The sequence below is a fragment of the Macaca fascicularis genome, chromosome 8 (assembly GCF_037993035.2).
Source record: "Macaca fascicularis isolate 582-1 chromosome 8, T2T-MFA8v1.1".
NCBI classification, from domain to species: domain Eukaryota; kingdom Metazoa; phylum Chordata; class Mammalia; order Primates; family Cercopithecidae; genus Macaca; species Macaca fascicularis.
Genome location: NC_088382.1, coordinates 34,173,724 through 34,462,081, shown reverse-complemented (window position 1 = coordinate 34,462,081; position 288,358 = coordinate 34,173,724). Strand labels below are relative to the sequence as shown.

General features: G+C 38.4%; 2 protein-coding genes and 2 pseudogenes across 54 annotated transcripts; 3 read left to right on the top strand and 1 right to left on the bottom strand.

Annotated features, from left to right (window-relative positions):
- Positions 1-21,818: 21,818 nt before the first annotated feature.
- LOC102143833 (BTB/POZ domain-containing protein KCTD9 pseudogene) lies at positions 21,819-22,748 on the top strand (annotated as a pseudogene).
- Positions 22,749-72,691: 49,943 nt separating this feature from the next.
- On the bottom strand, positions 72,692-211,730 carry WRN (WRN RecQ like helicase). 50 transcript variants are annotated; one of them, XR_012417190.1, is made up of 37 exons: positions 211,591-211,730; positions 187,294-187,465; positions 186,558-186,670; positions 181,355-181,500; positions 180,726-180,874; positions 178,570-178,719; positions 177,314-177,383; positions 169,368-169,482; positions 164,031-164,460; positions 161,166-161,246; positions 159,707-159,787; positions 157,061-157,202; positions 155,990-156,065; positions 154,489-154,556; positions 154,099-154,207; positions 153,274-153,342; positions 147,915-147,997; positions 144,160-144,266; positions 134,492-134,679; positions 129,735-129,909; positions 125,875-126,056; positions 121,705-121,806; positions 121,328-121,420; positions 114,885-115,026; positions 111,014-111,138; positions 105,639-105,809; positions 105,464-105,558; positions 104,553-104,628; positions 103,611-103,684; positions 99,972-100,047; positions 99,619-99,731; positions 96,372-96,486; positions 91,714-91,845; positions 88,933-89,095; positions 79,221-79,411; positions 77,824-77,855; positions 72,692-73,450 (listed from the first exon to the last, which is right to left on the bottom strand). XR_012417190.1 is itself a non-coding variant. In XM_015454650.3 (37 exons), exons 4-37 carry the CDS (start codon positions 187,387-187,389, stop codon positions 73,343-73,345), a joined length of 4,281 nt encoding a protein of 1,426 aa, XP_015310136.3. In that variant the 5' UTR covers positions 187,390-187,465; positions 190,080-190,173; positions 192,601-192,756; positions 211,591-211,730; the 3' UTR covers positions 72,692-73,342. The 50 variants fall into 50 exon arrangements, 44 of the variants coding, with proteins under 44 accessions (XP_015310136.3, XP_065375118.1, XP_065375124.1 ...); XM_015454650.3 differs by lacking the exons at positions 77,824-77,855; positions 111,014-111,138 and adding exons at positions 190,080-190,173; positions 192,601-192,756; XM_065519046.1 differs by lacking the exons at positions 77,824-77,855; positions 111,014-111,138 and adding exons at positions 190,080-190,173; positions 192,601-192,756 and having other exon boundaries at positions 187,294-187,401.
- A 514-nt stretch (positions 211,731-212,244) lies between these two features.
- PURG (purine rich element binding protein G) lies at positions 212,245-267,988 on the top strand. 4 transcript variants are annotated; one of them, XM_045398130.3, is made up of 3 exons: positions 212,245-212,495; positions 212,786-213,655; positions 248,953-249,847. In XM_045398130.3, exons 2-3 carry the CDS (start codon positions 212,792-212,794, stop codon positions 249,055-249,057), a joined length of 969 nt encoding a protein of 322 aa, XP_045254065.1. In that variant the 5' UTR covers positions 212,245-212,495; positions 212,786-212,791; the 3' UTR covers positions 249,058-249,847. The 4 variants fall into 4 exon arrangements, with proteins under 4 accessions (XP_045254065.1, XP_045254064.1, XP_065375134.1 ...); XM_065519062.2 differs by lacking the exon at positions 248,953-249,847 and adding an exon at positions 267,807-267,988 and having other exon boundaries at positions 212,263-212,495; XM_045398131.3 differs by lacking the exon at positions 248,953-249,847 and adding an exon at positions 251,643-251,976 and having other exon boundaries at positions 212,263-212,495.
- On the top strand, positions 253,993-260,419 carry LOC102140712 (acyl-CoA:lysophosphatidylglycerol acyltransferase 1 pseudogene; annotated as a pseudogene).
- Positions 267,989-288,358: the final 20,370 nt, after the last annotated feature.

Genomic DNA, 288,358 nt, shown 5'->3' with positions numbered 1-288,358 from the left:
ATCTACCTCACCAAAAAGTTTTCAAGGAACACAAAGAACATTTTTAAACCCCCAAATCCTTCAGCAACTATATAACAAAATATACCAAATTGAAACAGTATGAAGCCCTCCAAGTCGTAAGTGGATAGAGAGAAATCAGGCTCCAGAAATAAGTCTTCTTACATATTATAGCTGAAAAAAAAATTAATCCCCAAACTTTCCCCCTCTCCAAAATTCTTATTCGCTTAGCCTTAGACAGGGGGTCTCACACTGATGCCTCGGAGTGTCAGGCCTCTGTTTCAGGAGACACAGCCTGAAATGTCACAAAACAAGTGCCTTCATCACTTCCCAAGTTGAATTAACCAAACTCAAGTCTCTCCCTTAAACTATCCAAAGAATCAAAGTAAATAGAAAAATAAGACAGCAAGCCCTACCACCCCAGGCACAAACTGTAGAGAACACAAACAAGTAACCAAACCGCACCGTAGTTACTCCAAACAAATTATCTTCCCAAAATCTATTTAACACAATCCAGAATCACATTAGGAGAAATATACCATAAAAAGCTAACAGGGGCCAGGCACAGTGGCTCACACCTGTAATGCCAGCACTTTGGGAGGCTGAGGCAGGAAGATGACTTGAGCCCAGGAGTTCAAGACCAGTCTAGACAAGATGGAGAGATCCTAACTCTACAAAAAAAAAAAAAAAAGTTTAAAGCTAATTGTGATGGGATGCACATCTTTTGCGAGGAAGAATAATTCACCTGTACATACTGCATCCTCTCCCAGAAGGACATTTGAAACACCTCTGCCTTCTAACAAAATACATACTTTTTTTTTAAGGTGGTGCCTCCAAGTCTCCAGGTCCTCTCTGAAACTTCCCTGTCCCAGCAATGCCCACCTTATCTATTTTAAAGCTTTTTTTGTTTTTTTGTTTTTTTGTTTTTTTTTTTTGAGACAGATCCTTGCTGTATCATCTAGGATGGAGTGCAGTGGCGCAATCTCGGCTCACTGCAACCTCCACCTCCCAGGTTCAATCAGTTCTCCCTGCCTCAGCCTCTCCAGTAGCTGGGATTAGTTACCCACCACCACGCCCAGCTAATCTTTGCACTTTTTAGTAGAGATGGCGTTTTGCCATGTTGGCCAGGCTGGCCTTGAACTCCTACCCTCAGGTAATCCTCACACCTCGGCGTACCAAAGTGCTGGGATTAGAGGTATGAGCCACCACGCTAGGCCTATTTTAAAGTCTTTTAATGTCCAGTTTCCCTGTCCCTTTGAGCCTTGTGTTCATGCCACCTTCATACCTAACTGGTTCAGAATTCAGACAGGGAACAGTGACATTGATAAATGGGATGGCCTTCAAACAACAATCTATTAGCCATGATAAGATCCCCCTTCCCTTCCCAAGCCCCATCTGTAAAGAAACACAGAGATGATATATTTCATATCTGTCTGACCTGCCTTATAAGATCTCAACTTGTCTACTAAGAAAATTCTTTCCTTCCTCCAGCTCAATTAACAACCTTTCCTTAGTTTTCCTTTCGCTTCCCAAGTATTTCCATTCTAAAGTCAAACCCAAAGCCTGATTTTTAAACCGTTCTATTTGTCCTGCACTTTCAAGACAAACCTGATTCTTCCATTTCCTTTCATTTCCTTCTAAGTTTTAGAGTTTAGAGTAATTCCAATGAATTCATTCTCGGCAGGGCATCGTGGCTCAGGCCTGTAATACCAGCACTGTGGGAGGCTGAGGAGAAAAGATTGCTTGAAGCCAGGAGTTCAAGACCAGCCTGGGCATCACAACAAGATGTTCTCTATACAAAAAAGAAAAACATTAGCCAGGCATGGTGGCAAGCACCTGTAGTCCTAGCTACTTGAGAGGCTGAGGCGGGAGGATCACTTGAGTCCAAGAGTTTGAGGCAGCAGTGAGCTATGATGGCACCACTGCACTCCAGCCTGGGCAACAGAGCAAGACTCTGCCTCTTAAAACAAAAAAGTTTAATTTTAATTTAAAAAAATTTACTCTCAACTTCAGCATAAAAAGATGAGGTAACCCCTACACTTCGATGACCTTCAGTGACCCTTGAGTTTATAACATTTGACACAAAACAATTGTAAAATGCAATGGTAACAGTAATTAAAGGAAATATGTGGGTTGTATGAGACCCAGCATCTCAAGGGGTAGTTTTTTGCTCCATAAATCAGTTTGTGCATAGGTTTTTCCTCTAGAACTGATGGATCTCTTAAGCATATTTATGGTGTCTCCCCTTAAAGAAAAGACCAATATCTTCCCTTTTTTTATTTCCACCGTTAAGCATAATATCCTACATGTCGAAAAGGCTGTGTGGGGTCAAGCGCGGTGGCTCATGCCTATAATCCCAGCACTTTGGGGAGGCTGAGGCAGGTAGATCACTTGAGTTCAGGAGTTCAAGACCAGCCTGGCCAACATGGCAAAACCTTGTCTCTACTAAAAATACAAAAATTAGCCAGGTATGGTGGCAGGTACCTGTAATCCCAGCTACTCGGGAGGCTGAGACAGGAGAATTGCTTGAACCCAGAAGGCAGGTTGCAGTGAGCCAAGGCCATGGCCACTGCACTCCAGACTGGGTGACAGACTGAGACAAAATCTAAAAAAAAAAAAAAAAAAAAAAAAAAAAAAAAAAAAAAGGCTCTGTGGACCAGGCATGGCAGCTCAAAGCAGGACTACAGGTGTGAGCTGCCACACCAAGTCCACAGCACTTTGGGAGGCTGAGGGAGGAGGATCACTTGAGTACAGGAGGTTGAGGCTGAAGTGAGCTATGATAGTGCCACTGTGCTTCAGCCAGGGTGACAGAGCAAGGCCCTGTCTCAAAAAAATAAAACGGGAAGAAGAAAGGGCTCCGTGACTTGGGAGGCACCCCTATGCCTCCTAACAACAACTGAAATCTGAGCCCTATATTCTATTGTAACCAATTCTCCCTGCACTTGTCTCTGAGCCGAGAGCAGGGTCTGGTTTCTGCCCAGACAGTAAGTGGTTGCACAACTCGGGAGGGTGCTTTCACCTCAGCAGGACTCGCTTGCCTCAGGTGTAAAATGAGTGGATGGAACTTGAGCTATCTCCAACATCTCTTCCAGCTCTGTGTTGTCAGAAGAATTACTCTTCCATCTTTTAAAGAAGTGCGTTTTTTGTTTTGTTTTGTTTTGAAGAGTCTCGCTCTGTCACCAGGCTAGAGTGCAGTGGTGAGATCTCAGTTCACTGCAACCTCTGCCTCCCGGGTTCAAGCAATTCTCCTGCCTCACCATCCCGAGTAGCTGGGACTACAGGCGTTCACCACCAGACCCGCCTAATTTTTCTATTTTTAGTAGAGACAGGGTTTCACCATATTGGCCAGGCTGGTCTTGAACTCCTGACCTCAAGTGATCCACCTGCCTCGGCCTCCCAAAGTGCTAGGATTATAGGCATGAGCCACCTTACCCGACCAGAAGTGTGCATTTTGACAGTTAAGATATTATACCTGTGGGAAGAATATAAGTCATTGTGCAACTCACATAAGAACTAACTTATTGATTGTTCACGTAGTGCAGTTAGCAGAGCTTCAAAAAGTACGTATGTCATTAGACAGGGAAATATTGAGTTTAAAGTAGGAAAAAGTGGTGCATGAATCTACCCTTCACTAGAAGTGTGGGCAGGCAGCAGGCAGCCTGAGGTGCCCAGTGCTTCAGAAGACTTAGCCAAAGAGGCAGAGGCTCTCAGGGGAAGGTGACATGGAGACCTGGGCCATCCTCATGCTTGGCACAAGTCTACCAAGGGGCAGCCTTAGTTCAGCAAAGAAGAGGGAGTCGAACTATTTACCTCTGACATGACCCAGGAAACTAGCATTTGCAGATTCCCTTCCTTTTTTCTGTAGGTAGGTCAATAATTCTTTCATAACTGTGCTTTTCTGTCTTGGGTTCCTGCACTTTATTGGATCTGACTGTTGCCTTTAATAATTCAGCCCACAGTGGCATCCTCACACAGCTGGGTTCTCTCTAAGTGTTCTATAAATGTACATACTAATATCTATGAGGCTTCTCAGAACACATCTGCTTCCCTGGACCTTCAAACACCCCACCTTGGCGAGAATGCCCTCTCTTCCAATAAAGGACTAGGTGTCACGGCATTTCAAAATACAAGTCCTGGACACACACAGCACACTGTTGGTTCAGGATATCAAAGGGGCTACTGGGGAGAAAAGCTATTAGGGACAGCTGGTGGGCCTGATTCTATAAAAGCAGGGTTAATGGCACATTTATCCAACAGCTAAGATCAGGAATTAAACCTTAATACTCTATAAGAAGAGCAAACAGAAACTCGATCAGGCTTAAAGAAAAATCGTGTTTCACTGAGAAGTGAAAAATAAATCAATTCTTCAATCACATTCACAAAGTTTCCCAGGGAGAAACTCCAGTGGTTTTTTTCTCCTATAGGCCCAAATTGTACTCACTGTACTCAACATGCACAAACACACAGACATGGACACACACATTCACATACACACACACCTACAAAATATTTAAATCCCACCAATTTCATTTACATACTTAATTATACCAGTCAACACTTTAGCTGCTGATAAATGCACAAAGTTGTGTTTCAAATTTTTTTTTATTCTCTTTCTTCTTGCAACATTTCTTCTTGAGCACACTGAATGGTGTTTTTGGTTCAGTTTGGTTTGGTTTTTGGAGACAGTCTCTCTCTGTCACTCAGGCTGGAATGTAGTGAAGTGATCACGGCTCACTGCAGCCTCAACCTCTTGGCTCAAGTGATCCTCCCACCTCAGCCTCCTAAGTAGCTGGGACTACCAGTGCACTACCATACCCAGCTAATTTTTATATTTTTATACAGATTAGGCCTCATTCTGCTCCCCTGGCTGGTCTGGAACTCCTGGGCTCAACAATCCTCCTACCTCAGACTTCCAAAGTGCTAAGATGACAGGTGTGAGCCACTGTGCCCAGCTGAGTGGTGTTTTTTTAACCTCACTGAATACTCAAGTAATAGGTCTCTCATCTTCATCAATAAATCAGACCACATTTTTTCCATATAACCAATATGTCTCAATGTAGTGTCCTAGATCACTTCTTACAACCAAAAACTTCTCTCCAGAAGAGGTTTTCCATTAGCTTTAGACTCCATGTAGGGTTTTCCTAAAACTCTGATGGAAACTCCAAGACAAATATAGAAAGTGTCTTTCTCCATGTAGGAGATGGAGTCACTTGGAAGAGATACCTGTTAGATGAGAATCTTCATATGGAGGCTTTTACTGTGAGACGGGGAAAGGGAAAATGCTAAATACAACACTCTAAGAGCCCCTCAAAGCAATAAACCCTCTAACATAAAAAGTCACACAACCGGGCTGGACACAGTGGCTCACACCTGTAATCCCAGCACTTTGGGAGGCTGAAGCAGGCAGATCATGAGGTCAGGAGTTCAAGACCAGCCTGACCAACATGGTGAAACCCCATCTCTACTAAAAATACAAAAATTAGTCAGGCGTGGTGGCCATCACCTGTAATCCCAGCTACTCAGGAGGCTGAGGCAGGAGAGTCACTTGATGCCAGGAGGCGGAGGTTGCAGTGAGCTAAGATCTCGCCACTGCACTCCAGCCTGGGTGACAGAGCAAGACTGTCTCAAACAAAGGTCACACGACCATGTGCAAATAACCAGAACACACACAGAAATAATCCTACACCAACTCTTACCCAATCGCACATCCATCCACCACCTCAACTCCTTCCTCACGTCCCATCCAGTTGCAAAGACGTGACTGCCATCTGGTATGAAAAGACAATTACGATCTTGATTCCTCCTGGTACCTTCAGACAGCCGAGTTCCTTACATGTTTTCCATGAGTAACACAGAGATATCCATGGGCCTCTCCCAGTCACCCACAGGCAACTCCCTCAACCATTGCACATCAGTGCAAAACACTCAGGACTTGACTTCACTCACTTCCTAGTAAGCCAATCACATGCTAGAGGTAGGATCTTTAAGCCTGCTTATGAAAATAACACCACGGTTTGAACTATTCTTGGCTGAGGAGCCCAGGAAAAGTAACCTCCTTTATAACTTATTAACTAGTTAACATAAAACTTGCATTTTAGGTATCATAGGATTAGGTATAAAACAATGAAGTTAATATTTAAACATTGACGCTCTTACAATCATAAGTAGTCTGACCACCTTTTTAAAAAAAAAAAAAAAAAAAAAAAGTCCCTCAGGCTCGAACGCAGTGGCGCCATCATAGCTCACCACAGCCTTGAACCCCTGTCCTCAAGGAATCTTCCCACTCATACCCCGAACTAGCTTGGAGTACAGGTATATGCCACCATGCCTAACTACAGGGATTCACTACATTGTCCAGGCTGGTCTCAAATGCCTGGGCTCACGTGACCCACCCTCCTCAGCTTCCCGAAGTGCTGGAACTACAGGTATGAGCCACCACGCCCAGCCATTTCTTTTCTTTTGGCTTGTAAGTACACACCTTATCTTTTTACAAAATGAGTAGCAGACAAGAAGTAACTCTTAAGCTATATGTTAGTTATATCTGCATGCATGTAAATCAAGTTTCAAATAATGAAATCATTTTAGGTGATCTCACAAGGTTTTTTTTAAAAGCAAACACCTATAATTTGTGATACAATGATGCCCCTAAATTTATACCATTGATAAATTGCTATCTTTGCTAAGATGTTATTTTAAAGTGAAACCTGCTTGTATCAACTAAAAAATAAGAATAATCACAAACTAGGACCTCTGACAACAAAAGAAAATTCATCTCTCTTATCCTCCACTGCTGGCAGTCATCTCAGAGAAAATGTTTTTGGATTTTAGGTGTAAGAAAATATAGGAAGATCAAAGCAGGAGGATCGCTTGAGACCAGGAGTTCCAGACCAGCCTGGGCAACATAGCAAGACCTTGTTTCCACAAAGAAAAACTTTTTAATTAGCTAGGTGTGGTGGCATCCAACTGTAATCCCAGCTACTGAGGAGGCTACAGCAGGAGGATCACTTGACCTAAGAAGTTCAAGGATGCAATGAGTTAGGATCACACCACTGCACTCCAGCCTGGGCAACACAGCAAGACCCTGTCTCAAAAAAAGAAAAAAAAAAGAAAAGAAAGAAACTATAGGTAACCCTACTTTTTGCAACTAAAGATACAACAGGAACTTCCCCTGGAGAGCTTCATCATAGCAACACTCCACCAGCAGAAACACCCACCATTCTGAACCTCAAGGAAACTGAGAAAGACCTGAAAGATAGTTCCCTCCTTGTTGCTGCAAAGGGCTAAAAAAAATAAAAATAGGCCGGGCACGGTGGCTCATGCCTGTAATCCCAGCACTTTGGGAGGCCGAGGCGGGCGGATCACAAGGTCAGGAGATCGAGACCACCCTGGCTAACACAGTGAAACCCCGTCTCTACTAAAAATACAAAATATTAGCCGGGCATGGTGGCGGGCGCCTGTAGTCCCAGCTACTTGGGAGGCTGAGGCAGGAGAATGGTGTGAACCCAGGAGGCGGAGGTTGCAGTGAGCCGAGATCGCGCCCCTGCACTCCAGCCTGGGCGACAGAGCCAGACTTTGTCTCAAAAAAAAAAATTAATAAATAAAAAAATAAAAAATATAAAGCAAAGTTCTGGATCACCCATCCTCACTTCTTTCTAAGGCCTCTTAAAAAGAAGCTTCTTAAGACGTTTGCCCAGTTTAAAACTTTTAATAGTAAATGTTATTTAAAGCTATTTTAGGCCAGGTGCAGTGACTCACACCTGTAATACCGGCACTTTGTGGGGCTAAGGCGATCATATTGCTTGAGCTGAAGAGTTCAAGACTAGCCTGGGCAGCATGGCAAAACCCCGTATCTATAGAATATACAAAAACTAGCCAGGTGTGGTGGCACATGCCTGTAGTCCCAGCTGCTTGGGAGGCTAAAGTGAGAGGATCACTTTGAGCCCAGGAGGTCAAGGCTGAGTGAGCCATGGTTGTGTCGCTGTACCCCAGCCTTGGCAACAGAGTAAGACCCTACTTCAAAAAATAGTAGTAAAATAAAAATAAAGCTATTTTAGAGCACCGTCAGAAGGAATAAAGCTACTGTTTTCACTGCTGCAACTGTCAGAGGCGTTCGAACCAGAGCGACTCCATTTTGAGTGAGGGCTAGGAAAATGAGACTGAGATTTGCTGGGCTGCGTTCCCAGAAAATCAGATATTCCTACTCTCTAGATGTTTATGGTTAAGGGGACAAATGTATAATGTTTACTAAAACAGACCCAGACTTGGGAGTGTCCAGATATTTCGATATCTGGAGAACAAAGGCATTCCTAATTTTGCTTTAAAGATAATAATATAGATTCTTATACAACACAGTAATTAAGAAAATTAATCCTTTATCACATCACCCTTGCATCAGAACACATCTCCCCATATATACGAGTATTGTACCTAAGGTGGAAGCGTTCCTCCTCTTACTTTCAGGTACGTCCTACTCTGTCTATGGAGTAGCTGTCCTTTCACCACCTTACTTCCTTAATAAACTTGCTTTGACTTTGCACTGCAGACTCACCTTGAATTCTTTCTTGTGTGAGATCCAAGAACCCCCTCTTGGAGTCTGGATCAGGTCCCCTTTCCTGTAACACAACTGCTGTTCTGAAGCAACAAGCAGGGGTAGCTGAAGGTGACCTCGAACCGTGTGTTGCTCGAGATCACAGGTTCTGGCTTTGTAAGGCATGGCATGTTAAACCTTACAGCAGATGGCCTGGGCAGTGTCACATCTGCTGAAGACTTTTCCAGTCATCAGTTCCGAGACCAAAGTGTCCATCCAAGAAATGTAAGTTCCAACGCTCTTGGGAAGTGAACCTTCTGGTGACCCTCAGCAGGTGCCAAAATGCACGTTTGTTCTGCAGACAGATTCTCTTCTCATTGCTTTCCTCATGACCTTACCAGGAGAGAGTTTTGAGTTTGGATTGATACATACAAGCTATTGAACAATCGGTGGATTTCAAAGACGTGGAGGTTGGTGACTTACCACTCTCTGAGAGAACATTAGTCTATGCTACATAAACACCCTAGAAAATAGGAGACATCCACAAAGAACCCCAAGAAACAAACATTAAAAGGCAGAAGCCTGCTTCTCCCCAAGAAGTGGGTACTTGTTTGAAAGACAGTGAGTCGTTCAGAAATAAAGATGACTTTCAGATGGAGCCTGAGGGGTTCCCCTGGAATCTGCTTAAAAAAGCTTGAGTGGGCCAGGCGCGGTGGCTCACACCTGTAATCCCAGCACTTTGGGAGGCCGAGGCGGGAGGATCACAAGGTCAGGAGATCAAGACCATCCTGGCTAACACGGTGAAACCCTCGTCTCTACTAAAAATACAAAAAAAATTAGCCAGGTGTAGTGGCGGGCGCCTGTAGTCCCAGCTACTCGGGAGGCTGAGGCAGGAGAATGGCGTAAACCCGGGAGGCGGAGCTTGCAGTGAGCCGAGATCGCGCCACTACACTCCAGCCTGGGCAACCGAGCAAGACTCCGTCTCAAAAAAAAAAAAAAAAAAAAAAAAAAAAAGCAAAAAAAAAAGAAAGCAAGCTTGAGAAGCTTGAGGGCCTTAAAAGTGGCCCCAGAAAGGGGAGTCAGTCACTCATTTTCTCATAGATTAAGCACAAGGAAAGCCCTGGCAGGCACCATTTATCATGACAAAAGGCAAGAAAGCCTCTGCTAATTACAGCCCTAGGAGGGAGGCAGCACTCCCTGCCTCTACACTGGGCTGTCACACAAGTGAATCAGCCTCTGCTGTAGCCACCTGGGAGGCAGCTCAGGACCCCCGAAACAGCACTATCTGGAATAGCCTAAGACCAAACGGTGATCAAAGTATGCCCCTCGTATCCCCACAAAGTGCTCTTTCCCTCCTGCTTTTGGCTCCTGAGCAGAAGCAGAACAATGGCTCCTCTCACCTGAGATACAGGGATTTTCTAGTTTGCCTTATTGCTAGGACATTTCCGGGGAAGAAAAAAAAAATCACCTAACTTCCACCTCTATACACTTCACAAGAACAGCTCCAATCCCAATCCACTTCTCTAGCCTGGAACTCACTCCTGAATTCCCAATTCTCTCTCCTGTTTCCAAAGGCAGTCTCTTCTACATTGCTATCTGGATATCTTTTGGTGGGGGAGGGTTGTTGAGGTTTGTTTGTTTTGTTTTGTTTTTGTAGAGACAGGGTCTCCCTATGTTGCCCAGGCTGGCCTCAAACTCCCAGGCTCAAGTGATTGTCCGCCTCGGCCTCCCAAAGTGCTGAGACTACAGGCATGAGCCACTGCACATGCAGTCAAAAATCCACATGTAATTTTTGACTCTCCAAAAACCTAACTACTAGTAGTCTTACTAGAAGCCTTACCAATAACACGAACAGTCCATTAACATATTTTGTATGTTGTATGTATTATATACCATGTTCTTACAATAAAGCAAGCTAGAAAAAAAATGTTACTAAGAAAATCCTGAGAAAGAGAACATGTATTAGCATTCATTAAGTGGAAGTAATCATCCTAAAGGTCTTCATCCTCATCGTCTTCACATTGAGTATGCAGAAGAGGAACAGGAAGAGGGGTTGGTTTTGCTGTCTCCGGGTGACAGAGGCAGAAGGAAACTCAAGCAGGAGTGGACCCTCACAGCTCAAGCTTGTGTTGTTCAAGGGTCAAACCACTTATCATAAATCTGGAAGAAATTTGACACTGATTTCTACCAGGCAGGCCAGCACTTGACACCATGTTGCAGTTAGGGTCTAGGCTGGTTTTCTTCCACTTGTTCTATTATATTTACTCTCAGTCTTTCCCCATACCAATTGAGCTCAGGAGATTGACCCCCATGAGACAACATCAATGGGATCCTTTGCCTTCTGGCTTGTGAGAGGACGAGACCAATGGAAGGCACTGGGGAGTAATAGGGGAGAGGAATAAAGTTAACGGGTTTGTAACATGTTCTCACTCATAAGTAGGAGTTAAACTATGAAAACACATGGACAGAGGGAGGGGAACATCACATACCGGGGCCTGTCGGGGGATGGAGGGCAAGGGGAGGGAGAGCATTAGGATAAATACCTAATGCATGTGGGGCTTAAAACCTAGATGATGGGTTGATAGGTGCAGCAAACCACCATGGCACATGTATACCTATGTAACAAGCCTGCATATTCAGCACATGTATCCCAGAACTTAAAGTAAAATTAAATAAAATTTAAAAAAGAAAGATGGACAAAGGGCCCTAGGCAGTTAATTAGCACAAATAAAATACACACTGCCAATAAACAGAAAGAAAGAAAGAAAGAAAGAAAGAAAGAAAGAAAGAAAGAAAGAAAGAAAGAAAGAAAGAAAGAAAGAAAGAGAGAGAGAGAGAGAGAGAGAGAGAGAGAGAGAGAGGGAGGGAGGGAGGGAGGGAGGGAGGGAGGGAGGGAGGGAGGGAGAGAGAGAGAGGGAGGGAGGGAGGGAGGGAGGGAAAAGAAAAGAAAGAAAGAGAAAGAAAAAAGGGAGGGGAGGCAGAAAGGAAGGAAGGAAAAGAGAGGAAAAAACAAAAATGAGAAAGGTCAGAGGGTTTATTTTTCCTGCTCCCTCCTTTGAGTAGCTTCCTCCTCCTCCCAAAGGCCAGTCTTTGACAGGCTGGTGTCTGCCCAGAGCTTCCCTCTCCAGATCCAGGACCATCCTCCCCTTGCCTTTTCTAGCTGGTGCTGTCAACTCCCCACAGTTACTAACCCGCAGTCCCATATTAGCATCAGCTAGCTTCCTCAAACCTTACCTGCACCTCTAGACATAGTCCCCTATTAAATCCTCTTCCAAATAACTAGTTTGGACATGCCATTTATCTCTTGACAGGACCCTGACTGATAGAGTTATTGTTGCCTGGAGTGAAACCAGGAAAAAGACTTTCAAAACGGGATTCTGGGTTGAGCTTATCATACATATTTGAGAAGCTTGCAAATAACCTCCTTGTTAACCTCCTAGTTAAAAGGAAGTGGGGTTCTAGTAACCCATGGCATGTGTTGTCATCACCATTACTCAGATTATCACAGGTAGGGATGGGATGAACTGCAGGCAGGAGGCAAGTTGCTGAAAAATAAACTGTCTGGGATGTATCATTGCTATGGCAACAATAGTACTTATAAAACATGTAGGGCTCATTATAAAGATTATGGGGGCCAGCTGGCTTTTTCTGATTTCCCTAGAGAGGATATCTAGGGGAAAGAAGAAGCTGGAGTTGGTAATCACTCAACTCAAAACAGATAACCAGGTCAGGCACGGTGACTCACACCTGTAATCCCAACACCTTGGGAAGGCAGGAGGGTCACTTGATCCCAGGAGTTCAAAACCAGCCTAGGCAACATAGACCCTGGCACTACAAAAAAATAAAAATAAAAATGTTTTTAATTAGTCAGGTGTGGTGGTGCACACCTGTGGTCCCAGCTATTCAGGAGGCTGAAGTGGGAGGATTGTTTGAGCCCAAGAATTTGAGGCTGCAGTGAGCCATGATTGTACCACTGCACTCCATCTGGGTGACAGAGCGAGACTGTCTCAGTAGGAAGGAAGGAATGAAGGAAGGAAGGAAGGGAGGGAGGAAGGAAGGGAGGGAGGGAGGGAGGGAGGGAGGGAGAGATGGATGGATGGATGGATGTTGGTTAAGAGTCCTTTGTCTTACCCTGTAACAGAATGAATAGCTGAGGCCTGAGAACAAGCCTGTTTTTAGGAGATGTAGAGTTGAAAAACCCACTAAGTGCTTAGTACTATAATGTCTGTTCACCAAGATAAGGGTATTGGCTGGTGATGAAGGAGGGGGAGCCTGAGATAGGGAGGAGGTTGTCTAAGCAATCAGAAATGAGGTTGAGTGCTTTGAACTCCCAGATCTTTTTGAAACTTCCTTAAAAGTGGAATCAATCCCTCCCCACTCTGAGTTTCGCTGCCTTTTTCCTGGGAGAGAAAAAAAAAATTCAATGATAGTACCAGGGGTAGTTGCTTCAAAAATGAATGTTTCTTATGCTCAGGACCACACCAGAGCATCAACCATTCTTGTCTACAAATTCGTGATGAGAGTTTGATCCTAACAGAGACAAGACAAAGAAGTGCAATGTCTCCTACAGGATTCTGAAGGGTATGTATGGGAGTGATTTGAAGGGCATGGCACCAAGAAACTGAAATATATAAAGCTGGTCAGACTGCATGTATTGATATGGGTACATGTAACCCAGAATTAGAATTGAATAAACTGGTTTCAGTGCCAGGGAGTACTGTTGCCAATCTATTGGATTGGTTAACTGAAGCCTGGACTCAACAGTGAGAAGGAGTCAGTGAGGTTAACATGCTAAAAATCCTCTGGTTTACTGTAGAAGGAGGAATCCAAAATCTCAGCGAGGTGGAGATGTTGAAACAGATCTACTATAAGCAACCTACATAGCCCCTCCTACCCTTACCCACTAGAAGGACCTGAGGACACTGCCTTCATCGAGACATTAGGAAATTAAGTAATTCATTGATGAGAGGGGAAGACATTTGTTGGTGGGAAAGGCAGTAATCAGCATCTTTTAAAGATCTGCAGCAGCTCTTCTCCATAAGCCGATGATGATAGAGGGAAATGCTGCAGAAGAACCAATGCTCCCTGGCTTTGGTGGGGAAAATGGGACCCCAGTGTACTGGAGGACAGGCGGCAACCCTGACCACCACAGGCGAGGGGGACACAATGATCACTAAAGCCACAAGAACTAAGTTGTTATCGGAGGATTTAGACTCGTAGGATTCTGGGGTTGTCTAATAGATCGTGGAATCCCTGTCAACGAAAGGGGTGGACAGACTACAAGGATGCTGCTTGGTAATTATAAATGGAAAAATTCCAGGTCTGCTGGGCAGAAACCTCACTCTAGCTGCTGCAGAAAGGAATTCACGGCCTCTTAACCAGTTTCCACACCTAAGCAAGTTCACCTAGTTGGCCCAATGGCTCACACTTGTAATCTCTGTGTTTTGGGAGGCCGAGAGGCAGGAGGATCAGTTGGGCCCAGGAGTTTGAGGCTGCAGTGAGCTTTGATTACATCACTGCACTCCAGCCTGGGCAAGAGAGGGAGACCCTGACTCTAAAAAACAAATACATAGTATATACACCCAAAACTCTTTGACTGAGCAAGAACTTTGAGGAAGGATCCTGCAATGCAGCCACAGAGGTTCACCCTAAATCATCCCCCAGAGGGTCCTACTGCCATTTAAGAGAATATCTGGATATTGCGGAGAGTGAAATACCTGACCTTCTGCATTGTTAGCCAGTCATACTGGCTGTGAAGACCAGAGACCCATTCTATCTACAGTCAGTTCCCTAACCCCAGAATGTAGACTGGGAATAGATATATTTAGCAATTGGTAGACTCCCTACTTTGCTCCTCTGGTCTGCAAAGTGAGGGCTATTTTGGTAGGAAGGGCAGATGGAAACTTCTGGAACTGCTTCAGCCTTTACTGAGATAATAAACCAAACACAATGCTACATCCCCATAATTGCAGCAATAATTGCTGCCATCAAATATTTGAGAAATACAGTGATAATTATTTCATTGTTGTTTTGCTTTTAAAAAAATTACAAAAAACACATACCATAATTTACCATCTTACCCAATTTTAAGCACAGTTAAGTCATGTTATGTAGATTCACATTGTGTGACGGATCTCCAGAACATTTTCATCTTGCAAAACTCAAAGTCTATACCCATAAACAACAACTCCCTATTTCCCCCTTTTCCCAGTCCCTGGAAACCACCATTCTACTTTGTTTCTGTGAACTTGACTACTTTAGACACCCAGGGTGATAATTTTCAACACAACACCATTAAATGCATCTGTTTTCCCAATGCCAAAGCCAGCAAGGGCACAAAGATGACTACAGACTGTCACAAACAGCAGCAGATGGTGACGCAAACCACTGCTGCAATCCAAATGTGGTATCTTCACTAAAGAAAAGTTACACAGCTCCTGGAAATTAGCGTGCACTTAGCAATTTTTTCCATCCTTATTAGCAATATAATCAGAGGTAGTTGCCTTCATATAGTAGAAAGAACAGTATACCTTTACTATCTAGCCTCAGGGCTGTATCTATTTATAGATAGATATAGATACCAATATTCAATAGACAGACAGGGAATAAAAAGACAAAGAAATTAAATGTGGAAAATACAATTTAGTAAAAAAACGAAAGGATCAATCAGGAGATCTAAATCAGAAAAATAGAAATTCTTTGTAAAAAAGGAAATAGAAAATAAATTATCTAGAAGTATTTTTTCAGATTAAAAAGCATGAATTTCTCAATTTAAAATATCCACAATTTTTCATCGACACCATGAATTTTTTAGGAAAACATACACTAAAGCGCATCATCATGAAATTTCAGAAGCCTGGGGATAAAGAGAAGATCTTAAAAGCCTCCAGAAGGACCAAACAGTTCTGTACACAGGATCAGTAATGAGGATGGTCTCAGACTTCTCAAAATCACTGAATGCTAGAAGGTAATGGAAACTTGTCTTCAAAATTCAAAATTTTCCTTCAAAATTAAGGAAAAAATAATTCTCATCCCTAGCCCCCAGTGTGGCTATGTTTGGGGATGCAGCCTCTAAGAAAGTAATTGAGGTTAAATGAGGTCATTTAGATAGAGCACTGATGTGACAGGATTAGTGTACTTCTAAGAAGAGACACCAGAGAGCTCACTCTTGCTATCTCTGTCCCTGTGTCCACTCATGGAAGAAAGGCTATGTGAGGACACAGCAAGAAGGCAGCCATCTGCAAGACAGTAAGAGAGCCCTCACCAGAAACAGAATCAGCTGGAACTTTGACCTTGGACTTCCAGCCTCCAGAACTGTGAGAAAATAAATAAATGTCTGTTGTTTAAAACACCCAGTCTGTGGTATTCTGTTAAGGCAGCCCGAGCTGACTAATCCAGAGTTGAAACTCATTCAAGTGTAAAAGTAGAATGAAAATATGTTCAAACATGCAAAATCTCAAATTAACCTGTGATATACCCTTTTACAAAAAGTTTCAGGGAGATGTGCTTGACCAAGTATAGCAGTAAACCAAGAAAGGGGAAGGCATGGAATCCAATTCAGGAAGAAGCAAAGGAAATTTCCACTGTGACAGTAGAAGGAAAACCAGTACTCAGACATCTTCTTGGAGAGAACTCATCCAGGTTGGGGCAGGGGAATCTGGGGCTACAGAATGAATGTCACCAGTGGGGGAAATGAAAAAAGAGAGAGAAGGGAGAGAGGAAAAAGGGAGGGTACACGGGAAGGAGGGAGGGCAGGCAGGCAGGCTGGCCCACTACATTTTAATGTATTGTGGGGAAATTTATATTTTAACAGATACAGTTTGGGACTAAATTAAGTAGGTAAGGCCAAGCATGGTGGCTCACACCTGTAATCCCAGCACTTCGGGAGGCTGAGGTGGGCAGATCACTTGAGGTCAGGAGTTCAAGACCAGCCTGGCCAACATGGTGAAACCCCCTCTCTACTAAAAATACAAAAATTAGCTGGGGGTTTTCGTGGATGACTGTAATCCCAGCTATTCAGGAGGCTGAGGCAGGAGAATCTCTCAAACCCGGGAGGCAGAAGTTGCAGTGAGCCAAGATCATGCCACTGCACTCCTGGGTGACAGAGCGAGACTCCACCTCAAAATAATAATAATAATAATAAATTAAATAGGTAAATAGAAAGGTTAAAAATATAAAACAAATAGTATACTTAATCTATAGAAAGCAAAAAGTTGAATAAAAGTAAATGGAATTATAATACACTACAAGGTACAGCAAGGCAAAGCAATGGATACTATTTACATGGTCATCATGACAAATATTGATTTATCAAACGTGTAGTAATATTGGTAGAATAGGGTGTTACATGTGTGGAGGGGCGGGGGCAAAGTGTAAAAGTATGAAATCCTACCTTCTATCATGGAAATTTGTGGGAAGATAGGAAGAAGAAATAGTGATGTCTATGCATTATTTAGAAATATGGGGTTAAATAGCAAAAAGAATAGCTAAAAGAGTGAAAAAGAGAAGGTAAGGTGGAAAGCAGTCGGGCCTTGCCAAATGTTTTAATTTACATACTCTCAGCTTTTTTTGTTTTTAAATGTAAAAATAATTATAACAGAGCACCAAAGAAAGAGAATCTTCCTTCAGAATTATCAAACAACAATTTTTAATGGTAGAATCTAATCCTTCCTCTTTAAGTTCTAACAGGAACAATGTAGTTGATGGCAATTTTCTAAAAAGAGTAACTCTTTGAGTCCTGATGATTCTTTTACTTAAGTAAGCAAGAAGTTTAGCTTTTAGGATTTTTTATTTCAGATATTAAAACATCAGCACAAACACTTGTATTTTTTTTTAACGGGAAAAAAAGAAAAAGGAATTCCCTCTGGTGAATTGTATGGGTTTAAGGCCACAGATCAGGGGTGACAATAATATACACTTGGCCCTGCTATATATTGCTATCAGAAGGTGTTACTCAAGGTCACCTATTCCAACACAAAATCTGAGGTTTTGGTTCCATGTCTAAAAATCCCACATTGTGAGACAATTTGGTTACTGAGGGGTATTTAATACAATCACTTTACCTTGAAGGATTCATCAAAAGCTGGTATTACTTTAATTTAGATGTCTTCTATTTCCCATTTATATTGGAAAGACTAAGGATATCATGATCATACTATACTGTATAGAAACATGGAACTCATGGTCCCATTTGTTTCTGTATTGAAAAAACACCTGCATTTTTTAATTTTATAAATACAAAGAATAAAATTACATCAAAATAGAATAAACAGTGTGCTTCATCCATGAAAACAACTTTTCTAAATCTGACATCTGGCTATGCCCACTACAACTATCTAATACAATCTATGTATCTTCCCCAAATTGGAAACCTAGAACACCATCCATCGACAATTTGTTAGAGTATAATCTCACTATTCTGCCACCCAGAATATTGGTCACAAGCTCAGTATCAAAGCATGATTTCATGGGGAATTGCTTGGTGATAAGAAGATCATTATTTCCTGATGATCAGAGACTAGATGCCAGGACCACATCACCTTTAATCCTCATAGAACGACAAACACTGAATTGTGCGGTGGCATTGTGCCAAACGCTTGCTTGGAAAGCTATAATAAGCAGCTACACAGAAGTCTTTATAATATCCATTTAACAAATTATTGATCAGCACATATTTGTTATAAACCTGATTCTGAAATATTTTTCTAAAAAATGTATAAACAACTTGCTCTGGGATACCATTCATGTATTTTCCCAACGTTCTGCATGCTATGATAAATTCTTAGGCAGTAAGAGTTGGCCCAACTCACGGTACCATCCACTCTCAGCCAGTGAGCAATAGCACACACCACATTGCACCACTGAGTCAATGAGAGTGCTATCTGTGTCGTTATTCCATCTACTTTGTGTTCTAACAGTTTTGACTCATGACAAAAATTGTGCAAGAGGCAGTGCTCAACACTTCTGAACGAAACAAAGGGAGACTATCATGGTGGATGTTAAAGAGGCAATTTTAGGCCAAGCATGGTGGCTTCTTCCTGTAATCCCAGTGCTGTGGGAGGATCTCGAGGCCAGGAGTTTAAGACTAGCCTGGGCAACACAGTAAGACTCCCATGTCTTCCAAAAATATATATCTCTGTATATATTTCCGGGTGCAGTGGTGTGTGCCTGTAGTCCCAGTTACTCAGGAGGCTGAGGTGAGAGGATCCCTTGAGCCCAGGAATTTGAGACTGCAGTGAGCTGTGTTCACACCACTGCACTACAGCCTGTGCAACAGAGAAAGGCATTGTCTATGGCGTGAAAAAAAAAAAAAGAAGAAAATTCATTGCATCTTAAGCGCTTTCAAAGAAACAACAACAACAACATAAAGAAAGATTGATATATAATCAGAGGTTGCTGAATGCCCTTTTACATTTGCAATGAATTATAATCATGACCATAGACTGACCAAAAATCATCAGCAGAGAATCAAGACTTGTCATGGCTTCACGGCTTCCAGAAAATTTGAAGCAGCCCGATGAGCTATTGCCAGTGAATGATGGAGGGAAAAATGCATCTCCACAGAGACCGTGTTATAATAATCCTGTCTGCCACTGACCAGGTTAGTGCTACCAAATTCAAAACATTAATTTCCCACTACTCTCCAAAAGACAGATACCCAGACAGCAGTGTGAAGAGTGGATAAAGGGTGGCAAGAACTGGAGGCACGATTAACAGTTTGGCTGATTTTTAAAATGGATTTACAATAGGGCTTTTATTAATCACGAGAGATGAAGGTATGCTGCAGTAATAAACTCCAAAATCTCTGATTGAACAAGATAAGGATTAATTTCTCGCTCATGAAAAAGCCAAAGTGTGTTGAAGGTCACACCACTTAAAACTGATGCCTTCCAAGATCTATGCAAAGGGGAAAGAAGAGCTGGAAGAGTGAAGTAGATTACATCACATCCATGACATTCCAATAGCCCGTGCCCCACTGGCCTAACCAAAAAAGAGACTGGAAAATATAGTCCTCCTGTGAACACAGGAAGGAAAAATGGGGTTCATGAGCCTCCATCAGTCTGTATCACATTGATGTTGTTGAGGACATTATTCACTAAGTCAATGCACTGCTCTCTTTGTACATCTCAGTATCAGGAATGGGCAACTCATGTTTAGTAAGGGGACTTGCATTTTCCTTGAGAAGGAATCTAGCTCTGTCACCCAGGCTGGAGCGCAGTGGCACGATCTTGGCTCACTGCCCCCTCCACCTCCCAGGTTCAAGCAATTCTCATGCCTCAGCCTCCAGAGTAGCTGGGACTATAGGCACCCACCAGCATGCCTGGCTAATTTTTTGTATTTTAGCAGAGACAACGTTTCACCATGTTGCCCAGGCTGGTGTCAAACTTCTGACCTCGAGTGATCTGTCTGCCTCGGCCTCTCAAAGTGCTGGGATTATAGGCCTGAGCCACCACGCCTGGCCTGGGACATGTATTTTAGCATATAATTTTACCCCAATATTCCTCTTTCTCTCCCTGCCTACCCCCAATTTCTTCATAAAATGCTTTGTTCTCTTGCTCTTTATTTTTATAAACTATTTTAAGTTATTTGGGAATGAGGTTAAATATCAATGATTTTTTTTTTTAAATATGCCAAACTGTTAATCCTGCCTCCATTCCTGTCACCCTTAATCCACTCTTCATACCGCTGTTCGGGTGACATTTTCTAAGAAGCACATTTTCTAGTAAGCTGTTCAACGGATGGCTCCCTACATAGTACAGGATCAAGTGTCAAGTCCTCAGCATGGCACTCCCAGTCCTGGTGATCCAGCATCAGCCTCCCCTTTCTACCCTTATCAACTGTCATTCCCAATTTTGAACCCTGTGCTTCATCCACACATGCACACAAATCTTCCCATGTTGTCTAGAGGTTGGAGTAAAAAAATCTTGCATTTTTTTAATTTTTATTTTAACTTCCAGGGTACATGTGCAGGATGTGCATGTTTGTTACATAAACGTGTGCCATGGTGGTTTGCTGCACCATCAACCCATCACCTAGGTATTACACCCCTCCATGCATTAGCTACTTTTTCTAATGCTCTTCCTCCCCCGACCCCAGCCTCCAACAGGCCCCGGTGTGTGTTGTTCCCTTCCCTGTGTCCATGTGTTCTCATTGTTCAGTTCCCACTTATAAGTAAGAACATGCAGTGTTTGGTTTTCTGTTCCTGCAAGGGTTTGCTGAGGATGATGGCTTCCAGCTCTATCCATGTCCCTGCAAAGGACATGATCTCTTTCCTTTTTATGGCTGCATAGTATTTCATGGTGGATGTGTACCACATTTTCTTTATCCAGTCTATCAATGATGGGCATTGGGGTTGATTCCATGTCTTTGCTATTATGAATAGTGCTGCAATGAACAATGTGTGGATGTATCTTTGTGACAGAATAAATCTTGCAGTTCCTAATCATGACATGCAGTCATACCTCCACATTTGCCTATCATAATCTCTCTCCCTGGAGTACCCCCTTCTGCTTTTTTCCAACTTCAAGACTCATATCTCTACAAAGATTTTTTTTTCCAATGACTCTTCGCACTTTGACTACACCTCTAAGGTAGCCGCTAGCACACTCTACTTGCTATTATGTGTCTAATAGACTTTTCTCCCATGCTAGACAGTGAGCTGCAAAGTCAATGGACAATATTGTATCCATCTTAGAGCCTAGCACAAAGAAACTGTTTAATACATGTCTGGGGGAATGAAAGAATGAATGAAATATAAATGAAGGGAATATATTTATAAAACCTTGAGGATAAAGTACCTGACCCGAGAATAAACCTTGAAGTAGTTGAGATTCAACCACTTGAAGTGCCATTTTCTTATTTATAATAATCCCAAAAATATAAGAGAACCATTAGGGAGTTGTTACAAGTCGGTTAATCACAATGCTTTCAATGTATGTTCTGTTCAGCTCATTAATCTTGGTATTATCATTAGAAGAAAGCCGGCGTGTATGTGGTATGTCTCCAAGGGCAGGAAGGTGGCAAAGGGAGGTGAATCCGAGTGGGTGGAGGGAGGGGAAGGGTGGGAGGAGAAAAAGGTGGGAGGAGGACCAGGTGGGAGGGTGGCAGCTCACTCAGGACCCAGCGGGGCAGCACGATGAGGCGGGTGGCCCTGTTTCTGAACAGCAGCCCCAAGAACGGAAATATCCTCAGATAGATTCTAAGCCTCCTGAAGGATTGTTAGGATTCCACAGACTGGCTGACATTAAATGTTGGAGAGCGGTACTTTACAACTACATGGAGCACTTTAGTGAATAAAGAACCTGACAGTATGCTGGTCCATATGTTTAAGGACAAAGGTGTCTGGGAAATAAGCAAGATCATAGAGGAGCTTTCTTAATTGACCAAAGTCCTGAGTACTTTGAACCCATTTTGAACTACTTGCATCATGGACAGCTCGTTGTAAATGATGGCATTAATTTATTGGGTGTGTTAGAAGAAGCAAGATTTTTTGGTATTTACTCATTGATTGAACACCTAGAAGTGGCAATAAAGAATTCTCAACCACTGGAGGATCATTCACCAATATTCCGAAAGGAATTTGTCCGATTTTTGCTAGCAACTCCAACCAAGTCAGAACTGTGATGCCAGGGTTTGAACTTCAGTGGTGCTGATCTTTCTCGTTTGAACCTTCGATACAGTAACTTCAAAATGGCCAATTTAAGCCGCTGCAATCTTGCACATGCAATTCTTTGCTGTGCAAATCTTGAATGAGCTGATCTCTCTGGATCCGTGCTTGACTGTGCAAATCTCCAGGGAGTCAAGATGCTGTTCTAATGCAGAAGGAGCATCCCTGAAACTGTAATTTTGAGGATCCTTCTGGTCTTAAAGCCAATTTAGAAGGTGCTAATCCGAAAGGTGTGGATATGGAGGGAAGTCAGATGACAGGAATTAACCTGAGAGTGGCTACCTTAAAAAATGCAAAGTTGAAGAACTGTAACCTCAGAGGAGCAACTCTGGCAGGAACTGACTTAGAGAAGTGTGATCTCTCTGGGTGTGATCTTCAAGAAGCCAACCTGAGAGGGTCCAACGTGAAGGGAGCTAGATTTGAAGAGATGCTGACACCACTACACATGTCACAACGTGTCAGATGAGAATTTTAGGGGCTGGAGGAAGATGTACAAGATGAAAATGTTTTCCTTATCACTTTTCTTTCTCCACCCACTCAGTTGTCTTGAAGAAATAACACCGTAAGGAAATTTAAAAAAAAAAAGAAAAGAAAAAAAGAAAACATTTAGAGGATTATGCTTGTTCTCAGCGGTGCATAAGGGAAAAAGCTGACTTTTTTTTCCCATGTTCTGATTTTCAACACAAAAGCACGCATTTAATAGATGTAGGGAAACTAGATATTGCTGCCTTTTGAACGGCGTAGGGGGGTTTATCTGGTTTTATGACTAGGAATAGTATCTATTATATTTGCTTTTAAATAGGTATGATGTGGAAATACCATCTTGGTTTGAGATGCGTTTGAGGATTTTAATTTATGGAAAGCACTACATATGCAATTATAGTTATTGAATACCTAGATGCAGTATCAATATTTAAATTGCTAAAACTTTATGAAAACTTGGAAAAGGTTGTTCAGGTTTATAAATAGCTTTAGTGATCCCTCCCCTCTTTAAATACCTTTCACACCACATGAATATGGTGAGATCAGACTCCCTAAGACTCTTTTCAGGTTCATTTTTAAAATGTTTACTTTTTAGGACAAAACAGTAGCTAAATTAAAGTAATATCCAGTTCTTACTGATTGAGACAGAGTGGAAAGAAAGACATCATTGTACATCACTGTCATTCCAAAGGTACAGTGGGACTCTGGATGGAGGAAGCACTTACCTATCACTACAACACTTATAAGTGAGAATTTCTCAGAATTTCATTCTAGGCAAGTTCCACTCAACGCCAGACCAAGCAATTCTATCTATTTACACTGTTAGCCTAGTTTTCTCATACAATCATCACAAGGATAGGAAGACACTTCAAAACCAAAAAAACAAGGTGCATCATTAATATTCATTTAATTCAAATACCAAATAGTTTATATAGGGCCAGCTTAGAAATAGATACTAAATCCAGAGCTACTGCAATCAAAGCATATATGAATGAAGATGGTAGAGTTGCCTGCTAAAAGGCAACATAATATAATTGCAGCTAGAACCCTACAGTGGGGAATGAGGAATTTTAAACACAGATTTGACTACAGCCACCAAAAAATACATATAAAGTAAAAATAAAGGCATTTGGCTGGTCCAAGAATCACAGTCAGCACCTGTGATTCTTTTACTTATATATTTTTTTAAACAAATTTTGGCCCAATTTTCTTGAGTCATTACCTCTCTGCAGCAGCAGAGGAAGGGCCTGTACCTCCCTACCAATGACCTGGTGTCCTTATTTCTACCCCAAGAGCAGGGATATTAGCTGTGTCCAAATGGATTCTGAACTCTACAGACTCATCAACAGGAGGCAAGTAATCATTGAAAACCACCTGTGTCTCCTTTGGGAGAATGACATATCTTTAGTATTTACATATAATTATTCTTCTATATCTACATATGCAAAGCTTTCCTTAACAGTAAAGGGTACATATGCATGGTGGGAGGAGATCAGACCTTTAAAAGTGAAGGAAAGCAACTTCAGAAATGAATTATTTTCTTTGCTTTTTATTTTTACCAAGACAGAGAAGTATTGTATTGAGAGATAATCTATTTTCATAATCAATATGTGCCTAAATTATATTTAAATCATTTCACTCAATCTATACTATATTTTCAGGAATTACAGAATGTGTTATTCATTCACTTAAAGGTACCTCTGTAGAAATAACCTAAAACTGCAGAAGGATCTGAAAGATCTAAACATAGTGTGCTTAGAAACTGCAGATTTTAGATCTAATGGATACTGCATTAATAAACGATAGAAGAGGAAGAAGAAGAAGAGGAGGAGGAGGAGAAGGAGAAGGAGGAGAAGAAGAAGAAGGAGGAGAAGAAGAAGGAGGGGAAGAAGAAGGAGGGGAAGAAGAAGGAGGGGAAGAAGAAGGAGGGGAAGAAGAAGGAGGGGAAGAAGAAGGAGGGGAAGAAGGGGAAGAAGGGGAAGAAGGGGAAGAAGGGGAAGAAGGGGAAGAAGGGGAAGAAGGGGAAGAAGGGGAAGAAGAAGAAGAAGAAGAAGAAGAAGAAGAAGAAGAAGAAGAAGAAGAAGAAGAAGAAGAAGAAGAAGAGAAGAGGAGGAGGAGGAGGAGGAAGAGGAGGAGGAGGAGGAGGAAGAGGAGGAAGAAGAAGAGGAGGAAGAAGAAGAGGAAGAAGAAGAATAGGAAGAATAGGAAGAAGAAGAAGAAGAAGAAGAAGAAGAAGAAGAAGAAGAAGAAGAAGAAGAAGAAGAAGAAGAAGAAGAAGAAGAAGAAGAAGAAGAAGAAGAAGAAGAAGGAGAAGAAGGAGAAGAAGAAGAAGAAGGAGGAGGAGGAGGAGGAGGAGGAGGAGGAGGAGGAGGAGGAGGAGGAGGAGGAGGAGGAAGAAAGAAGAAAGAAGGAGGAGGAGGAGGAGAGAGAAGAAGAAGAAGAAGAAGAAGAAAGAAGAAGAAGAAAGAAGAAGAAGGAAGAAGAAGAAGAAGAAAGCCAGCACCTGTTCACAGGTATACTAGGTGATTGTAGCTGGTCTTGAATTCCCTAAAAAGCAGAAATCTGATTCCCAGGGCTGACCATGAAGAACGTTGCAAGGGGCAAAATGATTGTTGTCAGCATTAGACACACTCCTGCCTTCTCACTCCTTTGAGGGATGATGCTAAATGATACTAAGTGTTGGAGAAGGAATGCACTTGACCACCCAAGTCAACCCAGCACTGCATTCTAGTCTCTGCCTTTCTCCAGCAACTGGCTGTGTGTGATCAAGGACATCACTTCTCCCTGGGCCTATTTTTCTCCCCTTAGAATGAAAGGTGCACTAGAGATCTAATTCAAAATGCCAATTTTTATAGCCACACACCCAAATCTTTCTTTGTATTCTCTTTGACAGCAGACTCCTTCCTTGTGTCTCTCTGGAGGGCATTCATTTCGTACTGATTTCTTGCCTCCTTAGGTTTCTGGCCAAGTGGAGTTGAGCACATGGTTGCAATGCCTCTCTGCTTTCTGTCCACCTCCCCCAAAACCCGAGCCCCTAACTTACTCCCTTATTTAAAATCCCTTTTCACTGAATACCATGATAATCTTAGTGATCAGTTTCCATGATGAAAACAATTGCATTCTGTTTCTTAAAGGTTTGGTCCTGTTCATTTTAAAATTTGAGTCAATATTCCATCAGGTCTCTTTCTCTCCTTTGTGGCTCCAGGGGCTGAGGGTGAGAAGGTGAGGGATACTGTAGAGGACACAGTCTGTTCTCACGCACCTCCCCTTCCCTCTTTTCCTTATATCTGCTCCTTTGGTCTTGGGGTAAAAACAGGAGCAAGAGTGAACTTGGCATTCCCTCCCAAGGCCATTAACTGCCCTCCTAGATCTCTGGTCTTTAGTGTAAGGTAGGGGGGTAGATGCTCCACAGGCCCCTTGGAGAGAGGGCTCATTCCCAAACACATGGGCTCTTAGAGTAACTGGGCCAATTGCTGCTGGCTTTAATGTGCATTAATTTAACCCATAATGTAGCAGCCCAGGGCCTCTGTAGCCCCAATCTCTTCTTCCCTCATGGGCAATTCTTCAGCCAGTAGGCCCTTGTAGTATCCAACTTCCATAGTTGGCAATAACCTGAAGCTTGAGGCAGGGAAACATTGACTTCCTTCCCACCTGCCACAGATCTCTCCCCAGAAAGCCTTTGTCCTGTTCCAATAACACAGCAGCAGCCCAGCAAGTCTGCTAGATAAGCAGATGCCTGCTTAGAGACCCTACTGTATGTTACTTCACTTGTTATTAACTGAACTGTTTGTAAGAATGTAAGGCAGCTTCTTCACTAGTGGTTCTCTTGGGGGCTTGCCTGCCTTGGCTTTGGAAAGAAAAAATCCCCACTTTCCCTCCAGCTTGAGGAGGAGAAGGACAGGAATAGCTTCACATCTCAAACATTGCTGTCCTCCAACAGGCAGCATTCCTCTTCCCCCTCCAGGTCCTCTTCTCATATCCAGAGGAGGGGGGTCAGGAGTTGTGGGAGGCAGTTGGGTCTGTTCTCTGAGTGCTTCCCAGGAAGCCCTGAATGGTGTGGCAGGTCCAGAGCACTAATTGTCCCTCCAACTTAGAGTATAGAATGCTTGCTGTAGCTTTTCCTCAACGTGAGCCTTAGTAATCAAATTGAGAAAACAGGATCACGTTCAGCACCCTACAGCATCTTGTTACATATTCACGTATGTTAATACTGCATTAATATCTGACCAGGCCCACACTGATAATCCCAACACTTTGAGAGGCCAAGGCAGGAGGATCGCTTGAGGCCAGGAGTTGGAGACCAGCCTGGGTAACTTAGCAAAACCCTGTCTCTACAAACAAATTTAAAATAAATAGTGGTCCCAGCAGTAGTCCCAGCTACCCAGGAGGCTGAGGCAGGAGGACCCCTTGAGGCCAGAAGTTTAAGACTGCAGTAAACTATGACCACACCACTGCACTCCAGCCTGGGTGACAGAGTGAGACCCTGTCTCTAATAAATAATTTTTACAATATTTCATTAATATCTGTCTTCCCTGCTATACTATAAGGCCATGACAACAAGACCCATGTATGTATGCTTTGCTCAAGATTGAACTCCAGCTGCTTAGAATACCTAGCCAAAACAAAATTTTTTAATGTCCAATATTTATTGAATGAATGAGTGAATAAAACTCCTCTTATAGTCATTTTGCCCCCTTACCATAGCTGATTGGACCAGAGCTGGGGACATGACCGAAGAAGAACCAATACATGCCAATATCAATACTATGAGCCAAGCAAATGATATCATGAGAGAACTGGATCCAAAAGACAGGAGAACTAGACAGCCTGTATTGAGTCATTACTGAGTATCTAGAAGGCTGCATGCAGCTCAGATGGGACAGCCATGTGCATGCTAAAATAGAAAATGCTGATCTAGGGCCAGGCACGATGATTTATGCCTATAATTTCAGCACTTTGGGAGGCCAAGGCAGGAGGATCACTTGAGGCCAGGAGTTCTAGACCAGGCTAGGCAACATTACAAGACCCTGACTCTATAAAAAAAAAAAAAAAGAAAACAAAAGGTCCGGGCATGGTGGTTCATGCCTGTAATCTCAGCACTTTCAGAGGCCGAGGCAGGCGGATCGTCTGAGGTCAGGAGTTCAAGACCAGCCTGGCCAGCATGACAAAACCCCACCTCTACTAAAAATACAAAAATTAGCCCGGCACAGTGGCATCTGCTTACAATCCCAGCCACTCGAGAGGCTGAGGCAGAAGAATCGCTTGAACCCAGGAGATGGAGGTTGCAGTGAGCCCAGATTGCACCACTGCACTCCAGCCTGGACAACAGAGTGAGACTCTGTTTCAAAAAAAAAAAAAAAAAAATCAGCCAGGTGTGGTAGCACATGCCTGAGTAGTAGTTTCAGCTCCTCAGAGGGCTAAGCCAGGAAGATCACTTTAGTCCATGCATTCTAGGTGAGCTATGATCATGCCACTTCACTCCAGCCTGGGTGACAGAACAAGACCCTGTCTCAAAAAAAAAAAAAATGCCAATCATGAAACAGGGAGATTAGGAAAAGCAAAGGAAATAAACTACCTGGCCTCAGAGAAGAAAAGAGAATTCTCTTTCCTGACCCTCTAGTTGTTAGTTTTTAGCATCTATGAGGCCCATATCTACTTTCTCATTCCCTGAGAGAGTCCAGTGTCCTTCCAGTAATTTCTCTTTCAACAGAGTTGGATGCAACTATGGTCCTTGCAACAGACCATGACACTGAGAAATGGTGCTCCATGCCAGTGAATTCTCTAGGTTATTGAACTTGTCATTACTTGAATTGTTTGTAATAATCTTGTCTTTGTAAATGCATCCTACAGATGTATTCTCAGAATTTGCAGAACATAATTTAATATTTTTCTTAATGACTGAGTCACCTGTTATATTAAAGAGATAGTCCTTCAGTCTCCAAATTTGCTGCCAGCTGTCACCAGCAGAGCACCTTTTCTCTTAAAATGGTCCTTCTAATTCATTGCAAAGCTTTTCTTTTGAGGAACCAGCTCTTCAAACTGATTCTACATGGGTGGAGACTCCAACAGGCCACTCTGAGGAAGGGTTTGCTTCTAAATGGATGGTGGTTCTTGGCAACATTGGGCTACCAGCTGCACGCTACAGCTTTAAAGCCACACTATCACTGTTCTAAACCATGTCTAATTACCTCCTTCTAGTCCTTCTTCCATTACAAACTTGTTACCTACATGCTCTTTTGCTTTGACTATTAAGAACTCACATACTGCCTGGGCACAGTGGCTCACGGCTATAATACCAGCACTTTGGGAGGTCGAGGCAGGAAGATCACTTGAGGTCAGAAGTTTGAGACTAGCCTGGCCAACATGGTGAAACCCCTCATCTATCAAAAATAATTAGCTGGGTGGGGTGGCGCATGCCTGTAATCCCAGCTACTTGGGAGGCTGAAGCAAGAGAATCACTTGAATCTAGGAGGAGGAGGTTGCTGTGAGCTGAGATCACACCACTGCACTCCAGCCTGAGTGACAGAGTGAGAATCCATCTCAAGAAAAAAAAAAAAAAAGTATTCACATACTATTAAAGTTCTTTTCTTCAATATCAACCTCCTTTCAATGAAGAGTTGATCTCACTTTCCCAAGGGGCCACCTGGTTGTCTACAGAGAATGAAGCCCAAACCCTAATGCTTCCCTTTCGGAGTCCAAGCTTGATGCCAGCTGGCCTGCCATTAGGCTGCTCAAGTCAGAAATTAATTTTCCCTCCAACCAGCATGCAACTAAGTCCACTAGACATGCTTGCTTTTTTAAAAAAACAAAAAACAACCTTAATAGAGATGCCAAATCCAAACAAATCCTTGAGCTTCTAGGGGCAAAATTAAGCCAAGCTCATTAGCAATGAACCAGGCTCATCCCAACAAGGCTCCTGTTTTCTAATGGGTAGCTTGAGAAAATAAGCTCAAGGACAGCTCAGGACCACCAGGGGTAATCTGAAGGCCAGACCAGGATGCTGACCTCTAGTGTGGTCCTAAAGTCTACCCTCCTTGAAGATCTGGGATATCAGTTATCAGAACCAAGGGCTCCAGGACCCAGGGAAATTAGGAGAACACCAGTGGCCCATCTTAAAACCCTCCAGAAACACTTTTACCAGTGTCCACTTTCCATAGGATCCACAATAATGTGAAAACAGGGCTGGTCTCCTAAAGCCCCGAATCAGCCACCATTTTCAGCAGTGTCTGTGCACAAGCTTGTATTTCTAGCTGAGCTGCATTTTCTGCTATTTTCTGCTATCTAGACCATAGGGGAAAAAGTCAGGAACTCATTTCTTCCAATATCACAGCACAATCTGGCCACATCAAGTGAAAGAAAATTCAGAGCCACTAATTGGAACTAAACTGGAATTCATACATATTCCCGTAAACCCCTGAGTCACCAGTCTTAAATCCCATACTGTCACCCTCCAGGTCAGAACTGGCTCTGTATAAGTCGCTGGTACAGACAACCAAAAGCAAAGGAATAAGCCTCAACGCCCTCAGGACACCAGAAGACCCGGGACAATCTGAAACCTAGACATGCCAGTTTTCTGAAGTAAAATTTTGAGCTTCCTCAAGGCCAAGGACAAGGCCTCATTTTGCCCCTAAGTCCCAGTCTGGAACACTGAAACAGATCAAGAGTAACTCGATGGACCAAGAGCCAAAGTTTCTGCCTGCTGTAATCTTGAAGTAGAAGCCAGAGTTGCAAATTTCTCTACATATCTAGGTATTTTATAGGATAATTCTTGTAGACTAATAGATCAGAGATATACACGGGCATATATAGAATTTTATTGGCGTATGCAGAATTTCCTGGAGGAATTTTCCCATCAGACAAGGCTGAAAAGGATAGGGTAACTGACATGTGAACATGGCATCATGATGGATGCCAAGTAGATTATGGGATCCACAAAATAGTGCAACATGGGAAGACAGCCTTCCAGAATCAAGGGTCTTGGGCCCAGAAGACAGATAGAATCAAAGGCATCAACAGGACACTTGAGAAATTAACACCAGAACCTACAGAGATGGGGTGTTGAAAAAGCTCTCCCAGAAGCCATCTGGAGCAAAGGAAGGGACACCTGTGTCAGGCTTGGTGTCTGCTATAGAACCTTCTACCGACTATGTAGGTAGATTTCTCCACTTAAGAACTTCTGAAAATCAGGAGCCCTCATAAATAAAAGTGGATTAGGGCCAGGCATGGTGGCTCATGCCTGTAATCCCAACACTTTGAGAGGCCAAAGCAGGTGGATCACCTGAGGTCAGGAGTTCGAGACCAGCCTGGCCAACATGGTGAAACCCCATCTCTACTAAAAATACAAAATTAGCCAGGCATGGTGGTGTGCACCTGTAATCCAAGCTACTCGGGAGACTGAGGCAGGAGAATTGCTTGAACTCAGGAGGCAGAGGTTGCAATAAGCCAATATTGTGCCACTGCACTCCAGCCTGAGCAACAGAGCTAGACTCCATCTCAAAAAATAATAATAATAATAAAGTGGATTAGTATAATAAAAAGATACAGTATTAAACAAAACATATGAGGAAATTATTAAGTCTGGGCATCACCTCTAAACCATGAACTGCTACTTATTTTACTTTAAAGTATTATATAGCATTATGTGCCAGGCACCGTTTCCAAGTGGTTTACAAATGTTAACCCATTTACTCCTCATAACTGTGGAAATAAACAAGACCACCCAAATGAGAAAGCAAATGTGATTCCTGGGATTTGAATGTCGCCTCCAAAACTCACGTTGAAATCGTATTGCTGTCGTAACAGTGTTATGAGGTGACACCTTTAAGAGGTTATTAAGTCATGAGGGCTCTGCCCTCCTGAATGGATTAATGCCGTTATGGTGGGAATGGGTTAGTTATCGCAGGAGTTTGGCCCCTTTTTCTGTCTCACCCTCTTTTGTCCTCCTTTGCCATGTGCTGCTTTCCACTATGTTATGATGCAACAAAAAGGTCTGTCTAAGATGCAGCCCTTCAAACCTGGGCTTCCCAGCCTCCAGGACTGTGAGCCAAATAAACTTCTATTCTTTATAAATTACACAGTCTGTGCTATTCTGTTATAACAGCAGAAAGTGGACAAAGACATCTACTTATTCAAAGCTTGCTATATATAGCAAAGGAGTCAACCACTATCACTTGTGTTTTGGCAGAGACTCAAAGGCATGCAGAAAAATGGCAAAGCTTCATAGTAAAAAGAAGGGACAGCTTCTGGTATGCTCTGATTGGAGGACGTTGGGATGGGGAAGCTATGGGTGGGCTGACTAGGAGCGGAGCATCCTATGGGGAGCATATTTAACTTTCCTTGGTTGGTTGCATATTGGAAGCAGGAACAAAACCTGGGGAAACGTCAGTCATTTATCAAGTCCTGGCCACTTGGGGCCAATTGTTACAGGGGTTATTGTTTGACTTCCTGGACTGTCTGTTAAGAGATCGTGGTCTGATTTCACACAAAGCTGACTTGCTTCATGGACCTAATTGGTTGGTTTTTGGGCTGGTTGCTGCAGACTGTAAGGGTGCTATTTCTGCATGTGGTCTGGCCATTGTCTATTTGTACCTTCAGCCTCTCATAACCCTGTAGAGGAAGTACTACTACTGTGCTCATTTTACAAATGAGGGGAGTGTGGCACGGAGACACAGTAAATAGCAGAGCCAGAACACAAACTAAGGCATTCTGTCCACAGAGTCTATCCCCTTAGCCCCTGCATGAAGGTGCCTCCAATGTGACTTGGTACTGAGTCAGTTCCAGAAATTTATTTTCTATGAGAAAGCTGAGTCTCTGTTCTTCTACCCAGTTGTTTGGGGTTCTACCCACCCATTTTTGTAGCCCAGCCAAAGAGAATCAGAACTTGCCCTTGGCATGCTAAAGCACCATCCTGTGTAATGTATTGTAATGCCAGTAATTTATGAGACTTTTTCTGTTTAGGGGTTTTTAGTTTTGTGTATGATTGACTCCCCTGGCAAGATTAAGAAAAAATAATTTTCACAGGCTGGGTTCCCTGGAGAGACTCTGAAACAGGGATTCATATGCAGTACGTTTATTAGAGAATGCTCGTGGGATTAAGCCCTGTGAAAGGAAGGAGAAGGGACCAGGACTGAGAGAGAAGCTGAGCAGCGATGCAGCCTCAACAAAGGCTTCAGCCCACTCCATGTGTTACCGGTGGAGGGTGTCCAGGTTCTTGGCATTTTGAACAAAGAATTGGACAAAACGCACAAAGCAAGGAAAGAATGAAGCAACAAAAGCAGTGATGTACTGAAAATGAAAGTACACTCCACTGAGTAGGAGCCAGCCCAAGCATAGAGGCTCAAGAGTCCTCTTTACAGAATTTTCTGGGGTTTAAATACCCTCTAAAGGTTTCCCATTGGTTACTTGGTGTATGTCCTAAGTAAATGAAGTAGTGGTCTGCAATCAGTCTGATTGGTTGCAGAAAGCAACCAATCAAAGGCTGAAATGAAGTTACAAAGGTTACACCGTAAACAAGAGGCTGATTGGTTGTAGAAAGCAACTAATCAGAGGCTGAAAAGTTACAACGTTGCAATCCTAAGCAACCAATTAAAGATACTTTCAATTTTCCATCTGCCATGCAGTAAAAGGGGTGGGGGGGTGGGGGGGTTGCGAAGGAATTAGCCTCTGGTCCTTTTGTTACTTAGGTGTGGAAAATTGGGGCTTTTCTTTGGATTTATTTCTAGGAAGTTGGCGTGAATTGGTCTTGGTTTCTGTGCCTCCAGACCCTATTGTCCTGCCTCACATGGAGGTACAATGAAGCCAAAATGGACCTTCAGAACTGTCCTGCGTGGCAGCAGGAGCACCTGGCCTTAGATTCCTCCTAAATTAGTCACTAATGCAGGCTGCCCGCACCGAGAACAGCCATGGGCAATTTCCAGAGGGAGCTGCCAGCTGAGGGCTGTCTTCTGACAACGCTACAGAAAACAGGTGTGGAGTATGTTTATGTGCTGAAAATATTATCAGAAAGGAAAAGCTTTAATTACTCCTCAGAAACTACAACTAATAAAAAAGAAAGTGCCAATTCCTAGTGGTGTAATTTGGCAGCACTAAGACAGAGAGAATCTTTGAGTGCTGTTGTGGTAACCTTTGGGGTTGAGTGAACCAAGAGAAGTATGAGCCCCAAAATGTCAGGGGTGGTGGAGCAGCCAGTTGGCTTCTTGCCCCAGCCTGTTCCAAAGATGCCTTGGGTACCAGTTTAATCCTCATTCACACCACAAACGTGGTGATTTCCTTACGACCAGTACAAGTGCATGAGACTTAGTTCCTAAACTGGAATTAGACCAGAGCATGAGCCAATCAATAATTTTTTGTAATTTGTGTATCTTATCTGTGATCACATTGAAGAGCCACTTTTCCACCTGCTCTGGGTTTAAATCTTGTGATCTTTGAGTCAGGGTCCTCTCCTTTGAACTCTGGCCAACTCAGGGGCAATCTGAAAAGAGGATGAGAAATTTCCCTGAGAGGAAGGAGGAAGGACAAGGAAATGGCAGAAGAAGGATGGAGTGGGGGGACTGAGAGGAGAAAAGGAAAAGGAGAACAGAAGGAAAATAAGACATTAAAAGACGATGCTTATGCAATGTTCCACCTGAATACAGGGGCAGATTAGAAGACATTTCAAGATTCTTTCCTCCTAGTAAGTCTAACAGTAAGTAGACTTTGCAAGTAATTTCCAGTAGAGACCATATACCTCTCTCTCCATCTACCAAGGCTGGTTGTGTATTTGGGAAACAAAGCATGTTTCTACCCACCAGTGTCCTCCCACTAGAGAACACAGCAAAGCTTTATAATACTTGCTTCCTGTCCCTTTTAGCAGCTAATCTGCAGAAAAATACAAATTACACACTGATAACAAACCCTCTCCACATATAATAAAGAAAATGGGCCAGGTGCGGTGGTTCGCATCTGTAATCCGGGCATTTTGAGAGGCCGAGGCAGGCAGATCGCCTGAGGTCAGGAGTTCAAGACCAGCCTGGCCAGCATGGTGAAACCCTGTCTGTACTAAAAACACAAAAAAATTAGCTAGGCGTAGTGGTGCACACCTGTAATCCTAGCTACTCAGGAAGATGAGGCATGAGAATCCCTTGAACTTTGGAGCCAGAGGTTGCAGTGGTGCAGAGCCAAGATCGCACCACTGCACTCCGGCCTGGGCAACAGAAGGAGACTTCATGTCAAAAAAAAAAAAAAGAAGAAGAAAAAAAAAAAGAAAAGTAAAAGAATAAGAAAACGACTGGGAGACAAACCAGAAAGAGTGATACCCCATAACAACTGAGTAGTGAAAACTGAAAGTATTTTTCAACTCATACTGCAAGTAAAACTATGAAAAAGAATCCCCTTTTCAAGTGATCTGCTCTTTATAACAAAGTGTTAAACACACACATAAAATGCTTAACAGATCAGAAAATAGCTTTGAAAGTTCATATGGAGTATTTTCATTTTCTCAAAACATTATCTATAAAAAAACTGTATACCATTTGTTGGAGAAAACAGGCTATTTTCAAAAGTTGCAGAGCCTGACATATACATCTCACTTTCTAAGTATCCTGATAGAAAATCCTTCTATTTTCTGACAGATCCTTTCAGAATGTTAAGCATATGTTTCTTCCAAAAGCACATTACTTTGAAATTGGAATTTTTCCAATCTCACGGGTCTTTTAGCAAAACATTCAGGTCCTCTCGGCCGCCTGCTGATGTAGACAGCTGAAGCCTATAGGCTAAGGCAGGTTTTAGAAATTTGCTTTTTGCACTTACGAGACAGTTAATCCCATATTAATTTGTAATATGTCATTCTTACACAGATTTAGCTAAAACTCAGGAAACCTGAAATTCACACACTGGAAGGATGTTATAAAGTATAGAAGAACCATTTATAACTATAACTCGTTTTATGCAACAGGATAATTTCTTCCTCTTAGTTTTATTGTTTGGAGTTCAGCTTATAAAAGCTTAGAATATATGATGAATACCTACAACGATTAAAAATAACTCAGATGTGTCAAAGATTTGGCAACCAATTAAATATTACTTATACCAAGTTGTTCATTGTGGTCACCTCTGGAGAGAAGGTTTCTCATTTTCCTTTATTTTGGTGTTAGAAGTCTATTTGTTCATTTTCACCTTGCTATAAAGATAATACCCAAGACTGGGTAATTAATAAAGGAAAAAGTTTTAATTTACTCACAGTTCCATATGGTTGGGGAGGCCTCAGGAAACTTGCACTCATGGCAGAAGGCGAAGAAGAAACACGTACCTTCTTCACAAGGCGACGAGAGAGCGTGACGGGGAAAGAGCCCCTTATAAAACCATCAGATCTCGTGAGAACTCACTCGCTATCACGAGAACAGCATGGGGGAACCACCCCTATGATCCAATTACCTCCCACCAGGACCCTCCCTCCACATGTGGGGATTATGGGGATTATAATTTGAAATGAGATTTGGGTCTGGACACAGAGCCAAACCATGTCAAGACCCTCTTTCCTTTTTGCAGGGGAACTTGGATTTTTCTTATTAAGCCATTGAAGTGTTCTTTACATACATGAACTGGAAATTTCACTAAAGAAATTTGTAAGGTTAAAGCATTTAGCTAAGAATATGCTCTAAGTTTTCACTGAAGGGGAAAAATATCAACAATTCATAATCCCTTTTTCTTTTAACACTATACTTTTTTTTTTCTTTTTTTCCTTGAAACAGAGTCTTGCTTTGCCGCCCAGGCTGCAGTGCAGTGGTGCAATCACTTCTCACTGCAACCTCTGCCTCCCGGGCTCAGGTGACCCTCCCACCTCAGCCTCCTCAGTAGCTGGGACTACAGGCACATGCCACCATGCCCAGCTAATTTTTGTATTTTTTGTAGAGATGGGGTTTTGCCATGTTGCCCAGACTGGTCTCAAACTCCTGAGCTCATGTAATCCACCTGCCTCAGCCTCGCACCATCCTTTATTTCTAACACCATCACTAAGTCAGCCTCAGCTGGGGATAATACCATTACTTTCCAAATGTAGCACATTTTGCTTCTCTTTATTTAGAGTTAGATGAGAGTTATGTTGCTATTTCCCTAGACATAAAAAATGAGTTCACTTAGGCAACTCCATTTCCCAGACACCGTAAAATATTACATAAGAAAAACACACTCGTTCCATCAATATTCTGGGACCCTGGGATTTCACAGCCTGGTGTCTCCAATTTAGCAACTTCTCCATCTCAACAATGTCCTGAAATTTTATATGACCTATAACTTGTTCCATTTTGTGCAGTATTATGGATCCCCTGCCAGATATCCCCTGGCAGGAAGGGGCCCTCAGAATAAAATGAAGTACTGTCTCACCAGGAAGGCAAGCTCTGCAGAAAACGCAGGGATAATCAGCGCATGCAGTCTGTCACAGGCAGGGAGGGTAGAAAGAACCGTGGTTTCAACTGTGGTCCTGTTTTCTAAATGCCAGTCTCACAGAGGTGTGCACCCTTGCTGGGTGGTTTGTGATTTTAGTTCCTGAGGATAAGATTTTAATTTTCTTTTTCATCAAGTTTTGAAATGGTATTGGTCCACTTTTCCCAAGAGCACAGAGACGAATATAGATGCAAAAGAGAGAACGGGGCTGGGTGTGGTGGCTCACACCTGTAATCCCAGCACTTTGAAAGGCCAAGGTGGGAGGATCACTTGAGGTCAACAGTTCAAGACCAGCCTGGACAACATAGCAAAACTCTGTCACTACATAAAAATTTAAAAACTAAGCCAGGCACAGTTATGCACACCTGTAGTCCCAGCTACTCAAGAAGCTGAGGAAGGAGGATTGTTTGAGCCCAGGAGGTTGAGGCTGCAGTGAGCCTTGATCGTGCCAAAGTTCCAAAACTTAATTTAGCCTTAGATTTTTCTCCATCCCTCAACTTTTACTGGCTTCTGTTTGGAGGTAGGGAAGGGAGTGTGTGGTTCCTCTGTCCCCTTCTCTCTCCCAGCCTACTTCCTCCCCCACTGGGAAGCTTCAGTTCCAGACCTCTCCACGGTCAGAACCACATGGTGGCGAGTGAGGAAGTAAGGGATTCTTGCTGGCCTAGAATTCCCACGTGGGTCTGGCTGTTCATTGCACGTAGATTATGGTGGTGCTTTCCATGGGAACTTCAGAAGTTCCCATGACCTAAAGAATCTCCTACCCACTCCTCCTTCAACCCTTGGGCATCCTCTCTCTGCTGGTCAACCCTGCCCAACAGGACCCAAGAGGATTCCATACCAGACCTCTCCCCTACTTGGCTTAAATGTGTCCACAGGAAATGACCCCACATCCCTTTCCCTGACATTCTCTAGGAAGGCAGGCTGCACCCAGCATGGCAGCAACCCTTCCTGCTCTGTCACCAGAGCAGCTCATTGGCCCTTCTCTGACCCTCTGGAGTTCCCACACAGGTGTGAGACCCCAGTCTTCTGGGTCTCCCTGCTGTGGTAAACACATTTCAAAATGATTCCATTGGCCTCATGGAAGCCCCCACAGGTTGGTGTTAGAAAACAATACCCTCTCAGCCCTTCACCGAAGGGACCATTTATCTGTGCACATGTGTCCACTGATGGATGAATAGATACAGATGATAGATGGATAGGTAAAAGAAACGACATTTACTTAAATGGGATCACATCATTTTTAACAAAACATACTTATTTAATTTCACTTGAATTTCACAGAAGGAAAATGAACTGGAATTGTGAACATCAACTCAATGTTCTTTAGATATTATTTCTTAAAATAGCCTTCAAAGGATGAGAAAAAAGATTGAGGAAAACTTAGTTTTCAGTCATTAGGGTCTTTTTTCTTACATGTTTCCATTTTAAAGATATTTAACTAACTCCCTACTATGAAAGAACACATCCTCCCATATCCTCTCTCCAAACTCCTTAGGCTTTTTTTAGATATATTGTTATTTACATTGTTTAGATTTATGTCACTTACTCCATATTCTCTAATCGTGACTCTTAGTGATTTTAGTAAGAGATATATACTTAAATGGACTCAATGAACCTCCAAGTCATTTTATTACAGCTTCCCTATTCTTTGTTTTGAATCAATTCTTATTTTTCTAGATTCATTGGGAAAAAATTTTCATGGAGGTTGTATTTTCTTCATGCTTTTATATTTATATTTTTAAGGTAACATATGCCAGAAGTCTTTAGTTAAAGGACATCTTTGTGGTGGCTCAAGCCTGTAATCCCAGCACTTTGGGAGGCCGAGACGGGCGGATCACGAGGTCAGGAGATCGAGACTATCCTGGCTAACACGGTGAAACCCCTTCTCTACTAAAAAATACAAAAAACTAGCTGGGCGAGGTAGCGGGCGCCTGTAGTCCCAGCTACAGGGGAGGCTGAGGCAGGAGAATAGCGTAAACCTGAGAGGCGGAGTTTGCAGTGAGCTGAGATCCGGCCACTGCACTCCAGCCTGGGCGACAGAGCAAGACTCCGTCTCAAAAAAAAAAAACAAAAACAAAAAAAAAAACAAAAGGACATCTTTGGCCAGACGTGGTGGCTCATGCCTGTAATCCCAACACTTTGGGGGGCCGAAGCAGGTGGATCACCCCAGGTCTGAGGTTTGAGACCAGCCTGGCCAACATGGTGAAACCCTGTCTTTACCAAAAAGAAAGAAAAAATGAGCCAGGTGTGGTGGTGAGTACCTGTAGTCCTAGCTACTCAGGAGGCTGAGGCAGGAGAATCACTTGAACCCAGGAGGCAGAGGTTGCAGTGAGCCAAGATCGCACCACTGCACTCCAGCCTGGGAGACAGAGGGAGACTCTATCTCAAAAAAAAAATTATTTTAATAAATAAATAAAGGACACCTTCACTGAGTATATATTCTTGAGTCAAAATGTCTTCCCTCAGAATTTCATGGACACTGGAATTTCATTCCATTGTCTTATGGCATTCAATATTGGGGGCAGTGGGGATGTGGGGAGAGCAGCGGGGACCAGTCTGACTTTCCCTTTGTAGGTGATTGGCTTGTTCTGTTAGGATGCAAAATAGAGACAAAGAAACAGGCATAAAGTTTGTCTGAAAAGAATAATTTGAAAGTTATCACAGGAGCTGGGAAAGACAAGGGTCTTCACACAACGGCATCACCAGGGAACGGCTGTTGGTCTAGGCAGGCCCGAAGCATCCTCCACCTCTGTTCTAGGCTGTCTTCCTACAGAGGAGCAAAGGCCTGCGGAAGTATCACCCCAGGGCAAGGCAGTGCCTCTCAGACCCTTGTGGCTGGTGGGGACAGCCCAGATAGAAATCTGTCCCTTTCTGAACGTTCTAACACATGCAACTACTCTAAATAGAATTTAAAAAGAAAATGAAGAACATTTCAATCAAGGCCTATTGGATATCTCTCAGTGGGAATATCCAATGCATCAGAATAATACAGTCTTTAAACATTTGGGACAAATATCACTAAAACTAAAGCAGAAGTTTCTTTGATTCAGGCTTGATTTGAAGAAAATAATGCATATATACCCTCACGAGCCTAAAATTTACCAGTACATTTTATTTAAGGAAAAAAAAAACAAGGCCAGGTGCAGTGGCTCATGCCTGAAATCCCAGCACTTTAGGAGGCTGAGGCGGGAGGATTGCTTGAGGCCAGGAGTTCAAGACCAGTCTGGGCAACAGAGTGAGACCTTGGCTTTACAAAAAATAAACAAAATTAGCCAGACATGGGTGGTGTGTACCTATAGTCCCACCTACTTGGGAGGCTGAGGTGGGAGGATCGTTTGAGCCCAGGAGTTGGAGGCTACAGTGAGTTATGATCGTCCCACTGCACTCCTGGGTGACAGAGCAAGACCACATCTCAAAAAAGAAAAAAGAAAAGAAAACCATGAGATCTAGGTAGTAGTAATTTTTAATAAGATTTATAAATTGAAATATTGTAATGGATTTCTAATGCAGCTCAAGAAAAAAGTCAAGATTAAATAAAAATTGATTCAATATCTACAGTGACAAATTATTATAAAAGTAAGTCTAAGTTGGCCGGGCACAACTTAGGCTTATAACCTCAGCACTTTGGGAGGCCGAGGTGAGTGGATCATTTGAGGTCAGGAGTTCAAGACCAGTCTGGCCAACATGGTCAATGTTTTCCATGTACTTGTTTTAACCACTCAATACTTGTTTTAACCACTCAAGCTGATCCTCTCTGGAGTTACCTGTAATTCCTAGTTGTGGGTTTTCTGTTATCAGGCCACCCTTGCCCAGTCATTTGGCCAGGAGGAGCAGGCTTTTCTTGGAGCTTTTTTCTTCTATGCCCGTTGGTGACTGCAGGTTGGAGCGTCCTGCAGCTCCGTGTCCAGGATATAAGGGAGGTGATAAAGAAATCCAGGGAATTCCCCACTGTGTTGTTTTCCAAGTCCTGAGGTCCCTAAGCAGTCCACCTTCTTCTTTCACCTTTCAGAGCCTCCCACAACTTTCTGTGTTTTGTTCAGAGGTTTTTAGTCATGAGGAAGAGGACCTGAGGAGAATAGGGTCATTCCTTCTTTGGAGCAACCAGAAGTCTGAAAATTTTTGATGTGTAAAATTTAGTTGTTGATATGGCTTTTATATAAATAAGCATTGGTGAGAAAAAAAAAATCCTGTGAGTGAAGATGTATAAAGTTAGGGAATAGCATACCCTCTGCAAAATATTCCAAACAATGAATTCAAGGAATTATAAATGAATGGAATACTACTCAGCACTATAAAGAAATTATTTATCAAGCCATGAAAAGAAATGGAAGAATCATATTACTAAGTGAAAGAAGTCAATTTTGAAAGGCTACCTATTTTATTATTCCATCTTTATGACATCCTGGAAAAAGCAAAACAATGGAGGCAGTAAAAATCTCAGTGATTGCCAGGGCTTACACAGGAAGGAGGGATGAATAAGGTGAGCACAGAGAATTTTTTAGGACAGTGAAACTGTCCTGTATTCTGTATGATACTGTAATGGTCAATACATTTCATCATACATTTGTCAATACCCACAGAACGTAAACACCAAGAGCAAATCCTCATATAAGCTATGGAGCCTCGGAAATAATGCTGTGTTGACATAAGTTCATCGATTGTAACAAACATACCCATCTGGTGGGGGATGTTCATAGGGAGTGTATTAGTCCATTCTCACACTGCTAATAAAGACATACCTGGGACTGGGTAATTTATACAGAAAAGGAGGTTTAATGGTCTTACAGTTCCACATGGCTGGGGAGACCTCACAATCATAATGGAACACGAAGGAAGAGCAAAGGGACTTATCTGGCACCAGGCAAGAGAAGACTTGTGCAGGGGAACCCCTCTTTATAAAACCATCAGATCTCATGAGACTTATTCACTATCATGAGAACAGCATGGGAAAGATTTGCCCCCATAATCCAATTACCTCACACCGGGTCCCACCCACAACACGTGGGAATTGTGGGAGCTACCATTCAAGATGAGATTTGGTGGGGGACACAGCCAAACATTATCAGGGAGGTACTGCATAGGGGTACTGTTTTTCCAGGAGCACTCTTTACTTTCTTCTCAATTTTGCTGTGAACCTGAAACTGCTATAAAAAATAAAGTCTAGGTGTTTCATATTTTTTATTTTTAAGTGAGCAATAAACAGATGTCAACACTAAGATGAATTAGATACCGAATTATCTGACAAGTAATTTAAACAGATATTATAAAAGTGCTTCAGCAAGTAATTACAAATTCTCTTGAAGTGAAGATTTCAGCAAAAATGGAAGTTATTGAAAAATAACCAAATGGAAATTATAGAATTGAGAAATACAATAATCAAAATTAAAACTGTGTGGTTGGGCTCCATAATAGAGATGATAGAGGATAGAATCAGTGGACTTGAGGGTAGATCAATGGAATTTACCCAGTCTGAACAACAGAGAAAAGAAAGACTGAAATAAAATGAACAGAGAGTCTCAAAGACCAGTGGGACCGTAACAAAAGAGAACATGATATCATTGGAATACTTCAGGAAGAGGAGCAAGACCACAGAACTGAAGAAATTCAGTAAAATTTGGTGGAAGACATAAACCTACAGTTTTAAAAAGCTGCGTGAACTATCATAAGCAGGATAAACTCAAAGAAATTCACACCAAGACATATCATAATTAAACTTGTAAAAACTGAAGACAAAGTCTTGAAGGCAACTAAACCGAAAGCATCCATTACTTATAGGGAAATATCAGTTTGAATGAAAGTGGATTTATCTTCCGAAACCATAAAAGACAGCAGAAAGTGGCATAACAGTTTTCAAGTACTTAGAGAAAAAAGAACTATCACTCACAAATTCCATATTCAGTGAAAATATCCTTCAGGAACAAAGGGGAAATAAAGACATTCTCAGATGAAGAAAAACTGAGAATCTGTTGCTAGCAAATCTTTCCTTAAAGAATGACTAAAGGAAGTTCTTTAAACAGAAAGGAAATGATAATAGAAGAATGCTTTAAACTTTAGAAAAGGAGGAAGAACATCAAAACAGGCAAAGATAGGGGTACACATAATAGATGATCCTGTTCTCCTGAGAGTCTTAAATTATATTCGAAGGTTAAAGACAAAATAACACTATCGGTGTGATGATCAATGAATGTAGAGGAAATAGTTGAGACACGTGTTTTTAAAATGGGAAGGGTAAAGGAATGTAAATGGAGGTAAGTTTTCCACACTTGCCTTCAACTGGAAAAACACTGACACCAGCAGAACGTGACTCTTGACATGTGTATATGGTAACACCTAGAGCAACCACTAAGAAAACTCTACAAAGAGATGTACCCAAAATGCTATAAATAAATCAAGATGAAACCTTAAAAAATTGTAAATAATCCACCCAAAGTGAGAATAGAGGAATAAGAAGCAGAGAAAAGAAACAGAAAACAAATAATAAAATGGCAGACAAGCTTTAACACATATGAAAAGACAAGCTACAAACTAGGAGAAGATATTTACAAACCATGTATTCAACAAAATACTAGTATCTAGAACCTATTTTTTAAATTCTCAAAACTGAACAGTGTTTCAGAAATCCCAGGTCTTCTTTACAGACACGAAGTATTTCACCAAGTAGATATACAGATGGCAAGTAAGTATATGAAAGATGTCGAACATCGTTAGCACTAGTGAACTAAAAATTAAGACCACAGTGATATTGCACTACATACATACTGCATTAGCTAAAATTTAAAAAAAAAAAAAAACTGAGGACATCAAATGCTGGTGAGGATGTAAAGAAACTAGATTATACGCTGCTAGTAGGAATACAAAATCATATAGCCACTCTGGAAAACAGTTTGGCAGTTTCTTATAAAATTAAACATACTATTGCATTCTTTGGCATTGATTCATCTCAGAGAAATGAATAATAGGTTCACACAAAAACCTGTACACAAATGTTCATAGCAGCTTTATTCGTGATAGTTAGAAACTGGGAACAACCCTGATGTTTTTCACCAGGTGACTGATGAAACAAGAAATGCGGCATTCATACCATTGAAAACTAGGTGGTAATGAAAAGAAACAAGCTATTGATACGTGCAACAACTTGGATGAAATCTCCAGGGAATTATGCTGAGTGAAAGAGCCAATCTCAGCTGGGTGTGGTGGCTCATGTCTATAATCCCAGCAATTTGGGAGGCCGAGGCAGGTGGATCACCTGAGGTCAGGAGTTCGAGACCAGCCTGGCCAACATGGTGAAACCTTGTCTCTACTAAAAACACAAAAAAATTAGCCAAGCGTGGTGGCAGGCACCTGTAATCCCAGCTACTTGGGAGGCTGAGGCAGGAGAATTGCTTCAACCGGTGATTGGAGGCGGAGGTTGCAGTGAGCTGAGATCACACCACTGCACTCCAGCCTGGGCGACAGAGTGAGACTCCATCTCAAAAACACACAAAAAAAACCCGAAAACAAAACAAGAAAGAGCCAATCTCAAAGATGAGAAACCATATGATTCTGTTTATATAACATTTTTGAAATGACAAAATTGTAGAAATGGAGAACAGATTAGTGGTTGCCGGGGTGAGGGATGGGGGTGGGGAGAAGGAGGCAGGTATAGCTATAAAAAAGTAACACCAGGATCTTTGTGGTGATGAAAATGTAACTTGACTGTATCAAATGTATCAGTGTCAATATCCTGGTTATTATACTTGTAAAATGCCTCCATTGGAGGAAACTGTATAAGGGAGAACACAGGATTTGAATCTACAATTGTCTTAAAAGTTCAGGCTGGGAGTGGTGGCTCACACCTGTAATCCCAGCACTTTGGGAGGCTGAGGCGGGTGGATCACAAGGTCAAGAGATTGAGACCATCCTGGCCAACATGGTGAAACCTCGTCTCTAGTAAAAATACAACAATTAACTGGGTGTGGTGGCACACACCTGTAGTCCCAGCTACTCAGGAGGCTGAGGCAGGAGAATCGCTTGAACCTGGGAGGCAGAGGTTGCAGTGAGCCAAGATCATGCCACTGCACTCCAGCCTGGCAACAGAGCAAGACTCCATTTCAAAAAAAAAAAAAAAAAAAAGGAGGCGGGGCGCGGTGGCTCATGCCTATAATCGCAGCACTTTGGAAGCCCAAGGCGGGCGAATCACGAGGTCAGGAAATTGAGACCATCCTGGCTAACATGGTGAAATCCCGTCTCTGCTAAAAATACAAAAAAATTAGCCAGGTATGGTGGCGGGCGCCTGTAGTCCCAGCTATTCGGGAGGCTGAGGCAGGAAAATGGCATGAACTCAGGAGGCAGAGCTTGCAGTGAGACAAAATCGTGCCACTGCACTCCAGCCTGGGCAACAGAGCAAGACTCCATCAAAAAAAAAGAAAAGAAAGAAGAAAGAAAGAGAGAGAGAGAGAAAGAGAGAAAGAGAAAGAGAAAGAGAGAAAGAAAGAAAGAAAGAAAGAAAGAAAGAAAGAAAGAAAGAAAGAAAGAAAGAAAGAAAGAAAGAAAGAAAGAAAGAAAGAAAGAATAAAAGTTCAATAAAACATTTTTCTGAGGGATGGGTTACCCATTCCTATTTATTGGCCTATAGAAAAATTAATGATTCGTTTCTAACCTGAGCACACTGCAATTCCAAGGAGGCTGTTATTCTGGTCCCAGCGAAGGACAGTCAACTTGTTTCAACTCCACAATTGCCAAAATGAATATATATTATAAATAAGTTTTATGTAATGCTTCCTAATCCTAATGGGGCCGCATGAAACCACCACCAATCATGAAAAGACCGGGAGGCTGATAGCTTGTTTTCATACTCTCTTACTAAGGTCAGGAAGAGTAACACCCTCTAAAAAAACATCATTAGTGTGCAAGGTCTAAAAAAACATCATTAGTGTGCAAGGTCTAAAAAAACATAATTAGTGTGCAAGAAGACAACATCCTGCTCTCGGCTGGGTGGCACTTTCGGCAGCACTCAGCTGATGGCTTCTCCTGAAGCTGCTCCTGCCTGGCATCGTTCTCTCATGGTTTTTGTGTGCCTCACTGGTGCTCTTCTCAGTGTCTTTTATAGGCTCTTCCTCTTCTGCCCAACATCTCCATTATGGAAATCTCAGAGCCCACTTCTGTATACAGAGCTCTTCTCTACACATAGTCTCTGCCTGAGTGAGCCCATCTATTTCTCAGCATGTAGATACCACCCTTATGTTGATGGCCTTCAAATTTTCCATATCCTGCCCATACGCCTCTAGCCTGAAGTCCATACTCATATCTCCAGCTTTCTACTCAATTATTTCACAGGCATCTCAACTTTCACATGTCTAAAACTGAAGACATAATTTACACACACAGAGACACATACACAAACCAGCCTGACCAACACGGCAAAACCCTGTCTCTACTAAAAATACAAAAATTACCTGGGCGTGGTGGTAGGTGCCTGTAGCCCCAGCTACTCAGGAGGGTGAGGCACAAGAATCGCTTGAACCCAGGAGGCAGAGGTAGCAGTGAGCCAAGATCGCACCACTGCACTCCAGCCTGGGTGACAGAGCAAGACTCCGTCTCAAAAAAAAAACAAAAAACAAAAAAAAAAAAAAAAAAAAAAACAAGGAAAAGAAAAAGCATGAGGGCCCATTCTGCTTAGGGGAAGAACGTAAAGTTCCAAGGAGAAGTGAGGGTACAGGAAGAAGGAAAGGAAACTTAAAGCAGAGCACAGCGTACACACACACCCCTGGGAATGTGATGGCCTGAGGAGACTCTGGGGAAAACAGGAATAGCAAGGAGATGGAATTGCTTGACGAGGAGTGTGCAGCGGAAACGTCTACACGTGAATACACACCTCCCTGTGGAAATCTTTAGAAAAGTCCACACGGCTCTTACATTCTTACTGTGCGAATACATTCTCTTGAGGGATAATAAGTTCTCTCTTCAAACTAATGTGTGGGGCAGGTGGTGGACAGAAGATTCATGCCTTTTTTTTTTTTTTTTTTGAGACAAAGTCTTGTTCTGTCACCCAGGCTGGACTGGACTGCAGTGGCACCATCATAGCTTACTGCAGCCTGGAATTCCTTGTCTCAGGCAATCCTCCCACTTCATACTCCCAAGCAGCTGGGAATACAGATGTGCACCACCATGCCTGGTTTGTTTGTTTATTTATTTATTTATTTATTTAGAGACAGAGTCTCATTCTGTCTTCCAGGCTGCAGTGCAATGGTGCCATCTGGACTTACTGCAACCTCCGCCTCCTGGGTTCAAGCAATTCTCCTGCCTCAGCCTCTCGAGTAGCTGGGATTACAGGCACACACCAGCATGCCTGGCTAATTTTTGTATTTTTAGTAATGACAGGGTCTCACCATGTTGGCCAAGCTGATCTCAAACTCCTGACCTCAAATGATCCACCTGCCTCGGTCTCCCAAAGTGCTGGGATTACAGGAGTGAGTCATGGCAACCAAGCTGAGGATTGGTGTCTTGACACAGAAACAAAGTATATCATAAAAACCTGGGATTCATAAAAATAAAAATAAAAATAAAGTCATGGGGAAATTTCTCCAGTTTTCCAGCATGCACTCAGCAGAGAGTACAAGTTAATTACATTGAGATTATTGAGGAAAGGCAGGAGGTAGCGATCCACCAGCATCTGGGATACACTGTGTGAAGGGAGGAATTTGAAAAAAAATAAAAAAAAAACCTTTCCATCTTCAGGATTAAATTAAAAGAATTTAATCATATTTAGCAGTATCCACATATTTAACACTGTTTGTTGATAGTAAAGTAAAAATTCAAATTATCTGAGGCCCAGCTGAAGTCCTAGCATTCACACAGAGCAAGAAATGACCCAATACACTTCAGCACAACAGAGAGGACCATTCTTCTTGAGAGCAGAGCCACAGTCCTGCTAATAAGAGAAATATTTTTTCTTTATATAGGATTCGACTGTGACGTTTATTTAAAAATTGCCTTATAGACTGGGCACAGTGGCTCAGGCCTGTAATGCCAGCACTTTGGGAGGCCAAAGCTGGCGGATCACCTGAGGTCCGGAGTTCATGACCAGCCTGACCAACTTGGCGAAACCCCATCTCTACTAAAAATACAAAAAGTACCCGGGCGTGGTGGCACATGCCTATAATCTCAGCTACTCGGGAGTCTGCGGCAGGAGAATTGCTTGAACCCAGGAGGCGGAGGTTGCAGTGAGCCGAGACCGTGCCATTGCACTCCAGCCTGGGTGGCAGAGTGAGACTCCGTCTCAAAAAAAGAAAAAAAAACCTGCCTTATATACAGTTGATTTGTTGATTGCCTAGCAGCTCTCCACACAGAAAAACTACACTGCAAGTGAATCATTGTTCACCTTCCCTGGACTCCAGCCTGAAAACTTCCGCAGAAGCAAACATACTTTTTCCGTAGGCTCAGGGACATGAAAGATGTACTCAGGTAGGAACCAGGAAAGATCTCTTCTTGTGGAATGGGTATGGATTTCGTGAGGGAAGACAGGGTGTTACTCAAATAAGAATCATAAAGAAGGCAGTATATAAGGCCCAGGGTAGGTCAGGCATTGGCGGCTCATGCCTGTAATCCCAGCACTTTGGGAGGCCAAGGTGAGAGGACTGCTTGAGGCCACGAGTTTGAGACCAGGCTGGGAAACAAAGTGAGACCCCTGGCCGGGCACGGTGGCTCACACCTGTAATCCCAGCACTTTGGGAGGCCGAGGTGGGTGGATCACCTGAGGTTGGGAGTTTGAGACCAAGCTGGCCAACATGGCGAAACCCCATCTCTACTAAAAATATAAAAATTAGCCAGACGTGGTGGCCTGCACCTGTAATCCCAGCTACTCGGGAGGCTGAGGCAAAAGAATCGCTTGAACCCAGGAGACAGAGGTTGCAGTGAGCCAAGATCACACCACTGCCCTCTAGCCTGGGTGACAGAGCCAGACCCCGTCTCAAAAAACAAACAAAAAAAACACACAATAAACAAAGTGAGACCCTGTCTCTATAAAAAAGACCCACGGTAGGAGTCCGAGGGCAGGAGAGGCAAGGGACAGGAAGACCCAATCTTGGAACTGCCTGTAGGACAGCACAGGTCAACCTTTGGGAAGCGAAAAGGAAGGGGATCAAAAATAACCAAAAAGAGAAAAAAAAAAAGAAGGAAAAGAAAGAGGATCAGCAACATCTGGAAAACACTTGACACCACATTAGAGTTTTCCATTTTGTGTCTGCCTTTGGCACTCGCTTCTGCCAACAGGCTCTAATCAAACACAAACAAAATCCTCCAATTCAGAGAGGCCGGAGCTTAAGCTGATGGAACAAGGACTCAAAGCTTGACCCTACAAGCAACTTAGAAAACAAAATGTACAAAGAGAGACACACAGTGCCAACCTCACCTATCATGGGCCAAGTAGAGTCGTTGCTGTGGGAGGCTCCTAATGGGGGTGGTCCAGGCACTTAGAGCAAGAGGCATGGCCTCTGCTGACCTTGGCTGCCACAATAAACATGGAAAAGAAGTCACTTGGCTCAGCTGTGAAGTTCTGGGCCATGCAACTGCCTTGAGCTACAGCTCTCTTGATGCTTCTCACAGTCACCTAGAAATTAAACTGGCAAAATAAAACCACAGAAAAGACAGGCAGCCCTATTTCTCCTTTTCCTAGGACTGAAAGATTAAAACAGAGACTCATAGCTCTCTGAATCTCAAATTCTAACACTGGAAATACTGAAAATTATATACCTATAAGATTAAACTAACAAGGGAAAGTGCCATACTTGTGGCTTAAAAGAAGTAGACCACTGGGAAATGGAAGTATATATTCCCCTATGAGATAACTTTTCTACAGGAAACATACAGAAACCTTCAAAATACCCTATTGCATTATCACTATAATTCAGAAGGATGTTGCATCTTAGATATAGGAGCGATTGGTTTTAGATATAAGCGAAATTGCAGGTGATAGGAAATATAATGGAAGCAGTAAATGAAAGAGTTAGATATCACAGGAAAATCCCGTAGAAAATTGGCAGTTCAACTTGAGAAACTTGCCTGGAACTCAGAGGAGAAAGAGATCATGATGATGGAGGAAAGAAGAGATGTGAAAGGCCATATCACAGTGGCATGGACTAGTCTAGGAGTCACTCAGGTCTGGGTTTGAATCCTGCTCTGCCGCTTGCTAAATAAGCAATCTAGGAAATTATGTAGCCTTCCTAAGCCTTGTTTTCCTCATCTGTAAATTTGAATCAATAATAATAGGACAGGGGGTAGTGGTCACACCTGTAATCCCAGCACTTTGGGAGACTGGAGCGGGAAGACCACTTGAGCCCAGGAGTTTGAGGCTGCAGTGAGCTATGATCACACCACTGCACTCCAGCCTGGGCAACAGAGCAAGATCCTGTACCCAAAAAAAAAAAAATAATTTTTAAGAAGAGTAGTATCTGAGCAATAGGGATTAGTGTAAGATTTAAATGAGAAAAACAGGGTCTGGCACTTAAAAACACCCAATAAATGTTACTGGTAATGCTGTTGTTGGTGCTGATGAAAATGATGATGTGAATGACAATGAGCTTGTAAATATACTTGTAATAAGGATAGCAGAATGAGAGAATGAAGTAGATGGTGCCATAATAAATAAGATGTTTTGGCTACAAGTAATAGCAGACCCACTAAAGCAACTTAACAATAAGGAAACTTGTTAACTCACACACAAAAAAAGAAGTCCCAAGGTAGGGCAGCCTCTCAACCATATCAAGATCTAAATTCTTTCCATTTCTGTATTCTACCAGCTCAGAGAGTCAGCTGCTCCCCTCAAGTTTGCCAGATGGCTTCAACAGCTACAGGCTTTGTATACATCCCCCCACACCAAAATCCACACCAAGACGGACTTTTTCCTCGCATTCCTCTCTCAGAAGCAAAGAAACCTTGTCCAGAAGCACTCCTAACCCAGTGGACTTCCCACATTGTCTCATAGGTCAAAATTAAGCTCCATGCCTACGCCTAAACAAAGAGAACAGAGAACTGGACTGCTGTGATGTACATTTTGCAGTCTAGGTGCTATAGCACTTGGCATATCATGATTTTCTTCCTTCCTTCCTTCCTTCCTTTCTTCCTTCCTTCCTTTCTTTCTTCCTTCCTTTCTTTTTTGAGACAGAGTCTTACTCTGTTGCCCAGGCTGGAGTGCAATGGCATAGTCTCTGCTCACTGCAACCTCCTCCTCCTGTGTTCAGGAGATTCTCCTGCCTCAGCCTCCTGAGTAGCGGGAACTAAAGGCAGGAGCCACCATGCCCAGCTAATTTTTGTATTTTTAGTAGAGATGGGGTTTTGCCATGTTGGTCAAGCTGGTCTCAAACTCCTGACCTCAAGTGATCCGCCTTCCTCGGCCTCCCCAAATGCTGGGATTACAGCTGTGAGCCACTCCATTCGGCCAGCGTATCATGATTAATATACAAAAGTAGACTTTTGGCAAGCCATATTCTCTGGCTGAAGGTAATGTGTACATTAGCAATGCATTCAGCTGCAAATAACAAAAAACACAGCCAACAGAAGCTGGGCATTCATTTGACTTACATCATCATCAGTCTTGCTGGTACAATGATGCTATTGGGGACACAGATCCTTTCTGTCTTTCTGCCCTGTCATTCTTAGCCTGTTAGATTTTATCCTTATGCTTTCCTTTTCTCGTACCTCCAGATGTAACACTTGGATGTCAGTGAGGAGGAGGGGGAAAGGGCAAAAATGGGTTTTCTGCTGGTAACTCTTTGCCTTTTTAAGAGGGGACTCTGTCTCCAAGGACCTGCATCTCCGTCTCTCTAGATAGAGCCAGGTAACATGCCCTAACTAGCTGCAGGGAATACTTGAGCAATTTTAGCAGGAAAGCGTTGAGAAGTTTTAGCTAGGTAGTTTGCTGCCTTCAACAAAACCCAAGTTCAGTTACTAAAGAAAAACAGAAGAAATGGATGAGACTCGACATCAAAAACGAGTCTAGCACTTTTAGAAGTCAAACCTCTTGCAAATTTAAAATCAGTCTCCTTAGTAATCCCTGGATGTAAGAGGGAGTAAGAACTGTAATACCATCTATACCGATTGCAATAGTCATACTACATGCCCAAGTACACAGAAAGAATCCCACAGTACTCAGAAAAAGATTTAGGACTTTAAGTATTTTTATTGTTAAGTTTTTAAAAAATGAAAATAAATAAATTAATTGAAGAAACTAGAAAAAGAACACAAAATTAATCTATGAAAGCAGTGGTGGGAATTAGTCATGGTAAAAGCAGAAAACAATTAATTGTGAAATTAAAAAGAAATAGAATTGATAAATAAATACCAAGGCTATTCTTTGAAAAGAACAGTAAAAGACACAAATCATAGAAAAGGCAAACCAAGGAAAACTGGAATGAAATGAAAATATGATGAATGAGAAATGGAATATAGTCACAGAGCTAAAGGAAAATTTTTAATTAGGAGAAATATCATTATATAATTTTTAATAATAAATGAAATGATTTTGATCAAACTAGTAATCTCTGTACAGGTATAAATCATCACAACTGACTCAAGGATAAATTATTTTTGAAAACAAAAAAAAAGCAGGAAATATCAATAAAGAAGAAAAACATCTCAATTTTTTAATAGAACTGTGATAGCCATATCCCAGTTTCTTTGGTTTGTACATATGTGCATACATATAAATATGTATGGTTTATTTGGTTTGTACATATGTATAAATATGTACATATGTACAATGATCATTACAAAATATATCAAAATCTCACATAAATATAATTTCAAAAAATATAAATATAAATATTCACGTGATATTTTGATACAAGCATAAAAGTTGTAATGATCAAATCAGGGCAATTAGGATAACCATTATCTCAAGCATTTATCATTTCTTTGTGTGAGGAACTTCCAATTCCACTCTTTTCATTGTTTTGAAATATACAGTAACCAGGCACAGTGGCTCCTACCTGTAATCCCAGCAACTCAGGAGGCTGAGGTGGAAGGATTGCTTGAGCTCCAGAGTTCACGATTAGCTTGGGCAAAGTAGTGAGATCTTGTACCTTAAAAAATAATAATAATAATAATTAGCTGGGCCCACCTAGAGTCCCAGCTACTTGGGAGGCTCAGGCAGGAGGATTGCTGGAGCCCAGGAGTTCAAGGCTGCAGTGAGCTATGATTGCACCACTGCACTCCTACCTGGGGGACAGAACCAGACCCTGTCTAAATAAATAAATAAATAAATAAATAAATAAATTTAATTCAATTACATACAATAGTAAGAGACACTTTTTTACCTCAGTTTGGCAAAATGCAAAAAGGTGGTAACACCCAAAACTGATGAGGGTGAAGAAAAGACCACTTTTTGGAGGACAATTTGGTAGTACATTTCAATAGTCTTCAAATGGGAAGGCTTGACCTTGCAAGTCTATAAACAGGTACTTATATCAAGAGGGTTTTTGGGTTTTTTTTTTTTTGTTTTCTTTTTTTGAGACAGAGTCTTGCTCTGTCGCCCAGGCTGGAATGCAGTGGCCAGATCTCAGCTCACTGCAAGCTCCGCCTCCCGGGTTTACGCCATTCTCCTGTCTCAGCCTCCTGAGTAGCTGGGACTACAGGCGCCCGCCACCTCGCCCGGCTAGTTTTTTGTATTTTTTTAGTAGAGACGGGGTTTCACCGTGTTAGCCAGGATGGTCTCGATCTCCTGACCTCGTGATCCGCCCGTCTCGGCCTCCCAAAGTGCTGGGATTACAGGCTTGAGCCACCGCGCCCGGCCCGGGTTTTTGTTTTTTAAAAGCATTTAAAAGGATGTTCATTGCAGCATTGCTTATAATAGTGAAAAGAAATAGAAAAATTCTAACTATCCAAAAATAGGACATGAGTTGGATAAGGCATGGTACATCATACAACAGAATGCTGTGTGACCATTACAAATGGCGTTGGGGACATGATGAGATATCAAAACATTTTTCAAAGTTGATTTCAAAACAAAACAGCTAACGGGTGCAGTGACTCATGCCTGTAATCGTGAGGCTGCCTGTAATTGGGAGGCTGAAGAGGGCAGATCAACCCACCTATGCTAAAAATACAAAATTAGCCACGTGTGGTGGTGCTTGCCTGTAATCCCAGCTGCTCGGGAGGCTGAGGCGGGAGAATCACTTGAAACCGGGAGGTGGAGATTGCAGTGAGCCAAGATCACCCCATTGCACTCTAGCCTGAGAGACAAGAGCAAAACTTTGTATCAAAACAAAACAAAACAAAACAAAAAACCACCAGCAAAACCCCTATTTGAAACCATGGTTAATTCTGAGTAGGATGATGATAGAAACTCATTTTTCTAATTGAACTTTTAATTTTTTATATTGTATCTGCAACTTTTCATTTAAGGAAAATTAATGAGTACATGAACAGAAAATCCTGCTCAGAAACAGCCTGTTGAGTCAGTTTTACAGGATGATTTGAACAATGAGAGACTCAGGGTGTATTCATCTGTTAGGGCTACCACAACGAAATACCACAGGCTGAGTGACTTAGACAGCAGACATTTATTTTCTCACAGATGCTGGAAGCCCAAGCTAAGGATGTCAGTAGGGTTGGTTTCTTCTGAGGCCTCTCTCCTTGGCTTGCAGATGGCTGTCTTCTCCCTGCATCCTCACTCAGCCTTTCCTCTGTGTCTCTGTCTCTGTCCTAATCTCTTCCTCTAATAAGAACACCAGGCTGGGCACAGGGGCTCACACTTGAAATCCCAGCACTTTGGGAGGCTAAGGCAGGTGAATCACTTGAGGTCAGGAGTTCGAGACCAGCCTGGGCAACACAGTAAAACCCTATCTCTATTAAAAATACAAAAAAAAAAAAAAATTAGCTGAATGTGGTGGCACGTGCCTGTAATCCCAGCTACTCAGGAGGCTGAGGCAGGAGAATCACTTGAACCCAGGAGGCAGAGGTTGCAGTGAACCGAGATTGTGTCACTGCACTCCAGCCTGGGCGACAGAGTGAGACTCCATCTCAAAACAAAAACAAAAACACAAAAACATTAGTCGTACTGGATTAGGACCCACTGTAATGACCTGGTTTTATTTATTTAATTTGTACACATTGATGGAGTACATGTGCAATTTTGCTGCATGCATAGATTGTGTAAGTGGTCAGGTCTAGGCTTTTAGTAATGACCTCATCTTAATTCACTCTTTCAAGAATCTACAGTTACATCCTGAGGCACTGGGGGCTAGGACTTCAAGATCTGAAATGGGGGGAGACACAAGTCCACCCGTAACTCAGGGGTTATCCTGGGAGTTCTGTTATCCCACCTAGGGATGGGTGACCTGGTTCCATTCTAGGATGGTAAGCAGCATGGCACTTACCCTGAGCTTCGGGGGCGCTCTCTGCAGAAGTGCAGTTCTATCTTCAAGGCGCTTTTAAAAAATATTATTATTATTATTTGAGACAGAGCGGATTACAGTAATGCAATCTCCACTCATTGCAACCTCCACCTCCCAGGTTCAAGTGATTCTCCTCCCTCAGCCTCTGGAGTATCTGGGATTTCAGGCATGCACCACCACGACTGGCTAATTTTTGTATGTTTTGTAGAATTAGGGTTTCGCCATGTTGGCCAGGCTAGTCTTGAACTCCTGACCTCAAGTGATCCACCCTTGCCTCAGCCTCTCAAAGTGTTGGGATTGCAGGCAAGAGCCACTGTACCTGGCTCTTCAAGGCACTTGGAATCCAAGTTTGCAGACTAGAGGAGGCCATGAGATTCATTGAACAAGAATTAAGCATTGCTCTCATTCTGTCTGTGAGGCTGTGGGCTGAGCTCCCTATGTTGGTTAGGGGACAAGGGAGTAGGGAGGAAAGTTAAAACGACAACAACAACAACAACAACAACAACAAAACCCTTTTTAGACTAGAGGGAGCCATAGAATTTTCTCACTACAGGTCAAAGGAAGATTTCCAGTTGAGAGCAGAGAAGTCACTTCAATTACACCCCTCACATAGGGACTGACAGACAGACTTTGATTCCAATTCCTGTTCTTCTAATAAATGAATTGAACAAATTCCAGCTTCTCAGTGGCTGGTAGAAACTGGCCCACAGTGGACACCCCTCCCATTCCCTGCAACTCTCAACACATCAGACACATGCCCGAAGCCCAGAGCCTTCTAAAGCTCTGGGTCCTAGACTTGCCTCTGTTGCCTTGAAAAGACACTGTTTCCTTCTATATGATGCAAAGTAGTCATTTCAGGCAAAAATATCATCCTTAATTGCATACTGCTTTCAAGGCTTTGAAATGTACTCTCAAAAACAAAATCAATTATTGACAAGGCGAAGCCAGTCCTAGAACAGGAAACATTCACTTACTGTCTGTTCCCCCACAAATCAATACATTTTCTCTTTCCCCCCAAAACAATGAATTTTCTCTTTCCCTGCAAATCATCAAATTATCCTTATTGCATTCTGGGTTTCTTCCTGAGTGTGAGCAACACAATGAATGAAGTCCGCGACGTGAGAGTCAGGATTCTCTTTAACATAAAAAAGGTAGAGACAGGCATCTACGAATATGATTTCCCCAAAGCCTGGAGTGTGTTTGTCTGTGTGTGTATACATCTGTGCACATGCAGGTACACACACACACACACACACAAATGCCGATAACTGGAAAATGCTGCAACAGGGTGAGTTTGAACAATAAGTCCTGTTATCCTGGTCCTGCAGTTATTCAGGACAGCGTTTTGTTCAAGAGTGAAAAGAAGCCACTACCCTAAAGCAAGGAGATGCTAATTCTGTCCAGATTCCCAAACCGCCACTCATCTTTCTTTATCTTGCTATAATGACAACCTCACTCTGATTCACTTTCCTGTTCTTAGGAGGCAGCTCTCCTCCAGTGCAGGAGGAGATCCTACGGCTGCCACCAGGAGCATCGCATTCCCTCCTCTCCATCTTGAGGCCGAGTCTTCCCGGGTGTGATCTGCTTATCAGGTGTCTCCTCTAACAGCTCTGAGACCAGCTTCCTCAACTTGCACTGTAATACCAGTGGCTGGTCTGTTTCCGTTGAGTGGGGGCCCTCTTGACTGACAGTTCCTTGGCCCATTCTTTCCCCTTCCCTTGAGAAGTCTACCGTCTAGGGCAGGCATCCCCAGCCTCCGGGCCATGGACCAGTACCAGTCCATGGCCTGTTAGGAACCAGCCGCACAGCAAGAGGTGAGCGGCTTCAACTGTATTTACGGCAGCTCCCCATCCATCACATTACCACTTGAGCTCCGCCTCCTGTCAGATCAGCAGCAGCCTTAGATTCTTATAGGAGCACGAACCCTATTGTGAACTGCGTATGCAAGGGATCTAGGTTGCGTGCTCCTTATGAGAATCTAATGCCTGATGATCTGTCACTGTCTCCCATCACCCTCAAATGGGATCGTCTAGTTGCAGGAAAACAAGCTCAGAGCTCCCACTGATTAGACATTATGGTATGTTATATAATTACTCTATACTACAGTGTAATAATAATAATAAGGTACACAATAAACGTATTATAACGCACTTGAATTTTTCCAAAACGATCCCCCCCTCCCCACCCATGATCCGTGGAAAAATTGTCTCCCACAAAACCAGTCCCTGGTGCCAAGAAGGTTGGGACCGCTGGTTTAGGGAATCAGTGGAGTTCTCTCACTGAGGTTACTGCAGGAGGACATCACCAAGGATGGGAGAGAGTTTCCCACAGGATAGTGCAAAGGTGGCCGCGATGGCACCCATAGGTTCCTGGATCCTCCAGGGTCAGCTAGGACTGCACTTGAAGCAACTAAACAGCTATCAACTCCCTTCCCATGGTCTAGCAGATGAGAACTGATTCCTAAACATACATGTGCACTCCTCAGGAGTCTGGAAACACTTGGGAAGGAGAATTGCAAAAAATGACAGAGTTCCTGCCAGTAAGTGCTGGGCTTTCACACCATTGCAATGGCAGCAGGATCGTATTTTCTCATTTGTACTCACGACCCATGAAAACTGTGCATGGCATTGTATTCATTCATTCATTCATACATTTGCTCACTCTACGAAAAAATCACTGAGTTACTACTATGTGCCAGAACCAATTTGTCTCAGTCTGTTTGTGCTGCCACAGACTGTGCAATTTATAAACAACAGTTTATTTCTCATAGTTCTGGAGGCTGGAGGTCCAAGATCAAGGCGCCAGTAGGTTCAGTGTCTGGTGAGGGCTGCTCTCTGCTTCCAAAATGGAGCCCTGTTGCTGTGTCCTTCAGAGGGGACACATGCTGTGTCCTCACATGGCAGAAGGGAAGGAAAGGTGAACTCGCCATTCCTTATAAGAGGACTCAAGTCCTGTTACAAGACCCTAATCCCATCCATGAGGACTCTGCCCTCATGGCCTAATTACCTTCTAAAAGGTTCTTCAACTGTTGTATAGGGGATTAAGTTTCAACATAAATTTTGGGAGGGACACAAACATTCAAAATACCTATTCCATTCTAGGTATTCGACTGTGAATAAGTCCAAATCCCCACCCTCATCAAATTACATTCTAGTGGGAGAAACAGAGCTATGCTGTCCAATACAATAGCCACCAGCCACCTGTGGCTCTTTCTTTCCTTTCTTTCCTTCCTTCCTTCCTTCCTTCTTTCTTTCTTTTTTTTTTTTTTTTTTTTTTTTTTTTTTTTTTTTGACAGAGTATCACTCTTTTGCCCAGGCTGGAGTGAAGTGGCGCAATCTCAGCTCACGGCAACCTCCACCCCCCAGGTTCAAGTGATTCTCCTGCCTCAGCCTTCCGAGTAGCTGGGATTACAGGCACATGCCACCATGCCCGGCTAATTTTTGTATTTTTAGTAGAGATGGGGTTTCACCATGTTGGCCAGGCTGGTCCTGAACCCTTGACCTCAGGTAATCCACCCGCATCGGCCTCCCAAAGTGCTGGGATTACAGGCGTGAGCCAAACACGTTGCTATTTCAAAGTAAATTAATTTAAGTTGCATTCAACTAAAATTGTAGTGTGTCAATTGCACTAGCCACATTATATAGTGCTCAATAGTGACTATACGAATACATGTGGCTCGTGGCTACCATATCAGACAGCACAGAATTATAGAACATTATCACAGAACCTCAGGACCACAGGACACGAGAGGACGGGCTGGGATAGACGGTAGTGGCACTGGAACCGTTTTTGTTATGGTAGTCAAGGAAGGTTTCTCTAGAGAGATGACATTTGAGTGAAGGCCTGAACGATTACACCATTAAAAAAAAAAAAATCTAACGATAACCTTAGCAAGAAATGTCAAGGACCTATATGAAAATAATGCTAACATTTTCCTTATTGAACTGAATTTTGAAGGCCAAAGAAATCAAGAAGTGTATCTGGTAGACCTGAAGTCTGGGCAAGGGAGAAAAATGAGTGGAAAGAAAACGAACAAATGTGTAGGCGGGTAGCAGGGTAGCAGGAAGGCCTGAGCCCCAGATCCCCGCCCAGGACACCCCCTGTGCTGCTTGCTGATTCCTGATCTTGACACACCCCACCCTGCACACCACACTCTGGTTCAATCAGTACCTTGTTACTAGCTGGGCACGGTGGCTCATGCCTGTAATCCCAGCACTTTGGGAGGCTGAGATAGGCAGATCACTTGAGGTTGGGAGTTCGAGACCAGCCTGGCCAACATGATGAAACCCCGTCTCTACTAAAAATACAAAAATTAGCCGGGTGTGGTGGCGCACACCTGTAGTCCCAGCTACTCGGGAGACTGAGGCAGGAGAATCTCTTGAACCTGGAAGGTGAAGGTTGCAGTGAGCCAGGATCATGCCACTGCACTCCAGCCTGGGCGACAGAGCGAGACTCTGTTTAAGAAAAAAAAAAAGAAAAAACAACCTTGATACTCCCCCGCATGCCATTCCATGCCTTTTACGCCCCTGCTCTTCTGGCCTTTCCCCTGTTCTCTACCTGGCTATTTCTTTTCTTTTTCTTTTTTTTTTTTTTTCTTTGAGTGGAGTCACTCTGTCATCCAGGCTGGAGTGCAGTGGTGTGATCTCAGCTCACTGCAACCTCCGCCTCCCGGGTTCAAGCAGTTCTCTGGCCTCAGCCTCCTGAGTAGCTGGGATTACAGGCGCATGCCACCACGCTCAGCTAATTTTTTTTTTTTAATTTTTTTTTTTTTTTTGAGACGGAGTCTCGCTCTGTCGCCCAGGCTGGAGTGCAGTGGCGCGATCTCGGCTCACTGCAAGCTCCGCCTCCCGGATTCACGCCATTCTCCTGCCTCAGCCTCCCGAGTAGCTGGGACTACAGGCGCCCACAACCGCGCCCGGCTAATTTTTTTGTATTTTTAGTAGAGATGGGGTTTCACCGTGGTCTCGATTTCCTGACCTTGTGATCCGCCCGCCTCGGCCTCCCAAAGTGCTGGGATTACAGGCGTGTTAAATTTTTAGTAGAGATGGGGTTTCATCATGTTGGCCACGCTGGTCTCAAACTCCTGACCTCTTCTTTTTTCCTTCTTTCTTTTTTTTAAAGGTAGGGTCTCACTCTGTCGCTCAGGCTGGAGTGCAGTGATGCCATCACGACTCACTGCAGCCTCAACCTCTCAGGCTCAACTGATCCTCCCAACTCAGCCTACAGAGTAGCTGGGACTACAGGCATGCACCACCATACCCAGCTGATTTTTGTATTTTTTGTAGAGACGGTGTTTAATCATGTTGCCCCAGCTGGTCTCAAACTCCTGATTTTGTCAAGCGACCCGCCCACCTCAGCCTCTCAAAGTGCTGGGATTACAGGCATGGCTGCTTCTTATTGACACTCCTTAGATGGTCCAGATATCATCTTCTCAGAAGCCCTTCCTGCTCCAACAGGCTAGGTCTGAGTTCTCTTTCCAGAAGCTGCCCTAAGCCCCACAGCTACCAAATTTGGAGATTTGGGGAATTTGCATATTTGTCGGAACCAGAAAGCCCATCTATGTAACCGGAATGCCCCGCACACTACACAGGCAGAGCTACTTCCTTCGTGCCGGTTGTCAGGTTTGCTCTTCTCCAGACCAGCTGATGTTAGAAGCTTAAAATCGACTGAGCTCCCCATCTTCCATGACAGAGACATCCAATGCCCTCACCTGATTCCCCTGATTTTCACATTATTTTGTCCCCCAAAAAACCTGTATTGATAAGTGGATGGACCAAAACCAAACACAACCAAATCAAAATGCTCTTTGATTTTCCAGTGCCGTAAAACCCGAAATTTCCAAATCTGACCAGCAGATGGTGCCCTTGAACCAAAGACCGTAAAATGTTCACTTCCTCCCCATGTGAGAATGAGTCTAATTAGGGAAAAAGCCGAAAGGCTTTTGGTGGATGTTTAACACAGTATACAATTCACGTGAGTCACTAAAAATAATAAACTGTCCCTATTAGGACCCAAAACAAAGAGGGTCTGGGGGCTTGCCAAATCCCATCCACATTTTCTGTAAGGGTTACAGAGTTCCAGCAGCCGCCTTCCTCCTTGTTCCCCTTGCAAGTTCAGCGCTTCCTCTGCATCTTAAACGTCCCTCCCCTTACTCAGTAAGCCTTGGAGGAAATTTAAAGTGATTTGTATTCTGTGACTTAGTTACCAGATAACTAATTCATGAACCAGAATATTTCATGAACTTCCGGTTATTTGATTATTCCAGTTATGTTCTTTAAAGATCCTGCAATGCCATACCTTTTATCCGTTGTTCATGAAAAGCAAGCATTACTCTGGCACCTCAAGAAATCTAACCCCGTGCCCTTGAACATGAAAATTATCTAACTCCCCTTTCTTTAACCAAATCAGCAGGCAGCCTTCAGACTGTAACGTGGCTTTCCTGATAGCTTTTCTATGGGCAAAGGATGAGAACAGCTGGCTTTTATTATTCCTATGCTGTGCTAAATGCTGCATCACATTCCATTCTCCAATGACTTTAGCTAAGCCTCTATTTCCTCTTCCACACAATGGTGTTAATAAAAGAGACTTAGAGTGGATCGACTTGCTCAAAGCTGCAGTTACATGTGGTCAAACTCAGGCTAATTCCACAGCTCAACCCTCGCCTTCTCAGCAAGGCGTTTCCTGTCCCAAATTGAAATAGTCCAAACCCCTTCCCTGCTGTGTCCTCTATCGTTTTATCACCATCTAAAGAAGAATGTTTCACTTTTTTTGTTTGTTGCTGTATTCCAGCACCTACAACAGTGCCTGGCACATAGTAAGTGCTCAATAAATATTTGTTGAATATTTACTTCCGTCTCTGTCAACTTGGATAATGAGTCTGAATCTGCACCTGTAAGAAGGATCCACTGGGGGTGCTGACACCACAGATTTTTAACCAAGGTCAGTAAAGGGCCACACACCGGACTGCTGTGATTTTGCCAAGTAGTTGCCTGCCAAGTGTTATCTAGAGAGAGGCTGCTTCTCTCTGGACACCCAGCCACTGACGCTGTGCCGTTTCTGTCTGCTATTTCCCTAGCGACAGCTGAGGGAATACCAACCATGTGTGACAGCCACTGTTAAATGGTCTACAGGCATTGTGTCTAATCCCAGCAACGTCTCTGAGTGTTACAAACGAGGCTCAGAGTGTCTAAGTCACCTGTCCAAAGTCACCTAGCTAGGAGATGGCAGAGCTGTGGACTTTACTGAAAGTGTGACTGACTGCTAAGGTCCAGGGTAGTAATAAAGGGATGCCATGTGGTCCATAGGATTGGAGACCAGATACAACCTGGACATCTTAACAGAGGCCAACATGAAGGGTAACTGGTCCAAGGACCAGATGGGATTGCGGATCTCAGTGGATACTTGCATAGGAGGCAGAGATGATGAGGGTCCCTGTGCGTCCCTAGTTGCCAAAGCTTTGACCAGAATCCCACAGCACTTAGGCCTCCCCATTCATTGATTCATTCATGTGTTTACTTATTCAACAGATACTGACTGAGTTCCTGCTGTGTGCCAGGCTTTCTTCCAGGTGCTAAAGACACAGCAGTGAAAAAAACGGACAAAACTCCCTGCTATCAAGGAGCTTACAGTTTAGTAGAGGGAGATCATATATCAGTATCATAAATAAGTATTGGAACAGGTAAGAGAATGGGATAGGGCATGAAGATTTTAAGTAAGTTACTACTCATCATATAGTTCATTTGAATAGACTGGAAGGAGTTGGCGTAGTTTGCCTGTGGTTATCTGGGGGAACAGCACAGCAGGTGAAAAGACAAGTCAGGGCAAATGCATGTCACTTGGGGGGCACTACTTGGCGAAATCACATTCTCCCCTAAGACGTAGCATGTCTGGTGTCTTCTAGGAACAGTACAGGGTCTGGTATGGCTGGAGCAGAGGGAAGGACAGGGAGATGGCGTGAGACCAAGATGGTAGGAGATGAGTCCGAGAGGGACTGAGGACAGATCCCAGCAGGGCCTGCAGGCCTCTGTCAGAGCTTCAGGTTTTACTCACAGGAAGAGGAGGAGGAGGGGGAACCTTGAAGTGATTCAGCCTAGCCAAAATAAACCAAGATGACATTTTTTTTTTTTTTACTATCAGGAGGAACTGGGGTTTAAAATAGAGATTTCTGGGCAGGTATGGTGACTTACACCTGCAATCCCAGCACTTTGGGAGGCCTAGGTCGGAGGATCACTTGAGGCCAAGAGTTCAAGTCCAGCCTGGGCAACACAGCAAGATCCTATGTCTACAAAGAATTTAAAAATTAGCCAGGAGCGGTGGTATGCGCCTGCAGTCCCAGCTACTCAGGAGGCTGAGATAAGAGGACTGCTTGAGCCCAGGAGTTCAAGGCTGCAGTGAGCTATGATTGCATCACTGCAACTCTAGCTTGGGCAACACAGTGAGACCCTATCTCTAAAAACTAAATAAATTGACTTCTGAGATATGGAAAGTAAAAGCAACATTTCTGAGTTGTTGAATTTGAAGCTTGTGGAATTCTATCTACCACGTACATAAAGATAATATTTTACTTTTATTTTGCAAAATGTCTAGGAGGGAAGAAAATCTTTCCTCCTATAAAATCCACACATGGCTCTGACAGGCAATTCTAATAAGCTTGTTAGTCATGGTGTTCAACAAATAGCTTTTCGTTGTTGGGTTGAGCTTTTGTTTTGTTGCAATTTCATAAATTTAGCACCACTAGGGGAGGCTGGCACCAACATGTGATAAAAACATTGACTTAAGTTTCTTTTCTCATGTCTGCTTTTGCAAAGTTTAATAGTTTGGAAAGGACTCCAAATGAGTAATTAATGGATAAGTAGGGATCTCCCTCTCTGAAGAAAATGTACATGCCTGTTATTTTGTAACAAACGAACATAGATATGAATCATGGAGAAAAACATATTGCTATGTGGCTGTTTGTCTAGACCACTGGGTCTCCCCAACTGTTGAGTTGGTATTGGATCACTTGAGCCCAGGAGTTTGAAACCAGCCTAGGCAACATAGTGAAACCCTGTCTCTAAAAAAAAAATTTTTTTTGTTTTTAATTAGCCAGGCATGGTGATGTGCACCTGTGGTCCCAGCTACTCAGAAGGCTGAGGTAGGAAGAACATTTGAGTCCAAGAGTTTGAGACTGCAGTGAACCTTGATCATGCCACTGCACTCCAGCCTGGGTGTCAGCCTGGGTGTCAGCTCTCTCCAAAAAAAAAAAAAAAAAAAGACTTGGTATTGAATGGTGTGTGGCTGTAGTCAGACAAACTTAGTGAGAAGACGAGGAAGGCAAAACAAACAAACAAACAAACAAAAAAACTAGTGAGCAAAAATAAGGGTAAGATATATTGGTCCACTGTATCAATATTGGTTAAAAAAAATCATGCATTTTAGTCTTTAAAAAGTGGAAGTAAAATTGTATATAACAGGAAACCAGGAAGGAAACACAGAGAACAGTGGAAGCTCACTGAGGTCCTTGTGTCCAAGAGAACAGACAGGGCCACCTCTAATATATTTTTGGAACCCAAGACAAAGGAACAAATAGAAGCCCAAATATGAAATATTTAAACATGTCAGGCTAACTCCATTTAAATACATTCTATCCTCCTACCTAGACAAATATATAACAACCTGGAAGACCAGATTTGAATTGCAGATTTGAATGCTCGTATTCCTTAGGATTCTGTCCTGTTGGTGCAGGGAGAATCAGCCCATGGACACAACCCACTCCTCCTCCTCTGGCTTCACTCTGCACCACCAAGAGGCTCCTGTGCCTACGGACACTCAGCCTGGACATCAAGCCTTGTCCATAAACCTCCACAAACAGCCATTCTTTGACCATCTTTTGTTGGAGGCCGAAAGAGTGAGGGTCGTGATCAACTCAGTAAACCACTGGAGGCTATATGAGTAAACAGCAAACTGTTCTCATGAAAGCAGGTTGTCAGCAAACTGACAAACTGTGTCTGCCGCCCAGAAGGAATGCCGAGGGCAGTCATGCCTCAGGTGCAAGTGTTTCTTGTGATCAGGCACATCTGAAGCCTGTTAACGATAATGTGAACCTGTGATCAATCCAGCAGCTGACCAATCGTTACCTCTTCATCCCTGCTCTTTCTACCCAATAAATACAAAGGGCTGTAGAAGCTCAGGGCGGCTGCCTTTGCTCACTAGAAGCAGTGAGCCCTCTTCTTCCCTGGGTCCCTTTCTTTAAAACAGTTGCTTTTGTCTTAAGTTTTCATTTCTGCTTTCATCCCCCTTTGTTCAGTTTCATAGTAACTGTCACAGTCTTTCAGACCAGAAACGAACTTATCAGATGGGGAAACAAGGCCAGAAGCCCCTGCAGCCCCTGAAGGCAAGACGTGTTTGGGCCAGGCATTCTGGGGCATGGTCTAGAGAACGGAGACAGGTGTGAGCCAGTGAGCACATCCCCTGGCTCCAAAGATTCTTCGCCTCATGGAAAAGGTAGAGGACGTCCTCTCATGAAGGCTCAGCTGCTGGGGAGTTTAACGGAAGTAGGTAGTCAGGTCCATGGCAGCACCAGGATGAGCACCCACTGGTGTCACACAGCTCTCCCAGCCTCAGGACTGGAAAGGATTCGGTCCACCTCTGCAGCTTTTCCTTAATTATTTGGGGGCCAAGACATCTAACATACCCCAGGAAACCTAGACCAATAGTTCCCTTGAGGTCCAAGAATCTCCTTAAAATCCTTCACATTCATATCCTTGCCCTGGGGCTTTCCAGCCCTCCAGCCAGCACCCTAAGATCCTGCTTGCCTGCCAGTTGATGGCTCAAGAGAGGTGTATGGAGGTTGACATTCAGAACGGAGGGAAAGCAAATGTAATGGTTGCCCATCATTCCAGAAAGCCCTGCCTACTTTATATTTTATAAAAGCAGGGCCATGTGTTGTGGCTCATGCCTGTAATCCCAGTGCTTTGGGAGGCTGAGGCAAGAGTTTGAGACTCATCTGGGCAACACAGAAAGACCCCATCTCTACAAAAAAATTAGCTGGGTGTGATGGCACATGCCTGTCATCTCAGTACTCAGAGGCTGAGGCTACTTGATTGCTTGAGTCCAGGAGTTTGAGGCTGCAGTGAGCTATGATCACACCACTGCACTTCAGTCTGGTGAGAGTGAGATCCTGCCTCTAAAAATAAGTAAACAAATCAATAGGTTGGGTATGGTGGCTCATGCCTGTAATCCCAGCTCTTTGGAAGGTTAAGGCGGGAGGATCACTTGATCCCAGGAGCTCATGACCGGTCTGGACAACATAGGGAGACCCCATCTCTATTTTTTAAAAAGTTTTTAAAACTTAAAATAAATGCAATATATATTTAACAAATACAGAGACTACAGAAACTTAAACAGCTGGCCCTTCTGCCCTTCTGATTGAGGTGGGAGGATCACTTAAGCCCAGGAGTTAGAGACCAGCCAGGGTAACAAATGGAGTCCCTGTCTCTATTCTTTTATAAAGTTCTTAAAATTTTAACTAAAAGAATAAATGCAATATATATTGATTTGATTTAAAATACATGGAGATTATAAAAATTTAAATATCCCTTCCACCCTTCCAATTCCACTCCCCTGAAATAACAAATGTTAATGATTAGGAATGTTTCAGTCTATAACTTAAAAAAAAAAAAAAATTGTGCAAATCCTTCACAGGATCTCCTCTTTTTTTCATTCAGAGTCCATTTTTTCTCATATCTTATTATGTGAAGTAAATGTTTTCTTTAAAATGTTTTGTTTCTTATAGAAAAGGTTTTCTGTGGATGTTTTTTCATTGAATCTTCAGAGTAAATCTGTCCCTCTTAAGCATGAGATCCGTGTTGAGTTTTCTTCTATTTATTCCATCTTTCATGCATCTAGCATGTTGTCTTGCATGCTACAAATGCAAATGTTTACTGAATGAAGACATAAATAAGTATAATACATACTTGTCAATTTTAAACATTGAGTTAGAAAATATAGCTGATTGTGAGGCTAAAGTTTAATTAATTTTCTGAGACACAATTAAAGCTCTGGGTTTAATGAATCGATATTAATAGAATTAATATAGTAACTGTAGTAATTTAGTACTAATTAAGAGTAACCTATTAGATACCTTTCTCTTGCAAGTGAAATCTGTTTAAATACTTCTATGCAATAACAAAGTTAAACATTCATATGAAATATCTCCAATAGTAAGGGCAAATACCTTTCAAATGGTAGGGTCTCTACTTAAAAATCACAAGCAGATACTAATTTTTCAATGATACGTTTTACATTGGAGTCACAAGAGTAATCTGTTACCTGAGTAAGATAAATTATCTCAAGCATTACAAATGCTTAAATATCAAATATGTACTTATTATTTCTTAAACCTAACACATTACCACCAAAGGCTTAATTTATTCTATATTCTACTTATGTCTACATTTTCTCAAGGTTTAAACACATTTACCCAGTAAGGAAACAAGTACATTATCTCAAATGATTTCGAGATTACGTTCCCAACCAAAATCTGGTAAATACCTTCTCAGATAGCTGAGACTGCTGAAGTCAGCTACCCCATCAAGGCTGTAACTAACCTTCTTCACTGTTTTTCTGTGGTTTTGCAATTCTTTTCCATAAGATACTTAAAGTCTATTAAGCTCAAAAACTACTTTGAGTTCATTCCATTGGATCTTTCATGCTCTTAATTGCATGCAACCTATTTGAACAGGAAGAATCCTATATTCTTTTCTCATTCTGTCTGGTAGGGATACAGCTTTTTTGAATTCCAGGTAACAGTCAGGGCTTTGTCTGACTCTATGGTCACAGGCTACACCTGGGGAATTCGCCTTCAGTTCACCTGTTCCTGTATAAATATTCCGTAACGTGCCGAGGTGGTTCTGGCCCAGCTACTTGCACCTGGTGATGAGGCAGGTGCAAAAAGACAGAACCTCCAAACACACTCAGGTGGTAGGGAGCGAGGGGAGGGAAACTTGGAAGGTAACAAGTTGGTGCAAGTTATTGCTGTTTTTACCTTTACTTTTAAGCCCCGCCCCCACCGGACCTGGGAAAGGAAGGAGAGGGGGCCTCTTCTGACTCCACTCCCCAAGGGGAGGGGGGTTTGCCTCTGAACGTGGCAAGCATGACCAGGTTTGGATCTAGGGCGCTGGGGTCCTGGTGGTGCTCCAGTGGGCCCCCTCCCTACCCCTGTGACTTGTCCAACCTCCCTCTACCTTCAAATGACAAGTTCGCCCCCCGCCCCAGTCCCCAGTGACGAATCCAGCCGCGCTCCCATTCTTCACACAGGGTGGGGACAGACTTTCAAAGACTCGGAGATCCCACGGGTGCGGGTTGGAGACCTTACTCTGCCGGTTCCCAGTTCCCTTACCCTGAGTACACGACTTATGCTCCATTTAATTTTCCATAAGAAATCGCTCTCATGTACTTGTTCTGTGTCATTACTTCTAATGGCAAAATCACCAATTACTTTTGTTACCAGTGGAGGGTGTCCAGGTTCTTGGTGTCTTGAACGAAGAATTGGACAAAATACACAAAGCAAGGAAAGAATGAAGCCACAAAATCAGACATTACTGAAAATAAAGTACCCTCCACAGGCTCCGGGACTCAAGAACCAATGGGAGGCTGAAGTGAAACAACCAATCAGAGGCTGAAGTGAAGTCACAAAGGTTACCCCCTATGCAAGCATCTGATTGGTTGTGGAAAACAACCAATCAGAGGCTAAAGTGAAGTTACAAAGTTACATTTCTAGGCAGACAAGACTTGGCCTGCAGTCTGATTGGTCACAAAGTTACATTCCTACGCAGAAAGCAACAGAGGTACTTTCAATTTTCCATCTGCCACGCAGAAATGTGGCGGGGAGGGGCGGTTGCAAAAGGAGTAGCCATCTGGTCCTTTTGTTATTTAGGTGTGGAAAATTGGGGTTTTCCTTTGGATTTAGTTCTAGGAAGTCAGTGTGAATCGGCCTTGGTTTCCCTGCGTCCAGACCCTATTCTCCTGCCTCACTTTTGCACCAACCTAATACAACAACCCATACAGAACTTAAAGATCCAGGAAGCCTCTGCCTCCATCCAGGAGCTGCTTCATCCTCTACTCTGTGTAACTACCTCTGAGATTCCATATCCTTTGAGATTAAAAACACTTTACATCTTCTGTGTCTGTTGACGGGTCTTTCCACCAGTTACATCACTGTGCTTCTGTGGCAACTGAATACAACTGGAAGTGAAAAACAACTCCTCATTCAAATGTTTCTGAAATATTCAGAGGTAGGGCTCATTTCAGGAAAGGCATGAACCAGCAGCTCAGCAGGCCACACACCTACGCCAGATCCAACGCTGTTACTAGGGACTAGCTTAGATGAGGTCACAGGTGCCAATCCAATATCCAGGTGGGTATTACTCTCCTTGGAATGAACCCCAACAAAAATCAAGAGCCACAAGAAATGGGGAAAGAGAGAATTTATGCTGGGAAGGCATAAAGTCCACTACAGATAACATCAACAACAACAACCACCACAACAAAATTCTCTCTCTTCCCCTCTGGCTATGTATATGGCATGAGACTATACCATATTTCAAGAATGTTCAAAGCAGCTGGGCATAGCGGTGCACGCCTATACTCCCGCCTACTCAGCAGGCTGAGGCAGAAGTATCACATGAGCCCAGGAATTCAAGGCTATAGCATGCTATGATCATGCCTGTGAATAGCCACTGCACTCCAACCTGGGCAACACAGCAAGATCCTGACTCATTTTTTTTTAAAAAGGTCAAAGCAGTGCTGTTGAAAACAGAAAAAAACTGAAAGCAACTTTAATGTCCAACAATATGAAGTAAGGTACATAATTCATGGTATACCTTTATAATAAAACATTACCTCAGCATTTCTCAATCTTTTAGGTCTGAGAACCCCTCTATACTCTCACAAAAAAAATCACTGAGGACCCCAAAGAGCTTTTGTTTTTTTGTTTGTTTGTTTGTTTTTTTGAGACGGAGTCTCACGCTGTTGCCCAGGCTGGAGTGCAGTGGCGCGATCTCGGCTCACTGCAAGTTCCGCCTCCCGGGTTCCCGCCATTCTCCTGCCTCAGCCTCCTGAGTAGCTGGGACTACAGGCGCCCGCCACCGCGCCCGGCTAATTTTTTGTATTTTTAGTAGAGACGGGGTTTCACTGTGGTCTCGATCTCCTGACCTTGTGATCCGCCCGCCTCGGCCTCCCAAAGTGCTGGGATTACAGGCTTGAGCCACCGCGCCCGGCCTGAGCTTTTGTTAATGTGGGTTGTATCTATCACTACCACTTTTGTCTGGCTTAACAGAAGTGGCTGGATTCTCAGATCTGCTTCTGCGTTCAATCCATTTTGATATGCTGTTTTGGCTGAAGTATATGAAAAAGATCTGACTTTACACAGGCACGTAGCTGGGAAAGAGAAGAGTATTTTAATAGCTTGTTCAGATAACGGTGGACGTTCTTCTCCAAAATTTTACCAAAACCTGGACAAGTGATAGTTTCTTAAAGATTAGTTGCCGTGTGTAATCTGAAACTGTATCAAAAACTTTTTCATACTCTGTTATATTCAAATCCACTGGTCCATCTTGTCCTCTGAACAGATCTTTTACCCAGTCATGATTTCTTTTTTTAGTTTTGAGATGGAGTCTTGCTCTGTCGCCAGGCTGGAGTGCAGTGGCACAAGCTCAGCTCACTGCAATCTCCGCCTTCTGGGTTCAAGCAATTCTCCTGCCTCAGCCTCCCAAGTAGCTGGGATTTCAGGCGTGTACCAATACACCCAGCTAATTTTTGTATTTTTTAGTAGAGACAGGGTTTCACCATGTTGGCCAGGGTGGTCTCGATCTCCTGACCTCATGATCCGTCCGCCTCAGCCTCCCAAAGTGCTAGGATTACAGACGTGAACGACCGCGCACGGTCTCAGTCATGATTTCTTAACATCACATATTAGTCATCCAGAACATGCTGATTCACTGAGTTATAAGGATCTTCTAAACACAGAAAAAAATATTTACATAATATCAAAAACTCACATTTGTTAATTACTATCCATCTCATTAGAAAAGGTTTTATGTAAGACTGTGCATGATGGCTCACACCTGTAATCCCACTATTATGGGAGACTGAGGCAGGAGGACTGCTTGAGGCCAGGAGTTCAAGACCAGCCTGGGCAACCTAGAGACCTCATCTCTACAAAACATAAAAAGAAAAAATTAGCAGGCCATGGTGGTATGCACCTGTAGTTTCAGTTACTCAGAGGCTGAGGTGGGAGGATAAGAAAGAGAGAGAGACAGACAGAGGGGGCAGGGTGAGGAGGGGAGAGAGAGAGAAAGACAGAGAGAAGTCTTTATGTTAAGGAAAGCTGTCAAGCTTCCAGTGGAGGAATACAACTTTTCCAAAATCATACATTTTGCTAGAAATCTCCAATTTTATCATTGGCACAACAAATACCATCAGTTGTTTTCCGTGAAGAGGCCATCTTAGTTCAATTTTGAGAAAATGTCTGCCAAACATCCAAATCTAAATAACCAATCATCGTTTTTCGTCATTCTTTTCAGTGAAAATGGCATTCCATGAAAAAAAAGCAGCAAATTCAATTGGCAACTCAAATAAACAAGTGCTTCTCCTGGAGACAGCCTCGTACCTAGGCATGCAGCAGATGTGTCTGTGCGTACTTGCTACTCCATCACACAGGATATTCACAGGGTACTGCAGATGCACACACAACAGCATGCAAATGCAGAAGCCATGGCTGGAGAACTACATATCACATATTTAATAGGCGCCACTACCTTCTGATAATGGAATGCAGAAAAATGGGAATATACGAGACTTTTATATTTTACCTAAAAACAAGTGAATATAAAAAAGTCTGGTGGGATACACAAAAGAGGTTGACTGTGATTAGCTACTAGTAAAATTATGAATGATTTTTATTTTCATTTTTCTTACTTCCCTGGATTTTCTAGTTCTTCTATGACAGATATATTTGTTTCTTAACAAGATATTTTTATTTACAAAAAACCCAATCAAAGGCTTTGAAATGTATAGTGAACTGCTTAAAGTTAAATAACCATAGTTTGCCCAACTCTGTGTCACAGTATAGGTTTTAAATTAAGTCACGTGTGCTACATAAGAGAGATTAGAATCAAATTCTGACATCCTTGAAAAATAAAGGTACTTAAAGTAATTAAGTAAATGAAAGCTAAAAAATATATATCTATAATATTCAGCGTGAAAATCATTGTTTTATTATTTGAAAAATAATAGAAATTGTATATACAAAATGTACAGTTGCCTAGTGCAATTGGTATCCATTTTACATTTTTTACATTTTTTTTCCCTAGTTAATGGCACCCAAAATGTGGTTTCATTTTCACTGGCCTGGTTAACTAATACCATTTAACAATGTGTTTAAGAGCTTCTTCAAAAGATAGTAAAGACAATTTGTAAAATAACTATGCTTTCTTACATTTACAAAACAGAATTTTGATAATATATGAGTATTTTATATCACATAATTACCATGTAACTACTAATCTGTTGTCTATATCAAATCACAGCACATAACATTTTCCAAATACACTGTTTTAATAAAGAGATTAGAAAATAGGACAGTAACAGTTTCTTAAAGCAATCTTACAGGAAGTCTAATTTAATATTCTGTTAGGTAATGTACTCACGTAGCCTCCCAGAAGACCCAGAAACTTTACGTGAATTGCGGAAGGCTGATTTAAGATGCTAGTTCTTCAATAAACAGTGAACTCTGTAATCAGAATCATTTTTAAGTCAAAATACTATTCCTTACTCTTCAGAAATAAAATATAACTCTCCTCTTGTAATACAGCAAGAAACATAATTGTTCTGGTAATTGCCAGCTTAACTAAAAAGGCCTCCCCTTTTCGTTTTGTCCATTAATTTCTTGCTGGTGTGACTTCCTTTGGCAAACCACATAGGTAATCGTCTCTTTCTCTCTGCAGATGAAGTCTATAGGAAATAGAAAGAAAAAGAAATCAAATCTTTGTACTACTGAGAAGGGGTATTAGTTGCAAACAAGTAACACAGGTTCCTGAATATACACCCATCCTTTCTCCTCCATCCAAAAAAAAAAAAAAAAAACAAATTAGTGGTTATCTATATAATTTATTTCTGGATCAAAAAGTAAATAAATATAAGAGATATAAAATCACTACATCATTTCTTTAGGCAATTACTTGCCATCTCATCATATAGTCTTAGACACTCAAGACACCTCATTCAGTAAGTAAAAATCTAGACATTATTTCAGATCTATATCCCATGGTGTACTTGCTTTGAGTTGACCAAAATGGTGAATTTAATGTTTTGAGGAAGGAACATGCCTGGGCATGTATACATACACAAAGAGTTATATTATGCATGTGAAAAGAATATAGCTTCTAACATCTACAATGGGAGGTAGACAGACTTGTCCAATCAGCACCCTGTAGAGTGGCCAAGGCATAGTATGCTTAATAAACATTTGCTAAATAAATGGAAAAAATAAAAGTTTCTTGTCTCATAGACTCATCTGAGAATCACTATAGATCCACTTCCCAGAAAAAAAGAGAAATATACACGTGCACACTTTCGCACACATTTCAGCAGCTCACGTGTCAAAGAGCCTCTAAACCTCAGGTTAAACATCCTTGAAAAAAAATAATTTAAGGCTGGGTGAGGTGGGTCATGCCTGCAGTCCCAACACTTTGGGAGGATTATTGGAGCCCAGGAGGTCAAGGCTGCAGTGAGCTATAGTCATGCCACTGCACTCCAGTCTGGGCTGCGTAAGACCCCGTCTCAAACAAAACAAAACAAAACAAAAAACAAAACAAACAAACAAAAAAGGTAGTGTTTGGGTACAATACCATCTGCACATGAAAAAGAATTAAATAATTTTAAGTAAGTGTTTCATAAGCCTACAGTGGCATACATTTGTGTTATCTCAGAGTACTAGATCCTCAGGATAACATAACAGAGAAATCATTCCATCACGAGTACATCCTGGAATCCAGAGTTAATTTGGGGTTATTATTAATAAAAGTAATTGAGAGATTTTATGAGAAGTTTGGCCTTATCTAAGGTACAATGTGTCTGTTAGCCTAAAATACAAAAATACCATTTATTCCATTTCAAGAATGAAGACTATCTAGATATTGTTCATCAGCTGCTTGCTATGTTTGATTATATTTTCTATGTTTAAAAAAGGCTTTGAAATATTTAACAGTAGGAAAACAGCAAAAGATCCTTGGCAGAACACTCTGAAACTTCATATTTAAAAAAGGTAAAAACTTAGCTGTTCCAGCTTAAGTAAAAAAAATCCAGGGTAGAAAAAAGGGCTTTGTACACATCAGCAAAGGCTAAAGAAAAAACTGGCTAAGATTGCAACTTTGTTCCTGGGTACCCAACTGCAAGCAGGGAAGAGAAAATCAAAAGAATGGATGAGACTTATACACACTGTAAGATACTATGACTTAGAAATAATAAATATTGGGGATATAAGGTGGCATACAGAAAAGGCATTTTGCATTTTTCTAATGATCCGTGATGTTGAGCTTTTTTTCATGTTTGTTGGCTACATAAATGTCTTCTTTCGAGATGTGTCTGATCAAGTCCTTTGCCCACATTTTAATGTTTTTTTTTTTTTCTTGTAAATTTGTTTAGGTTCCTTGTAGATCCTGGATATTGGACCTTTGTCAGATGGATAGATTGCAAAAATGTTCTCCAACTCTGCCAAAAGAGGAGGACATCTGAACAGTAATAAAGCAGAGGAAGAAACCCTAAGTCATGTTGTATGTAGCCTAATACCATGGAGTAGCATAGACTTTGAAATCAGGCAGAACCAGGTTTGAACTTTAATTGAGCCACTTGCTAAATGTATGACCTTATTATGCATGTTACTTAAGCTTCAATGTCTTCACAGAGAAATGGAAATAATAGTACATAACATCACTGAATTATTTGGAGTTAAATAAGAATAAATGTAAAATAGCGAAATCCTAATTTCTTCTTCATACTCATTAATTGGTAGCTAATATCATTTCAAGTCTTCTGTATTTCTATAAACATGATCATCAGCATTTATAGTGGAATTATAATAATGATCTCATTTCATTGAAAAAAGGGGGAAATACTTACACTGAGTGTGTCTTTCGAGTGTCAACAGTAAATTATTTGAAGAAGTGTTCAGTGTGAGATCTAAGTTACCTAATAGAAACAATGTCTTCCAGTGTCTATTTCCTTCCTCAGTAGACTACTAAAATTCCCAGCAACAAAATTTTAAGGGCCTCTTTACATCTTTTTAATACTCCCAACTCTGTTACCAAGCTATTACCATTAAGTTATGAACAGGAAACATCAACTCATTTGCTGATTATATGTGCACATACAGATGAAGCAAATACAGAAATATGTAAGTTACGTTCACATTTAATTTCATTTATAAACAAGGTCAATCCATATATTTAGTTACCAAGCCTGATGCATTTGTCATGAAAACTATTTTCATAAATCAATTTTACCTGTGAATCAGCATCTGTAAATAAATATTCTACAAAACTATTTGTATAAAATATTGTGTATCTTAATTTGTAATCAAACTCAGTGATCAAGCAGGAAATGTCACACATTCTCTCTTATACAGTCAGGAAAAATAAGAAGAAAAAAAAAGGCACAGGACGAGAGGTACTGGGAAGACGGTGGCGGCAGCAGCAGCAGCAGAGCTTTTAATCTTTCTGAATTCCAGAATTAAGACAGAAGTAGATAGTAAAACCCCAAATCCATTGTCAACATTTACAATAAAACCAAGTGTAAAGGTGTCCTTGGGAAACTAAAATTGTAACAATGTAGGGGCAAACCACCAACAGCAATTAAGACCTGCACAGTACTGACATCTGTACGGGAGAAAGCAGAGGCAAGCAGTGTCCAATAACAAGGGAACCCCAAGATAGCCCACAGGCAAACACTGGGAAGACAGATTAATGAGAGATTAATCTGATAATAGCATCTGAAAATGGGAGAGCTTTTGTCCAAGCCAATAGCAAGTACAACGAATCCACAGTGATCTCTTAGGTGAAGAGCGCAGCTGGCTACTCTGAACCCTGGGACTAGCCGAGGCTGCCTTCTAGGAGAAGGCTCCACATTCAGGAGAAATCACTGGGGTTAAATCAAAACCAAGCAGGACAGGTACAACAGAGACTAAAGGGAGACAAAGCCTAGATAAAAATGGCAGAGTAGATTTCATAAACCAAGTTTCCATATTTTAGACATTATACAAAAACATTAGAGACAGATGTGAAATTGGGAAAATCATCCTGAACCATGCCTTCTTTTGAAAGTACAGGAAAACTAATCTCATATGAAAACGAGCAAAAGAAAAGTATCAAGGTCAAATCTTTGACACCAGAAAGACTTGCTTAGATACAGAATAAAACTGTAGTCTTTCAAAATGAACTGGAAAACATTAGGAAAATTATCTAAAACACAAAAAGATGTCACAAATCAAAATTAGAAAAATTCAAAACTGGGGGAAAACTGAGGAAAGAATCAGAAATAAAAGAAAAAAATGACAGAAGTCTTCAGTTAATAAGGTTGCTCCTTTGGTAAAACTAAAATAAAATAATATCTCTCTATATAAATAAACAAAGAATTTTTAAATCCAGAACCTTTAAAAAATAATTTAAAAATAAGTGAATACAAAGCTATGTGGAATACAGAAATAAATACAACTGATTATGTTAAAAGAGAAATAGAAGGTGAAAAGGAAGAAAAAAATTTAAAGAGAAATGAAGAAATAAAAAGAATGCATGAAAAGTGACAAATATTGAAGCTGGGTAAAGAAGATCCAACATACATGTATACCAGAAGTTCCTGAAGAAGAAATACAAAGTAATGGAACAAAATACTAAAAAGTATGATTTAAGAAAACTTTATAGAACATTTTTAAAAAAACTATCATTTAAGAAAACTTTCCAAAAATAAAAGAATACTAAATATTTAAAGAATCCACCATGTACCTATGGATATTGAATCCGAATTATCAATGCCAAGACATCATCTTTCTGTTAAACAAAGACATGATTGAGCTTCTATCTTAATAGCAAACACAAGAGATGTAAACATAACAATACGTCAACTAATAAAAAGAATTTGTTCTAATGACTTTATCCTTTGTCAGAAGCCTCATAATTATAAATGAAACAGACTAAGGGATATAAATCAGGTCAGTAGAGAAGATGAACGTTAACATATGACAGATTCTGAAAGTAGGCCTCCAACACTCTACAGAAATCAGCTTTTCATAAAGGGAGGCTGATGAAGACAGATGCTTTGGATGACTCACTCACCTCTACTTCCCAGCCCCAACACCGTTGTTCCCCTAAATGGGAAAAAGGGGCCAAATAAGGTAGACCTTTTAGAATCCAGTAAGTTTAGTAAAATTTCTTCCCACCCAAACCCCCACAATATCCCCCATTCTCTTGTTGACATGTAATGTTACTGAAATAGGAGAAAAGCAAAAATGGCAATATATAGTTAAAATTTTACTACAAATGTGCTTCTATATTGAGGAAAAATAGTAAGTTACACCTTTTCCTGTATTGACAGGTTGAAGCTGGGAAAAAATAAGAGGGTCTTAGGCATTTGGTATAGATTACAGAAACAGAAGGCTGAGCATTAGAAGCTAAATTTCATTACCTCCACCCAAAATATGTTTTCTTTAATGTTCCTCTTACAGCTAGTCCAGTTATGAACAATATAAAGATTTCCAACTAATTAAGTTTCATTAGATTATCTAGGACATGACTCTATATAGATTTAACTCAAGTACAGAATTTAAAAAGACCAGCTCCCCTTATTTTTAAGCAATTCAAAAAAGTAGCAGTTTAATTGCCAAACAGCCTATAAAGATTACCTTAGAACTAAAGTGTAATTCCTAATTCTCTAATACAAATAATCACCACCACCTACTGCCACATTGAATTTACCAACTAAGAATTTAAACAATTTTTTAGTTAATCATTTCAAAAACATTTATAATGGAGTCATGTAATTTTAGACCTGGAAGATACCGAAGGTCAAATTTTTAAATTTATGCCATTATTTAAGAGTCATATTACTAAATAATACTCTCTGATTGCTATTTATCTCATGCCATACAAAGAGCAATTATTTTTGAAGCATTTGATTTTAATAAAACATACCATCTAACATAATACTAAATTTGTAATCTATCTATGATCATGCAAAAGCACTAGGAAATGCTGAGAGCCACAAGCAACAGTAATTCTTGTACCTCAGATATTCATATCATAGTAACAGACGATGATGAATGACAGAATGATAATAAACCAGTCTGGGAGGTATTTATAACACAATTTGTTTTCACTTTCATTAACTACATAAACTGCCATATGCTTAAATTCATTAACTATACATCCAAAAGGAAGATTTTTCCAGGCTATATGGTCAATATGAGGTACAGGTAAAATTTAAGCTGACATTCTACACAGTAAGCTAAACAGATGGACTAAACATCCCTTTTACTGTCTTTTTTTAAAAAATCACTTTTCTCAGATCATATTTATGAAAAGTAAAGGAAATGTGGCCCATAGAGAAAGTAATCATATCAGAATTCATAACAGTTCAAAAAATACAGCATTCTAGTACTAGGATATGCAAATTGAAGAAACTGACACTATATGAAAATTCTCTATATAATTAACAGCTTGGTATTGATGCCTACTTCTTCCTTGCTTCTCTTAGAACTTGAAGAGATCTCTTCAGAACTGGGAAAATATCTCCTTTTGTTGACATCACATGAAGGCTGAAGTCTGCTGTCAGTACCATGTTTAAGGATCGCAATTGCCATGTGGATAAGGTATGTGTCAATGTTTTCAGGAACTAACATTCTGATTAGGTTAATTTTACTCATATCTGTAAAAGATAAAAAAAAAAACTCCATTTCAAAATAAATTACAGAGAACATTTTAGAAAACGTATCAGCTAGAAATAGTGAAATATTCTGTAGAAAGGAAGGAGGAGGGTTGCCAAAGAAGTTTCCTCTTTCAAATGCCTATAGCCTTACGGAACGGAAATGGAGTAAAAACTCCACTCGGGTATCACTATCACCTGAAGCCCCTGCCTCCAAGGTCCAAAGTCAGGTCAGTACTATTGACACCGCATAAATTGTGTTTCAAACTGTCTTTTGTGGGCTGCCATGAGAGTCAAAACAACCATTCATAGAATTGCTCTAAAGGAAATTGTGTTTCCAATTCCAAATATCAATTATAATTAGATTTTTCTTAAAATAATTTATTCTGATCACTTGCTGGCCTTTTGCCTAAGATCAAGTATAATAATGATTTATTCTTTAAGTAGAAGCTAATCGTACTTGTAAATAAGATTCTAATAAAAAGGATTCTTTCAATGGCTATTACTGTAATAACAAGAGACATAAATGATTTTAAATGCACATTAACTAGATGAGATTTCTGGGAACATATTTCTTATTTTCAGAATCAAGAAACTTTACATTTTTTTGCAACTCAACAGAACTAATTCAGACTGTGTCAATTTCTTGACACCTTCTAAAATTATGTAGCACCCTCCTATAGGCAAGCCAATAATTATGTTTCAGCACTTCCTTCCAACATCACGTTTTTCTGCAATGCTCCAGAGTGCGGTAAACCCAAGCAGTTTAGAACCTACCCATTCACCTTCACCTAATTTACAAAACATATCCAACATTTGACACCCAACTCAAATCAGTGATCAGAAACCAAGTATTTTTCAAATGACAACCTGAAAAGACGTTCTTTAAATTATTAGTTTTCAGGTTTATATTTTCCTTTCTTCTAAAGATTAGCTTGCTACTCCAAGACTCCTCAAAACACTGCAGTTTAAAAAGCAAAAAACAAAACAAAATAAAACAAAAAACAGGAAGAGAAAGTTATGCAGCTAATATAAACTAGGTCAGTGGGTTAACTAATTAAAGTTTCAAAATCTTAAAAAGGAAAAGATCACCTCTATACATAGTAAAATCAGCAACGTGACTATCTTATCTCTCAACCAAACTAAAATTGTATTTGTCCCTTGATCATTATATCATCCTAATAATGTCAAAATTCCCCCAATTTTACTATTTCATCATTTTTTAATGGCTGAGGAGTATTCTGTTGTATGTGTGTATCCAAATTTACTTTGAGTTCCCTTTTATTTGTCTTCAAATTTTAAAATACGTTTGGAACACCTTGGGCACATTAGTCCACTTTGTTCAACGGTAAATTTTACAAAAGCTAAACACAGATCAAGTATTTCCAGTTAAAATTTAGCATCAGAAGATATGTTGTATATATAAAGTACATACCTGATTACAAAGGCTTATTACAGAAAAAAGTACATAAAATATCTCATTAATAATTTTCAGATTGATTACATGTTGAAATGATAAAATTTTAAATATAGTAGACTAAATTATATTATCGAAATAAATTGCATCCATTTACTTTTTAAAATGTGGCTACTAGAAAATGTAAAATTGCATATGTAGCTCGCATTATATTTCTACTGATAGTGCTGTTTTAGAAAGACCATATAAATTTTCCCACACTCAAAACCAAGTAATATACCACTACATTGCATTAAATTCATTTTCTTCCATGGGTATTTAGAAATTAGATAAATAAACTATGGATGATTAATTTCTTCATACTATAAATGTGACATTTATAAACCAAGTTTTTAGGGAAAAATCACACAAGCTTGAGCTATTATCGTGTAATGGGCTAAACAAATTAATTTTAAAAGAAAAAATAAGATATTTCATTCACTTTTGAATCACTTTATTTCTAAAATTAGAATGTCTTTTGTTCATAAAATGATGATGCATAAACATCCGCTTATGGTGTTAAACCACTATTAATGATTTAAAGTTAAATGTATAAGGTTAATTTCTAGATATAATTTAAAAATTCATATATTTTTCTAATACATTTCTACAAGTACCCTTTATATTTCTATGGTAAATTCATCCTGCATTTTATACATATGCAAATAAGTGGCATTTAGCTTTACAGGTGCATCTCATTCTGCTCTAACTTCCCATGTAAATAAGTGCTGAAAATATCTACCGCAGAATTCATGACAACACTGGCTACACGCCTTCAGTGTTTTCAAAGAGATCATATTACCCTTACTTCTGTAGTAGATCCCTTGGAAGCCACTCTTAATTTTCCAGTTACATGCACATTAAGAATGGGAGAATAAAATTAATCAAAATACTATCTAGGTACCTCATTCAATGCCTTAATTTATTATTAAGCATAGTTCGAATCCCAAATCCATAAACAGAGTTTAAAATTATATAAACAAGGACAAACGAAAAGAATACAAAGGTACAAAGCTCCTTTAAATATGAACAGTTTTCCAGACAAAACCTACTTAACAAATTATGAAATTAATAGCTATGTTTTCTCAATTCATAATTACTCTATTTTTAGGTAAAGATTGTGTCATAATAAAATACAGGAAACTTCTCAATTCAGGATTGTACAAAGTTTAGATTTAATCAAACTCGTTCTTTAAAACTCTAAATTATTGTGGCATGGCTACAGTTAAATAAAATATGAAAATAGCATATCTGAATCATTATTATAGTATGTATATCCTCATTCCTTATTATCATTTATAATCCAACAATGTTTTCTCCAGTAAGAGAACAAAAGGTATTTTATAAAGAAAAAACAAGAATCCAAAAGCACAATCTCACATCCATAAATGATAGTTTAATGATTGAGTGTACTATCAAAAGAAATAAAAGAGGGCTGGGCTCAGTGGCTCACACCTGTAATCCCAGCACTTAGGCAGGCTGAGGTGGGAGGATCACTTGAGACTAAGGGGTTCAAGACTAGGCTGGGCAATGTAGTGAGACCCCATCTCTACAAAAAATATTTGAAAATTAGCCAGGTGTGGTCCCAGCTACTTGGAAGGCTGAAGTGGAAGGCTTGCTTGAGTCCAGGAGTTCAAGGGTGTAGTAAGCTATGATTGTGCCACTGCACTCCAGCCTGGGCAACAGAGTGAGACCTTGTCTCAAAAAAAAAAAAAAAAAAAAAAAAAAAAAAAAAAAAAGAGCTCATGGTTATCACAACCTTCTTAACCTCCTCTATTCTAGATTTAAAAGTAGGCTACAAAAACATACTTTTTCATATTATATGTGCAACCTACAGACAGTGTATTAACAGAACAATAAGTTTTTAGTAAGTATATCTTAAGAATTTTTCACCATTATATTCTGCTTGATTTTAATATTTCTTACTTTAAAAAGTTATCTAACATCAAAAATGGAAATTGCAAATCTTAGAATGTAGAGGGTACTAGATATGGTAAGGGGTAAAGACACTCAATAAATAAAGATATGAAACTGATTATAAATAAGTTAATTTGTTTCACTCATCGAGTTTATACCCATATCCTATATCAGGATTAGAAATTGCGTATTTCTTTCCTTTAAGTTAACTGGCAATACAACTTTAACATGAGTAAAAAGAGAAACTTGTTCAGTCATTAATCTTAGACATGGTATTAAAACAGTTTTATAACTCTCTAGGCCTCACATTCCTTATCTCCAAAACAGGGTGGGATAGGAAAGGGAAAGTGTAATGGTTTCCAATTTCATTTCTAAATCTAAAGTTCCATAACTTTGTGCCTACATGATTTAGAAAGCAAATTAACAGTGCTTCAATTCTTTACCATGGGCAAATAAAACAGATGTTGTCAATACGTGGCTGAATAATATAATATGAAATTTTCCTTTACCATTTCCCTCTGCCCATAATGAAGTGATGTTAGAATGTCCATTTAGGACATTCAGGAATATATGCCCAAGAATTCTTTAGTGCGAATGAGCACACATGCGTGCGTGCACACACACACACACACACCATTACAACCGGTTTGAGTTCTTAAATTGTATGTCTCTATAAAATACATATTGGGGAACATTCTTTCTTATATACTTATTAAGTTCATGTATTCTTAAGTGCCTATTAAAAATGACAAACTATACAAATAATCATATTTAAAGGGTATATTTAAGACACCATAAAACTTTACCATCTGTGTCTTCAGTCATCATCATCATCATCATATTCACCACCACCATTTGCTATTACCAGTGTGCCAAAGCTTTCTGAACAGTATCTAATTTAAAGTCATACACCACATAATGATGTTTCAGTCAACCATGGGCAGCCAACAGGAACAAGTATCCATTAGATTATCACACAGCTGAAAAGTTCCTATCACCTAGTGACATCATAGCCATCATAACATCACAATGCAAAGCATCACCCATGTGTTTGTGGTGGTAATGGTGTAAACAAACTCACTTTGCTGCCCGCTGTGTAAAAGTCTAGTATATACAGTACATAATACTTAAAAATGATAACAAATGACTATGTTACTATGTTTATGTGTTTGCTATATTATACACTTTATAAATATTTTTTAGAAGTTCATCGTAAAACAAGTAGGCCCTTCTGGAGGTATCCAGAAGAAGGCATTGTTATCATAGGAGATGACAGCCCCATGCATGTGACTGCCCCTGAAGACCTTCTGGTGGGACAAGATGTGGAGGTGGAAGACAGTGAGACTGATGATCCTGAGCCCATGTAGGCCTAGTCTAATGTGTGGGTTTGTGTCTTGGTTTTTAACAAAAAAAAAATGTAAAAAGTAAAAACGAATTTAACAAAATCAAAAACAGAAAAAAGCTTAGAGAAGAAGGATATAAAGAAAATATATTTGTACAGCTGTACAATATGTTTGTATTTTAAGCTAAGTGTTATTACAAAAGAGTAAAAAGATTTTAATTCATAAAGAAAAATCATTACAGTAAGCTAAGGTTAATTTATTATTGGTGAAAGAAGAAAATTTTTTTAACTTTTATTTTAGTTTCAAGGGTACATATGAAGGTACATTATACAGATAGATTCGTATCAGAGGGGTGAGTGTGGCCTAAGTGCACAGGGTTTATAAAGTCTACAGCAGTGCACAGTCCTAGGTCTTCACATTCACTCACCACTCACTCACTGACTCACACAGAGCAACTCCCAGGGTGCAAGCTCCATTCGCCGTAAGTGCCCTATACAGATGTACCCTTTTGTATATTTTTTTTGAGACAGAGTCTCACTCTGTCTCCCAGTTTGGAGTGCAGTGGCACAATCTTGGCTCACTGCAACCTCCACCTCCTGGGTTCAAGCAATTCTCCTGCCTCAGCCTCCCAAGTAGCTGGGATTACAGGCACCTACCACCACGCCTGGCTAATTTTTGTATTTTTAGTAGAGACGGGGTTTCACCATGTTGGCCAGGCTGGTCTTGAACTCCTGACCTCAGGTGATCCGCCCACCTCGGCCTCCCAAAGTACTGGGATTACAAGTGTGAGCCACCATGCCTGGCCTTTTTAAAAAAATCTGTTACACTGTATTTCTACTGGGCCTTTTCTATGTTTCACTATGTTTATATGCACAAATACCACTGTGTTATAATTGCCTACAGTATTCACTAAAGTCACATGCTGTACAGATTTGAAGACAGGAGCTATACCATACAGCCTAGATGTGTCGTAGGCTACACCATCTAAGATTAAGTCCACTCTGTGAGGTTCCCATAAGATGAAATCGCCTAACAACACATTTCTCAGAATTCATCCCCATCATCAAGCAACGCATGACTATATTTCTCACAATTCTATAAGAGAGGCAATATTAATTCTCCCTGTCTTAGAGATGAGGAAATTGAGGATTAGGGAAATTGGATCACTTGATGGAGGCCACATAACAATGAAATGCTAGAGCCAAGGTCTAAATACAGATCTGTCTATTACCAAAGCCTTTGCTCTTACAGACCAGACCAACACCACCTGTAAGTTTCAGGATATAAAGAAGGCAGCTAAATAATAGCAGAAATGCCAATAGAAAAAAAAAAAAAAGGTTGGCGGAGGGAACTGCACAAATTCTTTTCTTCTTTTTTTTTTGAGACAGAGTCTCACCCTGTTGTCCAGACTGTAGTACAATGAGGCAATCTCGGCTCACTACAACCTCCTCCACCTCCCAGGGGGGTTCAAGCGATTCTCCTGCCTCAGCCTCCCAAGTAGCTGGGATTACAGGTGTGTGCCACCAAGCCCAGCTAATTTTGGTATTTTTAGTAGAAACGGGGTTTCACCATGTTGGTCAGGCTCGTCTCTAACTCTTGACCTCAGTGACCTGCCTGTCTCGTCTTCCCAAAGTGCTGGGATTACAGGCGTAAGCCACCGTGCCCGGCCTGCACAAATTCTTTCAGAGAATACTCAACCTACTACTCAGCCTACTACTCAACATCTCATCGAAAGATGCAAATTGCTTTAAGTCCTGAGAGACAGTACATTTCTAAAGGAAAAAAAATTCCAGACTATAAGCATGAAGAAGACATTTGAGTCTTTGGCTTTCTCTAAAACGCTATCTCATTCTGCACTGGAGAAACAGAGGTTTCGACAACCATAAATCTAATCCTACAAAGTAGTTACTATTTTCCTCTCTCTGCCTTGATTTCTGAAGTTAGGAAGATCAGAAGGTGACCAGGAAAGTTGGCCAGCTTTCTCATAAGATGCCTCTCTAACCTACCTTGGATGTTTTACAGCTTAGCTCAGGATTTGGCTAATTTAACCCTGAAATGCTAACTTATTAACTTACATGGTTAATTCATAAGTATCACATAGATAAATACTCAGATTAGCATGACTACATCCATTCCTTACATACACATCTGCATGGGAAGTTATCAGAAAACTAGGAAGTGATATATAAGCAGAATTCGTTGTTAAGAGTATTCCTCAAATATAAATTTTTCCCAATTTTTAATGTCTTTCATTTCTTCTTGTTCAGATGACATTAGGTAATTTTTCTCCTTTTACCCTTATTGTGGTAACATTTAAAGATTTTTCCAATCTTGAGTCATTCTAGCATTCCTGCACAAACTAGAACTTGTCAGGGTGCAAGATCTTTTTTTTTTTTTTTCAAGAGAGTCTCACTCTGTCACTCAGGCTGAAGTGCAGTGGCACGATCTTGGCTCACTGCAACCTCCGCCTCCCTGGTTCAAGCGATTCTCCTGCCTCAGTCTCCTGAGTAGCTGGGATTACAGGCACGTGCCAACACTGCTGGCTAATTTTTGTATTTTTAGTAGAGACAGGGTTTCACCATGTTGGCCAGGCTGGTCTTGAACTCCTGACCTCAAGTCATCTGCCCGTCTCAGCCTCCCAAAGTGCTGGGATTACAGGTGTGAACCACCACGCCTGGCGCAATATCTTTTTTATATATATAATTTTTGGGGGGAAGGGATTTATTGTGCTTATGGGTGGCTTTGGTCTTTTAATTTTCCATCTCAGACCTTTATTTTCTGATTTTATCATAATTTTTTAAAATTATAACTTTTACTTTAGATTCAGGTAGTACATGGGCAGGTTTGTTACATTCGTATATTGCAGGATGCTGAGGTTTGAGGTACAATTGATCCCATCACCCAGATAGTGAGCATAGTACCCAACATGCAGTTTTTCAACCACTGTCCCTTCCCACCTTTTCAACCATTGTTCCTTCCCTCCCCTCAGTAGTCCCCAGTGTCTACTGTTACTTTTTTTTTTTTTTTTTTCTTTTTGAGACAGGTTCTCACTCTGTCACTCACGCTGGAGCGCAGTGGCATGATCACAGCTCATTGTAACCTCAAACTCCTGAGCTCAAGCACTCCTCCTGCTTCAGTCTCCCGAGTAGCTGGGACTATAGGTATACGCCACCACGTCTGGCTAATTTTCTTATTTTTTGTAGAGATGGGGGTCACACTATGTTGCTCAGGCTGGTCTTGAACTCCTGAGCTCAAGGAATCCTTCCATCTAGGTATCCCGAAGTGCTGGGATTATGACACAAGCCACCACACCCAGCCTGTTCTCATTTTTATATCCATATGCACCAACTTTAGCTCCTGCTTATAAGAAAGAACATGCAGTATTTGGTTTTCTATTTCAAACATGACATTGACATAACTTATAAACAGGTTATTTATGTACTATACTTGAAGTCCCCTGGCCACTCCCCCGCATCCCTGGAACTTAGATGAGCACTACTCCAACTTGGCTCTGTGTCTTTCCTTTCCCTGTGCATCCACCGTGATCAATGGAAGTGAAGGAGGTGTTCGTTCTTTAGACCTTCAGTCAAGTCATGCTCAAGCCTAGAAATAATCCTGTCTTCTAAGTGACTTATTTTTGCTCAGATCTATTTAAGCACAGTATTGACTGTGCTTTCAGAGAGTGATTTTCCAAATTCTCAGGGGGAATTATTCACAAGTTGTTCACAAGTGGGAAAAACTTCAAGGTAGTAAAAAGTATCTGCACTGCAGCTTTGGAGATGAGGCTTTTGGGATGGCCACTGCTCTATCCTAACAGTCTAAAGAAATTTATCAGATTTATTGAGTTATAAGACCCCAAGTTTGTATTTACACATCTAGGAGAGAAAATCCTCTAACGTATCTCCTATTTATTTCTGTTACCAAAAAAAAAAAAAAAAGATAATAATTTAAAACATTTCTACAAGGCAAGCAAAGGGGCTTGCTCTCTGCAGCACAGCTGAGGTTCTGCAGCAAAGTGACAGGAAATCCTTCTACACAGCAGCCCACAGAACTTGGTCTGTCCCTTCCATGTCACAGTAACTGACACCAATGACTGTGTTGATTAGAAAGGCTACTCAAGTGAAACCAATGACAAGGACTCAGAAAGGTTTAGGGAAGAACTAGGAGTCAGGAAGCTACTGGGAATGAATGTGGAGAAAAATATGGTTTTTGCAAGTGATGAGGTAGAAATTAGAAAAAATGAAAGCACTGTTTTGGATGGCAGGGAAGGTGTAACCTTAAGCTGAAAAGGAAAATAAAAATTTCTCAGTGTATTGGCCAGGTGCCATGGCTCACACCTGTAATCCCAGCACTTTGGGAGGCTGAGGTGGGCGGATCATCTGAGGTCAGGAGTTCGAGATCTGCCTGGCCAACATGGAAAACCCTGACTCTATCAAAAGATACAAAAATAGCTAGGCATGGTGGCATGCGCCTGTAGTCCCAGCTATTCAGGAGGCTGAGGCAAGAGAATCGCTTGAACCCAGGAGGTGGAGGTTGCAGTGAGCCAAGATCACGCCACTGCACTCCAGCCTAGGCAACAGAGCAAGACTCTGTCTCAAAAAAACAAACAAAACAAAAGAATTTCTCAGTATATTTTCCTCTGAGTGATAATGGGAAGAAAGACTGTTTTCCTAAAACAAGAAAAAGAATCACAAAAGGTTTTCATAATAGCATAAAGGATTAGTGCTGTTAAAAGTGAAAAATATTAGTAGATTGCTTGTTTACTTCGTCAAGTCATTAAGGGTGCAGAGGCAGGCCATGCTTCTCACCTGAGTTGATGGGAGGGTTTCGGATAACATCAGCAATAATCTTCTGAACCTCTGGAGTCAGGCCTGCTCGCTCCAAATCAAGGGGGCAGCCAGCTTTCACCGCTTGGGATAAGTGCATGCCAATCGTCATGAGAGGCAGAATCCTGCTCTCAGCTATGCTCTTCTAGAGAAAGAACAGCAAAAGAACCCAGTGAATTTTAAAAGTGTCCACTCTACTCATGGAAAGAAAATGTCCAAAACATTCAGGTAGTAAATGCTCAGTGTGAAATAAACAATGAACTAAACCTTTACTTAAACTTTTCATTTTCAGAATTTCTTTAAAACTACCCCCATTATAGTTCTCCATAGGTTCTACTTTTTATACTTATTAAACTGTATTGAATAAAACAAAATCACCCAGCTTTATCGAAGAATTCAATCCTCGTCCCTCTCTATTCACTTTAGAAAACCATTAGTGGCAGAGAAGTCATTCTCTGTAAGTCTAACAGTTGTTACGACCTTCTGAAAACACAGTAAACTGTAACCCAATACTCTATACACTTGAAATAACACGTGATGGTTTGGTTACACGAATTTCCAAGAAGACAAATCCTAAAATGCTTAGCGATAACATAAGGCTCCAGATGCATTCTATAAAAGGTTCCTGAGAAGACTCTAATAGGTGTTTGAAATTGGCTCTATTCATAAAATAATAATAACCACAGTTCCACAAGGGGTGTCAGCATTTTCCTACCATTGAACTTCACATGAACAGTGCTACATATTTATATGGTTCTTTAAACAAATGTGGCTGCAAATACATTTCAGATACTTATTAGGTAAAACATTCTTTTAAACACCCAGAAAGCTTAGTCACTCAGCTCTAACTTATTTCATGATCCTCTCTTTCAATACATTTTCAAAGTCTGAATTTAGACTGTATTTGCATGAATGTTGACACTTTCACAGAATACAGCATTTAAGGCAAAGTTTTTCATCCTTCAAAGGGAGGTTTTAAATTACTTTCATTAAATGTCTACTAGAAAAGTGTGCACCATGTGTGCATAACATCAGGGTTATTTGATAGCAGGTTTCAAATTACCTCCAACTAATTGTAGTATTGCTCCTGATTAATTAGTCCTAAGCATGTTTAATTCTGTGGTTAACTGGCAAGACTCTCTCAGACTCCTGGGAGGTAAGAATAATTATACCACCATATCACACAATAAAATACAACCAAATAATACCAAAAGCCACAAATGAAGATATAACAGTCTTCACATTTTTAACCATGAATACACACACTAATACATGAAATCCTGTATTACAACTGAGCATTAGAATACACTTTATTCGGAAAATTTGGAGCCAATACCAAATTTTCTTAGTAACTGTTTTCATTTCTACTATACATACATGGTCAAATTAGGTATATACAGGCATTTTTAACATGTACATAGAAGTTATTATTTACATAAGAAATTGAACTTAAAATTCCCATTATGTGTTCTATTTCAAAAATAGTATAATGGAATTATTTGGTTTCTTGGGCAATGGTTTTTGTAAGGAACTTTAAGAAACATGACTGTCAAATTAAAACATTTATTCAGTAAGTAAGATAAGTTATGGACTGTTTATTCTTATTTATTTTAAATGATAAAACCTGAACAAAAGGTGTGTGATACAGGCACTAGTGGATGGAACCAGAGACAATAGAAAAGCAGGCATTGGACCATATCTGTTGTTACAAATCAACTAAATGTCAAGAGGATGAGAATTCAAATTAAACTTACCTGTAAGTCTCATTTTGTCACATTCCATTAAAAACTTACTCTCCATTTTGTATACAAAAAAACCTCAACAGCCTTAAAGATTTATCTTAGATCAATGAAGAAACATTACATATGGTCTTTTTTTTTTTTTTTTTTTGGAGACCAAGGCTTGTTTGGTCGCCCAGGATGGAATGCAGTGGTGCAATCTCAGCTCACTGCAACCTTGCAACCTCTGCCTCCTGGATTCATGCGATTCCCGTGTCTCAGCCTCCTAAGTATCTGGGATTACAGGCACGTGTCACTACGCCTGGCTAATTTTTGTATTTTTAGTAGAGACAGGGTCTCCCTATGTTGTCCAGCTGGTCTCAATTCCCTGACCTCAAACGATCTGCTTGCCTCAGCCTCCCAAAGTGCTGGGATTACAGGCATGAGCCACCACACCCGGCCTACATATGGTCATTTGTTACAGCAATTAGATTGTTTTCAAAGAGCATCAAAACAGTACTAGAAGAGATAGAATGAAAAGCAAGTTTTTAAAAACCTATTTCCAGTTGTTTGGCTATGCTTCCAGAGATCCAGTATGTATTTTTTGTACACATACAAGAATATGTGACTATATAAGCATGCATATGCACACACATACATTTACGTTTGTTTTTCTCACTGTTTTGCACCTTCCTTTTTCTTAATGCATCTTGAGGTTATTTCTTAACACCGTGAATATTTATAGTTTTTAAACTATTAGTCCCATTTTAAAATATGGCTGAGGCAGTATCCCTGAGCTATAAATGTGTTTATCAGTACCCCGATACAACCTCTAGAAGATATTCATGGCCAAACTAAACTTGCTGCTATTACTTAACAGGGAGGCTTAACAGAAAAAGAAAACGTTCTCTTTTAAAATTAAACTGAGATTTATTGTAGAGTTGGAGGAAATTATCCCAAGTCAGAGCTTTAATACTAAACAGCTGATAAAACACAAGTTTAAATAAACTAAAAAAATTCCCTGTAACTTGAAAGTCACACTTACCAAAGGCATCTTCTTTTCTTGGAATAAAGAGTATGTGATGGCCATAGACTGTGAAAGTGTGCATATTTTATTTTTTGCTACCAGACTCATCTTCTGTTCTTCTTGAGGTTCTGTACTTGAAAAGAGGTCTGTCTACAGAATTTTAAATGTAGCACAAATGATCAATAATATCAATATAACAATAGAATATAAATATGATCATTAGCCATTAAGAAAAAAATAAACACAAGTTAAACCTATAAGCAACAAATAATTCCCTTTTTATAGGGAGCTCAAAAAGAAGTTGGATTTTTAACGTATTGATTTAAAAAAGTAAAACAATGCTAGAGCACACAAATTTAATTTTTAACAAAATATTTGTAATAACAAACATTTCCTAGTCTTCTCTTTAACCAATAAGCAGGACTAAAAAAGGAAGTATAATGGGAACCACTCTGTCTTTAAGTAAGTCCCCAATCCCTGGAAGTGAATATTGAATGAATGAATGAATGAATGAATGAATGAATGAATGAATGAACGAACGAACGAACAAACAAACAGAATCACTATTCAATTTTAGGTACTATAACCACTAATACATCATAAGGAAATATATCATAACACTCTCTCTGCATATCTAATTCTAAATGATACACCCCAACTAGAAATCTAAGTATTCTATAAAATCTTAAATATGGTTCCTTAAGAAATGTTTAAAAGAAAAAATGGGGAACGACTGAAAAACAAGATTAATGAAAAAATAATAGAATCTTTTTAAAGGCTGAAATAAAGGTAAAGAGATGGACAACTTTTTTTTTTAACTACACATATAAGGTAGATTAAAACAACATACTATAGCCATAATAAAACCTGTAACAAACTAAATTAATAATTTAAAGAAGTGCCTCGTCTCTTGATGAATGCTATTGGTATCATTTTTATAAGGTTATTTATCATGTGGTCCACTATATTATGTATACATATATGAGGAAACGTATCTATGAACTTTTCTTTTGGAAAGAAGTTCATTTTTTGTTTCCATACTGTGTTATTAGGGAGTTTAAGAAATTTATTAGTTGAGTATTAATTTACTGTTTGGTGAGAAACATAAATATTTCTCTTTTACTTTTTACATGCTATATAGATGATGTCTAATGTTAGAATTTGAATTATCTCGCCGGGCGCGGTGGCTCAAGCCTGTAATCCCAGCACTTTGGGAGGCCGAGGCGGGCGGATCACAAGGTCAGGAGATCGAGACCACAGTGAAACCCCGTCTCTACTAAAAATACAAAAAATTAGCCGGGCGCGGTGGCGGGCGCCTGTAGTCCCAGCTACTCAGGAGGCTGAGGCAGGAGAATGGCGGGAACCTGGGAGGCGGAGCTTGCAGTGAGCCGAGATCGCGCCACTGCACTCCAGCCTGGGCAACAGCGTGAGACTCCGTCTCAAAAAAAAAAAAAAAAAAAAAAAAAAAGAATTTGAATTATCTGACCCAAGGCAATAAAACGTGCTTGCCAAACCTTTTGGGGGATTACATTTTACATGGGGAAGAATCTCAGAGCTAAACTCTCACATCAACACAAAAGACAGTTTCAATCAAATAACCCTAGCAGCGGAGATTTCATGTTCTGAGCATATGGTGGGTCTAATAAAACACTCCCAGGTGTTACATGCTTCTGTTTCTCTTTTACAGTTTCAGAATAGCTGCATTTTGCAATCTGTAGAAATCCTATCAAGACAAAATATGTATTTACTGAGGAAGCATTGTTGGCTCTTCAGACTGGTCACCCCACTATGGCAACGCCATGGTCTAGGCCAGCATTTCAGTCCTCATCCATGCAATCTCAAAAGTCTAATGTGTCTTATTGCAGGGTAGTTGGGTTTTGGGGAGTAGAGTTGCACTACCCATCTGTTGAACTTGGTTTTATGTGTGTGTGTGTATAAATATCAGTGTATACACTAGAAAACAAATTCATTAACTTATGAGCCATACAACTGGACAGTTTCACTTGCCCCAACCAGTATGTTCTGTCCTATAGAAGAGTTATATAGGAAGCCAGCTCACCTGAAAGTTTGAGAATATAACAAAGACACCTTTTTTTTTTTCCTATCACTCAAGTTGGAGTATTGTGGCACAATGATGGCTCACTGCAGCCTCAAATCCCCGGGCTCAAGCAATCCTCCTGCCTAAGCATCCTAAGTAGCTGGGATTACAGGATAACACCATCATGCCTGGCTAATTTTAAAAAATTGTTTTTGTAGAGGTGGGGTCTCGCCATGTTGCCCAGGTTGTTTTCTAATTCCTGGCCTCAGGCAGCCTGCCTGCCTTGGCCTGCCAAAGTGCTGGAATTACAGGCACAAGGGATTGCACCTCGCCATAAGGGAACTTCTGATAGTGCCTTAAGTAGTCTCTTAACAAAGATTAAGTTGAGGCATTCTCCTTGCCAATCAAACTATAATATTCAAATCTAGTTAGCGAAAATGTCTTTTTATCTAAAGAGTGCTTAGGTAAGCTTTGCCAACTTTTGTCCTTATTGTCTTTTCTATTATATCTTCCTATAACTGACCACTCATCTTTTTTTTTTAAGGTTTATTGTGGGATATATCAAACATATAACACAAGTCGAGAGAGTAAGATGGGCATCACCCAGTTTCAGCAACTGTCATTCATAGCCAATCTTATTTCATGAACACCCTCAGGTATTTTCTAACTACTCTGCCCTTACCCCTGGATTTTTTTTAAATAAATAATATTTGTACATATTTACGCCATATATGTTCATACAGTCTTTTTTATTTTTTTTGACACGGAATCTCACTCTGTCACCCAGGCTGGAGTGCAGTGGCACAATCTCGGCTCACTGTAATCTCCGCCTCCCGGCTTCATGCCATTCTCCTGCTTCACCTTCCCAAGTAGCTGGGACTAGAGTATGATTTGATTAGATTTTTGTTTACTAGAATCACATTGTAGCCCTTCCTTCCTAAGAGTATTATTTCAGATTACTTTGCCAAGTATTTTGGATATCCCTAAACCCTTTAAATGTACATTTGTGGATTGTATCATTACTTTGTTCCATAAATTCTCAAAATTCTCAAAAAAATGTATTTATATAAAAATATTTTAGCATATTTTTCCTAAATGGACATCTTAATGCACTTAATATATGTGTCATATTTGTAATTTTTAATGTGTATTGTGACAGCAAGAAATTTTACTTCAAAATTTAAAAAATATATTAAAGGCTAATGAAACTCATGAATAACAAAACTTGCTTAATAAACATTAAAATTGACATTTCAAAAAATAAATGATTTCAATTTGCAGAATAACCCAAGTATAATTTCTAATCACAGAAATTAGCAGTCATCTTCTCTATCCAGAAGGTTCATAAAGGTTTTATACCCATCCCTTGAGGAATTTACCTTTTCCCCTACTTCAGTTTCCTCTCCTGAAGGGGAGTTAGGAGAAATCATTCATTCATTATTCAATAATATCACTAATCATGAAAGAAGATACTACTGTCAAGTGTCCAAAGAGAGGGAACTTACTCAATCACCACTGGTAGGTATGATATTCTTCCCAAACCATTAAGACATTATCATTTTATTTCCAAAAACTCAGTAAGAAATAAGAATTTTCACATGATGTCTTATATAACAGTATGAAAAAGAAAATTTAAAGTTGCCAAAGATATTCTATATCAAAAGAGGGAAATGCTACATTCAAAAAGCAGAAGGGTTTTCTACTTATAGTTAGAGAAAGATTTTTCTAAAGTAGGATCCAACTGTGCCTGCCCAAAGCTTCCAGGAGCTTCTTGGAAGTAAAAAATAATCCCTTAATATTGTCTTGAATGTATTTAACTCTTTCAATGTTTTATACTTATCCCATGTCTTCTATTTTTCTAATGTCATCTGTTGTTTCCCGGATGTGGGGGAGGAAATGTCATTTCCATTGTGTAGTTGAGGAAATGGAGACCCAAGGAAATCAAAGGATATGTTCAGGTTCACCAGGTGAACAACTGTAAGGAAAAATTAAAGTCCTGATTCTGAGACTCCAAGTCCAGTAGTCTGCCCTCTATTCCCCACTGCCTCACCTTCTGCAGAGTATACATCATAGAGTCTGCTACGTGGAGTTTAGAGAAAATCCCAAATGATCTTTCTGGAAATGGTCACTTATGGCAGAACAGGCAATAATAAAAGGATATGAAGGAAACACTATTAAAACTGAAGAGAATAATATGAAATCCATGTACTATCAAAAGACAGCATTACTGGAAGGGGAGGGAGATTAGAGAATATGCTAAACCAAAAGCAAGTGGCTGAGCTCCTGACCAACTCATAGCAAGGATAACTTTCCAGCTTTAATTTCCAACTACCATATTTGAATGTAAAATTATAATTTATCAACCTAAAATAATGTTTCCAATTTAAAAGCAAAACCTCCCAATGAAATAGAAAGACATCAGCAGCCTGGACAACTACTTTTTAGTATCATCTTTAAAAGTAGATAACTGACATGTTTTTACGACAGATTGACTGTAAAAACAATCTAAATTCATTTTCTAAGTGTCCAGTATGGAAATGCAAAGAAAGTGAGAAAATGTTGCTTCTGAAGGGTACTTTTGAAATGGTTACAAAAAATGCTTATTCTCTAAGAGCTCCTGAAAACCACAGTATTTTACCTGAACACTATTTGTTTGGCAGAAATGTTTGATGACTTCCAACAGAGGGGCCAACATGGCAGCTTTGCCTTCAGAAACACCATCAATCCTTTTTATGTTTTCAACTGTAGTTGGTCTGTGTTTAACAACAACAAAAAGGTCAAGAAACCACTGAAACAGTATCACTCCAGCAATATAGCTGATGTTCAGCTTCATAATGATTCTCTAAATGTATAGTTTTTCCAACAACCAAAACAATGTATAATACAACTAATCATGTTTTATAATTTCTTTCTTTGCTTACCACCATTTAAAGACTTGTGCTTTTACCAACTTATGAATAAAAACACTATTGTCCCCATCACCACAAAAACACACTGTTAACTGTTAAACAGGACATTATCATAAAGGAACAGGTTAACATATCAAATATTCATTTTATTACTGATTTTATTATTATCTTTATAGTCATGAAAAGGAAAATTATGAGGCTCTAACTGGGAACAAATAAGAGGTTAAGAAAATCTCAAAAGAAAGTCTCATTCATTATTTTCTTCTACAAAGTGTTTACCAGTAACAGTGTATCTGCCAATTCCTTCAGACTTTTAACTCAATATTTCTTATTGTGTCCAATATCCAAGAACACATTCGATGCCCTCCTTCCTTCTAAAAATCTGCCGATCTAATGATTACTCCTTTTCATTAAATATCTCCTCTGGGCCAGGTGCGATGGCTCATGCCTGTAATCCCAACACTTTGGGAGGCCGGGACAGGTGGATTGCCTGAGCTCAGGAGTTCAAGACCTGCCTGGACAACACAGTGAAACCTCATCTCTACTAAAATACAAAAAATTAGCCGGGGGTGGCGGTGCACGCCTGTGGTCCCAGCTATTCTGGAGGCTGAGGCAGAATTGCTTGAACCCAGGAGGCAGAGGTTGCAGTGAGCCGAGATTGTGCCACTGCCCTCCAGCCTAGGTGATAGAGTAAGACTCAGTCCCAAATATATATATATATATATCTCCTGAATAGTAAAGTATGGTCTTAGAATACTTATTAACAACAGAATTAGTGTCAGATATAGCACTGTGTAATGTCATTAGAAAATTCCGCACTCAAGTAATATCTATTGGATGCAATTTAGTGACAGAAACAATTTTTTTTTAAATTATACTTTAAGTTCTAGGGTACACATGCACAATGTACAGGTTTGTTACATATGTATACATGACAGAAACAATTTTTTAAAAGGAAGCAAAAGATGAATACAATTACCAAGCAACTATTCTTGGGAAATAACTTCTTCTAAATGTTTAATGATCACCCCGTGTTTACGAGGCATTGTGCTAGGTGCTTATGGGAGACACACAAAAAGATGAGGAGCTAATACCTTTATTCGGAGTTTAAAATCTAGAAGATATAATAATACACGTTTACCACTAATTACAAAAAACTAAAATATAGCATTGTGTGGTAAGTGCCAGAGAAGCATCTTTAGAATTCATCTGAAAGTCCTCTATGAATTCAAGAGAGAGGAATTACTTCGCCAATAAGATCATGAAATACCTTCTCATAGTCTTTATAGTAATAAAACAAGATCTTAAAGAATTTCTTAAAAGGAGTTTTGAGGAATCAAGGAAACTACAAGGAGAAGCAACACTGAAAATAAATATATGGAAGTTGAAAATGGGTCTTCAACAAGTGGTAAACAACCCAGGTAAGATTGTTTCAAATTCTGTAACTTAGATGGAAAAGCAAGTTCATAAATGGAGGGCCTTGAATTCCAAGCTAGAAAGAAACCATTTAAGCAGAAGTAAGACATGATAAAGGAAGATTTAGTTTGGTACTCATATACTGGATGAAACAGAGAGAGAGAATGAAGGGTTAATAGTTAAGAGGCTTCTGCAACATGCCAAGGGAAAACAGTCAGAACTAATGAGGTGTCATTAAGGAGGAGGAGGAAGGCATAGACAGGCAACAAGGAACCCATTTTACAAAAGGTATGAAAAGTATTTAAATAAGAAAAAGAGGTCAGGCACAGTGGCTTACACCTGTAGTGCCAGCACTTTGGAGACTGGGGCGAGAAGACTGCCTAAGCTTAGGAGCTGGAGACCAGCCTGGGCAATATGACAAAACCCTGTCTGTACAAAATATACAAATATTAGCTGAGCAGGGTGGCATGTTCTGTAGTCACAGCTACTCGGGAGGCTGAGGTGGGAGGATAGCTTGAGCCCAGGAGGTCAAGGCTGCAGTGAGCAGTGATCGCACCACTATACTCCAGCCTGGGCAACAGAGTGAGACCTGTCTTCAGAAAAAAAGGAAGAAGGAGAAGGAGAAGGAGGAGAAAAAAGAAGAAGAAGGAGAAGAAGGAGGAGGAGGAGGAGAGGGAGGAGGAGAAGGAGGAGGAGGAGAAGAAGGAGGAGGAGGAGAAGGAGGAGGAGGAGGAGGAGGAGAGGGAGGAGAAGGAGAAGAAGGAGGAGGAGAAGAAGGAGGAGGAGAAGGAGGAGGAGGACAAGGAGAAGAAGAAGAAGGAGAAGGAGGAGAAGAAGGAGGAGGAGGAGAGGGAGGAGGAGAAGGAGGAGGAGGAGAAGAAGGAGGAGGAGGAGAGGGAGGAGAAGGAGAAGAAGGAGGAGGAGAAGAAGGAGGAGGAGAAGAAGGAGGAGGAGGACAAGGAGAAGAAGAAGAAGGAGAAGGAGGAGAAGAAGGAGGAGGAGGAGAAGAAGGAGGAGGAGGAGGAGGAGAAGGAGGAGGAGGAGAAGAAGGAGGAGAAGAAGGAGGGAGAAGGAGGGAGAAGAAGGAGGGAGAAGAGAGAAGGGAGAAGGGAAAAGGAAGAAGGAAGAAGGAGGAAGGAAGAAGAAGAAAGAAGAAAGTAGAAGAAGAAGAAGAGGAGGAGGAGGAGGAGGAGGAAAAGGTTTTATGTTGGAGGACAGAAAATTCAGATCAGAGGTTTTAAGCATTAGGAACCTCTGACTAGGAATGTGATGGTATGATAATCAAAAAGAATTCAAAAAGAGGAATTTCGGCATTTGAATAAAATGCAGGGTGGGTAGATAATGAGTTAGATTTTATATATATTGAATATGATTGCTGAAAACGTAACTGGTTTTTATTCATATAGAAATGTGGTACTAAAGCTTGGCAAAGAGATAAGCATCGCAGGGGGAATTTGAGTCACCTCCCAGATGTGACAGTGGAAGCTATGGTCATATTATCAACTTGGATAAATTTTGTTAGAAGGAAATAAATGAGAACACATGCAAAAGATAGTTTACCTCATTTTGGCCATATCCACCAGTATCTTGTTTGTTGCCAGAATAGCTGGGGGAACATCCATTTTATTGGCATGTTTCTGCCTAGCTTCTACCAATTTGCCATATAACACAGTCTGAACAAAAAACAAAGAAACAACTCAATACTTTTAAAAATGTACTTAAAAGATCCAGTCCTTTATTTTTAGAGCTTCAGATCCCACATTTTTCCTTAGAATGAATATAAACTGAAATATAAACTCAGATTCTTAGCTTAAGAACAATTTTTAAAATACTGGCAAAATACAGAATTTTAAGCATGCATAGAATCATAACTACCCTATCATAAACTAATTACCTTTTTACAAAAGCCTTACCTGAGTCTCCTGCTCTCGTGCCGAAATAACAGGTTCTGAGGAACTGTAAGATTTTTCTGGTGCCTGCACCATGATACTAAAATATTTAAAAGAAAATAAATAATAAAAGCTTTTCTTTCTCCTCATTTACTTTCTATTTCATCTCCTAAATGAGAATGTCTTTCCAAATCAGTACCAACATTTACTCTTCATGATACCAGTAAGGTAATTTGTTATTTAAAAGACAACAGCCTAGATTTAAAAAATTTTGGATCAAATACATTCATTATAATGGTAAAGTTAAAATTGCCATTTGAGTTCATCACAAAATTGCTGTGTTTTAAAAAGAGCATTTGTTCCATTCTCTTCCTCAACCAACTGCTTTTGAAAGAAAATACGACACGTTAACATCTTTCAACTTACTGGGATACAACAGGTTTTAACCAAGATTTCTTAATCTACTGGGATACAATTTATGATCCTTGTTATAACATCATGGATTTTTAGCTGGTGGGGAAGAAGAAACAAGAAGAGAACAAGAAGCATTCTTAGAAATTAAAAATTTGATAACTAAAATTAAAATGTCACTAGGTGGGAGGGGATAAAAGTCAAGCAACACTCCAAATGAGCAAACAAACAATGAGAGACTGAAATAGGAAAAAAGAAAATTAGTAAAAGGAACACTAAAAACCAAGAAAAGAACACAAAGACAATCACTAACATGAGGAAAAAAATAAAGGTAGCGGGTGGTCATAATAACATGGCTGGGTTAGTAGCATGCATATAATATTTGCGTAGTTATAATAATAGAAATACAATATTGTCATATTGTTATTATATTTAAAAATATATAAATGAATTATTAATATGATGAAATATAATTATATTGGCGGAGGAATGAAGGAGGGGAAATCTACCGTGATAGGAGGTGAGTAGAAAATTTCTAAAATTGGTAAGTCAAAAAAATAGTATTCTAAGCATATCATTCAGAAATAAAAAGGCACAGGCCAGAGAAATCAGCTGAAAGATTTAAAGATGACAGCCTCTATGAACAATAGCAAAGTGAGTTTGGGAAGAGTGTGGGCTGGTATGCTTGTCGTAAGCCATTAATTTCCAATTAACTTTTTCAATCAAGTATAGGTATTATTTTAAGGAAAATTTCAATACATTTTAAAATAATAGTTATTGATATATAAGCATCCTGCTGCTCACTTCTGTACACTAAGCCCATATATTTAAATTAATTTCTGGACTATTCCACAGGTATCCCAAACTCAGTGTGTCTATCACTAAACTCTTGATTTTAATGAGAATCAACTTCTTCCAAATTCCTATTAATAATGATATTTTTACTTACTTTCATGAATCACAAATATTCTTCATGACATCCAGAATAGAGAATATTTTCCAGAAGGTTTTCTGGAAAACCTCTTAAAAACCTTTCTCTGATAATCACTATCTACAGAAGCTAAAGCATTACAAAATGTATTTCTTAAATAACAATACTTGAAAGGTTAATGTACTTCTTGATCCATGAGCTACAGAATGGATGTTGAGTTAGCAGGCATGAAGACAACATTAATCTCCTTGTATGTCTCCATTGCAGCTCTTGGTGACTAAGTGTTGTCAATGAGCAGTAATATTTTGAAAGGAATCTTTTGTCTAAGCAGGTTTCAACAATGGGCTTAAAGTATTCAGTAAACTATGCTTTAAAGAGGTATCAAGACTTTGTTGTTACATGTATGTAGCACAGGAAGAGTAGATATAGCCTAATTGTTAAGGGCCATAGGATTTTCAGAATGCTAAATGAGCACTGGCTTCAACTTAAAGTCACCAGCTGTATCAGCCTCTAGCAAGAGTCAGCTTGTCCTTTGAAGCTTTGAAGCCAGGCATTGACTTCTCTCAAGCTATGAAAGTACTAGACAGCTTCTTCTTCTGGTAGAAAGTATTTGGTCTACATTCAAAGTCTGTAAGTGCAGGTACCTTCATCGATGATCTTAGCTAGATCTTCTGGATAACTTGCTACAGCTTCTATACCAGCACTTGCTGTTTCACTTTGCAGTTTTATGTTATGGAGATGGCTTCTTTCCTTAAACGTCATGAACCAACCTCTGCTGGCCTCAAACTTCTATTCTGCAGCTTCCTCACCTCTCTCAGCTTTCAGAGAATTGAAGAGAGTTAGGGCTTTGCTCTGGATTAGTCTTTGGCTCAAGGGAATGTTGTGGCTGGTTTGATCTCCTATAAAGACCACTAAAACTGTCTCCATATCAGCAAAAAGGGTGCTTTGCTTTCTTATCATTGGTGTATTCACTGGGGTAGCATTTTTAATTTCCTTCAGGATCTTTTGCCTTTGGAAACTGTTTGGTGCAAGAGGCCTAGCTTTTGGCCTATCTCAGCTTTTAAAATGGCTTCCTCACTAAGCTTAATCATTTTTAGCTTTTGATTTAAAGTGAGAGACATGTGAATCTTCCTTTCACTTAAACACTTAGAGATGGGCCAGGTGCAGCGGCTCACACCTGTAATCCCAGCACTTCGGGAGGCCAAGGCGGGGGATCACTTGAGGTCAGGAGTTCAAGACCAGTCTGGCCAACATGGCAAAACCCCATCTCTACTAAAAATGCAAAAATTAGCCAGGCATGGTGGCAGGCATCTGTAGCCCCAGCAACTCAGGAAGCTGAGATGGGAGAATCGCTTGAACCCGGGAGGTGGAGATTGCAGTGAGCCGACATTGCGCCGCTGCACTCCAGCCTGAACGACAGAGTGAGACTCAGTCTTGAGAAAACAAACAAACAAACACTCAGAGACTATTATAGAGTTATTAATTGGCCTAATTTCAATTTTGTTGTATCTCAGGGAACAGGGAAGCCCAAAGAGGGAGAGAAATGGTGAATGGCCGGTCAAGCAGCACTCAGAACTCATATAACACTTAAGTTTGCTGCCTTATGTGGGCATGGTTAATGGTACCCCAAAACAATTACAATAGAAACATCAAAGATCACCAATCATAGATCACTATAATAGATATGATAACAATGAAAACATTTGAAATATTGCAAGAACTACCAAACTATAACACAAAGACATGACAACAGGACATGCTGTTGGAAAATGGGGCTAACACGATCTGTTTGGCGCAGGGTCGCCACAAACCTTCAATTTGTAAGAAATGCAGTATCTGCAAGTCACAATAAAGCAAGGCACAATAAAACAAAGCAGGCCTGTATATATTTCACGCAAATAAAAATAAATAGTGTCCTGATGCTAGAGGTAGGCAAATATAGATTTGAAAGCCAGCTTGGCCATAAGCTATAAGCTCTTGAACAAGTTAGTCAACTTCTTAACCCCTGGTATCTTCAACTATAAAATGGTGATAAATAATAACAGCTATTAAGCTCTTGTAGGAATTAAATGAGACATCACATATAAAGCTCTCAGCATTTAACATAATGCCTGACAAACAGTAATATCCAAGAAGTGTTAGCTATTAAATTAACATTATTATTTTGTAGCTCACTTTGATCATTCTAATACTGAAAGGCTTATGTTTTAAATTTAACTTCCTTTTGCCAGTGAAATAGCCCAACATCTGACAGTCCTTTCTCTTTAGAAAAAAAGTACTCATAAAGTAAGTATAGAACATAGAAATATGGAACTCCGTACCTTTTTTTAGAAATGTTACTCCCAGAAGAAACCTTATCACATGGTTTGTAAGAATATAACTTCTCCAAGTTAGACTGCATTTAAACATATAAAGGTCCATTAAAAAAAGAAGTTTCAAAAACCTTGTAAATGTGAAGAAAATAAGAAACAAAAATCTCACAATCACAATTTTTTCTTTGCATAATCAAGCCATCAAATAAATCACCTGAGAACAACCTCCTAAATTATCCGTTTCTAAAGTTCTAAAGGTAGTTAGAAACGCAATCCAATGTCTTATCCCTCCCAAAACTATAGAAAATAAATCATCAAAAGAATACTCTAATATATAGCAAGTGCCAAAGTTATAAAAACAATTCAATTACATTCTGCATACTTCAATAAAGCAGAAAAAGTTCACCAGAAAATGTAATTCACTATACTTGCCTATTATTCCAGTGTTCTGATCAGCTGAAGTCTGCCAGTGGATTAGTATTTAATCTGTAATAGTTATCTAAGATCTTAGATCAAAAAAAGCAAGAAAGTATGTGAGTGTGGGTGTGTGTGTGTGTGTGTGTGTGTGAGAGAGACAGAAAGAGAGAGAGAATGTGTGTGTGTGTGTGTGTGTGTGTGTGTAGCTCTAATAAGAACACTTAGGAATCAGGCTTATTTTTTGATCAACTATAAGTATTATAACGTGTGAACACTCTAAGCCAAATGAGTTAGAAGATAGGTTTAAAAGAACCCAAATAAATTCCTTTCTCAAATACTTCCAATTCTTTATTAGCCCCAGAAATTATATACCATATATTCTAGTCTGTTCACATCACTTCTCTTGCCAAATTTTATGTTTTGTTATATATGCAATTTTCTCTTTAATTGGAAGGGAATTAAAATATAAAATTTTAAACAGAAGTTGAATCAATAAAGAATGAAATATATAGGAACAACTTCTTTAAAACAAACCTTCTTCTCTGCAGTTAATTCAACTGGTACTTGATTATAAGAATGCTCTTTGGTGCCTGAAGATACAGTTCTCGAGCTGAAAAATAATAAAATTAAATTATCTCAAATGTTAAGATGCAAGTATCTAATTCATGAATCATCATACTCCACTCTCAGAAAGATGAATAAGATATTACCCTTTTAGAACCGGCAATTTTTAAAACTGACTTTTTTCCAGAAAAAGCTCTAGAAGCTTTAAAAAGTTTGAAAGAGAAAACTCACAAGTGATCAATGCCTGTAAAGGTATAAAAAAGTAAGCAACAAATGTATTCCCTCCCTTTCCACTTCTACACGTGAGAAGTAAATACGATATATGGATTCCTCAACATTGATTTCAACACTGCTTCTTTAATCAATGAGAAAGAAGCTTTCTAAATACCATGGTCAGCTACTTCCCATCAACCAAGAAAGTGTTCTGGCTGGAAGCGGTGGATCATGACTGCAATCCCAGTAGTTTGGGAGGCTGAGGTAGGAGGATCACTTGAGCTCAAGACCAGCCTAGGAAAGACCCTGTCTATATACAAAAAATTAAAATATATTAGCTGGGCATAGTAGTGCATGTCTATAGTCCCAGGTACTAAGGTGGCTGAGGATTACTTGGGCCCAAGAGATCGAGGCTGCAGTGAGCTATGATCGCACCACTGCACTCCAGCTTGAGAGACACAGAGAGACCCTGTCTCTTAAAAAAGAAAAGTGCTCTATGACTTATCCTTTCCTCACAGATCCCTTCCCCCAAACTGACTAAAACAGGCATACAAAAACAAACAGGTAATTCATTTTACTTGTGAGAGGCCTATAAACTGGTGTAATTTGAATCACATAAATAGCAACAAAAAACCCAGAAGTTACAAGAAAAAAACTGAAAAATGAACCTAGGCAGAAGAAACTTCTTTGGACACAATTCTTCATTAGCTTGAAGGATGAGGCTCTGGGATTCCCTATTAGCTTTATGAAGCCAATTTCTACCCTATTAAAAACAAAAAGGATCTTTTAATACAGAGTGGGAAACAAAATTAAGTCAAACAGGCAGACTCCTATACTGTTTACCTTTTCCGTAAGGGTGCAAATCTTTATAAATTTGTTAGACCCAGAAACTTCTACCAAGAATCCCTCAATGATGAGCTGACGGGAAAAAGCCTTCCACCAACTCTCTGTTTGATCCTTGCCAGTGCCAAACAAACTGTGCTTGCGATATTGATCTGCAAGACGCTGAGAATTCTGAAATTAAAATAAAATCATTATCTAAAAATGCTAATTTAAACATACAGGTTAAGTAAAACACAGACTTGTCTATTGATTCTTTGGATTTACACTAAATTTCAGCTTTAAAAACATACAAAAATGTTATACCCATCGTGCTCATTCTGAACACTCAACTCACAAATAAATACATTATCAAAATAATGTTCCTTTTGTGTCTTAAATAATGGCAGGAAATTTCACATATAATTCAATGTTTGGAACACTTAGCTTTTGTTATTTAGACCTCTTAGCAAACTCACGTTATTGTTTGAAACAGTGATCAAAATCCTACAGTTCGAGACTAGAACCATGAGAATTATATAAAACGCAATGTGTCATGCCTGTAATTCCAGCACTTTGGGAAGCCAAGGTGGGCAGATCACAAGGTCAGGAGATCGAGACCATCCTGGCTAACATGGTGAAACCCCGTCTCTACTAAAAATACAAAAAATTAGCTGAGTGTAGTGGCGGGCGCCTGTAGTCCCAGCTGCTCAGGAGGCTGAGGCAGGAGGACGGCGTGAATCTGAGAGGTGGAGCTTGCAGTGAGCCGAGATCACGCCACTGCACTCCAGCCTGGGCGACAGAGCGAGACTCCATCTCAAAAACCAAACAAACAAACAAACAAAAGCAATGCAAACCAATAGCTACTCATCCATGAGTGCAGTGCAACAACTCACAGCTTCCAATGCATTTTTGTTTTTACTGTGCTTTCGCATATGATACACTGTAAAGTTTACTTAATCATTTATAATTTAGCTGCTTCACTGAGAAAGACCAGGAAAAGAAGGTGCATGCTAAATAGCTGATGGTTTCGACGTATGTTTTCCTAAGTGAAGGGAGAATTCCTATGGGAGGCTCTTCACAGCCATCAAGTTCTAGAAATGTTAAGAAAGCTAGTCTGTCACATGCAATTCTGTTTTCCTCTAACAGAGAGACCTCTCCAGCTTTCACTCCCTATAAAAGTACTTTTTCATTCACTTTGTCCTCTTACTGCCTCTTTCATTCATCCTACATTTAAATACTACTTTTAAATATATATACAAGTTTATGGGCCAGGCACAGTGGTTCATGCCTGTAATCCCAACACTTTGGGAGGATCACTTAAGCTCAGGAGTTCAAGACCATCCTGGGCAACACAGTGAGTCCCCTATCTCTACAAAAATAAAAAATAAAAAATTAGCAAAGTGTGGTGGTGTGTACCTGTTGTCCCAGCTACTCAGGAGGCTGAAGCAGGAGCTGAGGCAGGAGAATCGTTTGAGCTCAGGAGATCAAGACTGCAGTGAGCTATGATGACACCACTGCACTCCATACTGAGCAAAAACAAAAACAAACAAAAAAAAGGAAGTATACAAACATAGAGCTTTATGGAAAATTACTTTTATTTAATGTTATTTGTGGTGAATGTGGCTGACTGTAATTCAAGGGTCCTTCTACCTTCCATCCACTATGAATTCTTCCACTGCAGAATCTGGGACAGTACAAATACTAGTTCCCAAACTCCCTTTCAGCTAGGGTTCGGGTTCTGTATATTTGCATGACAGGTATAAGCAGGAAGTGAGGCCAAGGCTATTCCTCTGCTGTTTCTGCTGGCATGCATGATTGTGGAGGTATTTAATTTTTATAAGAAAGTATTAGCAAAGAACCCAGCACACAATGACATGCTTCGTAAGTATCAACAGGCACCATTTTGTGGTTACAAATTATAGCAGGTTCACACTGGTTTACAGAGCATGCAAAGGTAGAACCTTCCTGATTATTACAGCTTCCTACTCAATGCAGTTTGGGGTTACGTGCTGTAGTGGAAGCTTCCCAAGTTGACAAATGGCTTCTTGATCACAGAAGAGGCCACAGTTCCCTTGGTGAACTATTTTACAGTGGAACCTTATCAACAATATTATAAGCCATTTAATACCGAGTAATAAATACCTTTCTGCTTAAATTCACTAGAATGATTATGAGCAACTTAAATTTCTATATAAAAATGCAATCTAAAATTTTAGAAAAAGGCAGACTATAACTCAACATTTTTACATTTCATATATACCCTAACAAAGGTTTAATAGTCAATTAAAAATCCAGGGATCAAAATTAAAAGGATACATAAAATGAGTTGCAGCAAACTTAACTAAGGCAACTATAGGGCTATTACAAGCATACTGGTTTTAGTGAATTGATGAAATCATTATGATTACAGGTTTATCTTTTTGAATGTTAAAAACGCAAATACAAGCCTTCTAAAACAGAACAAGAACGATATACTTAAATGTAAACATACATTGCTTTAATATCTGAGAATCTTCCCAAGTATATGAATGAAAACAAAAATAAATCACATCATAAATGTTAATATGCTTATGTCATTTATTACTATTTCTAAGGTGTAGGTTTGCCAAAAAATAGGCTAAATAAGGGTGATCTTTCACAAAAAGGAAGGTAGGATGAAATTAGGTAAAGCAGGGTAAGTTCTCAACAGAGACAAATAGAGCAGTGCCTATATATTGGATTTAAAACATAGGCTTCTGATAGGCATAGTTAAGAGAATCTGTACCATGCTCTCCTAAATCTTAACAATAAAAATAGAATAGACTTTTTTAATAGCTAAGGAATGAATTTTAGTGTCCTGATGATTCTATTTATTAAAATATGATCAGAACAAGATTTAGAGAAATATAAACACCCAGGTACAATCTGGCACCTTCTTCCTTGTTAACAAGACCTGTCTGTGCTAACCCTGACTTAGGGTTGATTTGAGTAGAACGTTTAAAAGTCAACCATATGTAGCATAAACAAGTCTAGAGATCAAATGTATGACATGAGAATTACAGTTAATACAAATGTACTGTATTTGGGATTCCTGCTAAATGAGTAGATTTCAGCTGCTTTTGCCACAAAAACAAGAAAATGGTTAACAATGTAAGATGATGGATATGTTAGTTTCATTATAGTAATCATTTTACTATATATAGGTAACCTGTAACATTATACTGTGTACTTTAAATATACATAATATAATTTATTTTTATAAGTAAAATAAGATAAAACATCATAGAATTTCAGAGCTGGAGGGAATGCTGGAGCTCTTTGATCTATCTTAGTCATTTTTACCCATATTGTTAACAAATTAACAGAGGTTCAAAGATGTTAAATGGTAGTCTAATGTCTCACGGTGTACCTATACTAAAGCTAGGACTAGAACATAGGCCTCCAGATGACTAGTTCTAATTTTTTTTTTTTTTTTTGAGACAGGGTCTCTCTTTGTCACCCAAGCTGGAGTGCAGATGTGTCATCATAGCTCACCATAGCCTCAATCTCCTGGACTCAAGGATCCTCCCACCTCAGCATCCCAAGTAGCTGAGACTACAGATGTATTCCACGATGCCCGCTAATATTTTTTAAATTTTTTTTGTACAGATAGGGTCTCACTATGTGGCCTAGACTGGTCTTGAACTCCTAGGCTTGAGAGATCCTCATGCCTTGGTCTCCCAAAGTGCTGGGATTACAGGCATAACAGCTAATTTTTTCTTCTTATACCACATGCGTGCACAAGCATCCACACGTACCGCTCCCCACACCCAATATACATACATGTGGGGGCTCTTGAGCTACATTACCTGCATTCAAGCCATAGCTCTGGCAAGTTACTTATCTTCTATTTTCTCATCTAATATGCATATATATTCATTTTTATCTCTTGAGGATACTATGAAGATTAAGTCCATAACCAGGACAAAGCCTGGCTCAGTAATATTAATCTGCTTTTTATTAGTTAACAGCTGATCCTTTAACTCAACCTGAATTTCTTAATCTAAGAGTAAAAAGCATGACTTGGTATCTAGTCGGGTTTCCTTCCCTGGAACACTTGGTAATGGTACTCTACATCTGCTAGGGGTTACCTCTGTAGTAGGAGATTCTATTCCTTGCAAACTAATAACACCAAAGGTATAAGTTCCCTAACTAGAATCACTAGCTCTCTAAATACTAAAAATTACTCTTCTGGCTTTTCCTTTCCTAAGCATTAAAAACCCATATATTAGGATGAAACAATGAGGTTTTATCTGATCAGTAGGGATTAACTGTCCCTTCCCCTCATGATCAATAACTATGAAAACTGTGTACTATGTGAATAAATTTACATTGTCTTGTTTCCATGGCAATCACCATGAAAAGGATGATATACCTTTGCTTTAAAACAAAGTATCTTTGTTTTAAAGGAATCATATTACGTTTTCAACTAGGAATCCAAACTAAAACAAGTAGCATTTTAAAAAATAATAATAATTAAAACATAATACAGTAAGAATTTTCAACAACAAATGCTTAATGATTTCTCACTCTGAACAAGGCCTTCTCTGTTAATTGCTTAAATGTTGTAGTTAACTTAATTTTGTAGGTTGTCCACCGATAGAGTAAAAACTGCCTACGATGAGAAAGCTGCTATACAGAACACAGCTTAGGGATTTGGGCATTCATTCATTCATCATTCATTCATTCAAGATAGGGTATTGCTCTGTCACCCAGGCTGGAGTGCAGTGGTGTAATCATGGCTCACTGCAGTCCTGAATTCCTAGATTCAATCAATCCTCCCACCTCAACCTCCCACAAGGAGGACTACATGCACACATCACCACTCGGCTTTTTAAACTTTTTTTGTAGAGATGGAGTCTCGCTATGTTGCCCAGGCTCATCTTGAACTCCTGGTCTCGAGCAATCCTCCCACCTCGGCTTCCCAAAGTGCTGAAATTACAGGTGTGAGCCACCATGTCCACTGGGCATAACAATACAAATTTAAAACTGCATGTTACAGCACAACAAATAGAAAAGACACTAGACTAGCAGGCAGGAAAGTCATTTGCTCATCCTGACTCTGGCACAAAGTAACAGTATGACCTAGGGCAGGTCATTCAGCTTTTACTTTAACTCAATCTCAACTACAGTAAAATCAGGCAATAGGGTTAAATAGTCTTTTTGCCAGTGTTAGCTCTAAGCAGGTATACTTCTGTGGGATGCCATCTCAAAAAGAGAAATTTTCAGGCCAGGCACAGTGACTAACGCCTGTAATCCTAATACCTCGGGAAGCCAAGGTGGGCCGATCACTTGAGGCCAGGGTTTCAAGACCAGGCTGGGAAACATAGGCAGACCCTGTCTCTACAAAAAAGTTAGCTGGGTATGGTGGCACGCACCTGTAGTCCCACGTACTCGGGAGGCCAAGGAAGTAGGATCGCTTGAACTGGAAACTTTGAGGCTGCTGTGACCTATGATCACGCCACTGTACTCCAGAGCCTGGGTGACATATCTCATTCTTTCCCTTTATAAACCAGGTGGAAAAATAAGGATCACTAAAACTGACATATCATGGAATGTGGAAATCTAATTGATCGGTGAATGTTAGAATAAAGAGAACTGACTGGCCAGGGTACCTGACCCAACATATCAGTTTCTGATAAAAGCGAAGTCTTTACACCAGTATCTGACAGAAAAAAAGAAGAAAAAGAGGAGAAGGGAAGGGAAGGGAAGGGAAGGGAAGGGAGGGGAGGGGAGGGGAGGCTAGGGGAGGGGAGGGGAGGGGAGGGGAGGGGAGAGAGAGGAGAGGAAAAGAAGACTTGCCACTTCTCCATATTAACCTCTTTAAAAGTCACAACTGCTTTCTGTACTGTGAATGCCACATTCTTCTCCACCCTTCCTCCCTCATTCTTCTCTGAATGACTGTCCACATAGACAGTATCACACCAAAATCTACCATATATTCCACAAAAACAGGAAGTTCTAGTTATACCTTCACAGGTACTCCTCTGATTTCTCTAAACACCCTCTCTCTTCAGAACTTCAATAACATTTATATCTATTCACATGTCCCTTATCTGGTTCTCTGCTACATTACACTTATTTCTTCTTAAGTAACACCTTCCATACTAGACGAGGCGTCTCATCTAATTTAGCTTTGAATTCCCCCACAAAATGCAATACAGTGCCTTTTACAAAAATACATGTTTAATAACTAGTGGAAAAAATAGCCATAAACTCCAACTCAAGAAATTTTAAACTCAGCCTGGCACAGTGACTCTCAGTGCTTTGGGAGGCCAAGGGTAGGAGGATCACTTGAGCCCAGGAGTTTGAAACAGGCAGGGCAACAAGCGGAGACCCCATACCTACAAAAAAATTAAAAAATAAAAAAAACAGCTGGGTGTGGTGGCACCTGTGGTCCCAACTACTCTGGAGGCTGAGGTGGGAGGACTGCTTGAACCCAGGAGTTCAAGGCTGCAGCAAGCTATGATCACACCACTGCATTCCACCCTGGGCAACTCCTAAGTTTTTAAACTACAAAAAGTCCATAGCTACTGTTAAAAACACTTTAACTTTTTTGGGGGACAGGGAAGGCAGGGTGGGGGTGCTTTTTCCCAGTCACTACAGGCCAAAGAAGCTCACAGTTACAACTTTAGGGCTTCAGAAAGTCATTGTGAACTATAATTCCATGTGCAAAATAAAACCAAAAGATAGTGATAATTATCTCTAGGAGTATATTTCATTCAGGTGAAATAGCTTGTCTAGAAAACAGGATGGATAATCCTCTCCCGTTAGATAGTTTGAAAATTACAAGAGTGATTAAAACTACCAATAGTTTCAACAAATGTCTATAGTCAAATCATGTATCATCAAAACTACCGTCTAATTCTAGTGCCACGACAAGATTTGGCATTCTGCTAATGTGATCAGAAAAGAAGTTTCATTTAATCTCTCAGTTATGCAAATTAATGAGTGTGGTTTTATTTTCTAATCTATAAAATTAAGGTCATTGTATATCTTATCACATATTTATACAGAATGCTTAAAGATTTTTATATAGTAAGTTGTTTAGACAGCTAAAACAAAGTTCCTTAAGTAATACCTTTACTGTTTAATTTCTAATCAAACTTGCAGCTTAAAAACAAAATTTTAAACTCTATTCACAAACTCTTAGATAGGCTACATAACGGTTTATACTATTTAGAAAAAATCTTGTGTAAGAGAGAATTATACAACCGGGCTCAGTGGCTCATGCCTGTAATCCCAGCACTTCGGGAGGCCGAGGTGGGCAGATCACAAAGTCAGGAGATTGAGACCATCCTGGCTAACACAGTGAAACCCCATCTCTACTAAAAATACAAAAAATTAGCCGAGCATGGTGGTGGGGGCCTGTAGTCCCAGCTACTTGGGAGGCTGAGGCAGGAGAATGGCATGAACCCGGGAGGTGGAGCGTGCAGTGAGCCAAGATCACACCACTGCACTCCAGCCTAGGTGACAAAGCAAGACTCCATCTCAAAAAAAAAAAAAAAAAAATTAAAAAAAAAAAGAGAGATAATTATATGCTGCTACTATATGTTACATATTTAATCTCTTTAAACTCCAATTATTCCCAATTTAAAATGTTTATTTTACAGATCAAAATCACATACAAAGATATTAATTTTTCCTAAGTTGGTTAAAGGGAACATTTTACTAAATTCTCAAAGGAATTATAATGATAATTTTAAAAACAATATCCCAGGATACCAAGATCACTGAAATGGGGAGAAAAAAAAATTGCCTTATTTTCATTGCATTTAGTGTCTACAGATTTTCATTAAGTGGTACTTTTAGAAAAGTTTTACTTTTGTCTAGCAAGGGTACTATAATATTTCACAAAGGATAAACTTCTTAATTTGAGGACTCCCAGAAGAGACTGTCAGTATAAGTGGTCTGATTTGGTTTTTTAATAGGTGAAATCTGATCTCTCTTGTGGCCAGTTCAAGTTTGTCAAGGAGCCTACTTAGACTTATTTGTTGATATTGGATATGGCTGGATTATAGCAAATTAAAACAAAAATAATTTTTATAAATTATACATTCAACTGGGATACAAAGGTTTTGAAGGTGATAGAGACAGAATGCATTTTCATAGATCTCAATTATATTTAAGCTGTCCCTTACAACTAAAATTCTTGTTATAAAAAATACAGTTTCACTCACAGCACCTAAAATAGTTCCTTAGGCAACACTTCTACTATTAAATTTCTAATCCAACTTGTGATTTACAAACAAAATGTTAAACTCCATTTAGAATCTAAAAACATCAGTACATGAAAAATCAACAGAAGTTTTCAATATATTTCATTAAAAGTATTTCACAACTAATTTAATAAGTATGTTCCTTTTTAAAAATACAAACTCAGAAAGTATTTACATGAAGCATTCAAGTATATCACAAATAAATGCTTACCTATTCTACATTAGAAATGAGAATTTTAATCTCTAAAGTATATTTTAATAAGTATGCATATTTGCAAAGTATCCTATCTCTCGCTCTTGATTTATTCAGCCAATATCAGTGCGTAATACTTAGCTTTGCTTTATATACTTCTAAATCGGGGGAAAAAATCATATAAAGAAAAGGACTACAGAACAAGCTCTTGGACTGCAAGGGTCCGATCTTATTCACATTTGTGGTTGTTTAGGAGAATACTGGAACATCAATTACTCCAAAAAAAGTAGATGAATTTAACTGATTATTTATTCATTAGTAAAGGCAAAAACCACTATTTTCTTATAACTTTAAATACTTCCAATAGGAAACAGAAGGAAAAATAAATATGTCCCAAATATTGTTATTGAAATTAGACATTTACAAAATAATCCCTATAACTAAACTTTTCCTTGAAGAATTTAGTAGTTTTCTGGACAAAACGACAATTTTGTTTTACCTGTCCCTTGACACAATGAAAGTTAACTTTTCCTAATTATCCTAAGCAAGACGAGTCTAGGGATTCACACCAATGCAATGTGATAAACTAACACAATGCTTCTAGACTGAGCTGCAGAGCTGAACATAGTCTTGGAACATGAAAACAGCAGAAGATGCCATACACACGGGTTTTATCCAAAGTAACAAATGTAGTGTTTAACAGGAACTTAGTAAGATTCTGTGAGTTCCTAGTAACCCATCTGAAGTCAAAGCTACACTCATAATACTGCAAACCTCTGAAGAAAGTGTAATATAAGTAAAAGAAGATCTATGAAGGGAATTCACAGGTATACTTACAGATCCTCGGAGAAATAAAATTGGAAGCCCAATTCCAAATTTTCCCCCTAAGATATCCACAGCAGACAAAAGCTGAAATGCTTGTGGACCAAAGTCCCAGGATGTATCCTCTGAGTCATCCATGGAATAGCAATGACCCAATCTAAATAAAAACAATAACATATGAAGAAAGCTTAGCCAAGGCATGTATCTTTAGAAATCAACAGATTTAGCATAACAATTAGCCAAGTAAAAAATCTCAAATGCGCCAACTGCTTCAGAAGCTACGAATAAAGTTCATTATACCCGAGTATGTAAATATCAAAAATATGAACAATAAACTATTGTAGCATAACAGTTATGTTATGTTGATGGTTCTCAATCCTAGTGCCCTAGAAGCAAGTTTCATGGGAGGTACCTCAGACCACAGAAAGGAATAATGTTAATAACAGTACAAGCAAGCACAGTTGCTATATTTATAGCTAGAACAGCTGCACTTACTTGACCAATTATATAAATATTGGACTTTAGTGTTAAAGGTGTGTCGCAAAAAAAGATTTGTTGCAAACAAACAAACAAAAAGGTTTTCAGCTTAGAAAAAACACATCTCAGTTGCTGCCTCTTCTGGCACTCCTGGTGCTATTCAGGGATTCACTCATTTGGGGCAGACCTGGTACCTCTTTTGTGAAGCAGCAGCTGAGGAGACTGCCACACTCACCAGGGTCCACAAAAAGCCCAAGGAAAGAGTCAAGACTGAGAACAAGGATAACGTTCATTTGAAGGTGGTGGAGCAGGATGGCACTGTGGTGCAGTTTGAGATGAAGAGCTATGCACCACTTAGTAAACCAATGAAAGCCTATTGTGAGGGACAGGGTTTGTCAATGAGGCAGATCAGGTTTCAATTTGACAGGTAGCCAATCAACGAACCAGACATATCTGTACATTTGGAAGTGAGGCTTAAGATAAAACTGATGTGTTCCAGCAGCAGACATGGAGATGTCTACTAAAAGGGGGATGGGCTACTTTACTGCAGAACTGTGCTCTTCCAGACCAAGAATACAGTCTCAATTAGAAAGCTGTAATTTGGCCAGGCGTGGTGGCTCACGCCTGTAATCCCAGCATTTTGGGAAGTTGAGGTGGGTGGATCACTTGGGGTCAGGCGTTTGAGACCAGCCTGGTCAACGTGGTGAAGCCCCATCTCTACTAAAAATACAAAAATTAGCCAGGCATGGTGGCATGCACCTGTAATCCCAGCTACTCGGGAGGCTGAGGCAGGAGAATGGCTTAAACCTGACAGGTGGAGGTTGCAGTGAGCCAAGATCACACTACTACACTTCAGCCTGGGTGACAAGAGCAAAACTCCCTCTTAAAAAAAAAAAAAAAAAAAAGGAAAAAAAAAGAAAGTTGCAGTTTGGTTCCACCACATCCTGACTACATAGAGTTTTCTCTATTCTTTCATTTCCCCCTTCCTCCTCCTTTTATTGCACATAAAGTATCTGGTGTATGTACACAAGCACACATTGCTTTGCTTTTTTTCTTTTTAAACTAAATAGATAATAGTATGTTTAGATTGACTTCGAATGGAGATGGGGTGGGGAAAAGAAGCATTGGTTCTGTGAAAAGACTCCCTTTGTCCCCTAGTGGCCTGCTCATTCAGCTCTTATCTTTATACTCCAGGATGTTATTTTGCTGTCACAGTTTTAGCAAAAAACAATACAAAAATCTTTGCATACCTTGTTCAATTGGAGAATTTTAACGTTTTTCATTAATCATTGTAAAACCAAGGACAATTTTACAACCGTTTTTATGTAGCTGTTATGTGTGGGGCAATCTGTCTTTAAGTAGAAATAAATTACTCTAGTAATAATAACTCCAAGATAGTTTTCCCTTAGTCAAGTGTCTTGTTTAAATAAACTTCTTGTTTAAAATGAAAAAAAAAAACACCCAAATCCTATGCTATAAATTGTTAAACACTAATGACTGTAAAATAACATGAATATTATAAACCTTTCATTTAGTAGATTTAGAAGTTAAATTCCTAAGTCACCCTTTGGGTAGATCTGAAATTATCATAAATTCAAATGAGAATTATTTAAGTAGGTTGAGAACAAAATCACTCATTAAAGAAAATCTACTATAGAGTTCAACTACCTAATTCAATTGCTTTCCTTAGAGTATCTTTGAAATAGCAATAAGAATGCATTCAATATCCAGATATAATAATGTTTGGGGAAAAAACTACGCTTAGGTTTATTCTCCTATTCTAATCTCTTTAGTGAGATGCTTAGCTGATAAATTTTCTTTTCAATTATGGGTATTTCAAGCTATCAAACTCCCACAAAGTACTGTTCATGCTGCCTCTTACCAGATTTTTTGTTGTTATTGTTAAAATTTTGTAGAGATGGGGTCTCATTATATTGCCCAGACTGGTCTTGAACTCCTGGCCTCAACTGATCCTCTCTCCTCAATCTCCCAAAGAGCTGGAATGACAGGTGTGAGCCATTGGGCCCTTTTACCAGTTTTTTTTGTTTTGTTTTTTGTTTTCCTTTTTTTGGAGACAGAGTGTCGCTCTGTTTCCAGGCTGGAGTGCAGTGGCCCAATCACTCACTGCAACCTCTGCCTCCCGGGTTCAAGCGATTCTCCTGCCTCAGCCTCCAGAGTAGCTGGGACTACAGGCGCCCGCCACCACGCCTGGCTAATTTTTTGCATTTTTAGTAGAGACGGGGTTTCACCGTGTTAGCCAGGATGGTCTCGATCTCCTGACCTCGTGATCCACCCGCCTCGGCCTCCCAAAGTGCTGGGATTACAGGCATGAGCCACTGCGCCCAGCCCAATACATAAGTTTTCAGAAAAATTCCATGCATGTTTAAGGAGGGAAGTCTTTCAGGCTTCTCAATCAGTGTGCTTACAAACAAGTGAGTTGTAAGTGTGCTGAAAGGTTAATCACTCCAGATCTTAGGGTTTTGGACAGAAACTGAACTCTGACAATTAGCTCAGTGTGTTACATACACATATCATTTGCTATGTGGGTCATGAAGTAAAAACACTGGAGACACACTGCTATAGTTGCTTGGTCTAGGGCTCTATATACTATGTATCCGATAAATCAAACTTGTTACTATGTTGGCCAAATTTTCTATAGTGTACTAATCTTTGGATTGTTTACCCTAACAATAACAAAAAATTATATCAAATTCTTCCACTTTGATGGTGGATTTATTGATTTCTCCACCTCTTCTGTCAGTTTTGTGCTTTATGTATTTGCTGGATTTTTAAGTTTTTTTTTTTTTAATAGAGATGGGGTCCTGCTATGTTGCCCAGGCTGTTCTCAAAGTCTTGGGTTCCAGCAATCCTCCTGCCTCGGCCTTCCAAAGTGCTGGGACTACAGGTGTGAGCCTCTACACCCAGACAAGTTTTTTTAAATTATTATTCATTTATTTTTTATGTGAGACAGAGTCTTACTCTGATGCCCAGCCTGGAGCATAGTGGTGCCATCACAGCTCACTGCAACTGCAGTCTTGACCTTCCAGGCTCAAGCGATCTTCCCACCTCAGCCTCCAGAGTAGCTGGGACTAGAGGCACATGACATGACACTATGCCTAGCTAATTTTATTTTATTTTATTTTTTACTTTTGTAGAGACACAGTCTCGCTTTTTTGCCCAGACTGGCCTCAAAAATCCTGGTCTCAAGTGATCCTCCCACCTCAGCCTCCCAAAGTACCGATACTACAAGTGTGAGTCACTGCACCAGGCAAGTTACTTCGTTGGTTGTGTGTGTGTGTGTGTGTGTGTGTGTTTTTCAAAGGTGCATAGAACAATTCTGTCTTTTTAGTGAAGGAACTATTTGCCATTACACAGAGAACAACTCCATCCCTAATAATGCTTCTTTTGTCTTACAGTAATGCAGATATTGAACTTATGTATGTAGCTAACCCAACTAGGTAAATAATTTGTTTTTATTTTATTTTTTCAATTAACATAGGCAAATTGGTTGTATGTATGTGTAAAGTTCTACAAATTTTAAGACATCCATAGATTCATCTAACTCCCATTACAATCAGGGCACGACAAATCTATCACTCCAAAATACTGCCTTGTACTATCCTTTGGAATCATACCTTCTCCCTCCCCCTAATCTCTGATAACCACTGATCTTTTCTTCATCCCTCTAGTATAGTTTTATGTCTCAAAGAGTATTATATAAATGTAATCGTGCTATAGAATTGGTATTATTTTGTCTTCTGAATGTTTGGTAGAATTTGTCATTGAAACTCTTTGGGCTAGGGAATTTTATTTTCAGAGATTTTTAACATAGAATTCAATCCCTGTAATGGTTGTAACGCTATGTAGGTTATCTAATTCAGTGTAAGTTTAATTAGCTTGAGATTATCAAAAAATTGATCCATTTCGTCTAGATTATTAAAGTTATGTTCTGAGTTTTTCAGTGTTCCTTTATCATCCCTGGTAATACCTGGGGGGTCTGTAGTGAAATTCCCTCTTTCATTCCTGGTCTTGGTCTTCTGTGTCTCTTCTCTTTCTGTCAGTCTTGTTAGAAGTTCATATCATTTTTGTTGATCTTCACATAGAATGAGCTTTTGAGTTCTTTGATTTTTCTCTATTGTTTTTCCATTTTCTATTCATTGACAATGAATGCTGCATGCTGCTTGGTTTGTTTTTATTTTTATTTATTTTTTGACATAGGGTCCCACTCTGTCACCCAGACTGGAGAACAGTGGTATGACCATAGCTTTTCTATTCATTGACTTATGTTCTTTATTATTTCCTTCTGTTTGCTTCCTTTTAATTTATTTTGCTCTTATTTGCTTGTTGCTTAAGATGGAAGCTTAGGTATTGATTTAAGACCTTTCTTCTTTTATAATATAGGTATTTAATACTATAAATTTCCTTCTCAGTATTGCATTAGCTGCATCTCACACATTTTGTATTTTCATTTCATTCAGTTCAAAACATTTTCTGATTTGCCTTGAGACTTCCTTTTTGACTCATGCATTTATTTAGATGTGTGTTATTTAATTTCTAAGGTTTAGAGACTTTTTTGTTATTTTTCTGTTATTGCTTTCTAGTTTAATTCCATTCTAGTGAAAAAATATACAAATACAAGATTCTTAAATTTGTTAAGATTTATGACTCTGAATATGATCCCTGTTCATGAATATTGCATCTGCACTTGAAAAGAATGTGTACTCTACTGTTGTTGGGTAGAATGTTCTATAAAAGTCAATGAGATCCAGCATGTTGATAGTCCTGTTCATTGCTTCTATCTTCTTACTGATTTTTTGGTCTGTTAGTTTTATTGATTATTGAGAGATGTTGGCAGTCACCAAATTTAACTGTAGGTTTCTCTATTTCTCCTTTTGGTTCTGTCAGTCTCTTTGTTAAGTAGATATATATATATATATATATATATATATATATATATATATCTACATATACGTGTGTGTGTGTGTATATATATATATTTAGGATGATGTCCTCTTGGTCGTGATGATTAATATTATGCATGAACTTGGCTAGCCTATGATGTTCAGTTGTTTGGTCAAACACTAACCTAGATGTTGCTGTAAAATACTTTGTAGACGTGATTAGCATTCACAATCAGTTCACTTTAAGCATAGATTACTGTCAGCAATGTGGGTGGGCCTCATCCACTCAGTGGCAGGAATAAAGGGTAAAAACTAGGTTTGCTAGAGAAGAAATTCTGCCTCAAGACTGCAACATCCACCTCTTGCCTGAATTTCCAGCCTATTGACCTGCTCTACAAATTTCAGACTTGCCAACCCTCACAATTTCATGAACTAATTCTTCAAAATCAGTCCCCTCATCCCTCTCTCCCTACATTTGTTCTTCCTCTCCCCCGCATATATAGCATATATACATGTGTGTGTGTATATATATATGTATATATATGATATCAATGGTCCTGTTTCTCTGGTGAACCCTGACTGATACATTGGTGAAATGATTCTTTTACATCATATAGTATCCTTCTTTATCCTGATAATATTCTTTGCTCCAAAGTCTCCATTGTCTGATATTAAAGTAACAACTCCAGCTTCCTTTTGATTAATGTTTTCATGGAATGTAATGTTTCATTCTTTTTTAAACTTATCTATATAATTATAGTGGATTTCTTGTGGACAACATATAGAACAGGGTCATGTTTTTAAACCAATTCTTACAACGTACGCCTTTAAATAATATTTTAGGTCATTTACATTTAATATAACTATTGATATGTTTTGATGTAGGCCTACCATTTTATTGCTTTATCTATTTTTGAAGCAAAGTACTTTAATATTGTTTGCTTTCTCTTATATCTAAATATATTCCTTGTTTTGTTTAAAAAACTGAAATACTTATCATTCAACAAAAATTCAATTAAATATGAAAAGGAAGAGAAACAAAGACTTTTAGAATGTCCATGTATAATAAGAAATCTTTACCTGGACCTGCAATTATCACAGCATTTTTCAGTTCCCGTAATTCCCAAGGAGGCTTTTTGTACTTGTTTGTCCTCAAAATGAGACAAGATGATTCTACGCAAGACAAAATTTTAAATTAAAAAAAAGAACAGAAACATATATGTTAAGTTCATTCCTGAAAATAATGAGGTAAAATCATCATTAATTGATTCACTTGGGACCTCATTATTTGACTTCAGTTTATTCAGACACAAAGAAGTTAGCCTTAAAAATTCAGCACGCATATGACAGCAACAAAATATTTTTTCAAAATACGGACAACTATTTAGCCAAATTGTTTTCTTAAAAGAGCATCATTCATAAATCCATGTTATTGGCATAAAATAAATAATACATACTGTCTCCTACATCTGCTAGAATGAAGATATTTTTCCATCTTTGCCATCATCTTTAATTTGTATAATCGAAACTTCTCATTACGTATCTCAGTAAGGAGATGCCTGTTGATTAAAAACATCACAGGAATATGTAAAACTGTATTGGCAACTTTCCTACTTTTTATTTACTTATTTATTACTATTTATTTTTCATTACCTACAAAACCCACACCCCATCAAGATAAAAAACATTTCTAGCATCTCAGAAAGTTCTGTTATATTCCTTTCCAGTCAATGCCCCCAACAAGAGGTAAACATTTTTCTGATGTTATAAAAATTGTTTTTGAAAAACTTCCTGTGTCCAAGTATCAATTCTTTAGCTGCTTTGAAAAAGTATCATAAACTCTAAGGTTTTTCATTTCAATTTACATGTCATATACTTTTTGGATTCAAATAAGGCTTCTACAATTTATTAATTTTTACCTTTTCCCAGTAAAAAGGTAATTCTTTATTTTAATTTATTTTGTATGAGAAACTAAAAGCATTGATGTAAGGAATACTGAAAGAAGCTCAAATTTGACCTTTATCTCTATCAGCTCTTCAGGACTTCTTGCCCTCCAAAACTGTCTCTTAGTATTATGGGTTATTATGGGACACCAGTAAAGTATTAGAATTAAGTTCCTTTCTCAATCAATTATAACTGATTTGTTTGCCATATCAAATTTATTCAAAATTGTTAAATAACATTAAAGAGGTGTTTGTGTTTTTTAAAGTCAATGCTGCCATAATTCATCGTGACTCTGTTAATTTCTAGTCTTCTGTGAAGAGAGCCCATGAATAGCAAATATCAGATGACAACAATCTCCCAAACAGCTTTGCATATCTTTGCAAGAAAAAAGTCCATGTTAACTAGGTTTCAGATATTTCAAAAGAAAGCAATGATTTACTTGTAATATCTAAGGGACAGCATTAGTAAAATCCCCATCAAAATAAACTTCGCTCACTAATAATTTGACTATTCAACCTTCTGACTGATTAAATACCTCTGTATAATTCTCAAGGAGTTCTGGAAAGTCTGAAGACACAAATGATCCGTTATTCAAAAACATTCTTGTCATCTGAAACCACCAGCCACCATGCCCTTCCATGTAATTATCCCCAAAGTCTCTTCCAACTGTTGACTCTAGCTCCTAGGTTAACCATATACAGTTCCTCCTTATTCACAAGGGATACATTCCAAGACCTCCAGTGGATGCCTGAAGCCACAGAATAGTACCAAATCCTGTACGTATTATGTTTTTTCCTATATGTATATACCTATGAAAAAGTTTAATTTATAAATTAGGCACAGTACTCTTGTGCTTTGGGGCCATTCTTAAGTAAAATAAGCGTTACTTGAACACAAACACTGCAATACTGCAACAAGTGACTAACAGACAGGGAGTAAATACAACGTGAATGCACCAGACAAAGGGATGATTCTAAGGGAGTCGAAGCTGATTGAGTAGGATGGCACAAAATTTCATTACACTACTCAAAACCACCACTGATTTAAAACTTTAAAAGAAATAATTAAACTGATTTAATTATTTCTGGGATTTTCTATTTAACATTTTGGACGTGGGTGTAACTAAAACTACAGAAAGTGAAAATGCAGGTAAGGGGGCCCACTGTAATCTCATTCTTTCTACCTCAAGGAATAAAAATCAGTTCTTTTTTGCTTTATTTTATTTGTTTTGTTCACCTCGTTTCCCTCCTATAGAAAAAAAACAAGAAAACTAACGCCCACACTCTCAGAACTGGATCCTTCCCTGTATTTGGTTCAGATGACCTACATTTAACTAATCTCATCAGTGTCAGGACAAATTTGAGAAAACAAAACTATAACTCTTAAAACAAATAAATAAATAAATACGTATTCTTCTTTTGGGACTACAAAAATAAGTCCGGTATTCCACAGAAAAAAACAATTTGAAAATAAGAAAAATTCTAAATCATTCATGGAAATCATTTGGATCCAGTGAAAGATCTATTGGACCGAGATTATTTTGCAAATTATTCTCTCTTAAAAAAAGATTACAATAACTTTGGGGTTTGACTATTTAAGGTAACAACAAATGCAGACATTGGGACTTTGCCTGTGGTATGAATTCTGCAATTAAAAATATAAATTTACATGAAGATTACATGATGACTGGACAAGTTTCTTCTCTCAGTGATAAGAATTATGGCATAAGATAGAGTCTAAAAATTTTCTGAGTAACTGACCTTTCCAGGTGAGAACCAGCAACTTCATTTATTCTTAGACTTTCTAGTTTTTTCTAGAAGAGTTGTCACCAGGATGATACAGAGCCCTCCTGAATCCTTGCTCAATTCTTTCTTATCCTGATTAATCCTGTAGTTTTAGTTTCCTCAGGATTGATGCAAAGGGTAACCTGTCTGTACTCAAAATTCAAGTCTGGGTTTCTGGCACCACTATTTGATTTGAATCACTGTTACTTCCTATTAAATCTTAATGAGATAACCATTTAAAATATCTTTTAAGACCCAGAGAAACAAGAATTGTATTTATTGATGAACCTTCAAATGCACAGTATAAAACTGGATATTAATGTCCTCAGTACTTTTAACAAAATACACAAATAAAATCAGAACTGGTAGGAATCAACTTATGTTTGATATATTCCATATTTAATAGTAACATGCACAGCTGTGTTCTATCCCAATTATTTAAATTAGTTCATAAGAAGCTTGACAGATACAACTGTCTAAAGGAAAACAAGAATTGTTCTGTACAAAAAAAGGATAGTTTTGTCATCTTCTATATTAAGGAAAAGCTACTGACTACTCAGAAGGAAAACCTTAAAATTTGCATCAAACATTTTTACCTAATTAATTCCTATTCTTCTTTCAGATCTGAACCATCACTTCCACAAAGAAGCCTTATCTGAACTTTTTAACTTGGGAAATACCACACAACATTATATATTCTTACTACTCAATACAATTTCCCCTTCATAACACTTAACACAATTATAATTTTAAATATGTTGCATGATTCCTTTTTTAAAAACTTTTGATTGTTAACATTTTCAAACACAAAAGGAGAACAGTAAAATGAAGCCTATGTATCCATAGTTATGTGATTCTCTAAAGAACTACCATTCCCATTATACTGAATTCTGTGGAAGCAGGTACTTTGCTTTTCTTTACTGTTATATCTCCCACACATAGCATAGTTCATGGAACACAGTGGACACTCAAAAACACATTGTTTAATAATGCATAAAAACAAAAACTGTACTGGGAGGCACTCTCTGATCATTTTACTAAAATAAGCTAATATGTCCATTCAAGATCTCAACGTATTCAGCTACACAAAGGTGTACTCTGAAAATACTTCATCAGCTTGGCAGCCCCACTGGTTACCATGTATAGGTTTTTCTCCTGAGATTCTTTTTCCTATGGATGAAGGAACAAAGTTGGTAAATGCTGCCCAGAAATCTTTTCAAGATAATGTTTTCCTTTACAATAAAAATGTCATAGAACTTAAGCGCCAACAAACTACTTGTTGAGTACTTAAGTAGCATGGCTCTCCTGTACTTAGATATTGAACACTTAATATTGATTTATGGCAGTCTATCAGTACAGTGCAACACAATGATTCACACACAGTCAAGAAGAACTGTTAATGGTCTCACGGAACTAACCAAGGAAACAAATAGTACAAGAGTCAAACAGGGATTGAGAGAAGTCCTCTGGAATAATCACCACTGAAGCATGGGAAGAAAGAATCAGTAACAAAATCAGTGGTAGCTGAAGTAACTATGGCTGAAGACATGGCAACTTGACAGGATCTGAGAAGGGGAAAAGAACTTGTTCATTAATGCACAATGGTAGGAAAGTATTCCATAGGATCTCTGTTACAGGCCCAAGTATTGTCCTGATTTAGTTAATTCCTCACACTAAGGCATGCTGAAATTAGCTCATCTCCTCCAAGTGGCAACTCTTACCACAAATGTTCTTCCTCCATGTCCTCTGGATTTGGGGAGGTTTATTTTTTTCTTTTTTTTTTTTTACTTTAAATGCACTCACAAATTACTTGGAATACGGAAATAGCCTCTAACACTTTCAAGGTTTATATGGAAAGAAAGAAATCTGCAAGAGTAAAAACAATAAATGCTTTTTTACCTATTTAAGTTAATGTCTGCAGGAGCCCAGAGGATATGACAAGAACTTTGAAGTCCATCACGACCAGCTCTACCAATCTCCTGATAATATGATTCCATTTCCTTAGGAGCACCGTAATGAATGACTTGGCGGATGTCAGCTTTATTAATGCCCATTCCAAAAGCTATGGTAGCTATGACACACTGAGAATAAATCACAACACAGTTTGACAAACATATTTAGTGGAATGAAAACCTTATATTTATACCTTTTTGGAAAAGTAATTTGTTCATTAACTTAAGTCCCTGGTACAAAATGGAATTTAATGTGATTTCGACTATCATTTATAGATTATCTACCTGCCTGATTTACAGATTAAGGACTGGTGACTAGAAATGAGGTTTCTGTTCACTCTCTATAAAAAATAATAAATAAAGTGGTTTATCTGAACTTCTATGAACACAAGACACAAAAGAGCCTCAAAATATTTATTGTATTAAAGAAAACTTTTGCATTATAACGAAGTTGCAAGTGTCCTTACCTGATTGCAGAGCATCTTAACATTCTCTAATATTAACCTAAGATGGAAGTTTCTCATTAAAGATGGTGGGATGAAACATGATGCATTATCTCTGCATCTTTAAGAGGGTAAAATTGATAGAATGTCTCATATCTATGAATATACTGAGGTAAATTTACACCTTTGTGGGAAATTTTAGGGAAGAATTAGTGAGAAGACATAGAAATTTTTTTCTTAGGTATTAACAATAAAAATACAAATAGATAAGAAAAAAATAGCCATAATATACTACATGGCTCAGGGATTATAAAAAGCATTTACAGAGTAATAATTATGTAAATCGTATACACTGATCTAGCCAAAATCATGATATAAACATATTAGGAGGAAAGGGGGTTAGAAATACATGGACAAGGTAAGAAAAAAGGGCAGTAAAGAATGTGAAAGAGAGCTAACCTTTCATCTTTCAGAGAGAGGAGTCGATAGATAATGCCTACAACTAACACACAAATAAACAAAAAATTAAATAGGAGCCATGTATGTAAACTACGGCACGATATAGTGGTAAAGTACCAAAAGAATCAGCTAAAAAGGTTGGGAGTTGGAAATAGAAGTGGGAAAGACATGAGGCCTTGAAGCTTTTCACTATAAGCACAGTAGACCTATTTGTATGCCATTTCATAAAGAAAGATTACATGCTAAGTGGACCAGGAATACGAAAGGAAGAAAAAAGAAGGAAAGAAGAAAAGAAAGGAGGGAGGAAAGGAGGAAATGCTGAATAAGTAAAAGAAAGTATGACAAACATGAGAAAAAAGTAAATATAGAAATGAGTATCATACTAAGTAAAAGCTCTGGCTGTATGAGACTCAGCAATTTTGTTATATTTAAGGGTCAATAAGCAACAAAATAATAATTCTAATTTTAATTATGTAATATTATTTTTAGGTGAGATACACCTATTTTACAGACATGATTTTCAAACTATCCTTATAAACTCTCAGGTGTAAAGATATTTTATCAAATAATTTATTCACAACATCATTCCTAAAAAGAAAGGACTCAAGGCATCTTGAAAGGGGAAATTGAATACAAAAAGACACAAAACTAATAAAAGTGAGGAGTAAAAGTAAAAATGAATGGTTAAGACTAAAAACGCCTATCTGCATGCAAATGTGGTTGGAACTGGTTACAAAAATAAGAAAAGTATACTTTTTTCTAAAATTAGAAAATCTAAGATTCTAAGCATCACTCAGTCTAAGACATTAAGAGCTACGGGATCACCTCCACTTTTAGACCCACACTAAGGTATTATAGCAACTGTAAAAACACACCAAAGTGAACATCTAGAATTCTCTACATTATGCACTCAGTAGGTATTCAATTCTCGGTAGCAAGTAATCAATTGCAGGAACACCTGACCTTTCTAGATAGATGATGAAACGTATTTTCATCATCTTTACAAAGTGTTTGAGAACTTTCAATGCAAATATGAAGCTTCTGAATTCTTTATAACGGCCAAGTAGGAGTACCTTGGGCCAGCTGTCAGATAAAACAGAGTATCTGATATCCACGTAGGGAGAAAAAAACAGTATCAATTTTTAAATTTTCGTAATGTGGAAAAAAATTTGTGGAATCCTGCCACAGAAAGGGAAAATACCATGACATATACACGCATGTACTCTTCCAGAAAATGATCACTGTGAAGTTTCCTAAGCCATTTTTCAAAGCATTAATGTTTTAATGAAGCTGTGTATTGGCAGGAAAATCAGGCGCATCCAACGAAGTCTCCTGTCACAACGTAACATGAATAAAGATTGTACTCTTTCATGTTCTGGGAGATGTTTTACTTTAAATGAATAATTACTAATACATTAAGATAGAAGAAACCATTGGTCAGTTAATGGCTTGAAGACTGATTAAGATTCAGTAGTAGCAATAGCAGCTAATAAATGTTATTTGACAATATTCAAGACACTGAAATAACAGAACAAAAATATAAACACTGAAGAATTTGGATAAAATTTCTATTCTAAACCGCTGTGAATGGTATTCCTATCTTTGGAAAGAAGGGAAAGAGAGACTAGATGCTTTCAGGCGGGTATGCATTACAGTATGACTATGCGTAGTGAACTTTAGAGACAGTGAACATGAACCATGCTTAAGCTTTTCAACAACATTAGCTAAGGGTGGATAACAACTAGATATCAGAAAGAGAGATGGATAGAGAGGAAATGGATGACTGGTGGGACAGAAAAATCGAGAGCTGACTTTAAATTCTTAACTTCAGGGGAAGGCTCTTACCCGGACTTATAGTGACAGAGTGAGGATTTCATGTTGACAGTGTCAAGTTGTTGACTTAAACCTACTCATGTGCCTTGAACTTAAATCCTCCAAAATAAATCCTCTATGACACCCACTGAGCCACTCCAATCAGGACAGGAACTATAGAATTTCACAATAACTGCATCGATACCCTCTCCCTTCTTCAGTGTCTCTTCTTCAAATCAATCCAACTTATTGCTGCCAGTCTCATGTTTCTATAATCCCATTACCTTGTTTAAAAACACAGAGTAATATATCATGATAATCTTCAAATGATTCTTCGGCACTCCAAGGATTATAAGATCCCAATAGGCAGTGTCTTCAAGGTCTGGAGACTCTTGGACCTCCTTTTCCCTCAAATTAACTTCAGCCAGAGTTATTCTACTTTAATCTGTTTTACCTATTACATAAAATTGTATTTAAACTAAAAATTCTAAGGCTAAAGTAGTCAGGGAAAACTAACAGGTATATGATACTAAGCCCAGACTGCTTCTTTGCAAGTGTTAAAGCCATCTATAACCTGGCCAACCAACCCACTCAACTGTTCTCTCAAGTCTCCAACTGTTCCACCCTGCCTCTTTGTGCCATTCCTACCCCACATTCTGTTTCCCTCCAACCATTCCAAACCAGTCACAATTTCCTGAGCCCAGTATGTGTTCTCATATCAAAGTGTCTTTGCACCTGTTAGTCCTTCTTCCTGGAATTCTATGACCAATTCCTTTCCCCTCATCACCTACAGGTCTGGCATACTTAAAAACTTCTATTTACATGTTTGGACTCTAACTGATTTTTCCTGGATGGACCACCCCCATTACACAACCACCCTGACAGAGCTATTCCTCCCTCCTCTGTGCACCTAAGCACTAGGTACAGATTGCTATTTACACCAATCTGCAAGTTTGTTCTCCCACACTTATCAGAGGGACTGCTTTATGTTCAACACAAAGAAAGTATCCAATAAAGATCTGGTAAATAAACATTTGAGAAATATCTACTTCCACTATGAACAATGGAGAGCAATGATGATTGATCCTCATACCTGAATTTCATCTCTCACAAACCTATGATGAACGTCTTTCCTTCTGCTAAAACTCATGCCCGCATGGTATGTTTCACAGGATAGATTCAGTTTCCTAAGTTCAGCTGTAACTTGTTCTGTCATTTTTCTAGAAGGACAGTAGATGATTGTTGGACCTTCAAATTCCCAGTGGGAACTAAAGAAAAAGAAGAACAAAACAGCAAACATATATATTGTATATATGCTTCAGACCAGTTTGGGTTTTATCTTATTTAATTTTTCTACTTTCTAAAGAAAAGACTAAAGGAAGAAAGCCTATCAAAAATAATTATATATTTAAGTGCATGAAAATTTAAAACACTATAGAGAATCAAATGTCCAAATGAATGGTGTGAAGTCCCCAAAACTCACGTTTTGACAGTTTCAGTTCAAATTAAAGCTAAAACCAGAAGCAAATTTATTTGTTTTAGCTGAAACCTTGATAAAAACTTTTAAACAACAGACACAAATACTTTGGGGAATGCAAGGCACCAGATTAACAATTAGTCTGGTGAGAGTTTACAAAGGAGTATGTATAAAACTTGTTACAATGTTCTTATTCTCTCATGATAATAAAGTTGAGTTTCTAAATGTTTACTAAAGCAAGAGCTTTCTTATAATATTGAAAGATTGCATTTACAGTTCAAAGAAGTATTTACTAGTAATCTTGAGACTGAATGTTATAGAAAACATCTATTAGAATGTATTTTGTAGAAACTTGTGCTTCTTTATTAAAAGTGTAAACAATTTCCATAGAAGTATAAACAATTTAAAAGTTCAATTTCCATGGAATATTTTACTTAATGCCTAAAAATATTCATTTACATAGCTGCATTCATTTATGCTGACAATATAAAAAAGACTATAGTATTTTAGATTTAGGAAAAGTTATTTAATTTCAATTGCATATAACTTTTGATCCAATTTCAATTTTAGGATTCTAATTTACAAAAATATTTGCTTATTGGCCAAAAGATAAATGCAAACAAATATTTACTGCAACACTATAATAGTAAAAAGTAATCTAAATGTTCATCATTATCTATATTCATACGGTGAAATATTAAGCAAACATTTAAAAATTAAACATTAAAAAAATTGTAAAACCTTTAAGGACTATGGCAAAAGCCACTGAAAACTTAAGCAGAGGAAAAACGGCAATAATTTCACTACAAGAGTCATACTGAATAAACTGCTCAAATCTATTTTTGACAGCAACCGAATGGGCTTCAATATCAAAAATTCACAGTAAACTACTTAATGGAGTGAAAAAATACAAGTTTTTTTTTTAGTGTATAAAAATCTTATTTTAAGGCCGGGCACAGTGGCTCACACCTGTAATCCCAGCACTTTGGGATGCCAAGGCGGGTGAATCACCTGAGCTCAGAAGTTCGAGGACAGCCTGGCCAACATGGTGAAACCCTGTCTCTACTAAAAATACAAAAACTAGCAGGGCATGGTGTCATGAGCCTGTAATCCCAGCTACCCAGGAGGTCGAGGCAGGAGAATTGCTGGAACCCAGGAGGCAGAGGCTGCAGTGAGCCAAGTTCCCGCCACTGCATTCCAGCCTGGGCAACAGAGCAAGACTCCATGTCAAAAAAAAAAAAAAAAAAAAAAAATCTTATTTTACAAACCTGTTTTCAAAGAAGAAAAAACTACTCACCAAAACCTAGATATTGTAATATCCTATATATTAAGACTTTAATTTAAGAAAAGGCAATATATTGAAATATAGTAAAGAGAGCAAAGATACGTTAAATGAAAAAAAAATTGCAGAAATAATGGATATAGTATGCAACTATTTCTGTATCAACTTAACAACAACAAAAAAACTACAACTGTATATATGCACAGCAGGAGAGTCAGAGAAAGGAAGTCTACATAACTAAATGCCAAAATACCAACAGTGATCACAACTGAGGAATGGAATTGGAAAATTGGAGTCCTTTTCAGTTTATATGCAAGTGTTGTTCAAATTGATATTGACTATATACCACTCTTTTTTTAAAAAAGGTGGAAAATATGTAAAAATTTGAACTTATGTAACAGATAAATCAAAAGAGTAAAAATTCCTATTACAAAAGAAGTCATTACTTTGCCAAGTGATTTGGCTAAAGACTGTTATTTCCTCTTAATTTTCTGAGGGGAGAAAATTCTAATCTAATCTAACCACTAAATTATATGAGAGATTCATCTATCTCACTTATATGTATTATGAATATATTATAATTAAGATTTTAACAAAATAGGGTTAGTTTAAGAAACACCTTAGCTCAATGGATTAAAAAAACATGAATACTGATAAACAAATTACAGGAATTTGGCAGAGTTAAAGTAAGGGAAGAAGATGGAAAAAACAGACAATGTTCTGAAGCCTTAATTACCCTCTATCTCACGGCTCATTAAAAGGAAAGTTTCTGTTCACCTAAGATCTGTAGAAAGTGTTCTGACTCTCAATGGTTTCCGGCTGTCCTAAGTCTTCTTGGAGGATTAAAAATGGGTATAAAAATCTTTCTTGATCTGCTTCAAAAAAAAATTTCATACTAAATATCAAGATCTTTGATAGTGTTGAATGTTACACTGAGTCTGCTCTTTATTTCCTAGTAAAGAGGTCCAGAAAGGTATTCCAGACTGAAGGATGTGTTCGCAGTCAACAATTTGTACGCAGACAATAATTTGTAAACTGTGCATTGAAAGCAACAAGGAGCACCAGGGAGAGGGGATATCTTTGGAGAAATTATAATAGTCTGGGCTAAAGAGTAACAAAGACCTCAATTAGCAGAGTCAACATGAAAAACAGTGAAAAAGAAACATTTGCATAGGATATTATAAGAGGACCACGATGCCAGAAAAACAGAACAATATTACACACCAAAAAAGGTAAATCGCTTTAAAAAGGAGAGTGTTATTATAAGGGAAAGTGCCATAGAGACTGAACAGGATCAAAGATTAGGAGGAGATAATGATCTGACTGTGGAGACTAACCTAGGACAAATAGCCTTCTTCAAAAGAACTTTTCCTCTTTAGGATGAAAGGGAAGTGAAACATAATGAGTACTCACTTCAGAGAGCACTAGAACAGCCAGAACACTCAGAATATATTCAATCCATTCTTGTTTTATTTTGAATACAGGACAAGAAAGCCAGGAGCAAATCCTACATTTAAATTATTCCTTAAGGTCCTCAAGAATAACTCCAGGATTTTCTTAGCCTAGCATCAATCTTCCCTTTACAGGAAAACACCCATGATGTTCTTTAAACTCTATTTGTCTATGCTTGTTTTGTGTTTGTATTGGTAGAAGAAGTTTTTCTTTTTTTTTCTTTTTTTTTTTTTTTGAGATGGGGTCTTGCTCTGTCACCCAGCCTGGAGTACAGTGATGTGATCTCAGCTCACTGCAGCCCCAACATCCTGGGCTCAAATGATCCTCCCACCTCAGCCTCCCAAATAGCTGGGACTACAGGCATACACCACCATGCCCAGCTAATTTTCATATTTTTTGTAGAGACAGGGATTCACCATGTTGCCCAGGCTGGTCTCAAACTCCTGGTCTCAAGTGATCCTCCCACGTCTGCCTCCCAAAGTGCTGGGATTATGGGTGTGACACACCATGACTGGACAAGAAGCATTTATTTTAATGTTTAAAATTATAAACTGGCCGGGTGCAGTAACCAACAACTGTAATTCCAGCACTTTGGGAGGCCAACACAGGTGGATCACTTGAGGTCAGGAGTTTGAGATCAGCCTGAACACCATGGTGAAACCCCGTCTCCACTAAAAAATACAAAAATTAGCCTGGCATGGTGGCGCACACCTGCAATTTCAGCTACTTGGGAGACTGAGGCAGGAGAATAGCTTGAACCCAGGAGGTGGAGGTTGTAGTGAGTCGGGATTGCGCCACTGCATTCAACCTGAGTGACAGAGAAAGACGCTGTCTCAAATAGTAAATAAAGGCTCATAAAAAGTAAAATAAAGGCTTTTGAAAATTTCTTAACATACATATTTAAAATGCCTTTAAACAAAATAAACAGAAAAAAAGTACTAATGTCAGTTTCCTCATCAGTAAAATGAAAATAATAGGTAACTTACTGATGAGTAGTTATAGGGATTAAATTAGATCATTTATATAAAGCGCCTACAATAGTCCTTGGAACACAATACAGGCTCCAATGTGTTTGTAAGATAACCTTTTCCAAGCTCCTTAAGACTGAAGTCATGTAATTAGTAAACTAGGCAGAATTCAGATGAAAGAGTCATTTTATGTTTGCTTGTTTACTTGTCAATCATTAAGAGTATATGTCCTAGCCAGGCATGGTGGTGCGAGCCTGTAGTTCCAGCTACTTGGGAGACTGAGGCAGAAGGACTGCTTGAACCCAGGAGTTTGAGGCTGCAGTGGGTTGTGATCACACCACTGCACTCCAGCCTGGACGACAGTGAGACCTTGTCTCTATAAATAAATAAATAAAAATTTTAAAAACAAAAATAAACAGTATTCGCCCTGTTTAAGCAACAGAATGGGGTATTAAGATATTAGAAGAATTAGTTTCTGCTTTTAAAAATAGACTATTCTCAACCACTGAGTTGATTATATAACATCATGCTTGACTTGAACCAAAACTAGGTGGAATTTGAAATACGTTAAATATGCATTAGAAGAAAACTGTAAAATACATAACTTGTTAAAAAAAAAAAAAAAAAAAAAGGAAATCATTACCAAAATTCATCAACCATTAAATCCTTACCTTGTTGTTTTGACAAGAAATGGCTGCAGATCCTGAAGGATATTCCCTGTTTTTCGCCTAACTTCTAAATACAGGTTTGGTCGATCAAAACCAGTACAGATGATCTGAGGATTTCTCAGATTTAAGCAACGTACAATGTCTTCCCGGATTGAAGAAGTTGCAGTGGCAGTAAGTGCAACAATTGGAACCTGAATGATGTAAAACTGTTATTTTAAAAAGGAAAGAGCCCACTCATTCCCGACATGTGTATTGCTTTCTTACAAAGAGACTGGTAGGACAACAGTCAGAAGTACAATGTCAAAGACGCAACTGTAAAATTTTTTGTAAAGAAAAAAATCTCCCTACTAACTTGTTTCTCAGGCTCCTGGATACAATATTTACTTTTTAAAAATCAGAAATCATTTAAATAAAACATTAAATCCATGAGGTTTCCAAATGCAATTTACCTTGTCTTATTAAATTAAGCCTACCTATTAGCTATCTACTTCTCCATTTATTATTTTTTAACATTTATTACATTTGAAATGGTGCTGATATAAGCAGGAAGTAAATTATGCCTTATATTTGATTAATGGATAATTACAAATTATAAACTCTCACTGAAAATCTAACTACATAAAGCAATGGTCTTTTTTTTTTTTTGGCCTCCTATTTTAAATATATAGGTTTATGTCTTCACAAATCTAGAAGCAAAGCTCCAATGACCCAGATAACCTCTCTTCAGTGGTACTGAGATAATCAATAACACACTATATACAGGAAATATGTATAAATGAAACATGTATGATTAATTGATTGCTAGCAAAGACTTCTTGACTGGATTAGCAGACAGAGCAGGACACTCAGCAGTTACCAGGAAAAACACGAATATGTCATCTTCCAGAAATCCCCTAAAACTAGATCTCATATTTTTATCCTATTATAGGAAATTACATGTAACTATGGTATTGTTTCATAATCAGAAAAAGTGGACTGTCTTACAGCTGTTTCTAAATTATCAGCTATTCTATCACCAAGAATATAACTTTCTTAAAAATATTCTTTCTGGCTCATGACAGATACAGGAAACAATATTCTCATAAAATAGCTCTTCAGATGCACTGCATCTATTTTACAAACCAACTATCACAATTATCTTGTATATAAGTGGAAATGTATGTGCAATTTACCAATTTGCAAAGAAGCAATTCTAGAATATGACTCAAAATTAAAACGAGATCACTTTATTAAAAATTATAAACTACTTTTTCAATCACTATAACTTTACTGAAATAAAAACTCAATCTCCAAACTCACATTAAAAAAAAAAATCAATTAAGTTTGAGAGTAGGTTTTTTCAAATTAAAAAAATTAAATCAAAACGAATGTGACAAGGTAATTAGCATCATTTTTGCATTCTTTATCCTTAAATTTTGTGACACTATTTGAAAAGGCAACCTCAAAATTAATTTCATTGGTTTGTGGCTTAAAATCAGATTGTTCTCTGAATTTACAGTGCCTGCCTAGCAACTTAAAGAGGAACAAGCTAATCTATAAAGAGGTTGGTTTCTCTAATCAACCCCCAACATGGGTGTATTCGTGTTAACACACAGGTTTTAACAAATGTAAGACTGAAACTAAGGGAAGTTTAAAAATTAGAGGTTCTTAGAACATGCACATTCTCACTCTCATAGTAAAGCACTTTCACCAGTTTAAGTGTTTTGGTCAAATAATTTATATAAATGCACTAATAAAATACTTGTTTAATTGCATATTAAAAACAGTGATTTTCAGGATACAGTCCATAAGAAAAGAGGGTTGGGTTTGTTTCTAAGCAATATAATGTATAAGTGGGCAGGTAATATATTTATGAAAATGAGGAAGTAAGCATGAAACATGACGTATCTTTAAGAAGTTAACAGAAAAACCAGGCAAAACAATGGCACCACAGTGGAAAAAATCTGTTTTGGAATCAGATTGTTTGAGTTGAAATCCTGTTTTTGCCACTTACTAGATGTGAGATTTTTGAGCTCTTTATTTAACTCTCTAAGCTTCAGTTTCCTCATCTATAAAATGGCTACAATAACAGTGCCATCTCATAAAGTTATGAATATCAAGTGAGATAAAACATGCAAAGTGCTGTAATGCATCAAATATAGTAAGCGCTCAAAAAGTTTCAACTTTTACAAATATTGTCATTAAAATTAAAAAAAAGAATTCTATATAAGAACTTCAGAGACATGAGTACTACTCCCCGATTTGCAACTGACATTTGCAAGGGCTGCTCTTTCAGCAAAAAAAAAAAAAAAAAAAATGAGATGGAGAGGGCTGTATGATGTGTTAGACCCATCTTGCTACCAGAAATTCCCTATTCCAGCAATCTGGTAACAGTGAAAATCACTATAAATTTACTCTTTTGCCTCAACATTCTAGAAAGATATAGCTCAGAATGTTGCTTCTAGAATTAGAAAATAAAGTAATAGAATATATTAAAAATTAATGATAAACTTCCACTTCAGCAATGAATAGGACCTTTTCTCTTGTAAGTATGTGGCATTTTATGACATTTAAAATATATAAACTAGAGTGAAGCTTAAAAACAACACACAGTCAGGCTATGAGAAGGGTGACAATACATCCTCATTTGCCGGGACATTCCCAGTTTATGCCTGCAGTCATGGCATAATTATTAACAGCTTGAACTCTTTAATTTTCAGAAGCAAACTATTTCGGGTAATAAATTATACTGTCACTTAGTTCTTAACTCACAAAATGTATTCTTTAAGTTGACAGGTCTTAATTTCTTTTTAACAGGCAGCAAGTTTTGCTAAATCAAACAACCAAATATAAACTAATCTTCCTAAATTTATAGTAACAGATTTATGACTATAAATTTAGGAAGATCTTAGACATATACTTCAATGGTGTAGTCCCCACAGATTGAGAAAAGTGTAAGTATTCCACCTGCTTCTAAATTCAGGTCATGTTGCTAATTCTAACTTTGTACTCCATAACATCACACATACTTCATTCATTCATGCACTCATTCTAAATAGTTACTGAGTACCTACTATGTGCTGATCTTTGTAATAGGTACTGGGGAGAAAGTAACAGAAAAACCCCACATGTCTCATGGACTTCACAGTTCCTCTTACCTGAAATGTAAATAGCTTTAAGACTGATGCAAAGCTTTCTGCCTGCCTGTTCTTTCTCAACACCCACTTTGTCTGATTCCCTCCAAATAGGAATCTTTGTGCCAAACAGCTTAGTCATCTCTGCTGTTTTTGAACTTATTGAAATAATATGGTGTGAAACATTCTAGGTTTATAGTAGTTATCCTAGTATAACTGGAATCAGAAGAAGAAAAAAAGCACCAAGAACAGTGAAAAAAAATGATAGTGCTATAACCACCAGGTGGCATGTCTCACCATTTAGCTATAAAGAGGGTTATTGAAAACACCAGGGGAAAAAGGTTTTCTCAGCCATTGCTCGGCCAACACGCTCCCTGCACTGGAGGCCCAACAGAAGGAACGTGCTTTATTAATCCTCCCAAGACATGAAAATGATCCAATGACATCCATGGCCAGACATAATACAAGATTTAATTCAAGCTAAAAAATGTTTAAGAACTGTATAAAATATTTAAAACTCCTTTAACACAATCCTTCTAGAATCAAAGGCCTAGGAAAGGATTACAGAAAGTAATCTTCCTAGTTTCCAAAAGCTTATTTTAAACCATTCTAAATTAATGGAAATCAGTCCTCCAGGTGCACTGTGCCTAGCGACTTTCACCACAGAAATCCCTTCTAAACATGTACTACTAACACTGTTCATCTTTTTGTATTATTTGTACCACTTCATAATACCATATTTTGTTTGGTACTATTACTTCTACTGTTATAGGTATGAATCTAGACTCCTTTACTGAACTATGAGCTACTTGAGGGGAGAAATTACATTTTATGCCTCTTTCAAATCATTTGCTTGTATGGTGTAGCTATTTATGGCCCAACTCTATACTGCCCACTACCTGTTTTGGAAAGTCACTTTACTAATTCTCAGCTTTCTCATCAGAATTCATTCATTCATTCACCCCGTTATATATTGAGCACCTCCTATAAGCCAGGTATTGTTCTAGATTTTATAAACCAACAGTCAAAAACTCCTCCCTACAAAGAATATTCCAGTGAAGAAGAACTCACAGAAAATTAACAAAATATAACACAATAAGTTAAACAGTGATAGTGCTATTTTTAAAAAAGCAAAGGTTCAGGAGTAATGTTGAATGATGGGGGAGGGGGAACTAATCTGATATTTCAAATATGGCAGCCCAGAAGGCCTAAATGCAAAACATCTGAGAGAAGTAGGGGAGAACATCGCACAGATAATGTGGGGGAAACGTATTCAGGGAAAGGAAGCAGCAGGCACAAAGCCCAGGCGCTGGAGCATGCCTGGAATGTCCAAAGAAAAACAAAGAGGGTGATGTGGCTGAATCCGGTGAATGAGGAGACAAGGAGGAGAGAATGAGGTCAGAGGGAAAATGGAAGGGGCTTTTGCCTTTATTTAGAGGGAAATGGCATGCTACTAGGTGGTTCTGAGCAGAAGACATGATCTATCTGACTTCATTTTTAAAGTATCACTCTGGACGCTGTGTTGAAACAGAATGAGGGATGGGAAGAGTGAAAGCAGGAGGCTCTAAGGAGATGGTGGCTTTTACCTGGGGAATGACAGGGATCGAGAGAGAAATGATTTAATCCTGCATATATTCTGAAGACCTCACGAGATTTCCTTACTGTTTAAACAAACAGTGGAGTGTGAGAAAAAGAGAAAAAATTGAGGAAAATTCCAAAATTTTGGCCAATGGAGTTGCTGTTAAACAAGATGGAGAAGAGTGAGGAAAGAGCAGATCTGGAGTGCTACGCAGAAGTCAGTTAGGAAGAGGTTAAGTTTGAGACACCTTTTGGTCATCTCACCAGAGGCATGTTGAGTAGTTACATAGATGTGTGCCTGTGTGTACACACATATATGTACATATATTCTACTAAATAGCTAAAATGAACAAATAGTGACAACACCAAATGCTGGCAAAGAGGCAAAAACAACTGGATCACTCATATACTGCTGATATCAGTCTATGATGGAGATAAAAATTTGGGAGTTCTCAGCATAGGCTTGGTATTTAAAACTGCAGGCTGGGCGTGGTGGCTCACATCTGTAATCCCAGCACTTTGGAAGGCCAAGGCAAGTGGATCACCTGAGGTCAGGAGTTCGAGACCAGCCTGGCCACTATGGTGAAACACCATCTCTACTAAAAATACAAAAATTAGCTGGGCATGGTGGTGCCTGCCTGTAATCCCAGCTACTCGGGAGGCTGAGGCAGGAGAATCACTCGAACCCTAGAGGCAGAGGTTGCAGTGAGCTGAGATCACGCCATTGCACTCCAGCCTGGGCAACAAGAGTGAAACTCTATGTCAAAAATAAAAAAATAAATAAAATAAAATAAAATTGTATATTAGGTGAAATGACCAAGAAAATGAGTACAAAGGTAGGTCCAAAGACTAAGGTTTCTGGAAGGCCAACATTAAAAGGGCAGGGAGATGAGAAGAAACAGGAGACTGAGAATAAAGAGACAGTAAGGAAAGAAGAAATCCAGGAGTGTGTGCTGTCCTATGTGACTACTGAAGAATTATTTCAAGAAGTAGTATGAAGATTTTAATAGCTACCTTGTTGAACCATGATACAAAAATCTGACCCAAGGTCAGCCACATCACTGGAGCTCAATTCACATGGCTTGATTTTCCCTCAATATAAACTTGCTAACTAGTATATTTAATTTCTTTTTGGTTTGTTCTGTTTTAATATCTGCTCCAACTAAACTCTGTGAGATAAGCTAACAAAAGACACTATTTTTGAGATTCCTCTCAATTTGCTATCTATAAGCAAGATTAATGAGCAATGAAATTGAACTAGACAATCTACCAAAAGAATAACAAACAATTTCTAACACAGTTTACTCACAAAACTGGGAAATCCTGGGCTCAGAAGGCACCACTGCCTCACTACTACCAAGAAAACTTAAACATAAGTCAACTTTATTTATTCATTCAAAATTAATATAACAGGCTAGAGAACCCAGAAATAGACCTAGACAAATACACCCAAATGACTTGCAACAAAGGGGCAAATGCAATTTAACAAGGGAAGGGCAGCCTGTTCAACAAAGGGTCTGCAGTAATTTAACATCTATTGGGAAAACAATGAACCTTGACTTAAACCTCACATCTTATACAAAATTTAACTCAAAATGGATCACAGACCTAAAACATAAAACTGTAACAATTTTAGGAAAGAACCATAGGAGAAAATCTTCAGGATCTAGGGCTAGGTGAAGAGCACAATCCATAAACGAAAAAATGATAAACTGGATTTCACTAAAATGTAAAATATGTACTCTGTGAAAGACATGATAAAAAGAATGAAAAGACAAGCTACAAAATGAAAGAAATATTTGAAACCACGTATCTGACCAAGGACTCGTTTCTACAATGTAGTTTTTAAACTCTTAAAACTCAACAGAAAAAAACGAGCACTCCAATTATATAAGGAATTTCACCGGAGGCAAATTAGCATATGAAAAGACATTCAACATCATTAGCCACGAGAGAAATGCAAATTAAAAGTGAGATACCACTCGACACCTATCAAAATGGCTAAAATAAAAAACAGTTGCAACAACAAACGGTGGCAAGGATAACTAGATCATTCACACACTGCTGACAGGAATGTAAAATGCTATAGCCACTTTGGAAAACAGTTTGGCAATTCCTTAAAAACTAAAAATACACTCCTGGCCATTTATCCCAGAGAAATGAAAACTTTTATATTTTCAGGTTGTTTAGCCATTCACCTATTGAAGAACTTTTGAGATACACACAAATGTTCATAGCATCTTTATTCATAATAGTCAAAAACTGGAAAACAACCCAAAAGTTCTTCAACAGGTGAACAGTTAAACTGTAGTACAACCATACCATGGAATACTCTGTAATAATAAAAAGGAACAGACTTCCGAAAAACAGTCACGTGGTACTTAATGGCATTTCTGTCAATGACAGACCACATGTAGAACAGTGGTCCCATAAGATTATAACGAAGCTGAAAAATTCCTATCACCAGGTGATGTCATAGCCGCCATAATGTCTTAGCACAAGGCACTGCTCACGTTTGTAGTAATGCTGCTATCAATAAACCTACTGTCCTGCCAGTCATTAAAAAGTATTGCACATACAATTATGTACAGTATATAACTTGATGAATAATAAACAAGTATGTTACTGGTTCACATATTTACCTATACCCTTTTCCATTATTTTAGAGTATACTCCTACATATTCATTTTCTAAAGTCAGCTGTAAAACAGCCTCAAGCAGGTCCTTCAGGAGGTATCTAGGAGAAGGCATTGTTATCACAGGTGACAGCTCCACGAGTGTTACTGCCCCTAAAGAACTTCCAGTGGGACAAGATGTGGAGGTGGAAGACAGCAATACTGATGATCCTGACCCTGTGTAGGTCTAGGCTGATATGTGTGTTTGTATTTTAGTTTTTAACAAAAAAAGTTTAAAAAATAAAAATAAAATTTTAAAATAAAGGCTTATGGAATGCATTAATCAAGTAAGAAAAAATTTTGTAGAGCCGTACAATGTGTTTATGTTTTAATCGAAGAGTTATTACAAGAGTCCAAAGTCAAAAAGTGTTTTAGGTTTATGAATCAAAATTACAGTAAGTTGAGATTAATTTATTATTAAAGGAAGAAAATTTTTAAAGAAAAATTTAAAATAAATTTAGTGTAGACTAAGTGTACAATATGTATAAAGCCTACAGTAGTGTAATGTCCTAGACCTTCACATTCACTCACCACTCACTCACTCACTCAGAGCAACTTCCAATCCTACAAGCTCCATTTGCAGGAAGCACCCTATACAGGTATACCATCTTTTATCTTTTATACTGTATTTTTACTGTGCCTTTTCTACATTAGATATGTTTAGATACACAAATACTTACCATTGTATTACAATTGCCTGCAGTATTCATTACAGTAACATGCTGGATAGGTTTACAGCCTAGGAGCAATAGGCTCTACCACACAGCCTAGGTATGCAGTAAGCTTTATCATGCAAGTTTGTGTAAGTGCATGTTCAGATAACCACGAAATGTCCTAAGAACACATTTCTCAGAACATATCCCTGTTGTTAAGCAACACATGACCACAAACAACTTGAATGGATCTCAAGGTAATTATGTTGAGTGAAAAAAACTAATTCCAAAAGGTGACAAATTGCATGATTCCATGTATATAACATTCTTGAAATAAAATTTTAAAGAGTGAGAACAGATTTGTGGTTGCCAGTGGCTAGCGCCAGGGGTGGGAAGAACAGCTCCAGGGAGCTTTGTGGTAAGGGAACATTTGGTATCCTGACTGCAGTGGTAGTTACACAAATGTACATGAGATTAAACTGTATAGAACAATACACACACCATGCAAAAGAATACTTACAAAACTGGAGAAATAAGAATAAACTGTAGATACTGTACAAATGTCATATTCCTAGTTTTGATACTGTACTATAGTCATGCAAGATGATACTGTTCAGGAAACTGGGTGAAAGGTACATAGGACCTCTCTATATGTTTTTTTTTGTTTTTGTTTTTGTTTTACAACTTCTTGTGAATTTACAATTTTCAAAATAAAAAATAAAACAGTGCTAGTACTGTGGGTTTTTAAACCATTCATGTAAATATGCCAATCATGTAGAATATTCATGTAAAAGTTTGTTTTGTTTTGTTTTTTGGAGACAGAGTTTCACTCTTGTCGCCCAGGCTGGAGTGCAATGGCACGATCTTGGCTCACTGCAACCTCCGCCTCCTGAGTTGAAGCGGTTCTCCTGCTTCAGCCTCCCGAGTAGCTGGGATTACAGGCACCTGCCACCACGCCCAGATAATTTTTGTATTTTTAGTAGAGACAGGGTTTCACCACGTTGACCAGGCTGGCTTCGAACTCCTGACCTCAGGTGATCCGCCCACCTTGGCCTCCCAAAGTGCTGGGATTACAGGCGTGAGTCCCGGCGCCTGGTCAAAATTTGCTATTTTTTATAATAGGGAAGAAAGGGAAATTCTAATACTGAAATTTTTAATAAAATCTCTGTAGAATAGTTCAAACTTTAGGTTTTCAATGTGATACAATAAGGGGTAACCGGGATTTCACAGCATCCTAGAGTAAAAGGATATATGGATGAAAGATCACTGAGAAGACATTTGGACAAATATGGCCCACAGCCTGTTTTGTTATGGCCCACCAGTGAAAAATGTAACCCTTTACATTTTTAAAGGTTTACTAAAAGAAAAAAGAGAGAGAGAGAGAGGAATATGTGATACAGACTACATGTGGCCTATAAAGCTTGAAATATTTATTACCTGGTCCTTTCAGAAAAGGTTTGTCAAGTCTTGTTCTACTGTATTCCTCAATAGATTATATGCCAACTTCAGAATTTTTTTAAAAATAGTTCTCTTTTCACATTATCCATTTGCTCTTTTATAGCGAAGTCTCCAGCTTTTTTACCACTCCCCAATCCTGAATGCTCTCCTTAGTAAGAATGTAATTTCGGGACATCAGACTTGGCAAAGCTTACCATTGGGAGTGCTGTCTTTAGGGAGCCCAACTTCCTGAATGAATTCCTAAAATCATGCCCCCACTCAGAAATACAGTGAGCCTCATCCACAGCAATGAGTGTGATACCTATAAAAAAGGAAAACACGTAAAGGAAAACATAAAGCTTAAAAGGAAAAAATAAACTCATCTACATCTCCGAAGGAGAACAAATAACCAAAATCAAAGTATTTGGTTCCTATAAAAACAGAAGCATAAATACCATCATATTAAGACAAAAAATCATTATTGGAAATAGGGAGAGGGGAGATATATGAATAAAAGGCTTAAGAATTTTAAAAGGAAATATTTATGTATTAATCCAAAGAAGACATTTATTGGATCTCAGCTTTCATCACTATTCCTTGGAGAGATGAATTGCTTACTGCGACTTTGTCTCCAAAACTATCCACCTGCATTTCTCTTTGGTAATACCTTCAATTTTGTCTCATGCATTAGCTATTAAAAGAGATAAAAAGAGCCAGCAAATTTCTACTGAAATTAACTGCATTGCCACACATCATATTGCAAAGAGTCCTCTGAAATGCCAGTATCAGAGCACAGGAGGACAGCCACATTTTCTAATGTAAAATGGTATGGGAAGAGCTAAATCACATGATGTACAAAGTAGGTAAGAAGAAACGTAATTTGTTCTTTCTTCCTGTAGAAGCCTCTCTGCTCTGCCCCCATACCAGACACACACACTGAAGCAGAATCAACAGTGTGTTGTAATGCATGTCAGAACAATGTCTTCAGATTTTTCAAAGTAGTAACAGTCGTGCTTTTGCCCTCAATTAACAAATTGATACATAAGAATAAGTTTTTCCTTCAATGAGTATGATCATTCTTTGATACTTCTCTGAGCATTAATAATGTTCAGACACTAAGAGGAGGATGATTAAAAAGCTCTAAAGTCAGACTGCCCAGATGCAGAACTTGGCTCCACCACCTGTCATGTGTATTACCTTAAGCAAGTTACTTAAGCTTTCCAAGTCTCAGTCCTCTCACAAGTAAAATGTGGACAATAATAGTACCTAACATTTTCTAGATGCTCTAAAGATTAAATTATATCATTCACATAAAATGCTAAAATAGGGCCTGGCACACACACAGAAAAATTGCTACTACTCCTATTATGGTTAATAAATATCTATTATTATCCAAACACTTTTCTAGCAATAAAAAGACTAATAAAATACAATCCATGACCTGAGGAGTTCACAATTCTAAAAGAGGAGACAGACATGCAAATAAACAATTACAATTCATTGACATTACAAGTTACAACAGTCTTAAGACAGTGTGGAGGAGAAAGAAAGCCAAAAAAAAAACCTACTAAACATAGGGGCAAAGTCAGTTATTTGTATCAAAATTCTCTGGGTACTACTGAGTGGCTGGAAAAAATTCAGTATTATCACTATAATTATTTTGGCTTTTGAAACTAAACCTGAGTGACTGACTGATTTTTCCCTCCTTCCTTCCTTCCTTCCTTCCTCCCTTCATTCCTTCTCTCTCTCTTTCTTTCGTAAGTAGGACTATAACAGGTACCATGCTTAGCTCATTTTTTTTTTCAGAGATGGGGTCTCACACTGTTGCCCAGGCTGGTCTCGAACTCCTGGGTGGAAGCAATACTCCTACTTCAGCTCAGATTTTAAATTAAATAGGTTGAAACAGAGATGATGGTCTCTTTTACTTTAAAACTTTCCTTTTTTTAAAAGCTTTAGTTACAGGTTTGACAAAGTAGCTTTTAATGGAGCTAAACCTTATCCCTCAAAATCAGTTTAGACAAGCTTTTGCCAACATTCACTTAAGTTAAAAGTCTGGTTGGTAAGGAGTCTCCCTATAAAACTATGTTTGCTCTTTCTGTTAAAAATCCAGACTACTTAAGTAATTTAACATTTACTGAAAAATGAGGAATCTGATTAGCTAAATGTCAGACTGCTGTACAAATAACATCCTGCGTATATTCATTTTTGCAAGCATTGTACAATTTCCCGCAACAAAAGGCAAAGGAAAATATTTCAAAAATAATTTTTATTTCATTTATCCCTTTTTATTCAACACTGAGTCAACCAGAGAACATTTTCATCCATCATAAGCAAAGTACACTGCTCTAATAATTGCAGTGTTCAAAATTCACCCATTACAAAAAAATAAAAATAGAGTTTTAACTACTTGTCAAAAGTATTAAGTATTTGTTTAAATACTTAAGCTTATTATTCATTTAACACTATCACAGAAACAAAGCAAACAGTAAAAACGTACCCAGACCACTATAGACATAGACCCTAGCTTTTGCAATACAACCATGAAATTTATATATAGGGTAGTTATTCTTAATTCAAAGTGAAATATTCACAAGAACTTCACACAACCTAATAGGATATCAAATTAATTGTCCATTAAAGGCAAAAAATATAGTATGTCAATAAGGGAGTTTAGGAGCTCATAAATGTACTCGTTGCTAATATATTTAATGAAATGTTAATTGCTGCCCTCATTCTGTTGTTGGTTTTAACACATACCAAAAAAGATACAAGTTTGTTTTCATTATATTGTTGGAAAAATTATCAAATGCTTTCCTACAGTTATATGAAAGTAACCGTTAAACGAGACGTTGCAATTTGAAAACCTAACCTATCTGGAATTATTTCAATACATAATTATATAACAAGATCATATGATATTGAAAAATTAAATTTGGTTAGGTCAACTGAAAGTGTGAAATAGGGGCATTTGCAAGAGGAGCCATGATTGCAATTCTTGGATAGTTGAGCCTAACCACCAAGAAGAAAAAAAAATTCTTTTTTGAGGCATGGTCTCGCTCTGTTGCCCAGGATGGAGTGCAGTAGTGTAATCTCGGCTCACCACAGCCTCCATCTCCCAGGCTCAAACAATCCCCCTACCTCAGCGTCCCAAGTAGCTTGGACTACAGGCATGCACCACCAGGCTCAGCCAATTTTTTAAAAAATTCTTTGTAGAGACGAGGTCTCACTATACTGAGGCTTAAAACATTTTTAAGAACAAAAAAAAGTGCTATCAGCTTTTGACTAATTCTATATTTACACTTTCTAGGAAATAAACTCTGACTTATCCAAGTTTTTGGTTTTTGTAATAAATCAAACTCACTAGTGGCAACTAATCAAAGGTACTCTGGTTTCCAACCCTGGCTATACATCAGAATCACCTGTGAGAAGCCACCAATGCCAGGTGCCACCCCACGCCTGTTAAATCAGAATTTTCAAGGTTGGGGGTTGGTTACCTACATTTTTTTTAAGTTTGAAAAGTGATTCTTATGAACAAAGAGAGTACAAAACCACTACATTGACTTAATTTAGATACAGAACATGAAAAATAAGTAAATTAAAATTTCATAGAACCTAGGATTCAACATTCATTCAACAATATGTTTAAGTGCCTATGTGCCAAGCACACTGCATTGGGGAAACATAAATTTTAAGAAGTGGTATTTTTCCCTTGAAAAGTGTATAGCCTAGCAGAAGAAAACAGATATATAAACAGGTAATTATGCTAACAGAGCCTAATTTCTGTAGCAAAAGGAATTATAGAGTATCATGGGATAAGATAGGTGAAACGCCCAATTAGAGAGTCAGATTTCCTGGAGGAAGTAATGTTTGAAATAAATTTTAACAGAAGTGAAATCCAGTGTCCATCCACAGGTTTAACTTTAAAGATTAACTCAGTAAGTATTTACAAAGATCTTTCTTTACCACTTACCAATATCAGCCTCGAGTTGCTGGAGTAGGCCTATGTTACCTGAACAGTATTCTGGAGTTATGTATACAATCCGGTATTTGCCTCTGCAAAAACAAACAAAACAAAAAGAAAAAAAAAAAAGAAAGGAAACATATTAACAATAAAGAAAACAATCATCTCAAGGAATTACAACTTAAAATCAAAATACCTGATGAATGTTTAAATACTTTATGTCACGAAAATCTAAAAGATGGCTATATACATACAGAGAATGCTTACCTCTTCAGAGAGAAAAATGAGGATGACTCACTAAAGACTACATATAAAAAGAAAGCCCTATTGCATTTTCCAAACCCAATTCCAGTCTCTTCCTAAGGGCTGGCTAATTTCTTTTAAGTGGGATCTATGAGACATTCCTTTATCCTTAATACAAAATTCAATATACACTTATGCTAGCTTGAGTTAATTTCTATTCTGGGTAGACAGAATCCTAATTAAGACACTGTTTGTAATAAGGCTAGGTCTGGGGCAAAATATTTACAGAGTCTGTGCTCCATTCTATGAAATGAAGACCTAGATCAAGCCAAATGTAATGAAACTTAATTTTCTATATGAAAAGACTTTAAAAGCATTCACCTGTCCATTCAACAGATGTTTAAGTGTCTACTGTGCGCTAGGCACTGTGCTTTCACAAGGAATCAAATATTAACAAAACAGATATGCCTTTACCTTTATGAAATTAACATTGTATTCTAATTAACATAGGAAACAGTATAAAGAATAAGGTCTGATGTCAAACTGCCCAGTTCTACTTCTTACAAGGTAAGTGATGTTAGCCAAGTTACTTTAGCATGCCCAGTTTCTTTGGTATAAAATAGTGACAATAATTATCAAGACAGCTATTGTTTTGATATCTAGATTCAAGGTAAACGCAATCAAAATCCCAGCAGGCATTTTGGTTGAAAAGGTGATGCTGACATGCTCACAGAAATACAAAGGACACAGAATAGCCAGAAAAACTCTGAAAGAAAAGAACAAAGCTAGAGGCCTTGCACTATCTGATTTCCAGGTTTATTATAAAGCTACAGTAATCAAGACACCAATCAAGACAGACATAGATCCACCAAACACAGAATAGAGAGTGCAGCAAATGACCCACATATATGCAGTCAATTTATTTTTGACAAAGGTACAAAGTCAATTCAGTGTAAAAGCATAGTCTTTTTTAAAAATGGAGCTGGAACAATAGGTGAAAAATATATAAACTGTAATCAATATCTCCTACAATAGACAACATTTACTAAAAATTAATCATAAATCTAAATGTAAAACTTAAAACTATAAAACTTTTAGGAGAAAATATAAAAGCAAATCTTTGTAACCTTGGGTCAAAACACTAAAAGCAAAAATCCCTAAAAGAACAAATCGACAAACTGGACTTTATCAAAATGAAAAACGGCTGCTCTTCAAAAGAACTGTGTGGAAAGTATGAAAAGTCATAAACTAGGAGAAAATGTTTTTAAAGCATATATCAAATAAAGAATTTATATTCAGAATATAGAAATGACTATCAAAACTCAGTAAGTAAAAAGAATAAGCAGAAGATTTGAACAGACACTTCCTCAAAGAAGATATACAGATGGCCAGTAAGTGTATGAAAACATGTTCAATATAATTAGTCATTAGGGAAAAGCAAACTAAAAATAAAATGAGATACTATTAGAATGGCTTAAATTAAAGATCAGCTAGACTAAGTGATGGCAAGGATGGGGAGGAACTGGACCTCTCATACACTGCTGGTGGGAACATCCCATGACACAATCACTCTCAAAAGCTTGGTAGTTTCTTAAACAAAGAATTAGCATATAATCTAGTAATTCCACTCTTAGGCATATATGCAAAAGCGTTGAAAATGTATGTTCATAAAAAAATTGGTACACAAATGTTCATAGCACCATTATTCGTAACAGCCAAAAAGGAAAAAACCCAAATGTCCATCCCTGATGAACGAATTTTTTAAAATGTGTATGCCCATACTATGGAATATTATTCAGTCATAAAAAAAGACTAAATGAAGTACTGATATGATTATGCTAAGAAGAAGCCAGACACAAAAGACTATGTACTGTATGAGTTCATTTATAGACATATCCAGAATAGGCAAATCATAGAGACAGAAAATAGACTAGTGGTTGGAAGTGGGTAGAACAGAGACAAAAGGCCAGGCAGATTGGCTCACGCCTGTAATCCCAGTGTTCTGGAAGGCTGAAGTGGGACAATTACTTGAGCCCAGGAGTTTGAGAACAACCTAGGCAACAGAGCAAAATCTCATCTCTATTAAAAATAAAACAAATTAGCCAGGTATGGTAACTTGTGCCTACAGTTCCAGCACTCAGGAGACTGAGGTGGAAAGATCGATTGAGCCCAGGAAATCAAGGCTGCAGTGAACCATGATCATGCCAGTGCACTCCAGCCCGGGCGACAGAGGGAGACCCTGTCTCAGAAAAAAAGAAAAGAAAATAAAAGGGACAATAGGGAATGACCACATAATGGGTACAGAAATTCTTTTGGGAGTTAGGAAAATGTTCTGGAATTAATATATATTAATATTATATATAATATATATTATATAGTATTACTATATATTATATAGTAATAATGTTATATATTATATATTATACTATATATTATTACTACACCAAAACCCACTGGACTTTAGTAACGATTAAAATGGTAAAAGTGGCCGGGCACAGTGGCTCATACCTATAATCCCAGCACTTTGGGAGGCCGAGGAGGGCAGATCACGAGGTCAGGAGATAGAGACCATTCCTGCCTAACACGGTGAAACCCCGTCTCTACTAAAAATATTTTAAAAATATATAAAAAAAATTAGCCGGGCATGGTGGCAGACACCTGTAGTCCCAGCTACTTGGGAGGCTGAGGCAGGAGAATGGCGTGAACCTAGGGGATGGAGCTTGCAGTGAGCCGAGATCAAGCCACTGTGCTCCAGCTTGGGCAACAGAGCAAGACTCCATCTCAAAATAAAATAAAATTTAAAAATGGTAAAAGTTATGTTCTGTGAATTTTATCTCAATTAGAAAAAACAAAGTTAAACATATATCCATCACATGTTCCAGTCATTCCATTTCTTCATATAAAATCAATAAAATGAAAACATATGTCCATATGAAGACTTATATATGAATGTTCACAGCAGCTTTATTTGTAATAACTCAAAACTGGAAACAATCTAAATGTCTATCAGGTGAATGGATAAACAAGTTGTTGGATATCCATAAAATGTAATCCACTTAACAATAAGAGGAATGAACTATTACTCAATGTAATAACACGGATGAATCTCAAAATAATTATACTGCATTATTTAAACCAGACAAAAAGAAAGAGCACATAAAATATGATTGACTCCGTTTATACATAATTTTAGAAAACGCAAACTAGTCTATGGTAACAGGAAGAAGATCAGCAATTACCTGGTGACTGGGATTGAAACAAAAAGGTAAACTTTGTGGGTGATGAATATGTTCATTAACTGGATTGTGATGATGGTTTCGTGAGTGCATAACTGTGCCAAAACTTACCAAATTATACTTTCTTAGCATATAAAATTTATTGTAAGTCAATTACACCTCAATAAAGGTGATTTAAAATGCTTAGAAAAAAGAAAGCATGTTCACAAAAAAGATTTTTATAAGGATGTGTATAGCAGCTTTATTAGAAACAGTCCAAAACTAGAAAAATAGCCTAGGTGTCTATCAATAAGAAAATGTAAAAACAAACTGTGCTATATTCAATGAAATACAATAAAATAACACTCAGATATTTTAAAAAACAAACAAACAAACAAACAACTATGCCAAGTGCAGAGGTTCACGCCTGTAATCCCGGCACTTTGGAAGGCCAAGGCAGGAGGATCGCTTTCTCATTTTATCTCAGAAAAAACAAAGTTAAACATATATCCACCACAGGATCCAGTCATCCCACTCCTTGATATTATCAATAAAATGAAAACATATGTCCATACAAAGACTTATATGTGAATGTTCATAGCAGCTTTATTTGTAATAATCCAAAACTGGAAGCAATCCTGAGGTCAGGAGTTCAAGACCAGCCTGGGCAACCAAGGAAGCTCCTGTCTCTACAAAAAATTTAATAATTAGCCAGGCATGGTGGAACATGCCTGTAGCCCTAGGTACTTGGGAGGCAGGAGGATAGCTTGAGCCCACAAGTTAGAGGCTGCAGTAAGCTATGATTGCACCACTGTACTCTAGCCTGGGTGACAGGACACGGTGTCTCTAAAAAAACAAAAACAAAACAAAACAAAACCAAAAACTACTGATACATGCAACAGCATGGAAGAATCTCAGAAACATTACACCAAATGAAAGAAGTCTCACACAAAAGAGTTCATATTGTGCGAACACATTTATACGGCATTCTACCAAACTATGGCAGAGAAAATCAGAGCAGAGGCTTGCCTAGGATGGAGGATGGAAGGACAGACTGGGGAGAGACATGAAGAAACTTTCTAGAGTGTCAGTAATATTCTGTATCTTGTCAGAGGTTTGGTTTACATCTTTGTATGTATTTATCAAAACTCAGTAAATACATGTGTATCTCATGTGTATGTATATACTAATATGTATGTAAAGAAAGCAGCTGCTTAATGGGCAGGGGTGTTCTTTTGGGAGTGATGAAAATGTTCTAAATTAGAACATGCATATATATGCATATATATTAATATATGTGTGTGTATGTATATGTATGTGTATATATGTTTGTGTGTGTGTACATATATATACACACAGGCACACAAAATGGGTGTGTGTATGTGTGGCTGAGATGATATTCTCCTTAGGAATTACATCATGATAGAATTGGTTGGGCAAGAGACCTAGAATCCAGTCCCTGATCAGTCAGTCATTGAGTGACTTCGGGCAAATTACTTGTCTCTGATTGTCAGTTTTCTCATCTATAAAATGAGATAAATCTTGATACTCTCCAACTTCTCTTCCAAAACCAAAATTTTTATAATTCTATGACTACAATGCAAATCTTATAGCCCAAGAACTGAGAATAACAGATTTCTTCAAGTTTGAAGGATTTAAAAAGTAACAGTCCTGCAAAGGTACTATAAAAAGAAAGTGCATTTTAAAATCATGGACTTTTTTTCAGGCATTTAATAAAATTTGTTTGTGTACAAAAGTCTCTCACATACCACAGACATCTGACCACATGATTAGAAATCACAGAAATTACTCACAACTTCCTCAGCAACATGTAATTCACCCATGTAACAAACTTGCTCATGCAGCCCCATGAATCCAAAATAAAAGTTGAGGGAAAAAAAATTACTCACAATTTAATGTCTGTTAGAACATTTTCTGACTGTGCTGATCCAAGGAAGCAAGTTGGGATGTTGGACATTCTATTAGAAGAAAAACAAATATTCTGGCCCCATGTACACATTACACATATCAATTTGATTCTTAAGTGAGCAAGAATAAAGAAATATAATAATGTATACTCTGATTCTTTGCTAGAACCTATTCCTTCTATCTAACTGTATGTTTGTACTCATTAACCAACAGTAGGGTAACTATAGTTAACAACAATAATACTGTATATTTCAAAGCAACTCAAAGAAAAGATTAGAAATGTTCCCAGCACAAAGAAATGATAAATGTTCAAGCTGATGAAGATGAACAAATGCCCTGATTTGATCAAGTGTATTTGATATGAGTGTATCAAAATACTACAGTACCCCATGAATATGTAAAGATATTATGTATCAATTTAAAAACAGATTGCAAGCTCAGGTTGAAGAAGCTGAAAAATTTTTCATAGATAAAAAATATACTTCCATGTATACACTTCTTATCAAGCTAAAAAGCAAGCATAATAGAAACAAAATAATTTTGAGATATTCAATGTAAACCAGCATAAAGTAATAATGTTTTTTAAAAGAATTTTATCAGGGCCACCTGATAGCTTTGAATTACAGAGAACACAAGAAAGAAGATAAGCTCTTCCACTAAAGTGTCATTTATTACTAATAAAGATAAAGCAATACCTGCAGAAATGTGTTATTGTGAACTAGATTTTAACATGCATGATGGATCAGATGTTTCATCCGCAGAAGAAAAAAAGAGGGTGATGTTGCAGCAATGATAACATGACTTACTTAAGCTGTAGCACTTGGTCTTCCATCAGAGAAATAAGGGGAGAGATGACAAGGCCAATCTTGCCTACATAAACAGGTGGATACTGGAAGCACAAACTCTTTCCATATCCTTGAAATGAAAAAAATACGCTCATAGAAATAAAAAGAAACCTTTGACGCTTTCATTTCTTTTTACAATGTACTTATACAGATGAATGGTCAATACTAGTATGCTATCTTTCTAAAAGTTAATTGATACATAAATCTGAGCATCTGTTCTCTGTTCACTCTCTTCTATATTTTACATCATTTGTAGTTGCATTTGTATTTTGAGAGTTTAATGAAAGATTATTTCAAACTCTTCATGCTTTATTTTTAAAGGATTAGGTTATTTGCTTAAATACAACTTACCAGTTGCCATGACAGCAACATTATCTCTTCTTTCTTCCAATACTGAATGAATCACTTTCCATTGAACTCTTGAAGGTAAAAAGCAAAAAGCTATTTTGTTTTATTAATAAGAAACCCAAGGTACAAATTAAAATCCATTCAATTTTTCATTTCCTTTAATAGAATTTATTTTCGAACTTCATACATAAATCTGCACAAACTTGGAACTTTAAAACAATGAATGCCATTTGACCAACCTTCCATTCAAGCTAACTAACAACTACCATTTGGTATATGTATTAAATTTCATTACATACATCTAAAGTAAAAAACAGATTCTAAGTTTCATACTAGATATCCAAAAGAATCAATACTTCAAAATAATAAGAGAAATGTTCCAGGGACAAGAACTGACTGAAAAGGGAAATAAGGGAACTCTGTGAGGTGATGATAATGATATCTCTTGATAACAATTTGGGTTACATGGGTATGCACATGTATACTTAAAATTTGCAAATGTACACTTAAAAAGTTTTTATTTCCTTATGTGCAAATTTTACATCAAAAGAAAAAACTGTAAGTAAATATTTAACTCGTTAATAATTTACATGCTGAAATCCTTAGGCGGAAGTGTAATGGTGTCCTCAATTGACCCTGAGATGCATATTAAAACTGGAATGAATTAATGGATGGATAGAGAGTTGATACGTGATAAAACAAGTATAGTAATGATAGTAGAATTTAGGTGGTGGGAATACAGACATGCACAGAAAAAAAATTCTTTCAACTTTACTACATCTTAGAAAATTTTCTTAATATCATGGGAAAAACCAATTGGAGAGGTGGTCTTCTGGCATGCTGTTAATGACCTATTCTTAACTAAGTGCTGGCTACAGGGTGCCCAGTTTATGAAAATTCATTGATCTCTACACCATGCGCACTTTTCTGTATGTAAGACATAAATAAAAAATGTTTAAGATCAAAAGAAAAGAGGAAAGAAATACTTCAGTGGATTACATTTTAAATTCTCAGAATAGGAAAAATCCAGTCTAGATTTTCATATGCTTATTAGTTTTATTCACATTTACTTGTTCATCTCATTCTTATTCATCTCATTTAATCCTTACAAAAATGTGCCCGCTAGATGTAAACATATTTTGAGTACATTAAAATAGATAAGATTATCACTATTCCTCAAATTGTTGTATTAAGAACTTCTAGTACATCTGCATGTTCTGGGTAATATACACAAAACAGGCACATAGACACTCATTTAATGAAAAACAAGTCAGTATTAAATTAACACTTTTTTATAAGTATCTTTAAACAAGTTTCTACTCAGAACTGCTCAGTTAAAGGAAAACCATTTCTCCTCACTTATAAAAAACAATTTGCAGAAACGAATTTTATACAAATTATCACTTTGAAATAATTTTGTAGTCACACAGAAAAAACAGTGTGGCATGTATAACCATAAAGAGAATACTAAATATGTGATTTGATTAACTGAGATTATACTCACGGTTTAAAACTGGAATGGCCAAAGTACATCTTGAGGCAAGTAACTTGCTCTTCATTGGGTGCTGGCAACAAAGAGTCTTGAAATAAAATAAAATGGGCATTTATGTTCAAATAGAAAAATACCACATAGAGGGAGAAAACAGGTCATTTCATTGGCTTCTTTGAAAGAATACAGTGATAGCTATCATGGGTTAATGTTTTCTATTTTTCAATTTCAATATAAATTGGTCTTCTGGGTACCATATATGACACTTGGATTACTTTTAAGTATTAGAATTTTGTTGTGATTCACACTTTGCCAGGACTATTAAAAAAAAAAAAAAAAAAAAAAAAAAAAACTGATGTTTTAGAATCAGGAATACTTCTAAAGGCTAACATTTAGATGTTATAACATAACAATCCAAATGTGATAATATAACCAACCTTCAATTAATGGTAATCAGAAATTACATTAGTGCTACACTAAAAAAGTCCACAGATAAAATAAAATCTTTGTTTTAGTTACCTAAAGCTAAATGTAGTTACACCTAAATTTAGTTACCAAAATCTCATTTAGTTTAGTTACCTAAATCTAATTTAGTTAGGAAAAGATAGTTACCTACATCTTTGGTCAAAATTCTAACTGCACAGCACAATGAAGTTATGTTAGCTCTGCCCAACTCACTTACCCTGTCCACAGTGAGCTTGAAATATTCCTGAGTAGCCAAGAAAGGGCAATACAAAGAATCAAGATAATTTACCACGAAACAAAGAAAGTTCATTATTAGAGTTCTCAGCTTTAATAATTCTAAATGAGAACTATAATGATTTGGAGAAATCACATCTGTATTTAATACAAAAAAACAAAGGGAAAGGTATTTTTATTATCATAATGCAACTATTACTCTATTTTTGTAAGTAGTAAGGTTGTGCTTTATGGAGACAAAAGCACTAAGGAGACAAAAGCTTATAAGGATCCAATAATTATATGCCACAAAATCCCTGACCTCCAAACCATCCAAAACCGGATCCTAAGTTAAATTCAGTGGTAGGAATCACAGGTGAGTCATTTCAAACACACTCCAGTGCTTACCCTTACCATCATCTTCTTCCTCTTCATTAGCTTCATTTTCATCATCTTCTTCTTCTTTAGTTGGAAGACCCAGATTTCTTTCCATATCTAAGCATTTAGAATGAGTTGGTTCTACCGTGCCACTATTGAGGTTTTCTAAAGACTGAAAGTTTAAAAGAAATTTTAAAAGCAAAACCACTGACAGTGTCGTATCTTTTTCACCAAACACAAAAGGACTATTATTAACACGGCCTACAATTTTGTTGAAAGCTGGCAGATGTGCAAGCCATACTACAAAAGAACATGTGTGCTCCAGTTTAAATATGTGCTCATGAATGGTTTCTAAGGCGCAAGGCCAAAGATGGAACATTTCCAGCATAAACAAGGCTCATTAATACCATATAATAAACTGCCCCTGGGGAAAGCTATCATAAATTTTATATTTGGATAATTTAAAACATTTTTTCTTTATTGCACTTCAATATTTTCGATTCCCAAGTAGTAAATGTGGATTTTAATGTTATTTTTGTAACAAGTTTCTCTATATCATGTGTCAGTCACATTATTTTTAAATAAGGCTGAAACTATAAGCAAACAATAAATGTGCTTTGGAATTCTCAAAACAACAAAAGATTCCAATCATTTTAGAAAAGGAATTTTACAAACGTGAAATGAAGTTATTTGTTTTTATTTTGGCTTGACAGTATCTGACATTCTCCCCTAAATAAAGATTATCTATTTCAAGAATATTTCAAAATTGTTTCATCTATAACATTCTTTAACCATGAAGAGACAGGAAGACTTTATTAAACTACAGTTTTTGCTTTCTCTTTTTATTAAACCTTTTATTTAATATTTTCATTTTGAAGGTTTTTTTTTAAAAAGTATGTTCATTTCAAGCCTGAAGGCAAAAAAAAGAAGTGCTTCTGTTTCTGTTTGTTTTATTTTATTCAAGTCCACACACATACTTAGAATGCATTTTTAAAACAGAGTTCTCTAATATGGGCATCCAGGTTGCTTTCTAAGAGATTTAACATATATGTTTGTAGACGTCCACAAGTTTCCTATAAATGTACTATCGGAACAGTACTTCTCAGAGAAATGGATAATTAATAACAAAATACAATTCAGCATTTATGTTCTAGTTTTACTGTTAGCTAATATTTATTAAACACTTACTAAGTGTCAGGCTCTCTACTAAACTCTTTACAAGCAACATCTTAAATAATAATTATAAAACTGAGTATCAAAGATGCTAAGAAACTTCCCCAAAGTCACACAGCTACTAACTGGAAAAGCTGGGATTCAAACCTACATCTGAATTCACAATCTAGTCTTTTTTTGTTGTTTAATTGAGACAGGGTCTCACTCTGTCACCCAGGCTGGAGTGCAGTGGCATGGTCACGGCTAACTGCAGCCTCAACCTCCCCAGGCTCAGGTGATCCTCCCACCTCAACCTCCCAAGTAGCTGGGACTACAGGCGCACGCCACCACACCCAGTCAATTCTTGTATTCTTCTGTAGAGACAGGGTTTTGCCATGTTGCCCAGGCTGGTCTCAAACTCCTGGAATGAAGTGATCCTACTGCCTCGGCCTCCCAAAGTGCTGAGATTACCTGACTGAGCCACCATGCCTGGCCCTAGAATATACATTCTTACTCACTACTTGGCCTCAAAACTAAAAAAGTCAGGAAATTAATCTCATTTCATAAAAATAAAAAAACTCATCAACCTAAAGATTAGCAATAAAAAAATGCATAATGGTGAACCTCTGTGTTTTTCTTCATTTTTTACTTAATTTAGCTACACTGGCTTTTCTTATTATACATCTTTGGTTCATAACACCTGACAAAGAAATTAGAGGTAAAGGAATAGAAAATATATAAATTACAAACTAGTATGTTCAATCTCGATAATAAATGAGAGTAAAACTGAACCATTTAATCCATTTGAAAATTATATAAAATACCCATAGTAAATAATACCAAAGGAAGAAAAGATGATTATTGAATGTATAAAAACAAAACTTCCAAATAAAAACGGATACACATGAATTGGAAGAAAGGAAATGCAACTTCAATAATGGAGAGCTGAATCGCTACCCATATTCCAGGAAAAAATTACAAGAAAGTAACACAAGAAGGAACACAGGGCTGGATGCAGCGGCTCATGCCTGCAATCCCAGCACATTGGGAGGCTGAGGCCAGGGGATCACTTGAGCCCAGGAGTTTAAGACCACCCTGGGCAACATGGTGAAACCCCATCTCTACAAAAAATACAAAAATAAGCCAGATGTGGTGGTGCATGCCTGCAATCCCAGCTACTCAGGAGGCTCATGCAGAAGGATCACTTGAGCCCAGGAGGTGAAGGTTGCAGTGAGCCGAGATGGCGCAACTGCACTCCAGCCTGGGTGACAGAGTGAGACCCTATTTCAAAATAAAAAACAAGAAGGAACAAAGAAAGCACATTTAAACTTAGTATATTACCTCTAACCCATTATTCACAGACTACGTAAAAGAAACATGAACTGGAAAATGTGAAATCTAATGTTACGTAATTACTAGCAATTTTATTGTGGTGGAACCTGGTTTAGAATTAGTTAATATTTTACTTAATTAAATGTGCTTTGGAAAGAACTTGAAGTAATGTTATTGTAATTGTAAACATACCTTAAGCATCTCCATTTCTAAATCTTCATCACTCTCAATTACATAGGATGTATCGTTTTCATTATTAGTGGGAGATAAATGCTTTTAAAAAAAGTATTCAGCATTAATTTCCAGTATAATTGACTTCATATCCTCTTTTCTGCAGAATAAAGCTCCTATGTACTAGATATCTTTAGACAACTTCCTCTTCCCTAATGAATATATAACGTATATTTACATGTTTATATGATAGACAAAAAAAGAAGAGAGAGAAGAATGAGCAAAGAAAGAACCAAAGAGAAAGAAAGTAATACAGTTAGGAATACAAAGTTAGATAAAGAGACAAAATAAAATCCCTGCTCTAAACAAGAATACAAAATGACAAGTTCAACTCAGGTTAAACAATGTCAAACTATGTCTCCCAAACTTTTTGAGTATAAGAACTCTTCACAACGTTGAAAAATGCCGTACAAAGAACAACAGTTGTTCTTTGACATCCACTGATTTAAAAAGATTGCAAAAAACTACTATGATTGTAATATCTTTAAATAAATCAGTATTTTACCAATAGCATTCTCTGTATCATTGAAAAGTAGTGTCAGAGATGTTATTTATTCAGTCTATTGCCAATGTTTGGGTATGAGGAAACTTTTCAATAATTTGGCAATCTCCAAGAACTAAGTGTCCAACAAGATGGGATCCCCCACAAAAATCCATAGAAAGAAAACTCTCAAAAAATGCCAAACATTTAAACAGAAAGTAGGAAAAGGAAGTACAGCCTTCATTAACCTGCAAAATGTAAGCAATAAAAAAAATTGAAAATAAACTTTTTACTAGGAAGAAAAGTTTTTTTTTAAGTTATTTTACTTCTTATTTAATAAAGAAAACAATACTAATAATTAGTACCCAATAAAAATGGCAATAATTGGTGTAAAAGATGGCAGTCAAATCATGAAATCCAAGGCCAGGTGCGGTGGCTCACACCTGTAATCCCAGCACTTTGGGAGGCCAAGGCGGGTGGATCACTTGAGGTCAGGAATTCGAGACCAGCATGGATAACATGTTGAAACCCTGTCTCTACTAAAAACATAAAAATTATCCAGGCATGATGGTGCATGCCCGTAATCCCAGCTACTCGGGAGGCTCATGCAGAAGGATCACTTGAGCCCAGGAGGTGAAGGTTGCAGTGAGCCGAGATGGCGCAACTGCACTCCAGCCTGGGTGACAGAGTGAGACCCTATTTCAAAATAAAAAACAAGAAGGAACAAGAAAAGCACATTTAAAATTAGTATATTATCTCTAACCCATTATTTATAGACTACGTAAAAGAAACATGAATTGGAAAATGTGAAATCTAATGTTACGTAATTACTAGCAATTTTATTGTGGTGGAACCTGGTTTAGAATTAGTTAATATTTTACTTAATTAAATGTGCTTTGGAAAGAACTTGAAGTAATGTTTTTGTAATTGTAAACATACCTTAAGCATCTCCATTTCTAAATCTTCATCACTCTCAATTACATAGGACGTATCGTTTTCATTATTAGTGGGAGACAAATGCTTTAAAAAAAGTATTAAGCATTAATTTCCAGTATAATTGACTTCATATCCTCTTTTCTGCAGAATAAAGCTCCTATGTACTAGATATCTTTAGACAACTTCCTCTTCCCTAATGGATATATAATATATATTTACATGTTTATGTGATAGATAAAAAAGGGAGAGAAGAATGAACAAAGAAACAGAGAACCAAAGAGAAAGAAAGAAATAGGAATACAAAGTTAGATAAAGAGACAAAATAAAATCCCTGCTCTAAACAAGAATACAAAATGACAAGTTCAACTCAGGTGAAACAATGTCAAACTGTGTCTCCCAAACTTTTTGAGTATAAGAACTCTTCACAACGTTGAAAAATGCCGTACAAAGAACAATAGTAGTTCTTTGACATCCACTGATATAAAAAAGATTGCAAAAAACTACTACGATTGTAGTATCTTTAAATAAATCAGTATTTTACCAATAGCATTCTCTATATCATTGAAAAGTAGTGTCAGAGATGTTATTTATTCAGTCTATTGCCAATGTTTGGGTATGAGGAAACTTTTCAATAATTTGGCAATCTCCAGGAACTAAGCGTCCAACAAGATGGGATTCCGCGACAAAAATCCATAGAAAGAAAACCCTCAAAAAATGCCAAATATTTAAACAGGAAGTAGGAAAAAGAAGTACAGCCTTTATTAACCTGCAAAATTTAAGCAATAAAAAAAACTGAAAATAAGCTTTTTACTAGGAAAAAAAGTTCTATTTTTTAAAAGTTCTTTTACTTCTTATTTAATGAATAAAGAAAACAATACTAATAATTGGTACCCAATAAAAAATGGCAATAATTGGTGTAAAAGATGTCAGCCAAATCACGAAATCTAAGGCCAGGTGCAGTGACTCACACCTGTAATCCCAGCACTTTGGGAGGCCAAGGCAGGCGGATCACTTGAGGTCAGGAGTTCGAGATCAGCATGGCCAACATGGTGAAACCCCGTCTCTACTAAAAATACAAAAATTAGCCAGGTGTGGTGGCGGGTACCTATAATCCCAGCTACTTGGGAGGCTGAGGTAGGAGAATCACTTGAATTAGGGAGGCGGAGGTTTCAGTGAGCTGAGATTGTGCCACTGCACTCCAGCTTGGGCAACAGAGCTAGATTCCATCTCAAAAAAAAAAAAAAGTCATGAAATCCTGGTAATTCTATAATACTATATGAAACATATCACTTAAAGTGTATACCTAATAAAAATTCCTAGAATATCAAAGGGAAATGCAGATGTTAGCAAAAACTGATATTTCCCAGAAGGGGAACATCCTTTATGAATGGTTGGTATGAGAATATTTTGAAAATCATTTTAAAATGAAATGCATGTATATACTGATGGAAGTGATTACTAATAGTTACCAAAATATAGATAATTGCTCAAATACTAAAATTATTGTTGCCATTAGAAAAATGATGGTGAAATAACTCTAATTAAATGGTCAAATCTAACCTTTTTTTTTTTTTTTTTTTTTGAGACGGAGTCTTGCTCTTTCGCCCAGGCTAGGGTGTAGTGGTGCAATCTCAGCTCACTGCAAGCTCCGCCTCTTGGGTTCACACTATTCTCCTGCCTCAGCCTCCTGAGTAGCTGGGGCTACAGGAGCGCGCCACCACGTCTGGCTAATTTTTTTGGATTTTTAGTAGAGACGGGGTTTCACCGTGTGAGCCAGGATGGTCTCGAGCTCCTGACTTTGTGATCTGCCCACCTTGGCCTCCCAAAGTGCTGGGATTACAGGCGTAAGCCACTGCGCCTGGCCTCAAATCTAATTTTTTTAAAAACTTATTTATCGTGAAATGAAATATAAAATTTCAGAGAATATAGGCAACAAGTAATTTTGTAAACTAATGAAAAACAAATGAGAAATTAAGAAATTAATTTAATGAAGAAGTTAAGGGAAAAAAATCTGACTCTGAGATGACAGTAAAACTATAGTGTCAGGCAAAAGCATCAGGAGTTTATTAGAAACCCTCTTACATGAGCAAGTAAAGAAATTCTGGACCAGGCACAGTGACCCACACTTATAATCCCAACACTTTGGGAGGTCAAGGAAGGTGGATCACTTGAGTCCAGGAGTTGGAGACCAGTCTGGGCAACAGAGCAAAACCCCATCTCTACAAAAAATTACAAAAATCAGCTGAGTGTAGTGGCCCAGGCCTGTATTCCCAGCTACTAGGGAGGCTGAGGTGAAAGGATCACTTAAGCCCAGGAGTTGAAGGCTGCAGGCAGCCAAGATCGCACCACTGCACTCCAGCTGGGGTGACAGAGCAAGACCCTGTCTCAAAAAAAAAAGAAAAAAGAAAAAAAGTCTGTATAAAGAAATAAAATACACCCCCAAAAATCAAAGTCAGAAGAGTAAACACTAGTAGATATGAAGAGAATCCACAAAAAGCAGAGATATTATGAAAAAAGCATACGAAATTATAAAATAGTGAACTACTACAAATGTCTGTTGACACTATAAAATCTTTCCACTACACAATGCTGCACATCATACTAAGTCAGGAGCAGCAAACTATGGCTCACAAGCCAAATATGGCCCACTATCTGTTTTTATAGATAAAGTTTCATTGAAACACAGACAGGCACAATTGTTTACATTTGTCTGTGGCTGCTTTCACACTACAATAGCAGAACTGAGTAACTGCCACAGAGACTGAATGTCCCACAAAGCCTAAAATATTTACTATCTGCCCCTTTACAGGAATAAAGTCAGCCAGACCCTACTAATAACTAAAAATGTGCTTCCTCTTTATTTAGTACCTCAGTAGATTTATAAGCAATATCACTAAGATATTTTTCCTGAGCCTGCTGTTCCAAAATTTGGAGTTCATGTTCTGTAATATCTAACGACATCAAACAAGCTCTTTCCATATTCTCTTTCAATTTATTGTCTTCTACTCCTTCTTCAAATCCATCTTCTTTTCGTTCCACTTTATTTCCAAGTACATCTTCTCCACCATGTTTAGCTAAATGATCAAGTGTTGGGTCCCATGTTTCATCTTCAACATTAATAAAAATTTTATGTTCTCCAATTTGTTTCTGTTGTACTCCCCCAGTAGTTGAATCTTCAAAGGATAATAAGTTTAAATTATTGCTAGGCCTCAGTTCAGTCTCAATGTTAGTAGACCCAATTATCATCTTCCTCAGTGAATACAGATTTTCTGAAATATCCTTTAGTAAGATAGAAACTCTAAAAAAAATAGAAAGATTAATTGAACTTTAATTGCATTAACTATAAGGACAAATTGTGAAGCATTTTAATAAGTAAAAGCTTTCTAAGTTGACCTTCACTTAAAAGATCAATAGTATTAAGACTGTTCTTCATTCCCTAATGCCCACATATAATTACAGCTTACAGGCTACTCTCTAGCATCGAGGCACTTCTGTACCAACAGTTGACTTGTATGTTTACTAAGAGTCAGTAGTGCTTGATCCCAAATTTGTTTATGCCAACTATATATTTTTTTGTTGATTAATTTGATTAATTTAATTAATGTAAAGTAAGTTGATGATACATGATCACCAAAAAAAAAAAAAAAAAAACCTATTTCATTAAATTCTAAGTTGAATATACAGAAAGATTCTTTAAATTTCTTTTTTGTTAAAAAAAAAAAAAAAGGTGTTTGATAAACTATGATAAAAGAACCCTAAAAGTCTCAAGGAAAATCATAATGCCTAGGACTCTACACTAAGATTACTTCAAGTGTCTTAATTTTTCACTCTGTCTTAAAGAATTGGAAATTGTAGATGGTACACTATAGGTGTGGTTTAAACAAGAAACACCATGCAGAACTCCGAAGAGCTGGCCTGTATATAACGAAAAAGCCTTGACATATACAAAAAGATTGGGAACAAACAAACATTAACATTTTAAGTTAAAAGAAAATTTGGGGCGGGCGCAGTGGCTCATGCCTATAATCCCAGCACTTTGGGAGGCTGAGGCGGGTAAATCACTTGAGGTCAGGAGTTCGAGACCAGTCTTGCCAACATGACAAAACCCTGTCTCTACTAAAAATACAAAAATTAGCCAGACGTGGTGGCACGTGCCTGTAATCTCAACTACTCAGGAGGCTGAGGCAGGAGAACCGCTTGAATCCCGTAGGCAGAGGTCCCAGTGAACTGAGGTAGTGCCACTGCATTCCAGCCTGGGCAATAAGAGCAATATTCCATCTCAAAAAAGAAAGAAAATTTGATGATCCCGTTTTGCCTAATTGTTTCACTTCACTGATCAATTACTAGTCCCAACTGGAACAAGTAAGAGTGTTTGTGCTCTAATTTGAAAATGATGCTGTTTTGCATCTCCAAAAATCTCGAAACTCTACATTTTTGGAACAGAAAAAATCAATTTCCCATCAGTAGGCAAATATAACAAGTGAGAAAATATGGATAGGATGCATATAAATAAATATGAGCTGAATTTCTTAGCTCCTTAATTGCAGCTGCTAATGTATAACATTTTAACTAAGTAAGTTTAAATGACTATATTATAACCCAACCTAGTTAGTTGGAATGGAAAACGACTGCTAGAGTGTAAAATCAGGCACAACATCTTGTCTATTTGTTGTAGAGCTTATTAAAGTACTTCATAAAAGCAGAAATTAGTGGAAGTGAAGGGATTATGATAGGCAGGGACTTGTTTTACTCCTTAATTAGTGATTTTGTTTAGGTCTTCTAATATTTATATATTTAATATCAATGCTTAATAAAATCTGACATGCCTTTTAAAATTTTATACTAATGACTCAAGTAAAAATTTGATCCTTCAGGGGAATAAACTACCAAAAGTGCTAAGTGGTTTCATGTGTTATTTCCAGTTACTTCTATCACTGAAAACACCACTCCAAAGTTGGGCTCAAGCTTAAGTAGACAAAGTCTACATTAACACAAACAAAATCAAGAGCAAAATTAAATTCAAAAACTAAAAACACACTAATGTTATCTAATTTAAACATTCTAAAATTCTATAAATCTTATAAAGAACTTTTAGCCTTACATGCAGCCACTCAAATGTTAAAATTACATGCAAATAGTTTAGTAGGAACAGGTATGTGATACAGTTTAATTGTTACATGGACAGGAAATGGTGTCACATACAAAACAGCAACAGTGGCACAGATTGACTATCAAGAGTGTAAGGGCTCATTTATCAGGCCCTGACATCAGGGAATATAACATGTGTTATATAAGATAACTAATATTTACTCTAACAAATACCAAGGCTGTCCTGCCTTCTTCAGTAAGGCACAGTGTACTTTTCCTTCTTCTTCAGGATTGTTATTATGCATATTAGTAGCCTGCAGACAGCCTTAGCACCCAGGAGAATGTCAAGTACACGACAGCAATAGAAGAGATATATACTGAATTTAAATCAGTGACTAAGCAGTACTATACACTGCCAATACCTTCAGAGTCCACTGAAGCATAAAGCTGCTCCCTTCTGTAACAAACTTCAAACCGTTCTATTTTAAGAGTTCTTAGTTCGAATTTTTATAGTTTTGTTCACTCTTTCACAGATTGTCAGCTGTCACTTCCACCTACTGTCATGTGCATATCATTAGTTATTTACACCATTTTCACTTTAACTCGGTACCCAAGCTTGTCAAGCAAAACGTGGCCTCATGCACTCCACTGGAAATGCAGAAAGTAAGCTGGAATACATGCTTATAGCATTATTTTGACTGCTCAGAGGTCTTTTTCGTTCTCTCCTGGTTCTGAGGTGTCATCTAGATACATTAGATATTACTGTGGACTGGTTACAAAGAACATGAAATAAGAGACTAATTATTGTTTTCACACTAAAACTTCGCAAGACCCAGTTTTTCCCATTCCCAAGTTTTAAGAAAACCCATTTAGCTTCAATATGTAAAAAATAATTATATAAATTGATAATTCTTGTCATACCCAACTAAATCAGAGTCAAGGGCCAAGAGAAAAAAAGCACTCAAGGCACATAACATTACTTTAAGAATATAATTTTCTGGGAGCCTACTTTCTGAAACTGCCTATTATAACCTAAAACCAGTTTTATCTAATAGATACTGAAACAACTGCTGCAACTCTAAGACTAGTTTTACCCACCACAGTCACTAACCAATTCAGAGCTTCCAACTCACCAAAATTTACTAGTGCCAAAGAACTTTCTGGAAAAACAATACGTAACATTTTCCTTTTTATATAACCTCCAAACTTCTCTTCGTTGTTCAGAGATACCAAAGACCACCCAGTCTGTGTATATGTCCCAAATTTAATTCTTGCTTCCCAAATAAAACATTTTCAATTTAATGATCTGTCTCTATATTTTACTTGACTTCAACAGATATTACAAAGCAAAGCATTAAGCATATGTGATTTACATCCAGTAGATATTTTAATTGCTAGTACAAAAATCTGAAATGCATGTAAAAGTCACGTAAAAGGTGACTGCTCTAATTTCATGGAGGGAAAAATGTATAAATGAGTAAGAAATAGCTTTACTAGTATCCTCCCCCATTTAAAGTTATATCTTTCAGGCCGGGCGTGGTGGCTCACGCCTATAATCCCAGCACTTTCGGAGGCTGAGGCGGGCAGATCATGAGGTGAGGAGATCAAGACCATCCTGGCTAACATGGTGAAACCCCGTCTCTACTAAAAATAAAAAAAAATAGACGGGCGTGGTGGCGGGTGCCTGTAGTCCCAGCTACTCGGGAGGCTAAGGCAGGAGAATGGCGTGAACCCGGAAGGCAGAGCTTGCAGTGAGCCGAGACTGTGCCACTGCACTCCAGCCTTGGCGACAGAGCGAGACTCCGTCCCAAAAAAAAAAAAAAAAGTTACATCTTTCAGAAATTCTCCAAGTTGCATTAAAAATTACCAAAACAGGGCCAGGCGTGGTGCCTCACGCCTGTAATCCCAGCACTTTGGGAGGCCGAAGCGGGTGGATCGTGAGGTCAGGAAATTGAGACCATCCTGGCTAACACAGTGAAACTCCGTCTCTACTAAAAATAGAAAAAAATCAGCCAGTCATGATGGCGGGTGCCTGTAGTCCCAGCTACTCAGGAGGCTGAGGCAGGAGAATGGCCTGAACCTGGGAGGCGGAGGTTGCAGTGAGCTGAGATTGCACCACTACACTTCAGCCTGGGCGACAGAGCCAGACGCCATCTCAAAAAAAAAAAGAAAGAAAGAAAAAGAAAAAAAAAAAAAAACAAAACAAATTCTAGGGGGACGGTCATTACTTTGACAAAAAAGCTAAATTTATATATCATGGTTTTAAATCTCAATCAAATCTATCACAAATCTTATCCAGAAAAGCATACATTAACTGCACTTTTTCAGTCAGAATTCTTTCTATTTCAAGTAAGAGTTTCACATTTCTACAAAGTATTTTTTGGCCCAAAATTACATTACCACATTCTAATTGTTCATTGTTCCAGAGCATTCCTGCTTTTAGAGATTTAACAAGGAAGTCATCCTGCAATTAAGGCCAGGACAAGGTCTGATTCCAAAAAGACACAGCACCTGTATTCCAAGATCTATTAATCTGTATAACATTTGATCCAACTTTTTTAAGTTACCTAGTGCTTTAGCTATAAAAGAATCTCTAAAATTGCAATGTCTTTTGTTCTAATAATCTATTTAATTAAGTAGAATTCTTAAGTAATAATCAGATAATAACAGAAAATGAGGCTACTAAGTATGAAGTTGCTTTTGGTCACTATAGATTTCAAGTGACCAAACTATAAATGTTATCAAATGAAAGATACTCATTAACAGAAAGAAAATGACAACTTTGAATCTTAAATATTTTCCTTAATGTATACTTATTTTGCTTTCAAAAAATATATAATATAGATATAATTTCAAAATGTATAATATGAATACAATTTCTATTCCTTTGTTTCATAAAACATCATACAAAGCAGACAGAAAAGGCTTAAACCTTTGGATTCACTATTTAACAACTGGAAAGATAGCTCTCAAATTTATGCATCAGTCTGTGTGTGGGTATTCAAGCAAATTTCTATGAGTCAACCTTAATAAATAGTATTCTTCACAAACAGGAAAATGTAATTTAAAAAAAACAGAATTGATTTAAATTCAAAAAAAAAAACGGTAATATTTAACCTCTGTGGGTTTTCCAATTTACTGAAAGCATCAGGAAGATGCTTAGCCAGATCCATCACTTCCTCAGAGATTGAAGTCAACTGTTTGTTCATGTCGCTAAGTAGGATTTCTTCCTCTAGGAGAAAAAAAAAAAAAAATCAATATTAATTTTCAAACCACAAAGCAGAGATATTCATTCAGCCACTTCATTAAATAATATTAGGGCTCAAATTTTCATTTTCTTTCCTTAAATGAATTCCAACAAAAAGACCTTCTTATTCAATCCCCAATTTGCCTCAGTTGCTTTCCCTCTCTTTCAAATTTGTACTGTTTCAATTTAAAGTAAATTACAAATGATCTGCAGTCATATGTATTATAACCCAGCAGTTATTGGCCTAGGCAGAAGGAGAAGGTGGAAATGAGAATCTGAACCCGTCTGTACTATTGCAAAATCAGAAGTCAGTATAACACCATGTATGCTGCTACTTAATAATACTGTTTAGTAAGCACAGCCTTCTCCAACAGTCATCCCTCATGCCTTCATTCCCAGTCATCACCAAAATAAAATGCAAGCCCTTCCTTTTTTTTTTGAGACAGAGTCTCACTCTGTCGCCCAGGCTGGAGTGCAGTGGCGCGATCTCGGCTCACTGCAACCTCCACCTCCCGGCTTCAAGCGATTCTCATTCCCTAGCCCCCGGAGTAGCTGGGACTACAGGCATGTGCCACCATGCCCAGCTAATTTTTTTTTTTTTTTTTTTGTATTTCTAGTAGAGACAGTGTTTCGCCATGGTGGCCAGGCTGGTCTCCAACTTCCGGCCTCAAGTGATCCGCCCACCTTGGCCTTCCAAACTGCTGGGATTACAGGCATGAGCTACCAACCCGGTCAAAATAAAATGTAAGCCTTCCTAATCAGTGATCATCTTCCAAATTCTCAACTTCATCCTGCCTGGTACATCATTTGCCATCAACAGCACAAAGCCTGCCCTGCTTTACCAAACACTTTCCCTGCTTAGAATTTATTCATCATCATTTCTCTTGTCCTTCAAAAGCTCATCTCCTCTGAAGCCTATGAGATAGAGCTACATAACCTGCTATTTGTGATTACTACAGTTATCTTGTCATCTCCAAACTGCATCCTTTCATCCCTTAGAGATCTTAACGCCTGATTCATTAACTGACTTTCCCTCCACTACTATTCCTGTGATAACTGCCAGTGACTTCAACATCCACAGGCCAGTTCCTTGACCCCTGCATTTCCGACAATCTTTTCTTCAACAGACCTTAGCCACTCCATTCCACAGTCATACTGTTGACCTTATAACTGCCAATAAAATCACCACTTCCAGACTTCAACTGTAAGCCTTCCACCCTGAGAACACCAGCATACCTATCTTTCCTTCCAGCATGCTTTCCCCAACAATACTTTGACACTTGCAGAACCAAATGCATTGATCCTATCACCTTTTCCTTACCTATCGCCCTCCCTACTCCCACTCCCCACTGAGCCTTCCATTTCTCTCTTACCCACAATAATCATTCCTTTGTATCTATAGACTCTCAACTCCTTTGCTCTTCCCTCCCTCCATGGTAATTACCTGGCAAAACCTCTACTCTTAATAAAACCCACTTTTTTTTTTTTACCTACCTGAGGCCTACACCCAAGCAGTTGAATATAGTTGAAAATAAAGCACATCGATGATGACACAAGTTATTTTAAACTCAGGACACAGATTTCAAACGCACCCTCAGCCCTGACTGTTAATTCTTCTGTTTCCCACTCTCAAAATGACTATTTCAAACATCTTCCTTTCTTTGTGAACCTCCAACACCTGTGAGAACAACTTCACCTCTTATTTCACTAAGAAAAATAAAACAATAAGAGAATTACCTCATCTTCCCACTTTTCAATTTGCTATTCAGTCTTCAGATCTCTACTCCCATTTATAGCAAAATTCCTTGAAAGAGTTGTCTATACTCACTCTCTCAAATTTTCTGCTCCCATTTCCTCCCAAACCAACTCCAACTAAGTTTTCACCCAAATCAGTAGAGCAAAGCTGCTTTTGAAAAGGTTACTGATGGGCCGGGCGTGGTGGCTCAGGCCTGTAATCCTAGCACTTGCAAGGCCAAGGCGGGTGGATCATGAGGTCAAGAGATCTAGAGCACCCTGGCTAACATGGTGAAACCCCATCTCTCCTAAAAATACAAAAAAATTAGCCAGGTGTGGTGGCCGGCGCCTGTAGTCCCAGCTACTCGGGAGGCTGAGGCAGCAAAACAGCGTGAACCCAAGAGGCGGAGCTTGCAGCGAGCCGAGATTGTGCCACTGCACTCCAGCATGGGCGACTGAGCAAGACTCTGTCTCAAAAAAAAAAAAAAAAAGAAAAGAAAAAGTTATTGATGGCCTCTACACCATCCAACCTAACTTAATTCTAGACTCTCATCTTACTCAACTTCTCCAAATGATTTAAAGCAACTGACAACTTCTTCCTATTTAAAACATTTTCTTCAGGTGGCTTCAGAACTAAACACCTCCTGTACTTCCCTCCTTCATTAGTGGTCCTCCCAGTCCTCTTTGCTGCTCTCTCCTCATCTTCCCAACCTCTAAATGCTGGTGTGCCTTTGAGGTCAATATCACGTCTATTCTTTATTTCATTCACTCCCTATTTTATCTCATTCAGTCTCACTGCTTTAACTACCATCGGATCTGAATTACATCTCCAACCTCAACCTTGAACTTTGGGATCATATTTCCAACTAAGACATTCTCTTGGATACCAATAATCATCTAAAACTTAGGATATGCAACTCTGAAATCTAAAGTTTTCTCACCCAAACCTGTTCTTCTCATAATCTGTCCACTATAACTGACCTTTCCATTCATCAGATGATCTGACCAAAATATCTTAACGTTCTATCAATCTTCACACCTCACCCCTTACAGGGAATTCATCAGCAAATCCCTCACAATATATATCTTCCAAATATCTACAGAAGCTACCACTTCTCATCACCTCTATTGCTACCAGTCTAATCCAAACAATTATTGTCTATTGCCTGGGCTGTTACAATAGCCTCCAAACTCTCTGCCAAAATGCCCTGGGGCTAAACATTTTTCCTTTTACGACAACCAGAAAAATCTTTCTAAAATAAAATTTTAATTATATAATTATTCTGCTCCAAACCCCCTATGGGTTTCCCATCACCCATCATCGTATTTATTTTCATTAATAAGAAATGAAGTCAGATCCACAGCCTACAAGGCCCTATGTGATGTGGCCCAAGTTCCTTTTCTAGCCTCATTTCCTGCCACTCTTACCCTCACTCATTTCATTCAGTTATATGCACTGTTCCTCCAAACAAGCCAGCCAATCACCCTAGGAGGTTTTGCACTTTCTTCCCTCTAATCCTGCTATGGTCTTCCTTCAGATAACCACACGGCTCCCTCACTTCACCCAAAGGAAATGAAGGGGTGTGGTTCGTTTGGCTTGTAAATTTTCCCAAGCAACTCTAACAGTGCCTGACACATAAGCACCCAACAAATAAGTGTTATATGAATCAATAAACATTCCCTTTCCAAACTAACCTTCTAGAAGAACAGTTGTTTACACATGCCTTAGTTATTTCTAAAACAACTAAAACAAGCTTCCAAGAAAATGTTGTTTTCAAGCCAGACGCAGTGGCCTGAAACCCAAGGTATTCAGGAGGCTGAGGCAGGAGGATCGCTTGAGGCCATGAGTCTGAGCCAGGCTGGGCAACATAATGAGAACCTGTCTCTGTTTCCACATTCCTTAGATCTAACTTACTCCTCTATTCACATTAATATGATTTCCTCCTACCTCATTCTCTTGCTATGGTTATAGGACCTTCATGTTACCAAAGACTGTGGACTCTTTCTCTGTTTGAACAGCATATGCTCCAAATGACCACTCCTCAAAACACTCCTTTGCTACCCAGTACAGCAAAGCTATTGTTTAAAAGATGACAAATGATCGGCGCATTGCCAAATCTAATGATGAATTCTAAGTCCTCAGTTTCTCAAACTCTCAGCAGAATTTAAAACAGTTGATAGCATCCTCCTACTTAAAACATGTTCTTCACTTGGCTTTCTGCACACCACACCTCCTAATTTCCTCGATGTCTATGGCAACTCCTTTGGTGTCCCCTCCTCCACACAAATGTTCAACACTAAGAGTTCCTCAGGATTCTCAGTCCAAACTCTCTTAACTCAAACTGTCCTCTGCGCTACAGCCAACACAACTAATTCTTGCACCACCTCCACTTTGCTATCTTACAGGTCTCTCTCCCTTAACATACCTAAAATCAACTGTGTGACAATGCATCCCAAAATCTTGCTCTTCCTCAATGCTTTTCATTCCCGTTGCTTATGCCAACAACACAGGAATGATCCTTGACATGTGTCTTTCATCATTACCTCAAATTCCGTTGGTTTATTAAACGTATTTTGAGGCGGGGCATAGTGGCTCAATGCTTGCTCTATTAAATGTATTTTGAGGTCAGGTGTGGTAGCTCACGCCTATAATTCCAGCACTTTGGGAGGCTGAGGTGGGCGGAGGACTTGAGACCAGGAGTTCAAGACCAGCCTGGCCAACATGGCGAAACCCCATCTCCACTAAACATATAAAAATTAGCTGGGTGTGGTAGCAGGTGCCTGTAATCCCAGTTACTCAGGAGGCTGAGGCAGGAGAATCGCTTGAACCCAGGAGGTAGAAGATGCGGTAAGCCGAGATCACATCTAGCCTGGGTGACAGAGCAAGACTCAAGAAAAGAAAAAAAAAAAAAAATGAATTTTGAATCTGTCAACTTCTCTCCATTCTCAACACAATTAACCGATTCAAGTTGCCATTACCTCTCACTTGGATTATTGTCATAGCCTCCCAAAAGATATTCCTACTGTGACTCCTGCCTTCCTCCTACCATTCGTTTTTTATTCTAGAGCCCAAGTTCTTCTTTTTTTTAATGTAATTCATTGCTGTGTTTAAAACCCTCAGTCACTTCGATTGCTCTTGGGAGGAGATATAAACTTCTTACCATGGCCCATCTGCTTTCCTTTTTCTGCTTCGCCTTCATCCGCCCAGTCCTATTCAATGTTCTACTGAACTACTTTCAATTACCTATAGACACCATAATTTCTCTTACCTCTGAAACTTGGCGCCTGTAATTTCCTGTACCCATTCTTTCCTATACTCTTCAGCTAGCTAACTTTTTTTTTTTTGAGACAGAGTCTCACTCTTGTCATGCAGGCTGGAGTGCAATGGTGCAATCTCAGCTCACTACAACCTCCACCTCCCAGATTAAAGCGATTCTCCTGCCTCAATCTCCCAAGTAGCTGGGATTACAGGCGCCCATTACCACATCCAGCTAGTTTTTTGTATTTTTAGTAGAGATGGTGTTTGACCATTTTGGCCAGGCTGGTCTCGAACTCCTGACCTCAGGTGATCTACCCACCTTGGCCTCCCGAACTGCTAGGATTACAGGCATGAGCCACTGCGCCCGGCCTTAGCTAACTCTTGCTCAGGTTTCAGGTCTGGCTTTTACCTGCACTTTCTCCAGGAAATATTCTATAATATTTCCCCCAATATGTGTCAGATGCCTCTTGGTGTGCTAACTACTGTACCTTGTTTTCCCATGACGTAAGACTCATCTCCCTGCAATTGCTTTTTTCACTCATCTATATCCCCAATAAAACTGTAGGCCCCTCAGGAAACAGACTATGCCTGGCTTGTTCACTAATGTATTCCCATATTGTAAAATGCTCAGCAATATTTAATAAATGAGTAAATGTATCTTTAACTACTATATCATTTGGTGTTTATTAGCTACCATCTTGGGAATAAGTCAATGGGGAAACAATGTGTAAACATTCTTTTATGTTCTAATCTTTTTATCCTTTAACAAGAAGAAAAAAACAGTCTAATAATAAAAAGCGAAAGAGAAAAGTGATCATTTGAAAATATCATCCATATGTACATGAAGAAAATTAGAGAACAGTGATGCTGATACTTCTGGCTAAATAACAGAAAGGAAGGGAGGGAGGAAGGAAGGCAAAAAGATGGTATTCTTGGTTATTAGGTTGGTGCAAAAGTAACTGTGGTTTTTGCCATTAAAAATTACCAAAACCGTAATTGTTTTTGCACCAAACTAATACAATTCACTGGAATCTGAGTCAAGATGTCACAATATACTCACATATATAATGTAATAAAGGGAAAAAAAAGTGAAGGTCAAATAATGTAGTATTACAATGTAGCATTACAATGACAGGTACACAGATACCAGGACTTCCAGTATTGTGTTATTAATATGTATTACTTTAGTGAAAAATATAGTAAACATTCCTTGGAAGCATTTTCATCAAAATTGCAAATGTAACAAAATTGTACATGTAACCTACATGCAATTCCACAAACCATAAAGCCAAAAATTCATAAATCTCCTCTGTTGAATTTTAGTTTTATTATGAGTTAAATAAGTTCTTACATACTGTTTCCCTAATCAGCTTAAAAAACCTATCACCTGCCTCAGTTAATTAACATACAGTCATTCCTCTGTATCCTTGAGGGATTGGTTCCAGGAACCTCCCCATCACTGATATCAAATCCATAGATGATCAAGTCTCTTACATAAAATGCTGCAGTATTTGCATATAACCTATACACATTATCCTGTATACTTTAAATCATCTCCAGATTTCTTATAATACCTTATACAATGCCTACACATCACTTCATTCATATGGATTCAGTGTGGTACTCCACGCAGTAAATTCAACTTTTCCTTTTTTAAACTGTGAATTTTTTTTTTTCCGGCTGGAATGTTCTCAATCTGCGATTGGCTGAACCCACAGATGCAGAACCCAGGGATATGGAGGCTGACTCTAAGTTACAGCCACAAGACCTCTGACTACAGAGAACCAGCAGGCATTCATCAGAAGTGGCTCTCCAGGGAGGGGAAGTAAGAATAAAGACTCTTCTACCTTAACATACAAAGGAGGACCTGCCACCCACAGAGGCTCTGAATCCCTTCTCAATGACAATTATAAAGAATATCATATCATTTTATATGAGGCAGTCATGCCATATTTTTAAGAGTATTTAGCAAAATGGTCTAATTTAATTAACATCTTAACAAACACAATCATTTAAAACCGCCAAAAAGAAACTACAAGAATAGTGATAACTTTATTATCAATACAGATGTTTTGAATAGTTTGTCCCTTTAGGTGTTCACAATTATTCTATAAAACAGACACTATGCTAGTATCCACATTCCACCCTTGGAGAAACAGGTACATCCCAGGTCACATGGCTGGGATTCACATTGGTCTGTGCAACAAAAAGCCTGGGCTCACCCACTCCACTACGTGGCTCCTTCTGCACTCACTGGCCTATCAAGACCTCTAAAAACAGCACTGAGTTTGGATGACATGTCCATTATTTTTAGAGAAAAATCACAGAAAAAAATTAGAAATGTAAACCAGTATGTTAGAAAGCACTGTAAAATGCTCAACAATATTTAATAAATGAATAAATATATCTTTACCTACTTTCTCATTTAGTGTTTATTAGCTACCATCTTGGGGATAAGCCATCTCATATGTTTTAAAGTATTATATAGAAAGCATTTCAAATACTTATAGCAAGGACGTATCATCTCCAGACTGGGAGAAAGCTGGCTGTGTCACTGCTATTATGAAAGCCACAAAGCCCCAATTCTAGAAGCCAAATACATAGCAATGCTACAAAGTAAAAGAAGTAAGAGCTGCTTTGCCACAAGTAACAAAGATGAAACACTAATCTTGGGCCCTGATGGATCCCACCCTAATGTCAGGAATACTCAGACATTCAAGAAGTTATAGCACTGAATGCTTTGCAAATATGTGAATATTGTCTTTTTGGAGATAACCCTCACAAAAGAGTGAATTCACATTTTATTTATGGATCTTAACATACCTTTATTTATAGCAAACCTTTGCACAGCATCATCCAAAATTTCTAAATTTCGGTAAATAATAAAACCAGCCTATAAAAAAACAGAAAAATTTAAAAAGTGTCCTAAAGATCACTGAAATAAAACAGTAAGTCCCATCTTCAGAAAAATCGAAGAGAATGATTCGCAAAGCACCCAAACATGGAATTCAACCTATTATGTGACACAAATATCAATATGTCCTCATTTAATAATCATACCAATTGTGAAAATTGAGAAAGTAAGCTGCCTAAGCCTTAAAAGTTTGTTTTCACTTTTTCACACTCAATATTACACACAATATCCAAATAAAATAACCTATAACGGAATCTAACAAAATGCAATCTAGTGAGAGAAATCCTATTTAAATCAGCTGAGAATGTTAGTCAGTATATGAAGAGTCCTCCTTCTAAGTCCTGTTAACAAGAACAATCAAGTCACATTGATTTTTCATGAATAAAAATGCTACAGAACTTGTGCTAGCTCTCAGCAAGTTTGGGGATATCTTTTAAAGGAAAATTATCATCCAATTTTCCTAACAAAAGTGAATTGTTGCTGGTTACAATTCAAAGGAGTTTCCATTCCTTTGATAGATGCAAAGGAGAAACAATAAAATATTCATCTACAAATGATAGCATGAATTAGGAGAAAACAAATTCACTGTGGAATAAAATACGTTTCTTAAAAAACACACAATAGTGCTAGATATAAAGAAAAGCCCAGATTTCACTACATACAAACATGTAAATATAAAAATATATCTAATGGCAGCAACAAGCTAAATTTGGAGGCAATTTTTCTAAAATTTCACCACATTTTATGTATAAATATAGGAAATAAGGCCAGTTTGAAAATAGAAACTGTACTATAATTATTTTCATTCTGAATTGTTTATATATCAAATCCATCATCAGTACTATTTGTGCTTGCTCAGCCTGGGTTTCTTAGCCTTTCATGTTTTCAGCAAGTTCACATTTTTTTTTACATACAAATTAGACATTAATTTGGCTTCATGACAATGAAAATAACTAGCATTGAACAATCTGTTGATTGGTACTTGCTAACTAATATCGAGAATGAACAGTTTCACTAAATGTCTTCCTAAGCATTTTTCAATGCCAAATTGATATAAAATATTTTGGTAGAGTTTCTGCCACTACTACAATAAAATTTTTCTAAAGTCATTTATAATAATGTTTTTAAAACACATCACAATTTCTAAAGATCTTTAAGCACGTACATAAGCATCAGTGGCTGCATACAGTTTCTGGTCCTCAGTGAGAGGAAATTTACTCCAATTGCTACAGCGGATAGACTTGTCTTTCAGAAGCTGTTTACCTAAGAGGTGTTTAACCAGACCGCTGAGGCTCCAGGTCTCTGTACATTTCAACTAGAAATGATGAAAAAGCAACACAGTAAAAATCAGTTCCTGTTTTCAGGTATTAACAAATGACATCAAATGAACATACCACAGATAAAATTAGGAAATGTTATACCAAAATACAACCCACAGACAGCCTTCAACCAATTCCCTGTCACTAAAAGCCTCATATGCAGTCCACATTGTAAGAATTTAATTCTAGAATTTCCCTAATGTAGGTATTAAAATTCTTGGACTTTAAAAGTACTGTTCATGAAAAAAAGCTGGTTAGTAGTCTTTCTACCTCCCAGCCAAATGAATAGTTGGCTAAATATGAGAATTTAATTTAATGACTTCATTAATAAAATATGTGAAATATAGGTGATGGAACTGAGAGCCAAACTTCCACTAAGAGCACTGTAACACAAGAGCTCCATTATGCTCTCCTTTAAATTAAAAAAAAAATTTTTTTTGAGTTACTGGTATAAATGTATTAAAAATATACACCTAAAACACAATTTTACATTTGCAAATATATGAATGTGAAAGAGTACCAAGAACTGGGAGGAAGGGAAGGAGAAGGTTTGCTTAAATAAACTGTATGTAATCCCAGCACTTTGGGAGGCCGAAGCAGGTGGATCACGCGGTCAGGAGATCAAGACCATCCTGGCTAACACGGTGAAACCCCGCCTCTACTAAAAAAAATACAAAAAATTAGCTGGGTGTGGTGGCACGCCTGTAGTCCCAGCTACTTGTGGGGCTGAGGCAGGAGAATCACTTGAACCCAGGAGGCAAAGTTTTCAGTGAGCCAAGATTGCACCACTGCACTCCAGCCCAGGCAACAGAGCAAGACTGTGTCTCAAAAAGAAAAAAAAGAAAGAAAGGAAGAAAGAAACTGTATGCTGGCCAGGTGCGGTGGCTTATGCCTGTAATCTCAGCAGTTTGGGAGGCCACGGCAGGCAGATGACCTGAGGTGAGGAGTTCGAGATCAGCCTGACCAACATGGAGAAACCCCATCTCTACTAAAAACACAAAATTAGCCAGGCTTGGTGGCGCATGCCTGTAACCCCAGCTACTCAGGAGGCTGAGGCAGGAGAATCACTTAAATCCGGGAGGTGGAGGTTGCAGTGAGCCGAGATCGTACCATTGCACTCCAGCCTGGGCAACAAGAGCAAAACTCCATCTCAGGGAAAAAAAAAAAAAAAAACTGTATGCCAAGACAGTGGATTAGAACTAAAGGTTTTCCATTGTGGAAGGCTATGTAGCAATTCCTCAAAGACCTAAAGAAAGAAATACTATTTACCCCAGCAATCCCACTACTGGGTATATACCAAAAGGAATATAAATCATTCTGTTACAAAGACACATGCACGCATATGTTCACTGCAGCACTATTTACAATAGCAAAGACATGGAATCAGCCTAGATGCCCATCAATGATAGACTGCATTAAAAAAAAAAATGTGGTACATATATATCATGGAATAGTATGGAATAGTATGCAGCCATTAAAAAAAAAAAAAAAAAACAAGATCATGTTCTTTGCAGGGACAGGGATGGCATTGGAGGCCATTATCCTTAGCAAACTCATGCAGGAACGGAAAAGCAAATACCGTATGTTCTCACTTGTAAGTGAGATCTAAATGATAAGAACACATGGACACATAGAGGGGAACAACACACACTGTGGGTGGTGGAGAGTGGGAGAAGGGAGGAAGAGAATCAGGAAAAATAACTAATGGGTACTAGGCTTAATACCTGGGTGATAACCTGTACAATAAACCCCCATGACACAAGTTTACCTATGTAACAAACATGCACATGTACCCCTGATCATGAAACAAAAATTAAAAAAAAAAAAAAAACTAAACTAAAGGTTTTCATTATAGAACATTCACTTGGAACTTTTTTATTGCTACAAAAACATTATATAACTTAAACTATTTTTTCAAAAACTCTAACATTCAGATAGAAAGTACATTCTGTGCAACACAAAATTATCTTCATTATGAAAATTGTATATATATTGATTTTACCTTTTTATTGGCAACATCTGTCAACTCCACAAAATTCTTCAATTTGATATCAAAGTCACGTAGAAGTTTCCACTGATCTCCTTCAATTCCTACACCTGCCTTTTTAATTGCTTTATTTTCAAGCAACATTTTTAATCCCTGGGGGAAAACTGTAACATTTTCTTGTTATTTCCGTAAGTTCTGTCAAGTATGATGGATTTATGTCCTACTTCTTATACATACCAGGTTTATGTTTAAATTTGTATTTAACAGTAATCTTAAATTCAGAAACACATTCACCTTGAGTATGTCTTAACTAAAGCAAATGGTCCTGATTGATAAATGACAAGAAAAAATAATCAGTTTCAATGCCACTCCTGCTAGCAATAGCAGTATATATCCTGGTCAGTTAGCCCCTTAAAATTTCAGTTTTCTCTTCTCTAAAACAGAAAAAATGTCAATGCCTCACAGGTATGTTGTGAAAATTAAATAAAACAAGGAATGCGAGTGAATCAGGTAGAACATAAATACTTAAATAAATTTAAGATAATGAGAGAATGGCCAGCTAATAAAAGAACTTAATTTTATAGGGATAAAGTTGACATATTACAATTATCAGCCATAAAAAAATGAAATGAAGAGACACCAACCTGACATGGAAGAAATGTGGAACAAGTAACATTTGCTCTCAGAAACACACAACTGAATTAGCGCAACTTTGCCAAGTTTCCCTTTATTGTATAATGGTGGCCACTCCATGTCAAATCCCACGACATCCCCATCTGATAGACTCATGCTAAGGGGGGAAAAATCGTGTAAATTAATTATGTTAAAAATTTAAACTTCTGTATAATTAAAGACATAATTCAAAAATTAAAAGGCAATCACAGACAAGTTATCTGCAGCACATACAACTGATAATGAACAGCCAGAAAATATGTAAAATTGCTTGAAAAATAAGTATGAAAAGACAAATTATTCAGCAGAAAAATGGAGAAAAATATGAACAGGTAATTCCCAAAAGAAAATCCAAATGACCTATAAATCCAAAAGATATGGCCAGGTGCGGTGGTTTGCCCCTGTAATCTCAGCACTTTGGGAGGTCAAGGCAGGAGGACTGCTTGAGACTAGGAGTTTAAGACCAACCTGTGCAACACAGCACGTCTCTACCAAAAAAAAAAATTAAAAATTAACTGGGTGTGGTGGCACACACCTGTAATCCCAGCTACTCAGGAAGCTGGAGCAGGAGGATCACTTGAGTCCAGGAGTTCAAGGTTAACGTGAGCTATGATCACATCACTGCACTTCAGCCTGGGTAAAAGTACAAGACCCTGTCTCCAAGAAAAACAAAAATAAAAAATAAATTTTAAAAATCCAAAAAAAAATGTGAAGACACTGCTTCTCACTAGAAGTCAAAGAAATGCAAATTAAGTCTACATGATTTCACATCTATCTGACTGGTAAAAATTAAAGTTTCAGAATACCAAGTGTTAAAAGGATATCTATCAGTGGGGAATGTATAAATTGGTAAAATCCTTTTGGAAGAAAACTTTGACAATAACAATATCTAGTTGAAGGTGCATAAACACTATGGCCCGGCAAGTTTTGTCACAAATAAATGAAACCCTCAGATGTGTACAAACAGACATGTTTAAGAATGTGCATTGCAACACTGTTCCTACTGGCAAAACTTAGAAACAAACTAAATTTCCATTAACAAGAGAATGGACTGAACCAGCTGTTGCATAAGGAAACATTGTAAGATGTAACAGTTAAAATGTAACTACGCAGATCAACAAGAAAAATTCTCAAAAACATAGTGTTGAGTAAAAAAGACAAGTTACAGAGTACACATAGTTTGTTAGCATTTTTTAAAGTTTTTAAATGGGCAAAATAACATTATATAATATTTTCAGATATAAAATTATTAAGTACTATTATAAAAACCATGTGAGCAGCCAGTGGCTCACGCCTGTAATCCCAGTGCTTTGAGAGACCAAGGCAGGAGGATCACTTGAAGCCAGGAGTTCAAAACTAGCCTAGGCAACATAGTGAGACCCTGTCTTTAAAAAATATAAATAAATAAATTAGCCAGGCATGGCAGCACATACCGGTAGTTCTAGCTACTTGAGAGGCTGAGGTGAAAGGATCACATGAGCCCGTAAGGTTGAGGCTGCATTGAGTATGATCTCACCACCGCACTCCAGCCTGGATAACGGAGCAAGACCCTGTTTTTATTAAAAAGGGAAAAAAAAATGCACAAAACTCATAGAAGTTATCTCAGAGGGGCACAGGGGGAGAATCAGAAAGAACAAACATGGGGCTTCAGCTGTATTTTAATGTTTCATTTCTTGATAAAGAACTGAAGAAAACAGGCCAGGCGCAGTGGCTGACGCCTGTAATCCCAACGCTTTGGGGGGCCAAGGCAGGCAGATTGCTTGAGTCCAGGAATTCAAGAGCAACCTGGGCAACATGGCAAAAACCCCATCTCTATAAAAAAATACATATAAAAATTATTCGGGCGTGGTGGTGCATGCCTGTAGTCCCATCTACTCAGGAGGCTGAGGTGGGAGGATTACTTGAGCCCAAGAGGCGGAGGTTGCAGTGAACCAAGATCACACCACTGTCACTCCAGCACGAGCAACAGAGTAAGACCCTATTAAAAAAAAAAAAAATTGAAGAAAATTAAGATTTGATAAACAAAGTGGGAGGAATATGCATATTTATTATATTGCTATCTATTGTTGTTGATACTTGCTTATTTAACAGTTGTTAAAAATTGAAAATATATTTAAAAAATAAAAGAAACTCAACTTCTGCTTCAGGCCAACATTATAACAAGGGAGGCCAGACTCACCCTCCCACCACAAACAAATCTAAACTTGGACAAAACATATAAAACAACTGTTTCGGATACTAGACAACAGGCAGTACAGGTCTATGATCTCCAAGGGAAAGGAAATGAAGGGTGAACCTCAACAGTTGCCCCACGTTCTTCCTGGGACCCATTGCAGACAACAGAACAGGGAGAAGAATCACAAGGAGAGCACTGAGTTGGGGAGACAGAGTTCAGAGCCCTGGAAGCTGAAGGACCTGGAACTGCTGGGGTAGAGTTCTGGAGAGGAGGAAGCTAGGCAGGAAAAGAGCTCCGGAAATCTTCCTAAGGGACTCCTTTGGTCTTTGCAGAATATGAAGACAAGCATGCATAGACCATTACTCTATGGGGCCGGGCAAATAACCATAAGCTGAATGATTCTCAGGACGGACTTACACAAAGGTAAGAGGCATTAAAGCTCTGAAAAGTCAGAGAACATATGGCTGATCACCAGAGGCAATCAACAAAGACTCCAGAAGGGTCACATCTTATTAGAAGGCTAAATTACCCTTAGACTAAAGGCAAATGTGGACCTTCCCTGATCAAGCTTGAAAATAAGCTTCAAAACATAAAGTTGATCTTCAAGTAACTTAGATGTCTGACAAAGTTCCTTTCTTTAAAGGAAAACAATAAAGTCTAACATTCTGCAAAGTAAAATCACAATGCCTAATCTTAAAAAAAAAAAATTAACAGCTGTAAGAATAAACAGGAAAATATGACCCAAAACCAGGAGAAAAATCATCCAACAGAAAGAAAAAAATCCTAGAATAATGGAATTAACAGACAAGTACATTAAAACAGCTATTAAAAAATGCTAAATATATTTAAGAATTTCAAAAGAAACATGAATAATGAGAGCTAAAATGGAAAGAAAAAAAAAAAAAGAACCAAATGGAACTTCTAGAGATAAACAAAATAATGTAGTATCTAAAAAAGAAATTCACAGGATGGTATAAACAAACCAGACACTATAGAAGAAAAAAATATAAGTGAACTTGAAGACATAGGAAACGAAACTATTGAAGCTATTCAAAATGAAGCACAGAAAGAAGAAAAGGAGGAAAGAAAAAAAGACTAAAAGGAAACAGCCTCGGTGGCCTGCAACACAGTATCAAGCAATCAAACTTGTGTGTACTAAGAGTCCCAGAAAGTAAAAAGAATAACAGGATAGGAGGAAAAAAGATCTGAAGACTTTTTTCAAATTTGACTAAAGGTATAAGTCCACGGATCAAAAAAATTCAATGAACTCCAAGCCAAATAAACACCAACCACATTACACAAGGGCACATCATAATCAAATTGTTGGAAATATGTGGTAGCAAAAATTTAAGGTATCTAGAGGAAGGGAAAGCAAACACAAAAACTCTGCCTGCCTTTTATAAAATACATAGAAGTCATCAAAACTACAATTCTTCAAGTCACTTTTGCTAAATGCCTTCAGAAATGACATACTGTAGCAAGGCTGAAGGTAACATGGTAGAGTTAATATGTAATCATAAACAACAGATTTTACCTCCTCTGTGAACTAATTCAGTATAATGAATCCCAAAGTGGCCAGATAACTATAGTAGAAGTAAAAACACTTGAATGTTATTTCTAGCTTATATCTACACCAGTAGACCATTAATAAATAGGTTAACTTACCTCTGCCTTTTGTTTGTTTGTCTGTCTGTCTGAGACAGGGTCTTGCCCTGTTGCCCAGGCTGGAGAGCAGTGGTGTGATCAAGGCTCACTGCAGCCTCAACCTCTTGGGCCCAAAACCTAGGCCTCCTGAGTAGCTAGGACCACAGACACCTGGATAATTTTTAAATTTTTTTTTATAGAGATGGGGTCTCACTATGGCTGGTCTCAAACTCCTGGGCTCAAGCGATCCTCCTGCCTTGGCCTCCCAAAGTGTAGGGATTATAGGCATTAGCCACTGTGCCCAGCACCTCTGCTTTTTTTAACCCAATATGTAACAAATTTTTTCCTTTTTTTAAAGAAAAAAAAGACAGGTATAACAACTTCAAAAAAGATCTGAATGAATTCCTTATTACTTCTGTTTTATGCTTTGAGGGCCTTGGATTGCATTATTGCAGTCCTAATTTTACAAGGCAACCTTTAAAAATACTAACAGACATTTCTGTTTTTTGTGTGTTTGCGGGTTAGATTTTTGTTTTTTTGTTGTTGTTGTTGAGACGGAGTCTTGCTCTGTCGCCCAGGCTGGAGTGCAATGGCACAATCTTGGCTCACTGCAACCTCCACCTCCCGGGTTCAAGCAATTCTCCTGCTTCAGCCTCCTGAGCAGCTGAGACTACAGGCGCCCACCATCACACCTGGGTAATTTTTTGTATTTTTAGTAGAGACGGGGTTTCACCATGTTAGCCGGGATGGTCTCGATCTCCTGACCTCGTGATCTACCCGCCTCGGCCTCCCAAAGTGCTGGGATTACAGGCCTGAGCCACCGTTATCTGGCCTCTAATGTTTAGTGAGAACATTTTTTAAGGATCATTTGTTAGAATTGTTGCTAATTAAACACAACAGAGCCAATCACAGCCATTATTCAATATTACTATGTTGATTATTTTTAATGAAATATAAAGGTGCATTTAAAGGCTAAATAATTTTTGCATTTTTTCCCTAAATTGGTAAAATAAACACAATATGTTCAGTAGCTCTATATATAACATCTTAAGTACTAAAAGTTAAAAAAACTGTCGTGCTCACTTCAGCAGCACATATACTAAAAAAGTTAAAAAAAACTGTCTAAAGTAATAGAAAAGCATATGCATGAACAAACTGACAGATTACAAATTAATTCAGTGACTATTTTTTATTTGAAACGTAAAACTTGGTGATAGTCTATACATAGAAATAATTATCTATTGAACACACCTCAACTGTAAAACTCAGTATATTCACAAATATTACAATATTACCATAATAGTACCTTCTAAGGGTCCAAATTCAAATGAAATCAGGAAATTCAAATCACTTACCAAATATCTTCTGACAGGAAAGAGCAATCACTAGCGTCATAACTATACACAATGGATCCAGTGAATTCTAAGAAGGGGAGGTCGTCTTCAAAAACACTCTTCCGAACACATGCCTTGAGTTTAGTAAATTTCAAAACAGGCACAAAGTTCACATCAAATAACAAATGTTCACTGAAATAATAAAGTTCACTGAAGCATTCAATTTATAGTTCTAAGTTTTATCAATTAATGTTTTATAAACTAATGAAGTCATAAAGAAAACTAAACAAAGAAAAAGCCATCCCATTGTAAAATTATTTCTCCTAACAAGTTTATCTTTAAACCTCTAATCCCATTTTCATAAAAGCATTTATTTTCCTGAGTTTTTTTTTCTGGTAATTATATTCATATTGTAGCTGTAAGAATAATGTTGCCTTAAAATGCTTAAGGCTGGCTGGCAAACAAAAAATTCAACAAAAGTAATGTTGTCTAAATTATCTGAACTAGAACAAACTGGTAAAGTCAACCATGCAAACTGAATATAAAAAGAGAAAATGTACAGTAAGAATTCTCATTTTGTAAACCCAATTAAAGTTTATTCCAGTTTACCCTTTCAACAACTAGGTCCTGGTGCATTTAGACAACAGTAACTCTGACCTAAACAATGACTTGAAGTTTACAAGTAACAACTGACTCTTCGCACAGTCAAATATAAATTAAATTTCCCACCTAAAAGAATAGTCAATAAACAACATACCTTTCTTTCTTCTACAGCACATCTTTTATTCTGCACATTCATCCATTCAGGACATTTCCGCTGCCGTGAAGTTGTTTCCAATTTTTTTTCATTCATCTTTGAAATGTCCTATTTGCAGAGGCCAAAAAAACAATGTCTTCATGGGTAAATACAAAACAATATCTGAAAAAAACTGAGAGGTAGTACTGTCGATATGAATGAAAACCAAACATACATATTTAAAGTAAGTTATGACACCTAGGTCCAAGCATAAGTTATAAGAGCTAGAATTACAAAAGAAAACAGATACAATATGCTGCATCTAATAATTATACATTTAGTATTTCTTGCTCTTAAAACAAATCAGCCATTTTAATTGACTTGTATAATTCTGACAGTTTCAAAATTCTATTATTCTATGACTTTGATTCTTAAGAATAACCTCACCTCACTATGAACGAAAATCCTTGGGTATATGAATTATTATGAATTCCTGACATTTTAAATTTTCTACATGATTATTCTGTCTTAAGATCTAAGTAAATTCAGCAAAACTATTAGATTTATTCACAAGTCTACTTAAAGATTTAATTTTGAAGACAGATAATAGCTCTTCTACATTAAGGATTTTTATTTTGCTCCTCGCCTAGTAAGTGAACAAATTTCCCTAAGAATGAGTTTTTTAGAGGATTTTTTAAAAATCTGTTAATATCTTTGAGGGCACCCCTCAATGTAAACCAAAATTCAAGTATAATTAAAGAAAATACAGTGAATAAGAATCTCCCAAAGGTGGTGTGTGCATTAAAAAATAATAATAATAACATATTTGTTTTGTTAATAGTAAAATGGATCCGTACCCTGATATGACTCATACTAAATTGAAATAGCCTTAGCTCAAGGCTTAGTTCTTAGTAAATTCCTCAAACTTCAACCTTAGTTCCTATTACTTTAGCTTTCTAATAAGGAGGTAGCAGTTTTTTTGTTTTTTGGTTTTTGTGTTTGAGATGGAGTCTTACTGTGTTGCCCAGGCTGGAGTGCAGTGGCATGATCTCGGCTCTCTGCAAGCTCTGCCTCCTGGGTTCACACCATTCTCCTGCCTCAGCCTCCTAAGTAGCTGGGACTACAGGCGCCCACCACCACACCCAGCTAATTTTTTGTATTTTTTAGTAGAGAGGGGGTTTCACCGTGTTAGCCAGGATGGTCTCGATCTCCTGACCTCATGATCTGCCCACCTCAGCCTCCCAAAGTGCTAGGATTACAAGCGTGAGCCACCACGCCCAGCCAAGGAGGTAGCAGTTTTTAACGTAACACTGAAGAGTCTCATGATGAAACAGGATGTTAATGTTAACTACACTATTTATGATTTGAGAATAGTCTGTTGTATTTGATATTTAACAATATAAATTCTGACAAAATTAAACAATACACAGCAACTATTCCAAGCATGAATCAGAAACTGAAAATACCGATAATTTATGGAACAAAAAATTTTAAAGATGACTTTATCAAACAAATTTTCCATTTAGAACAAACTCCAACAAACTATTGTCCATTGGGAAGGAAAGGGTTAACAGAGCAGGTTTGTAACTCATTCTTTAACCACTGGGGGAGAGAGAATGAAAGACCTCCACCAAAGTTCCCAGTAAACATCCCAATGACATCAAACCAGAAGGCAGCTTACTAAGGGTCTTTATTAGTAGAAAAATACCAAACAGTCCATATCTAGAAAATGTTAGCAAGAAAGAGTTCAACTATCTAGATTGTTTATTGTTAATGAGCCTGGAGATTGTTTATTGTTAATGAGCCTGGAATTATGGATTTATTAATTTATGCTTGAAAATGTGGGGTAGTCAAATAAAGCACATAATTAAAAATAATAATACAGGAGTCCCAATATCAAAACAACTTCCTTTGTGCAATGTTTTTGCATATATTGCTTAAAACTAGTGTGTTAATACAAAACTACAACGTGTCCTAATGCAGAAGAAAGGTACATTTTTGTAATTTATATCTCACGGTTTGGGACTCAAAAAAAGAATGTTCTATCTGCAATTGGTGCTTGCTTATATTCACTGAATCATGATCAAAGTTTGCCCATGGGTACAACTCAACTCTTGGGGTTGCCACATGCATCATATGTAGTGAAAAAATATGTCAAATATATATGCTTTATGAACTGTAAAGCATTTTATATATGTCACTGGTTATCAATAAGTGTATATTTTGTCACAAATTCAAAATCCTTGACAGGAGAAGTCAAAAGTTGATCCCAGATTATATATGTAAAATCAGTTCTTAATCTTAAAATATATATTTATAAAGCTGGAAAACAAGTTTCTGCTATACGTAGAGTAGATCTCATTGGCAAAATGCCAGAAAACTGAGGTTTCCACAAATAACACAAACTTTATAAAAACACCTGTAGACTTCTGAAATTTTGTAAGTAATTCATTTACACTGCCAAAACAGAAATAAACTTCAGTAACTCTTTCCTTCTATCTATAACACTAAAATCATTTTAATTCAAAATATGTAATTTTTAGATGTAAATACTCTTTTGCATGCAAAATTCTATCTAGATACTTCCAGGCAAAGAACTTGAACGTAAATTTGTTTACAAACCTAACATCTTTGTCAAATTTACTTATATCTTGGGATAGATAAAAAGCACATCGAAAATTAATGTTGTGGAATAATTTGCAATAGGGAAATCCCTTGCCATACATGAGGATTGTAATTCCTGATGAGGTAAAGGTTATTCCTGGTCAAATTCACAGTATAAAATAATTTTTTATTTACATACGTACTCGCTATGTCGTTCAGCATGTATGACTTTGACAGGTCTTTTTCTAAAATCATGTGTTTTAGCTTCTGCACAGCAAATCAGTGTGAACAGACAACCTACAGAATGGGAGAAAATTTTTGCGATCTATCCATCTGACAAAGGTCTAATATCCAGAATCTACAAGGAACTCAAACAAATTTACAAGAAAAAAAAAATCCCATTAAAAAGTGGGCAGAGGACGTGAACAGACACTTCTCAAAAAGAGACATTTATGCAACCATGAAACATGAAAAAAAAAACTCAACGTCACTTATCACTAGAGAAATACAAATATTTTTGGTATACAAATCAAAATCACAATGAGATACCCTCTCATGCCAGTCAGAATGGCGTATATTAAAAAGTCAAGAAACAACAGGTGCTGGCAAGGCTGTGGAGAAATAGGAATGCTTTTACACTGTTGGTGGGAATGTAAACTAGTTCAACCATTGTGGAAGACAGTGGAGCAATTCCTCAAAGACCTAGAACCGGAAATACCATTTGACCCTGCAATCCCATTGCTGAGTATATACCCAAAGGAATATAAATCATCCTATTATAAAGATACAAGCACATGCATGTTCACTGCAGCACTATTCACAAGAGCAAAGACATGGAAACAACCCCAATGCCCATCAATGACAGACTAGATAAAGAAAATGTGATACATATGCAATGGAATACTATGCAGCCATAAAAAGGAAGAAGATCATGTCCTTTGCAGGGACATGGATGGAGCTGGAACCCATTATCCTCAGCAAACTAACAAAGGAATAGAAAACCAAATACTACATGTTCTTACTTATAAGTGGGAGCTGAACAATGAGAATATATGGGGAACGACACACACTGGGTCCTGGAGGTGGGACAGCATCAGGAAAAACAGCTAATGTATGTGGGGCTTAATACCTAGGTGATAGATTGATAGGTGCAGCAAACCACCATGGCACACATTTACCTATGTAACAAATCTGCACGTCCTGCACATGTATCCTGGAACTTAAAATAAAATTAATTTTTTTAAAAAACATGTATTTTATCATTTCATAATGCTTCATATTGTACCTTTAAAGGATTTTAAACCCCCCTTTAAAATAACGTATTATGAGTTGCTTTGGTTTGGACTTTTCCTGAAATCTTATCTGTCTACCACTATCTACAATTTTTCAACCTTTATCATTATTTTAAAGGCTGTCCGGAATTTTTGTTGTTGTTGTTTTGTTGCTTAATTTTGGTTTTGGCCAGGCACAGTGGCTCATGCCTGAAATCCTAGTACTTTGGGAGGCTGAAGCAGGAGGACTGATTGAGAGCAGGAGTTCAAGACTAACTTGGTCAACATAGTGAGATCCCATCTCATATTAAAAAAAAAAACTGTTTTTTATTTTGAATGGCTTAATCGGAATATGTTTGTCTTTCAGTACGGAAATGAAAATTAATCTCATTCACAGGTGGTACAAAAAGTTTTTTTTCCCTTTCACTTTACTTTCATTACTTTCTTCAGTTTCCTCTTTTTCTTTTTCCATTTTTTTCTGACTTGATGAAATTATCATGCATTCCCTTTTTCCTCATTATTCATGTTAAAATGCACTGGGTTTATGCTACACTCTACTCCTGACCAAGATTTTTTAACAATGTTTTCTTTGAATTCTACATAGCAACCACTACAAAGAAGCAAATGGCAAAAGAGAAGGCTTTGCTCTCATAGACTGGAAACTCCTTTTTCACCATTAACCAGTATTCCAACAACTTAGTCTCTTCAAATTGTATGTATTTCAAGGGTGCAAAAATTCTTTAAGTCTAATAGCTTCTCCTTTTCTTTAATTAGGAAATATGTTAATTTATTCAGATGATTTAAGCTTTGAGTAAACTTGAGCTTTTTTACATCAAGTATTTCAAAATAATACTAAAGTTTTGTCACAGACGCACACTGACTTTCCTCTACTAGCACTATTAATCTTCTTTAGGATTCAAATAAAACCAATTAAACATCACTTATAAAACCATTTTAACTTCACTTTTCCAAAGCTGAATTTTTGCTCTGAATCCATAAACTCTGTCACATACCTTAATGTATTTTCCACATGATCATTGCATTTTTTTATAGAGTGAATTCAAGCACTCAAAATGTCAGTTAAGGATACCACTTTTTGAAGTCAATAACTACACTTCAACAAATCTGCAAAGTAAGAATCACTCACATGGAATAATTTAAATGTTTTCTTTTCGCTTATAAACCTTCCTTTGGACTGTCCACATAATCACATAATCAGTAATAAAATAGCTCATCGCATTTCTTCACCTAAAGGTGAAAAGAAGGTACTATAGGAGCTTAGATTTAGTTAGGCTCACCATTTGAATTTTCAATGTAATCATTTAATGTGAAATTCCAAACCACAGGCAAGTTTTAATTTACAACTGCTTCTGCATGAATAAGACAACCTGTTACTTGGAATAAAGTTTTAGATTGAACTTAATGTAAAGCTTTTATATCTTCCTGTCATTACCTGTCCCAAACTTCCACTCTGTTTCCATAGTATCTTGTATGTTTCAAAGTATTCATTTATCTCTTCGAATATTTCATCCCCAGTTGGTTTGGGAACTTCTCTTTGCCAAGCAAATAATGTCTTCCAGTTCTTCAGGGATTCTATACAGTCTTCAAACTGAGAATCATTACAAAAGTTTATGAATTCATATCTGAAACGAATGCCTTTTTGATTAAATAATTTTCTGGATTAGTGTTGTGTCTATGTCATTCCACAAATCTTCAATGCATCTTCTAATAGAATAATTGAAAATGGCAGCTCTTCAATTTCCCTTGCCTCATTGGTCTCAAACATAGTGTTCCAAACAGGCAGGAAAAAAATAGCAGCCTCAGTAACCCAGCAAGGTACCTGGGATTCATTAATTGTGCAACCCTATAACTAGCTTCTTGAGCTCAATCTGATTATCATGTCTATCAACCTCATAATAATAAATTATGGCTAAATAATTAAGTATGGTACATCCATAAAACAGAACACTACACAATCATTAAAAATAATGTTCTTATAAATATTCAAGTGAAAAAAGCAAATTAAAAAATTAAGGAGCAGGAGCTCATGTGTGTAATCCCAGCACTTTGGGAGACCAAGACAGGCAGATGATTTGAAGTCAGGGGTTTGAGATCAGCCTGGGCATATGGCAAAACCCCGTCTCTACTAAAAATACAAAAAGTAGGGGGACATGATGGTGCATGCCTGTAATCCCAGTTACTTGGGAGGCTGAGGCACAAGCAGCACTTGAGCCCAGGAGGCAGAGGTTGCATTGAGCTGAAATCTTGCCACTGCACTCCACCCTGGGCAACAGAACAAGACTGTCTCAAAAAGAAAATTAGACTCCAATTGTATAAACTAAATACGCATGTATGTTTGTATGCAAGTCTGGAGCAATGTATACCAAAACATTAGTGGTTATTTCACAATTGCAAATGGTTTTTCATATTCTTCTTTATACTTTTCTATATATTCTAACTTTTCTGTAAGAACATGTGTTCCTTTTAACAATCAGGGGACAAAAGTATGTCAATAAAATGAAAAAGTAATTTTTTAATGAATAATCAAGGCTACATTTTTTCATACTATAGAACAAGGTCCAGCAAATTTTTTCTCTAAAGGGCTATATGGTAAATATTCTAGGCTTTACAGGCCAGATGATCTTTGTCAAAACTACTCAAGTTTGTCACTATAGCACAGAAGTCATAAACAATACTTAAGCATAACAACGTTACAATGAAATTTTACCTACAGACACTGAAAGCTGGATTTATTTAAATTTCATAAAATATTCTTCTTCTTTTGACTTTTCAACCACTGAAAAATGTAGAAACCATTCAGTACATAGTACAAAAACAAGCAGCAAGTCAAACATGACCCACTGGACACCTTACCAACTTCTACTACAGAACACAGATAAAATGCTCTAAAACTGAAAGTTCAAGGCTGGTGTTATTAACAACCCAATGTAGTGATTTTTAATCTCCATAATGCATTCTAAAATATCAATAAGATATGAAACTTCTCGGTGAAGGCTTTTTGATAAATTAGTTGCAAAATGGTCCTCATGACAGCTAAACGAGTGGACCTACTCCATAAGGTTGGTAATATCAGTCAATTAAATGCTAAGAGATTATCTGTCAAAACTGTGAACTCTGTTTTGGAAGAAATTCATCTTAAGTGATTCTATTTGACAGCATTTAGATATTGGGACAAGTTGTCTGCTGAAGTAATTTCTAGTTCATGTCAATAGAAATCACGCCAGTAAGATTTTAGTTAGAACAAATTTAGAAAAATTAAGACCAATTACATTCCAAATTAGCTAAGAAAGGGTAGCTTTTTAATCACTTAACTTTTAAACCATACTCTACATCACTCTGATAAGAGTAGAAATTCACCTCAAGAGAACCGCATTTTCCACTTAGAATAGTGTCATCTTCTAGAAAATAGACAGATTTAATACCAGTCTCAAGAGGCCAGTCTCAAGACAAAGTTGGGTTTTGGTGGATGAACTCAGATATTTCTTTGTTCATAAAACCTCTAACTAGGTAAGGAAATTAATACCTACTGTTACCATGGTAACTGACTTCCCTAATTGCTTGAGGGCTAAACTGAATAAAGTATCCCACTCTTTTTGAAAAGCACTAAAAGAAAAAAAAAATTGTCAAGTTACATGACACATATGGATAATAATCTGAAGTTGAGGAAAAAATTATTAGTTAAATAATGCAATGCTTAACTGTGCTAGCCAGTTAAAGGGTTTAATGTGGAAAAATTTCCACTTACTATTTAAAACAGTTCAATTCTATTTTATTCAAAATATGTAAAGGTTAATGTGATGAAATACACTGTTTTATAAATACTTATTACAATAAAAACGCAAGAATATTTATAATTACTCTGAAATTTGCTAACAAAATATTCCAAAAGAACAGTTGCAATACTTAAGTTATAATTTCAATTTTTCACACTGGGCATGTATGCAAATTTTACAAATATCCATTGAATTTCACAATGTTTCTCTGAGGAAGAAAGCTGTATCTACATCACTTTGCACAAAGGAAAACTAATAACTAAGACTAGCTGATTTTGCAAAAGTTATGCAGACTGCTCTAGCGTTGAAAATTATACTATGAAGAAGCAGGAAGTAGAGTGGAAAGAAGCCTGGACTGAAAGTCAGAAAACCTAGGTTCCAATGCTGCTTTGTGTCAAAAAAGAAAAAAAAAAAGTATCCAAAACTTAGACAAAGAGAGGGCAGTATGTCATTTCAATGTCATATAGGAGCACAAGCTCACCCAACGATTATCAGTATTTCATTAGGGGACATATCTTTATTTGACTGGTTATTTATTAATGATTTTAAAACTCAGACTCTAATATCCACATGTTAAATAAATTTTGGTCTCATAAAGGTGTAACTGAATCTTGTCGAGTAAAAAAGATAACCTCAAAGTCTATGGTTTTTATTGCCCTATAGCACAGCTTTGTATCTAACCTAGCAATCTTATTCCCAACTTTTTCCTCCAAAGTCTATATTTATCTTTGCACCTCTCTGAACCAAAGCTGTCATCCTGCTGGTTCCCTCATCAACACGACACATATGACATGTGTTCTTTCTATATTTGTACAAGAATTATCTTTAAATTATTTGGAAAATTCTGCTTTGACACTTGGTCACTTAGCATCCATGTGACCTTGGACAAGTCACTTTATTTTTCTAAATTTTCATTACCTCATTTGTAAAATGGGATTATGTTCCCATTATTATATTACCTGTCTTATGATATCATATCATTCCTATATATTATAATATTTGCTTTCTTGACCACAAGATTAACGTAAAGACGACAGCAATACACATGATGTCACTTCTTTTCAACTATAATTACACATGAGTTGGAATGATGACAGGACTAGTGATAGGTCTTTTACTTCTATTGTACCTCATTCCCTATAGTATACTGGGATCCCATTAGAGAGGTCAAGAATCTGTAGGTACAGATAAAAATAGCCAATCCATATGAATTAGATAAGATATATAAATTCACTGACAGCTAATTAAGCACTGAAGTACTTTATAGGTAGAATATTCTTTTAAATTACAAATTCAAACAAAGAAGAGAAAATGGATTCATTTATCCAATGCTTCTTTCTTACCCATTGGACCTCACTCAAAAAAAGTACTAAATTTCGAAACACATCTCTTTTTTTTTTTGAGACAGAGTCTAGCTCTGTTGCTCAATCATAGCTCACTGCAGCCTCAATCTCCTCAGGCTTAAGCAATCCTCCCACCCAAGCCTCCCAAGTAGCAGGGACTAGAGGACTACAGGCACATGCCACCATGCCCAGCTAATTTTTGTATTTTTTGTAGAAATGGAGTTTCACCATGTTGCCCAGGCTGGTCTTGAACTCCTGGCCTCAAGCAATCCTCCCTACCTCAGCCTCCCAATGTGCTGAGATTACAGGCGTGAGCTACCGTGCTGGGCCTATTTTCTTTCTCTTTAACTATACTGCACAAACTGTATTTAGGAGGTTTCCAACTATAGTCTGAAACAGAAATTCATATACTTATCTAACTTTTCATGTGTGTGGAAAAGAATATTAAAAAGAGATTTCAAGGATAAGTTACAAGATTGGATTAGTAAGTGTTTTCCAAATATTCTGACACAGAAAGATTACAAAACCAAAGCAGCTTAGGTACTCCAGCAATTCAGTTTGGTGGTCAACATCCTAATTTTGATTAGAATCTTTCGGTTTCACCAACACAATTATGTTATTTTTACTGAGAAGCAGCTTCTAGTCAAAAAAGCCTTTCCTTTTTAACAAAAAACGCAATAAACTTTTAAAAAATTCTAGGCTTGATTTCTTCTATTACGTTACATATTTTCTGAAAATGTAACCTTGCACATTGAGTTTTTATACTTACCTATATACTAGTAACTAATTTATACATATATATACCCACACATGCATATATACACACACACAGACTGTGTATCTAGATACATAAACATGTAAATAATCTATAGTTTATTGCAGAAAATATCATTTATAAGGTATTCTCCTGTATGGTTTTTGAGAATTTCTTTCTACTTTTCTATGAACCAAAAGGAAGAAGAGGTAGAGGAAAACAGAGAAAAACCAAAGAATGCATGCCAAAGCCCTCATTAAATTCTCTAATTAAAGAAGCTGATCAAGGCTTTCATGAATCTACTACTACATTTCTGCTCATCTTAATTTCCCTCCAAACAGCCCAAGCAAGCAAACCAGAAAAGCTAAATAAAACCACCCATTCATAGCTTGGTTAACCATAGTAAGATGATGTAATTTTTAAAAGCAGTAGAATGATTTTTGAGAGACCTGTTTCTGTATAGGTATCTAACAATTTTTCCTAACTGTCAAATGTTATATAAAGCACAATTTTGTACTAATCAAACCAAGTGAAATAAACTGTAAATGGAATCAAACAAATAAACACAATAAAACGCCATTAATTTTAGTTAGCAACAAGGGTAAAGGATAAAAGCCACGTTCTTTGCTGTGTCATAGTGCGAAGCCGCACTGCCCATAAACCAGGAACATCACTTGACCTGAACTGAATCCATGGCACAGCGAAGTGCTGTACAACTGGATTTCACTACCCAACTGAATAATTCATTATTTTTAATGAATTTCCTCTGTTCTCTAAGTAGCTATAGCCAGTCAGCTGAAATCAACCATTATAAACTGGGAAACTGCAGAGAAAGTTTTCAAGTAACTCAATTTAAAAACTTGCTTAGGCTATTTTTCCTTTTATATTTATTACTGTTACTTTATATGGCCTGAGATAAAATTTTATAGGACTCATTAGTAAGTGGATGTTGACAGTTGCCTTGCCAGCATCCGTTCCACCCTGGACCCTTTCTACAGTACCTATAAATTTCATTCAGGTAAAGATCAGTTACCCACAAAGCCAATGTTCAATATGTTTTAAGGAAGGTGTCCCACTCCCAGCCCACAGTAGAGCCAGTGGTCTAAAGGTAATCCAATTCCTCTTACTGCAACGATGATTCAGAAACTCAGCCCTGGCTCAATGTAGTGGTACGTGCCAGTAATCTCAGCACTTTGGGAGGCTGAGGCAGGAGGATGGCTTGAGTCTAGGAGTTCAAGACCAACCTGGGCAACATGGCAAACCCTGCCTCTACAGAAAGTACAAAAATGAGCCAGATGCGATGGCACACATCTTTAGTCCCAGCTACTTGAGAGATTGAGGTGGGAGGATCGGTTGAGTCCAGGGGTTCGAGGCTGCAGTGGACCATGATCGCACCACTGCACTACAGCCTAGGTGAGAGTGAGACCTTGTCTCAAAAAAAAAAAAAAAAAAAAAAAAAAAAAAAAAAAAAAAAATCAGCATTGCCAGGTAGAAAGAGAAATGCATAAATTTTACAATAAGACCAATTTAAGTATAGAAGGAAGAGAGAAAGGTAAAAGTGGAGACTGGGTAAAAAAGAAACTGGAAAATTAACACACAATTCTGTTAAGCAGTCACAAATTTACCTAATGCAAATCTTCCATAGTAAGTTCCAATATAGTCTCTTCGGACAGGATAAGTTTATGTAATATGAATAAGAAGAAAAATCAGCAATTTTGTGATTGTGCAATTCCTGGAAGGAAAAAAGTTATCCTCCAGTCTAACTATTTTTCTACTGTACTTCAGAGACTCCGTTTTATGAATGAACAGCAAAAGCAAGTCAGGTACCAATAGATGATGTCTCCTGCTTCACATCAAAACTTCCAGGAGGAGCTACAAAGCTTTGATATTTTTTTCTGATGGGTTCTATTATTCTTACTACAGACTACGAAGATCTCATACCTCTATCTTCTTGGTTTCAAACGCAGCTAAAGAGAAGGTGAATTTCTGCCCTCTGCTGAGGAGCTAGCCTAAAACACTAACAGTAGAAGAGATCAGAAAAATGCAGAGATAAGAACAATAGAGTTAGAAAGAAACAGACGCTGGAAGTAGGCTCAGGAGGGAAGGTCATTGTTCTCCTTTTTTTGGAGAACATTAAATTATTCTAATTTCTTATTTCCCCATGAAGAAACTGTTCAAAAGCCATCCTCTTTCTTAATCCTCCCTCATATTAAGCATTTTATCAAAGGAAAGAAAAAAACCACCTTTAAGAGTCTGATTGCTATCACTAACCAGCTTTTACAAAAGATAAGCCTAATGTTTATCAAAGTTCCAAAGTCTCCTAAAATAAAAAACTTTTCCACAGTATCTCTTTGAGGACAGGTAATTTTATCTATTTGTTTAACAGGAGCAAATAAGGTAACCAGATTCAAAATAAGGATACTCAAATTATTTTTATCCTAAGATAAATTATTATCCTATCTCATTTTTATATATGAGACAGAATGGAATACAATTATATCCAAGTCCAAATTATACAATTATATCCAAAATTGATATCCAAAATCAGTAACAGCAAAAATGACAACCTACCTGGGAATAAACCTAACATAAAATATATAAGATCCATTTTAAAGACAACTAGCAAATTTTATTAAGACAGTTAAAAAAGGACTGGATAAGACACACTGAGTTCCTGCATAGCCAGACCCAAAACTGTAAATATATTAATTAAATCAATACACTCAAGAAGCAATACCGAGAAAAAATGTCAGCAGAATTTTTCATCGAACCACATGAGTTTACATTAAAGTTCACTGGGAAGAGAAAATACTCAAGAGCAGCAAATTTTTTTTTGAAAAACAAGACCAACAAGGGAAAATTCACCCTACTAAATACGAAACTTTTAAAACTACAGTAATTAAAATAGTGTGTACCAGGCAAGGTGGCTCACACCTATAATCCCAACACTTACGGAGGCTGAGGCAGGCGGATCACCTGAGGTCAGGAGTTCGAGACCAGCCTGGCCAACATGGTGAAACCCCGTCTCTATTAAAAATACAAAAATTAGTCAGGCATGGTAGCGGGTGCTGTAATCCCAGCTACTAGAGAGGCTAAGGCAGGAGAATTGCTTGAACCTGGGAGGTGGCGGTTGCTGTGAGCAGAGGCGGCACCACTGCACTCCAGCCTGGGCAATAAGAGCAAGACTCCCAGTCAAAAAAAAAAAAAAATTAGTGTGGAATTAGTGTAAAAATACAAAAACAGATCAGAACATAACATGTCTAATGCCATATTGAGAAAACCTTGAAGACTTCAGAGACTATGGAAGGTGGTGAATATGTTAATTTGTTTGACTGTAGGAATCGTTTCACTATGTATACATGTATCAAAACATCATGTTGTACACCTTAAATACATACAATAAATAAAACTTGCCATGTTCAGAAATAGATCCATGTGAATATGGAAATCTGACATGATGAAGGAGGCAGGTCTTGTCTTTGAGAAAGAACAAGTTATTCAATAAATGAGGCCAAAAAACTGGTTATAACTTTGATATATCATTATCAGCAAAAATTTAAAAGACTGACCACATGCAGTAATCACGAGAGTAGAAACTGGCATCACCATTTTGAAAGATGTTTCATAGAAGGCATCAAAATTTTAAATCTGCATAACCTTCAAGTTAGTAATTACATCTATCCTATGGAAATATTTGCACATATGCACAAAGATGTACATAAAGGATGTTCATTACATCCCTTTGTAAAAGCAAAAACACAGGAAGCAGTTATAGGGTAAATTAACAGGTAAATAAACAATGACACATCCATAATATGGCACATACTAAGCTGCCAGTAGAAGAATAAAATAGAACTGCACGTATTAAGATCATTCTCTAAGATAAATGCTAAGTAAAACAGGGGGAAAACGAAGTGTCAGTGGTAGTTTAAATTTTAAAATAGAAAATGAAATTGGCCGGGCACAGCGGCTCACACTGTAATCCCAGAACTTTGGGAGGCCAAGGAGGGCAGATCACAAAGTCAAGAGTTTGAGACCAGCCTGACCAACATGGTAAAATCCCATCTCTACTAAAAATACAAAAATTAGCAGAGCGTGGTGGTGCGCGCCTATAATCCCAGCTGCTCAGGAAGCTGAGGCAGGAGAATCGCTTGAACCCGGGAGGTGGAGGTTGCACTGAGCTGAAAACATGCTACTGCACTCCAGTCTGGGTGACAGAGTGAGACTCCATCTCAACGTTTCAAAAAAAAAAGAAAAGAAAATGAAATTCTATGTATATATAAATGCAAAGAACAATCCAGGAGGACCCTCAGACAGGGTAAGTTTACATAATACAAACAAGAAGAAAAATCAGATATTTTGTAATTGTGGATTTCCTGGAAGGAAAAAAGTTATCTTATAGTCTAATTATTTTTCTACTGTACTTCAATGACTCAGTTTTATGAATGAACAGCAAAAGCAGGTCAGGTACCAATTAATAGGGGCCCCTACTGGTAAGTGAATGGGATTGAGGTCAGGTATATGAAAGAGGAGTTTCAATACTCTATAATTTCTCAGTAAGCAGGATCCCCCCTCCCCTACTTCCTGTCTACATCTTTCTTGCTATCTGAGAGTACTACGAAGGGCTTCTGTAAGTAATAAAGTAAATAACAGTCTATATTTTTTCAAATTGGAGTTCTGAGGTTAAACATACCTCAGGGTTTTAGTAAAGTCAAGCATAGGAGGAGGAAAAAGAGGCTGATTACCTTAACACTAAGAAAGAAGATGATAACGATCCATTGTGTACAATAAATTTCAATAGCATCCTAATCTCCATTCAGCCCTCCTCACCCTATCCCAAAATGTATAACAGCAAAGTTTTATGGATGGAATTGACCTCATCACCAAGACTACAGGTGAAATCCAAGTGTCTTAAGGCCAACAGGAAAATCCAATTCTCCTTGCTATACAACTGATTCAAGGATAGGAGCTATGACCCAGGTCTCAGCTCTCTAACCTCCATCTCCTGGCCATAATTATTGGTTCCAAGGCAGTTCAAGTGCAACAAAGCTCAGGACTCTCCTTCTCTGGTGAGGGAAAAGGTGCTTTTGCTCCTGTTAGATGTAGTCATGGTTGGTGCAAGTAGCCATCTTATAAGCATACAAGAAACCACCCTGAAGGTGGTTTCATAGAAGAGGGCCAAGAATAAGGCCAAAAATTGGTAGATCCCTGAGTGAACTTGCCTGAAGTCCACTCTACCTCAGATGTCTCCATTAAATAGACCAATAAATAACTTTTTATTGCTAAAGTCAGTTTGACTTTGGTTTTTCCCTTACTTGCAACTGAAGCCACCCTTGTTGACAGGATGGGATAATTAAAATGTAATACCACTTCTTGATCTGATTTTTTGAAGATTGTATAGAATTCCATTTTCTTTATCTATTGTAATTTATTTAACAATTCCCTATTGATGACAATTAACTTGCTTGTGAATTTCACCAAAAATAATGTTCAATGAATACCCTTGTGGATATGTGGGTATTGTTAGGCATTCCTATTCTTGCTATAGGACAGATTCCTAGATAAGAAACTACTAGGACATAGAGTACTTCTCTGCTTACCTTCTCACCAATAAATTATTCACAATAGTATGCTAACCCCAAAAGGTAAAACTAGACAAAGCAGCAGCCCACACAAAAAGCCAAGAGAAACCTCCACAGTAGCAGGGTTAAACTAAACCACTGGTGAAGGATTTCAATCTGACAACTATGAAAAGGCGCTTTAAGGCACCCACTACTCCTACAAGAAGAGTCTGATCAAAGAATAGAAGTCCATGAAGGGTTGACTGTTAGTTCCAATATAACCACATGTAATTCAACACCTAACTTTGTGGTGTTAGATATAAATGAAATTGATGGTATTTGAGTGTTAATGGACCACTATCATCACCATGACCATCACCATCAAAACTATAGCCATTAATATCTACATCCTACCCTTTCCCCACTCCTTGTCTAGTAGATCACAATCTTTGATGTATAATATCCAAGGGAGATAGTGCCTCCCAGTCTTCTGACCAGCTCTCCTCCAGTGATCTCGTCTGTATCCTGCTCCACCCATTTATTCCTACAAAGATACTATGTTATTACCAATGACTAAATCCTTCCATAATCTCAATTCCATATATCCCACTCTACAACCAACACCTTCTGTTTTTCAAGTTCATTCCTCTAGAAACTCAATTCCAACAATCTTTTGACCTAACTGGGACCTTTAAGGGTCCTGCTACCATATCATTGTCTTCATCCACTTGGGCAGTCCTTAATTCTCTTCTCGACCAGTTTAAATTCCAAGTTGATAGCCACTTCCTTGCATACTCCCTCAAATTCATTGCCCTTCTGGCTTTATCACTATCTCCTGGCAAAACTCTAATCCTGAATAAAAAAGAACCTTTACCTACTCTGCCTGTACCTATGCAGCTGAATGAATGTAGCAGGTGAAAAACATAACCATTTTGACTGGTCTCACCTTAAATTTGTGACCACCAGCCCCAGGTGGGCCCTTAGTGCTTCCTAGCAATCCTACAACTTTTCCCTAATCTATTTACTATCCTCCCCTCCTAAGACTATTTTATACCTTCTCTTCTCCACTTAAACTTCATATCTCCTCCACCGATCATCACTCTTAGCTGATGATCTTGCTTCTGGTTTCATTAGAACCAATCAAAAATGAATTTCCACAAGCTCTTACCCTGAAATCTATTCACATAATTATATCTGTACCCACATACTCTACTGTGGTGGTTAATTTTACATGTCAATTTGAGTGGGCCATGGGGTGCCCAGATATTTGGTTAAACATTATTCTGGGTGTGTCTGTGAGGGTGTTTCTAGGTGAGACTAACATTTGATTCAGTAGACTGAGTAAAGCAGATTGCCCTCCCTAATGTGGGTGGGCCTTCGATTTGTTGAAGGCCTGAATAAATAAAAAGGCTAAGTATGGGAAGATTTGCTCCCTCTGCCTGTCTTTGAGCTACGACATTGGTCTTCTCCTGCCTTCAGACTTGGACTCAGACTGGAACTTACACCATAGGCTCCCTGGTTTTCAGACCTTCACAACTGGACTGGAATTATACCATTAGCTCCCGTGGGTATATCTCCTGGCAGATCTTAAGACTTTTATAATCTCTTTATAGATACAGAGACAGAGATACAGACAGAGATGGACACAGAGATATAAAGATCTCCTATTGGTTCTGTTTCTCAGGAGAACCCTAATATATCTACCTTTTCTTATGTAACTATGGATGAACTATCTGTACTCCTACATCCAACCTCTCCATGTGTGCAAACCTCTCATCTACTCAAAGACATTTTCTCAAAGACATCTACTCAAAGACATTTTCCCATCTCCTATATCATCAACTTTTTCCTCTCTACTAGTCTGCCAGAAAAGACCCATCAACATACATCTAATTTTTCCCAACTAAAAAAAAGAAAAAAGAAAAAAAAAAAAACCTCAACTTTTGGCTAACTGCTCCATTATTATTCTCCCTATTATAGGAAAACTACTCAAAAGAGTCATCTACACTAGCATCTCCGTTTCCACTCCTTTAATCCTCTCCTAAACCCACTGTAACCACTCCGCTCCACTAAAAGGGCTCATGTCAAGGTTTCCAATGACTTTTATGTTGTCAAATCCTATAGCCAATTCTCAACTCTCATCTGAGTCAATGCACCAGCAGTAAGTGACACAATTAATCACACCCATCTTCTTGAAACACTTTACCAGGCCTCTGTTATAATTCGAGTCTCCATCTATATCAGTAACAACCCCTTTTCAGTATACTCTGCTTGCTGCTCCTTCTTACCTCCCTAATCTCTAAACATCACAGCATTCCAGGATACAAGTCACAGACCTGTTCTCTTCTCCCTCTGCACTCACTCTCTTAGAGAGCACAGTCAGTCTGCTGGCTTTTAAATTAGCTGTTATACACAAAACTTCCAAAGTTATATAAATAGCCTAGACCATTCCTCTTAACTTCAAACTTTGATAGCCAATTATTTACTGGATATTTGAATCTCTAATTGGCATATTCCACTCAACAGATATAAAGTTTCCCCAAACTGCTCCTTTTGTATATTTCCCATCTTAGTAAGTCACCTACATCTTTCTGGTTGCTCATGCCAAAAGCCTTGGATTCATCCTGACTCATCTCCTCCTTTCACATTCTGCATCTAATCTGTCAGCAAATACTGTTGGTTCTATCTTCAAAACAAAGCCAGAATTCTACCTCCTCTCACCACTTCCGCTGCTACAACGCTGGTTCAAGCCATATTACCTTTTACCTGCTTTTCTGTTTGGTCTATGCTCAAAACAGCAGCAGTGATTCCATTACAAGATAACTCAATTTAAAGGACTATATAACATGAGCTACTGAAATTTACCCCAGAAAGGCAAGGGTGGTTCAATATAAGAAAATTAATCAATATAACACATTACATTAAGATAAGGGAGGCAAAATATCACATGATCATCTCAATTGACAAAGAAAAGGTATTTGACAAAATCCAACATAATTTCATGATAAAAACTCAGACAACTAAGAATAAAAGCGTATTTCCTCAACATGATAAAGGGCATTTATGAAAACCCACGGCTAACACCATACTTAATGGTAAAAGACTGAAAGCTTTCCACCTAAGATAGGAAGCAAGACAAAGATACCCACTTTCACCACTGCTTTTCAATATCGTATTGAAGTTCTAGCCAAAGAAATTCGACATGGAAAAGAAATAAAAAGCAACCATAATGGACAGGAAGAAGTAAAACTATCTCTATATACAGATGACATAATCCCATATAAAAATCTCAAAGAAAGCTACTAGATCTAATAAGTAAATTCAACAAAGTTTCAGAGTACAACATCAACACTGAAATATCAGCTGTTGTTATACACCAGAAATGAACAATCTGAAAGGAAAGTAAGAAAGTAACTGCATTTACAATAGCAGCTAAAAGAATAAAATACCAAGGAATAAATTTAACCAAGGAGGTGAAAAACGCGTACTCTGAAAACTACAGAACGCTGCTGAAAGAAATTAGAGAAAACACCAATAACTGGAAAGATATCCCATGTTCATGCATAGAAAGACTTGATATTGTTAAGATGTCAATACTACCCAAAGTTACCTACAGATTCACTGCAATCCCTATCAAAAGGCTTTTCTGCAGAAATGGAAAAGGTGATCCTCAAATTCAGAATTGCAAGGGACCCCCAAATAGCCAATATAATCTTGAAAAAGAAGAATAAACTTGGAGGGCTCATGTTTCCTAATTTCTAAACTTACTACAAAGCTACAGTAATCAAAACAGTGTGGTAGAGGCATAAAGACAGAAATATAAATAAAATAGAATAGAATTGAAATTCCAGAAGTAAATCCATACATTTATGACCAATTGATTTTTGACAAGGGTGCCAAGTCCATTCAGTGGGAAAGAATACTCTTCAACAGGTGGTGCTGGGACAACTGGATATCCCTATGCAAAAGAGTGAAGCTGGACCCCTACCTTACACCATATACAAAAATAACTTAAAATGTATCAAAATAATATATAAGAATTAACTCAAAACGCCAATAGAAAAACTAAAACTATAAAACTATTAAAAGAAAACATGGCAGAAAATCTTCACGGCCTTGGATTTGGGAATTAGGTATGACACCAAAAGCATAGGCAACAAAAGAAAAAATAGATAAACTGGACTCTATAAAAATGTAAAAGTGAATCAAAGAACAATATCAAAAAGTGAAGAAAACCCACAAAATGGGAGAAATTATTTGCAAATCTTATATCCAATAAGGGTTTAATATTCAAAGTATATAAAGATCTCCTACAATTCAAAAGAAAAAAAAAACTCAAATAAAAAATGGCAAAGGACTTAATAGACAGTTCCCCAAAGAAGATATATAATGGCCAATAAGCACATTAAAAGATACTCAACATCATTAGTCATTAAAGAAATACAAAACAAAACCACACTAAGATACCACTTCCCACCACCTACCAGGATAGCTATAATTTTTTAAAAAGGAAATTAATTTTTGGTGAGTATACGGAGAACTGGAACACTTGTACACTGCTCCCATGGAAAACCAGTTTTAGCAGTTCCTTAAAAAGCTAAACCAAAAGCTTACCACATGACCCAGCAAGTCCACTCGTAGCTATATTCCCAAAAGAATTGAAAACAGAAACTCAAACAGATTCTTGTACACCAATGTTAATAACAGCATTATTCACAACAGCCAAAAGGTAGAAACAACCTAAGTGTCCATCAACATATGAATAAACAAATATGGCATATATATAACATAAACAGTGGAATATCATTCAGTCATAAAAAGAAATCGAGTTCTGATACATGCCACAACATGGGTGGACCCTGAAAACATTATCCTTACAAAAGACCCTGAATAGCCAAAGCAATCTTGAGCTAAAAGAACAAAGCTAGAGGTATCACACTACCTGACTTCAAAATATACTAAACTCTAGTTATCAAAACAGCACAGTACTGGCATAAAGAGACACACAGATAATAAAACAGAATAGAGACCCAAGAAATAAAACCACACATTTATAGCCAACTGATTTTTGACAAAAGAGCCAAGAACCCACAATGGGGAAAGGTCAGGCTCTTCAATAAATGGTGTTGGGAAAACTGGATAACCATATGCAAAAGAATGAAACTAGTCAATCATCTCTCACCACATATAGAATCAACTCAAAATGGATTAAAGACTTAAATGTAAGACCTAAAACCATGAAACCACTTGAAGAAAACACAGGAAAAAAGCTCCCTAACATTGGTCAGGGCTAGCAGTTCCCAACCCTTGGGCCACAGATCAGTACCAGTTCGTGGCCTGTTAGGAACCAGGCCACAAAGCACTAGGTGAGCAGCAGGCAAGCATGCGAAGCTTCATTTTTATTTACAGCTCCTCCACATTCCTGAGCTCCACCTCCCCTGTCACATCAGCAGTGGCATTAGATTCTCATAAGAGCGCAAACCCTACGGTGAATTGCACATGCAAGGGATCTAGGTTGTACACTCCTTAGGAGAACCTAATGCCTTATAATCTGTCACTGTCTCCCATAACTCCCAGATAGGACCCTCAAGTTTCAGGAAAACAAGCTCAGGGCTCCCACTGATTCTACATTACAGTGAATTGTATAATTATTTCATTATATATTACAATGTAATAATAATAGAACCAAAATGCACAATAAATGAAATGCACTTGAATCATCCTGAAACCATCCCCTCCCTCCTCAAATGGAAAAATTGCCTTTGATGAAACCAGTCCTTGGTACCAAAAAGGTTGGGGACCGCTGGTCTGGGCAATGATTTTTTGGATATGACCTCAAAAGCAAAGGCAACAAAAGCAAAAATAGACAAAGGAATTACATCAAAATAAAATGCTTCTCTGCATAGCAAATTCAACAGAGTGAAGACAGAATCTACAGAATCGGATAAAATATTTGCAAACTATACATTTGATAAGACGTTAATTTCCAAAATGTTTAAGGATGTCAAACAACTCAATAGCAAAAAAAAAAAAAAAAAAAAGTATTTAAAAAATGAGCAAAAGACCTGAATAGACATTTCTCAAAAGGAGATATACAAATAACCAACAGGTATATTAAACATTGCTCATCAATAACCATCATGGAAATGTAAATCAAAATCACAATGAGATATCACCTCACACCTGTTAGAATGGCTATTACCAAAAAGACAAAAGATAAGTGTTGGCGAGGATGTGGAGAAAAGGGAACTCCTTCCTCACTGTTGGTGGGAATGTAAATTACTACCATTATGGAAATAACTCAATATATTAAACGTAGAACTACAAGCGAGTCCAGCAAATCCACTAGTGGGTATATATGTAAGGGAAATGAAATCAGTATGTCAAAGAGCTATCTGCACTTCCATGTTTCCCGCAGCACTATTCAACAATAGCCAGAATATGGAATCAAGCTAACTGTCCATCAACAGATGAGTGGATAAAGAAAATGTGATATACATCAATAATGGAATATTATTAAGCCATAATAAAGAATGAAATCCTGTCATTTGCAGCAACATGAATGGAACTGGAAGACATTCTGTTAAGTGAAATAAGCCAGGCACGTAAAGACAAGTATCGCATGTTGTCACTTATATGTGGGAGCTAAAAAATTTGATGTCACTGAGGTAGTAAGTAGAATGGTGATTACCAGAGGCTGGGGTGGGTGGGTGGTGGGAATGAAGAGAGGTTGTTAATGAGTACAAAAATACAGTTAGATAGAAGGAATGTTATAGGGTTTGATAGCTATATAGAGACAAAAAAATAGGTAAGTGATTGCCTAGGAAAGCAGGTGGGATTGAGTACTAATGGTTATGGAGTTTCTCTTTTGGGTGATGAAAAAGTTCTAAAGGTGATAGTGATAAAGGCTGTACAACTCTGAAGACAAACTAAAAACCATTGTATTGCACACTTTAAATGGGTGAACCGTATGCTATATTAATTCTATCCCAATAAAGCTGTTTAAAAAAAAAAAAAAAAAAAAAAAGAATGCTAAGTGGAATTTGCCAGATACAAAAAAGACAAATATTATATGATTCCACTTATGTAGAATATCTAGAATAGGCAAATTTGTAGAGGAAGAATGTACATTTGAAGTCACTAAGGGCTGGGTGGATGAGGCAATGGGGAGTTAGTGCTTAAAAGTTACAGTTTCTGTCTGAAGTCATTAAAGTCTTGGAAATAGCGGTGGTGATGATTTCACAACATGATGAGTGTAATTAATGTCACTAAACTGAACACCTAAAAATGGTTAATATGGCAAATTTTATGATACCTTACCACAATTTTTTAGAAACATAATTCAGATCACGTTTCCCTAACAACTCTCCAACAGCTTCCCATCTCCCTCAGAATGAAAGCCCAAATTTTCAATATAGCCCATAAAGTCCTACATATTCTGGCCCCATTCCCTTTCTGGCCTGACCTCTGACCTCCTCTCCGCTGGGCTCCAGCTCACTAGGCCTCTTAAGTTGCTCTCTGAATATAAAGAGGCAGCTTCCCCCAGGGCCTTTGCACTTTCTTCTCCTCCAGAGAGCCTCAGGGTAAGTTCTCTCACTTCCTTGAGCTCTGGACTCAAAAATTCCCTTCTCAGTGTGGTCTTCCCTGACCACTTATTGTACAACTGCAGCCCCCTACAGCCCTCCACCCCCAACACACACACACTCTTCATCTCCCTTTCCTTTTTAATTTCCATTTTCACCTTATGTCACCCTATACATTTTATTTTTTGCCTGTCTCTGTCCACTAAAATGTAAGCTCCAAAAGGAGAGAGATGTTTGTCTGTTCTGTTCATTGTTGGTATCTCTAGTGCCTAGAGCAGTCCTTAATAAACATTTGTTGGATTAATAAAGGGAGACCACTGTGGGTAAAAAAAAGTAGAAAATAAAATTTTAGCTGAAGAATGGAAGCCCCTTTAAATTATCAGGCCCAGAGAGGCATTAGAATGAAAAAACAGTCCCATCTCACTCCCTGCTTGAGCTGGATAATTATCTCTTAAAGCCCACCTGCTATGTGTGCTCTAGACTGGTACCAAGTAGCCATAAAATGCCATATGCTGGACACGATAACTCATACCCTATGAGTTACAGTGTACAGCCAATCACCAAGCAATGGTATCTCTGTAAACCAATAACAATTCCTGACCAACTTTGTCTCAGCCCACTCCTTCCCTTCGCCTTTAAAAATCTGCTTGTAACCAAGGGCTGAAGGAGCACTCCCCAAGGCAACTGGGATATGAGTCCTGGGCAACTGCCCTCATTTTGGCTAAAGTAAACACTTTAAATTAAAATTTTGTGCCCCGGCCTCTTCCTTTTAGGTCGACACCACTATTCAATGACATCAAGATCTGAACTGTCCTACTTATCCCAATCTTCCACCCCTAAAAAGAAATGTACCAAACCATAAAAAGCCTGAAGTACTCCGACTTACAGACTCCTGTATTAGCATCCTAAGAATTATATCACCCTCTTCAACAGGGAGTAGTATTTTTCATATCAAACCTAGCCGGAGAACAACTGACATTCAACTAGGAAAAAAAAGAAAATCCATTAAGGACTGAGCGATTTGAACTCAAAAATATCCATCATCACTTGCTAAATCATAGACAGCAGGTTATTTCCCTCGACTTTACTGTGCAGACCTGGAGTGGCTCAATTTCTGCCATAAGGCCGTACCGGAAAGACAGCAACCTAAGCGCGCAGGGTAAACATCAGGCTGGGGCCGGGAATGGCAGGGAAGCACTTTTTGAATGGCGGAAGCTCCGACAGACGCCTTTCCTGGCTGCTCCCGAGGGGAAAGGGAAAGGTAGAATGTCTGTTTTTTCCGGAATCTCCCAAACACAGCCCAGGGGCCTGCTCCGCGGGCCTAAGCACCTCCACGTGTCTCAGAAGCCTAGCACTATAGATACCCGGGGCACCGAGCTGGCAAAACGGAAATGGGAAGACACTTTACCCTGAGAAGATAAAGTCCAACAGGTCTTCTCCTTCAGCCGGATGACTGTGGAGCGCCACCACAAGCAGGGCCTGCAACCCAAGCATCCAGGCTAGACAACAAATCAGCAAACTTCATTCCCGCGCTGCACAATACACGCCGGCGCGTCCCCGGCGCACACAGTACACATCAGCTCCCGGAGACTGACCCGACCCGCCCCTCCAGCCCCGTCCCCGCCCCCGCTCCTGCCCCACCCCTTTCCCCGCCCCCGGCCCGGCTCGCCTTTCGCGCGGCGCTGCAGCCCTCCCACCACAGCCCATCCAGCCCCGCCCAGCGCGCCGCGGTACGCATGCGCGGAGGCCCTCACTGCCGCTGAGCTCCTCGGGAAGTGTAGTCTCCTTGCAGGTGCCGCTGGGCCGCCAGAGTCCCGCATCCCGGTGGAATCCGGAGAAGTGAGAACACTCCCTCTACCTGGTCCTCGTTCGCACCTCTTCACAACTGTCCAGTCCCCTCGCACTCCCGTTGCTCCCCACGCACCGGGCTTCCGTCAGGGCGTGCACTGAGGAAGAGCGGAGACCCCCTCTTCCCCTCAGCCGCCTGTGCCGGGGGAGGCGGGGTCCATCGCCCGACCCCGCCGTCGCTCTCCCCGCCTCCCCTCCCCTCCCCTCCCCTCCTGGCGGGTGTGGGGCCGGTGTCCGAAGCCCGGCAGCGGCCCCCGCAGCGGCCGCAGGAGGGGCGGCGGCGGTGGGCGCCGCGGGCGATGCCCCTGCCCGGCTGCTCCGGCGGGGGGCAGTGCGAGCGGCGGCGGCGGGGGAGGAGGCGGGGGGCGGCGGCTGCGGCGGCTGCAGCAGAGGGGCCGAGAGCTGGCGGCGGCGGCGGCGGTGGTCGTGAAGGGCATCGGCGGCGGCGGTGATGGCAGAGATGATGTGAGTGCCCGCCGGCTGGGGACCCGGGGTCGCGGAACGCGGGACGGGCGGCGGCGGCGTGCGGGAGCGGCCCCGGGGGCGGCAGAGGGATGCGGGGAGCGCGGGCAGAGCCGGAGCGGCGGCCGCCAACCGGCCGGCAGGAGCTGGAGCCCCGCGCTGCGGCGCCGGGGGAGCCGGGCCGGGCGTGGGGGTCGCGGGCGGCGGCGGGGGCGGCCAGGCCGAGGGGCGTCTGCGATTGTTCTCAACACCCCTCCCCCACCCCACCCCGTGTGTCTGTTTGTCACTTGCAGCTGAAGATGGAAAGAGCCAGGCGAAGGGGAGGCGGCGGCGGCCGCGGCCGCGGAGGCAAGAATGTAGGGGGCTCTGGCCTAAGCAAGAGTAGACTCTATCCCCAGGCCCAGCACTCCCACTACCCCCACTACGCGGCCTCAGCCACCCCTAATCAGGCCGGGGGCGCAGCCGAAATCCAGGAGCTGGCCTCCAAACGAGTGGACATCCAGAAAAAGAGGTTTTACCTAGACGTGAAGCAAAGCTCCCGGGGCCGCTTCCTAAAGATAGCCGAAGTCTGGATAGGGAGAGGCCGGCAGGACAACATCAGAAAGAGTAAACTGACCCTCTCCCTGTCTGTGGCAGCGGAGCTGAAGGACTGTCTAGGGGACTTCATCGAGCACTATGCCCACCTGGGCCTGAAAGGCCACCGGCAAGAGCATGGCCACAGCAAAGAGCAAGGCTCCAGGAGGAGACAGAAGCACTCGGCACCCTCCCCACCAGTCTCGGTGGGGTCTGAAGAGCATCCTCACAGTGTCCTGAAAACAGACTATATCGAGAGGGACAATAGGAAATATTACCTAGACCTAAAGGAAAATCAGCGGGGTCGCTTCCTACGGATTAGACAAACGATGATGCGGGGGACTGGCATGATAGGTTATTTTGGCCACAGTTTGGGCCAAGAACAGACTATTGTCCTCCCAGCACAAGGAATGATTGAGTTTCGTGATGCCCTGGTTCAGCTGATTGAAGACTATGGCGAAGGAGACATAGAAGAACGAAGAGGTGGAGACGATGACCCACTAGAACTCCCAGAGGGGACTTCTTTCAGAGTGGACAATAAAAGGTTCTACTTTGATGTGGGCTCTAATAAATATGGAATTTTCCTGAAGGTAAGTGAGGTGAGACCACCTTACCGTAATACTATTACTGTTCCATTCAAAGCTTGGACAAGGTTTGGGGAGAATTTTATCAAGTATGAAGAAGAGATGAGGAAAATTTGCAACAGCCATAAAGAAAAGAGAATGGATGGCAGAAAGGCCAGTGGTGAAGAACAAGAATGCCTCGACTAGAGTGAAATTGAACTCCATCAGGCAAAATTTAAAATCACAAATTGGCTAAAAGTACTGATCCATTATCCTTTGAAGAAGTTTTTCCTCTTTTTTGGCCCGTTGTTACTAGTAATACCTCTAGTAGTTGATACTTCAAGAAGTCTGATTCTCATGTTATGTTACACATAGATCACTATAATTCTTACGGGAATTCCAACCTTCCCAGAGCTAAATAGTTTAGCTGCTTCAACTGCTCCAGACTATTGAAGTATGCAAATCAGCACAAAATGTGACATTCTGACATTCTAAATACCATAACTAAGATTTACATTGCACTATGACATAATCCTGAAAAAAGATACATATACTTAAATGGAAGTGTGACTTTCTATTTAACAAATTCCCCTAAAAGTATTTCAATCCCACTTCATTAAAAGCTGCTAAGCTTACCTGTAGGGCAGTTACCACAGAAGCAGATATTGACCTCCAGTATATATAAATATATTTACTTATAAAAGGACAAGTAGATGTATATTGTCCATTGGATAACTGAATATTTATACCATCAAAGGATCAAATCTTATCTAATTAAACCTTAAAAATACAGTGTCATAATATTTCTTAAGAATACTATAGTGTTCTATAATTTCAAACTTTGTGGTAACCCTACATTTTATAGTTACCATATCAAAGCCATGGGAGAGTTTTAATTGGTTATTCTAAGTTTAGTTACAATCCCTTCTTTACCTCTACTTAATGTTCTTTATGTTTTTATTGACTTTCCAAAGTTTCAGGAATTACTTTTATGCCACATTGAGTGGGAGGCTTCATCCAATGGCTTTGCTATGGAAATCTTGGTGTTTTAGCTTTTCATGCTAATTTGAAGATTGCGAGAGGTTTCTTCCCCAAAATAGATCATGGACTCAAGGTGTTATACTTTATGCTTCTTCTTTAACACTATTCCAGAAGGGTTGGTGCACCAATTAACTAATATAAAAATATACCTGTAATAATATATTTTAGTAGCACTTTTGCAATTGCTACCCTTAAAACCATGTCAACACTTCCAGTATAAACCTGAATTTTACAGGTGTTTTAATTCCGGAGGGGGTGGGGATTTTTTTTTTCTAAAAAGAATTTAGAATACAAATTTCCAGTCTGAGAAAAATATTATTTGAAGATTGGTTATAAATATATTTGAAAGGAAAATTCAGGCATTTTCCAAGGTGCTCTTTCTGACTTTACACAAGACTCACCCATTTACCTGTATTAAAAATTACTTTCCAGGAAGTGCCACAGCAATTTTTCAACACCTAAGCAATTTTTTAAACAAGTGGGTATAGTGTTATATGTGTACCAACCCATCCTGTATTAACTGACTGAAATTACATCTATTCAGCTATATCTTCTTCTGAATGAAATTATTGTCTTTTATCTTGGCTTTATTCACCTCCTACACAGTAAGTCCATCTAATCATATTTAAGAGCCAGAACACTGATTTCAACCCCCAAATATTACTCTCATTGATGAGAGCTGGCTGCATGGATTCAAATCAGAATGTAGCTCTTCTTTTATATGCCAAAAGTAATTTAAAATTATATCAGCAATTTTTTTCTTCCAGAGGTTTGTCCCCCAGTACATTTACCTGAGGTCACTAAGAAAACTTGATGGTATGAATTAAAAAAATTAATTTCATTGGTTTATGTTACTTAAGAACAAGCAATCAGTAACCCCGACATATATACTGGTGTTGGTTTACAGATCGTATTTCACATTTCCTCTAGTAGCGTGAAGGAATCTCATTAGTTCATTATAACTGTGGACCATCTGGATCACTATAGAACAACTGAAGGTTAGGAGATAATGTTAGTACTAGAGCTAATAGCACATGGTGGGTGTTGAGACTCTAAAAGTAGCAAGGATTTTTAAACAGTCCTAACTGTAAAATAACTATGTAGGCTTGCTAAAAAAAGTAGTTTTTGGTCTATGAAGGAGTGATGTGCACTTGAATTACTGTACTACTGATTGTTATTGCTGCCCATCATAGTGCCTATTAATAATAATCAACCTGTCAGATTTTGGCAAACTGGAGCTGTGAATATTCTAGTATTTGATTGTTCCTATCGCTATTGCTATGAGTGTATACTCTCTCTTAAAGTCTTCCTTTCTAAAATATTTATATCCATTAGGTCTAAATGATTTCCTTTTACCTTTTGGGTCTGATAAGATTTGAGTATGTGTCTATATCTATATATATACACACACATATATGTATATGCATATATGTGTGTGTATACATACATACAATACCATGTCAGACTTAAAGATAAATATCTTTAACTCATTGTATATAAACACTATTAAATTTAGTTTTCCATTAATTATTTAAGTAAAGAATTAGTTAAGCAGCCAGATTTTCTACCTTGTATGTATAGTTCAAAGTTTTTACCATCTCAAAGCTGCAGATTAAATAGATGCATATATACTGGCAATTGAATATACTCTAAAATTATTAAGCCTTCTGCCAGTCCTTTTGTTTCATTTTTTTCATAATCATTGAAAAATGAGAAGATGCTATGATTTTTTGATACTTAAAATTCCCAAGAATTCATTAGCCATAATTAAATATGATCCAGTTCAAAACTCTGGTCTTAGGACATGTATTGCCATGTATCTTATAAAATAAGCTACTATTCTTATCTGTGCAATATTCACTTTATTTATTGTCATTTGTAACATACATGGAGCTGCAAGTGTTCATGGTATCCTTCAAAATAACAGAAACCCTGCCTTGAAGACATTAAACTCTTAAGGCAACTGGAAGTTAGAAGTTAAAAAATGAGCATGAAAGTTAGTAACCAAAAGTACTAGTTCACTGTATAATTCTAAAACACTGATGATGTTTGCACATAATAATCCAAGCATAATGTGGTGCAGGCTCAAAACTGTAGTAATATAAGCTAATAGTATGAAATTTGGAAACGGGTTCCTCTTGATAGTTGGCAGTGTGCTCCTAGCAATTGAAAGCAGCACTAATCTGTTGCTTATATGCAAAAGATGCAATGTATTATAAAGATATTAAAGTTCTGCTACATTTTATAATTTTCCTTATTAAAACCCCAAACTGCCATGTCCCTGAAACTTGAGTCAAACACAAGCTTATTTGCACTAAAGAGCATGGCCAAAAAAATAAATGACAGGGTGGAAAAGCTAGTTGGAACCTCTTGAAATAATTGGTTCTGATAGGAGAATTTCACATTTGTCTATTTGAAAGCTATATGGTCCAGGCAGACAATCTGTCAGTTCACTAATTTAATAATGCACTTTACCTTTTGTATATAGAAGATGTACATTTATGCCACTTGACAGGTGGGATGTGTTTCAATAACTATGTAGCTAGAATCTATAAGGTGATCTCTTGCATGCATATGTTTGTGTTGGAACTGTTGTTGTAACAGGTTTCCATTAAATCAGTATAATGGAGAAGGGTAGAAGATGCTTTTGAAACAAATCCCAGTATATTTAACAAATAATTTTAAAGTAGAGTTCACATTTGGTGTCTTAAGAACTAGAATAAATAAAATACTATTTCCAACCCAAATTCGTATTACAGTTGAGACTATATTTAGTTGAGATTCCCCATAATGCCCTGACAGTTAATTTGGGGAATTTGTCCAGACCAAATTTTTTTCAATCATTGTTTCATTGTTGATATATGTTTAAGTAATGAATAAATATGCAGTACATAATATTATACTCAAATTAAAAGTGTGGTTAGCTGATGTGGCATTATTTAAAGATCACTCAGACTAAAGAAATAAGGTTTCAAGTTAAGGAAATGCAAGGAACCTATGAACAGTCACTAACACAAATATGATATCTCAGAATTCACAGAAGTACTAACCTTCACCAACTAAAAAGGGTATTGGGAGATTTAGTGTATCCTTCCATCTTAAAAGCTTCTTAAGATGTACATTTGAAAACTAGATAACTGTTACTTAATAATACTTTACTGAGAAACACTGTGTACTAACAATTCATCAAGAGTGTGCTATATTTACTGCGTTCATTTTATATCTATAGATAAGAATACATTATATAGTCATCCTACCTTAATATAATCATGTATTTATATTGTAATTTTGCAAATATTTTCCATAAAATAAACATTTATCTGAGCTGCACAATTTGAAGAGGATGAAATTGGAATACACCCTCAGATGCTCATTTTAAATAAGCAGCTACCATTGAAAGCTGATGTATGTATTATCATTCCTTTAAATTTGGGTTTGTGGTATATATTAATATTTAAATGAATAGGACTTAATTTGAATTTTAAGTGGTTTTCTGAAAATAATTTTTTCATAAGTGTGAGCTTTTTTTCCTGCTTATCTCCAAATGTTTTTCATTGGAACTATTTATGAACTCCTATTCAAAGCTTTATGTAAGGGGTTTGCTTAGTCACCACTTAGTTTGAAGTCTGTCTTTACTAAAATACCAAACATCTTTGACAACATACAAAGAGGAGTTAACATTGATTCTATGCCTACAGAATAATACAGGTGTAATATTTATCACTGCCTGAAAAGGATCTTAAAATCCTTCTGAAATTTCCTTAAATGTTTCTTGAATTTCAAAGAGAAATGGTGGCTAATGGCTAGCCCATCAGAGAAAGAGAGTAAGTATGATAACATGCTGTTGATACAACCCATAGTCCACCATACTGTAGCAATGAAGTTCAGGGAAAATGTGCTTTTCCCAACTTAATATCATGTGAAAATTGGGTTTTCAGATTACAGTAACTCTGTCATAAAGAAAATATACCCAAATTTAGTAGGTAGAGCTTAGAAAAATAATATATGTATAAGTATATATTTTCATGTATAGTGGAAAAAATCCATAGTTGTTATTAATTTGACATGCTATTTTAAATCATTTAAATTTATTTTGGTAATGAGATTTTAATCACTATTTTTGAATGGGGAAAAACATACACATAGTACAAAATGGAAACAGTACAGATGGGTAGAGGGTGAAAAGTAGCAACCAATGTTAGCAATTTCTTGTGTATCCTTCTAGGGTTACTCTGCATATATAAGTATATGTGTATTTTATATATATATATATTCTTTTTAAAAACATACAGATGAAAACATATTATATATACTCTCTTGTACCTAGTAGGTTCAATTTCAGATCTGTCATTTTAAGTGACTTTTTTTTACCTTAGATATCATACTTGAGCTAGTTAACATATCACTTAATTTGAAATATATTACTATACCAAGGAAATATCAAGGAAATTTTGAATGAATCCCATTGGTATTTACTTAAAATGCAAATATATGTGTATTTTAAATATACAAATATTCAGTTTATCCTACTAGTTTCCCTTCCCTCTTCCTAGCCATCTTGCCTTCCTATATTCCCCTCACAAATATATTAGTCTTTTTCCTGAAGTAATGCAGTTCAGGAGTGCCAGGATATTAAATAATTTAACCAAGTGTTATCTTAAACTGTGTTCTCTAATGAAAAACACCCATATTTAAAAGCTTTAATAAAGTATCACTTTCAATTTTTACTAATTCTGTTACTATTATCTTTATCCAAAGACCTTGCCATTATAAAAGCAAATGAGTATCAGAACTTAGTGAAAAGGTATGTTATAATTCTTTTGAAATACTTTATTAACATGAAGCCTTTATCTTTATGAGAAAGGTATAACGTTCATTTAGCAACCTCATCAAATCCAAGTTTAAGCAAATAGGTAACTCTAGACCCGATTGTTTAAAGCTTTGATTTTTCACTGAAGGACCAAAAGTCTGTCAGTAGTCTTGGGACCAAAGGTGCTGAGATGATTTGGGGAATGAGTAAAAATTGGGGTGCTATGAGGTTACAAGTACAGCTAAACTGTCTCCACTCTCTGCTGGAAGAATATGAAATGGTCAATATAATTTTTAATGAAGTTAGCATTATTACTATTCCTATAAACATAAACAAAGCTGCTTTAATAGTTTTGTGAGCACTCCTCCCCCAAAATCATAATTCTCATTTCATTCCCATCAAGAGTGCATTTTGATATGACTTTTCTATTGACCACCAAGAAAAAATTATCTGAAAAATGGAAGATCCCATACTTGAGTCCTGAAAGATGCTATCTAATTATGAATTAAAGCAACCAGAGTAAAAGATCCAATACAATTGTAAATATCTTTTAAAATGTGGGTTGAGGAAGAAGAATTTTTTCTCATGGATTGGTATCCATGAATTTTATGAACATGTCATAAGGTTTACAAATTTAAAGCATTGCTTTAAACTTTAGAATAATAACTCTATATTTGGTAGCATAATGTCCTGTTTACAAAATGAGAGAGGTGTTAAAAGATAAGATCCTCTTAAACATATTTTAAAAGCATAAAAGAGTTTGCTCCCTTTATTTTCATGCTGAATAATTCATTATAAAATTCATTAAAAATTCATCTTTAGGAATGAATTTTGCTTAAACTTAGGCTGAAAAATATTAATAATTTCCCATCCTTAATTGAAGAGCTTCCCATGTTGGTGCTTTCTGGTAAATTATATTTTTCAAACTTTATGTTCTTTTGAATATTTCTTATGAAAAATTACATATTTTTATTGGGGCCAGTGACATCCACCACTAAATAAAAACATAATGAATTAGTGCTGCTATAGTGAAGTTACTTTGTGATACGAATATGAAGAAGAAAAACTCATTTAAATGAAATATATACTTTCCTGTTTAATATTGTTAACTTATTTATGATTAAGTAGCAGTTCTCTGTCTTCACACTTTACCCTCTTAAACTTAATTTTTGCAAAAAATTGTTCTATTCGGTTTTCATTTTCCTAGGGAAAGGGAAAAATAGTCCCTAATGAAAAGTGTTTATAGTATTTAAAAGAGTTGCTCAAAGTGTAAGATTGAGGGAAAAAAGCTTATGTTGGTTTTTTTGTCTTTATCAAAATAATGGTATAAATCTGATTATCTTATTTGATCTGATTAAAGTCAGGATTTATTTTATCAGAAACTTTTATATTCAAAACATATTTATTATTTTATTTTTCTTAAAGAAAATGATTCTCTTGGATAATACAGAAATCTTCAGGATTTTGTTGTGGATTCGATGGGTTGTTGCCTAGAGGTAGCAAACAGAAAAGAAGAAATAGAAAAGAGAAATACAGTGGCTGATTATTTTGCCTGTCCATAACAAAATTCATCTAAGAGAAATAAGTCATTGTCAGAACTCAATCTCTGTTAACCTTTAAAAAAGCATTTGAGAAAGAATAATAAGATTAATTCTGCCAAGGTGTGGCCTGACCCTGAGTAAATCACTCAACTTCTGTTGGATGATTTCCTCATGTGAAAGATGAATAGCATTGTGCTGGAAGCTAAGGTTCCCTCCTACTCTAAACATTTAAAATTCTGTATCAGTGGACTGTGAAAGGAAAAATAGATGGATAATACCAGAGTTGGGAAGTGTGAGAGTTTATCTGTTTACATTAAAAACAACTATAATGATGCAGCAACCTGTGGTGATACCCAACGGAACAATGCAAAAAATGTCAGTTTTATAATATGTATGTATTTCTTTAGCTACGCAAAATAAAATTTTGTTTCTAGTCCTTATTAAGACCAAGTTGTTGTACACTAACTACATAACTACCCTAAACTTTAATTTTTTAAAAGAAATATTTTTAAATATTGATTATGTCCCATCTCTTTATTATATCCAATATCTCATTATTTGGAAGGAGCATTGCTTGTTTCTGAATATTCTGTAATCATTTTTTATATTCTGCATGGCAAAGGAATTTTACAGATGAATATCACTTCCTGAAATGCCATTGTTCCTAAAATAACCATAAATCACATTGCCAAATAATACTGCAGCTGTCATGGTAGTGGTCCCTACTGTCTTCAATTCCTTCTTGTTGATCCTGTCGAATATCCTATGCTAGAAATAATGATGTCTGACAAAGACCTTCGGGAAGGATACTGACCTGTGAACAGTATGGTTCTGTTTTAGAGGACCTGTAACTAGTATGGTATGCAAAGGTTAACCATCTAATGGTTTGGGGGGGTTTTTTAGCCTTAAGAAACGTCAAAGGATGGTGATTGGAAGAGAGAAGAAGCAGCACACAAGGTTTTTGTCTTAGAAGCATTTATTTATTTATTTACTTATTTATTATTACTATTTTGTTTTTTTTTTTGAGATGGAGTCTCACTCTGTCACCCAGGCTGGAGTGTATGTATTTAAGCAAAGAAGCATGTATTTAAGAACCCCAGTCCTCAACTATGCAGTGCCCCACCACTGCCAGTGGAGAGGATTAAAAAAGAGTGACCCATTTCTCCCTAGACCTCTCTGCTGGTGCCTGTTTATCAAAGACTCCATTTAGGAGTAACTTAAGTGTATTTTGAAGTGCATATGCATGTGTATTTTGCTAATTTCAAAAGTTTCTGTGCACATAAATTCCATTACGGAAACATTCCATATGATAACTAATCTTTGCCCTGGTGGTGGTTCAAAATTGCAATTTGGTTGGTCTGTTTTCAACAAATTCTATAGAATGAATTGGCTGTTGTTAGAAAATGTTTTCTGTCTTTTCTCCTCCCTCTCCTCAAAATAGCAGATACATTTTAAATCCTTGATTGCTTCTTTTTCAGTGGTGTTTGAAATCTAAGTGGGATTTGAGAGAATACTTTCTACAGAAGTGCCATTTTGTAGAAACTTTCCTCAGCTTCCCATCAGATATTCTAAGCAACTTTACCAAAAGAACTCACCTATGTGCCAAAACTACTGAGCAAAATAAAACAACAGAACCATAGGAAAATGATGTAGGAATAAGAATAAAGATATATACAGACACCTAAATTCTCAACATTCCTTATCGTTTGCTAATTTACTTCAGAGACTACTGTATTTTATTTCTAGGTTCTTCAAACTATCAATGTGATTTATTCCAGTGATTTGTCAGTCTAGAATTTCAATAGAACAAAATCTTTTGCTGCTTAGTAAATGTGCCAAAAAGGGCATCTCATGTTATACAGTTGTAAAAATAGAATTCTAAAATTCCATTCATTATAATCCTCTTTCCTTCTTCCCTCCTGCACACTGTACCCTATTGGAAGTGGGTAAGGGCATTAATTTTGTTCACTATCACATGGACCCACTCCATCCTATTTATTTGTTCAGAAGACAATTGAAACACAATAGAGACCAGAGCTGCTCTTTGAAAATCTAGAAATTGCCCTGTGAGCTAGATCTATAGACTCTAAGAAAGAAGGGCTACTACTTCACTGAACTATTCTCCACACTCTTGCCATGTTTCTATATAAGAGTTTAAGATGAATAGAAAACCAATTTGACTTGGGATGACATGAACTGAAAGGTCAGTTACTCCAACTTTTCAACACACAGTGCATCTTCAGAAAAATATTTTTTACTAGCGTGACTGACAGGTAATTTCAGAAATGAATTTAGGCTGAGCGTGCGTGGTGGCTCATGCCTGTAATCCCAGCACTTTGGGAGGCCAATGCGGGTGGATCACTTGAGGTCAGGAGTTCAAGATCAGCCTGACCAACATGGTGAAACCCCTTCTCTACTAAAAATACCAAAATTAGCCAGGCTTGGTGGTGCACTCCTGTAAACCCAGCTACTCAGAAGGCTGAGACAGGAGAATCGCTTGAACCCAGGAGGCGGAGGTTGCAGTGAGCTGAGATGGCACCACTGCACTCCCGCCTGAGCAACAGAGTGACATACCATCTCAAAAAAAAAGAAAAGAAAAGAAATGAATTTGGTCCCTAGAGAAGCTTCACCATGACCATTTTAATAGAGAAGGTGGTAAGAAAAGGAAGAGTTGATTAAGATTTATTAGTAGTAATAACTATTACTTATTGACCACCCACTGTATACTAGACATAGCTGGGCCCCTTATAACTACTATTCCTAATCCTTATAACAACCCTATTATCATCCCCATTTTCATTTTCATATGATTTTCCAGAGGTTTTTAAACTGGTTCGGAATTTCAGAATTAATGTATTTGAACGCAAATTTACACCAAAGCCAAAGATTGTGCCCATTCAGTTAGGCCAAACTGCCTTTCAGACTTCCTATGAAGCTGATCCTTCCAACTCTAATAAAGCACAGTCTATCCCCGGTCGCCACTATACATCTGCCTCAGCTTACTGGGAATTATTTTATCCAAAACCATCCCCCATATGTGGGACTAGTCTCACCAAAGAGACGCTTGGCTTATGTGAGGATTCCGTTGGTTAAAGTTGGTGCTAATACATACAAGTTATTTGATCTTTAGTTTACAGATAAAACCTCTAATCCTGATCAACTATTTCCAATAAATGTCATAATTTTTTAAAGGGATCAGATCACAAGAATGTGGAAGAGCTTCACAGTCTCATCCCTAGGGGCAGAGAGGAGGCAAATTACTATTCACCATGGGTCTACAATTTCATTTTCATGAACCAAAAACAACTGGTTATCTTAGTTTCAAAATAAATCTTACCAGTATTTTTGGAAGTTTTATTGATTTCTTACAACTTTTTCCTGCCATCTTATTGATGTCTCACAACTTTTCCTGCCATAGTCCTCCCTACATCATTCCTCTCATTTTCATATTTAATTACCAAATTTCCTCCTCTTTCTCTTAATTCCAGTGGAATAAACAGATAATTGCTCCATTTACAGATACATATTTTTCCCCATTACTATAGGGCACTAATTTTCAAACTTCAGTGTGAATACAAATCACCTCAGTGGTTTGTTAAACCACAGATTGCTGGCCCCAGCTCAGAGTTTCTATTCAGTAGGACTGGTAGGGTGGGGAGAGGACCAAGAATGTGAAATTCTAACAGCCCCGAGAAGAGTGGATGCTATGATCTAGGGGGACCGCACTCTAAGAACCACATTGCTCTTAGCTGATGAGATTTTTACCTTAGCTACAAAAGATAGTGATGGAAAAACTCAGTCAAAACAACTAGGGTATCTGGGTAGAAAGAGGAGACTCTGAGAGCTACTCCTTCTGCCTTGACAAGCTTACAAATCTTGAAACAAGCAAGTTTTTAAATAAGTTGACCGTGGTTTTGGAAAAAATTATTTTCTTGTCTTTTTAATAACCTTTCTGATTCCCTCTCCTTTTTCAACAGCTATCTTGAGAAAAATCAGATAGGAATTAACAGTTATGAAACCTCATGTGAAAAGCTCAGCTTTTAAATATATGGAGACTGATGCATATTTTTAATTTATTATGTAATTATGGTATATAAATCTTGGTAAAGCAAAGTGAACAATTTATCTACTTAAGAATTATTAATACAAGTTTAATGACTATTAAATATTAGGACTTGAAAGATCTTGGAATTAATTTAGTCCCTTAGTTTTCCATTTTGCAACATACATCATGTAGCTCAAATGGTTCATAATTACTAGAATAAGCTAAGTAAACAGAATTTAAAGGCTAGAGCTTAAAATGCTGATTATGTCTTAAGATATATAAATGGTGAGAAATATACTAATTTCCTCTAAAAGCGTGTAGTGTTTTTACCATCTTCATGTATACTCTCTGTACGTATAGAATGGAGGAACTATATACTGTAGTGTGTTTACAGTACCTTTTTTTGTCTGCAATCTCTGCCTCCCAGGTTCAAGCAATTCTCCGGCCTCAGCCTCCTGAGTAGCTGGGATTACAGGCGTGTGCCACCACTCCCAGCTAATTTTTGTATTGTTAGTAGAAACAGGGTTTTGCCATGTTGGCCAGGCTGGTCTCGAACTCCTGACCTCAGGTGATCTGCCCGCTTTGGCCTCCCAAAGTGGTGGGATTACAGGCATGAGCCACCACTCCCGGCCTACAGTACTTTTCTTTAGATTAACAATTGAACTCATTGCTTTAAAATTAGAGATATTGGCTGGGCCCAGTGGCTCACACCTGTAATCCCAACACGTTAGGAAGTGGAGGCAAGCAGATCATGTGAGGTCAGGAGTTCGAGATCAGTTTGACCTACATAGTGAAACCCCATCTCTACTAAAATACAAAAATTAGCCAGGCATGTAGGCAGGCTCCTGTAATTCCAGCTACTCCGGAGGCTAAGGCAAGAGAATCACTTGAACCCAGGAGGTGGAGGTTGCAGTGAGCCAAGATTGCCCCACTCCACTCCAGCCTGGGCAACAGAGCAAGACTCCCTATCAAAAAAGAAAAAAAATTAGAGGTGTTTCACCTGAACACTCATTGAGCCCACTTTCTATAACTAACATATTTTTAAATAATTTATTCTATGCTTGCCAACCTTGTAGATATTCTGTACTATAATTAATATGTTGATCAAAATTAATAAAACCATATTTTTTTGAGATGGGGTCTCACTGTGTCGCCCAGGCTGGAGTGCAGTGGTGCAATTTTGGCTCACTGCAAGCTGTGCCTCCCGGGTTTACGCAATTCTCCTGCCTCAGCCTCCCGAGTAGCTGGGACTACAGGCGCCCGCCACCACACCCAGCTAATTTTTTCTATTTTTTAGTAGAGATGGGGTTTCACCGTGTTAGCCAGGATGGTCTCGATCTCCTGACCTCATGGTCCGCCCGCCTTGGCCTCCCAATAATAAAACCATATTTGTATTGAAATCTATATAATATCTATAACTGTATATAAACCTTAATGCTATCATTCTAGTGGATTACATCCTATTGAAGTATTAAATTAATTCATACGTAGACATTTGGCAGTTCTGTAAGTTCATTGACTTCTCTTAACAGCTACTACCTTTGAATGATTAGCACTCCAGAACACTGAATTAGTTCCTAATTGTGAAAATGATTAACTAACTGCTGACATAACAGAGATAGTCACAAACTCAAATGGATCATTATAGGTAATGTAACTTTTTTAAGAATTCTCTATTCATTTGTATTATGGCTACAAGATACATTTTAGATTTAAAAAATTAAGTGTTAGAATTATACTTTGAGTAGGCTTCAGGCAGAATAAATTTATAGTAGACTTCAGCTCAACATTAGGGCAAACTTTAAGGATTGCGTGACTTCTCTGCTCCTGGAATTATTTAAGGTAGAGACTAGGCACGCACTGAATGTGGGATGCATAAAGGGAATTAAAAAATCAGAAAAGGTGAATTGTTATGGCTCAAAGATTCTTCTCCACTCCAAGGGATTCAGAATTTATTGGAAATAATCATTGGAACTTTTGCCTTCAGGGCCTTCTGTTAATTTACTGGTTTGGATAAAGAAGTGTGATTTCAAATTTTCTAATATTATTGTGAAAACATATAAAGAAAAAAGTCCTTCTTCCCATCCTTTGTTATTGCAGAACAACATAAGAACTAGGTTTTAAATTTTCATGAACTTTATTAATTAAATGACTAGTTAAATAGTATTTATGAAATTTATTCTGCAAGATTAAGTCTACCTTTTATAATTTTCAAAGAAACTTTTCACTTTCAGTCTTTTTTCAAAAAAGATTGTATGAAGGAATAAATTTAGTATTTGTAGTGCTATTTCAAAAGTACCTGCTATAGATTTATTTAGAAAGACATAAAAGGCATTAGGGTAAATTGGAAAACCAAATTATTGGATATTATCAAATTTTTTCTTTATAAAAATTCAGATTAAATTCTGTTTAAAAGTCGAAACATCTGTAATATCTTTCTGCATTTTTTCTTGCACTGCTCAATTCAGGTGGAAAGAAGCAACATCGTTTGCTAATTTCATCTTAAATTTTTTGCTTTAAACAAGTTTCCAAGTAAGTTCGTTATTGTTACAAATGCAATCATATCTAAATTCAGGACCTTGTTAATTCATATGAAACTCGATTCTCCCGGTACTGTCCACTTTTTTCGTGTTACTTCTTCTAATCATCTCTGCTTTCTTGTGATACTGTAACATTTCCAGATTTCAAGTGGGCAAATAGTAGCTTTTATGGAGAGATCTGAGTGGTTTAGATGTTATCACACAAACATCTATAAACTATATTGCACATTTCTAAATATTTGGCTAAGCAAATTTTAGTCCTCCACATAAATATTACATACATGTTATATATAATAGATATGGATATATAGTCTCTCTTATAGAGAGTATGTGTAATATATGTTAAACATATATATTGCACATGCATATATATACAATTTTTTACATATATGTAAAAAATTTTAAAAGAGATCCCAATCCTATTCACCTTTTTCTTGTCCCTCAAGAAGTAGTGGCAAATTGGTTTCATCTCGCTTGTATCTACAATTGATTGGCTGCCCTAAAGTGCTGTGTTCATATCTACAGGGAGAGGGAAAAAACAGCATTCATGCCAAGTATTTGCTATTTGTCATTCCTGCTTTAGAGACGTGAAAGTTCTCATTGTAGCTCTAAAAATTTCTAGCTTAGCCAGATAGCTGGCAGTTGCAGCACAAACTACCATGTGACTCACCTGGAATGTATCTCTTCTAATATGTGAAAGAGATTGTTTGAAATCTCTTTCCTTTTTTCTTTTTTTCTTTTGATCGTCTCTCCTTTAAAAGAGCAGAGCATCTCCACTATGCCTCTGAGAAACTAGAAGAATGATGGCCATGATGATGTCATCAAAGACACTCTTAAGTATTAAACTCTACATTTGCTTCTAATGAGTTCTGACCCCCATTAAAATGACAGCAGTTGCATCCTTTAAAATTTAGTCCAGTGATTCTCAAATATTAGTGTGCAGGTGTATTAAATAAAAATATAGGTTTGGTCCCCATCCTCGGATATTCTGATTTGATTGGTTCAAGACAGGGGTTCAGAAATTGGCATTTTTCGTTGTCTTACTCATTCTGATACAAGTGGTCTGGAAGCCCCTCTTTGTCATTGACTTAGACTGTGGACTTGCATTCTTTTTTTGTTTATTTCTTGTTAGACTTGCATTCTTTCTTCCATATCATTTTTCCAACAGAAATTGCTTAAATTTTAAATACTCTCAGTCATAACACCATGGGATGATGATTTTTTGGTTACAATATTAATAAGTAGTATCTGGGGCTCACTTTATTTTATGTATTTATTTATCTGCCTATTTATTTATTTATTTTTGAGACAGAGACTCACTCTGTTGCTCAGGCTGGGGTGCAGTGGTGCGATCTCAGCTCACTGCAACCTCCACCTCCCAGGTTTAAGTGATTCTCATGCCTCGGCCTCCTGAGTGGCTGGGACTACAGGCATGTGCCACCATGCCTGGCTAATTTTTGTATTTTTTAGAGACAGGGTTTCACCATGTTGGCCAGGCTGGTCTCAGACTCCTAGCCTCAGGTGACCTGCCCGCCTTGGCCTCCCAAGTGCTAGAATTACAGGTGTGAGCTACTGCGCCCAGCCTTGGTTTGCTTGTTTGTTTTTGTTGTTGTTTGTTTGTTTGTTTGTTTTTGAGATGGAGTCTCACTCTGTCCCCCTGGCTGGAGTGCAGTGACACGATCTCACTGCAAGCTCCGCCTCCCGGCATCACGCCATTCTCCTGCCTCAACCTCCTGAGTAGCTGGGACCAAAGGTGCATGCCACCATGCCTGGCTAATTTTTGTATTTTTTGTAGTGACAGCATCTCTTTATGTTGCCCCAGCTGGTGTTAAAGTCCTGGGCTCAAGCATTTCTCCCACCTCAGCCTCCCAAAGTGTTGGGATTACAGGCGTCAGGCACTGCACCCGGCCAGGGCTCACTTTAAACACAGAGAAGCTAAATGCATAAATCCAGGTGTTTAAGATTTTATATACTATCGTATTGGCCAGCTTTCTGGGCAGTGATTCCTGGAAATGCCAGTTTCTCACCCGCCTCCTAAACTCACGTTCTGTCTATCTGATCTTACTTGACATCAGTCCACTGGTTTCATACTCCCTGGATTTCACAACCAAACATTCAGAGTCTCTAGAGCCAGGCGACTGGTCTTTCAGTCGCAAAAGTTGACCCTGTAAGTCTCAAATGACATTTCTCAGCCTCTTTTTTTAAAATATATATACAGTATAAACCTATCATTTATCAGGAATAGAAAAAAATTGCCTTAGTCCATCTAGTCAGTCTTTGAATGCCTCACTTCTGGTGGTTGCGTGTTTTTTTGTTTGTTTGTTTGTTTGTTTTCAGTTGTGGTAAAAAAATGCGTAGCATAAAATTTACCATCTTAACCATTTCTAAGGGTTCAGTAATGTTGTGTTCAATAGCGTTAAGTATATTCACCTTGTCATGCAACCAATCTCCAGAACTTTTTTGTCCTCCAAAACTGAAAAGCTATATCCATTAAACAACTCCCCGTCTTCCTTTCCCCCAAGCCTGGCAACTACCATTACGCTTTCTTCTCAACCTTTTCTTTAAGCAAGATATTTTCTTAACCCTTCTCCCATCCATAATGGGTTTACAGTTATTGCTATTTAGCTCTCCAAGTATAAACTTTATCTCCTGTATTGTTAGAATTCTCACATGCAAAAAGATTTACAATTACAAAGCAATTGTGCTTGTATTAAGATAAGATATACTTATAATCTTTGAGTGAAGGTATTTTATCCTGGAAGCTTTTCCACTGATTTACAGTGGGAGGTAAGCCTTTATTCCTCTTGAGACCTATGGAACTCACTTTATGCTTCCTGGCTGGTTTGTTATTTTATTTGTTTGTTGAAGGTTTAAGGCTAGAGTTACCGGGGCAATTAGGCTTCAATCCTAGAATTTCCTTGGCTTTTTCCTGTGTACATTCTAAGACTGTGTTAACATAACACATTATAACGTAAGTAGTAGATTGGAAGTTTTTCTAGAATTTGACAAATTAATGTTTACTAAATGATTTCATAATCTTTGTTTATTCAGTATAAAACTGTTTACCTTTAAACAACCTTATTAGAAACACAATTTGGGAGGAAATAGGTAAAAAATAAAAATGTATTTTTCTGCAAATGAACTGTTTCAAATGTTATTTTCAAAATCTTTGGCAGTAAGAAAATACTCAACCTGAGCAATACGTTTTTTAAACTCTTATTCTATAAAAGTTTTTCTTTTGAAATGTTTGTCTTCCTCTGTTATTAAAATTTTTAAAGAAATGAATAAAAGCTTAAAGTCTTATAAGCAATATACATCTAAATAACCAAAAATGCTATAATTATGAGTATGCTGCTTATGATCTTCCCATAGGGAAAAAAAATCTCTCTTTTCTTAGCCTAAATTATTTTAGAGCTAGCACAAAAACTGATTGATCATGACTCTTGGATAATGATAACTAAGTCTTGGTTTCATGAATTTAACAATTTATATCAGTGCTACCTTATGAGTTTTTCACACAAATGCTATTTGTATTGAATCATTTTAAATAATTCCATAATCTGAAATAATTCAGTTGTTTTTTTTTTTAATTTTTTTTGAGACGGAGTCTCGCTCTGTCTCCCAGGCTGGAGTGCAGTGGTGGGATCTCAGCTCACTGCAAGCTCCGCCTCCCGGGTCCACACCATTCTCCTGCCTCAGCCTCCCGAGTAGCTGGGACTACAGGCACCCGCCACCTTGCCCGGCTAGTTTTTTTTGTATTTTTTAGTAGAGACGGGGTTTCACCGTGTTAGCCAGGATGGTCTCGATCTCCTGACCTCATGATCCACCCGTCTCGGCCTCCCAAAGTGCTGGGATTACAGGCTTGAGCCACGGCACCTGGCCTAATTCAGATTTTTTTAATGATCTGCTGCAACATATTGGTATTACTGAATCTCATTTTTTCTTTGATTTCCATTATAAAATTAGAAATATTTTCTGGGGGAAAAAAATACTCCTTGAGTTGAAAAGATTTAGTGAAGGTGTTGTGTTGCAGCTGATTCAGTAATGTTCCAGGCAATTACCTTTTTTTGTTTTCAGTGTTCCCCTCACTATTTAAGATCTTTCCTCACTGATCACCATATCACCCCGAAATCACAGAAGTTTATTTAATGTCATGCATTGGTCAGAGCACGTGATGCCAGAACTTAACCTCCCCTCAATTTGCAGCTTCTAACCTAAGCTGGACACTAATATTTTGCCACTAGGAACCTTTTTTTTGAGACAGTTTCACTTTTGTTGCCCAGGCTGGAGTGCAGTGGCATGATCTCGGTTCACTGCAACCTCCACTTCCTGGGTTCAAGTGATTCTCCTGCTTCAGCCTCCTGAATAACTGGGATTACAGGCGCCCATCACCATGCCTGGCTAATTTTGTATTTTTAGTAGAGACGGGGTTTCACCATGTTGGCCAGGCTAGTCTCAAACTCTTGACCTCAGATAATCCGCCTGCCTCAGTCTCCCAAAGTGCTGGGATTACAGGAGTGAGCCATGGCACCTGGCCAGGAACCTTTATATAGTACAATGAATTCCAGCCTGAAAACTCCCCAAGTTCTGAGCCTTTATTTAATAAATATTTACCTAATATATCAATTATTATATTAAACTTACTTAGAATGAAGAATGCCTGTAAGATTTATAATGACTAAAGTTAGTTTGCATTATTGTTCTTCAAGCGTTATTCAACTGTACTCCTCTTTAAGCAAGTTTTTGGGTCACTAGGTAACTGTGATTTGGTTTGTTGATCACCATTTATTGTTTGACTCATTTTTTCAAAGACCCAAGTATTATATTTAATGACATACCAAGCTGTAATTCAAGCAGTGCCCTCTATTAAGGTGATTTGCATCTGACTTGAGGCATATTAAATAAAATCTACATTTTATTTGATGCAAATGTTTTAAATTTTATATGAAAAAATCAATCTTGGGTAAACAGAACTTGATTCTTAAATTAGATTCTTAATAACTCAATTCTAAATGATTAGGAAATTTGTCACAAAATAACTATAAAGTGAATGTGAATGATAAATTACTCAGTATATCTATGCTATAATAAACCCCAAAAAGTTAGTTGTGTATTATTTGGACTACTATTTCAATCATTCAGAAAATTGTGTTAAAAAATCCTTGCAGTCTTGCCGCTGACCTCATGGTGTGCAGTAGTGTGGTACAGAGGTGATGCACTGTCTTTCAGAAGCCTTGGATCTATGCCTTCTAGGTGGGCCTGGGGCAAGTCATTTAACCTCTGTGGACCTCAGCTTGCTTATCCATAAATTGAGGAAATTGGATCAGAGTGACGATCTCTAAGAACCCCTTCAATTTCTGTATCCCTGAAGTCAGTGAAGCGTCTCTTAAAGTTAGTTTCTACTTTCTTCTTTGGCCTTTTCTCATTTCCTCCCACTCTCCTTGGTTTCATCTCTCATCTGACATTTATTGACCATCCTTTCCTTCTTGGCATAGTTCATATTTAGTTATGGCCACTTTACAGTGTTGCAGTATGCCGCTTCTCTGCCTAATTTGCCCGGTTCCCTTTTTTACCCTGCCATTTAATTTAACATATAAATTATCTTGGAACTAACACAAAAACTAGTTGATTGTGATATATTGTATATATAATCAGTAAGACTTATCTTTTGGCCCTGTACACAAAAGTTTTAAATAGGCAATTCTTCCAGTTCCAAGAGATTTTTTTAGACACAACCTAAAACTTGATAGAGTATATTTTAAACTTAAGTTTCCCATATGAAAAATCCTATCTCCTTAACTTGAATTTCAGTTTAAACGCAGAGACTGTTTCTTCCTCTTTTGTATTCGCCTCTCAACCTTGCGCTGGGCTGATTACTTAAATCATCTCTTTTCACTTAATCACCAGTATTCCTGTTCCTGTTTTGTCTTTGAAATCTCGTTGCTTCAGGATCACAATACTTAACAGACAAATCTAAATGGCAACAATTGTTAATGAAAGTGATAGTTTTAAAATGTAACAAAAAATGCTATGTCATCTTTATTTCAAAGATGACTCACAATTAAGGGATGTTTTGTTGCCTGCACACCCTAAATTTTATTTCAGAAATATTCTTTCCCTTGCTTAATGGATAAGTGATGCTGTTCCTCTACTCATTCAAGGGACATTGAGTGGCTACTTTTTGCCAGGCTCTGTGCTAGGGACTAGGGATACAGTAACTTAGGAAAGACAAATATTTCACTGCCGTTAGCTTTAAGTGTGCCATGTCCAAAGTTACTTGATTCAAAGCAGCTTTTGGAGCCTAATTACAGTATCATTTTGTTCATTCAACAGATAAGTATTTGATTATCTGCCATGTGCCAGACAGTGTGTTGGTATATATGGAAGTGTATTTGAAGCTATCTAGTATAAAATGCTATGCATTATTTTTCCCTTAACAAGTTATCCTTTAAATATGATTAACTATCTACATACTGTCATAGTGTCAAAATATATTTCATTGATGCAGATTTAGAGAAATACAATGATACTATTTTAAACAATAATTCTGTCTTCCTCATTCCAAATCTGCCTTGATGTCCTAGGGTGAAAATAACTATTCTGTTTCATCTCATGTGCCATTGTGTTCAAGTGGTAATGACTACCTGAGTCTAGGTTGGAGATGATTGTGAAGCTCCATTCAAGCCCATGGTAAAAGACTGTGATGATTTCTGTATGTTGATGGGCAGTTAGATGAGGAAAGGAAGGGGTAGTTATATACATGTCACATGTTAGCCCTTCCTGCCCCAGGCTTTTGTATTCATCCTCACTTTAATTTTATTTCACTCTCATTGCATATGCAATATATTCACAAATTCTTTTTCTCCTCATATGTTTGGATTGACAAAAATCCATCAGTGTTCTCAGCTATGATGACTATCTCACCAATGTCTTAGCCAACCAAATGAGATATTACTGACACCTCTGTGTTAGTAAATCCACAGTTGTAATAATTTTCACTATAGAGACACTGCAATGAAGACAATTAATAGATAAATTCAGTTAATCATGAGTACAAAAAATTTGTCCTGAAAGTTTTCCATAACTGGTCGTTAATTATGAAATATTTTCTAATTCAATTAAATATAAAAAGAATGTGTAATTTTAAATTATAATAATTTACATATAGGTTAAAATCTTTTTCTAAGTTCTTTCATCTATTATACCTCATTGTACCCTGATGAAACTCCTGATTTAGATTAGTTCAACATGACTATCCCTACTTAACAGTTGAAGAAAACCAAAGCCCAGCAGGTGAAATGATTTGCTGTAATCACTTAGCTGCCTAATGAAAATACCAGGGTTTTAACAAGCCCACTGCTCATTGAAGCCTTTTATATTAATAATAACATAGAAATTTAAAGAGGTAAACTTGAAATCAAAATTTGGCAAAATTAAGCATATATGTTTATAGCTCATTTAAAGAGTTTTTTGAAATGCAATCTCAGTATTTTTTTTGCTTTCATCACATCTTTAGACTCAATTCTGCACTCAGTACACTGTTGGTTTTGGCCCTGGCAGAAGGCCTAGCAACTCATTACATTGGTGCTCATGTCTGTGCACCAGCTGCTTGCCGTCCTCAGCCTCTGCCTCAAACTCTGAGCCTTTGTCCTCTGTGCTTAAGACTCCCTGCCTGAGCTTCCCACCGTAGCTAATCTTCCAGAATTTGACCTTTCCTCACCTGTTAACCCAAATCTTGTCATGGCACCTGCATTGAAGAATAGCCCTCCAAAAGTGATATCGTTTAGAGGATTTAAGAGGTAAAACTACTTCATTTGCATAATTTTGGTTAATTAAACATCTAGTAAATCTTTTCCCTGCATTCTTTTTTTAATTTATTTTTTATTTTTTATTTTTTCGAGACAGGGTCTTGCTGTGTCACCCAGGCTGGAGTGCAGTGGTGCGGTGTCGGCTCACTGCAGCCTTGACTTCCAGGGCTTACGTGATCTTCCCGCCTCGGCCTCCCGAGTAGCTGGGACTACAGGCGTGCACCACCACGCCCAGCTATTTTTTCTATTTGTTGTGGACACGGAGTCTCACTATGTTGCCTAGGCTGGTTTACCCTCTACATGCTTATGAACAAGAGATAAATGACCACATAATAAGTTAGAAGCAGACTTTTTCAGAAACCTGTTTGAAAAGAATGATCCAGGTTTTATGAAACCTACTCAAGAACCCACTGTTCTTCGTCTTCATCAGTACCATGATTACAGTTGTTGACAGTGAAGGCCCTAGAGCACTGCAGTGTTCTCATTTTCGCATGCAAAATTTAATCATGTTTATTAAGCTGTATTTATTAAAGCAGAAAATCAAAATAATACATATTAGAAATATTTCCGTTTCAATAGGATTAAAAGCATACTATTACCTAGGAATTGCTGTTAAGTAAATGACTTCGCTCCCTGACATTCCCAGTTAACCATGGTTTTGTAGTACTACTGAGGAACTAGCAGACTAAATTCTGAATTCTTACATGCAGATTGAATTATTCTGGTGGTTTTTTTGTGTGTGTTTTTCGTTTTTTTAGAGACAAGGTCTCTGTCACCCAGGCTAGAGTGCAGTGGTGCAATCTCAGCTCACTACAACCTCCACCTCCGGGGTTCAAGTGCTTCTCCCACCCCAGCCCCCCGAGTAGCTGGGGCTACAGGTGCACGCCACCACGCCCAGCTAATTTTTGTATTTTTTGACAGAGATAGGGTTTCACCATGTTGGCCAGACTGGTGTTGAACTCCTGACCTCAAGTGATCCACCCATCTTGACCTCCCAAAGTGCTGGAATTACAAGTGAGCCACTGCGCCTGACTGAATTATTCTGTTTCTGTATTTATGGCCATAGAAGTTTCAGATTGGCTTAATCCGCACAAATTATCATATAGTTATAAACGTAAAAGTCAGATCGATACGGCTAAGATTATCAAGGAGGAGCTTGATAGGAGTTCCACACTTGCCTTTTGCCAGGAGAAGAAAACAACAATGATTTTAATCCACTTCCTCTACCCCCTTAAGCAATAGCTGTAATTTCAGCTGTATTTTTAGGTATTGGATCCCTGAAAGTTATCAGGCAATCTCAGTGGCCTACTATAAAGTGTAAACAGAACAGACCTTGGTGTCAGCCAGTCCTGGGTTCAAGTCCAAATTCTGTCCTTTATTGTATAATTTGGAGCAGTTTATATAACTGTATAGAGTTGTGAGAATTTATTCACTCATCATTCATTGTATATTTATCAATCACCTACTATGTGCTGGGCAATCTTCAAAGTTCAGAGGATTATATTGATAACAAAATGTAAGGTTCCCTGCCCTCACAGAACCTAGAGTCAACCAGAATTCTCTTAAAAAAGTTAAATGCTACTGGGCGCAATGGCTCACACCTGTAATCCCAGTGTTTTGGAAGGCCGAGGCGGGTGGATCACCTGAGATCAGGCATTCAAGACCAGCCTCCCCAACATGGTGAAACCCCATCTTTACTAAAAATACAAAAATTAACCAGGCATGGTGGCGCGCAGCTGTAATCCCAGCTACTAGGGAGGCTGAGGCAGGAGAATTGCTTGAACCCAGGAGGCGGAGGTTGCAGTGGCAGTGAGCCGAGATCCTGCCACTGTGCTCCAGGCTGGGCAACAAAGCAAGATTTCATCTCAGAAAAAAAGAAAGTTAAATGCCTTCAGGTACATAAAGCTGTTAACAAAATGTCATGTAATCAAAGCATTTAGCAAATATTAATTAACGTCATTATTAATTCTTTCCAACCCACAGAACGGATGGTTCCCTGGAAAGTATAACAAAATTATGCAAAATTCAAACGGAGCCTCCTTTTACCATCAGAACCTTTAGGTGTAGCAGCTGCAAGGGAATTGGGCTGCTTATAATCTCACGAAACTGTTTTCAGTCAAATATAAAAGTGCACAATTGTGCAGGCAAAAATTTCTTGCACAGGAAACAAAAAGCACTAATTATAAAAGAAAAAGACAATACATTAGACTCCATCAAAATTAAAATTTCCTACTCATCAAAAGACACCATTAAGAAAATGCATAAACTCTCCACAGACTGGAAAATAATTGAAGCATAGTTTTATTCTAGAGGAAATCAGAACAGCTTTGTTTTTTTCTTTTTTAAAAAAACATAATCATTACACTGTCTGCATGATTGGGGGACCAATTGCTCCAGCGCTAAAAGGATTACATTCACCTATTTCCTAGTACCTACAGTTTTTCTCATCTAGATCTACCATTGACTTTGATCGTTTTTTGGCTGAAGGTGTGTTTGGGGGTAATATAACACTCTCATTTTACAAGAGATAGAACAAATATTTGTATGACTTTGACATCAGTTAACTAGTCGTTTCAGAACTTGAACTAGACGTTATTAAGTGGTCCTTCCACTGTTCAGTGTCTGTTTCTCTAATTACACTGATTTGGCTTCAAAATCAGTGAGATTATATAGGCGTCATTCCGAATATTTGTTTTTATCCTTCAACTAGAAGAGTTTTCTCACCTCTTTATTTTCAAGTTGAAAGCATTATTATAAGAGTATGTTCATGGGTCATTTGACTCTGAAAAAAAATAGCTTTTTGAAGGTTGATGCGCACTTCAATCTTCAATTTCAGGATAGTAAGGAACCATTATAATTTAAGCCCCAGTGACTGTCATAAACAGCTTTTACCCGACCACCATCTTAATACTGAGATTTTCCTCTTTCTTATTTGAACATATTTTTTCTATCATCTAGCTCTTAGAACGCGATTTTCCTTTGATACTAATGATTCCTCTCACTCTCAGAAATGTTGACATGAAATACCACATGACTGTCGTTTTTGTTGATCCCAAAACTTTTTATTGTTCACTCTAGAGAAGCAGATAATGTCCTTTAGTGTCACTAATTGAATTTTTAAAAGGAAGATTTGATAGCTAAGAATCTGTAGTATCAATTTATCATTTTTACAGTTGGGTCAAGATATATTTATGCAATTTTTATGTTAATAATAACATAATAGCAGTAGCAATATAATGTATGGCTTGGGAGTTTCAGAGCTTTTTAAAAAAAACTAATTAAGTATGTGCCTATACTTTTCCTTTTTAACCATATTGAATGTGTAATGTTGAGTTAGAAGACACTGTGAGGTAAGAAATGGCAATTCAAGGGGAATGAGAACATTCGTTTATTTATTCAACAAATCTATATTGAGTTCCTCCCATAGGCCCAGCATTGTACTAGGGAAATTGCTCACTACTTTTATTTTTCCCCTCTAACCTAAGGTGGAGATGATAATGAATAGTAAAATTACATGTTTTAGATGTGTTTGTATGTTATAGGTGGATTTGGGATAGCAAATGCCTTTGGTGGGTTTCACTTGGAATTACAAAACGAAGTAAATTAGAGAAATAATTGTCTGACTTCTGATGATAGGGTTTCTTTTGTTTTTTTGTTTTGTTTTGTTTTTTGTTTTTTTGAGACGGAGCTATTCTCCTGCCTCAGCCTCCTGAGTAGCCGGGACTACAGGCGCCCACCACCACACCCGGCTAATTTTTGTATTTTTTAGTAGAGAAGGGGTTTCACCATATTGGCCATGGCTGGTCTCAATCTCCTGACCTTGTGATCCACCCCCCTCGGCCTCCCAAAGTGCTGGGATTACAGCCATGAGCCACCACGCCTGGCCTTCTGATGACGGTTTTAATTTTGTAGATGAATATTTGGCATGACGTGGATAAATTCTGTCGAGGTCATTACTGTTTTCTTCTCAAAACCAATAGAATTTTCTCACTTATTTATTTTTAGAATTGTCAGATAGTGTAATAAGTTATTTCTGTAGGAAACTGGGAATTCATTGGATATTTGACTCTGAATGTAACCTCTTTAAAGCTGATGAACGAGTGGTCCCTTAGATTTGAAGTGGTAAGTTAGTCATAAGTTAGGCTCCCAGACACTGGCATTCAACATGATTTTAAAGTGTGATAGACCATATATACACTTGACTGTGCACCAAGCAGCATAAGGTAAAATCTTGTTTCCTTCCCACCTAAAAGTTTTAAGTGCATCAGTCTCCTTTCTCTACTCATGGTGTCTTATTGCTCCACTAGTAGCCCCGATATAAAACCCGTGTCCTCCGTAGAGAATTAGTCATGAATCCCTTTCCAGAGCATATTGTTCTCTGCGTGGTGGTTTGAAGGGAGAAGTTTTGAAATGAAAAAAAAAAAGAAAAACAAAAATGCCAAGGAGCTTCTGATGCCTTAGAAGGAATGTTGTGTTTCATTGTAATGCATTTTAACATTTTTATTAAGATATAATTTAATGAAATGCTCAGATCTTAGCATGTCATGCAGTCAGATTCGATGAATTTGAAGACACATTTCTGTCACCCTAGAAAGTTCCCATGTACCCCTCCCTGGTCAACACTCCCCCGACCCTGACTTCCAAAAGCAACCACTGAGCAGAATTTTGTCACCACAGGTTAGTTTTGTCTATTCTGGAATCCCCTGTTAATTGCATGTATTTTTCTTTTGTTTTGTTTTGTTTTGTTTTGTTTTGTTTTGGTGACAGGATCTCACTCTCACCCAGGCTGAGGTGCAGCGGCACGATCTCAGCTCGCTGCAACCTCTACCCCCCAGGTTTAAGCAATTCTCATGCCTCAGCCTCCCAAGTAGCTGGGACTACAGGCACATGCCAGCACGCCCAGCTAACTTTTGTAGTTTTTGTAGAGATGAGGTTTCATTATGTTGCCCAGGCTGGTCTCAAACTCCTGAGCTCAGGTGATCTGCCCATCTCAGCCTCCTAAAGTGCTAGGATTACGGGCCTGAGCCACCATGCCTGGTCTGCATGTATTTTTCTCTGTTTGGCTTATTTCACTCAACATAATAATTTTGAGATTGTCCATGTTTTTGAGTCCGTCAGTAGAGTGTTTCTTTTATTGCTGATGATACTTTTTTAAAACAGGCAAGAAATAAGCAGATCGTCACTGAAGATCTTGATTGACACGTAACTACTATTAAAATCATGGCAGCAAACCTGTAGTAAGAATGCAGGGGGAGAAAATATCCTCTTATATTAATATTAAGTGACAGTACTTCTAACATCTGAACAACTTTCCCACCTTAATTAGCGTTATATGCATCAAGAGCTACTCTTTTGAAAGACTGAATTATTAAAAACGGAACCTGAGTTCACATCAGCAATTGTAACAGCCATAAAACTATTACTCTTTCCGTCGCTTTATAGTTCTGCTTTGACTTCAGAAACTAGTTGTGAAAAATAATCCCATTTAAGGATATTCTTTTTTTTTTTTTTTTTTTTGAGACAGAGTCTTGCTCTGTTGCCCAGTCTGGAGTGCAGTGGCACAATTTTGGCTCACTGTAACTGCAACCTCCGCCTCCCAGGTTCAAGCAATTCTCCTGCCTCAGCCTTCCTAGTAGCTGGCACCTGCCACCACGCCCAGCTAATTTCTGTATTTTTAGTAGAGATGGGGTTTCACCATGTTAGCCAGGCTGGTCTCCAACTCCTGACCTCAAGTGATCCACCCACCTCGGGCTTCCAAAGAAGTGCTGGGATTACCTGCATGAGCCACTGTGCCCAGCCAAGGATATTCTTCTTATAGTATCTCCATTATCAAAACATGCTGGAAAGAATGCTTTACTTGTTTATCAATGTGATGATGCCTCAGGAGGTTTTATGCCCTCTTAAAATTATGTAATTTAGACCTGATGAACTCAGTTTTATTATTAGAAACTCATTTTGATCTGTAATTTCAAGCAAATATTATATAAATGAAACAAGAGTAGATACAGTAACAGCAGCATCCAGATTGCATTTTTGTTCTTCTGAAAGTCCTAATTAAATTGTTTGTCATGTTATGCAAAGATTCACTGAGATTCTGGGGAGTGGCAGTAAATTTAAGCAAAGATTATGCTGTGATTCTGGGGAGCCATAGTGAATTGTATACCAACAAATCTAAAGGGTGAATTTTTACTTTCTGCTTATTGTCTTTTTCAAGAAAATTCTATAGTTACCAAAAAAGTGGCTGAATTTCGACATAATAAAGGAGAGGATTGAGCTGGCCTTTGGCTAGTCCACCCCCATTCTTACCATCTTCACCTTCAAGACTGAAATAAGGAGCTGCAGGAGTACAAAGGGATCCCAAAACATTGTCACATACCAACAGCCATTTTCTTACTTTTACAAATAGTTAATATGGCCTGTTTTTTGTTTTTTGTTTTTTTTTTTTTTTTGAGATGGCGTCTTGCTCTGTCACCCAGGTTGGAGTGCAGTGGGGCAATCTTAGTTCATTGCAACCTCCACCTCCAAGGTTCAGGTGATTCTCTTGCCTCAGCCTCCCAAGTAGCTGGGATTACAAGTGGGCACCACTATGCCTGGCTAATGTTTGTATTTTTAGTAGAGATGGGGTTTTGCCATGTTGGCCAGGCTGGTCTCAAACTCCTGACGTCAATGATCTGCCCACTGTGGCCTCCCAAAGTGCTGGGATGACAGGTGTGAGGCACCGTGCCCGGCCAGTTTTCTATATTTATACAATTATTCAGCCAGAAAAAAATAGCAGCCATATAGTACTATAATGCTTATATCACTTCAGTGGGAAAAGAAAAATAATGGTATGCAAAAGAAATAAGAAATGTAGCCTGATTACTGAGAGAACACTGATAAAGTTTCAGATTATTCCCGTTGTTGAAATACTTCTCATTCGCTTTTCTCATTTCCTTCACCTCCCACTGAAATACCTGCGCTTTCCTTTTCCCCTGTCATACTTAACTTTTTTCTTCAGGTTCCTAAGTTGTTTTACCATCTTCATATTTCATTCTGATAATTCCAAAAATACTTAAATGAATCTTCCCTTTAACATGACCTACTTTAGTGTAGAATTTGGCCTAAGTCTCATTTCTCATACAAAAGCAGTTACATTTGAATTACTAAGAGAATCTTGTTGGTATAATTTAACCCAGAAAGGCAGCTTACAGTGCTGTCATACTAAGCCTCAAGGATATATCTTCTCAAGATTGATAAGTGCTTTTGAGCAATCGCTCAAAAGTATGAATTGAAGTCTCTAAACAGTTCATTATCGTTTTGGTTGTAGTAATTAATTTTAATTAACTGCTGATAATGTTTGTTTCCAGATGAAAAAATGAGGATATGGTCTTTGTTCCCATTTGAATATGAACAGTGCTATCCATTTAATGTTAGAAAGGTAAAAGAGATCACGGCCGGGCACGGTGGCTCATGCCTGTAATCCTAGCACTTTGGGAGGCCGAGGCAAGTGGATCACCTGAGATCAAGAGTTCGAGACCAGCCTGGCCAACATGGTGAAGCACCGTCTCTACTAAAAATACAAAAATTAGCCAGGCATGGTGGCGGGTGCCTGTAATCCCAGCTACTTGGGAGGCTGAGCCAGGAGAATCATTTGAGCCCAGAAGGCAGAGGTTGCAGTGGGCCGAGATCACGCTATTGCACCCCAGCCTGGGCTTCAGACAGAGACCCTGTCTCAAGAAAAATAAAAATAAAATAAAATATTTTACATGGTATCTTTGCAAAAGGAGTAATGGTGGTTTAAAGAAAATGTTTAATACAGTTGTTCAAGAGTTCCAAAACATCAAACTTTTTGGATTCAACTATCCTTTTCTTAAAAAAAAAAAGAAAATCTATTTTGAATACTGTACAGATTCCCATCTTATCAGAGGAAGAACTAGTTAGCATAATATAGAATTTTAGAGCTAGAAGAGACTTTCAACATCATCAAGTCTTACCTCTCAGTATTCAATAGTTCAATATAATTATTACCTTTTTACAGGTCTTAGCTTTCCTGCCCTAATTTCCAAAACAACGAAGAACCAGTAGTCCCCAGATCCACTTTGTGTATATGTGTAATTGTCTTTTAATTCCCTCTGATATTCTCCATATTCATGCTAATGATTGCAGCTCTGAGGATTATTTCCTTGATTCATTATGCCTGAATTAGCTTAAGAAAAGAATAGTCTACCAGATGCACAACTTTTAATTTAAATGCTTGGCAAAGGTAAAGATGAGTAATTCAGAGTTTTAGAAGTAGTTGTAGTAATAGTCAATTATGTCATTGGTACTCTGGAAAATATATCATATGGTTTTTGCCATAACGATTCAGGAGTGAGTAATACTACCCTATTCAAGAGTAATACTACCCGATTCAAGAGTACCATTTCAAGAGTGAGTAATACTATCCTATTCTTTAAGACAAGTAATACTACCCATCCCATTGTATGGGTGAAGCCAAAGTGAACCAGCACAGCTTTTTGTGGGGATTAGGGGTAGGAGAGTGTTACAGTGAAGTTCTTTGTTTCTGTTTTCTCACTCTCATTTCTCATTCATTCTTTAAATCAATAGATATTTATTTTGCCTGTGGTATGAGCTAACAGTTTCTCTGGGTCTGGATAATATAGCAGACAACAAGATCCAGTCTTTGGTCCCAAAGAGCATACAGCATAGGTTCTCACAACATGGACAATGCTAGATAACTGCCCAGAGAGCAGAGAAGTTACATAGGATCATTATCAACCTGTGCACCTGAACCACTGCACAAGCAATGTATTAACTTTGCCTTGTTCATTGGGATACAGTGAGAAATAACTGTTATAATTCGTTGTGAAGCATTTTGGAAATGGAAAGAGCTACAAAGCAGCTGAATAAAAGAAAACAATATTAAATTATAGGGTGGAAATGATTCTCATAGGTATGTTCAGTATTTATGTCAACACTGTAGGACCACTACCACGTTAAAGCTATTTTAGGTAAATACAGTTGCCTAGCTTTTACAAAGTTGAGAAAATACCTGTGTGTATTAACAAGATAAACTGTGGAATCTTATATTATTTTGGGTATTACGTGAGCTAAATATAGTTGGAATATCATACATACTATGAAGTTTCTATAAATCTGCAGCTTCTATTAAGAGTTTCTGTATTTCAATGTTTATCAGAAGTATTTCTCCAATATTTAAATGCTGAAACTATCCAAGACTATTATTCACAAACAATGGATTATATTCTAATACTCAGAAACTGTAGGAAGGTTTGTTAAATAAGATGAATCTGTCCTGTGATTAACCTACCAGTATGTTGGGTTTGGGGGAGCTATCAGTGATTTATCATGCCTGATCTTTTCTGATTTTAGTTATGTTTTTAAAGTTTGTTAATTCTCTCAGAAGATGAGGATGCCAATTTATATCCCATTGTACACCCTCAAAAGATGAATTCATAGAATGGGCCATATCTTTAAGATGCTTTTATATAGTCATTCTTATACCTAAGATTCAGATGCTCAAGGAAGGGACCCATTTAGACAGTTATTTAATGTTCTTTGACTATGAACTAATCCTAATTTTAACTTTAGTACTTTTATGTTCCTACCAGCTTTCACCCTAATTAAATGGGGCACTACACCACAGAGGTTAGCCTGTGGCATAGCAGAGCCCAGGTCATCTGTCACAGAGAATCATAATCTTACATTCTGTCTCTCCTCTGAACAATATAACTTTGGGGTGGGGGAGAATCTTAATTTATAATGAGGCAACTCTAGTTTTATCACACTCAGAAACAACAAAAATATTCAAAATTTAACTTTCTGTGCATTCCATTTATTTGCAAATATATATCAATGTGATTATTACATGAGTAAGAGATCTTCATTTTTTATTGTCATCCCTGATTTGCCAAATTAGGTAATACAGAGAACCTCCACACAGTTGCATATTATTTTACTTGTTCCACATGTTGGTGCTTTGTTCTCTACTGTCCTTTTGTCATTATATTATCTCTGAACATTTCCATTTAGTGTTTCTATTTAGAGTAAAGAAATAGAAGCATGAAAATTAATAACCCATGCATCAGACATTTTTGCTGGACTTTATAGGAATAACCAGTTAAGGCTAGAAACTTCAGTGTTTAATACTGTTTTCAAAACTTGATTGTTACATATATTGTCAGTTCAGTGATTGAAGACAAGATGTATATGTAGACAAATAGATAAAAACAGGGTAATTAAACCAGTGTGGGGTTTTTTTTTTATTTTAAAGGAAAACACATGTGACTTATGTGCATTGCATGGCAGAGTATTACTAAAATTTGCCTAAACAAACCATCATGATGTTTTCAGGTTGTATGGTAATGCTTTGACTATAGAGTACTTGGATTGGAATCCTCATAATCACAAAGGCTCTTAACAGTTGTTTAAAACAAAAAACAAAGACTATACTGTTTCTAGAAAGTATCATCTTCTTGGTTATATTTGTGCTAAATGTATGAATCTGTACTATACCGGTATGAAAAAGTAAAACTGTATATGTATTTAGATTTTGAAAAGTAGCATTGTGCATTTTAGAAAAACATTTGGCAACTTGTGGCACTTTGGTAAAGGAATGTGCAATTATAAAGGTTAATGCCATTTGATTTTTTTTCTAATTCCCAGTAATTATTCTTACTAGGCTTTAGAGTCAAAACCAAACCCAATTTTAAGACTAGCACTTTTTTCCTACTGGTAATTCCTGTTTTTGTAATTACATGGAATGTTTAACTTAAACCATTCTTTGCAATGAGTTTTAGCTTTCCTCCTCTATCCTAACTTCAAAACCTTTAACTTAAGAACCATTTTAAATTAATCCAGTGGTAACCAGAAGAATATTTTAAGTATCATGACCACTTAATCTTGTGCCTGATTTTAGTAATTTTCTGATAAAAATAACTGAATTCCTGGAAAAGAATATTCAAACATTTTAATTAGTTTTCATTGGTCATAAATAATTGAGTAGTTGATGTCCATATAGTCATAATTTATCTAAACTCTGGAGCTGCCAAGGCAACTAAGTACACAGAAGTGCTTAAAACACACCCATATCCCCTAAAGAGAAATGACAAGACTTGGAAGAATCAGAATTCTGTATTATTATGGGTATCACATATATATAAGCTATTTTTTATATATATATACACACATACACGTACATTCTATTAGGTTACCAGTATTTTACTGTCATGCACCCATGGGTAGTAGAAGCAAAATAAAAATAAATATAAATGCTTAACTTTAGATGTTGGCACCAATATAGATTATGCATAAGCTGTTGCAATAAAAAATATTCATTGTGCCTGTACCTGAAAAATTTACTAGGTTTTCTCTGGCCTTTTTTGTTTAGGCCTGCATGATCATTTTAAATGTATAGATAGCAGGATATATGAATGAATGGATAAAATGATGGCTGTTTGCCATGGGATTAAAAATTCTGTTGAATTTTCTGAGGGGCATTGGCTGCTGTATATTACATCATAAACTTATTGTTCACAAGCAACATGAGTCTATCACAGCATTTAGAAATTTTTTTCCCACAAAGTGAATTCAGAATTGACAATTCAAATTTGTAATTTTAAGCTGCTAATTATTAAAATTTATTAATATCTTATGGATTGAAGATTACACGAAATAAAAGCTACAAAAGAATGCTAATTAATAACATAACTCCATATACTATCAAACTTCTGATAGCATTGAGTTTCTTATAAAGCCTTAAAATATTTTAATGATAAATTAATTACCTGGAAAAGAAGGCACTTTATTACCTTGAACTAGCTATTCGTCTGTATAGAATATGTCAAAAATCCCTTAAATTATTCTTTATCCTTTTATAAAGTTATCCTAGTTACATGTTTTTCTAAAGCCTCTTATAGTATAATGTGTCAATTCAAACTATTGTAACTTAACAGAAAAATTGTTAACGATATAACCAATGAACAATACAGACATAAAACTCAAGAATAACAAAAGAACATGTGATAATAAGACTGTTAGTCTAAGTTAGTCTACAATCATTTGAGATTTTAAAATGTCAGATTTGAAGAGTTTTTCATTGAACAATTTTTGGACAGTTTTTATTTTTAAATCTTACTTTTAATTGGTACTACCTTGTCTTGAAATGTTGATCAAAGGTAAAGGCAGTCATTAAGCCGGTCCCTTCTAATTCAATTTTGCTTTAGTTGAGATTTTTTAGTGTAATTCTAAAACATTAAAACATCCGTTTGTTTCTTTTTTGCTCAAGTCAGCCACACCTGGTGAACTATCAAATTTAAATCATCAACCTGGATGTGCTGCTGTGTATAGCTGTTTCCTCTTCAGAAAATTAGTACTTGATTTATACAAAGAATTTAGTTCAGCAGAAAAAGCATAGGATAATTTTTTCAAAAGGGTTCAACCCTCTCAAGTTAAACCTTAACATCTTTCTGACATTCATAAGGATAGGCTTTTATCCAAGAAATGTTTTCAACAGAAAAATATTTCAAAGTGGACAAACTCCACTTTCTTTTTTGCTTGAGGGGCAGTACACTTTTACAAAAACACATTTTTCTATAAGTTTCCTTATCTTTAAGTCATTCTCTGTGGTGGCCATTTTTCCATCTCTAATTTTAAATGTTTTGCTAACTGTACATGCAGTTTCCTAGACAGTCTGATCATTACATGATATAGAAAGGAGTCAAGTTTATCAGAGGTCTGTCCTTCAGAGGTCTGTCCTTGTGAAGGGGAGAGACCAAACACAAATTCCATGTCAGTTGTTTTGGTTTGGTTCTTTGTTTTCTTTTAAAAATAGGATATATTAACCCAAAGGTGTGTTAATGTCATGGCATGAACAATCTTCAATGTAGACCTATTGAGTATTTTGTGATGCTGGAGTAACAGACGTTTCTCAACTCTCTGTGATGCTAAATATTTTCCTTAGGAAGTTTTGTTTAATGTTAGATTGTTGTTCTGAAAGATGTTGGTCCTAGTGGGATTTTTTAAAACTTGGAAAACAAATAAACGCATGTATTACAAATATAGAAATGGTGAATTGTAAACTTACCATATAGTACTGATTTCTATTTTCAAAAATGTTTTGCTGTTAAATATATACAACATAAAATTGCTGCCGTACTGTAATTGAGTACTTTTTCCTAAATGACCCTGTTATCACTATTCCAGAATTAGAAGTTGGGCAGATACATGATTGATTCATGTGTCTGCATAGATGCTTCAAGGTATATTCTTCTCTTGGTGAGTAAAATTATATTTTCCTTGGCATCAATGTATTGAGATCTGAATATACCTGTATCTATCGATCCTTATTACACATTTCTTATGCAGTAGCTTCAAATATGCCAAAATTGGCCTAGACACAACTAAAAATTGAGGGTTTGTTACATGCTTTCTAACAGAAAGGTTTTCAACGAGTTTAATTATGGGTTTGTACTGTGAAAATAGTGGAACTCCCTTGAAAACTTCATGTTTGCTAAATTCAAATTAATATTTTTTCTTTAGCTCACAAATTACCCCAAATCCAGAGAGAATATCAACCTTTTTCACTGTTGTCAAATCAAGCATAAGGAACAGCCCCATGATACTACAAAAACAGTTGAGGAATAAGGAATAAATCACTTATGTTACACCTCAGAATAAAGGCATTCGGTGAAAGAAATGAACTGAAGTTCATCATGAATGTAAGCCCTCAGTACTTGACATTCCTCCACAGAAGGGAAGACAAATATCAACACCACTGGCATCATTTCCAAACTGATCTTATGTGGAATAATTTCCACCACATTGAAGTACTTTTCGACTCTATCCAGTTTTTGGGTTTTGTTTTTTTTTTCATTCATCAAGCCTTTCTGTTTTCAAACCACCATTTGTCAGCCTTGAGGTAGAGAGACGTATAGATTTGAAAATACTTTCTTAAGAGATCATGTAACTATATAACTCTGAATTTAAAAATTGAGGGGGAGGGATAATTTCAACCCACTGCCTCTTACCAGAAACATTTTTTTAAATCTGTAACTGCTTTAGTGTTAACAGGGTACAAGGTGGTTTTTGTCCCGTATTGTTCTTAAAAGATTCTCATTTATTGTGATTGTATTGTACTGTATGAAAACAAATCATAAATTGCCTTGTATTGTTTATAATAGACCATACCACGTACTACTTCAGTTTTTATGTTCCAAGTTTTTCAGTGATGCATGTTAACAGTTAGGTCCTAAAATTCTGTGGTGCTAATTCTCCCATACCCAATGGTGCTTTTGTGGATGCTAACTGCACACATGCTGAACAAAGCTTGAAGTTTAAAACTTTCCTCCCTTCCTCTGTTTATATGAAGTAAAATAAAATAACTTGAATTTGTCTCAAAGTATCACTGACAATCTAATAAACTTGTTTATATGTGTGATTAGTTTGGATTCTTAATTATTTTACAGAAAGCATCTCAGCTCTGTTGGACCCCAAAAGTTGATTTTGTGTTTATTTCATTATATCATTTGTGCCCCCCAATTCATGGTATCTTTATAAATTTAAATGCAGTTTGTCTGGCTTCCAAAATCATGTTTAGGTAGGATCTACAGAAACTAGACCTATCAGAACTGGAAATGAGTAAGTTGAGAAGATCAAAAATGTGCCAATCCAGTCTATTACAGTGCCTTTATCTATTTTGTAATTTATTAATAAGGTTTTAGCACCTGGTTGAGCCAGGAGATAACATTTGCATGAAAGCAAGTATGCCTTCAAAACCTTTATTGCAACTCAAATGACATTGAAAAGGCCATTTCTATATGCTGATATTAAAAGTTCACTCCCCATGTATGAAAATAGTGACAAAAAATTAATTTTGAATTTTCCAGGACAAACTGACATCATATGCCAGAATGTCATAATAGATAAACTCATGGCAATGGTTTTATTGGATTTTTAGCTTCTGCATCTCTATTAAATCACAACAGAAGGCCACGTGAACCTGCCAATATCTTCATGAGGGCAGAGGGCTGTTTCTCCCAAGCCAGAGATAAACTCAATATAAAGGCACTACGTAAATTTGCATTCCAACCTTGGTACTTTGCCTAACTCATGGGTAATGTTAAAATTTGAAAAGAAAAAATGGAAACAAATGTATTAAAGCTCCTTGAGCAACAATCATTGACCTTAAATAGAAGATGATCAAACCTATTGGTCTAATAATCTAGCAGGTATGATTACTGAAATGATAGTCCCATACTACTATGGTTCTTTATTATATAAAGAGTTTCAGGCCCAGTAATTTTTGCCTCAACTAGCTGTTAAATTGTGTCTAACTTCTAACATCAGAAAATGAAGTTTAGAGAATAGTGCCAATGTGAACTTAAGCTTACTTCTGTGACTATCTGAAATAAATGCAATATTTACTAAATCACAGCCTCTCACCAAAGATATTTCTACAATATATTTTTGTAACTACCTTAACTGTATTCCATTTTGTGAAAACTGGTAAATAATAAATGTGCTACAAATTAATTCCACATTTTCTTTTGGAAGAAAAATCTGTTTAATCTACATGAAAATATCTCTAATTTTACACCCGCAGTCAACCAGATTTCTGTATTAATTTTCATCGTTTGTCCCATCAAAAAGATTATCCTGAAAAATGCTTCTCAGCTTTCATTGGTAGTAGCGAAATTTTTAAAAAATCTTAGCCTTAAATAACATGAATATACTTTGTAAGTTTAGTTCCTCTATAAAAATAATGTAGTCCCTCTCTAAGTGAAACCATTTTTAAATTACATAATTACATCTATTTTTATAGCTTTATTAGCATTATTTTGGTAAGTTGTCTTTTCTGTTCCTAAAACAGTAATTTTCCCTTAGAGATCTTATGCTCAAGGTGTTTTCCCTAAATCCTTACGGGAAAGCATTTTCAAAAACAGACCTAAATGTTCTCTTTCCAGTAAGGAAACTCTTTTATAATAAATTCTATGTACACTAAAAGCATAACAGTACTTGTATTAGGGAAGTAATTTTTCTCATCAGAAATTGCTTTGAGTTTAAAAATGGCCAATAATAAAAAAAAAAAAAAAGCCAATCTGCAGTCTACATCATTTCAGATTTGTCTTCATGAGATCTTTTTAAAAAACTGTTGAACTAGGTGCATACTGACTTACACCAGGACTAAAGTTATTTTTCTTAACTCCTACTTTATCCTTTATCCTTGGCAGGGATTCAAGGGAGGTGAAAAGACTCTTGGAAAATAACTAAAAAGTAATACAATACACACAAAATAAGGGAGTGGTAGTTCATAGGACTGAATAAATCATGAAATGCAGTGAACTCAGCGCTACACATATTCTGCCAAATTGTTCTCGTCTTACACTTTTCGTGAAGCAAGTTTCCCATCATAAAAGACTTAACAGAACACTGGCACGTGAAGATCAAAAGGACTGAATGAAAAGGCTGGCCCTCAGTTTTGTGTATTTGGAAGTTCAGGGGTTTTTTGTAGCTAAGAAGACTTTGATGAAGGAAGAAGTAAAAAAGAAAAAGAAAAAAATGAAACTCAGTTTTGTTAGTTCATTCTGAGTGAATTCACAAGAGATTCCTTTTAAACAAGGTCATAAAGAAAACATCTTGAATATCAGATATTCAATGGAGAAACCAATTAACTTACAACAAAAAATAAAGTGGTACACCCAGGGAGTGGATTGGAAAGAAGATGTGCATAAGAAGTGAACTTTGAAGTTTGCTTTTATACTTTTTGAATGTTATTTCATGATAAGCTTGTATTGTTTTATAATTTATAAAAGACTTTTTTTTTAAAGGAAAGAAATCAAATGCTAGACAGACTAGAATACCTATGTCAACTGGTCAGCACATTCTCTTTCCAGTAGGAAAATCTGCTTGTTTTTTTTTTTTTTTTTTTTTTTTTTTTAGACAGGGTCTGACTTCGTCACTCAGGCTGCAGTGCAATGGCAGGATCACAGCTCACTGCAGCTTCAACCTCCCAGACTCAAGCAATCCTCCTACCTCAACCTCCCAAATAGCTGGGACCACAGGCACATGACGCTATGCCTGGCTAATTGTTTACTTTTTGTAGAGACAGCATCTCCCTATATTGCCCAGCCTGGTCTTAAAGTCCTAGGCTTGAGCAATCCTTGCAAAGTGCTGGGATTACAGGTATGAGCCACTGCACCCAGCTGGAAAATCTACTTCTAAAACCTGCTGAATGTCAGCACATTGATTGGCAAGTATAAAATCAGATAAAGGAAAATGACTAATATTCATGAATGGCATCATGTTATGATGGGCTTCATGATACAGACCTGCCAAGAAAACAGGAATAACCCCATCAGCGTATCGGCTCAGAGCACAGTCACCCCAAGTCAGAGACGGAAACCACTAACCAATCCTTATGCTTTAAATCTTTTTTTTTTCTAGATTGCATGTGACCCACCATCATTCAGTGTGAAAATTATTGCTTATATGATTAAGCCACATATTATCTTGCATTTAGTATCACCTTAGGATTTTCAATGATAGACTACTGTTTTATAAATATCATTCATCATTAAGCATTATCTTTAATCATATTACATAATCATATCATTACACTATTGTATAATCATTGTTATTATTTTGTTTGTTTGTTTTTGAGAAATAGAGTCTCACTGTACCTCCCAGGCTGGAGTGCAGTGGCGTGATCATAGCTCCCTGCAGCCTCAAACTCCTGACCTCAACCAGTCCTCCTGCCTTGGTCTCCCAAAGTGCTAGGATTATAGGCATAAGCCACTGTGCCTGGCCTTTTTTTTAATAATCATTATTATTAGTCATTAAGTATCATTAATCATTCACTCTCATTATAAATATCATTCATCATTAACAAAAGTTTTACATACAATAGCTCTCTGACCATGACCCTTCTTGACAGAGATTTAGGGAACATCCAAATTCAGCAGAGGTGACTGGTGAAAGATCAAGATGTTCCTCCCTTAACCCTCAATGGTAGACCTCGTCAATAAACCATAGCAGCTGGGAGCAGCTCACACCTGTAATCCCAGCATTTTAGGAGGCCGAGGCGGGCAGATTGCTTGAGCCCAGGAGTTCAAGACCAGCCTAGGCAACATGGTGAAACTCCATCTCTAGAAAAAATTTAAAAATTAGCCGGGCTTGGTGGCATGTACCTGTAGTCCCAGCTACTCAGGAGGCTGAGGCTGGAGGATCGCTTGAGCCCAGGAGGTCGAGGCTTCAGTGGGCTGTGATCATGCTACTGCACTCCAGCCTGGGTGACAGAGCAAGACCCTGTCTCAAAAAAAAAAAAAAAAAAAGGTAGGCCATAGTATTTATTTCAAATGGCCAGATACAGCTCTAGAGTCTTTCTCAACTCAGCATTCTCCTGGCAGCTGCTCCCAGTTGACTACACTTAGCATGCAAGATTGACATAGTTGCCTTTCTGCCTTAGACACCCATCAGCACGTATACATGCCATCTGTGTTAGTCTGGGTCCTCCAAGAAGCAGATGCCAAGATGGAATTAGATGTGCAAGAGATTTATTAGAGGAAATGCCAGTGAGGGAAAATGGAGAAGGAGCCAGTGGAGGAGACATCAGACTCAGATGCAAGTCCGCCCCCTGTAAAGGAGAAGAGAGGAGGAAAGGGGAAGGAGGTAGGAAGGAAGTTATTTCTTAGACTGCAGTGCAATTATAAGCAAGTTTCAGCCAGGCCTAGGGGAGTCCTTGAACCAAAGTCACTCTTCAGAAGAGGCCAGCATCTTGCGCATTCAACCTGCTTAGTATCTCTGTCACACTCAGTTATTGGCTGGGAGCAAACGTGATGATAGATTTCAGAGCACCACAGCTGGACCTGTGGGCCATTTAGGTGGAGACGTAGAGCCGTTCAGTGCCAATAGGAGTCTGTGGTGGCCATGAAAATGCGTCTCTCAGATTTCCTTCTGCAGGGAGCATAACTGACTCACAGGCTCTTTCTCCATTCTGTGATGCTAGTTTTTGGATGGTGTGGTTTTCATGTTCTACCTACACCATCCACCTCCTCTGCTGGGAAGTGGTCCCTTAGTTGGATGCCTCTGTCTCTGCTGCCATGGCCACTCGGTTGATGTGCCCATCCTGCCAATTCCAAGGTGGACAATGGCAGTCTGAGTCAGGTCAACTGTCTGAGTCACTTTGTCAACTTGGTTGTTCAATACCTCTCCCATGATGGATGGCTTCTGGTGGACATTAACATGTGATACAAAACTCTTCACAGTCTGGGCCAGGTGTGGTGGCTTACATCTGTAATCCTAGCACTTTGGGAGGCCGAGGTGGGCGGATCACTTGAGGCCGGGTGTTGGAGACCAGCCTGGGCAACATAGTAAAACCCCATCTCTACTAAAAATACCACAACAAAAAATTATCCAGGCGTGGTGGTGCATGTCTGTAATCCCAGCTACTCGGGAGGCTGAAGCAGGAGAATCACTTGAATCTGGGAGGTGGAGGTTGCAGTGAATCAAGATTGCACCACTGCACAGCAGTCTGGGTTACAGAGTAAGACTCTATCTCAAAAAAAAAAAAAAAGTTTTCATAGTGTGTGCCTGCTCCCATATGTGCACCCACAAGCCTCTACCCCAGGCCTCTTAGACCCAATCTTCCAGTCCTTTTCCTTCCAGGCTCCTGGCCAGATAGCCAGGCCATTGATCACTGCCCAGGAACTATAAATATGCTTACCCAGGCCACTTCCTCCTTGCCAAGTAGATGACCAGGTGCACTGCTTGCACCTCTGCTCATTGGGAAGATTCTCCCTCTCCACTGTCTTTCAAAGCCACCTCACCAGTTTTCAGTTTGCATCTACATACAGACCCACCTCATCTATCAACTAAGTTCAGGCTTTTCCCTTCTCCTTCAGTTGTCCTATGGGAACTTCCACATGGCCATACATGTGAGATGGGAGAGGGCACTGATGTATCTATTGAAGCTGAAAGGAATAAGGCAGTTTGGACTGCCTATGCGATCATAGCTCACGGCAGCCTCAACCTCCCGGGCTTGAGGAATCCTCCCACCTCAGCCTCCCAAGTAGCTGGGACGACAGGCACACACCACCGTGCCTAGCTAATTTTTTTTTTTAATAGAGACAGGGTCTCTCTGTATCACCCAGGCTGGTCAAACTCCTACCTCGACTTCCCAACGTGCGGGGATTACAGGCATGCAATAGCGACTTCTCAAAAGGTGTGTAATTCTCTGCAGTGGTTTGCATGATCTTCCTCCAGAATCCCAGGGGCTGCAAGGTGATTCTCTCCCTGGGGCTTGATACAAACTCTGTCTTTTCCCACTGCTTCTTTTCCCTACAGTGACATTCCAAAGGCTTGGATCTGCCCAGTCATGCAGACTAAGAATTAGGGCCAGTTCACCTGCCGCAGTGCCCTTTCCTGCTCTGAGACCTGCTCAAAGCTGGCAGTATATGCAGCAGAGCAGTGTTCTGATCTGTGGAATGTGTCATCTCCTGAACCCAAAGAGGTTTGCCGGATGCTCAGCTTCCTGTATGGAGTAGGGATATAAGTGGTGCCTGCTTCTTTTTTTTTTTTTTTTTTTTTCACTTTTGAGAAGAGGTCCTGGCATGCCCTAATAAACCTCCTAAAAAATGTCACTGAAGTGGCAGGAGCCTGAATGTTCCTAGGGTACATTCTCAAGCCCCCACTTCCCTCAGCCTCTTTATCCCTTCCTCTGATCCTATGGACCAATGAGCAGTGTTGCTTGCACTGCAGCCTGGACCTGTTGCAGAAGTCCTTCCTGCTAAAGGCAACTCGGAATTTTCCACTTCACTGTGCATTGGTCATCACTCTTCCCAGACTTCTAAGAACCACCCTCGCAGTGAGTTTGTCCTATTCCCTGGGGTCCTGGCCAACGTGTTAGATCTCAGTTTCTGAGAAACTTCCATTCCAAGTCCTTTGATCAAGCACTCTCAAAGTACAGGCCAAGGTGCCCTCCTCTGGTTCCCACTGGCTCATTCTTGCGACTCATCTGGTGTATAGTCTCCTTTTTACTTAATCGTCCCCAGCATGTACCCACCCGCGTTATGCTGGGACTGAACCTTAGTTTTCAGGCAGGAGAGATGAGGACACCTACTGAGGGAACATGTGTTGCCTTGTGAAGGAGAGGCCTCTGCAGCATCTTCTTACACAATAGAAGCACTAGCTCTTACCAGAAAGGATGGGGCACTTTTGCAAGCCCAAAGGATTGGGAAAGAAAGCGGCAGTCTGCCTAGACAATATATTCAAGGGCCTCTGCCTACATACCCTCATCCCAGTTTTCAGGGTCCCAAGTTTTCCCAGGGTCCCAGGTGTTCCCCAAACTCCCCCAGCCCCCACCACTGGCAACCTATTCTTAACTGAATATTCAAACATCTAGGGATCTCTGCAATTCTAACTATCTGATTTTCACCCGTTCAATCACATCTGCTCTCCCACACTGCAGGAGGTAAGGGCCTTCTTGTAAGATGCCAAAAAGCCTCTTGCCTCCCACACTTAGCCATTTACTCCTTGCTTAACTGCTCTCATTATCCCTTAGCTAGCAGCAATACAACTTAGCAGTAAACAGCCAACAATTCTGCTGTCTTTGAGGACATTTTTCTCTCCATAAGTTTCAAATGCTTCAATCATCACACCTGCAACATCTTTCCTCCCCACCAGGACATCTTCCCAGGTCACCATCGATGAAACTTTCACCTTTGACTTACTCCCTTATGCTACCGACCATCCATACCCCACCTATCAACCAAGTTAATATCCTTTTTGCCCACTGGAGTGTTAGTAGGTCAATTCCAAATCACAATCTTACCACCTGTTTTCTTGGATCATTCTTGGTACTACTTTTGCTAGCACAGGACATCTGAGAAGCCAAAGCCAAGATAGGATTAGACACATAAGAGATGTACTGGTTCAAATGTTGGTGAGGGAAAACGGGGGGGCTGGAGGAGGCTGGTGAGACGTCAGATTCCATTATGATCCCACCCCTATGAAGGAGAGAACAAACAGCTTAGCTTGCAGCATTGCAATAAGGAAGATTCAGCAAGGCTAACAGGGAATGCTCAAGCCAAAGGTGCTTTTTAGAGGAGTCCTCTGTCTTCAGAAATGGGCCTGCCTTAGTATCCTGCCATGAGCAGTCAACGGGAACAGTGCAGGGGAAGCAGAGCCCTGGCCTGAACACAGTAATGGAAGTCAGTACACAACAGTTTGTGCCTTTAGTTACTTACCCTCCCTGAAGCAGGAGGTCGGAGAGGCACATTCCCAGGGCTGCCATGCTGTTGCATGGAGGCATTTGAGATCACAAGGCGAATCTCAGCCATTAATGAAATGGTCATGCTTATTTTGCTCAGTTTGAGAGGGAGATAATTTGTATTCCTATACTCACAATTGAGGGAAAAGAATCACCCTAATTAGAATCTGAGCTGTCCATAAGTAATAAACATAAAAGTAATATTAAAGTATTAGTGAATACTCTTAAGCTCAATTGTTAGTTTTCTATTGCAAAAAATAAAATACTTTAAAACTTTAGAGACTGTTTTGGGAGGCTGAGGTGGGAGGATCCCTTGAGCCCAGCTGTTCAAGACCAACCTGGGCAACATAGCAAAACCCTGTCTCTACAAAAAATTAAATAAATATACTAGCTGGGAGTGATGGCACATGCCTGTGGTCCCCGCTACTCAGGAGGCTGAGGTTAGAGGACTGCTTGAGCCTCCAGAGGTCAAGGCTGCTGTGAGCTGTGAGTGCACCACTGCACTCCAACCTGGGCAACAGAGCAAGACTCTATTTCAAAAAGAACCAAAAAAAAAAAAAAAAAACTATTTTAACATACAAATATCTCACATATATATCTTATCTATTGAATGAAAACCATTTCTTTCAATAAACAAAAAGCTACGTTTGTACAAATAGTAAGTATAAAATGATTTTCACTTAAAAGGTGATTTTAAAATGATTTTGATATGGCATATTTAATAGCAAAACTCTACTATTCATTGTCCGCAGTTCAGTGAATAGTCCTCCAAATTAATTATATACATGTATTAACATGTGTATATAATTTTAAAAATCTTTTTGTATGTCTAAGCATATATATGTATGTATATCAATTAATTTGGAATATATATATACATTTTGAGACAGAGTCTTGCTCTGTCACCTGAACTGGAGTGCAATGGTGCAACTTTGGCTCACTGCAACCTCCACCCCACAGGTTCAAGTGATTCTCCTGCCTCAGCTTCCCGAGTAGCTGGGATTACAGGCATGTGTCACCACTCCCAGCTAATTTTTCTTTTTTTTTTTTTTTTTTTTTTTTTAGTGGAGATGGGGTTTTGCCATGTTGGCCAGGCTTGTCTCAAACTTATGGCCTCAAGTGATCTGCCCACCTTGGCCTCCCAAAGTGCTGGGATTACAGGCATGAGCCACCACACAGGGCCTTAATTTTTAAATAAAATTATGTTTACTATACCCAATTATACTATATCCAAATTTCTTTTCTTAACATTGCAACTTTGCTCTTCACAACTTTTCAAAAATAATACTTTAAAAAATTGATTAGCCAGGTGTGGTGGCGGGTGCCTGTAATCCTGGCTACTCAGGAGGCTGAGGCAGGAGAATCGCTTGAACCGGGGGAGCAGAGGTTGCAGTGAGCCAAGATCACGCCATTGCACTCCAGCCTGGGCAAAAATAGTGAAACTCCATCTCAGATAATAGATATATATACACAAAAATTAGCTGGGCATGGTGGTGGGCACCTGTAATCCCAGCTGCTTGGGAGACTGAGACAGGAGAATTGCTTGATCCTGGGAGGTGGAAGTTGCAGTGAGCCGAGATCACACCACCACTACACTCCAGCCTGGGTGACAGAGCTAGACTCTGTCTCCAAAAAAAAAAAAAAGAAAAAGAAAAAAAAAGATAGAATGTGGAGAAGATGTTAAAGCAATTTCAAAAGATGAAGCAGTGATGTTGGTGAATCATCAGGCTACAGCAGATGTGTGCACACTGATGATGCGCCTCCAGGACAAAGGACTGGTTGCTGCTCAGATGATGTGGTTGATGGATCATATTTTTAAGTACATCAACTTTGGAATTGTTTCTCCAGTTCACGGAGACTTTTTTATAAGACAGGGAAGATCTTATTGTGACCAACAGCTGCTGCTTCTCAAGGAGCACTTAGAAAGTAATTACAGGAGCAGAGATTGAAAATGGATTATTTTGTTTCCAGAAAGGGGCTTCCTCAGGAAGAGGCGAGAAACAAGTCGGGCATTTGCAGAGAAAAATAACTTGCCATTTCATACACATGTTACTCTGCCAAGGTTTGGGGCAACAAAAATTATTTTGAATGCACTTTTAGCACAAGAGGGAAATGGAAGTCCAGCAGGAGGACGTGCTAAAGAATTAGCAAATCAAAAGGCCTCCAGTGGATAATGGATACAATGATAGCTTATCCTAAAGCTGAACCTATCAGTATTCAAACCTGGATCCTTGGGTACCGGAAACCAACAGTCACACATGAACATTACAGGATCTTTCCAGTTAAAGATGTACCCCTGGAGACTGATGACCTTACCAATGGGATCTATCAACAGTTTATTGAAAAAGAGGACCTCTTATCACATTTTTATGAAACAGGAGCTTTTCCACCTTCCAAGGGCCATAAGGAAGCTGTTTCCAGGGAAATGACCCTCAGAAACATGTGGATATTCCTTACACAGTCTTTAGCATTTTTGTCAGGCTGTATGTGGTACAACATCATTCAGTATTTTGACCATTGCCTGTTTTAGGAATTGACTTGGACTTGTGAAGGTCACCACGGAAGTTCAGACTCTTTCATAAGCATGCATTATTTACACGTGCAAATCAGAATATACTTAAAACAGCAAGAGAAATTCTGTAGATGGATTAATATTTATTCCCCTTTGGAATATTTTAAAACTCTACTGAAATGAGGATTCGTAATAAAAACAAATTGATATGTACTTCATATAACATAAAATTCACTATTCGAAAGGGTATATTTGGTTGTTTTATTATATTTACTGTGTTATGTAACCATCACCACATCACCTAGAATATTTTCATCCTTGCAAAAACAAATGCCGTATCTGTTAGCAATCAGTCCCAATTCTTCCTCTCACTCAGCCTCTGTTAGCCATTAATCTACTGTCTCTACGGGTTCCCCATTCTGGACATTACATATCAACAGAATCATACAATATGTGGCTTTCTATGTCTGGCTTCCTTCAGGTTAACCCAAGCTGTAGGATACGCCAGTACTTCATTCCTTTTTATTCCTTTTTATGAATAATATTCCATCATATGGATAGAGCACTTTTTGTTTATCCATTTATCAGATGGACATTTGGGTTGTTTCCACTTTTTGGCTATTATGAATAATGCTGCTATGAGCATTCATGTACAAGTTTTTACATGAACACGTATTTTCAATTCTCTTGGCTATATATGATACTGGGAAGTGGAATTTCTGGGTCATATGGTAACTCTACGTTTAGTTTTTGGAATAACTGTCAAACTGTTGTCTGCAGTGGCTGTACCATTGTATATCTCCAGCAGCAATTTATTTATTTATTTATTTATTTATTTATTTATTTATTTTGAGACAGGGTCTGGCTCTTTCACATTGGCTGAGGTGCAGTGGCATGATCACAGATCACTGCAACCTTGACCTCTGGGGCTCAAACAATCCTCCCACTTCAGCCTCCTGAGTAGCTGGAACTACAGGCATGTGCCACCATGCCCAGCTAATATATTTTTTTTTCTCTTGTAGAAACAGGGTTTCACCATATTGCCCAGCCTGATCTTGAACTCCTGGGCTCAAGCAATCCATCCACCTTGACCTCCCAAAGTGCTGGGATTATAGGCATAAACCACCACGCCCAGTCTATTTCTTACATTTCAAATATCTTGAGTATCTTTCTGTGTGTAGACATGAATAAAATTCTTTTTAGTACTTTATAATTCCATTGTGTGAAGGCATCAAAATTTATGTAACTAATCCCCTAATAGTGGGCATTGCATTGTTCACAGATTTTTACAGTGTCAACCAAGGCTCTATTAAACACATTTTACACATACCTTAAATGAAGTATCTTGGTCATAAAAGATGCACATTTTAATTATTTTATTTTAGCATAAATGACATACAAACCACTGTGCATATTTCAAATGTACTACTGGATAAGTGTTGAGTATGTATACAACCATGAAACCTTCACTACAATCAAAAGAATAAGCATATCCTCAGGATCTAGGAGAATTTTAAAAATAATAATAATAATAAATATATTCATTACCAAAAAAAGTTCCCTTCCCTGGCCAGGCACGGTGGCTCACGCCTGTAATCCCAGCACTTTGGGAAGCCAAGGCAGGCAGATCATGAGGTCAAGAGATGGAGACCATCTTGGCCAACCAACATGGTGAAACCCTGTCCCAGCTACTCGGGAGGCTGAGGCAGCAGAATCGCTTGAACCCAGGAAGCAGAGATTGCAGTAAGTTGAGATCACGCCACTGCACTCCAGCCTGGGCAACAGAGTGAGACTCTGTTTCAAAAAAAAAAAAAAAAAGTTTCCTTCCCTCTTTGACACCCATTATGATCCTATCACCAGGCAACCACTGACCTACTTTTCATCAACATAGATAAGTTTGCGTTTTCTAGAGTTTTAAATTGACTCATACAATATGTACTCTTTTTTATCTGGCTTCTTTTACTCAGCATATTTATTTTGAGGTTCAGACATTTTTTTTTTTTTTTTTTTTTTTTTTTGAGACGGAGTCTCGCTCTGTCGCCCAGGCTGGAGTGCAGTGGCCGGATCTCAGCTCACTGCAAGCTCCGCCTCCCGGGTTCACGCCATTCTCCTGCCTCAGCCTCCCGAGTAGCTGGGACTACAGGCGCCCACCACCTCGCCCGGCTATTTTTTTGTATTTTTTTAGTAGAGACGGGGTTTCACCGTATTAGCCAGGATGGTCTCGATCTCCTGACCTCGTGATCCACCCGTCTCGGCCTCCCAAAGTGCTGGGATTACAGGCTTGAGCCACCGCGCCCGGCCCAAGGTTCAGACATATTGTTGTGTGTATCAATAGTTCATTTCTTTATATTATCCCAGGATATGGATATGCTGAATGTATATGGATGCTGAATGTGTTCATTTATTCATTTATTGATGAACATTTGGTTTAATTCGGTCTTTGGCTATTAAAAGTAAAGCTCCTATAAAAAGTTGTATTCAAGTACTGTTAACGTACATTTGCTTTCACTTCTCTTTGGTAAACACCTAGGAATAGAATGACTGGATCACATGGTAAGTATATGTTAACTTTTTACAAAACTGTCGAACTATTTTCCAAAGTGCTTGTTCCGCTTTACATTCCCAGCAGCAGTCCTTCAATATCCCCACCAATACTTGGTATGGTCGGCTTTTTAAATGTTCACCATTCGAATAGGATGTTGGGGCATCTGTTGTGGTTTTAATTGACGTTTCCCTAATGACTAGGGATGTTGTGAATCTTTTCACATGCTTATTTACTATCCATATATCTTCTTTGGCCGAGTGTCAAATCTTTGCCCATTTTTGGTTTGCCCATTTTTTGATCGCCTTGTTTGCATTTTAAGAGTTTTTTAAACAAGTTCTTATATAGGATTTGCAAATGTTTTCTCCCACTCTATGGCTTGCCTTTTCATTTTTTTTTTTTTTTTTTTTTTTTTAGCAATGGCTTTCAAAGAACATTTGAATTGGATTTAATTTTGGTAAAGCTCACCTTATCAATTGTTTCTTTTGCAAACTGTGCTTTTGGTTCCACAGCTAAAATCTCTATGCCTAACCTGAGGTCACAAAGATTTTCTCCAATGTTTCCTTCCATAAATTTTATAATTGTATATATCATGTTTAGGTCTATGACACATTTTGTACACAGTTTTAGCACATGGTTTAGGATATAGGTCAAAGTTCATTTTTTTGCAAAAGAATATCAAATAATTCTAACACAATTTGTTGCAAAGACTTTTCATTTCCATTGACTTACCCTTGCATCTTTGTTGAAAATCTGTTGTCCATATATGCATGGCTCTATTTCTGGACTTTCTATTCTACTCCATTGATATATTTATATATCTAGGTGCCAACACTCCACTGTCCTGATTAATATGTCTTGAAATCAGAAGCATTAGTCTCTCAACTTTCTTACCCTTTATAACATCATTTTGGCTATTCTAGGTCCTTTGCATTTCCAAATGAATTTGAGAGTCAGTTTCCTAGTGTCTAAAATAAAACCTGATGGAATTTTTGAAGGGACTGCATTCAATCTATATATCAATTTGGGGAGAATTGAGATTTTAACAATATTGAGTCTTTTGACCCACGAAAGTTATATACCTCTCCATTTATTTAGCTCTTATTTTTATCTCATGAGCTGTAGTTTTAAATTTACACATCTTGCACATCTTTTTCCAGATATATTCCTAAATATTCACAATTTTGATTTTACTATCACTCATGTGTTTTTATAATTTTTCTTATTGTTCATTCCTATCCTATAAAATATAATTGATATTTATGTATACAATTGATTTATTTTTGTATCTTGCAAACGTGAGTATGTGTGTATGTATGCATGTATTATTGAACTAGACATACTTAATAGTTGGCAGAATACTCTATATTTGTTACTTGGTTTGGGGTGAAATTTAACAAAATGGGAACTAGAAGTCTCCCCTACCACCTTCGAATGATAGTAAGTTAAAAAACAATATCATATCCAGGGAGGAATGGCAGAGATTCATTCTATTCTTAGAGACCTAAAGGATGCAGGGATTAGTGGGTCACATCAAACATCCACTTCTTCAATCTAGGTCCTACAAAAAATTGGATCTTGGAACATAACAGTGGACTACCTCAAACTCTACTAAATAGTAGCCCAAATTGTACCTGCTGTGTCAGATGTGGTATCTTTGTTGGAGCAGATTAACCGTGCTTCTGGTACATAGTATGTGGCCATTAAACTATCAAATGCCTTCTTTTCTGTCTCAGAAAGACAGATTAGAAAGTTTACATTCACTTGAGATAGACTATATGTTTACTGTATTGACACAGGGCTATGTCAAACTACGGCCCAGAGGGAACTGAATTCTCTGGCCATTCTGCAGAATATCACCTTGGCCTATTGGATTGTTGACACTATGTTGGTTGGCCCAGATAAACAAACAGTGGCAAGTGTGTTGGAAGCTTCAGTAAGACACACATTCTAGACAATAGAGAAAATAAAACAGCAAAGTTTCAAGGGCCTACTACATCAGCAAAGATATTCAAGGTCAATGGTCTAAGGCATGATGGGATATCCCCACAAAATTGAAGGACACACTAATGTATGTCACAATTTAGTAGCAGGGAACCAAAACACCTAGAAGGGATCTTTGGGTTCTGGAGCTATCATATTCTACACTCAGAAATACAGCTCTGGCCTATGTTTTTACCAAATAACAAGGAAGCTTCCTGCTTTGAGTAGGCCCAGAGTAGTAAAGGGTTCTGCAGCAGATCCAGCCTGCAGTACAAATCTGTCACTTTGCCATTTGACCCAGCTAATCCTATGCTATTAGAGAAATCTGCTAATTTCTCTAATAGGCAAAGATGCCATATGGATTTTATTCCAACATAAAAATCACAATGCAGATCCCTAGGGTTCTGGGGTCAAATCATGCCGTCTGCAGCAGGTAATTATAAACCATCTGAAAAGCAGCTCCTGGTATGCTATTAGGTTCTGGTAGAGAGGGAATGCTTGGCTGTGGGACAGGAATTGACCACGTGTCCAGAACTACCCATCATGAACTGGATCTGTCACACCCACAAAGTTATAAGGTCAGGTGCATTCAGCAGCATTTCATTCTAAGATGGAAGTTACACATTCAGGATCGAGTACATGCAAAGGGAAAAAGGGCAAAAATAAGCTCTATGAGCAGGTGCCCTAGCCCCCATGTCATTCACCACTATTGCACCAGCACCTCTCCTTCAGCTCACACCTGTGTTTACATAACAAGGCCCTTGTGAACAGTTCATAGAGAAGAAAAGAGACAGGGCTTGGTTCATGGATGATTCAGCTCAATATGTGGGTACAAGTGAAAACTGGACTGCTGCTGCACTATAACCCCACTCAGAGGTGACTCTGAAGATCAACGGAGAAGGGAGATCCTCCCAATGGAGAGAGCTTCTGTTGGTGCACCTGGGGTCATCCACTTTGTGCAAAAGAAAAATGCCCCAAGCTAAAACTATGCAGACTCATGGACAGTGGCAAATGGTTTGGTTGCTTGGTCAAGACCTTGAAAGGAGAAGGACTGGAACACTGGGAAAAAGACAGTCTGGGGAAGAGGTTTGTAGATGGAAAGACTGGAGTAGTCAGGACATGTTATCCACCAGAGAACATCAACCAAGGAAGAGGCACTACAAGACCAAGTGGCTAGAACAATCCACACACATGTCTCAGAGACCCCGAACCTTTTCCCCAAGGAGCTTATCTATGACAGATACACACACTTTGGTCCTTTATCTGATTGTATTCAGTACCAAACAGTGCATTTTCTCCCAAATTGCAATTCTGATCACAGAAGAACTTCAATACTTTCCCCTCCATATTTACTATGGTACCATTTACATAAAAAGAGAAAAAATACTACTGCATATACTTGTATTTGCTTTAGAACTTGTATTTTAAAAATACTACTGCATGTACTTGTATTTGCATAATATCTGATATGATTTGGATCTGTGTCCTCACCCAAATCTCATGTTGAATTGTAATCCCCAGTGTTAGAGATAGGTCCTGGTGGGAGATGATTGGATCGTGGGGGTGGGTCCTGCATGAATGGTTTAGCACCATCCCCTTGGTGCTGTTCTCATGATAGAGTTCTCACGAGATCTGGTTGTTTAAAAGTGTGTAGCACCTCCCCCCACCTTCTCTCTTTCTCCTGTTCTAGCCACCTAAGACGTGCTTGCTTCCCCTTCACCTTCCACCATGATTGTAAGTTTCCTGAGGACTCCCCAGAAGCAGATGCTGCCATGCTTCCTCTACAGCCTGCAGAACTGTGAGCCAATTAGGCCTCTTTTCTTTATAAAGTGCCTCTCAGGTATTTTTTACAGCAGTGCAAAATGGACTACTACAATATCCATGGAAGGACATACAAGAAACAAACACAATTGGTGCCTTAGGAAAGAGTAACTGTGTGTTAGATTAGGAAAGAGACATTTTTTTACTGTATACATACTTACTTTTTTCTGAAACCAAGTATTATCAATTCAAAAATAAATTTGACCAAAAAGAAAATTCCAAAAGAGTGAGTCACTTATTCAAACGTAATATGTTTATCCTTTTTTCCCTTCTTATGCCTTCTTTTTCTAATTCAACACTCACAGAAGTTGGCATGAAAGCTCTCAGCTGTCCATCTTCAAGATCTTCACAATTAGTTTTAGGCAAACGCAGCTTTTGCAAGCTCTTCTCTCTCTCTTACTACTTCCCTTTTACATACCTATTCTTTTTCATCCTCCGGTAAAGCTTTCTTTTTTTTCTGATGCAATCCTACTAATCTCTCCATGTTCTCTAGTTTGTTTATATACTTCTTTGTTTGTTTCTTTTTTTTTTTTTTTTTTTTTTTGAGACGGAGTCTTGCTCTGTCGCCCTGGTTGGAGTGCAATGGCGTGATCTTGGCTCACTGCAAGCCCCGCCTCCTGGATTCACGCCATTCTCCTGCCTCGGCCTCCCAAGTAGCCGGGACTACAGGTGCCCGCCACCACGCCCGTTTTTAGCAGAGACAGGGTTTCACCGTGTTTGCCAGGATGGTCTCAATCTCCTGACCTCGTGATCTGCCTGTCTCGGCCTCTTTGTTTGTTTCTAATTTGACCATTATCCCTATTAACCCGGGTCAATAACAATCTAGTCTTCCTCATTTTCTTTCCTTCTTTTTACACCTCCCTCTCAGCATCACTGTCAACTTTAAATATCTTCATTTAATAGAGTATCTCCACGACCTAAGACAGAGTCTGGCACATAATAGACGCTCGTTATTCATTGAGCTGAATGAAATTAGTGAGTGAATAAATGAATGAATGATACACCCTGCCCAGAAGAGGCCAGCTCATTTTTTTTCTATGCAACCTTAAAACAAATGCTGCTACTCTCAGATTTTGGAAGGCTATAGACCTTGTGTCTGTCCTCAGAACTCCCCTAAAAGTGAGTTAGAGATTCCCCACTCCTGGCTGGAGGAACGTGTTGTTAGTTGCTTTCCCACTATGGGGATATTTAATGAAATTGTAGAGATGGCTTGCTGTGCTTCATGTTTTCCTTGAATTCTCTAATCCCTCTGTCTCTCATTACTGTTGCAGGTCAAAGCAATTTGGCATGGTGTCTGGGCACTCAACACCTCTCTCAAATCAGCTCGAAGGCTGAGGCTACTAAGTTGAAAAGTGTCTTTGTCTCTCAGGACATACTTCTACCTCTTCTTGATTCATGGATCTCAAAGCAGGAGAGTGAAAATTAAAAACTTTCCTGACAGTTCTCCAAGGAGGCCAGAGAGTAAAAGGTTAAAAACACCAAGAACCACCAGATTGAATGTTCTTTTCCCCATACTCACAAAGTGTAAGCACTAACAACAAAAAAAGAGCATCTCCTTTCTGCATTCTATCCTCTTGCCCCTGCCCCAATAAGCAAAAGCCTAAATACTGAAAATAACTAATTATATTCTGAATCTCTCACATAGTGAAGTAGTAATTATGCATTAGTGAAGAGCTTCAAGCTGAAGCCTGCTCTCTATTTAGCAGGAAACAACCCCCTCCTATTTATTAAGAAACTACTGTATCATTTATTTATCACATACCCACCATATGCTAGACACTATGTTATTTTCTTTCACATATGTGATCTCCTTTCATGTATCTTTTTGTGTGCATTTATTCATTCATTGCTCAACTGGTAGCAGGAGAAAAAAGATTCCAACAGACGAATTATCTTCCTGACTTGCCTGGGTCCTCAACAACGAGGGCATAGAGAAAATGAAGGGTTAGAGTAATTGGCTTTGATTTTCTACAGATGGAGCATTGTTATTTAAATAGAATTTCTTTCTTTATGTTGTAGTTCCTGGTTTTAAAAGATGGTTTTGTGGTTGAGCTAAAACTAGACACACAGCATCAGTCATTTACATTCTCACTTGTTAATTACACCAGAAAACATCGCACTCTGTGTATGGATTTGAAATCACTGGCCACCCTCCAACTCTGTGAAAGATGAGATATAAACAGTAGCATGTCTCACCGCTGAATAACTCTGAATGCAACTATGTGATTTTGCTATGTCAATACTTAAAGTGGCATGTACTCCCACGTGCAAATTTGTTGGGGTTTAAGTGGAGATAAAAGAGGATAGTTCACAAACATCCCTACAATCTAATTTTAGAACATTTTCATTCCTCATAAAAGAAACCCCATCCCCATTAGTTGTCAGTCCCTGGGTCCCCACTTATCAGCCTTAAGCAACCGCTAATCTACTTTCTGTCTCTATAGATTTGCCTGTTGTGGACATTTCATATAAATGGAATTAAAGCTCATCCATGTAGCATGAATCAATACTTAGTTTGTAAAGAAGGCTTTTTAAACATCCAAACATCAAATAAATTCTGTGTGAGGTAATGAATAAGGTATATTGAAGATAAACATGTAATTTAGTTATGTACTTAAATATCTCATTTTGATTGTGTCAAAGTAGGAATTTTTTATTTGCACATTTTGATAGATAGTCATATAATTTACGTTCAGAAAATGATAATTAAGAGAAAGGCTAAATTAAGTAGAACATGTTTTACACTTTATGTATATAAGTAGGACATATTTTATACTTTAAATTTGGTGATATATTTCTCCATTTTGGCAAATTCATAGATATCATGTGTCAAAAGACAAAACTACAATAATTTAACTTGAATATCGTTTTGTTTTTTTGTTTTTTTTTTTTTTGTTTTTTGGTTTTTTTTGAGACAGAGGCTTGCTCTGTTACCCAGGCTGGAGTGCAGTGGCACGATCTCTGCTCACTACAAGCTCCACCTCCCGGGTTCATGCCATTCTCCTGCCTCAGCCTCCCAAGTAGCTGGGACTGCAGGCGCCCGCCACCTCACTTGGCTAATTTTTTGTATTTTTAGTACAGATGGGGTTTCACTACGTTAGCCAAGATGGTCTCGATCTCCTGACCTTTTGATCTGCCTGCCTTAGCCTCCCAAAGTGCTGGGATTACAGGCAGGAGCCACCGCACCCGGCCTCACTTGAATATCTTGTCAGCTGCTCCTGAAATCCCAGCACTTTGGGAGGCTGAGGCAGGCAGATTGCTTGAGCCCAGGAGTTCAAAACCAGTCTGGGCAACATGGCAAACCCCATCTCTACAAAAAATACAAAAATTAGCCAGGTGTGGTAGTGTGTGCCTGTAGTCCCATCTACTCAGGAGGCTGAGATGGGAGGATCACGTGAGCCAGGAGGTCAAGGCTGCAGTGAGCCATGATTGTGCTACTGTACTCCAGCCTGGGAGACAGAGCAAGATCCTGTCAAAAAAAAAAAAAAAAAAAAAAAGATCTTAATTGGTTTATTTGCAATTCTAGAATCAAACAACACTTCATTCCATTAAATAGAATAAATGTTCTAATGATCCAAGCAGACAAGTTTGGTTTTATAGACAGGGCTGAAGAAAACAGAAAGAAAGAACAAAAAGCAGATTGGTCATTTCAAAGTCACTTTCCTTGTAAGGCAGGAACAAGAAAACAGAACATTAGAGAAATAACTATTGGTTAACATCCAGTTACCTCAGTTTACCTTTTGTTGTGAGAATTAAAGCAGAGGGAACTTTATCATCATGCTGATTAAAACTGACCTGTCTGGAAAATTGCACTGTTACGTCTCCTTCCTGATTTCTCAAAAGGTGAGATAACAATTTAATTTGGTTTGGTGATGTGGAACCTCGGGCGTGAGTGACACCATTTTGATTTTTAGTTTGATCTGTTGGGGCTTAGTGCAGGAGCTTAGTCCAAAGCAATAACCTCCTATAATTTCTATTTAACAATAGTTTTAATGTATTCCCAAAGAAAAAAAATTTTGGAAGGACTGAAAAATTGGGTGCTTGAAAACTGAAGAGATTGTTTTTCTTTAATCAAATACCAGAGGTCTGGAAACTCATTTTAGAAATAAAAATATTCAGTTGCCTCATACATAGAGCAGAGTCATGGGTTTTCCATTGTGTAAAAGGAACATGGAAAATATCACGCCAATTGTCAGCTGCTCTTGGGGCACCACGCAGCGGTATCTTTCAACAATTTGCTCCTAACTCTTCTCAGTTTTTCATAGGTCGCTTCAAGTTTCCTGGTTTTTACCCTCCTTTGACTTTCAGTTGCCTTCTCTCTCTATCCATGAACTGCTCTCTCAGCATCAGACACATCTTACATAGAGAAAGATAATACAAGTAACCAGGCACCGAACACCTAAGCAACTTTTTCTTCAGAAACCTACAGAGATAACCACATAATCGTTGGCTTTGCTGGACTGTACAACAGGTAACTGAGTGAATTCGACTGCTCTAATGAAGTACAGTATTCAGGAAAAAAATGAGTTATTTAAATCTAAGGCATGTGGGGTCTATGTCATTATTAGGTTGTTAATATCAAGTCACATGTTTTCCTAGGCGTTTTGGGAACTCAAGTTTTAGCAAGGATGAGCTCTTCCACAGCATGTCTTATACATGGCTTTGAGGTCCACCAACCTGGGTTCAAATTCCAGCTCTGCCTGCATATTAGCTGTGTGATCTTGGACAAAGAACTTACCCTAGTCTCATTTCCTCATTGTATTGGGTTGGTGCAAAAGTAATCACGGTTTTGCATTACTCTTTTTTTTTTTTTTTCCGAGATGGAGTTTCACTTTTGTCACCCAGGCTGGAGTGCAATGGCGCCATCTCGGTTCACTGTAACCTCCACCTGCTGCGTTCAAGTGATTCTCCTGAGTAGCTCAGCCTCCCGAGTAGCTGGGATTACAGGCGCCCGCCACTACACCCGGTTACTTTTTGTAATTTTAGTAGAGACAGGGTTTCTCACCATGTTGGCCAGGCTGGTCTTGAACCCCTGACCTCAGGTAATTCACCTGCCTTGGCCTCCCAAAGTACTGGGATTTACAGGCATGAGCAACCACGGCCGGCCTGCATTACTTTTAATGGCAAAACCACAATTACTTTTGCATCAACCTAATACATTGAACACAATAATAATGCTCACTTCATTAGCTTATTGTGGGATTAGATGTGGAATAATGCCAGACACATAGCAAACATTTAAAGAATAATAGTTTCTGTTACCAACGGCAGCACCACTGTCCATCCCTGGGCTAGCAGTCTGTTCACTGGCAAATCTTAAGTTGTTCCAGCTGATGCAAAAACAATTATTCGTTGTAGTCAATTCATTAACAAATGATTTTTAGAAACAGACAAACACCAGTTGTCTGTTAGGTTTTTTTTCCCTTACTACTGTTTAGCAGACTATTTTTGGCTTTACAGAGGAATCGCAATGAAAATGAACTTTTCTTTCCTTCCCCCCAGTGTTTTCTCTGTTTGTGAAAATTGCTGCCAGCATGAATAGTCACTTAAACAGCAAGGGATGGTTCTTGTATTTCAGGCAATGCCTGCCTGTTCTGGACATTATTGGCCCACTGATTAGATGGCGGTAGAAACAGGTCAGCCTAAGAGTTTAGCATTTCCATTTGAGTTTCCTTTCTCATTCTTATCACTATATGGCAGAAAGTTGTTGGAGTGAAGCAAATTTATTCATTAAAAAAATACTTCCATCTTTCATTTCTGCCCATTTGTACCTTGATAGGTTAATTTCAAACAAACTTCGCTTTTTCTGTGAAGATGGAGCAAATTTGTTATGCTCTTTGACCTGTATGTCATATTTGACCTGTATGACCTGTATGTCCTCCTTGCACAAAATCCAGGCTACATCGTCCATCTTGTTGTTGTCGTTGTTGTTGTTGTTGTTGAGACAGAGTCTCACTGTTGTTGCCCAGGCTGGAGTGCAGTGGCACAATCTCGGCTCACTGCAACCTCCACCTCCCTGGTTCAAGCAATTCTCCTGCCTCAGCCTCCCTAGTAGCTGGGATTACAGGTGCGCACTACCACGCCTGGCCAATTTTTGTACTTTTAGTAGAGATGGGGTTTCGCCATGTTGGCCAGAGTGGTCTCGAGCTCCTGGCCTCAGGTGAGCCGCCCGCCTTGGCCTCCCAAAGTGTTGGGATTACAGACATAAGCCACCACACCTGGCCTCATCTTGTTTTTAAATTTAAGGAATGCCATTCTTTGTGTGTTGTATGTTATAAACAATGTTCCATGTTAGGGTGAGGGAATAGCAACCATTCTAAAGAATGATGCTTTTAATCCCAGACATGAGGTTCTTGACCACAGAACTTCCTGCATTTTCAAGCTTGTGAAAGTAAGAGTGAATGCCCTTCCTTGGGAAATCTCACCTTAAGTCTTTATTCCTCGCTTCTCTGCATCTTTTCCCCAAAAGCAAAATCTCAGCTTGATGAATTTCTCACTTGGAAACTGTTCATTTACAATATGTGCAACTTGTTTTTAGGATAAGCTTGCTGATTTTTCACTACTGTATTCCTGACACCTACCACAGAAGTGTTTGTTACATGAAAATAATAATGCTGAATGATTTATTATGTTTTAAAGAAAGATACGTAAAATGTAGGCATTTGATCAAGGAGAATTCTGAGAGAGAAATCAGTTGAGTACTTGTAAGTAACACAATCCTGCAAATTACCACTCTTCTACTTGCTCAGGTGAAGTGATGATTTATTAAAGACAAATGTAAGAGGATCAATTAGTAGCTATGCTAAGCACTTGCTAAAATAGGCGATGACTCCCTTTTTTTGGACTGGGCCTAATTTGGATTCTTTAAAATAAATTATAGAAAAATTTTTAAAATGCTGAAAGACTCAGAGACCAGTAAAAAATTTTTGTACCTATTTATTCTCTAACCGAAAAAAATAAAGTAACCAACATTTAGGTATTATCACATTATTTTAGCCTTCTGCCTAAGGGAATCTTTACTTTTTTCATATGTTCCGTTAGATGTAGATCTCTCTACACTCCATCAAGAAGACAAACACAGTTTTGTTTTGTTTTGTTTTGTTTTGTTTTGTTTTGTTTTGTTTTAGATGGAGTCTTGCTCTGCCACCCAGGCTGGAGTGCAGTGGTGCAATCTGGGCTCACTGCAATCTCCGCCTCCTGGGTTCAAGCGATTCTCCTGCCTCAGCCTCCTGAGTAGCTGAGACTACAGGCGCCTGCCACCACGCCTGGCTAATTGTTTTGTTTTCTTTCTTGTTTGTTTTTTGTTTTTTTTTTTTTGGAGACAGAGTCTCGCTCTGTCGCCCAGGCTGGAGTGCAGTGGCCGGATCTCAGCTCACTGTTTTGTATTTTTAGTAGACACAGGTTTCACCGTGTTGGCCAGGCTGGTATCAAACTCCTGGCCTCAAGTCATCCACCCCGCCTCAGCCTCCCAAAGTGCTGGGATTACAGGTGTGAGCCACTGCAGCTGGCCTAGTTTAACAAATTTATTGGCTGTATATTGAGTTTTTTCCCCAAGAGAATTTTTCAATGGATAGACAAATTGTGGTTTACTATGGAATGGTATAATACGTTCAATGGAATGCTACTCAGGAATGAAAAAGACCAAATTACTGATTGAGAAATTACTTGCTCTGGCAATATGCCCCACAAAGGACTGTTATGACAGTTTGACCACAAAAAGACGTTGTTCCAGGCAATGGCTAGCCACAGAAAGCCCTCCACTCCCAACACTGAAAACTCTTTCCTCTTTTTTTCTGACACAGGGTCTCACTCTGTCACTCAGTCTGGAGTGCAGAGGTGTGATCAGAGCTCACTGCAGCCTGAAATTCCTGAGCTCAAACAATCCTCTTGCCTCAGCCTCCCAAGTGCCTAGGACTATAGGTGCATCACCATGCCTGGCTAATTTTAAAATTTTATGTAGAGACAGGATCTCATTGTGTTATCCAGGCTGGTCTTGAACTCCTACCTTCAAACAATGTTCCATCCTCAGATTTCCAAAGTGCTGGGACTACAGGCGTGAGCCACCATGCCCGGCCTTCCTCTTTTGAAATGTTCCTAAACTGCTCCAATTGGCTCCCTTTCAGCCAACTGAGAACAGCCAAATGTACCTGAAAACAAATTAGAAAGTCTCCCTTGCTTCCAAAAATCCCACCCTAACAGAATATTTGCCAATTAGAGACTGTGTGAAGATTTCCTCTTTTTCCTCTATAAAAACTCACTTCTCTTTCTAACACCTTTGAACCCTTGCTGACACAAAAGTGATGGCAGATGGGTTCCCTTGCCACAAGTTTATGAATAATGAGCCTTGGCTAATTTTGTCTCAGACTTAGTTTTGTCTTTGACATGATACCAACAACATGGATGAATCCCAGAAACATTAAGTTGAGCAAAATAAACCATTTCCTATATAATTCCATTGATATAAAATTCTAGAACAAGAAAAACTAAGCTTTGATGATGGAAATCAGAATAGTGGTTGCCACTGGGAATGGAATTGACTGGAAAGGTGACGAGGACCCTTTCTGGGATGATGGAAATGTTCTATAGATTGGCTGGTATGGTACTTACTTCAGTGCAGTATATATGTTTTTCAAAGCTTAAGATTTACGCATTTTATGGTATGTGAATTGTACCTCAATTTTGAAAAGTGAGAACACCTCTGGTTTGGAAGAGTCAGAGATTATGGCATTTGGTGTCTAACCACAATCAACTTAGATAACCCACAGCTCTTTCTGTGCCTTTTAAGGAAACCAACCATCTCTCTAATAAACCAAGCTTTTGTACCTCAAAGTTGGCAATGGAGAAGAAAATTTTTTTTTAATAGAAACTGGGGTCTCGTCATGTTGCCCAGGCTGGTCTTGAACTTCTGGGTTCAAGGGATCCTCCTGCCTCGGCCTCCCAAAGTGCTGGGATTACAGGTGTGAGCCATTGCACCCAGCCAGAGGAGGAATTCCTAGACTTAAAATCGTGATTACTACTGTTCTTAAATATTTACCATGTCCTTGATATACTTTAATCTCATTTAATCCCCTCAGTAACCCTCTAAGGCAATATTGTTCTTCAATTAAAAAAAAAGAGAGAGAGAGCGAGCCAAGGCCCAGGGAGATTAAGTAAACTATTCAGTTTATTAGTAAATTGAAACTAGTAAGCAGAAAAGCTATTGTTCAAGCCCAGGTTGTTTGACCACAAAGCCTATGATTTTAATCATCACATCATATTGAAGAATGGGCCAATTAGACATTGCAGCCCTGATATTGACCCCAAAGGCTCATTTCTTTAGGATCTCTCATTAGTCTGTTGTTACAAGACACCAAAAAATAACATGACTTTTTTTAAGTTTATTTCTATCCCTCACAACAGTCCAGAATGGTGGTCTAGGTTGACGTGCAAATCTATCCACAGGATCCTTTAGGGAGTCAGGCTAATAGCTGCCCTGCAGCCTCAATGTGTGACTTCCGAGGGCACTCTGGTCTTCACCATATCAGGCAACTGGCAGGAGGAAAGAATGATTCACCAAGGCTGGGAATTCCATCATAAACAAGTGAGGAAGAGGTTGCACAGACCACTTTTGCTCATTCCACTGGGAACATTTGAGTCACATGGTCGTACCTAGCTGCAAGGGAAGCTGGGAAATGTGGTCACTAACTTCCCTTGTGTAACTATGGAATAGCACATCTTTTTTTTATTATTATTATGGAAGAAGAAAAGAATGGATTTTGTTGGACAGTTAGTAGTCTCTGCCATATTACCCTATCTGTATTAGGTTGGCACAAAAGTAATTGTGGTTTTTGCCATTAAAAGTAATGGCAAAGGAGGCCTGATGCAGTGGCTCATGCCTGTAATTCCAGCACTTTTGGAGGCCAAGGCAGGCAGATCACTTGAGATCAGGAGTTCAAGACCAGCCTGGCCAACATGGTGAAAACCTATCTCTACCAAAAAAAAAACAAAAATTAGCCAGGCATGGTGGCAGGCCCCCTGTAATCCCAGCTACTTGGGAGGCTGACACATGAGAATTGCTTGAACCCAGGAGGCAGAGGTTACAGTGAGCTGAGATCATACCACTGCACTCCAGCCTGGGTGACAGAGTGAGACCCTATCTCAAAAAAAATAATAATAATAATAATAGCAAAAACTGCAATTACTTTTGCACCAACTATACCTACACACACACACACACACACACACACACATACATACATAATTTTTAATTTTCCTAAACACCTAACATGTGGCTGGCTGGAATATTAGTAAGACTAACTTGGGGGAACAATAAAAGAGAAAAAATAAATGCTCAATATACCACAAAATAACATATCTGCAAGATATGGTTTGCTTGCTGAAGCCCTCAGGCCCCATCTTTTTCCACCCCATAGTCTATTTCATGAGGTAGGTATTATCTCAATCCAGGCTTTTTACAATTGTCAGAGGAAAAAAGAACCACAGTCAAATTACCTCTAGTCAAAAGACTTTTTTTTTGGAAAGAACACACAGGTGCTCAAGAATGCATTCACAGGCAGGAAGCAAAGCAGAGCTGAATGAACTACATAGGAATTGGAAAAAGAAAGATCTGAATTATACTCATTCATTCAATAAAGACTTATTGAGCATCTATCCCAAGCTGCTGGCAACTGTTCTAAATGAGGCAGATACAGCAGTAAAAAAATGTCCATGAGCAAACCTTTATCAGAGCGTTTATATTATGTGGTGGAATCAGACAAAAATCAAAATAAATAAATAAAATATATATCATATGACATGGTCTTAAATGTCATGGAAGAAAAAGAAAAGAATTAGAAGTAGAAAATATCAGAGTGTTTGTCATAAAAAAAAAAAAATGCTCCCCAAACTCACCTTCCTTTACTTCTGGCCACATAGCTAGATTAACCTCCCCAACCTCCCTTTGTAGGTAGCTGTAGCCAAGTGACTAACTTCTGCTCAAGGAATGGTAAATATGTCATCCCCGTTTTGAAGGCCTAACCCACAAAAACCACCTATACACAATCAGCTTCTCTTATCCCATGTGATCACTTAATGAAGAGCACTCTTGAAACTGTCTTTGCAAAAATTATGACAGTGAAAGAAATCTGACATTGCTGACTCCGTGTTGCTTCTAACCTCACAAGCTCACTGTCTTTGTTAACTTTAAAACAAAGATAATAACAGTCCCTTCCTGATACTAACTTCCTTCCTGCTTGGGGATGGAAATCACTTTTGTAAGACTAATGAAAAGTCACAAGGTTAGGATTATAGGAGGGGCCAGAATTCTGCTAGAATGTAGGCATAGTTAAATGATAACCAGCCATTGCTCCCTAGGTTGCCTTTCTGTAATCGCTTACTGCTCAAGAGTCATGTAGCCAGAGGTCACAAGATTTGTAACTTCCCCAGTTGTTCCTGTAGAGTTTTCCTATTGTCAGAACCTAAGGGCTGGGAGTAGTGGTTCATGCCTGTAATCCCAGCACTTTAGGAGGATTGCGTGAGGCCAGAAATTCAAGACCAGCCTGGGCAATATGATGAAACTCTATCTCTATCATAAACAAAAAAAAAATATTAAAAAACAAACGTGGGGCCGGGTGCAGTGGCTCATGCCTGTAATCCCAGCACTTTGGGAGGCTGAGGCGGGCAGATTACGAGGTCAGGAGATCAAGACCATCCTGGCTAACATGGTGAAACCCCATCTCTACTAAAAATACAAAAAATTAGCCAGGCGTGGTGGTGGGCACCTGTAGTCCCAGCTACTCGGGAGGCTGAGGCAAGAGAATGGCGTGAACCTGGGAGGCAGAGCTTGCAGTGAGCCGAGATCACACCACTGCACTCCAGCCTGGGTGACAGGGCGAGACTCCGTCTCAAAACAAAACAAAACAAAACCTAAGTTTGATCTTTGAGATATTTTTCAGCCTTTTCCATTCTGGTGACTGGCTGACTCTGCCCAGATCTGTAACTCATACCAAGGAACTGATCTCACCCAGAAACTCCCACCTGGAAACTGACTCAGCACACAAAGACAGTTTGGACATGCCTAAGATTTCATCCCCAACCAATTAGCACCACCCATTCCCTAGCCCCCTGCCCACCAAATTATCCTTAAACACGTTAGCCTCTCAGCAATCAGGGAGGTGGATTTGAGGATTATCTCTCATCTTTCTGCTTGTCTAGCCTTGCAATTATTAAACTTTCTCTACTGCAACACTGTCGTCTCAGTGTATCAGTTTTTCTGTGCAGCTAGCAAGAAGAACCTGTAGGGTAGCTATACTCCAAGGCCTTAGAAGGAGGTGGAGCTATAAGATAGAAAGATTCTGTGTCTCAGAATGACCACAGAGATGGCTGTTCTCCACCCAGAAATCCCAAATTGGAGTTTATATGAGCAAGAAGTAAATTACTATTTTGTCAAGCCACTGTGGTCAGAATTTATCTGTTACAGAGCATTATTCACTCTACCCAGTATAGGAACTGATATCAAAAATATAATTATGAGCCACTAGAGGAGAATAGAGCTTCAAGACAAAAGGACCTTAGGTCCCTGAATGATTAAGTGGAAGGCCACCCACCAACCTAGATCACCCAGTTGGACCTTGTATAGCTGGAAACAAACTTCTACTATGTTAAACTACGGAAATGCATCGTTAAACTCTGAGTTTTTTGTTTCTTTGTTTTTTTGAGATGGAGTCTCACCCTGTCACCCAGGCTGGAGTGTAGTGGTGTGATCTGGGCTCACTGCAACCTCTCCCTCCTGGATTCAAGTAATTCTGGTACCTCAGCCTCCCCAATAGCTGGGATTACAGGTGCCTGCCACTGCGCCTGGCTAATTTTTGTATTTTTAGTGAAAATGGGTTTTCACCATGTCGGCCAGGCTGGCGTCAAACTCCTGGCCTCAAGTGATCCACCCACCTCGGCCTCCCAAAGTGCTGGGATTACAGGCATGAGTCATTGCACCTGGCCTGGGTTTTTATTACAGCAGCTAGCGTTGCTTCCCCTAAGCAATTGGGATGCTGTTTAATCCCTGGTCTCTTTTTGCCTGCATTGCTATGCCATTCTCCTGCTTCTCTTTGAATACTACCTTTAAGGCTCTCTACGATTTTGGCTGCAACAGGGATTTGCCCCACCCTGAAAGCAATTCCAGCCCTGAGTGGATATGACCTTTTTGTTCAAGTACACATAATCATCTAGTTGACTCACACTCTCATTGTTACAATTCCAACTTCTCTAAAGCAAAATCTAACTGACCCATCCACGAGTTAGTTACCCACATTCATGCTACAGCTGTGGCAGAACAGTGTCTCAAAAAAAAAAAAAAAATACACCTTAAATAGGAAAGTGATAAATGCCAAATTTCCTGTAGATACTATCTTTGCATTTCTAACCCAGTAGTCCACACCCAGGCACTTGACTACCTGAAAATTCTGTTTAAAATCTATCTGTTAAAAAAGCAAACACCAAATGGGACACTCTTTAGAGAAAACCCTCACTCATCACAGGAGTGTGTTCTACTATTCCCCAATATCTGCAATGCATCAACCAAATCAGAATTCCACACACTGACACCAACATCACAGAACTGTAGAGTAGGCCAGGCACAGTGGTGCACACCTGTAATCCCAGCACTTTGGGAGGCTCAGGCGGGAGGATCACTTGAACTCAGGAGTTTGAGACCAGCCTGGGCAACAGGGGGAAACCCCATGTCTACCAAAAAACAAAAAAAAAAGGTGCCTGGTGTGGTGAATTGTATCTCTGGTCCCAGCTACTTGGAAGGCTGAGACAGGAGGATCACTTGAGACCATGGAAGTTGCAGTGAGCCAAGATTGTGCCACTGCATTACCACCTGGGCAACAGCAAGACCCTGTCTCAAAAAAAAAAAAAAAAGAAAAAAAAATTGTAGAGTAGCAAGCAGGACAGATACTTTAAATCATCGTGAGTTACTCTTAAATGCCTTTGATCCCAGTTCCTGCTGTTATCCATAAAGACTTTGAAAAAAATTATGCTTACATTATACTCACTGTTAATAAGAACTCTTAGCTAGAACCATTATCATTTCTCCTGCATCTTCCACTGAGGGATGGTTGAGGGCTTGAAATACCAGAACTCCTAAAATCACAACAATCCAATATCTACAAGACAATTTCATGTACATATGATAGAGAACATGATTTCTGACCTCCTATGCAGTTAGTAAACCTTGAGTTTCTTTGAGAAATTGAGGTGATTCCTGGCCTAAATGGGCCAACTTTGGATTCTAAGGAGCTTTCGGAACATTTGTACGTGGTGCCTATCACTGCCTCTGGTAGTGAGTATGGAATTGAGGCAAAGGAAAGGAAGAAAGAAAAAAGGACACATGTGGAAGCAAAAATTGGTCAGAAGATAGGAGGAGAGGGACAATAAAAAGAGAAAAGGAAAGAGACGTATTTGAAGGTTGGGAAGTGAAAAATCACCTCCAATAATTCCCTGAAGATTCTAAATGAAGGCCACATTGATCTGTCTGCCCAGATAAAATCTGAGCTGGTTCCCTTATCAGCTTTCTCTAAATACCGCTCCCCTACCTGTCCAGCACACACACATGTACACACACACACAAGGCCATCTTACTACATTCTAGTATGTATTTCCCAGCAACAGTTCACTTCAGTGTCCTGTATTCCCCATTGCTCCAAGTTTTTATGTGCTTTCAAAGTCACTGTTTAAAGACTCCAAAGGGTAAGATCAAAGAATTAAGTACTTACAGTCGTTTGACTTGCCAATGCAAAGTCAATGGTGTTTATACATCCATTTGTGTCTCTGACTTTGAGTCTTAATGTAGTTTCATAACTTAATAATGCTTTCTTTGTATTGGGTCCTTCTACAATACTAACATTAGACTAAGAGGTATTCAGGGTGTAACAAGATTGTGTCCACTCAATATGTATCTGGGAGAAATAGCTCCTCTGTGACCTGTGGATGGGTAATTTCTTTGCTCTCACAAGCATTGTTTTTGTAAGTTAATTTCACATAATGGTTTTGATCCAGCATTACTGTAATTGACTAAGCCTCTTTGGAAATAGATTATAAAGAAGAAAAATTAACTGAAATATTGCTTCTTTAAAAAGGCTGAGCTAAATGGATAATTATGATGGTTGTACAACATTGTGAATGCACTCAATGCCACGAAATTGTACACTTAAAATAGTTAAAATGGTAAATTTTGTTACGTATATTTTATTACAATAAAAAAGCTCAGTTTATATTAAAAATATTCATACAAGCCAAATAGAGCAATGGAAAGGAGAAGCCATTGATTAATAAAAGATTATATTAGAACTCTGGTTCTCAAGCACAAGAAAGGCAACTCAAATTTGTTTGTAGAAAAGATAAAAGAAAGAAAATGTACGGGATCATGTAACTGAAAAGTCAAGTAATAAATGTTATATTTCAGGCATGGCTGGATTCAAATATTCAATGTAATCATAACTTCTTCTGTCTCTACCTATTAGTCATGCTTTCCTCTATGATAATTTCATTCTTATATGGGTTCATCCCCAGATGAAATAAAAATGGCTACCTGCAGCTCCAAGCTTACCTCCTATCCCCTTAGCAACCACTTCAGAAAGAGAGTGACTGTCTCCCAGTTGCTCCAAAATTTCATTGGCCTGACTTTCATTGGCTCGAAATTGGCCAATTCGTGAGCCAATTCTGATGACTAGGAGGATAAACTGTTCTGATTACCCAGGCAGAGTAAACCCCACCTCACCCACATAGAGTGAGCACAGAGTACAGTAGAGACTGGGACATTTTTGCCAAAGAAAATGAAAACCAACGGAAACATTTGAAGAGTAAAGACATGAACAAAATATCCTAACTTTATTTGATAATATCCCAGTAAGATGGAATGAGTGCTTGCTTGCTTGCTGGTTTTTTAATGCTGCATTCCTTTTATTATTATTATTTTTATTTTTATTTTGGTGACGGAGTCTCACTCTGTCATCCAGGCTAGAGTGCAGTGGCACAATCTCAGCTTACTGCACCCTCTGCCTCTCGGGTTCAAGCAATCCTCCTGTCTCAGCCTGCCGAGTAGCTGGGATTACAGGCACCCACCACTACCCTTGGCTAATTTTTTGTATTTTTAGCAGAGATGGGGGTTTCACCATGTTTGTCAGGCTGGTCTTGAACTCCTAACCTCAAGTGGTCCACCTGCCTCGGCCTCCCAAAGTGCTGGGATTACAGGCATAAGCCACCACACCTGGCGTGATGCTGCATTCCTTCATAGCTACCATTCTACCTCTCTCCTTTCCTTTTTGGCCAATATTTTTGAGAAACTAACGTGCCCTTGTGATTTCCATTTAGAATTGTTTTCTAAAGTGATACAAGAATACAATTCCATTCCCTTTCTCCTTTCCCCTACCCCTAATAATAAATGGACCACCATTTAGCATGGGAGCTATAGGTTGAATTTATGTCTTTGGCTCCATACTTCATAACCTCTCCAGATTGTTTCAATGAGTGAAGGGGGAAATTGACTTTCATTGATTACAACTGTGTAATTATACCTTCTGTGTCTTTTCTTCATACCTTCTACCTACTGGTTACCTTAGAAAAAACTACCAAACCAAACAGATGTGGCATTAACTCTCAGCTTTGGGAGTTCCTAAACGTAGTGTTGATAATGCAAGATGGCTAATGCACTCCAGACTCATTGACTTTGTCTTTGTGTTATCACCACACACACACACACGAACACATTTTTCCTCTTCCTCTTCCTCTTCCTCTTCCTCTCCTTCTCCTTCTTCTCCTTCTCCTTTTCCTTCTCCTCCTCCTCCTCTTTCTCCTCCTCCTCCTTCTCCTTCTGCTTCTTCAAGAGATAGGATCTTGCTCTGTTGCCCAGGCTGGAGTGCAGTGGCTCAATCACACTGCAGCCTCAAACTCCTGGGCTCAAGTGACCATCCTGCCTCTACCTCCCAAGTAGCTAGGACTACAGGCACATGACACCATACTTGGCTAATTTTATATATATATATATATATATATATATATATATATATATATATATATATATATAGTAGAGACCATGTGTGTGTGTGTGTGTGTGTGTGTAGTTTTTTTGTGAAAACCAAATATATATATATTTGTAGAGAGGGGGGTCTCACTATGTTGCCCATAGTGAACTCCTGGCCTCAAGTCATCCTTCTGACTCAGCCTCTCAAAGTGTTGAAATTACAGGTGTAAGTCACTGCACCCAACCTTTAATAGTTCTCAATGTCTGACTGTGACCAGAAAGCACACAGGTGCCCAAGAGGAGAGTTGTACGACAGCCAGCAGACACTACCTGACTGTTAATAGAGATAGGACTTGAATCCTTCTCAGCATCCCAAATTGCTTTCTTTCCCTTCTTCACAAAACTATCTGGAAATGTAATCCAAGTGATTTAAGTACAGAGCAGAAAATAGCCCCATGCGTAGATAGCCTATCACCCTTGCCTCCATGTTAAACTGAGGATCTTGACATCATTATTCCATTCGGCCAAGCAGTGCTCAGAAATTGAAGGCTGACTCTGGAGAATCGTGTTTAAGGTATATAAATGCTCCCTGGGATGCATTTGTCAGGCAGAACAGACAGGGGCTTGTCTTTTCTCATCAACAACCTGCTAACCCATGGAAAAATTTACCTAGCATCACCTTGGAAGCCAGAAAAGAGCACAGAATTTTGGGATTATATAATAATATCAGTAAATTTTAATCGAGACCAGAAATCATCAGAGAATACAGAAGGAAAGCCCCAAATGAGCTCGCAATCATTGGAAAGATTTTTACAAAGGAGAATCAGGTTGGAAAGAGAAAAAGCAGGCAAAGTAGTTAACAAGAAAGAAGCACATATATTTGTAAATCAGTTTAGAAGAGATGAAGAAAATGGAAGCCAATATGGTAACAGGCTATGGGCAATATAGCCTGTCTATACTATATTTATGTGTGTGTATATATATATAGTATATCACCCGGACTGGAGTGCAGTGGCACAATCTCGGCTCACTGCAACTTCCGCCTCCCGGGTTCAAGTGATTCTCTTGCCTGAGCCTCCCTAATAGCTGGGACCACACATGCCTGCCACCAAGCCTGGCTAATTTTTGTATTTTTAATAGAGATGGAGGTTTCACCATGTTGGCCAGGCTGGTCTCGAACTCCTGACCTCAAGTGATCTGCCTGCTTTGGCCTCCCAAAGTGCTGGGATTACAGGCGTGCGCCACCATGGCTGGCCAACAGAAAATAATTTAAAAAAAAAAAATAGCCAGGTGTGGTGGTGCACACCTGCAGTCCCACCTACTGGAGAGGCTGAGGCTGAAGTGGGAGCATCCCTTGAGCTCGGGAGGTGGAGGCCACAGTGAGCTATGGTTGCATCACTGCACTCCAGCCTGGGTGACAGAGGCAGACCCTGTCTCTAAAGAAACAAAAAACAAAACGAAACAAAAAACAAAACAAAACAAAAAACTTCCTTGCCAGTTCTGAGGTCCAGCGCCTCACATGGATAACAGCTGTGGGTAATGGGCTCCATCTGCTGAGGCTCACAGCTGTTCCCCATGTAAGGAAATGGTTATGAACTTTCCTCTCTTATTTCTCCATGCCTTCAACATGCTTCCTGGGATAACCTCTGAATAAATTACTTGCACCCAAATCTTTATCTCAGAAGTCGGAGGCTGGGAGTGGTGGCTCATGCCTATAATCCCAGCACTTTAGGAGGCCAAGGTGGGAGGATTGCTTCAGGCCAGGACCTTAAGACCAGCCTGCACAAAATAATGAGACTTCATTTCTACAAAAGAATGAAAAACTTAGCTGGGCATGGTAATGCATACGCCTGTAATCCCAGCTACTGGGGAGGCTGAGGTGGGAGGATTGCTTGAGTCCAGGTGTTCAAAGTTGCAGCAAGCCACAATTGCACCACTGCACTCCAACCTGGGCAACAGAGTAAGACCCTGTCTCAAAAAAAAAAAAAAAAATTGCTCATAACCCATTTAAACCAAGTGACTTCCTCTTATTATTACCCCAATCTTGTAATTCCTTTCATAGAGTCCTGGGCTCTAAAGTTATTAGTCGGAGAGGAATGTGGATTTAATTCCCATGAGACAAATTTTGTCATTCATCATTCAGGGTGAATAAAACCTGAATAATAATCAGATTCTGTTGGTTATAAAGCCAAAGTAAGATATTCATTTATTAAAATTTTTTGAGACATCTGAACACCAAACTGTGTTGAACCAATCATTTATAACTCATTTCCAAGAGATTTGTATTAATACTAGTTATGAATTCACTATATAGACTCAACCTATTCTCACCCAAATCACTTCTCATCTCTGTGGCTCCATTTTTCTTATTTGTGAAAGGGAGATAATCACGCTCACCAGCTCCTTCACAAGGACATTGTGAGGATTAATGAGTTAATGCTAGAGAAGCATGTTTCTGCCTTAGATGAATGTTGCTATATAAATGCAAATTATTGCATTACAGCTGGGCTTACATGTAAAAATGCAATGACTTTTAGATCCTAGATGCTTTCATAACGTGGAGAGGTAATTCTAATGTGAACACAGCTTCGTTAAGAGGAAAAGCAATCCGTGTGAAGGGTAGCCAGGAATATTAGAATTGCTTCTCATGCCTTCCCCCACATTCTCCCTGTCTCTTAAGTGCTGGTTAGTTATGCATATGTTCTTTCTTCGGCCACTGATCAAGTCGTCCTTCCATTACCTTTTTGCTACTAGGTGCTCTTGTCATTCCTAAAACCCTTTGAGGCTTATGCAAATGAGCTTCTATTAAAACAAAAATATTCTAAGGCCAGGCACAGGGGCTTGAGCCTGTAATCCGAGCACTTTGGGAGGCCATGGTGGGAGGATCAGTTGAGGTCAGGAGTTCAAGACCAGCTTGAGTGACATAGTGAGACCCCCGTCCCTACAAAAAATTAAAAATTAGCCAGGTGTGGTGGTGTGTCCCTGTAGTCCTAGCTACTGGAGAGACTGGGGCAGAAGAATCACTTGAGCCCAGGAGTTCAAGGTTATGGTGAGCTATGATCATGCCACTGCACTCCAGCCTGGGTGACAGACTGAGACCCTGTCTATAAAAAAAATTTAATAATTAAAAATAATAAAAGACTGTATATATACTACTTTTTCAATTCTTAAAGAATCCTTCTTTTATAGCGTAAAAGTTGATGTCCCCCCAAAATGCATTAGTTTCTCCCTATACTAGTTTGTAGGGCTGCTAGAACAAAGTATCACAGACTGGGTGGCTTAAACAACAGAAATGTATTGTCTCCCAATTCTGAAGGCTAGGTGTTTGAAATACATTGGAACCTAAAACCCAATGTAACAATATTAAGAGGTGGGGCCTCTGGGAAGTGATCAAATCACCAGGGCTACATGCTAATGATGGGGTTAGTGCCCTTAAGCAGCTACCTCGCCCCCTTCCACCAAGCAGCAATAAGGGGTCAGCTTTTAAGCAGAATGCACTCACCAGACACGGAATCTGCTGGCCGGTCGGCTGCTGCCTTGATCTTAGACTTCCCAGCCTCCAGAACTGTGAGAAATACATTTCTGTTGCTTACAAATTACCCAGTCTCTGGTATTCTGTTACAGCAGCCCAAAGGGACTAACAGTCCCTCTTCTTCCTAATTCACTCTTTGGAATCCTGACTGGGTAGATTTCTGGGCAATGGTCAAAAGAGGAAAGGAGACAAGCCGCTAATATTACTCTAATCAAATTCCCCCTGGATAAAACTTGGGCCACTCTTTATGATCTGCAGACTGACATTCCCACCCCTTTGCCCAACACTCTGCCTAACCCATTCCCAATCCAACCACGAGGCTCTTTCCATCCTTGCTTCTCACTACCATCCCACACGAAAAGAAACCCCCTTCTCTTATTCATCTTCACATACTGGGCTAGTGAAAAAAAGCACTGGGCTTACACTCCAGAAGACCTGGATTTAGTCCCCTTTTGTAATCCCTTACTAGCAGTGTGACCTAGTATAAATTATTTTCTAAGCTAAATTGTTTTTGTTTACGTGCATGCATCTGGTACAAAATTCAAAAATACAAAATACAAAATGTGTAAAAGCAAGCATCCCCCCCACAATGCCCATTCCTCTACCCAGAAGCAACATATTGTGAGAAGTTTCTAATTAATCTCTCTAGCTACAGTCTATGCATATGAAAATGCATATATATATACACACACACACATAAAATGTCTTGTTGGGATTGCATTGAATCTATAGATCATTGGGAAATTGATCAGTTGGAAATTGAATCAGTTGGGGAAGAACTGACATCTTGATAATATTGAGGCAATCTTTCTATCTATGTATTTGGGATATTTTCCCATTTATTTATATCTTTGATCTCTTTCATCAGATTTTTATAGTTTTTCTCGTAGATTTTATACATATTTTGTTAGCTTCATTTTTTTGGTGCTGATGTAAATGCATTGTATTTTACATTTCAAATCCCAGTTGTTCTCTGCTGGTATGTAAGAAATCAGTTCACTTTTATATATTAACCTTGTATGCAGAAACGCTGCCATAACCACTTATTCTTTACAGGAGTTTTTTGTTGTTAATTATTTGCATCTTCTACGTAGAAAATCTTCTCACCTGCAAAGAAAGACAATTTCATGTCGTCCTTCTAAATGTGTATACACTTTATTTCCTTTTCTTGTCTTATTGCATTAGGTAGGACATTCAGTGAGATGTTGAATGGGAGTAGTGAGAGGGGACATCCTTGCCTTGATCCTGATCTTAGTGAGAAAGCCTCTAGTTTCTCACTGTATTCATTTGCTAGG

Coding starts and splice junctions, on each gene's coding strand:
- WRN (XM_015454650.3), bottom strand. CDS start 187,389: ATGAATGAAAAAAAATTGGAAACAACTTCACGGCAGCGGAAATGTCCT. Junction 180,875..181,354: donor CCACATTTCTTCCATGTCAG/GTTGGTGTCTCT, acceptor AAAATGTTACAG/TTTTCCCCCAGGGATTAAAA. Junction 126,057..129,734: donor TTGTGAGAGATGAAATTCAG/GTATGAGGATCA, acceptor ATTTATTCTCAG/TGTGTCATAGCTACCATAGC.
- PURG (XM_045398129.3), top strand. CDS start 212,792: ATGGAAAGAGCCAGGCGAAGGGGAGGCGGCGGCGGCCGCGGCCGCGGA.